The 230,829-nt window shown below is 46.6% G+C and overlaps 4 protein-coding genes and 1 pseudogene across 9 annotated transcripts; 4 read left to right on the top strand and 1 right to left on the bottom strand.

Annotated features, from left to right (window-relative positions):
* Positions 1–11,365: 11,365 nt before the first annotated feature.
* On the top strand, positions 11,366–11,853 carry LOC115835919 (annotated as a pseudogene).
* Positions 11,854–20,678: 8,825 nt separating this feature from the next.
* On the top strand, positions 20,679–32,029 carry UPK3A (uroplakin 3A). 2 transcript variants are annotated; one of them, XM_030815151.1, is made up of 6 exons: positions 20,679–20,789; positions 21,678–21,833; positions 22,966–23,245; positions 25,080–25,162; positions 29,331–29,463; positions 31,715–32,029. In XM_030815151.1, the coding sequence occupies exons 1-6, from the start codon at positions 20,738–20,740 to the stop codon at positions 31,872–31,874; spliced, it is 864 nt and encodes a 287-aa protein (XP_030671011.1). In that variant the 5' UTR covers positions 20,679–20,737; the 3' UTR covers positions 31,875–32,029. The 2 variants fall into 2 exon arrangements, with proteins under 2 accessions (XP_030671011.1, XP_030671012.1); XM_030815152.1 differs by lacking the exons at positions 22,966–23,245; positions 25,080–25,162.
* An 11,117-nt stretch (positions 32,030–43,146) lies between these two features.
* FAM118A (family with sequence similarity 118 member A) lies at positions 43,147–75,745 on the top strand. 4 transcript variants are annotated; one of them, XM_030815383.1, is made up of 10 exons: positions 43,147–43,856; positions 44,250–44,405; positions 56,552–56,607; positions 57,379–57,631; positions 61,835–62,056; positions 64,242–64,370; positions 66,077–66,362; positions 69,090–69,122; positions 70,069–70,152; positions 74,153–75,745. In XM_030815383.1, the coding sequence occupies exons 3-10, from the start codon at positions 56,561–56,563 to the stop codon at positions 74,170–74,172; spliced, it is 1,074 nt and encodes a 357-aa protein (XP_030671243.1). In that variant the 5' UTR covers positions 43,147–43,856; positions 44,250–44,405; positions 56,552–56,560; the 3' UTR covers positions 74,173–75,745. The 4 variants fall into 4 exon arrangements, with proteins under 4 accessions (XP_030671243.1, XP_030671241.1, XP_030671242.1 ...); XM_030815381.1 differs by lacking the exon at positions 43,147–43,856 and having other exon boundaries at positions 44,042–44,405; positions 57,376–57,631; XM_030815382.1 differs by lacking the exon at positions 43,147–43,856 and having other exon boundaries at positions 44,053–44,405.
* Positions 75,746–77,835: 2,090 nt separating this feature from the next.
* Positions 77,836–147,982, bottom strand: SMC1B (structural maintenance of chromosomes 1B). Of its 2 annotated transcripts, XM_003281264.4 has the most exons (25): positions 147,846–147,982; positions 142,765–142,953; positions 140,816–140,928; positions 140,523–140,726; positions 136,407–136,645; positions 133,183–133,441; positions 130,471–130,611; positions 128,807–128,889; positions 127,760–127,967; positions 123,785–123,970; positions 120,967–121,146; positions 117,555–117,701; positions 106,228–106,365; positions 105,547–105,663; positions 104,025–104,131; positions 96,935–97,076; positions 95,905–96,050; positions 93,852–94,005; positions 92,730–92,828; positions 88,683–88,839; positions 87,549–87,703; positions 86,044–86,195; positions 83,333–83,402; positions 79,246–79,356; positions 77,836–78,432 (listed from the first exon to the last, which is right to left on the bottom strand). In XM_003281264.4, exons 1-25 carry the CDS (start codon positions 147,952–147,954, stop codon positions 78,331–78,333), a joined length of 3,708 nt encoding a protein of 1,235 aa, XP_003281312.2. In that variant the 5' UTR covers positions 147,955–147,982; the 3' UTR covers positions 77,836–78,330. The 2 variants fall into 2 exon arrangements, with proteins under 2 accessions (XP_003281312.2, XP_030671240.1); XM_030815380.1 differs by lacking the exons at positions 83,333–83,402; positions 86,044–86,195.
* A 95-nt stretch (positions 147,983–148,077) lies between these two features.
* RIBC2 (RIB43A domain with coiled-coils 2) lies at positions 148,078–167,956 on the top strand. Its single transcript, XM_003281265.3, has 7 exons — positions 148,078–148,406; positions 148,712–148,793; positions 152,043–152,387; positions 157,733–157,851; positions 161,535–161,762; positions 166,433–166,599; positions 167,824–167,956. The coding sequence occupies exons 1-7, from the start codon at positions 148,293–148,295 to the stop codon at positions 167,900–167,902; spliced, it is 1,134 nt and encodes a 377-aa protein (XP_003281313.2). The 5' UTR covers positions 148,078–148,292; the 3' UTR covers positions 167,903–167,956.
* The last annotated feature ends 62,873 nt before the right edge of the window (positions 167,957–230,829 follow it).

Raw genomic sequence — 230,829 nt, 5'->3', positions numbered from 1 at the left:
GGCAATGAGTTCACGCAAGATCTGGTTGTTTAAAAGCGTGTGGCACGCCGGGCGTGGTGGTTCATGCCTGTAATCCCGGCACTTTCGGAGGGTGAGGTGGGCAGATCACCCGTGGTGGCGCTCACCTGTAATCCCAGCTACTCAGGAGGCTGAGGCAGGAGAATGGCTTGAACCCAGGAGGTAGAGCTTGCAGTGAGCCAAGATCACACCACTACACTCCAGCCTGGGTGACAGAGCGAGACTCCATCTCTAAATAAATAAATAAATAAATTAAATAAATAAATAAATTTGGGGGAGTCTATAAAATGGATCACAGACCTAAATGGAAGAGTTAAAACTGTGAAACTTTTACATGAAAACAGCAGAAAATCTTATTAACCTTGAGTTAGACAGAGGCTTCTGAAATAGCACACAAAAAGCACAAACTATAAAAGGAATAATTGATAAACTGGACTTTATCCAAATTAAATTTTTCTGGTTTTTGCAAAGCATACATCCAACAAAGGACTTGTATCTAGAACACTTTCTCAGCCTTTTTCCATTCCCTTCCTCATCCAAGGAATATTTTTAGACAATCCTTCCTAATCACCCCCATGAAAATTTAATACACAGGTACCCGGTTATGTATTGTGCGTTTATTGTGCTTTGTAGATAAAGAGCACAATGTTTTCATTTCAGAAGAACCAATTTTTCCCACTGGGGGCAATTTTGCCTCCATTGAAAATGCATGCTCAGGCCAGACGCAGTGGTACACGCCCGTTGTAATCCCAGCACTTTCGGAGGCAGAGGCAGGCAGATCACTTGAGCTCAGGAGTTTGAGACCAATCTGGACAACGTGGTGAAACCCAGTATCTACAAAAAAGTACAAAAACTAGCTGGGTGTGGTGGTGCATGCCTGTGGTCCCAGCTACCCAGGAGGCTGTGGTGGGAAGATCACCTGAGTCCTGGAGGTCCCCGGGGGTCCAGGCTGCAATGAGCCACTGCACTCCAGCCTGGGCAACAGAATGAAACCCTGTCAAAAAAAAAAAAAAAAAAAAAGAAGAAGAAGAAGAAGAAAATACATGACCTAGAATATAAAAAAAACTCTTACTAGTAAACAATAACAACCCATTTTTTTTTTTATTTTTAATGGGCAAAAAGTTTGAATAAACTTTTCACCAAATAAGATACACAGATGACGAACATGAAAAGAAGTTCAAAACCCTGAGTCCTGGCCGGGCGTGGTGGCTCACACCTATAATCCCAGCACTTTGGGAGGCCGATGCGGGAGGATCATGAGGTCAGGACTTTGAGACCAGCCCATCCAACAGGATGAAACCCTGTCTCTACTAAAAATACAAAAATTGGCTGGGCGAGGTGGCTCATGCCTGTAATCCCAGAACTTTGGGAGGCCGAGGCAGGTGGATCACGAGGTCAGGAGTTTGAGACCAGCCTGGCCAAGATGGTGAAACCCCGTCTCTACTAAAAATACAAAAATTAGCTGGGTGCAGTGGCGGGTGCCTGTAATCCCAGCTACTTGGGAGGCTGAGGCAGGAGAATCGCTTGAACCCATGAGGCAGAGGTTGCAGTGAGCCGAGATCATGCCACTGCACTCTAACCTGGGTAACAGAGTGAGAGCCCATCTCAAAATAATAATAATAATAATAATAATAATAATAATAATAATACAGAAATTAGCCTGGTGTGATGGTGCATGCCTATAATCCCAGCTACTCGGGAGGTTGAGGCAGGAGAATCGCTTGAACCCAGGAGGCAGAGGTTGCTGTGAGTCGAGATCACGCCACTGCACTCCAGCCTGGGTGACAGAACAAGACTGTTTTGAAAACAACAACAACAACAACAACCATGAGTCCCAGCCGGGCGCGGTGACTCACGCCTGTAATCCCAGCACTTTGGGAGGGTGAGGCGGGCGGATCATCCGAGGTCGGGAATTCAAGACCAGCCTTGCCAACATGGAGAAATCCCGTGTCTACTAAAAATACAAAATTAGCCAGGCACGGTGGCGCATGCCTGTAATCCCAGCTACTCAGGAGTCTGAGGCAGGAGAATCACTTGAAACTGGGAGGCAGAGGTTGTGGTAAGCCAAGATCGTGCCATTGCACTCCAGCTAGGGCAACAAGAACAAAACTCTGTCTCAAAAAAAAAAAAAAGATTCCCTAGGGAATAAGATGTTACAGTGAGACACCTCTATACACATACCAGAATGGCCCAAAACGAAGAAGACTGAACACACTAAGTGTTGGTGAGGACGTGGAGGAACTGGAATTCTCACGCACTGCTGGTGGGAATGTAAATGGGCATCCACTGAAAAACAATTTGACCGTTTCTTGAAAAGTTGAACACATGCCTGCCACATGGCCCAGCCATTGTACTCTTAGGTATTTATCCAACTGAAATGAGAGCACACATCCACACAGAGACTTGAACAGGAAGGTTCATAGTCACTTTAGAGCTAAAATTTTAAAAGTGCCCATCAACAGGTGAACAGATCAGCTAACTGCATATCCAGTTGCATATCCTACAATTGGATACTACTCAGCAATAAAAAGGAATGAACTATTAATGGCATCTAAGAAAATGGATGAACCCCAAAATAGTTATGCTGAGTGAAAGAAGCCAGACCAAAAAAGAACAGGTTATGATTCCACTTACACGAAATTCTGAAAATTTCAGTCTCATCTACAGTGACAGAAGCAGACCAGTGGTTGCTTGGGGGTGGGATGGGGGTGGGGTAGAGAGGGGAGGGGGATGAAGAGGGAATGGATTACAAAGGGACAGGGGCACACTTTTTTTTTCTTCTTTTTTTTTGAGATGGAGTCTCACTCTGTCACTCAGGCTGGAGTGCAGTGGTGCGATCTCAGCTCACTGCAACCTCTGCATCTTTCGTTCAAGCGATTCTCCTGCCTCAGTCTCCCAAGTAGCTGGGACTACAGGTACCTGCCACCACACCGGCTAATTTTTGTATTTTTAGTAGAGATGGGTTTTCGCCATGTTTGGCCAGGCTGGTTTCAAACTCCTGACCTCAGGTGATCCACCTGCCTCGGTCTCCCAAAGTGCTGGGATTACAGGCGTGAGCCACCGGGCCCAGCCAGTGGCACACTTTTGGGAGTGATGGAAATGGTCATTATCTTACTGTGGTGATGGATTCACAGAATGTACATCTATATGTCAAAACTCATCAAATTGTATACTTCAAATATGTGTGATTTATTTTATTTTATTATTTTATTTTGAGACAGGGTCTTGCTTTGCCACCCAGGCTGGAGTGCAGTGGCACTATCATAGCTCACTGTAGCCTTAAACTCCTGGGCTCAGGCAATCTTCCTGCCTCAGCCTCCCGAGTAGCTGGGATTACAGGCATGCGCTACCACACCCAGCTAATCTTTTATTTTTGTAGAGATGAGGTCTCACTATGTTGCCTAGGCTGGTCTTGAACTCCTGGGCTTAAATGATCCTCCCACCCGTGTCCACGCATGGTCCTTCCCTCTGCCGCACACAGAGGAAGGACCCGGGGCAAGGGGATCTGTGCGAGCTGAGTGGGGGAGCCTAGGAGAGAGGGGATCCGAGGGAGGGGGCAGAGGGGAGGGGGTGCATGCCCCACCACTGCTGGGCTTCCTGTCCCCCCTCTCCCTCCCCACCAGCCTGCAGCCTTCCAACCTGTGCCCCCGACCCTCTGCTCAGACCTTCCCCCCAGCTCCAAAACCCTCCTGGGCTGCCAGGCCCCGCCCCGTCGCCCCCCATCCTCCACCCCCTGCCCCTTGCTGACCTCATCACCCAGCCCTCTCCCATCCCTCCTCCTGCGGTTCCCTCTGCCGGGAAGATCTTCCCAGTCTCCCCAACCTCCCTCTGTCCCCTCCTCCAGGTCCCCGCACAGTCCCTTCTGGAGAAGGACCACCGATGCAAGCCCCGCCTCCACCCCCTCACTCCTCACCCGCCCCCATCCCCCTCATCAGCCCCACTCCCCTCACCCGCTCCCCTCACCCTCCCCTATCCCCCTGGCCCGCCCCCACCCCCCTCACTCCTCACCGGCCCCCCCCCCTCACTCGTCACCCTCCCGTATTCCCCTCGCCCGCCCTCACCCCCCTCACCCCTCCACCGCCCCCAACCCCTCACCTCTCACCCGCCCGCACCCCCTCACCCCTCCACCGCCCCCACCCCCTCACCTCTCACCCGCCCGCACCCCCTCACTCCTCACCCGCCCCCACCCCCCTCACTCCTCACCCGCATCCATTCCCCTCGCCCGCCTCCACCCCCCTCACCCCTCAACCGCTCCCATCCCCCTAGCCCGCCCCCATCCCTCCCGCCCCTCACTCGCCCCATCTCCTGCCCTGGTCTCTCCCAGCACTAGAGAGCGCCGCGGGTTTGCTGCCCGCGTCCCCGCTGAAAGGCGACTCCGGGAGCACAGGCTTCTGCCCTGTCCTGATGTCCCTAGCAGCGCCGGGCACGCAGCAGTGCTCGCTGGGTTTTTCGCACCATTGAGAGGGAAAGGAGCTCGGTGTTCCCTGCAGCCCCTGGAAGTGAGGCGAAGGAGGCCAGGATGGAGTTGGGTGGGCACCCGCCGTGTTGTCGTCCCCGGATCGTGGAGGCCGCGGGGCCTGAGCGCTAGAACCCTGGGGCCGGGCGAGACCCCTGCCCCCTGCCCAACTCCGTCTCAAAAAAAAAAAAAAAAAATAATAAAAAATAATAAATTAAAGTAAAAGCATCTCACGACTGCGCTGCTATAAAGGCAAATGTGTCGAAATTATACGCGAAAACAATTGCTTCCCCCCGAGAGGGCATTCTTCTGATGCTAATAGAAATTGTGGGAGTCAGCCTTGCCGTGGGCGCGGCACCGCCCCCTCCCCGGCCGAACCGCCCGCGCTGCACCGCCAGGGGGCGCCCGACACCCACGTGAGGCTCGAAGCGCCAGCGGGGCGGGGCGGAGAGGAGGTGGGGGCGGAGCCTGGGTAGGCAGGGGCGGGGCAGGGGCGGAGACGGGGGCGGGGCGGGGGCGGAGACGGGGGCGGGGGCGGGGGTAGGGACGGGGGCAGGGACGGGGGCAGGGACGGGGGCAGGGACGGGGGCGGGACGGGGGCAGGGACGGGGGCGGGCCCGGGGGGCGGCCCGGGGGGACGAAGCCGAGCTCCACAGCCAGGACCCTGCTCTCCCGGCCCACCCTTGCGGTCCCGGCTGCACCCAAACCCGACCCCCTGCACTTCTCACCGCCCGGCGTAGTGCATACTGTTCCTTCCACAGGCAACACGCGGCATACCTTCCCCGTTCAAGACCCAGTCGAGGCACCACCGCCTCCAGCAAGCCTTCCCGAGCCTCAGGCTGAACCAGGCACCTCCCTTGGGCTCCTACAGGTGTCCTGGCCACACTGTCACTCTGTATTCGTCACCTGGGACAGTGGACAGTGAGTCCCCCGGCCGGGATGGGGCTGGGTCACCCACGATCCTAGAATGAGCACGTGGTGAGTGGGTTTCAGGTGAATAAATCTGGGAGCCGGGAGCCCCACGCAGCTTACTCAGATAATCGATGGTGGAAGTCCTGTTCCCCCACCCACCTTTGCTTAGAGCCTGCGACCACAGACGCTCAGTAAGTAACTGGGCTCCCTGGCTCCTGCCCCAGCCTGTCAGCTTCCCATCTGTAACATCTGAGGGCTGAATCGTCCTCCTGCAGAACCTCAGGCTCTGAAGGTGATCCTTCGCAGGCCAGCTTCTAACCCAGCCTTTGCATCTAACACCCTTCCCCCGTTCACAGTCTCTGCCTATTCCCTTGTTCAGTTGGGGTGGGGGATCGTTTGTGAGACTTGTCTTCAAATTGTGAGCAATAATAAAGTACTTAAAGATATTTGAAAACTATTTTCTTACGAATAATAGAGAAGATTCCAGTTATCTCTGTAGTAATCTGTCTCACTCATTTGCAACCTTGCAGACTTAGTGGTTTCACAAAGTCTTGCAAATGCTCAACCTTTCATTTGCGTGCTGGCATCAGGCTCACACATGCAGGTGTGACTGGTTCAGGCACAGAGGGAAGCGGACTGCCTGGGTTTAAATTCCAGCTCCTCTCCATGGCTGTGTGACCTTAGGCAAAGTACTCAGCCTCTCTGTGCCTCAATTTCTTCATGTGTAGAGTGGGATGGTGATGTCAGAGCCACCCCCGGGATTCTCAGGACGATTCAGGAAACTGCCTGTGGTGCACTCAGGAGGGTGTGGGCCACAGAGGAAGTGCTCAGTAGGGGTTAGTAGTGAGCAGTGCTATTAGGCCTTCAGGGTCACTGTCATGTGCTCAAGGAAGCAGGAGAGAAAGGAGCGAAGCTTGCCTGGCCCCAGGACGGCACTGCGTGAAGTCCCTGAGACCCTCTTTTCTCACACTCCTCTCATGTAACCCTGGACACACGTGGGGGATGCACCTGTGTTTGTCCTCCCCCCCATCCTCCTGACCGAGAACTCCTGGAGGGAGGACAGGGCTGAATTGTTGGGGGCAAGGGAGAATGTGCCTGCCCTCCTCTCCTGGGCAAGAACTCTTCATTCTGGGGTGGGAGTCAAGGTCCTGACTTGAGGAAGCAGGAGCTCCGCGTGTTAGCTGAGTGAATGAATGAATGAATGAATGAATGCATATGCCAGGGGCAGTGTCACACAGTGGCTAAGGATGGGGGCGTCGGCTTCCAACAGCCTCAGATTCAAATTCTGGCTCACCTGCCTGCCAGTCATGAGGCCCCTACTACCTGACTGCTCTGAGCCCCGGCATCCTCCTCTGCACTGCCCACTCCGTGCCCAACCTCTGGATGTTTGTGTCTGCCTTAAATCCATCCACTGAAGCCCCAAATGCCTGTATTTGGAGATAGAACCTATAAGGAGTTAGTTAAGGTTCAATGAGGTCACGAGGGTGGGGCCATAATGAGGGGATTAGTGCCCTCATTAGAGAAAGCTTGTGCTCTCTCACTCTCTTTTTTTTTTTTTTTTTTTTTTTTGAGACAGAGTCTTACTGTGTCACCCAGGCTAGACTGCAGTAGTGCAATCTCGGCTCACCACAACCTCTGCTTCCTGGGTTCAAGCAATTCTCCTGCCTCAGCCTCCCAAGTAGCTGGGATTACAGGTGTGTGCCACCACGCCCAGCTAATTTTTTTTTGAATTTTTAGTAGAGAAGGGGTCTTACTATGTTGCCCAGGCTGGTCTTGAACTACTGAGCTCAAGTGATCCTCCCACCTCAGCCTCCCAAAGTGCTGGGATTACAGGCATGAGCCACCAAACCCAGCCAAAAACTGAATTTTGAAATTTAATTTTAATTAATGTTAAACAGGCATGTGTGTCTAGCGGCTATAGTATGAGACAGTGCAGTTCTAGAGAAAGGAGAGGCTTGGCCACACAGACTGATTCGAGGGGCAGTGAGAGATCAGCTTCTTCGCAAAAGGCACCCTCTGCCCCGCCCCTTGGCGTGCTTCATCCGTCAGTGCAGGTTGTCTGAAGCAAGGTTCCACTGAACAAGCCAAGGCCCAGCATTCGGTCACCAAGCACTTGTGATGTGCACCGCCCCATGTAATCTTCACAATTGGGTATTGTTGTGTGCGTTATCTTATTTAATCCTAAGAGCTGATCCACAAGGGAGAGATTGTTATCATTTTCATTTGGTCTTAGCCAAAAGGCTGAGAAGCGATGGTTATCATTTTCAAATGTGGATACAGTGCAGAGAAGCAAATCGCCCTGCCCAAGACCACAGAGGCGAGTCCTTTAGGTTTAACCTTCAGGCCTCCCAGCCTCCCCAGGAAACCACCCGGAACAGCTGGAGGCATTCACAGCCCATGTGAGCAAGTTTGTTAGGACTTAAAGTCTGGTGGCTGTTAGGGGTTGAGTGGGGACAGGGACATGGAACTAGTTCTGGAGCTGGGGTTTCTGGCAGAATGTTCCAAAAATAGGAACTAGCAGCCAAAGGACACTGTCCGAAATGACCGGGTCAGGAGTGGTCTGTGTCTGAGCTGGGAGAGGCAGCAGAGAGGACTGTGGTTTGATACACATTTGTGTAAATAAGCACACCTGTTTTGTAGATGGGGAAGCTGGGGCAGAAATGGGGCAAAAACACAAGTTTTAAGCCAATCCTGGACAGACATGGTGGCTCATGCTTATAATCCCCAAACTTTGGGAGGCCAAGGTGGGAAGCTTGCTTGAAGCTAGGAGTTCGAGACCAGCATGGGCAATAAAGCAAGACCCCATGGTATGCGCCCGTAGTCCAAGCTACACAGGAGATTGAGGCAGGAGGATCACTTGAGCCCAGGAGGTCGAGGCTGGAGTGATCTATGTTTGGGCCACTGCACCCCAGCCTGGGTGACAGAGCAAGACCCTGCCTCTAAAAAAATGAAGTAAAATAGGCCAGCCCTGCTGGGGCCGTGCTGGGGTTTGGACTCTGAGCTTCCCTCTGAGCCTTGGTCTCCTCACCAAAACCACTTGGGGGTGGATCTGACTCACATAGAGGCCCCTGCCGCTGGTCAGGCAGTGCCTGGGATGGACCACGCAGGATGGGGGTGGGCAACGGTAAAAATACACCAAGGCCCAGAGTCCAGGCTCCTAGTGTCCAGCCATCACTGGGGCCTAGGAGTGCCCACCCCAACCCTCCATCCACCAGAACTCCTGAAACTGGACTGAGGGGATCACAGCATCCATTCAGTTTTTGGCTGGGTCCAGTGGCTCACACTTGTAATCCCAGCATTTTGGGAGGCCAAGGTGGGAGGATCACTTGAGCTCAGGAGTTCGAGACCAGCCAGGGCAACATAGTGAGACCCCTTCTCTTCTAAAAGAATGTATCTGAGCCGGGCGCTGTGGCTCATGCCTGTAATCCCAGCACTTTAGGAGGCCAAGGTGGGCAGATCACGAGGTCAGGAGATCGAGACCATCGTGGCAAACATGGTGAAACCCCGTCTCTATTAAAAAATACAAAAAAATTAGCCGGGCATGGTGGCGGGTGCCTGTAGTCCCAGCTACTTGGGAGGCTGAGGCAGGAGAATGGCGTGAACCCAGGAGGTGGAGCTTGCAGTGAGCCAAGATAGTGCCACTGCACTCCAGCCTGGGCAACAGAGCGAGACTCCATCTCAAAAAAAAAATGTATCCAGAGATCTGGCAGGAGACTCAGGGAAAATCACTGCAGCGTTGTAACCCCATTTTTCTCCTCTGTAAAGTGGGGGTGGCATGGACGGTCTCCTCGAGTTGCTACAGGGTTGAAGGGGCACTATTTGGGAGCCGTGAGGTGCTCCTGCTTCCACCTGGGGCCTGCACGAGTCCTCCTGGCTCTGACCCCCAACCCAGGACTGGCTCAGGGTGAGGGGTCAGTGGTCCGCATGGCGGAGAGAGAGAAATTCTGAGCCAACAGACTCTGTTCAGGGGACAGGAAAGGCCCTCATCCCCACTGGCTTCCAGATCTCCCAGATAAGGAGAAATTAATGTTTGATCTGAGCTTCATTTCAGAGACAGACGAACCAGTTTACTGCTGCTGACTGAGAGGACACCCCACCCCTGCCATCGCACCTCACTGCCCTTTGGACTTGACACAGGACTTCTCCTGGGCCCCATGGGTCCTGTTGTCCTCAGGCCCCTGTGCTCAGCATGGACTGGGCCGTCGGTGGGCCTGGGGGATGTTTGCTAAAATCAGGTTGCAAATCCAGCCCGCCACCTTCCACCACTTCTTCGTGGGAGAAGCTGCCTCCGAAGCCAGTGCTGGGACCCTTATCAAGAAACCAGCCTCATGGATCCCAACGTGGACGCTGCCAGGAGGAGAAGAACACAGAGATCTGACTGCCCCACTGAGCAGCTGTTGGCCTTGGCCGAGCCACTTCCCCTCTCTGAGCTCCAGACCCTCAGCTGTAGAAAGGAGTCTTGATCCCCTCTCCCCTCCAAACCTGCTGTTCCCCATCTCTTCTCAGTTGGGAGTTCCCCAACTCTATCCTTTTAGCTCCTCAGGCTAGAACTAGGGTCCCCCTTGATTCCTCCCTCACTCTCACCCCACCTCCAGTCCATCAGCAAAGTCCTGTGGGCTGAACCTTCAAAATACATCCACCACGAGAACTTTCCTCCTGCCTGCACTGGTACCAGCCTGCACCACGCCGTGCTGCTCCCTCCTCTACCTGTCTGGTGTGATCCAAGATGAACTCAGCACCTAGAAAGAGCCTTCCATCTTCCACGCATGTTGATTAGAAAATTTACCTGTTTGGCCTGGCACGGTGGCTCATGCCGGTAATCCCAGCACTTTGGGAGGCTGAGGCGGGTGGATCACCTGAGCTTGGAAGTTCGAGACCAGCCTGACCAACATGGAGAAACCCCATCTCTACTAAAAATACAAAATTAGCCAGGTGTGGTGGCACATACCTGTAATCCCAGCTACTCGGGAGGCTGAGGCAGGAGAATCGCTTGAACCCAGGAGGTGGAGGTTGTGGTGAGCTGAGATCGCGCCATTGGACTCCAGCCTGGGCAACAAGAGTGAAACTCTGTCTCAAAAAAAAAAAAAAAAAAAAGAAAGAAAATTTACTTGTTCATTCATTCATCAAACATTGCTGAGAATGTGCCCTATGCAGGACACAGGAGGAGGAGGATTTGGGCCAGGCCCTGGAGAACGGGGGGCTTCCATGGTGGAACATGGAGCATGGGCACCCCAGGCAGTGGGCACAGCAAGTATAAAAAGAGCTTCGAGGTAGGGGTGGGGGCTTCGACTGTTGATGTCAGAGTTGGAGGGCACTGCAAAAGTCCTCATCCTTGGAGCCACCAAAGGGCAAGAGAGAGCTGGGTGAGCTTGGGGATCTGTCAGTGTTCAGTGGGGCTGGTGCCAGGGAATGAGGTAAGACAGGAAGGAGGGGAGGTGGAGAGGTTGGTGGGAGCTGACTGGCCACCAGGGCCTTGCACACCGGGGTAGGAAGCGTGGGCTTTATTTTTTTATTTTATTTTATTTTTGAGATGGAGTCTTGCTCTGTCACCCAGGCTGGAGTGCAGTGGTGCAATCTCGGCTCACTGCAGCCTCCACCTTCCAGGTTCAAGCAATTCTCCTGCCTCAGCCTCCTGAGTAGCTGGGACTACAGGTGCACGCCACCACGCCCGGCTAATTTTTGTATTTTTAGCAGAGGCAGGCATTTCACCATGTTGGCCAGGATGGTCTCGGTCATCTGACCTCATGATCTGCCCTCCTCGTCCTCCCGAAGTGCTGGGATTACAGGGGTGAGCCACTGCGGCCGGCCGGAAGCGTGGGCTTTATTCAGAGGACAGTGGGCGGCCTTGAAGGGCTTTACATGAGGAAAGTGACAACGAGACTTGCACTTTAGAAATGTCACTCTGGGGCCCGGATGAGACGCAGCACCACGCTTGCCCCTTCCTTTCCAGCCGCGGCCCCGGACCTTGCAGCCGCATTGATGTTGATGCCTAAGAAGGACCAGATTGCCATTTATGAACTCCTTTTTAAGGAAGGAGTCATGGTGGCTAAGGAGGGTGTCCACCTGCCTAGGCACCCGGAGCTGGCAGACAAGAATGTGCCCAACCTTCATGTCATGAAGGCCATGCAGTCTCTCAAGTCCCAATGCCACAGGGAGGAACAGTTTGCCTGGAGACATTTCTACTGGGCACCTCACCCGTGAGGGTATCCAGAATCTCCGTGATGACCTCCATCTACCCCCTGAGACTGTGCCTGCCACCCCACACTGCAGCCATCCAGAGACTGGCAGGCCTCGGCTAGGTCTGGAGGGCAATCGACCTGCAAGAGTCACAAGAGGGGAAGCTGACAGAGACCCGCAGACGAGGCACTGTGCCTCCTGGTGCAGACCAGAAAGCCGAGGCTGGGGCTGGGTCAGCAACCAAGTTTAGAGGCAGATTTGGTCGTGGACATGGTCAGCCATGTCAGTAAAACTGGAGAGGATTATTTTGCATTGAATAAACTTATAGCCAGAAAAACTTTTTATTTTATTTATTTTTTATTTTTTTACTGAGACAGAGTCTCACTCTGTTGCCCAGGCTGGAGGGCAGCAGTGTGATCCCAGCTCACTGCAACCTCCACCTCCCGAGTTCAAGTGATTCTCCTGCCTCAGCCTCCCGAGTAGCTGGGATTACAGGCACCCACCACCATGCCCTGCTAATTTTTTTTTGTATTTTTAGTAGAGATGAGGTTTCACCATGTTGGTCAGGCTGGTCTCGAAGTTCTGACCTCAGGTGATCCGCCCTCCTCGGCCTCTCAAAGTGTTGGGATTACAGGCGTGAGCCACGGCGCCCGACCCAGAGAAACTTTTTTAAAAAACAAATGTCACCCTGGCTTCCGGGTGGGGACGCATCAGAGGAGTGACGCATGAACAGGGAGACCCAGCAAGAGGCCAGTCTCTGTAAAGGACAGGGTGTGGACACTAGGGTCCCATGGCCTGGATTTAAAACCCACCTACCTACTCCCTGTGTCTTACCTGGAGGACGCTGGGTCTGTCTCCCTGTCCATCCCGGCAGGGTCAGGCACTGTGCGGGTGCCGTAGTTAGAGCTCGAGTTTTAGTGGGCAGTTATTCAACTGCCTTGAGCCTCACTTCATCTGAAGGTAATGGAGGTAATAACAGTACCCGCCTGCCAGACCAGATGTGACAAATAAGTTGAAATGTGTAAAGCCCTTAGCACAGTCCCTGACACGTGGGGTCAATTGTTAGTATGTTATTAGTCCAGGCATGAAAGTGTGGAGAGGGCCAATTACATGTGTGAGGGCTCAACCACACCCCCCAGAACTCATCTGTCAGAGTCCTAAGCTTTAGTACCTCAGTAAGTGCCTGTATTTGGAGACAGGTCTTTAAAAGGGTAATTAAGGTAACATGAGGTCATTAGGGTGGGCCTTAATCCAATATGACTGGTATTCTTATAACAAGAGGAGGTTAAGGCTGGGCGCGGTGGCTCACGCCTGTAATCCCAGCAGTTTGGGAGGCTGAGGCGGGCGGATCACCTGAGGTCAGGAGTGCGAGACCAGCCTGGCCAACATGGAGAAACCCTGTCTCTACTAAAAATTAAAAAAAGTAGCCGGGCATGGTGGCACACACCTGTAATCCCAGCTACTCAGGAGGCTGAGGCAGGATAATTACTTGAACCCAGGAGGCAGAGGTTTGGAGTGAGCCGAGATCGCACCATTGCACTCTAGCCTGGACAACTGAGCCAGAATCCGTCTCAAACAAACAAAATAAATAAATAAATAAATAACAAGAGGAGGTTAGTGGGCTGGGCGTGGTAGCTCACACCTGTAATCCCAGCACTTTGGGAGGCTGAGGTGGGAGGATTGCTTGAGGTCAGAAGTTCAAGACCAGCCTGGGCAACAAAGTGAGCTCTTATCTCTACAAAAATTTAAAAATAAGTCAGGTGGCGGCAGGCGCAGTGGCTCACACCTGTAATCCTAGCACTTTGGGAGGCCGGGGGTGGGTGGACCATGAGGTCAGGAGTTCAAGACCAGCCTGGCCAAGTGGTGAAACCTTGTCTCTACTAAAAAAAAAAAAAAAAAAAAAGAAATACAAAAATTAGCTGGGCATGGTGGCGGGCACCTGTAATCCCAGGTACTCGGGAGGCTGAGGCAGAGAATTGCTTGAACCCGGGAGGCAGAGGTTGCAGTGCGCCGAGATTGTGCCGCTGCACTCCAGCCTGGTGACAGAGTGAGACTCTGTCTCAAAAATAAATTAAAACAAAATAAGCCACGTGTGGTGGCACATGCCTGTGATCCAAGCTATCTGGGAGGCTGAGACAGGAGGATCGCTTGAGCCCGGGAGCGGGAGGCTGCAGTGAGCTATGATCGTGCCACTGGACTCCAGCCTGGGCAACAGAAAGAGATCTTGTCTCTTAAAAAAAAACAAAACAAAACGGAGATTAGGACACACACACAGAGGAAAGCCCATGTGAGGACACAGGGAGAAGACTGCCATCTGCAAGCCAGGAAGAGAGGGCTCAGGAAGAACCCTTGATCTTGATTAGCCAGCACCTTGATCTTGGACTTCCAGTCTCCGGAACCTTGACAACGTGAATTTCTGTGTAAGCCGCCCGGTCTGCCTTACTCATTACAGCAACCCTGGAACACGAATGCACCGTGTCAGGCAGCGGTGGCAGCATCAGAATGGAAGAGGTGGGTTCCAGAGTCACTGGGAAGAGCCCAGTGCCCAGCACGCAGTAGGCACTCAACAAACACCTGCTGAATAAGTTTGGATTCTACGTGAGAGGGGCCTGAAAGGAAAGAGATGGCCCAGAGGAGACAGGACTAGCCCAACAGAGCCCAGGGCGGGGGTGACACCTGGGGACTGTGGGGGACCCTGCCACTGCCCACCCCCGCAGTCACAGGGCACATTCACACCCACGACTGCACTTCACCCCACCCCTCTTCAAGAGGCCCCCTTGAGCATCCCCATCTTGCTGAAAAAGAAACCGAGGGTAAGGATCACCGCAATGAGAATCAGAGCCAGGGCTGAATTCGGCTCTTCAGAGAGTCCTGTCATGCACGGCCCCTTGGGGTCACCAAGGAGGGCATGTTCTGCAGGACGGGCAGCTGGAAATGTGGGTCTGGAGCTTGGGAGACAGGTGGGGGCCCCTTAGAGCAAAGTGGGTGTCCTCATCACAGAGCGAGGATAGACGGGTGAGCACCAGGCGGGGACTTGGGTTTCTCCACTGGGGTTTTTGTTTCTTGTTCTAAAGTGACTGAATCTCTGGTCGGGCGCGATGGCTCCCACCTGTAATCCCAGCACTTTGGGAGGCTGAGGCGGGTGGATCACCTGAGGTCAGGAGTTCGAGACCAGTCTGGCCAACATGGTGAAACTCCATCTCTACTTAAAAAAAATACAAAAATCAGCTGGGTGTGGTGGCACACACCTGTAATCCCAGCTACATGGGGGGCTGAGGCAGAAGAATCGCTTGAACCCGAAAGACAGAGGTTGCAGTGAGTTGAGATTGCCCCACTGTACTTCAGCCCAGGCAACAGAGCGAGACTCCATCTCTAAGTAAATAAATAAAGTAGCTGAATCTGAAAAGCTTGGCTTCCAGAGTCCTGGGACAGAGCCCCCACACTGAAAGCCAGCACTTGCTGTGGTGGGATTCCTGCAACTTCTCTGACTTCTAAGGAAAGGAGTCATGGAAACCGACTGGACCCGGCCTCTTCAGTGTTTAGAGAGACATTTCTGGGTCAAGAATTTCCAGCCCATAAATTCCCCATGCTTCAGATTCAAAGGAGGTCTGTGAAGGGCTGGGCTTTGCTTAACCTTTCACATCGCAAAACTTCCTGCTTCTCTGACCTCAGACAAACACATCCTCCAGGCCAGGGTTCAGAACGACGGTCTGATGGATCTAGATATATAAATGACCTCAAGTTAGACTGAATCTGAGTGCTCTAGAAGTGGCCTGATCAAACAGGAAACATAAAAAAAAATTTTTTTTTTTTTTGACTTTGGGCTGGGCACCGTGGCTCACACCTGGAATCCTAGCACTTTGGAGGCCAATGCAGGAGGATCAATTGAGCCTAGGGGTTTTAGACTAGTCTGGGAAACATGGTGAATTCCCACCTCTATAAAAATACAAAAATTAGCTGGGTGTAGTTGTCCCTGCCTGTAGTCCCAGCTACTAGAAAGGCTGAGGTGGGAGGATCGCTTGAGCCCAGAGAGGTCGAGGCTGCAGTGACCAGGGATCATGCCAGGGCACTCCAGCCTGGGCGATGCAGAGAGACCTTGTCTCAAAAAAAAAAAAAAAAAAGAAAAGAAAGAAAAAGAAAAAAGAAATAAATAAACTTAGGAAAGTGCACGTGGAGCAGCAAGGGACACTGGCAGGTGTCAGGCCCCCTTTTTCTCCTGTTTCCCCTCCACTGACACCAGCAATGGTCTCTCCCAAGTGAATTCCCCACAATGACTCATTTCTCCTGTACTTCCCCCTCTTCAGAACGAGCCAAACAAAAGTCAGCAATCTTTGAAGTGGACATTTGTTTATAAATCTAAGATTTTTTCTTTCCAGAACACGTTTTGGGCCTTTGCAGATTATTGTTTTAACAGTTTCCTTCAAATGTTCTCTCCATATTTGGGCAAGGCCAGAGACAAGAGGACTTTTTGGGTTTGTTTTGTTTTGTTTTGTTTTGTTTTTTTAAAGAAACTGCAGCGCTTGGAGAAAAAAATTTCCCGGGCCTAATTCCTCTCACAGGTGATTCTGGGCTGTGCCTTTAAGATCAACCCTGCTGAGGCCGGGAGCGGTGGCTCACACCTGTAATCCTTGCACTTTGGGAGGCTGAGGCGGGTGGATCACTTGAGGTTAGAAGTTCGAGGCCAGCCTGGACAACATGGTGAAACCCTGTCGCTACTGAAAATACAAAAATTAGCCAGGTGTGGTGGTGCACACCTATAGTCCCAGCTACTTGGGAGGCTGAGGCAGGAGAATGGCTTGAACCTGGGAGGCGAAGGGTGCAGTAAGCCAAGATCGCCCCACTGGACTCCAGCCTGGGTGAAAGAGCAAGACTCTGTCTCAAAAAAAAAAAAAAAAAAAAAAAAATCAACCCTGCTGGCCTCTGATAAACTGCAGGTTCACAACCAGGTTCACGAACAATTGTTGAACAAGAAATGTCAGTCTATAAAAATTCCTGGAAGAAAACCGCAGCCCTGTTCAAGAGTTCCTTACCTCTGGGACATTTTCTGTGTGCTGAAGATAAGGATCTGATCATCAGCTCTCTGCACGTCAGGGCTGAGAGGTGATCAAACTCCCTCCCCATTTTCTAGAAGGTAAACCGACACCCAAAGAGGGGAACAGTGCATTTTTGTGGCAGAGAACAGACTCTGTCCCCCAACATTTTCACTTTGAAAAATGTCAAACCTACAGAAACATTTCAAGAACACTACAGTAAATACTCATACTTATTTACCAATTGCTAACATTACACTAAATTTACTTTCTCTTTTTCTCTTGAATCTCATATACGTGTTAGTTTCAGGTATCATGACACTGTCCACATGCAAGCTGGGAGGATCCCTTGAGGCCAGGAGATAGAGACCATCCTGGGCAACATAGCGAGACCCCATCTCTAAAAAAAAAAAAAAAACAACTAGCTCAGCCTCGTGGGGCATGCCTGTAGTCCCAGGATTGCTTGAGCCCAGGAGGTCGAGGCTACAGTGAACTATGATCATGACACTTTGAGCTATGATTAAAGCTGCAATAACAGAGCCAGACCCTATCTCTTAGAAAAAGGATAAAGAAAATCAACAGAAACTAATTAATCTCTATATGACGTTGATGACATAACCTCACTTGCAGAAAAAGAATAAAACGATCTGAGTAACTATGGAGCTGGGTTGTCCAGGGGTACCTCCTTAGTGGAGTACACTCTAAGAACTAGGAGGCCTGTGACAGAACCCCAAACCTCACTAGTGAGTTTGTTATTGGCAGTGGGGAGGGCAGAGCCATTCTGAAGCAACTTTGGGTTATCCTAGGATTGGTGGTACCAGAACCCAGATTCTCACTGCAGGATGAGGGATATTTGGAATAGAGGAAGGAAAATGCTGGTGTTTTGCTCTTTGTAATTAGTTATGGGAAAAAATTACTAAAACAAGATTTTTAAGTGAAAAGAAAAGAAAAAGGCTGGCCAGGCACAGTAGCTCACGCCTGTAATCCCAGCACTTTGGGAGGCTGAGGCGGGTGGATCACTTGAGGTCAGGAGTTCGAGACCTGCCTGGCCACATGGTGAAACCCTGTCTCTACTAAAAATACAAAAAAATTAGCCGGGCGTGGTGGCGTGCGCCTGTAGTTCCAGCTACTCAGGTGGGTGGCTGAGGCAGGAGAAGCTCTTGAACCCAGGAGGTGGAAGTTGCAGTGAGCAAAGATCACCCCATTGCACTCAAGCCGGGGCAATAGGGTAAAACTGTCTCAAAGAAAAAAAGAAAGAAAGAAAGAAGGGAGGAAGGAGAAAGAAAGAAAGAGAGAGAGAGAAAGAAAGAAAGAAAGAAAGAAAGAAAGAAAGAAAGAAAGAGAAAAAACTGGGTTCACTGAGACAGATGTAGAAGCAGTAATACCCAGTTGCAAGAAGCACCTTGCCACTGTTAGATTTTAAACTCCAGTCCCCAGTGAAAGGCACCAGTGCCCCTTGGAGAGATGGCTGACTCCAGAGCTGGGACAGGGAACATCAAGAGGAGCCCGGGACATTTTATTATGCCAGAAAGTAAAGAGATGCTCAAAGAATGGTGGAAGCGTGAAAGCAGCTAGCACAGAGCTGCTGGAAGGAGCTGCCAACAGCCAGGCCTGGGAACATTTGAGCACAAAATAAATAATGGAAGTCATACATTCAGCTTGTTTTTTTTTCTGAGACGGAGTCTCACTCTGTCACCAAGGCTGGAGTACAGTGGCACGGCGCCATCTCAGCTCACTGAAATCTCCACCTCCTGGGTTCAAGCGATTCTCCTGCCTCAGCCTCCCAAGTAGCACTGATTAGAACTCACCGTCATGACCATGTCCTGCCCAAAAGGTTTAACTTGAATCTCATCAATAGGAAACCATCAGACAGATCCGCATGCAGGGACTTTCTGCAAACCAGCTGGCCTGGATGCTTTGCAAATGTTCACACCATGAAAGACAGAAGCAAAACAAAACAAAACAAAAGGCTGAGAACTGTCTGATGGTTTCCTATTGATGAGCTTCAAGTTAAACCTTTTGGGCAGGACATGGATGTCCAAGTAGCTGGGACTACAGGCGCCCGCCACCACGCCCGGCTAGTTGTGTGTGTGTGTGTGTGTGTGTGTGTGTGTGTGTGTATTTAGTAGAGAAGGGGTTTCACTATGTTGGCCAGGCTGGTCTCAAACTCCTGACCTCATGATCTGCCCACCTCGGCCTCTCAAAGTGCTGGGATTACAAGCGTGAGCCACCGTGTCCAGTTGGGGTACGATTTTTAGGGATCAAGGGCCAGGTGCGGTGGCTCACGCCTGTAATCCTAGCACTTTGGGAGGCCGAGGTGGGCGGATCACGAGGTCAGGAGATCAAGACCACCCTGGCTAACACAGTGAAACCCCGTCTCTACTAAAACAATACAAAATATCAGCCAGGCATGGTGGCGGGTGCCTGTAGTCCCAGCTACTTGGGAGGCTGAGGCAGGAGAATGGCGTGAATGCGGGAAGTGGAGCTTGCAGTGAGCTGAGATCACGCCACTGCACTCCAGCCTGGCAACAGAGTGTGACTCTGTCTCAAAAAAAAAAAAAAAAAGATTTTTAGGGAACAAGGCATACATTAATCCAGAGATACCAACTTTACCAAATGATGAAATGGAACATCCCCAATAATGGGACACACTGACCTCATGTGCTTCCTTCCTCTATTCCAAATCTCCCTCATCCTGCAGTGACAATCTGGGTTCTGGTACCGCCAATCCTAGGATAACCCAAAGTTGCTTCAGAATGGCTCCGTGCTCCCCACTGCCAATAACAAATTCACTAGTGAGGTTTGGGGTTCTGTCACAGACCTCCCAGTTCTTACAGTATACTCCACTAAGGAGGTACCCCTGGACAACCCAGCTCCATAGTTACTCAGATCATTTTATTCTTTTTCTGCAAGTGGGGTTATGTCATCAAAGTCATATAGAGATTAATTAGTTTCTGTTGATTTTCTTTATCCTTTTTCTAAGAGACAGGATCTGGCTCTGTTATTGCAGCTTTAATCATAGCTCAAAGTGTCATGATCACAGTTCACTGTAGCCTTGACCTCCTGGGCTCAAGCAATCCTGGGACTACAGGCATGCCCCACGAGGCTGAGCTAGTTTTTTTGTTTGTTTGTTTTTTGTTTTTGTTTTTTTTTTAGTAGAGATGGGGTCTCGCTATGTTGCCCAGGATGGTCTCTAGCTCCTGGCCTCAAGGGATCCTCCCACCTTGACCTCCCAAAGTGTTGGGATTACAGGCATAAGCCTCCTTGCCCCTCTTCTGTTGTTTTTTTTCCTATCCTTGTTGACTTACTTTTATTTCTTAAAGGTAAAATTGATTTAAGGTGCATCCAGAGATGTGCACAGATTCTTGTGATGGAAGGAACCACGCAGTCCAGGTGAGGAGTCCATCACAATTTTCAAACACCCCTTTAAGAGGTAAGCATTAACACTCTGCTCCATCCCTTCGGAGGCAGCCCTGGGCTGAGCACAGGACTCCTGGGTTCCACCAGCCTCAGTGTTTCCAGGAGTCCAAGCGTGGCCGGGGAGTGAGTCCCTGTCCCCGCGCCCCCCACCACGGTCCAATACTTACCCCCTCCCCCACCCCCGGCCTCCTGGGCCTTGGCTTGTACCTGTAAACCAAAGGGGTCATACTATGGTCTCTGGATAGCTCCCAGGCCTGGACTTCGTTTTCCAGGGTATCACCTTTACTGGTCAACCCATTTTGTTTCACAAGAGCCCAGTGAGTGTTTGGCACGTAATAGAGCCTCCATAAATAGTTGTAGAAATTAGCGTCATTTTACAGTATGGAAACTGAGGCTCCAAGTGGGAGTGGCTTGCCCTCAAGGTCTCATTGGTGAGAGACGCTGTGGAAGGGCTGCCCTGGCCTGGGCACACAGTAGGCACCTTGATGCGGGCTCGGGAAGGTCCTGCCCGGTGGGATTGCGCCCTGGGGCACCGCGCACGGGTCGGGGAAGCCCGGGCAGGGTATGCAAATAGCGCGCGAGGAGGCCGCGGATTGGCCGGCCCGGGCGGGGGCGGGGCGCGCAGTGGGCCCAGGGCTGGCAGGTGCGCTGGCGGGGAGAGGTCAGATGCCCGCGCCCGCCCGCTGGACCGCCCGCCCCGCGCTCTGGCGGCTCCTCCCGGGCGATGCCTCTGCTCTGGGCCCTGCTGGCCCTCGGCTGCCTGCGGTTCAGCTCGGGTAGGCGGGGAAGGGCAGGAGGGGGCTAAGCCCAGAGAGAGCCGGCAGCTGTGTCCTGGGGCTCCCGCCGCCTGGACCCTGATTCCTGGCGCTGGGGACCCAGATATTACCATTATGAATAATAGTGATAGCCAACGTTTACGTGCATCTTCTGGTAGGAATCCGAGGGCTCATGGATGGCTGCAACCCTGCGATGTGTGTTGCAAGAGACCAACATGCAGGGGGGCTGCGGGAGGGCAGAGAAGGGACTAACCCCAGCCCCATGGTGACGCCTGGACGGGGGCAGATAGAGAGATATTTCGGCCGAGGAAGCAGCGTGGGCAAGTTCATGGAGGTGGGAGACAGCACTGGACTGTCCTGGGAATTGCCAGTCCATGGGACCAGCTGGAGCGTGGGGTGAGGGGAGCCTGTGGGGGAAGGGGTGAGGCTGGAGACCCAACAAAGCAAAGCCCAGAATTTCAGGACCTCACTGCCTTTCCAGAGAGGCTGGACTTCGTCAGGGGGCGCTGGGGGCCATGGAACGGCATAGCAGGAGAATGAGGCAGTCAGATTTACATGTGGGGGGAGGGTGTTGTTACTAGGGCCCAGGTGAGGAAGGTGGGATGGAGGAGGGCTGGGCCGATGGCGTGGACAGATGCTTAGGAGGGGCAATGGAATTCTTGGCAACTGAGTGTCTGCAGCAGGGAGAGAAGGCAGCAGTTTGGCCCAACTGCTCCATTTCTGAGCAGGATGACTGGGCAGGGGGCAGTGTCTGAGACAGCTTATGTGGTGGCCCCGGGGAGGGTGAAGCCCAGAGCCTGACACACAGAAGGTGCTCAGTAACTGCTAGCAGAGTTGGTGTGGACAGTTCTGCCAGGGGTCAGTTCCCATCCTCACTGCCTCCTCCAGCTGTGAACCTGCAGCCCCAACTGGCCAGTGTGACCTTCGCCACCAACAACCCCACACTTACCACTGTGGCCTTGGAAAAGCCTCTCTGCATGTTTGACAGCTCAGAGGCCCTCACTGGCACCCACGAGGTCTACCTGTACGTCCTGGTCGACTCAGGTAAGGGTCCTGCTTCCTTCTGGCTACTCCAAAAGGGGCTCTGACCTGTCTGCAGGGAGGAGGGAAGGAGGCAGATAGAGGAACCCTCCATGCCTGTAGTCATCTCATTAAACTACCCATGCTCTTTATCAGCATGCCCTGGCCTCCACTCCGGGCCAGCCCTTGGCTGGGTGCTGCAGCCACAGACCTGTCCTTGCCCTGCAGGGACATCTAGTTAGTGAGGGAAGTAATAACACCACCAGTCACTGAACACCTACACCATACCAGGCACTTTGCACACCACAGAGCTAATATCTACAAGCAGCTTGTAAGGTAGCTATTACCAATCCCCATTACAGAGCAGGCAAGCGAGGCTCAGAGAGGTGGAATAACCTCCCTGGAGCTCCCAGAGCGGGAGAGTGAATCCTGATCTCTCTAGTCCCCAAGCGCAAGGTCGTTCCTGAGGCTCCGAAAGGTGGCTCAAGATTGGTGGTTTTGAGGCAAAACCACGCATTCGGACCTGCTGCTCTGGCCCAGCCCCGACCCCTTCCCTGGAGGGGATGCTGAGCTTCTGAGACAAGCCAACATCAACTCTTGCATTTCTAGCAGCCAGTCATTTACAACAGCTCATTTAGGCCATCGTTTTCTTCTTTCAGCACGTGTTTATTGACTATAAACTAAAGTGCCTGATCTCCGGGCACTGTATGGAATTTCTCTCCCATTTCATAGAAGAATAGGGTCTGGAGAGGTAGAGTGAGTTGTCCAAGGTGACCCATCTAGTAAGGAGGAGAGCTGGGTCCTGCCTCCACGTTATTCCCCTTGGACAGATGACCTTCCTTTCCCATTTTACACAAGAGAGAATCCAGGGCTTTCAGCAATGAAGTGACAAAGGTCTGTTGGGATGGGGGGGGGGTTGCAGGAATGTCACAAGAGAAGGCGAGAGTCAGACACAGCGCCCAAAGCAGGGAGGTGATCCTTATCCATCTCCCACATTGCACTGAGAGGGCAGAGACTAAGTTTGCCCCATGCCTGTGACCCCAGTGCCCAGCACAGGGCTGGGGCAGAAAGGATGATCGGGCGTTTGATGAATAACTGAGTGAGTGCCGCTGAGCCGGAGTGCCCAGAAGCCTCACTCCCTGCACTGCCTCTGCAGCCGTTTCCTGGAATGCCTCAGTGCAAGACAGCACCAAGACCCCACTGGGCTCAACGTTCCTACAAACAGAGGGTGGGAGGACAGGTCCCTACAAGGCCGTGGCCTTTGACCTGATACCCTGCAGTGACCTGCCCAGCCTGGATGCCATTGGGGATGTGTCCCAGGCCTCACAGATCCTGAATGCATACCTGGTCAGGGTGGGTGCCAACAGGACCTGCCTGTGGGATCCCAACTTCCAGGGCCTCTGTAACCCACCCCTGTCGGCAGCCACGGAGTACAGGTAGGTGTAAACAAACCACTACGGGAGAGCCGCGGCAGTTCCCCAGTCCTGACGAGGGAGAGCAGGGGCAAAGTGGGAGCAGCCACATTTCTTGAGACCTTATATGCTGAGAACATCCCAGGTTCCAGGCAGGCCACGCTGAGCCTCAAGTTCAGAAGGGGCCCCTCTTGGATTGATGCTCTGCAACTACAGTCTTGAAATTCTTCATTTTATTTATTTATTTATTTATTTTTTGAGACGGAGTCTCGCCACTTCCCAGGCTGGAGTACAGTGACACCATCTCAGCTCACTGCCACCTCCACCTCCCAGGTTCAAGCGATTCTCCTGCCTCAGCCTCCTGAGTAGCTGGGACTACAGGCACGCATCACCACGCCTGGCTAATTTTGTATTTTTGGTAGAGACAGGGTTTCTCCATGTTGGTCAGGATGGTCTCGAACTCCCAACTTCAGGTCATCTGCCCCCCTCAGCCTCCCAAAGTGCTGGGCTTACAGACATGAGCCACCGTGCCTGGCCTGGATGAGATTTTAAGGATCTTAATTTTTATTTGCGTGTTAAGGTACAGGCCGTAGATGTCTTTGTCATCAGAACGTCCATCATTTTAAACTGACTGTGTATGAGACCTTAAGTAGGCTGTGGCTATTTTGTACTGCATTGCCCAATCTTCTTTTGTGATTAGTAATACTTGTTGCAGGGTTTCTGCACTTAAAATATACCTCCTGTAGAAGGGCAGCAGGGTTTGTGACAGATATTATTCCAGTTTTTTTCTTTCTTTCTTTCTTTTTCTTTTCTTTTTTTTTTTTTTTTTTTAGAGACAGGGTCTTGTTCTGTGTCCAGGCTAGAGGGTAGTGACGCAATCTCAGCTCACTGCACCCTCTGTCTCCAAGGGATCCTCCGGCCTCGGCCCCTCAAAGTGTTGGGATTACAGGCATGAGCCACCGCACCCACCCTCAGTTTTTTTCTTTTTTCTTTGTTTATTTTTTATTTTTTTTTGAGACGGAGTCTCGCTCTGTAGCCCAGGCTGGAGTGCAGTGGCGCCATCTCGGCTCACTGCAAGCTCCACCTCCTGGGTTCACGCCATTCTCCTGCCTCAGCCTCCTGAGTAGCTGGGACTACAGGCGCCCCCACCATGCCTAGCTACTTTTGTTTTTGTATTTTTAGTGGAGACGGGGATTCACCGTGTCAGCTAGGATGGTCTCGATCTCCTGACCTCGTGATCCGCCTGCCTCAGCCTCCCAAAGTGCTGAGATTACAGGCGTCAGCCACCGCGCCTGGCCAATTTTTGTATTTTTAGTAGAGATGGGGTTTTGCCATGTTGGCCAGGCTGGTCTCGAAGTCCTGACCTCAGGTGATCTGCCCGCCTCAGCTTCCCAAACTGTTGGGATTACAGGCATGAGCCACCATGCCCAGCCTCAGCCTTTTTCTTTTTAAGTTTTCTTTGTGATGCCCAGGAGCAGGCTCGGAGTAATGGAAGGCAGAAATGCAAGGAAGACAGATGCATTAGTGCTCAGCAAGTATACCACGTGTGTTACATGGAGGAAAGAAATGGAGGGGAGCTCTAAGAGGGAGTGCCTAGAGGAGTGGCTTCTGATTCTGAAGGCTTCATGGATGCAGGAGGTGGCAGCTAATCCGGGGAAGGGTCCAGGGGGTCCTATTGGCCAAGCTCAGCACTGTCCTGTTGCCCAGAGCCCACTCAGTAGCCATCTACATTTCCATCTCCTGGAAGGACCCCCGCTACCGTCTCCCACCCCTAGGCCATCCTACGTCCCCCCACCACCTCCCTGTGGCTGGGGCTCACAGGAAGCATAAAAGTCACCCTGGCTCCGTCTCCTTCCAGGTTCAAGTATGTCCTGGTCAATATGTCCACGGGCTTGGTAGAGGACCAGACCCTGTGGTCGGACCCCATCCGCACCAACCAGCGTAAGTGGTGGGCAGTGGTGGGCAGTGGTGGGGGTGATGCTCAAGGGGACCCGAGAAGGCAGAGCCAGGCATGGTGGTGAGAACCAAGGCTCATCTGACCCTGTGAAAGCCTCCCAGCCCAGGCAGTGATGAGTAAAATGCTCCTTAAAGCCGTTGAGCCAGGCCAGTCATGGTGGCTCACATCTGTAATCCCAGCCTTTGGGAGGCTGAGGCAGGTGAATCACGAGGTCAGGAGATCGAGACCATCCTGGCTGACACGTTGAAACCCTGTCTCTACTAAAAATACAAAAACAAAAGTAGCCAGGCGTGGTGGGGGTGCTTGTAGTCCCAGCTACTCGGGAGGCTAAGGCGGGAGAATAGTGTGAACCTGGGAGGTGGAGCTTGCAGTGAGCCAAGATCGCGGCACTGCACTCCAGCCTGGGCGACAGAGTGAGACTCCGTCTCAAAAAAAAAAAAAAAAAAAAAATTAGCTGGGCGTGGTGGCACGTGCCTGTAATCCCAGCTACTCGGGTGGCTGAGGCAAGAGAATCGCTTGAACCAGGGAGTCAGAGGTTGCAGTGAGCCGAGATCACGCCACAGCACTCCAGCCTGGTGACAGAGTGAGACTCCGTCTCAAAAAAAAAAAAAAAAAAGTCGTTGAACCTGGAACTTCCTCCTTCCTCCTTTCCATCCTTGAGGGCCAGGTGTGGGAACAGATCAAGGTGGAGGCCTCGGTGGCATTTGGGCTGGGGATGGGTGTAAGTGGATCAAAGCCGGCCCATTCCTCTGTCTCTCCAGTCCTTACAGTGGGTTGGCCTCAAAGGCACGTGGAGCTGACCCGGCATTTAGGTCCTAACCAGCCCCTTTGCTAAATCCTCATAGCAGCAAGCACCCTATGGCCAGGTAAGATGTCTCCAAGGCCTGAAACTAAGATGGCAAAGGCAGCAAGGAACTGCTCTCCCTCCCTGCACGCCTACTCCTTAGCACCTGGACGGCTTTCCTGAGGGTGGAACGTCAGGGTCCTGCCCTGTTCCTTGCTCAGCAGAAACCCAAAGTTCATATACAGAGTCGAGTCTGCTGAATGGCAGGGGCCACACCAGGGTCTTTGATGGTAATTTTGGGCAAGTGACACCCTAACTTAAGACCCCCTCCCGCCACATCTTGGCCCCTAAGACGAGGCTGTCTGGCAGGATGAGTGTCAGGGGGCTGTGCATTTCACCTGCAGAGCCTCCTGTTGTGCCTGTGTGCACCCCCAGGGGTGTGGGGGGCTCCGAAAGGTTGCCCGAGGTCATACACAAGTGGGTGGTAGAAAGCCTTGTGTGTATGTGAGTGCCTGTGCCTGTTGTGGTATGTCTATGTGTGTTTGTGTTGTGTGTGGTGTGTGGTATCTGTATAATGTGTATGTAGTTTATGGTGTTGCATATGTGTGTGAGTGGTGTGTGAGTGTGAGAATGTGTGTGGTATGTGGTGTGTGGAGAGTATATGAGGAGTGTGGTGTGGATGAGTGTGACAGTGTGTGGTGTATATCGGGGTCCCCAACCCCTGGGCCATGGACCAGTACCAGTCCACGGCCTGTTAGGAACGGGACCGCACAGCAGGAGGTGAGCAGTGGGTGAGTGAAACTTCGTCTGCATTTGCAGCCGCTCACTGCCTGAGCTCCGCCTCCTGTCAGATCAGCAGTGGCATTCGAGTATCACAGGAGCGTGAACCCTGTTGTGAACTGCACATGCCAGGGATTAGGTTGCATGCTCCTCACGAGAATCTCATGTGTGATGATGTGTCACTCTCTCCCATCACCCCAGATGGGACCGTCTAGTTGCAGGAAAACAAGCTCAGGGCTCCCACTGATTCTACACGATGATGAGTTGTACAATCATTTTATTATATATGGCAATGTAATAATAATAGAAATCAGGTGCACAATAACTGTAATGTGCTTGAATCATCCCGAAACCACCCCCAGCCCACTCCCGTCTGCAGAAAACCTGTCTTCCACAAAACCGATCCCTGGTGCCAAAAAGGTTGGGGACTGCTGGTGTATGTGGTGTGTGGTGGGGGCGTGTGTGTGAATATGAGGGTGTGTGTGGTGTGCGTGAGTTGGTGTGTGTGGTATGTAGTATGTGGTGTGTGTGTGGTATGTGGTGTGTGTGGTGTGTGTGAGTTGGTGTGTGGTGTGAGTTGGTGTGTGTGGTGTGCGTGAGTTGGTGTGTGTGGTATGTAGTATGTGGTGTGTGTGTGGTATGTGGTATGTGTCTGGTGTGTGGTGTGTGTGTGAGACCATGTGTGGTGCATGGTGTGTGTGGTACATTGTGTGTGAGTGTGCGTGTGATTTGGTGTGTGTCATGTGTGGTACATGGTGTGTGTGTGTGAGTTGTGTGTGGTGTGTGGTGTGTGTGGTATGTGGTGTGTGTGTGTGAGTTGGTGTGTGTGGTGTGTGGTGTGTGAGTTGGTGTGTGTGGTGTGTGGTATGTGTGTGGTGTGTGATATATGTGTAGTATGTGGTGTGTGAGAGTGTATGTGGTGTGTGTGTGGTGTATGTGAGAGTGTGTATTGTATGTGTGTGGTGTGTGTGGTGTGTGGTGTGAGAGTGTGGCAGGTGTGTGTGTGTGAGTTTGAGTTGTGTGATGTGTGTGGTGTGTGAGTGTGAGAGTGTGTGTGTGAGCTGGTATGTGTGGTGTGTGGTGTGTTAGAGTGTGGCAGTGTGTGTGTGTACGAGTGAGTTGGTGTGTGGTGTCTGAGTGTGACTGTGTGTGTGGAGTTGGTATGTGTGGTATGTGGTGTGTGAGAGTGTGGCAGTGTGTGTCAGTTGGTATGTGTGGTGTGTGGTGTGTGAGAGTGTGGCAGTGTGTGTCAGTTGGTATGTGTGGTGTGTGGTGTGTGAGAGTGTGGCAGTGTGTGTCAGTTGGTATGTGTGGTGTCTGGTGTGTGAGAGTGTGGCAGTGTGTGTCAGTTGGTATGTGTGGTGTGTGGTGTGTGAGAGTGGCAGTGTGTGTGGCTGAGGTGGCTCCCCCCATCCTCACTCCCTGCCGCCTGTCCTGTGGCATTCCCATGCAGTGTGGTTTCACTGAAACAGCCTTGGAACCCTTGGGACTAAGAGTCCTGAGCCCAAGCCCAGCCTCTGCCCCTCACTGCCGTGTGAGCCATTATGGACCTCGGTTTCCTCATCTGAGAAGAGGGAAGAAGAATTCTTGATGGGCCTCCGCAGCAGGGTTCCTTTGGAGAACCCAGGCAGAAGCACAAGGCTCAGTTCTCTTGCGGGAGGACCACGGGGCCCATCTGGGGGAAAGAATGCACCTCAGGACCAGGCCGGCCCAGCTTGAGCCTGGATTCTGCATGTCCTTGGCTGGGGACTCAGGCTCCCTGAGCGCAGTGAGTGATCTGCAGGATGGGGGTCTCCAGGGGACCTACCTGGAACAGTAGCTGCAAGTGGCTGGCTGCAGTAGGACCTATAAATCATCTGTTCACATCGTTCTAAAGGGTGAGGCCAGCCCCAGAAGAGTGACAGCCACTGTCCACCTGGCCCTGTCAGACCAGGGCCCTTTGCCTCATCTTTGTTTATAATCTGTATCTCATCCATCTCATCAGAAGATTTGAGTCAGTTTATTATTTAAAATTATGCAAAGGCTGGGCGCCCTGGTGGCTCACACCTGTAATCCCAACATGTTGAGAGGCTGAGGTGGGAGGATTGCTTGAGCCCAAGAGTTCAAAACCAGACTGGGCAACATGGTGAAACCCCATCTCTACAAAAAAAAAGTACAACAAATTAGCTGGGCGTGGTGGTGTGCACCTGTAGTCCCGGCTGCTTGGGAGGCTGGGGTGGGAGGATTGCTTGAGCCTGGGAGTTTGAGGCTGCAGTGAGCCAGGATGGCGCCACTGCACTCATGCCTGGGTGACAGAGCGAGACTCTGTCTCAAAAACAATAACATAAAATAATGCAAAAAAAAAAAAAAAAGAGAGAAGAAAGAGTAAAAAGAGGAAGTAGCCAGAAACACACAAAAGAAAGTTGGGAAGTGGGATGTGGGGAAAACAAGGTAATTGTGCCTAAAACCTGAGAGAAGTCGCCGCACTGAGTCGCAGGGTCATCCCTGGATCCCCGGCAGCCAGGGCGGGGGAGACACCTGCCGCCTCCTGGGAGAAGGCTGAGGGTGGCGTGGTGTCTGGGGAGTAACTAGGCTGCATCCCACCACAGTCACCCCATACTCGACGATTGACACGTGGCCAGGCCGGCGGAGCGGAGGCATGATCGTCATCACTTCCATCCTGGGCTCCCTGCCCTTCTTTCTACTTGTGGGTTTTGCTGGCGCCATTGTCCTCAGCCTCGTGTAAGTACCTGCCAGCTGGGAGGGCTGGACCCCAGGGACATGCCAGACACATTTGGCTCGCAGGGACTCAGCAGCGGGGTCCTCCGAGGCAGGGGACGGCCCAGAAGGCAAGGAAGCTACCCTGTGCCCCGTGGGTGGGGTCTGGTGAAGAGGGAGCAGAGTCCTGGGATTTCAAAGCGGGAGGACCATCAAAGTCAAGTTGCTCAGCTGGGAAGGGTGGGACTCAGCACCTGGGCTTGTGGGCGGACGGCCGATTCCGATCTTAGCTCTGACACTTAAGAGTTATGCAACCTTAGGTATGGCTTGCTATCCTTCTGTTCTCAGTCTCCCCATCTGGAAAATGGAAATAATAAATATTAGTCATCTCACGGAGTTGTGAAGATTAAGTGGAATAATCTCTATAGAGTCTCTAGAGCAATGCCTGGGAACTCAACAAGTATTTGCTTTCGTTGTCATTATAATACACCTACTTGCAGTACAGAGGGGGAAACTGAGGCCCAGAGGGGGTCAGAGTGGCCCAAGGCAACACAGCCTGGGACCAGAACCGAGTTGGGGGCCTAGAATCCAGGACTCGGGACTCCACTGACACCTCTGATTTGTGTTGCCTTTGGATGAGGACTTGAGGTCTCCTGAGGGGTGTACCGGCTTTAGCAGGGCTGTGGGTGGGAAGACAGGTGAGCCCACAGCCCACTAGCCCCTGGGAAGACCAGGCAGGGGACAAACCAAGGTGCCGTGGGAATCCAGAGGAGGGCAGAGGGGTGCTGCCTGGAGCATCAGGGTGACCTTCCTGGAGGAAGGGTCAGCGTGAGCAAACTCTCATCAGCAGAGTGCTCCTCAGTGAGAGGCAGGGAGGCAGGGAGGCCCAGGGGACTTTGAAGACTGAGAGAGGTCCCAGTGTGGGTAGGGGTGGAGCAGATAGGAAAGTTTCTTGGAGTAGGTATAATTAAGTGGATCCATGGAAACTAGCCAGGCAGGAAAATATAGGTGGGGTGGGTGGAGATCGAGTGAGGAAGGAGGCTGAGAACTTGCGAATCAGGTTGGTGGACTGTGGGCTCACCTGTCTTCCACACCCCCAGCCCTGCTAACCCTGGTACACCCCCCGGGAGACCTCGAGTCCTCATCCAATGCTGACACAAATCAGAGGTGTGAGTGGAGTCCCGAGTCCCAGGTTGTAGGCCCCCAACTCTGGGTTCTGGTCCCAGGCTGTGTTACCTTTACCATTTAATGACAAATGACTCTGACATTTAAGTGAACAAAAACAAAATAGATGATATCAGCCTCCCAGAAACTCTGCCTGGCTGCACCCGGGAGCAGTCAGAACATGGCAATGTTCCTCCTTCCTTTTGGACAGTGCCCTGATTTGGCATGAAAGACCCCGTTATCTGAATTCAGCTCCAGCTTTTCCATGTATTCCCCCTGCTATCCCCATTCTGTTCCGGCTCCAGCTGCACCAAACTGCGATCTGTACTATCGCTCCAGATACTCCTCAGCCCTTCCTGCCTCACACCCACCATGTGCTGACTGACCCCACACTTGAATGCCTTTCTCTTCCCCCACATTCCTTTTTTTTTTTTGAGACGGAGTTTCGCCCTTGTTGCCCAGGCTGGAGTGCAATGGTGCGCTCTCGGCTCACGGCAACCTCCACCTCCCAGGTTCAAGCAATTCTCCTGCCTCAGCCTCCTGAGTAGTTGGGATTACAGGTGACCATCACCACGCCCAGCTAATTTTTTTGTATTTTTAGTAGAGACAAGATTTCACCATGTTGGCCAGGCTGGTCTCGAACTCCTGACCTCAGGTGATCCACCTGCCTTGGCCTCCCAAAGTGCTGGGATAACAGAAGTGAGCCACTGCGCCCAGCCCACACACCTTCTTTAGGGCCACATGAGCTGCTGCCTCCTCCAGAAAGCCTTCCTGCAGCTCCCACCTGCGCTTGTCCATGCTGCGTGGTCACTGTTGCAGTCAGTCTCCCCCTGCAACCTTAGCTCTTTGGGAACATGGGACAATGGACTCAAATTGTCCAGCTCCCAGTAAGACCTGTAAGTTGTTCACATCGTTCCAAAAGGTGGACCTCTTCCTTATTCCCAGGGCCTGGTGCAGGGTCAGCACTCCAGAAAGATGGGTTGATTGAATTCATGTCTACGAAGACAGTATCTGTGAAAGCTATGTCTGAGTATGAAGGTCCCCAAGCAGCTAAAGGCATTTGGGTTTCCTCTGTTCCCTTAATCCTGGGTCTTTCTATCCCCTTGGACAGGGACATGGGGAGTTCTGATGGGGAAATGACTCACGACTCCCAAATCACTCAAGAGGCTGTTCCCAAGTCACTGGGGGCCTCGGAGTCTTCCTACACGTCCGTGAACCGGGGGCCGCCACTGGACAGGGCTGAGGTGTATTCCAGCAAGCTCCAGGACTGAACCCAGCACCACCCCTGGGCAGCAGCATCCTCCTCTCTGGCCTTGCCCCGGGCCCTGCAGCGGTGGTTGTCACATCCTGACTTCAGGGAAGGTGAAACAGGGCTTGTCCTTCCAACTGCAGGAAAACCCTTAATAAAATCTTCTGATGAGTTCTAGTTCAGTAACCACTTACCGAATGAATGAGTGAGAGGGTGAATGAATGAATCAATGTCAAACTGAGCACTTGAATTGTTTCTCTAGAGGGTAGGTGGGAGCAGGGGACTAATTTTCAGTCAAGGCTACGGCATGTGAGTTGCCAGGCAGTGGCACATGCCTGTAGTCCCAGGGACTCAGGATGCTGAAGTGGGAGGATCGCTTGAGGCCAGGAAGGCAGGGCTGCAGTGAGCTATGATCGTGCCATTGCACTCCAGCCTGGGCAACACAGCGAGATACTGTTTCAAAAAACAAACAGGCTGGGCGCGGTGGCTCATGCCTGCAATCCCAGCACTTTGGGAGCCCGAGGTGGGCGGATCACCTGAGGTCGGGAGTTCAAGACCAGCCTGACCAATATGGTGAAACCCTGTCTCTACTAAAAATACAAAATTAGCCGGGCATGGTGACGCATGCCTGTAATCCCAGCTACTCGGGAAGCTGAGGCAGGAGAATATCTTGAACCCGGGAGGCAGATTTTGCAGTGAGCCGAGATCGTGCCATTGCACTCCAGCCTGGGCGACAAGAACAAAACTCTGCCTCAAAAAACAAACAAACAAACAAACAAACAAACAAACAAACAAAAAACAAGTTGGCTGACCCTCCCTTACCCTCTAAGCCCCTAGTCCCAGTCTTCTCATCTGTAACATGGGCTGGTGGAAATGGTGAATTTCCGAGGCCACGCACACCTGGCTAGCAAAAGAGAAGAGCTGCCCAGCCCCCCTGCCCCAGGCCTCAGTGCACTCCCACTCCAGCAGGAAGACCAGAGGAAGGTGAATGAGGCACAGCGACAGAAGCTGTCCCTTCTGGGCTGAGGCTGCCGGACGCCCGGGAGGGGACACCAGGTCAGCCTGGGGGATGAAGGGGCTATCCCAGTCTAGGATCTCCATTCAAAAGCTTCAACTCTCTCTTCTGAGCCAGGCAGAAGGACTGCTTCCCCATTGGGTGTGCAAGACAAAATCACAGTCCGTCTTCCTGTTGCTGAAGGAAGATGTGGTTTGTCAGAGCAGGGTTGGTTACAGAGTGGATGCTACCCAAGCGTGACAAATACGACAGCCCAGGCAGGCTGGCGGGTGCCCCAGGTGGACCAGACACTTACCCCAGGGCCACCGTTAAGCAATGAATGTTTGTGTCCCTCGACACTCATGGGGTGAAACCCTAACACTCGCTGTGATGCGATCTGGAGGTGGGGCCTTTGGAAGGAGATGAGGCGTGAGGGTGGAGCCCTCTTTCCACATGTGAGGATACAGTGAGAAAGCTGCAGCGTGTGACACAGAAGGCGGTCCTCGTCAGAGCCCCACCATGCAGGCACCCCGATCCCAGATGTCCAGCTTCCAGACCTGTGAGAGAGAAATTTCTGTTGTTTCCAAACCACCCAGTCTGCAGTTTTGTTTTTTTTTTTTTTTTTGAGAAGGAGTCTCGCTCTGTTGACAAGGCTGGAGTGCAGTGGCACAATCTTGGCTCACAGCAACCTCCGCCTCCCAGGTTCAAGTGATTCTCCTGCCTCAGCCTCCCGAGTAGCTGGGACTACAGGCGCGTGCCACCATGCCTGGCTAATTTTTTGTATTTTTAGTAGAGATGGGGTTTCACTGCGTTAGCCAGGATGGTCTCGATCTCCTGACCTCGTGATCCGCCCGCCTCACCCTCCCAAAGTGCTGGGATTAGAGGCGTGAGCCACCGCACCCGGCCTCCCCAGAGAGTATTAATTCCTCCCGCTTCTGTCCCCAAAGAGACTGTTGGGAGAGGCTGCCGAGGCAGTAAAGTGCAGTCACTCTGAAGTCAGAGGGGTCTGACTTAACCTTTCAGCCAGGTGACCTTTCAGCAAGTGCTTCTGGAGGAGCTACGCCACCTCCTGCAGCCTCCATTTCCTCATTTGTAAATGGGGACTACACACGGTGGGGGTGAGGGTGAAGTGGAACAGTGCGTGTCCACTGGTATCCTTGCTCCCCGCTACATTACAGCCCCCATGTTCTGGCTGGTGAGTGTCTCTGCAGCGTCTAGACTGAGCTACTGGAGGGCCGGTAAAGGTTGGATGCATTTTTATGACCCCCACCCCACCCAGCACACAGCAAGGAGGGGAAAGAGTTTGGTCATCCTAATAGTCACTCGCGTCGTTATTTATTGGACACGTGTTTTGTGCTCCGTGTTCATGGAAGGAATGAGGCATCCACTTTAAGGAGCAATATACATATATATATATATGTGTATATATTTATTTATATATTTTTTTGAGACAGTGTCTCGCTCTTGTCACCCAGGCTGGAGTGCAGTGGTGCCATCTCAGCTCACTGCAACCTCCGCCTCCTGGGTTCAAGTGATTCTCCTGCCTCAGCCTTTCGAGCAGCTGGGACTACAGGCACCCACCACCACGCCCAGGCTAATTTTTGTATTTTTAGTAGAGACAGGGTTTCACCATGTTGGCCAGGCTGGCCTTGAACTGCTGACCTTGGGTAATCCGCCTGCCTCGGCCTCCCAAAGTGCTGGGATTACAGGTGTGAGCCACCACACCCGGCCCTCCACCCACACTTCTGCAGACAAAACAGCTCCTCCTCTTTGGATGGGTCCTTGCAGAATGTGGATCCCAGACCCCTCCTAGGCAGCACCAGGGGAGAGGCAGTAAGTTTGGATTCCGAGGGGGTAGGACAAGCCCTTGCCAGCTTCCAATCAGCTCTCCCCAATCCCCCTGAGCTGAATAGCCCAAGCTGGTGGTGGGGGTGAGTGGGAGTTGCTGCGCTTGGCTCCTGAGCTCTGGGCTGGACTCAGGCTTCACAGAAACTGCTAATTATAAATCCATGCAGAAGCAGTTTTATTGGCTCGCTTCTCCAAGTCTGTAGGACTCATCTGCCATGGCCGGGATGGCAGGGACTTAACAGCTGAGCTTCCTACTTCTACACAGAGGGCGGCTTCACCTTCCTCCCACTCCAGCCCTGGCTCATGGGTTAGCTATTCACCCTAGGTGTGCTGTGTGATCTGGGGCAAGGAGGTAACCTTTCTGGGCTCCCCTGATCTCATCTATGCAAAAAGGGTCAGATGCTTGGGAAGGCTGCTCCCAAATGGGTAATTTCTTCTGAGTTCAGGCCAATCACAAGGGATGCCATTCAGTTTGATCCAACGGAGCCTGGAGCCCCAGGCTTAGGAAACCTGGGAGCCACCCATGCGGTCAGAAGAACGGAAATCCCCGAGGAATTGTCAGAGCAGAATCTTGGACAGAATTGGCACCCTAAATAAAAGGGCACCCGTTCCTCATCACCCTCTGTCAACTCACCCAGCTTGATTTTCCCACTTTATTGGGGCATCACTGATGTATATAATAAGATGCACCTATTTAGAACATATCTGATGAGTCTTTTTGTTTGTTTGTTTGTTTTGTTTTGTTTTGTTTTGTTTGAGAGGGAGTCTCTCTCTCTCGCCCAGGCTGGAGTGCAGTGGCGCGATCTCAGCTCACTGCAACCTCCGCCTCCCGGGTTCAAGGGATTCTCCTGCCTCAGCGTCCTGAGTAGCTGAGACTACAGGCGCCCGCCACCATGACTGGCTAATTTTTGTATTTTTAGTAGAGATGGGGTTTCATCATATTGGCCAGGCTGGTCTTGAAGTCCTGACCTTGTGATCCGCCCACCTCGGCCTCCCAAAGTGCTGGGATTACAGGCGTGAGCCACTGCGCCCGGCCTAATGAGTTTTAACAAATGTATACACCTGTGAAAGCTCCACTGCGATGGTGATAACATCCATCTCCCTCAGAAACTTCCTTGGGCTTCTTGGTAATCCCTCCTTCCCACCTCTGCCCACCCTGTACTGCAGTGATCCTTTTTTTTTTTTTTTTTTTTTTTTTTTTTTTGAGACAGTCTCACTGTGTTGCCCAGGCTGGAGTGCAATGGCACAATCTTGGCTCACTGCAACCTCCACCTCCCAGGTTCAAGTGATTCTCCTGCCTCAGCCTCTTGAGTACCTGGGATTACAGGCATGAGCCACCATACCAGGCTATTTTTTGTATTTTTAGTAGAGACAGGGTTTCATCATGTTGGCCAGGCTGGTCTCAAACTCCTGACCTCAAGTGATCTGCCCACCTCAACCTCCCAAAGTGCTGGGATTACAGGCGTGAGTCACCGCACCCAGCCTGATCTTCTTTCCATCACTAAAGATTAGTTTGCAGTTTCTATAATTTTTATATAAATGGAACCACATGGTATGTTCTCTTCTGTGTCTGGCCTCCTTCACTCAGCATAACTATTTTGAGATTCATCATCCTGCTGCGTGTATCAACACTTTGCTCCTTTTCCTTGCTGAGAAGTATCCCACTGTGTGGATATTCTACAATGTGTGGATCCATCATTGACCTGTTTTGTTTCCAGTGCGGGCCTATCACACATAAAGCTGCTGTGAGCACTCACGTGCAGGTCTCTCTGTGGACATCTGCTTTCACTTCTCTTGGGTAAATACTGGAGAGTGGAATGGCTGAGTCATATCATGGGGGTATGATGAAAATATATATATTTTTTGAGGCAGTCTCAGGCTGCAACGCGATCTTGGCTCATTGCGACCTCTGCCTCCCAGGTTCAAGCAATTCTCATGCCTCAGCCTCCCAAGCCCCACCACGCCCAGCTCATTTTTTGTATTTTTAGTAGAGATGAGGTTTCGCCATGTTGGCCAGGCTGGTCTCAAACTCCTGGCCTCAAATAATCTGCCCACCTCAGCCTCTTTTTTTTTTGGAGACAGAGTCTCACTCTGTTTCCCAGGCTGGATTACAGTAGCACGGTCTTGGCTCACTGCAACATCCGCCTCCCGAGTTCAAGCAATTCTCCCGCCTCAGCCTCCTGAGTAGCTGGGATTACAGGTGTGCACCACTACACTCGGCTAATTTTTGTATTTTTAGTAGAGACAGGTGTCACCATGTTGGCCAGGCTGGTCTCGAACTCCTGACCTCAGGTGATTCGCCCGCCTCACCCTCTTAAAGTGCTGGGATTACAGGTGTGAGCCACAGCGCCTGGCCGCGGGGTATGATGAATTTTTAAAGAAACTGCCAAATTGTTTTCCAAAGTGTTTGTACATTTTTTATAGGAAACCTTTTTATTTTGAAATGATTCACAGGAAGTTGTAAAAAAGAAATGTACAGGGAAGTCCTGGGCACCTTTACCCAGCCTCTCCCCGGGTTAATGCCTCATATAACTACAACATAGTTATGCCAAAAACCAGGAAATTCAAATTGGTACGATACACAGAGCTTATTCAGCTTCCACCAGCCACAAGTGCTCGTGTGTGTGTGTGTGTGTAGTTCTATGTAATTTTATCAAATATGTAGCTTTGGGTTACCATCAACACAATCAAGATACAGAACTGCTTCGTGTCCACAAGGCTCCTGCACCCCTGCACAGCCACACGCACCACTTCCCCAGCCCCAAACCCTGGCAATCACTAATCTGTTCTCCATCTTGACAATGTTGTCATTTAAAAACTGTTCTATATGACATTTTGGGCTGGATGATAAAAACAAAATTAAAAATGAAAATAAAAATAAAATAGAAACGGTTCTAGAAATGAATCATAGAGTTTATGTAACTTTAAAAGATTGCCTTTTCTTCATGCAGCATAATTTCCTTGTGATCCATTCAAATGATTGCATATATCAATAGTACATTCTGGCCGTATGTGGTGACTCATGCCTGTAATCCCAGCACTTTGGAAGGCTGAGGCAGGTGGACCACCTGAGGACAGGAGCTCAAGATCAGCCTGGGCAACATCATGAAACCCTATCTCTACTAAAAATACAAAAATTAGCTGGGCATGGTGGCGGGCGCCTGTAATCCCAGCTATTTGGGAGGCTGAGGCAGGAGAATCACTTGAAGCTGGGAGGTGGAGGATGCAGTGAGCCGAGATCACGCCACTGCACTCCAGCCTGGGTGACAGAGCGAGATACTGTCTCAAAAAAAAAAGAAAAAAAAAAGAGTGTGTTCTTTTTGTATTTTTTGTAGCAACAGGGTCTCAACATGTTGCCCCAGCTGGTCTTGAACTCCTGGCCTTAGGCAATCTTCCCCCCTCAGCCTCTCAAAGTGCTGGGATTACAGGTGTGAGCCACCGTGCCCGGCCTCCTACTTATTGCTGAGTAGTATTCCACAATATAAATGTGCCACAGTTTGTTTAACCATTCACCCACTGAAGGACATTTGGGTTGTTTCCCGTTTTTGGCTATTATATCAATATAGTTTTCATTTCTGTGGGATAAATACCCAAGAGCACAATTGCTGGATGTTTTGGTAAGTGTAAATTACTTTTATGTTTTTTGTGTTTTTTTGAGACGGAGTCTTGCTCTGTCACCCAGGCTGGAGTGCAGTGGCGCAATCTCAGCTCACTGCAAGCTCTGCCTCCTGGGTTCACACCATTCTCCTGCTTCAGCCTCCTGAGTAGCTGGGACTACAGGCGCCCGCCACCATGCCCGGCTAATTTTTTTTATCTTTAGTAGAGACGGGGTTTCACCATGTTAGCCAGGATGGTCTCCATCTCCCAACCTTGTGATCCGCCCGCCTCGGCCTCCCAAAGTGCTGGGATTACAGGCATGAGCCACCGCGCCCGGCGCAAATTACTTTTAAAAGAAACTGCCGAACTATTTTCCAGAGTGACTGTACCACTTTACACTCTCACCTGCAATGTATGGATGGTCCAGTTTCTCTGCATTCTCACCAGCAATTGCAATTGGCCTCATCTCTCTTTTTTATTCTAGCCATTTTGGTAGGTGTATAGTGGTATCACATTGTGTTTTTGATGTGCATTTTCCTAATGAGTAATAAAGTTGAGCATGCTTTCAGGTACTTATTTGTCATCCATATATCTTTGGGGAAGTATGTGTTCAAATCTTTTGCCCAGTGTTTTTTGTTTTTTTTATGTTTTTTATTTTTTTGAGACAGGGTCTCGCCCTGTCACGCAGGCTGGAGTGAAGTGGCGCGATCTCGGCTCACTGCAACCTCTGCCTCCTGGGCTCAAGTGGTCCTTCCATCTCAGACTCCCGAGTAGCTGGGACCACAGGCGTGCACCACCACACGCAGCTAATTTTTATATTTTTTGTAGAGACACAGTTTCGTCATGTTGCTGAGGTTGGTCTTGAACTCCTGGGTTCAAGCAATTTGCCAGCCTTGGCCTCCCAAAGTGCTGGGATTATAGGTGTGAGCCACTGTGCCCAGCCTTACACAGATTTTTAAGATTGAGTTGTTGACCTTCTTATTTATTGTTTTAGAGACAGGGTCTCACTCTGTCACCTAGGCTGGAGCACAGTGGCACAATCATAGCTCACTGAAACCTCCCAACTCCTTCACTCAAGCACTCCTGCTTTCTCAGCTTCCCAAGTAGCTGGGACTACAGAAGTGCACCATCATGTCTGGCTAATTTTTTTTTTTTTTTTTTTTGACATGGAGTCTCTCTCTGTAGCCCAGGCTGGAGTGCAGTGGCGCAATGTCTGCTCACTGCAACCTCCGCCACCCAGGTTCATGCCATTCTCCTGCCTCAGCCTCCTGAGCAGCTGGGACTACAGGCGCCCACCACCACGCCCAGCTAATTTTTTGTATTTTTTTTTAGTAGAGACGGGGTTTCACTGTGTTAGCCAGGATGGTCTCGATCTCCTGACCTGGTGATCCACCCGCCTTGGCCTCCCAAAGTCCTGGGATTACAGGCGTGAGTCACTGCGCCCGGCCATGTCTGGCTAATTTTTAAAATTTTTTTAGTTGAGACAGGGGTCTCACTATGTTGCCCAGGCTGGTCTCAAACTCCCGGCTTCAAACAATCCTCCCACCTCGGCCTCCCAAAGTGCTGGGAATACAGGCTTGGGCCACCGCGCCTGGCCCCTTCTTATTGAACTGTGAGTGTTCTTGTTATATTCTAGATTGGGTCCTTGGTCCGACATATATTTTGCAAATTTCTTCAGTCTATGTCTTGCCCTTTAAATTTTGTAGCAACATCTGTCCCTTACACAACTTCATTTGCCTTCATAGCCTCATCACGCCCTGACACCCGGGTTCATTGTCCATTTCCCCACCCACTATGCTGTGAGTGGCAGATGGACCTGACGGCAGTAACTTAAGCGTACCCTGAAAATGACCCTTTGGTCTAAGAAGAATGTGTGTTTGGAGTCCTGAGCTAAGGAATCTGGGAGTGGCCAACTAGGAGGTTCACTTCTTATCTATGAAGAGATCTGAACCCCTGGCCTGTTGGTCCCTTGGAATGCAGGTCGTACAGGGGATACAGGCCCTTTGTTGTGGCTTAAATGGAGGTTGCTAGGTGGAGGGGGCTCCATAAAAATTGCTATATAAATTCCACGCTTTTTACAAATGATAGTGTTTCTCCTGTCCAGCCCACTGCCACTGGATCACTTTTGTATCTAAGTCCTCAATAAACCCCATATCTCATTCACTGGCTCTGGCTCTCTTCTTCGGCCTCTTGGACATGGTGCCATTCTCATTGGAGTCAATAGGGGCCTGGCACACCATGTTGTCAGCTCCATGAGGGCAGGGCTGGTTTTCCCGCTATGTCCTTGGCTCCTTACACAGTGGTTCAGTGGATGTTGTTCAGTGCTCCTGCCAGTCCTCCCGGACATGGCGTGTCTTGGGGGCAGGTGACATGGACTGGTGAGTGGAGACCTCAGAGCAGCCTGTTGCAAAACTTCCAGGCCAGCAGTAAGGGGGCCTGAGCTGGGGCACGGGCGGGGTCTGAGGAAAGGGAGACGAGCGGATGGAGAAGGAGGGCCAGAGAGACTTTTCCAAGGTGCAGGCTCCCCTCTTCCCTTCCCCTGCCTGCCATACACACCCCGCCTGCTGCTCGGCGATGGCATCACAGCCCCTCCTGCCAGCCTGCCCAGAGGCAGGGAGCAGCAGGAGAGTTTCTATAGGAAATAGACATGGGCATGGGTGGCATGTGGGGAGGCTCTAAAAGACTTAATTAGCTCCTTTACCATGAGTGTGTTTACAGCATGTATGTGTAATGACACACATGGTGTGAGGGTGTATATTGCATGGTGCGTGTTATCTCTGTGGGGTGTGTTCTTGTACACCGGTGCAGGGCATATATGTGTTATGATGTGGGTTTGTCCAGCGAATAAAGCAACAACTTCCTCTCCAGGATGGGAGGACTGTTAGGTGGTCTCCGGTGTCCTTTCTGTCCACTCTTGAGAGCATCCCACCAGGGACTCTGCCTGTGAATCTGTTGGCTCTCTCTTTTCTGACAGTGCAAAGCTCCTTCTGCAGCCAGACAGACCCTGGCAGCAATGCCAAGCAGATGCCCACTTACCAGCTTGGACTAGTTGCTCTAAAGCCTCTGAGTCTGCATTTTGGTCTGTTAAGGGAGATTAATAACACCTACCGCGCAGGGTGGCAGCGACAGTGAGGAAAGGTATGCCTATGAAGAGCTTGGAATAGTGCCTGGCACACAGTAGGTGCTCAATTCACAGTAGTGTATATGCCCCCCCACAGGTATGTACATTCCAAATGCACCGACGCCCCTCAAGGTACCCTCAATACACAAATAGATTGAGTCTGGGCTGGACGTGGTGGCTCATGCCTGTAATCCCAGCACTTTGGGAGGCTGAGGTGGGAGGATCACTTGAGCCCAAGAGTTGAAGACCAGCCTAGGTACCATGGTGAGACTCTGTCTCCATGAAAAATAATTAATTAAAAATTTAAAAAATATAATTTGAAAACTTTTAAAAAGGAAAGAAATGGACTGGGTCTGGTCACTGGGCTCCTGGTGACAAGGCTTGCTGTGCACACACATCTTCATTATTGTGAGTTGTGCTCACACCGGCTGTGTGGAGGCTGGGACAGACACGGACACCCCACAGTGCCCACTGATGTGTCACACCCACACATTAGCACCACGCCGACCTCTTGCCAACCTGCCATATCTGCCCCCTTATCTACTCAGAGTGGTCAAGGTGCCCAGGGGACAGTGTCTCTCAGTAACTTTCCACAACCTGAGAAAAAGCTGTGTCTCTCTCAGATGTGGGGAAGAGGGGAGCCCTCGTTTCTGAGGCATCCTTCCTGCTGTCCTTGCTCTTGTAAGGCTGACTGGCTGAGTTTTTGGGTGGAGGGGCTGAGGCCCCCAGCCTATCTCAGATGGTGCTGAACGTGGCTGGAGGTTATGATTGCTTTGGTCCCACCACCCCTCAGAGGATGCCCTGCGCAGAGTCTTGGGTCTGACTGACCTCGGCAGCACCCAGCCCATAAGGTCCTATTAATCAAAATCCTTGCTGGGGCCTGGGAGCTCCTTGAGGGAAGGGGCCACATCTCCCACAGGTCTAGGCCTTCAGCACCCAGCACAGGAGCAGGTGTTCACGAACTGAATTATATATTTTTTGCATTAAAAAAAATTTTTTTTGAGACAGAGTCTTGCTCTGTTGCCCAGGCTGGAGTGAAGTGGCATGATCTCAGCTCACTGCTGCCTCTGCCGCCCGGGTTCAAGTGATTCTCCTGCCTCAGCTGGGATTACAGGTGTCCGCCACCACGCCCGGCTAATTTTTGTATTTTTAGTAGAGATGAGGTTTTGCCATGTTGCCCACGCTGGTCTGGAACTCCTGACTTCAAGTGATCCACCCGCCTCGGCCTCCCAAAGTGCTGAGATTACAGGCGTGAGCCACCGGCCTTTTTTTGCATTTAAGTGGCACCTCCAGGGGTTGGGGAGCTGTACCCAGTGGTGGTTACATGTGTGGGCTGACGCATGGAACTACACAACCTCTTGGGCCTGAGCTTCCCCTTGTTAAATTGGAATAACAATGAAGACACCTTCCTCATAGGGTTGTTCCAGGAACACCACGAAGGAACGCATGCAAAGTGCTCAGGGAGTGCCTGACCCCACATACAGAGCACCCAGGGGCTGCCCTCTTCATCCCAGAGTCACTGCTCCCACTGTTTTCTGGGCTCTGGCCCCCCCTAAAATTTCACAGGCCGCTAACACAACACTACCTTGTGTCACAAAATGAGAGCTTCCTAGTGGGCTAGGGTAGGGGGAGATATTAACAGCCAACTTTAAAATCAGGCGGGAAAAAAAGGCGCCAAGGAGAGAGGAAGTAATAATTGACTCCGGGTTGGGCAGGGCAGGCTGGGAAGAGGAAGTGGATTGGGTCTTGTTTAGGTAAGAGAAAGACTTCAGTGGCAGACAAACGAGGAGTAATAAGATAGCTAGGGGGCCCGTGCCCAGCCCACCCACGCACAATCTCACTTAGTCCTCGCAATATCCCCAAGGTAGGTGCTAGGATCACACCCTTTACGGACGCGGCACCTGGGACAGGGATGCGCGAGGAGTCAGGGGGCCTCGCTGGATCGAACCTAAGCTGGGAAAGAGTATTTCTTGTATTTTTAGCAGAAATTCTCAGCCTCGGGGAAGAGTATTTCTTGATGAGGGAAGAGCGCGGGGAAGACACTCACGCACGCACAAACATGTGGGCGGCCACGGTGTGCCCAGCGCCGTGCTGGCTTCTGGGAACCCCCAGTGGACAAGACAGACAAGGTACCGGCTCTCATGGGAAGTGGGAGCCAGTCAGAAGCGCACCTAATTTCGGAGAGTGACAAGCACTCTGAAAAAGAAAGAAGGTAGGGCTGGTGACTGGCCAATTTAAGCGGGCTGGAGTCTGTTGGGGGACGGAGACCAGCCTCAGGTCTAGGTCCGTCTTGGGTTGGGGACAGAAGCTGTGCCTAAGTGTGGTGCAGGATGCAGCTGCAAAGGAGCGCTTCCGATCGCACTTGATGCTCGCCACGTCCCTGCAAAGTGCTCCCGCCCCCATTCTGTAAACGAGGAAACTGGACGCGCGGCTCGCCGGGCCAGGTAGGGCTGGGACGCGGACTCTGGGCCCAAGCGCTCTCCCGCACAAACCCTCCCCGGCACACTCGACCGCGCCTGCGCTGGACACCCCCCGGGGGGCGTGGCCTCCCCGGTGGGCGGGACCGTGGTCACCCAGGTGGGCGGTGCCAGAGGCTCTGGCGGCGGGGCGGGGCGCGCGTCCTGGCTCCGCCCTTCCCCCGGGCGGGGCCTCCGGGGACCGCGGGGCCGTTGGTTTCGGTACGGAACGTTCACGCGGCGGGGGCGGGCGCGCGGAGGAAGGGTTTGCGGCGGCGCCGCTGCCGGCTAACGCGGAGGGGCGCCTGGAGGCGGCGTGGCGTCCGCTCGGACTCCGGCTCCGGCTCCGGCTCCGGCTCCGGCTCTGGCTCTCGCTTCTAGCCCGCGTGCCTGCGCAGTCCCCTCCCCGAGAACCATCCCCTTGCCCCGCCCAGCGTCTGGGGCGCGCGGCCGCCGAGAGACCCCGGAGGCGTAGCCGGCTGCGGAAGAGAAGAGGTGGGAGCGCGAGCTGAGACCAGCGTCTTAGAGGCGCCGCAGGTGAGGGGGCGGGGCGGGCCCGCGGTCCCTGCATCCGGAGACCCTGGGGACCCCAAGATCCTCAGGATAAGCTCCGGCCCCGGGGTCACCCCAGGGCTCCCTCTCAGCTCTTCCCCTGGAGCCCCTGCCCCTGAGACCCCCTCAGGATCTGCCCTGCCCCTCCAGGCCCGCGAACCCCGAAACTCCAAGATTTTCTCTGGACTCCGAGACCCCCTGAGAACCCCGGCCGCTAGTGGGCCCTGAGAACTGTTGGTTCCGGAAACTCTCGAGGTTCCCTTGGGACTTGCTTCCAGCAGCCTCCTCAGAAGCCCCCAGGCCCGGGGCATCTTCCTGGGGGGAGCCGTGGTTCCCAGTGTCCTTAGCCCCGCGAGACCCGGGGCCCCCGTGCCGCCCACCCTGAGGCTCCCTCTCCGACCGGATCTCAGGGCTAGGTTTCTCCAACTTGAGGTCCCTGGACCTGCGGGGCGTGGGTGGAAGTGTTCCCAGGGCTGATGATAACTTAAGACGGTAACAGGGCGCCCGACGACCACCTCCTAAGCTGTGGTCCCCGCGCCTGCAGGTGCAGGGCCGGGTTTAACTTTTAATGTTCTGCCGAGACTCATGTGGCGCCACAGGACAGTCGATAGAGCAGGAGACCTGAGGTAGCCGAGGGCGGCCGAACCGGGGAGGGGGCGAGTTAGGGCACATGGGGACGCTTTTAGGTTGTCTCCTCAATTTTTTCATGCAAGGAACTAACATTTTTTTTTTTTTTTTGAGTACCTGATAGGCTCCAGGAATTGACACTGGAAATAGAGATGACACGGTCCCTGCTGTCAGGGCCTAGGGACCTGGGGTATAAGACAAGTAGGTCGTTTTTATCTGGAGGAAGCTGTGTCGTCGCTGGCAGGGAACACATCTGGGTGGGCATGGGATTCTGGGAAGGGGTGGGATTCTGGGCAAGCGGTGGGTGTTAAGGAGGGCGTCTTAGGAGTCGTGGGGAGGAGATGCAAAGTAGCAGGTGAGCTGATTCTTGAAGGTTGAGCTAGAGGAGAAGTTTGCCAGGGTCATTCCAGGCATTTCCAGGGGAAAGCCAGTATGTCAAAAGGCAGAGAGGCTGCCACCGCACACAGTATTGGAAGGCGGGAGGTGTGGCTGGAGCGCACCTAGTGAAGGTGGTGTGGGAGTGAATGCTAAGTGCGGAGAACCCAGCTTTGCTCCCGGAGGCCCACCGTGCCCTTGGCCCTTTCTTGAACGACTGCACCTGCCATTGTCCTGAGAAATGATCCAGCTGAGCTGAAGGAAGGTGGGAAGTGGTCAGGGGGAGAAGTGAGAGAAGTGTCTCCCTAGAGACCTGGTATGGGAGAAGCTGGGACTTTTGCAGAGTACTGGGTTTGAGGTGGGAGTGACAAGAAAGAGGGTGTGATTCTGAGAGCCAGTCAGGACCAAAGCATGCCCAGTTTAAGCTGAGTGGAGGGTTTGGTACTTCAAGGGAGTGGGTGGCCATTGAAGGGCTTGGGGAGGAGGGGGCCGGGAGTTGTGTTTTTGAACGATCCATGTGGCTGTGGTGGGGAGACTTTTTTGGAGGAAGCAAGACCCTGTGAGAGATGGGGGTGACCTGGACCAAGGCGGTGGTAGTGGGGGACTGTGGCTTTCTGGAACGGGGCCAAGCTTCCGAAAGCCCAGGCCCAGAAGACTCGTTCCCGCTCTTTCTTGTCTGAGCCTGGGGTCTGAACTTTAAGTGAGGTTTTTGACCTATTACCATAGGGTCTGTGGTCACCTTAGTGCTTCATGGTGACTGTGTATGTGTGCTTCACCATAGTCTAATGACCACACGGGACGCAGTGGGGCAGGGTGGGGAGAGGCTGAGTCTCAGAGGTGGGCCAGGACCATGCTGGGCTAGGGGTCCTGAAGAGAACCTGTGTGTGGAAAAAACACCCAGCGTGCTTTTTCTATTCTCTGACTCAACGACTATCAACAGAGACGTCTTCTGTGACCAAATGTGGGGAGAAGTTTCTCCCTGCCACCAAGCGGGCAATCATTAGTGCCAGAGACGCCAACTGGGTGTCTTCCAATTCAGTTCTGACACTGTCTACCTGAAGATAGCATCAAATCTTGCAAGTCGAGGGCTCAGTCCCCCAAGACTGCCCTCCACCCCTTCGGACACCAGTCACAAGCTTGATCCTCTGGAACTTCGGATCCATCAGCTTCAAGTTGGGGTTCCCATGACCCTTCCTTAGGTTTGATTAATTTGCCAGTCGCGGTGGCTCACGCCTGTAATCCTAGCACTTTGGTAGGCCGAGGAGGGTAGATCACCTGAGATCAGGAGTTCGAGACCAGCCTGGCCAACATGGCAGAACCCCATCTCTACTAAAAATACAAAAAATTAGCTGGGCATGGTGGTGTGCACCTGTAATCCCAGCTACTCAGGAGGCTGAGGCACGAGAACCCCTTGAACCCAGAAGGCTGAGGTTGCAATGAGCTGAGATTGTGACACTGCATTCCAGCCTGGGAGACAGAGCAAGACTCTGTCTCAAAATTGCTATAGAACAGGTCACAGAACTCAGGGAAACACTCAGGTTTACTGGTTTGTTATAAAAGATATCGCAAAGGACACAGATGAGAAGATGCATAGGGTGAGGCGTGGGGGATGCTATGCAGAGCTTCTGTGCCCTCCCCGGGGTGTACCATCCTCCAAAAACTTCCGCATGTTTGTATTTATCTCTCAGGAAGCTCTCAGAACCCAGCCTTTTTGGGCCTTTTATGGAGACTTCTTAAACATGTAGGCATGCTTAATTAAACCATTGGCCTTTGGTGATCAACGTAATCTTTAGCCGTCTCTTCCCCAGGTTAGTGGGTGGGGCTGAAAGTTCCAAGGATCTAATCCTGCCTTGGTCTTTCTGGTGATAAGCCCCCTTCTGAAGCTGCCCAGGGCCTATCTGCGTCAATCAGCTCATTAGCATACAAAATGACAGCGCTTTGGAGATTCCAAGGATTCTAGGAGTAGTAAGACGGGAAACAGGATGAAGACCAAATAGAGATTTCAACAAAATGGAAAGCTGTTGGAGGGGAGACAAGTTCAGATGTGTCAGAAATTTCTCTCTGGTGACTATGTGGGACTAGAGGACTAGAGGGGCTGGAACTGGAAGCAGGTGCCTTTCAGTGTCAGACACGTCATGAGGGTTTTTTTTGTTTTTGTTTTTGTTTTTTGAGATGGAGTTTTGCTCTTGCTGCCAGAGCGGGAGTGCAATGGTGGGATCTCGGCTCACTGCAACCTCTGCCTCCCAGATTCAAGCGATTCTCCTGCCTCAGCCTCCCCAGTAGCTGGGATTACAGGTGCCTGCCACCTTGCCCAGCTACTTTTTGTATTTTTAGTAGAGACGGGGTTTCACTATGTTGGCCAGGCTGGTCTTAAACTCCTGACCTCAGGTAATCCATTCGCCTTGGCCTCCCAAAGTGCTGGGATTACAGGTGTGAGCCACCACTCCCAGCCAAGTTGTGAGGGCTTTAAGACTGTGACAGACGGTATGGATTAAACAGATTTAGGAAGAAAAATCTACAGGACATGTTTGTTGAAGTCTGGACTTAGGTGAGGGAGAGAGAGACTCAGGGATAACTGTACAATGGAACTTCCTGTAGTAACCAAAATGTAATGACTGCTGTCCAGTACACACTGGCCGCTTGTGGCTGCCGAACACTGAAAATATGACTATTGTGACGCAGCTGTTTAATTTTATTTAATTAGCTTAATTTTAATTAAATCTAGGAAGGATTCCTCATCACACATCTAGGGTGTAGTAGGAAGCACACTGTTCCAGGCTTTGTTCTTTTATTCCATTTAATGCTTCCAGCAACCTTAGGAGGTGTAAGATATTCTTTCCTTTGTAGAGAAAGTAAATAGGCTCAGGAATGAGTCCTTGCCCAGGTAGTAAGGAGTTCAGCCAGTACTGATTTGTTGGCCAGACTCTTGCTCCTATATCCTACCTCCTTCCCCCAAGGAGGCTGCGGCATCTCCTTGTCAGGAAAATGCCGTCCTCTTGAGTGATGGCATTGTTCCTCCATGTGGCCCTCCTTATCTGTTCCCACCCCCCCAAGCTAACATGGACAGTTGAGTGATAAGCACGCTGTGCAGGGGCTGGTCTTTTTCCTGGAGCTGCTCGGCCTGCCGCCTCTTCTGTCTGCCTAATGGCAACTCTTTCAACATTTCCGGGGAAGGAGAAACTGTAGAAAACTAAACTGTGTGCCTTATTTGTAACGATTTGGTGGTAAAGAGGTAGAAATGAGTGCCTTAGAGTGTTGGGGTCACAGTGGACCAGACAATGCCCAGGCCGGTGGGAAGGGTATGGGACATGAGCCAGGAGTTACTTTATAGCTTGTTCCCAGCCCCGTGGGGGAAGTTGACAAAGTCACTGCCTCTCAGTCTCAATTTTCACTGCTGAAAAATTAGGGCATTTGGTTTCATGTAACCTTTAAGATCCTGCCCGCTCTGAAATTCTGTCATTTTACATTTTGTTGGAGGTTTACCTTCTAGAACACGTCTTACGTATCCCCTCGAGGTGGGGTAAAGGCAGGTGGGTCCACAAGCCCCTGGCCTCTGTCTTGGCATGTTTTAACATTGGCTTGTTAAGTAACACGTTTATTTGGGTTAATGTGTCACATCTGGTGGACAAACTGTATGTAGAACGTTGAATGCTTTAGTGGATGGCAGAGTTCCCAGTAAAATATCAGGTATATTTGTTTGCCATTTCAAGCTGCACTGATGTTAGGAGGAAAGGCGCAAGAATATGTAATACACAACTTGGGGCTGGCCTGTTAGAAGGGTTCGGTGTCGGCCTGGGCCAGGCTGTGGGTCACAGCGGTCGCCACCTCATCGGGTTATTGAGGTTAACTGAGATAGTGCGTGTAAAACGCTTAGCATTTTCCCTTGAATCTCTATTAAGGGCTGAAAAAGTGACAGTAATTAATGTTGCTCTTTGAATTAATTTGTGACCAAATTAAACTAAATTTGAATTAGATTCTTTTTCTAGTAGTGGGTTTTGCTGTTTTCCGGGTTTGGGTGTATACGTCCAAGCAGCTCTCTTTGGTGGGACTGGTTTCAGGAATCCAATTAACTTATTTCCATCATTACAAAATAAGGCATTTTTCCCATTATAATTAAGTTCAACAGAATAAAAAGTAATTGGTTAAGTGGAGTGCGTTCAAATTAAGGGTTCATATTTTCTGTAAATTGAAGAAAATAACTCATCCTGAAGATCCCTTATTAGTAGTAATGGCTGAGATTAAGTTTTACCAGAACCATGATTACACTGAAATGTAGTTGTGGTGACTGCCTTGGAAGAGTGGTGCTGGCGTGAGACGGTTGAGAGTAACAGACATTGTGCACTTTATTAAGCACCTTTCAGATATGCATCTCCCTTGAAAGTCTGCAGCCGCCCAGTCGGTGATGCACATGTTGGAATCCCCATTTGGGAGACAGGGAACAGGTTTAGAGGGGTCTACCTGGCTGGGGAAACGGTGGCATTTCCTTGTCTCCAGATCCTGTGTTTTCTCCACCTTAGTCCTAATGCTGCTTCAGGTAGGGGTGTTGTGGTTTCAAGGCTAAGCCTCTCCTTTGCAGTTCCAGAAGCTTAATTTTTTGCCCATTTGTGCCTTGTTTCCAGTTCAGGTGACCCTAGTCATGCTAATCAAACTCACCAGAAACCCATCAGCTAGATCGCAGATGATTCATTTGTGGTTAGAAATATGACTGTCACATGTGCTTGAAGACTGTTGCTCAGTGATTTTTTTTTTTTTTTGAGATGGAGTCTTGCTCTGTTGCCCAGTGTGGAGTGCAGTGGCACGATCTCGGCTCACTGCAACCTCTGCCTCCTAGGTTCAACCGATTCTCTTGTCTTAGCCTTCAGAGTAGCTGGGATTACAGGTGTGCACCACCACACCTGGCTAATTTTTGTATTTTTGTATTTTTATTAGAGACACGGTTTCACCATGTTGGCCAGGCTGGTCTCGAACTCCTTACTTTAGGTGATCCGGCTGCCTAGGCCTCCCAAAGTGCTGGGATTATAGGTGTGAGCCTCCACATCCAGCCTTGCTCAGTGATTTCTGCTGCCACACTCTTCTCCTCTCCCAAGCCTACGTGGGAAACCTGATTGCTGTGAACAAGGAAGTTTGTGGGAATCACATCTAGAATGAAGGGAGAGGAAGATATTGATGAGCAGGGTCTGGCCATTGAGCTTCCATGGCATGCAGTCATCTGTCACGCTGAGGGTCATGCTGGGAAAGGCTTGCTTGAAGGCTCCCCGTCTTCCAGAGCTGCCTTGGTGTAGTCAGAATGCAGTGGACAGAATCTGGCCTCATGTAAGGACATTCCAGTCCTTAGGATCCACCCTGGCCACAGATTAAATTAGGATTTCCAAGCCTCTTGTCCCGTCAGTAGCACATGTATAAATGGTTTCTTAGTTTGAGGCGCTTTTGTCACAGTGGCAGTAGTCATACTGGTACTAAAAGCCTACTGTGTTGCCGGGCTTTGCTCTGAGGGCTCAACATAGATCAACTCATTTGTAGTCACGGTGACCTTGTCTGACTTTCTTTGCAAATTCTGGGGTCATTTTATGATCACGGTGGATTGACTACAGGTGAGTTAAAGGTGAGCATTCGGAAACTTTGCCGAATAAATGTGACACCACTCACTCCTGTGTGAGACGGATGTAGTTTGAGCTTGTGTTTACTCTGAGTCCTTCTTGCTTCATTGTAATCAGATGCTGCTTGGACACCCTTATCTCCCTGCTTTTTGAAACTGCTCAAAGCCCATGTGATCATCTATTTATAGAAAGAAATTAAGAAAGTTGGGCACAGTGGCTCACACCTGTAATTCCAGCACTTTGGGAGGCCGAGGCAGGTGGATCGCTTGAGGTCAGGAGTTCGAGACCAGCCTCTGACCAACATGGTGAAACCTGTCTCTACTGAAAAACCACAAACTTATCCGGGTGTAGTGGCGTGTGCCTGTAATCTCAGCTACTTGGAAGGCTGAGGCAGGAGAATTACTTGAACCCGGGAGGCAGAGGTTGCAGTGAGCCGAGATTGCGCCATTGCACTCTAGCCTAGGCAACGAGCGAAACTCCATCTCAAAACACACAAAAAAAGGTTTTCTTAAAGGATACTTTTGAGGATCCCACAATCTTGACACTTCCAATTGATGGTTTGTGCTTGTTAAGTGAAAATATAGCTTGTAATGGAAAGCGAGTAATTTAAGGTTTTTTTGTTACGCCACTTTTAGTCATTCCAGTTCTTGACACACATTTCCCTCTCCCCACAGAGCCTCATGATGTTCCTTCATTCGTCCATCTACTCTGTTTTCCTTGGCACTCTGGGCTTCTCCCTGTCCCACCAGGGTTTAAACAGCCACAGCCTATTTGCTAGCTCAGCGCCAGGCCCAGGTCCTGGCCCAGCAGGTTCTTCTGCCAGGCTCACTGGGGTCACTTATGCAGTTGTGGCCCAAGGCAGCCTTGCTCTTGTGTCGGTGGATGGTACCTCGGCTGCCCACCAAGTGGCAGGCCAGAGCTCTGCAGGGCAAAGTTCCACCAGGACAGGCTGTGTGGTAAAGGGTGTGTCAGACTTGTACTTGCTTCCCATTATCCCATTTGCCGATATCTCAGTGGCCAAAAAGTCACATGGCTAAGCCTGGAGTCCGTGAGGGGCTGTAGAAGGGTGTGGCTGCCAGCAGGCATGAGAGGGGCGGGGCCATTAACATCCTACCACGGTAGGGTTGTGAGGTACTTTGTTTTACTACCTGTAAATAAGAAGTTTGATTTTGGTAGCTTTTATTTTGTATTGAACTCCGTTTGATGAACGTTTACGTAGTGCTGGATGCCAGGGATTGAAGAATAAGACAGTCTCTAGCTACTCTGTGCTAGTTTATAAAATGCTAGTGATCTCAAGTTCTAAGCAGACAGCATCCTGGTAAGACTTTGGCTTTGGATTAAAAAAGACAGGAACTGCTTATAAGAATCTCTGCTGGGGCCAGGTTTTGCTTTCAGAAATGCTGATAGGTCCTTGAAAAAAAAGAAGGGTTGCTATGATGACTTGGCTCTGGGCCTGCAAACCGTGGTGACGACATAGTCACTAAGGAAACCGAGAGATGCAGCGTCTGAAAGGCCTCCGAAGGGTTTTGTTACTGTTTTCTGGGATCTGATTGGCTTAGACGGTGTTTGGATGGGAGCAGAACGCTGGAGCTTGCTGTCCTGCTGAAACTTCTAGGACCTGGTGCTGAGTGCTTTGGAGATCACCTTACTTGGATTTTGGTTTAAAAACAAGGGGGAGATTTAGGGTAATTTCTAGATTATTGTGAGATTTGACTCCGATGTTTATGCTGCTGTAAAACAGGAAATGAGGTAATGTCTTTAAACATGTAGTGTGATAATGAACTGTAAATGTCTAAATATGGGCAACTGCAGTTCAGGTTGCAGAGTTACTGTGTTGAGTTTTTATATAATTGGGTACTTTCCGTGTTGCCTCCTTTGATCCTTAAAGGTATGCAGCAGTATTAAAGTCTAGAGGCCCATCTGCTTATTGAGGTTGGACTCTGTGTGGTTCTGTTTGAAATACTGTCTGAGGAACCAGCACCAGACCTGTAGTTCAGGCTGAGAAAGAGGTTTTGAGCACTTAAGCCAGCCACAAACCACCCAGGAGTGCAGGCTGTGGCCTGTTACGTAAGTGTTAGGAATAGTGATACCTTGTTCTTTTGAGAAACTTTGAAACCACTTAATTTCGGAGTTAAATATAGCCTGCAAAAGTTTAATTTGTTCATACTGTTTTGAAGATGTGTAAATGCAGTATTTAGGTTTTGAATTTGTAACCATAATCACGTATATGTGGAGAATCAAAAGCAATTGAACAGTAGTTGAAAGAACTAGAGGTAGATCTTGAAAGTTCTTTACTGTGGTAACAGTTTTGGGCATGTGATTTTTTTACGTCACTGGTTGACCAGTGCGTGTTTAAAAGATATTCTAAAATGTCATGTACAGAAGGCTGAACTAAACAAGCCCTTCTCATAGACAGGGAGGAGTAACTACTTGGAAGTGATGTGGATTATTTTGGGGGGTGGGAGTAGGGGGCACTTGAATTAGTCAGCTGATGAGCCCTCTTATCGTCCCCTTCCAAACAGGATTGAACAGGAGTGGCTCCTGAGTCCTGCCCCACGGCAGGAGGCCAGGAAGGGAAGTGTGCGGGCAGCCTTATCCATAGGCCAGAGCCTGAGCTGTTGGACTCAGCAGTTCCAGCTGCCAGAGCACTTTCAGACAGAGGCCTGAGCTTTCAAAACTCGGCCTGTTGGCGAGAATCCATGTTTTATAGTTGGTAAAACTGAGGATTGGTGAACAGTTAAATCAGTCATTGAAATCTCAGGGGTGGGGTCCAGAGTTGCTTATATTATTAATATATGGTGGAGGGATTATATTATACAGCGGAGAAACTCAACATTTGTTACTTTCCTTAGAAAGTATCTAGTAGATTAAAAAAAACAAAAGATTAGTTTGATGACTGATGTTAACTCCTCAGTGGGAAGAAGGATCAGTGTTAGGGCCAAGCCCCAGCCCAGACTCTGCCAGTCTTTCCCTGGGGCAGGTTACAGGCATCTGTGAGCCTCGTTTTCTTTGCCTGTGGACTGTGATTTCTTAGCGTTTGGGGTAAGGTCGCAGACATGTTTGGGAGTTGGTGGAAGCTGTGAACTCTCCCTAGGAAAATATATGCGTGGACTTAGGTAGTTGTGTACATTTTCAGAGGATAACCGGGATCCCATTTAGCTCTGCGATCTAATGATGCTTATGGACTGATTAAGCCTTGTTTCCTTACCCTGGAAAATTACTTTTGATAACCTGATTCTAGTGGCAGTGTGTGTGTGTGTGTGTGTGTGTGTGTGTGTGTGTGAAGATTACACATGTGAAAAAGTGATTTTTCAGCCAGTCGCCGTGGCTTATGCCTGTAATCCCAGCACTTTGGGAGGCTGAGGCAGGCGGATCACGAGGTCAAAGATCGAGACCATCCTGGCTAACATGGTGAAATCCCGTCTCTATTAAAAATACAAAAATTAGCTGGATGTGGTGGTGCCGGCCTGTGCCACTGCACTCCAGCCTGGTGACAGAACGAGACTCCATCTAAAAAAAAAAAAACGTAATTTTTCTTTTTCTGTTCTTCCTTTCTTCTTCTTCTTCTTCTTCTTTTTTTTTTAAGACAGGGTCTCACTCTGCGACCCAGGCTGGAGTGCAGTGGCACAATCGTGGTTCACTGCAGCCTCAACCTCCTGGGCTCAGGTGATTTTACCATTCAGCCTTCCAAGTAGCTGGGACTACAGATGAGCACCACCATGTTGGCTAATTTTTGTATTTTTTGTAGAGATGGGGTTTCCCCATGATGTTGCCTAGGCTGGTCTTGAACTTCTGGGCTCAAGGGATCCTCCCGCCTCGGCCTCCCAAAGTGCTGGGATTACAGATGTGAGCCACCGTACTCTGCCAAAGTAATTTTCAGTCAGTGCTGGTTTGGATGTGGCAAAGCAAGCACCGACGTGTTCTGCTGACCACTTTTCTGGAAAGTGGTTTGGTGGTGTGTCTAAGATATTTTACAGTGTTCATACTCTCCAACTCAGCAGTTCTTCTCAGAAATCTCTCTTAAATAAATAATTTCACAATATACAGGCTTTGTGCACCACGTCGGTCGTCAGGGTGTTATACTAACATTCTGCATCAGACGTGTCAGTAAGAGAGAATTCCATATATGTACATTACACTGACATTTATGAATAGTTTTTAATAACATAAGGGAGATGTATTTATTTTAATGCATGAAAAAGTAGGATATGCACTGTGTTCTCAAATTATGTCAACACTTTTGTTTGTTTGTTTGTTTTTGAGACAGAGTCTTGCTCTGTTGCCCAGGCTGGAGTGCAGTGGCGCGATCTCAGCTTACTGCAACCTCCACCTCCTGGGTTCAAGCGATTCTCCTGCCTCAGCCTCCCTTGTAAACATTTTTAAAAGAGAGTAGAGGGAATATATAAATGTTAACAGTTACTGCTCACAGTCATAGGATTATAGGCAAAACCTTATTTTTCGGTATTTTTCCTTGCTTACAGTAGATATTATTTCTAGAATTGGGGGGAAATGTGATTTTGGAAAATTTTTATTTTTTATTTATTTTTTATTTTTGAAACAAGGTCTCACTGTGTTGCCCAGGCTGGAGTGGAGTGGTGTGACGTGGCCACGGCTCATTGCAGTCTCAACCTCACAGGCTCAGGTCACCCTCCCACGCTCAGGTCACCCTCCCACGCTCAGGTCACCCTCCCACCTCACCCTTCTTAGTAGCTGGGACTAAGGCATGCACCACCATGCTTGGCAAATTTTTTTATTTCTTGTAGAGACAGGATCTTGCTGTATTGCCCAGGCCGGTCTTGAACTCCTGAGCTCAAGCAATCCACCTTGGCCTGCCAAAATGCTGGGATTACAAGCATGAGCCACCATGCCTGGTCTGATTTTGGAAAAATTAAAGAATATGGAGCTAGCTTGGTGATAGAGACCCAGATGGTTTGGGATTTCTATTTTTATATAAGGTAAGAATTGGCTTTTTCCTTGGATGCCTTCTTTAGACTGGATTTCAGTAAGGCTGAGGGGAGGGCTGGTGCCTTGGAGCTGGTGCTGATGCCGAGAATGACCATGCTCCAGTCCAGTGCTCTGCACCTCACAGCACTCGTTGGCTTCCTCTGCAAAACCGCCCGTGGCTTCGCTTTGTTGTGCCGCTTGCTGTGTTTTGCTTCTGTGATAAGTCATCTGTGTTCATGTGCACTGGAAATTCTTCTAGAGCAGTGTCCCAAGAGACAGCGAAAACCCCAGCTTGGAGCCCGCAGAGCCCATCCTTCATCTGCTCCTGTGTGTGCATTTTCCTTCTGTGCTGTCCCGTGTGGAACAGTGAGAGTCCGACTAGCCTGAGGAGTCACATGAGATGAGGAATGGTGGCTTAGGAAGCATTTTGGATGTACGTCATTTGCGTATGACATTTTTCAGATATTATAATTTAAATAAAGATTGAAGACCTTTGATTTTAATTCTAGCCTTAACTATCTTCCAGGGTGCAAATAAAAGCTTTCACCTGGGAGACAGAAGTCACTTCTGACTAATTTTTCTCTTTAGAATTCACAGATGGATTCAGTGGAAAAGACAACAAATAGAAGTGAACAAAAATCCAGGTAATTAAAGGCAACTATACCTTCAAGCAGCTTCACTGACTTCATCTAGCGTCTGTCGTGAGTCTGCGCACTTGTTCTTTAGTACCTGCAAAGGCAAAAGTGAAATGGAAACACTGGGGCTTGAGGGAACCTCGAGGGCCATTTTCCACCTTTGGCTTCAATGTAAGGAACGTTCCAGAAGGCAGCTTTCTGCCCAGTCTCCAAACCAAGCAACATGTTTAGAGGGGTCACGTCTAGAACTGGGAGTGTTAGGCTTCCTAAGAAAGAATTCTTTGACTACAGATGCACAGCAAGTTGTGTTTGCTGTACAGTGAAGCGTGATAAAGAGGTACTTACTATAGAATGGGTTGGGATTGGTGGGTGGCAGAAAACCAGCATTTGCCAGTAACTTTCTTATCCGTCACTGCAAGCAGGGGTCATTTTGTCATCATCGTTTGTATTCATAACCTGTGTGCAGCTTCAAAGGAATGAAAATTGCTGAGCTTTTGGTTCGCAAATATATATCACTTAAACCGAGCTTAACGCTGGGCAACTTAAAATGCATGAGACACAGCTGTCCCATGTCCTTTAAGGAAGAAGGGTAGAACATGTGAAATAAATACATGAAGAAGGATACACAGGCTGTCTCCCCACAGTGTAAGAGGGGACTGTGTGTGTGTGTGTGTGTGTGTGTGTACAGCACAAGGCCTGAACTCGCAGAGAGTTCTAGACTTTGTGTTTGCAATGTTTCCGCTTTGACTTACATTCTCTCACTCCCTTGTTTTCAAGTAGAAAGTTTTTAAAAAGCCTCATCCGGAAACAGCCCCAGGAACTGCTGCTGGTTATTGGGACCGGCGTCAGCGCAGCAGTGGCCCCGGGAATCCCTGCCCTTTGCTCGTGGAGAAGCTGCATCGAGGCCGTCATCGAGGCTGCAGAGCAGCTGGAGGTACTGCACCCCGGAGACGTCGCCGAGTTCCGGAGGAAAGTGACGAAGGACCGGGACCTGTTGGTTGTTGCCCATGATCTGATCCGGAAGATGTCACCTGTAAGTGTCAGACAAGTACCTCTGGTTTCTTGGGGACAGCTTGGTTCTTCACCAGGTTGGATGAGTCTGTGAACCTAATGTTAAACTCTGCAGGCCTAACTTGTGTTCAGTGCTCAGCAGAGTCGGGCTGATGAGCCAGAAATCCTTGAGTCCATTGGAGTGTCGTCTTTTAAAATTGAGGGGATGCCAGCCACAGTGCAGCGTGGGGCTCCTAAAGTAGCTCCTATTAAACGGAGTGAGATCTGACTGTGTGAGATCGTCTCAGGGAGATCGTCCAGCTGCACTCAGTATGAACTTTGTGGTGGTGTGTTCACTTAGCGAAGGGATATCCCTTAGGCGTGTTTGGTGTAAGCAGGCCGGCCGTATTTCTTCAGATGACACGTGCTTCCTAGAAAACATTTGAAGATGGGAGAAGTTCCAGCTTTTTTGTCTGCTGCAGAGATTATCTAGATGGTCTAGTCCAGAGGAGAAGCACTGATGATTCAGGAGCTATTCCTGAGCAAGGCCCTGGGGCCGATGGGTCTGGTGCAGGGGGAGGGGCGTGGCAGGCCGTTGTTGTCCCAGGTCAGCCATGGAGTGTGGCCATAAAGGCTGGGAAGCTGGACCCCGTGGCTGGGGCTCTTGGCAGGCGTTGTCTTCTTCTGTCTTGCATTGACTGAAGAGGCACAGTCACCATCTGAGAGTCAGGACGGGAGGAGATGTTGGCTGTTTGAACAGAGGAGAGGGCAGGAAAAAAAGTGAGCTCGTCACCAAGGAAAGTGGGAGAGTTGAGCTTGGCTGTGAAAGGAGACCTTAAACCACATGGCTTCATGTGAGCACCTAGAGACCCGGGTGGGCAGCCCAAGGAGAAAACGCTGGCTGGGCAGGGCTCCTCTTTGCTGGCTCTGCCACCCTCAACAGGCAGCTTCCATCTGGTGCTCTGCGGGCAGCTGTAAATGATGTGCGTGTGCAGGGAGTGTGTGGAGGAGGGAAGTGCGGGGAGGGGAGGAAGTGGGGGGCTTCAAGGGCCACCACCGAAGTCACATACACCACTTCTGTTTCATCTCATTGGCCAGAGTTTTATGTAGGGCTGCACCTAGCTTTGCCAGAGCTTGGGAAATGTTTTTGGTTAGGTAACTCTGCCACACGTGGGTGTTCTATCAATAAGGGACAACTCTCATCATAGGCTGGGGTTGGAAATTTACAGCCTTGGGCCTGTTTTTGCAAAGGAGGTTCTGACAGGTGGCCACACCCATTCATTTACATATAGTATGCGGCTGCTTTCATGCCTCCAGGCCAAGGTGAGTAGTTGCAACAGAGACTTCATGGCCCACAAGGCCTAAAATATTTCCTCTCTGAGGCGGGGGCGCTGTGGCTCACGCCTGTAATCCTAGCACTTTGGGAGGCCTAGGCAGGCGGATCACCTGAGGCCAGGAGTTTGAGACCAGCCTGACCAATGTGATGAAACTCCGTCCCTACTAAAAATACAAAAATTAGCTGGGCGTGGTGGCATGCGCCTGTAATCCCAGCTACTCAGGAGGCTGAGACAGGAGAATTGCTTGAACCCGGGAGGCAGAGGTTGCAATGAGCCGAGATTGTGCCATTGTACTCTATCCTGGGCAACAAAAGTGAAACTCCATCTCAAAAAAAAAATGTTTTCTCTCTGGCCCTTATAGACAACATTTGCTCACCCATCATAGGAAGAAGAAGGGAGGAGTTGAAGGGAGGCCAGGGAAGGGTAGTGGGGTCGCTGGGCAGCACCGAGGGCCCTTGTTGTCCTTCGTGTGAAGAGAGGCCGTTTGTCTAGAATGAGAATCGTTTGTTTTGAAAACAAGTAGTTGAGCATCATTCAACTCAGGGAAAGTGGTAGTGATCCATGGTAGACTCTAAGCTGCTTGATGGAAGAAGGCAGGACAGCAGGGCAGCGAGTGACTGGTCAGTGCTAGTGGGGTCGGTAGCTCACGGGCCTCAATGGGCTTGAAGTTTCCCTGGGAGCCAGAGTGCTAGAGAGGTGGACAGATGGGAGGGAGTGGTTGGACACGGGAAGCTGGCCCAGAGGTTCTGGAAAGATCAGGTCTTGGTAATGATGAGGCCTTGGGGGCTGTATGTGTGGATGGCTGAGATGGACCAGGACTGTTGGAGGAGAGTGACGGGTGGAATTTAGAGGCCATGATCCCAGGGAGAATCATCCAAGTGGACATGAGAATCACCCCAAATTATGACAGCACAGGGAGTGCAGGGGAGCACCCGGGAGGGGTCTCAGGGATGCATAGAGCCAGGTCTCAGGTCAGGGAGAAGGTGAGCATTCCCAGGAGAGGATGGAGATGTGGGGGTTGGCTGATGGCAGACCCCCTGGGAACAGTGGGAGGGTTTGGGGGGTGGGAGAGTCAGAAGAGCTGTGGCGATGAATGGGAACCTGTGAGTCTTGGTTTTCTTGTGCCGGCCAAGCAACACGAACAGGCACAGAGGGCCCAGGGGAGGGATTTTGATACCTAGCTGCCGAGGCAGAGGGTGACAATGAGGCTGGGAGCTGGGCAGAGGGGACCCTGTGTCCTCCTGAGCCCGCCCCCACCCCGCCTCTCTGTCCCCTCCCAGCAAAGCTCTGCAGCATGGTTGCTGCATCTGCTGTCGCCAGCCCTTCTTTTTTCTCTTGAAGCCATCCCAGCCAGGCTTTGGCCCTCAAGGCCCCTTGGAGGCAGCTCCTGTCAAGGCCGCCGGTGAAACACTGAGGCTGCCTCAGCCCTGATCCTCTTGTGTCTCTCAGAGTGTATGTGGCACTACTGGCTGGGTGTGCTGACTCACGCCTGTAATCCCAGCACTTTGGGAGGCCAAGGTAGGCGGATCACTTGAGGGCAGGAGTTCAAGATGAGCCTGGGCAGCATAGTGAGACCTCGTCTCTACAAAAAATAACAAAAATTTTAGGCCGGGTACAGTGGCTCACGCCTGTAATCCCAGAACTTTGGGAGGCTGAGGCAGGTGGATCACCTGAGGTCAGGAGTTTGAGACCAGCCTGGCCAACATGGTGAAACCCCATCTCTACTAAAAATACGAAAATTAGCTGGGTGTGGTAGTCCCAGCAACTTGGGAGGCTGAGGCAGGAGAATCGCTTGAACCAGGAGGGGAGGGTGCAGTGAGCCAAGATCACGCCACTGCATTCCATCCTAGGTGACACAGCAAGACTCTGTCTCAAAAAAAAAAAAAAAAAAAATGTAAAAATTAACTAGGTTGATGGTGTGCACCTGTAGTCCCAGCGACTTGGGAGGCTGAGGTGGGAGGATCACTTGAGCCTGGAAGGTCAAGGCTGCAGAGGGCCGTGATCGTGCCACTCACTGCACTCCAGCCTGGGTGACAGAGTGAGACTCTGTCTCAAAAAATAAAATAATAAAATGAAAAATGAAATAAAACAATATAAAATAAAGAATTAAATTAAAATGTTTTTTAAAAAATATAATGAGCTGGGTGTGGTGGTGACACCTGTAGCCCTAGCTACGTGGGAGGCTTAGGTGGGAAGCTCGCTTGGGCCCAGGAGTTGGAGGCTGCAGTGAGCTATCCTGGCACCACTGTGCTCCAGCCTGGACGACAGAGCAAGGCCCTATCTCAAAAAAAAAAAAAAAAAAAAAAAAAAAAAGAAAAGAAAAAAAAGAAACAGTGCCTCCCGCCTCATTGAAGGTGCCATGAAGACACGCTGTCTCATTACCACCAAGAAAGAGAAAACTGGGACTGTGCAGCGCTCAGGGAAAGCCAGAGTCTTCACTGTGGTCCGCAAGGCCCAGGTCATCTGCTTCTGTTGACGACACTTCCCCTCACTCCTCTCCTGCCTCAGTGGCCTCTTGCTGACCTGGGACGTACCTGAGCCATGACCTCAGTGCTGTGGCCCTTGCTCTTCCCTCTGCTTAGAACATTGTCCACGAGCCCTCACCTCCTCAGGCCCCTGTTCAGATGCCCTCTTCTCAGGGAGGCTTGCTAGCGTCTTGGTCCTGTCCACCCTCCCCCGACAGCGCCTGTCCCCGTCTCTGCTGTGTTTTCCCGTGGCAGCGTCACCAGTGGCGTGCTACATGTCTACATTGCCTGTCCCCCTGCTCTGGAGTTTCAGTGCACTCTGTGAAGCCAGATTTTCTTTGTTTTCAGCTGCTGTATCTCTGGCACCCAGAACATGGCCTGCTTAGCTGCTCAATAGTTGTTGAGAGCTGATGTTTTTGTAACTGTCATTCCACCTTTTTGTAGCGCACAGGCGACACCAAGCCCAGCTTCTTCCAGGACTGCCTGATGGAGGTGTTTGACAACCTGGAGCAGCACATCCAGAGCCCTCTGGTGCTGCAGTCGATCCTCAGCCTGATGGACAGGGGCACCATGGTCCTGACCACCAACTACGACAACCTGCTGGAGATCTTCGGCCAGCAGCAGAACAAGCCCATGGAGTCTCTGGACTTGAAGGACAAGACCAAGGTATGGGCTGGGGGTGCGGGCAGCCTGCAGGTGTGGGGAGCTCTGGGTTGGGAGCCGCTTTCACTTTATAGCAGTGAATTAATAATAAAGTAGCCAGGCGTGGTGGCGCCTGCCTGCAGTCCCAGCTACTGGGGAGGCCGAGGTGGGAGGATTGCTTGAGCCCAGGAGTTCCAGACTGAAATGAGCTATGATCATGCCACTTATTCCAGCCTGGGTGACAGAGTGAGACCCTTTCTCTTAAAAAAAAAAAAAAAAGTAATAATGGAAGGTGGCACACTGGCAACTTGGGAGGCTGAGGCAGGAGAATAGCTTGAACTGGGAGGCAGAGGTTCCAGTGAGCTGAGATCACTGCACTGCAGCCTGGGCAAGAGAGTGAGACCCTGTCTCACAAAACAAAATAAAAAAAAAAAATACCTGAGACTGGGTAATATATAAAGAAAAGAGCTATAATTGGCTCACGGTTCCACAGCTGTCTAGGAAGCATAGCAGCACCTGCTTCCGGGGAGACCTCAGGAAGTTTCCAGTAGTGGCGGAAGGCACAGTAGGAGCAGGCATGTCACATGGCAACAGAGAGAGTGGCAGGGGGGAGGTGCCACATGCTTTTAAATGACCAGATTTCTCAAGAAGTCACTATCACGAAGATGGCACTAAGCCATGAGGGATGATCCTGTCCCCTGATCCAAGCATGTCCCGCCAGGCCCCACCGCCAGCACTGGGGATCACAATTCAACATGAGATTTGGGTGGGGACAAATGTCCAAACTGTATCAGTTAGCATGTATTTACAGTTATAAATAACACTACAGGGTCCTCATACTTTAATGTCCTGTTTTCAAGATCAATTCCTAGAAGAGTTTTACGGTTAAAAGGTATGAATATGTTAAAGACTGATGATGTCAATTACCAAATTGTTTTCCAGGCAGAGCAGCAGTTACTCTCCCGGTAGTGGCTGTGTGTGGGAGTGTCCATTTCCTGTATCTTGCCAACACATGGTGTTATTAAAAAACAAAGTGAAATACACTTTGTCCATTTGATAGCTGGAAATTTTCAACATTGATTTCTTGTGTTACTAAAGGTCGAGCCTAGTTTCATGTGATTCTTGATATTTCTTTTGTGACACACTTGCGACCTTTGTGTGTCTGCTTATGTTATTCATAATTAACACTGCTGCCTGTGTTGTCTGGGCTGCCTTGTGAGGGAAGGCCCTGGCCCTGCTCTGTGTACAAAGAAACTGAATTATGGGGCACGGGGCAGTGTACGCAGGGGCAGGGCCACCTGAGGGGAGCGGGCAGGGTCAAGGCACCCACTCCTGCTGGCAGTGCCTTGGGGTAGACACCTGCTCTTTGCGTCTGAGCCACACTGTCCCCACTGCTGGGGCTTGCTGTTGGAAACAAACAGCCAGTTGCATAAACAGAACTGCCAGCTGGCTCACCACCCAATGATGGCAGCAGGGCTGTTGGTGTTTGTGTCCATTCCACTTGCTGCTGCGCGGGCTCTGGGGTGAAGATGACTTGACAGTGACCCGCTGGGCATCTTTATAAGGTCCTGTGTTCTGTATCCTGAACTGAAAGGAATGCACTTAGCCATTTGATAAATACTTTTCTCCACATACATATATATATTTTTTTTCTGGGTGTGTAGAAGTAATACAGAAATAGCAGTAATTAAAATATAACATATAACTTAGAAGTGAAAGTCCCCATAACCCACCTAAAGTAATCACTCATAACAGTTTGCTGTAATCTCAACTGTTAAAGACATTTTCTATATAATTGTCTGTCTTTAAATAAGTCCTTTTTTTTTTTTCCCCCTGAGACGGGGTCTCACTTTGTTGCCCAGGCTGGTCTCGAACTCCTGAGCTCAAGTCTTGGCCTTGGCCTGAGTAGCTGGGATTATAGGTATGAGCCACCCAGAAGCTCTTTTGCTGTCATGGGACCAGCATGACTGGCACTAACAGCCGATCCTCTCAGGTTTTACAGGTGGGATTGTACCGTCGTAGGACGGGAATAACTAGGCCTCACAGCCAAGTTTCTCTTAGGTTTTGAAGGTGTAATTGTAAAGTGAAGCATCTCTCTCATTCTTTCCAAGACAGATTTAAAAACTATGAGTCCATTTTCAGTATTTTCTTCTCTCTGTTTGAAACAGTTTGAGGATGTGTTTCTTTTTCTTGGCTTGATGTTTGGTAGGTCCTTGAGTGGGCAAGAGGGCACATCAAGTACGGCGTCCTCCACATTCACGGCCTCTACACGGACCCCTGCGGGATGGTGCTGGACCCATCGGGGTATAAAGATGTCACTCAAGACGCAGAAGTCATGGTACGGCCCATCCTAATTAGCATCGGTGCGTCCTCTCAGGGATTGCTGGTGGCCACTGGCCATTGGCTGCAGTCCAGTGGCTTCCCAGGCTCCAGGTGTCCGTGCCCTTCAGGTCGGCCCTGCACACAGTTGCTGAGGGAGGGGCCACGTCTCTTGTCCTCGTCTGTACCTCTGGGGTCCTGCATGGTGCCTCCATGTTGAGTAGATGGTTGGCGAACATTTGCTGGAGGAAGGAATTCATGATTCCTTTAAAAGCATAGATCTGCCCTTACCCTCTCCAGGAGCCCCAGCCGTTTGGTGGTTCTCACCTGCCCAGGTATACAGTGAAACTCCTCAGCATGACATACAGGGCCCCGTGCAGTCTAGAATGTTGTCCTTGTTCTTCCAGGCATCTTCTGGTCTGAAATTCTCTGCTCTCCTTCCTGTAGTTGTAAAGCTTCATTCTTGGACTGGTATAGTGGCTCATGCCTGTAATCCCAGTGCTGTGGCAGGCCAAGGCAGGAGGATCACTTGAGTCCAGGAGGGAGAGGCTACAGTGAGCTGGGATCGCACCACTGCACTCCAGCCTGGGCAACACAGCGATACCTCATTTCTAAAATAAATAAATACAAGTAAATAAAACTTTATTCTCTGTGAGGTTTTTATTTTTCTTCTTCTTAAATAGACAGGGTCTTGCTCTGTGGCCCAGGCTGAAGTGCGGTGGCATGATCAAAGCTCACTGCTTCCTTGAACTCCTGGGCCCAAGGAGTTCTCCTTGGTCTTAGTCTCCTGCCTTAGTCTCCTGAGTAGCTGGGACTGCAGGTGTGCACCCCTGCTCCCGGCTGTGAGGTCTTCTTGATGCCCTAGAATGAAGTGTGCAAAAGCTGTGCTTCTGTTAAGCGCTGAGAAACTCAGTGTCTGCGGATTCACCCACGAGCACACAGCTAGGCGCCCTGTTCCTCAGTGCTCATCCCTGGGCCCGTGTCATGCCGCAACAGGTGTCAGCAGGATGACCGGGCAGATGCTTTTCAGTTGCATCATTAATACTGCCTGGTTATAAGAAATACCTGTGCTGAGATTGAGCCTCTCTGAGATACTTGGTTAGCTGAATTGGTGATTCCCTCCTGCCTGCCTGAGTGACCCCATGCAATCTGCTTTCCCTGTGCCCACCCGACCCCGTCAGTCATGGTCACTGATCCCCTCCTCAACTCTCCTGCCCTCATTTGCAAAACCACCCCTGCAAGAATTCCCACATGTGACCCACTGAGGTCAACATTAATTTCAGGGTGTTTTATGTGCATAATTCTGAACTGAAAACATTTACCGTCCTCATTTTATGTTTTAATAATTTAAAATTGTACCCAATTTGAGAAGATTTGAGTTGGGTGACTGCGCTGGTGAGTGTGTGGGGTGGGCGATGGGCTGGCCTTGCTGTAAGGGGCGTGTGCACTGCCACCCACCTCGGCCAAAGACCAGTTACCCCGGCTTAGGTGGGGACAGGCAGGCGCAGCCCAGCTCTGGTCTTTGCCGCCACAGGTTGCTTCTGTGGGGTGACCTGAGTGCCATGTCGGGAGAGGATACTGTCCTTCTAATTGTGTTCCTCAGTGTGGCCCTGGGAATGCCTGTCAGGGAGCAGTGATATAAAAGCACACGCATGTGACTTGGTTAGTCGTAAGCTCTTGCTGTCTTTCAAATGAGCACTCAATTTCTTCATTGGCCTTTTCTAGGAAGTCCTCCAGAACTTATACCGCACCAAGTCATTTCTGTTTGTGGGCTGTGGAGAGACCCTTCGTGATCAGATATTCCAGGCCCTGTTTCTTTACTCCGTGCCGAATAAAGTGGATTTGGAGCACTACATGCTTGTGCTGAAGGAGAATGAAGACCATTTCTTTAAGCATCAGGCAGATATGCTTCTGCACGGAATCAAAGTTGTATCCTACGGGGGCTGTTTTGACCATTTTCCAGGATATGTGCAAGACCTTGCCACTCAGATCTGCAAACAGCAAAGCCCAGGTATGGGGGCTGGCTTCACTTCCTCTTTTTCTTTCTTTCTTTCTCTTTCTTTCTTTCTTTCTTTCTTTCTGTCTGTCTGTCTGTCTGTCTTTCTTTCTTTCTTTTTTTTTTGTTGTTGTTGAGACGGAGTTTCGCTCTTGTTGCCCAGGCTGGAGTGCAATGGCACCATCTTGGTTTACCACAACCTCTGCCTCCCAGGTTCAAGGGATTCTCCTGCCTCAGCCTCCCGAGTAGCTGGGATTACAGGCATGTGTCACCACGCCTGGCTAATTTTGTATTTTTAGTAGAGACAGGGTTTCACCATGTTGGTCAGGCTAGTCTCGAACTCCCAACCTCAGGTGATCCACCTGCCTTGGCCTCCTGAAGTGCTGGGATTACAGGCGAGAGCCACTGTGCCCGGCCTGTCTTCACTTTTCAAGTACAAAACTCATAGGGCTCTTCCAGTTGTTTCTCTCACTCTATTTTGATGTAATTCACATACCCATAAAATTCACCAATCTTTCAGTTATTATTTTTTAAAACTGCCTCTGTAATTGAAAATTAGAAGATTGGAGTAATTGGTGTCCTAGTGACAGTCTGTAACTAGAACTTTAAAGTAACTTTAGGCTGGGTGCTGTGGCTCACGGCTGTCCTCCTAGTTTTTTGGGAGGCCATGGCAGGAGGATTGCTTGAGCCCAAGAGTTTAAGACCAGCCTGGGCAACATAGGGAGACCTGGTCTCTACAAAAATGTTTTTAAAAATGAGCTGGGTTTGGGCCGGGCGCGGTGGCTCGTGCCTGTAATCCCAGCACTTTGGGAGGCTGAGGTGGGTGGATCACGAGGTCAGGAGAGCGAGACCATCCTGGCTAACACAGTGAAACCCCGTCTCTACTAAAAATACAAAAAATCAGCTGGGCGTGGTGGCGGGCACCTGTAGTCCCAGCTACTTGGGAGGCTGAGGCAGGAGAATGGCATGAACCTGGGAGGCAGAGCTTACAGTGAGCCGAGATCATGCCACTGCACTCCAGCCTGGACAACAGAGGGAGACTCTGTCTCAAAAAAAAAAAAAAAAAAAAAAAACAAAACTGGGTTTGGTCCTGGACATCTGTGATTCCAGCTACTCTGGAGGCTCAGGTGGGGGATCACTTGAGCCCAGGAGTTAGAGACTGCAGTGAGCCGTGATCACGCCACTGTATTCCAGCCTGGACGTCGGAGCAAGACCCTGTCTCTAAAAATAAAAAATAAAGTAACTTTGAAGTTTACAGCTGTGCACACATGTATAGCTGGACACATTTATTCCTGTTTCAGGTTTCCTTAACCAAGAAAGAAAACTACCAGGCTAGCTTTATCAGTTGTGATACTTAACACTTGAAAGACGCAGACATCTCATATTTGTGTCCTGTCGCTGCAGTTGAAAAGTTACAACTTCACGAGCACAAAATGATTTCATGAACACTTTACTTCTTTTTTCACGTAATGTATTTTCCCTGTTCTGAATGCAACACCTCTTTTAAGTAGTGCTCCTTGGCCCTTTTGAGAAATTGCTCATCTATCAGGAATGACCAGGATAAGTGAGAAATTCTTAAACTTGGGCATCTTGACATAAGGGAATTAATAGCTGCGAGTTTGGCATCATAAAACATTGATGATGGCAAGCTTGGAAAGGCCTGTGCTGGCTCGTTTAATTCTAACAGGAAACCCAGGCACACTCACCACACACTGGAACGAGGTTAGCCACAGAGGCAGGTATATGTGACCAGCTGTGAACTTGGAGACTAGAGAATGCGCAGATAATCCACTCGCTAAGGTTTTTGTTGTTTTTTTAACCACTATCATTTCTTTTCAGAATTGCTAATAATTAGCAAAATGGACCAATGTTAAGTTCCATTTCCATAAATAAAAGTATAATTAGGGCAACAGCTTCTTATTAAGGGCGGAAGAAAAGAGCCCCTGCTTGCTGTGTGTCACCCTCCACTGGGAGTTCCATATTCTGACCTCACTTGGTTTCTCGGTGGCAGCATGCAGTGCTAGTAAGTAGATGATTTCATAGATGAGACGAGCTGAGCTGGCACAGGCACATAACGTGCCCAGACATTTTGAAGCTGGGATTGGGATCCTGGCCTGACTGCAGAGCAAAATACACCATTTGGTGCATCCTGGCACCGGCCCACGTGCATGGCTCTGCAGAGAGGCAGCGGGCTTTCCTCATCTCTGCCCCTGTCCGCCGCTTCTCATTCCGCCCGCACGCTCCCTGGAAGAACAGGACCCAGGGTAATCCTGCATGTGCTCAGGCTCCTAGAGTGGGGCTGAGCAGCCTTCTGTCCCACTGAGGCTCCCTTTCCAGGTTGGGGCAGGCAAGTGGATTCGACAGGCTGCCAGAAGTCTGCAAGGTCATTGGGAGTTTTAATCTGTGACTGTGTCATGAAGGACATTTGTACTCGAATTCATGGAATGCCACTCCTGATGGGAGAGGAGGCCCGTGACAATGACAGTCATGCTAGCGACCGCGGACACACCACACCACACCATGCTCCCTTTGCCAGCTGGCTCCTTCAGCGAGTCCTCGCGCCAAGCCTGGGAGGTAGAGGTGAGGGCAGCCAGCAGCTCAGGAGTCCACAGCCCGCGCGGGCTGAGCTGCCCAGAAGCCTGTTCCCAGTCACTGCCGTTCCTAGTCACTGCCTCAGGGTGGCCTGAGGAGGATGAGCTCTTGGTATCTCGGCTCCACTGACTGCTTTTCTTTCTCCTTCAGATGCTGATCGAGTGGACAGCACCACATTATTGGGTAAAGCAGATCTTTCTTCTCGCCAGCCTGTTTTTTGCCTACACATTCCATTGTCTTCTGTCACTAACTGTAAAATCATAAACATTTGTTTGTCACCTTAAATAATTAGCTTGTATTAAAACAGCCCCACTGAAGATGATAAATAGCCATGCCTTAGCATGGTCCCTGCCACACCGAGAGACTAAAAGCCATCCCTTTGATGAGGAAGCACAGCCGAGTCACACGTGGGCCAGCTGGCACCTGAGAATAATTTCTTGCCCTAGAATCAAGAGTGACGGGATTTGGAACAGGCTGTATTTGTGTGATACCATGTAGCGCCAGATGCAGTGCCTTAGAATGACCCAGCTCTTCTGAAATCTTCATTGCACGGGTCTGAGCTTGCACACAGAAGCTTTCTATTTAATACTTGTTTTGAAATGTGAACGCTCTTCTTGCTGGGATCAATTCTGCCTGTTTATAAATTTAACAAGACTCGGTGGCCATGGGCGTCCTCCTGTGTGTGAACTGGGCCCCAGGTGCCTCCCCTTGCTGAATCATTTGGGTAAAAGGGACTCTGGTGAGTGGCGCAGAGGCCTCTGTGTGCAGCCCTGTTTCCCCTGGCTGTTTGGCCCAGTGCGTTCACAGATGAGGAAACGCGCATCGATGTGGGAGCTGCTCACGTCATATCCATGTTAGTGGTGCAGGAAGTATAAAACCGCCGCAGTCAGCTTCCCATTTCCACCTGTTCCCATGCGAAAGGACATCTCTATTACAGTTGCTTTCTTACTGAAATGCGACTCCTGGAAGCATGGCTTGCTTTGGAGAGAAGCCGTAGCGTGGTTGATGTCGTCTGTAGTGGATGGCAGGGTCTGTTTGGCCAGTGCTTCAGTAAGGTCACATTTATAAACTGTGTCTTAGCGAGTGGATTCTAAATAAACAAGCTTCTTAATAAATTTTTCTCTTTCAGGTAATGCGTGCCAGGACTGTGCAAAGAGGAAGTTAGAAGAGAATGGAATTGAAGTTTCAAAAAAACACAGACAATCAGATACTGGTATTGTGTCTGTTCTTTTTGTGGGGAGCTGCTTCAGGTCGCTCTTGTTGGCAGGCATCTTCAGGAACCGTGCTGCGCTTTAAGGCCCCGGGCCCTATGGTGGGAGGACGGTGCATACATTCTGTCAGGGCCAGAGAGCACAGGAGGCTTAGCAGAGGCCCTGACCTCTCACCCCAACCCAATTCCAACTGCCCAGAGGTACTGGTACCTCTTTAGAAAAATGTTACGGAGAAAACATACGCTAAGAAGGTGCAGCGGGCAAAAGGGTGCTCTCTACAAAAAGAAAAGTTAAAAAGATGAATAAAAAGTGCACAAGTTATGTAAGGTCAGCTCAGTGCATTTTTGCAAAGTGAACGCTCCTATCTAATCACATCCAGTTGAGGAAGCAGCATTGCCAGGACGCCCCTTGTCACTCTCCAGCCTCCTCCAGCCCCCAAGGGTGACCACTAGCTTGACGCATGTCACCTGTGTCTCTGGAGAAAAGCACTTTAACCCATTTAAGCTTTGTTGCCTCTGTTACAGACTAAGATTTATTTAAGTGATGAACTATTTATCTCAACAGTGTATTTGAATAGGCCTCTCTGTTGACACTATGAAGGGCGATCTCGCTCCTTCATGCCGGTCCCTCCCTCTCCTCCCCTTCTCCTCCTCCTCCCAGGTTTGCGTAGTGCTGTGTGTTATTTCTCATTCTTTAAATAACATACTTAAGCCAGACTTCTCAACACGAAGCCTGGGCTGGATGGGCCCCCGCTTGCGTATCCCACCCCCTAGCCCGCTGGCTTCCCCGTTTTGTCGGTCTCCGTGGTGACAGGACGGAAAGGAAATGAGACCCCCAGTCCGTCTGTAGGTTGATTGTAAAAGTTGGCAAACAAAAGCATTTACTTGATGAAAACAGCGCCAGTGTTCTTTCCTGCTTAGCCAGCTTGTGGCCGTGGCCCTGGGCCCAGTGCCACGTCGCCTGTGCCAGCTGCAGCATGTGTGTTGTGGCCGTGGGCCCAGTGCCACGTCGCCTGTGCCAGCTGCAGATGTGTTCTCAATGTCAGGGTCAAATGTGGCTTGTTCTTGCTTTCCATTCTCCCATTTTTTATTGTTTAATGTTGGGGCTTGAAGACATTTGTGTTACTTCTTACTTTTTGAGGAGCTTTTAGGTTCTTCTTTCCCCTTTGTTTTCCAAAAACTAACGTTTCCCAATATTCTTAAACGTATGCATTCCCTCAGCTTTCAGAACTGAAGAAGAATTTTTTTTTTTTTTAAAGTATGCATTCTCTTCATCCTGCCACTCCACATCTCCCAGGACACCTTCTCCTGGTCGGCTCCGCTGGGGACTGCTGCCTCCTGAGCTTCCCTCCTCTCTGAGATGGAGGCCCAGGTCTCCCTTGTTCCGGCCCCCCATCCATCCTGCTAGTACCTCCTGGGGCTGCTTCTGCAGACCCCAGTGTGGGGTCGCCTCCTGAGGGCCGTATGTCTGCAGGTGTCTGTGCCATCCTCATGCTCGCGCGAGTTTTGGCATGGGGTTCTCGGTTGTGATTCCCCCGGAGTCCACTGTCAGAAGACCAGGTTTCCTATGAAGAGGGTCTGATGGGAACCTGTTCCCAGTGATTTGAAGGTACCCGTTGCTTTTTTTCCTGGGAGTTTTTAGGATCCTCTTTTCCCTTGATTAGAAATTCAGTGAGGATGTATTTAGGTGGAAAAGTTTTTTACCTGCCTTACTCACATGTTCTTTTTCCTCTTCCATTTCTCCAGTTCTGGAATAGTCTGTGATTCTCTTTATTTCTTCTTTCCATCTTCTCTGTTCTCCTTTTCTGGAAGTTTTACTGGTTGGGATTGCCTGGATTGATTTCCACCGTCTTTTAAGTTTTCTCTGATGTCTTTTTTTTACTTTTTGAGACAGAGTCCTGCTCTGTCGCCCAGGCTGGAGTGCAGTGTTGCGATCTCGGCTCACTGCAACCTCCGCCTCTTGGGTTCAAGCTATTTTCCTGCCTCAGCCTCCTGAGCAGCTGGGACTACACGCGCACACCACCATGCCCGACTAATTTTGTATTCTTGGTAGAGATGGGGTTTCACTATGTTGGCCAGGCTGGTCTCAAACTCCTGACCTTGTGTTCCACCCACTTTGGCTTCCCAAACTGCTGGGATTATAGGCGTGAGCCACTGCGCCCGGCCAAGCTCTTTTCTTAGTTACCTTTTCTCAGAGCATCTGTTGTTGTAAGTCTGTGAGAACTCTGGAGACAGAAGTCAACCTGGTTATCTGACTCTACTACATTCCTGAAAACGTTGGGAGAGAGGATTTTCATATAATAGGAGTTTATATTTAGTACTTTATATAAGTAAACCAAAGTAAAACACTCTTAAATACCTATATAGCAGTCCACCCAAAATTTCTGAGAGCTATGAAGCATCCAGCTTATCAGTTACCTCTTCATTTAACATTTAAATCCTTCAGTGGGTGTGCTGGAGCAGTATTATGTCCCTGCATGTTCCTTCAACACCACAGGGACCATAACAGTACATGTTATAAAGATTCTTAGTGAGTGCAAATTTAGTCAAGTAAAATAAGGCAGCTCTAAAAGGGCCACCTGCAGAATGAATTATAGCATAAGCGAGGGCTGGCGGTAGGGGGTGGGGGTGCCCTAGCGTCCTGCCGTCCAGGGGCAGGGAAGATGAATGAGCTGATGTGGGGGTCCTTGTGGGAGAGCTGTGAGGGGCAGCTGTCACAGACTCAACATCCTTTCATTTAGTTTTATACAACTTTGGCTAGGCGTAGTGGTTCACGCCTGTATTATCAGCACTTTGGGAGGTGGAGGCAGGTGAATCACCTGAGGTCAGGAGTTCGAGACCAGCCTGGCCAACATGGCAAAACCCCGTCTCTACTAAAAATACAAAAATTAGGCGGGTGCGGTCGCGGGCGCCTGTAGTCCTAGCTACTCAGGAGGCTGAGGCAGGAGAATTGCTTGAACCCAGGAGGTGGAGGTTGCAGTGAGCCCAGATCGCACCATTGTACTCCAGCCTGGGTGACAGAGCAAGACTCCGTTTCAAAAAAGATAAAATAATAATAATAGTTTTATACAACTTCAAGTGCACTTGGGGGCACACACGTTTTAGAGAATTCGATTTTGATATTGTTTTGGATCAAACTGTTTGAAATCTTTTTGCAAATATTTGGATTGTGAGTTCAGCTAGTAGAACCATCATATAAGTAAAAACACAAAACTGGTGTTCTGTGAACTGTTTGCTCTGGGGTAGGTGGTTCTTTTCCACTAGTTTCTTTCATGTTCATTGTTTTGTTTTCTGCATATCTGGGCTTCTCCAGTGCCTGCCCGGGCGATTATTCTCAATAGATTGGCTTTCTTCTGCTGTTGCTGCTGTTGCGTGTACATAGATTTTGTCCCCCCATGGCCTACCTCTGACTGGTGTGCACATCGGGAGCAGGGCCTACTGCCTGGTAGACCTTGCTATGGAGCATTGGGTAGGGGTTTTCTTCAATACCTGTGAGATCTGTGCCCCTAGACACCATCACCTGCACCTGCAGCCCCGGCTCTCCCCACCCAGGCATGTCTCCTTAGGGCGAAGCTCCTGGCCTCTGTTGTACAGAAAGCCTTGGCCTGTCCTGCATGTGGGTGAGAGAAGCCAAGCCTGGGGAGCCCAGAGGAATCAACAGGCTTATTCTTCTCCATACCTCCGACAGGCTCTCACTGTATGTTTGTTGAAATTGCCCCATTCTCAGTCCACTAAGAAATAAAAGAGCATCCATGTTCATGGATTGAGATTCCCACAGATCATTGCAAATGTAATGTCATCACTTGCTCGATCCCCTGATAGTATTGATAATTACGCAAGGTCATTTCCAGACAGTGGCTACTGTTTCCATTGTGGAGGGGTTTTCAAAATCTTCCGTACATAAGAACAATTGTAAAGCAGTTTCTGAAATAGAAATCTATTGCAAATAACTTCTTTTAGCTGGACTTTAACCCTTGGGCATTTCGTTCTTTTATTTAAACAGATGATGCTGGAGGGTCTTGAAATCTTTAAAACCAGTAAAACCTGCACCTTGAAAACTAGCCTTCTGTAACCACAGTGCCCAAACGAAGAGGAACGTGTGGAGAACTCCACGTGATCTCTGATTGCGAAACCGCCACATACACCAAGAGAGCCACATGGGCATGCGGCCCTCAAGGCTGGGTGAGAGGGCTCCCCTGTGTGTTGAACTGTGCAGGAGGTGACGCAGACGCACTTCAGGTGGACTTTGCAAGGACTGATGGATAGCTACCTCAGGGGCCAGAATCCGTGGGAAGGGGTGGACCTGGTGTTCCCGTTCCCATCTGACAGGCTCTCTTTTGTCAAGGTGGTATTTTTCGTAATAAAAGGGGAAGAGTAAAGACTGTCCAAGCAACAGTAGTTGCCAAAGAGAAAATACGAAATAGACACTTTTTTTTTTTTTTTTTCTTGAGTCAGAGTCTCACTCTGTCACCCAGGACAGAGTGCAGTGGCGCAATCTCAGCTCACTGCAGCCTCCACCTCCTGGGCTCGAGTGATTCTCCTGCCTCAGCCTCCCGGGTAGCTGGGATTACAGGCGTCCACCACCATGCCCAGCTAATTTTTTAATTTTTAGTAGAGTTGGAGTTTCACCACGTTGGCCAGGCTGCTCTCGAACTCTTGACCTCAGGTGATCCGCCTGCCTTGGCCTCCCAAAGTGCTAGGATTACAGGCATGAGCCACTGTGCCCGGCAAAATAAACACATTTTATAATTTGTATGTGGAAACATGTTACTATACAAAGCATTTTAAAGGTATGTTTTAAAGGTATGTTTGTTCCACTGTTAAATAGTAAAGAATGAATCCGCTAGTGAAAATGTTTTTAGGGAGAACAGCTGGATCAAAAGGGCTTCTTTGGAATTAGGTTGTTTTAGTAACTTCTGTTTCAAAGAAACACAGGTCTGATATTGCTAAGAACTGAAATCGGAGGAGGCAGAGGCCCTTTTCAGAAGTTCAGGCCAGCGTTGTGCAGGGCCACTGTGGGACTGACAACCGAGATAGCACAAGTTCGAAAGACCAGGTTTCAAGCATTACAAATTCCAGGCTTTGCAAGTCTTTATTCTCTGGGGTAAGATCCAGTCTTTCTGTTATTGTCTCTTAAGATTCTCTTCCATGGCCCACATTAAGGGAGTTTGCAGAGAGTGAGGGAGGCAAAACTTGAAAAGGGCCTGCAACACTTTAAACCTTCTCAGGTTCACCCACATGAAATGGCTGTGCTGAGTGCGCTGCTGGTGCCGGGGAGCTTCTCTGACTGTGACCCTGCAGAGGCTTCCGTGGCGGTGCATGAGCGGCCCTACAGTGGAGGGTTGTCTTTGGAAACAAACAGCCCTGCTTGGTTTCAGTTTGAGGCCACTTACCTTCCATGTGACATTTCTTGCCACGCCCTGTAACACTCCCCATTGATGACTCCCATAGGTACTGAGAAAGTTAAGAACAGGAAACAGAAGGGTAGAATGCATAGAGAGGGAGAGAAGCCCTGAAAACATTTTTTTTTTCTTTTTGAAGCATGGAAAACAAATCTTTTATGCCGCTCCAGCCATAAATAAAATTTTAACTTCAACCCTGTGTGCTCAGTGTTTCTTTAGTTACGCCAAGGCTTGCTAGAATGTTATTTAGTGAGAATTTTTAGCTTGAGTTGCCACCCAACTGTGAAATCAACTAAATGATTACTTGAATGTATTTAAATGTTTTAAAAAGCAAACATTATAAATTTTTTTTTAATGTCATTTAGTAAGTGCAGTCAGGGAATATCTGAATCTGAGAGCTGGCCAGACACAGGGTATAGCAGAATTACAAGCATAGAGGATGCTGTGCAGTAGGGTGTAAAGCTCATTACAGCCCATTTTTAAGAAAAGCTTTGTGCGCTCTGCTGGGGGATGCAGCCATGTTGCTGCACCACATGGATGTATCTAGTCGGATGTATCCAGTTCTGTTGTATGCTCATTGTAGAATGTAAAGTTTATTCCAATCCGATTGATAGACTAGAGGCAACTCCAGCATAGTGCACTTGCTTGTGTATAGTTTAGTCAGTGAGAAACATCACATCAGGAGGCAACAAAGTTGGCCCTGCTGTTTACTGCCTCAAGCTAGAATAGCTATTACATTTTAAAATGGTTACATTTTAAGACAAGGCAGGTAGCTCAAACCTGTAATCGCAGCACTTTGGGAGGCTGAGGGGGGCGGATCACTTGAGGCCAGGAGTTTGAGACCAGCCTGGCCAACATAGTGAAACCCTGTCTCTACTAAAAATACAAAAATTAGCCTGGGGTGTTGGCGTGCGCCTGTAATCCCAGCTACTTGGGAGACTGAGGCAGGAGAATCACTTGAACCAAGGAGGCGGAGGTTGCAGTGAACCAAGATTGCACCACTGCACTCCAGCCTGGGCGACAGAGGGAATTCCATCTAAAAAAAATAAAATAAAATGGTTACATTTTAAATAGTTATACAAGTACCTGCTAGGAACCTCCTTACTATCTCAACAAAGCCTGAATATGTGCTGTGGCCCTTAAATTAGGTTACTGGGTATGCTGTGCTGTATCAGAAATGACTGAACTTGGTGGGATCACTGACAGTCTATAAGTCAAAGTTATGAAAGAGAACGGCCAAGCGCGGTGGCTCACGCCTGTAATCCCAGCACTTTGAGAGGCTGAGACAGGTGGATCACTTAAGGCCAGGAGTTCGAACCTGGCCAATGTGGTAAAAACCTGTCTCTACTAAAAATACAAAAATCAGCCGGGCACGGTGGCAGGTGCCTGTAGTCCCAGCTACCTGGGAGGCTGAGGCAGGAGAATCGCTTGAACCCAGGAGGTGGAGGTTGCAGTGAGCAGAGATCGCGCCACTGCACTGCAGCCTGGGCAACAGAACGAGACTCCGTGTCAAAAAAAGAGAAGGACAAATAGAGTGGCTTCTGCTGTCTGCAGTTCATAGAGGTCAGCTATCTCACCGTACTGGAAGTCCCCTCCGGGAAGGAACCAAATCTTTTTGAGATTTAATTTCTTCCTCACACAGTGCATTCTGTTAGTACATGAATCAGTGTTGTTAAAACGGATACATTTACTCAGGAGGCTACTCCTTGGTTAGCACTTGGGCCCAAAGCAGTCTGAAGTGGAAGCCCACCTCAGAATTTTCTTGTTCCTTTTTTTTTTTTTTTTTGAGACAGTCTCTGTCACCCAGGCTGGAGTACAGTGGCGCAATTTCGGCTCACTGCAACCTCCACCTCCTGGGTTCAAGCGATTCTCCTGCCTCAGCCTCCCGAGTATCTGGAATTACAGGCATGTGCCACCACACCTGGCTATTTTTGTATTTTTAGTAGAGATGGGGTTTCACCACATTGGCCAGGCTGGTCTCGAACTCCTGAGCTCAAGTGATCTACCCGCCTCAGCCTCCCAAAGTGCTGGGATTACCAGCGTGTGAGCTGCCACTCCTGGCCTGTCTTGTTCCATTTTGAAGTGGAAATGAAGTGGTGAAAGTGCAGCTTTCCTGCACATAACAACGTTTGTAAGTGGAGAAGTCAGTTGTCACTTGAGAAACTCTGTATTCAATATTTCTGGAACAAATTCTATTTAGAAAAATTCAGATTGCATTGAAAGAGACATAATTCAGTTTCACCATTAAAATATTTTTGGCTTCTAAAATTCTACATTGGAGACATTTGAAATTAGAACATTTTTTATTGATATTTTCAATACTAACAAACAGTTTCTCTGAAACAATTTCCCAAAAGCCAGGTTCAACAGTTTATTAACAATCTTATAACTAGTATGTTTAAAAACCAAGAGAAGTTCCCTTCAAGATTACTTGGGTGCAAGGCAAGATCAGAGTGAAGATGAAGCCGAATTCCAAATTTTTCCAACTAGACTAGCTTATTTCAAAATAGAAGTTAGAATTATAGTACAAAATTGTACCTTTTGTTTGTTTTTTAAAAACTCATTTAACACCAGCTCTCACTGAAAACTTTCCCTACTAGAATGGGGTCTGAACACTCAACTAAAGTGAGCCACAGCCTCTTTGGCTAGAACGACTAAGGTTTCTCTTAAAGGGTGCACCAGGCTGGTCCTGTTTGCTCCAGAAGTCTCCTGTGGAAGAGCTGTGTGAGTATTAGAGTGGGAACTGAACAGTGATCAGGTGACTGCTGCAGGACTGCCCCTAGCGGGACTCTCCGTGTCTCTTGCTGCTTTCTTGGCCTTCAGTGTTTGGATACTGAGAAAGATCTAGGGTCAAAACTCGGCTGAACATGCAGTCATCGTACTAAAAGGGAGAGAAGACAGTTAAAAGTTCCCCTAATTAGGGAAAAAGTATTATTAAAGTAAAATAAGAGCCATTAGTGAGTCTAGAATTGCATTCAAAAGGAATCTTCTTCAACCTAATAAGATATCTGCATTTATATCAGTTGTGGGTTTTTTTGGTATTATCTGGTATGAGAATTTCCATTACCATTACTCATGCATTATATTTCTAGGTGGTCCCCTAACATTCTGTAGGCACAGGAATGTAAATTTTTATCTTTGCTTAAAGGAAAATTCAGGAAGTAAATCCTAACTGTCCAAAACCAAATGACCTGAACTAGTGGCTGTACTCCATGAGTTCAGGTTAGTATTTTCAATGGCTTGAGAAAGGTGTGTTCACATTTTAGAAGTTACTGTACAACTTGGAACTTCTAATGTATTTCTTTGTTTTGTCCTCTGATACTTTTGGAGGATAAATGGTTCCTTGCTCTACCACAGTGCATTTGTTTTTGCTTAAAACACTGAAACACTACAGAAATAAGTATAATGTTAACTTTGTGTAAATTAACATGGACTATTATTTCACAAAACAAAACTATCCTACTTACTGTTCTGCAATTTTCCATTTGCTTTTTTCACTTAAAATATATCTTCAATCTCTATGTATTGTCTAGGAAAACACCAGTAGTTACTTTTAATCTTATTTGATTAAAAAATCATTTCAGCCTTAGACTCCATTTGGAAGTTTTAATTATAAAAGGAAAGCCCGGTGGCTGTCAGGGTACTAAGGGAAGTTGGCAGTGGGTACACTCCTCTCCCCTCTGATTGTCTTTACCTCAGGATAGATGCCGATCAGTGCGTCGGCTCTGGAATAGAACTCTTCTTTTAGGGAGATGACTATCATCTGAAACTGGTCTTGAGTTTGCTCTTTGATGTAACTTGACACCTGGAAGAAATAAAAACACACATTTCACTAGGAAGGAAAGGCCTTGTCTGGGCTCTGGGGACAGTAATTCTGCATGCCTCTGAGTCTGGTCAGTTAAGGTGACAAGGACTTATCCACCTTTCCAATAATTCAATAAGTCCTCAACAACTGCAGAAATGGAAATAGATTCTAAAATGAGATAAACTTCTTTAAACCTATGATCTAAAACTTTAAGAACACTTTAAAGAATAAAGCTCCAACTTAAGATACTGTGATGTGAATAGGTAATCAGCCTTTATAACAAGAAAAAAACTACCACTCAAAAGTATTTTTTGAGGGTGAGAAAGGGCTGGTATTTAAACTTATAACCTCCAGGCCGGGCGCAGTGGCTCACAACTGTAATCCCAGCACTTTGGGAGGCTGAGGCAGGCGGATCACCGGAGGTCAGGAGTTCAAAACCAGCCTAAGTTACAAAAAAATTAGGCAGGCATCGTGAGGTGCCTGTAATCCCAGCTACTCGGGAGGTTGAGGCAGGAAAATCGCTTGAACCCGGGAGGTGGAGGTTGCAGTGAGCCGATTGCCACTGCACTCCAGGCTGGGCGACAGAGTGAGAGACTCCATCTAACAACAACAACAGCAAAAATCCAAAATAATTTCCATCTTCCTATTTTGCCAACTCAAAGCCTGAGAGGAAAAACAGGGCAATTATGTATGTATTCGTAATCCATAATCAAGTCATTTGGTTAGAGGTGAACTCTGGTTCCTTAAGGAAGCTCAATTCCAAGGAAATGAGATGTGCAAAATGGACTCAATAGAGATGAGTCTTGGTGAACAAACCACTCAGAACTAGGACAGTGATAAACCCCAAGAAGAGGAAAACTACCAACAGTTTAACAAAGGTAATGCCAACTCCTGGGATTTCTCTGAGGGCCTAGAATGGGTCTTCTCTATGTGCACCAAAGATCCTGTGGACACAAGCTCTGGAAGTAGGAATGGCAGCTTCCATTGAGGAATGAGTGGCCATGTTTTACGTGAGAAAGGAAAGAAACTGCTCTAAGAGGCTGAATTCACAGAAGGAACTTCCAGCATTAGAGGCAATGGTAGTAGCCACTATGACAGGGCTGAAAAAAGGTCTTGGGCCCATAATAGGAAAAGAAGGGGAGATAGGATGCGAAGATGCAGGGCATGCGTTTTTCCTGGAGAGTTACCTGTTGGGCACCCTGATCACAAGAGGGAGTGGAGGGTGCTTCATAGTTCTTCATACTACATAACTGCTCGTACTCAATTCAGCAACAGAGTGTCAGAAAGATACATCTCAAAAGGGATAATGCAATTAAGAGGTTTTAATACATAGGATGGGTACTAATAGGAGTCTTAAGTAAGACCTAGTACCTGGAGATGCCACCAATGCAAATATCTAATTCTTCCTCAAACAAATACCTTCAATGCAGCCAAGAAAAAGATAGCCACCAGGATTTCCCCTTACAGAATGTGGGATATATAGTGCCAAAATTATCCTCCTAAGGGGAGATTTCTCCCAAATGAGTCAGCCATGGAGTCCAGTCATTTGATGCACACTGGCTGGCATTCAAGAGACAACTCAAGATGTTCTTCTGTTCCTATGTTTCCTTTACCCAGCTACCATGAAGTTTCTGGCAGAGACTTTTTGGGGGTATGGAGTTGATGTGATACTCTTGTGTATCCTGTGCCATGTTAAAAATGCAGGGCCTTCAAGAGATTTTCTCAGATGAATACAATTTGAGAAATGCTCAAAGACTACATTCATGCCATCAGAAGGTACCTCAGGTTGCAGCTACCCAGGCAATTCATGTGAGACTCAACAGAGTAAGAAATCAAGGAGGTCAGCTTCGGAGGTGCAGAACCTACTGGGCGGTACCCCGAGACTGAAAACATCTCTCAGCCATGGGCTCCTTAACATCACTCACAAGACTAGGTTATAAACCAGAATGCCAATGTATTTATTTTTTAAATTTCCTTATAATAGAGACAAGGTCTCACTATGTTGCTCAGGCTGGTCTCGAACTCCTGAGCTCAAGTGATCCTCCCGCCTCGGCCTCTCAAAGTGTTGGAATTACAGGCATGAGCCATCGCACCTGGCCCAGAATGCCAATTTATAAATAAATGATGAGAAATACATCTCTCAGCATGACCAGAGCAGCCACCCTGTAAGCAGCTGTTAATGCAAAGCTTGGTCATTTCTAGAAGATGGATGGGCCTGGAATCAGAACCAGGAGAACCTAATTCACCCATCTCCAAGAATGAATGGCCCCAGTAGCAGAACCATGATACTGGGAACTCTGCAGGCCGGTGCTACCCTTCCCCTGGGTAGTGTCGGGCACTGCCAGGATTTGCCTCCATCCTTTGTTCATGTTCCATCGCAGACCCCACTCTCATGTCCAAAATTCAATCTAGTCACCGTCAAGATGTGTGGGCTGAGAGCCCAGCTCTTTGAGGTGGGCTCTGAGTATCTACCCACTGATCCTTGAGTACTGACTAAAATTTAACTCGTAAGTGTGAAACTGTTCCTTAGTTCTCTCATTCTCTCAAAGACTGAAAACAGGATCGTGCTCAAGTACAGTAAATTATTGGATACATTTTGATAGAACTGGGAAGTAGGGCTGGCGTGGTGGCTGACACCTGTAATCCCAGCACTTTGGGATGTTGAAGCGGGTAGATCTCTTGAGCCCAAGAGTTTGAGACCAGCCTTGGCAACATGGTGAAACCCCATCTCTACCAAAAACACAAAAATTAGCCAGTCTCATAACCTGGTTTCAAATAAATAGATTAAAATTTTTTAAAAAACTGGGAAAGTAGGATTTTAAACTTTAATTGTCTTGGAATTTATTTACAGATGGTACTCTTGGGCCTGTTATTAGGGGTTCTCTAATTCCCAATATCTAGATTTGGTGAGAAACCTGTTATGCCAGCAGTAACATTGTTGATCAAGTGCAGTGATCCTCATTTGACCCCCATGTTGATTTCTCATCAACTCTGGAAGGTCCTCTAAGCCTTGAATGAAAACTACCCTGAATCAACTTGTTTTAGATATTTAGCTTAGATTTCAAAAGGACTGATTTTTTTTTTTTCCTGGAGTGCAGTGGCATGGTCTCGGCTCACTGCAATCTCTGTCTCTCAGGCTCAGGTGATCCTCCCACCTCAGCCTCTTGAGTAGCTGGGACCACAGATGTGTGCCACCATGCTCAGATATTTTTTTTTTTAATTTTTTGTAGGGACAAGTTCTCCTTATGTTGCCCAGGCTGGTCTCAGACTCTTGGACTCAAGCAGTCCACCCGCCTTGGCCTCCCAAAGTCTCTGTCGCTCAGGCTGGAGTGCAGTGGCACAAACTCAGCTCACTGGAAACTCCACCTCCTGGGTTCAGGCAATTGTCATGCCTCAGCCTCCCAAGTAGCTGGGATTACAGGCACCCACCACCACGCCTAGCTAATTTTTGTATTTTTAGTAGAGACGAGGTTTCACCATGTTGACCAGGCTGGTCTCGAACTCCCGACCTCAAGTGATCCACCTGCCTCAGCCTCCCAAAGTGCTGGGATTACAGGCCTGAGCCACGGGTGCCTGGCCAAGGACTGATTTTTTTTTTTTTTTGAGACAGAGTCTCACTCTGTCGCTTAGGCTGGAGTGCAGTGGCACGATCTTGGCTCACTGCAACTTTGCCTCCCGGGTTCAAGTGATTCTCCTGCCTCAGCCTCCTGAGTAGCTGGGATTACAGGCGCCCACCACCACACCCGGCTAATTTTTGTATTTTTAGTAGAGACAGGGATTCACCATGTTGGTCAGGCTGGTCTCAAACTCCTGACCTCGTGATCTGCCTGCCTCAGCCTCCCAAAGTGCTGGGATTACAGGCGTGAGCCACCGCGCCTAGCCCAAGGACTGATTTTTAATGAGCATTTTCCATTGCTTGCCTCACATGATCCTTGAATTGTAGACAATCTATTGAAAATGAAAAGCAGAAACTTACTTTGCCTATGTTAGTATTGTCTAGGGCTGCATCCACTTCATCTAAAACAAAGAATGGGGCAGGACGAAAACTAGAAAAAAATTACAATCAAGTAAGTTACAATTTTCTATTTGTTTTACAAAAGACTTGGAGGAAAAGATTAACAGTATTCAGAATAAATAAAACACATTCTTTTGGATATTTCTAAGTAATCGGTGACCTCTGTTACTAAATCCAGTGCTCAGTTACCAGTCCACATGTATGTGACCTATGCAAGGAGTATTTGGGATTGGTCACTCCCTCCTCCTTGAAATACTGCTTTGTGACTTGTAGGGGGACACAGTCTACTTCCCCTCAGCCCCTGCTTTTTCTGAGTCTGCTGAGAACTCTTCATCTCTCCAACTTTGGATGGCTGCAGTGCCCTCAGGGCTCTGTGCTTATCTAATCAACTCCCTTGGTGATTAAATCTGGCTTCAGGGTTTTAAATACCACCCAAATACTGATGGCTCCCGCCCTCTTACCAATAATTCTAACCTGTCTCCTGAATTCTAACCTCAAATGTCCAACTGCTTTCTCTACAATTCCATGTGGGTGTCTAATACATTATCTCGAACTCATCTCAAAGCAAACTTCTCCCCTGCCCTCCAAACCTGTTCCCTCCTGTGGTCTTCTCCATCGCAGTTAGTGGCAGCTCTTATTACTCTAGTTGATTAGGTCAAAACCCACAGAGCCATCCCCTTCACATCTCTTCCTTCACACCCATACCTGTCAGCAAATTCTGTCTGCACAACCAAATCCTCTCACCTTGGCCCAATCATCATCGCCGTCTTTCACCTTGATCATGACCAGTTTCCTAGCCCTGTGCCTGCCACTGCTGCATACAGTCTATTCTCCATCCATGCTAGGCTCACTCTGGCCTCCGGGGCCTTTTGCACTTGCTATTGCTGATGTCTAAGAACATTCTTCCCTTAGCTGTCTGCATGACCTGCTCCATTTATTCCTTCAAATTTTTGCTCAAATGTTACCTTCTCAAATAGACCTTTCCAGATGACTCTTTAATATTGCTAACCACTTCCCTGCCACTCACCATCTCCATTCCCTGCTTTTTTTCTCTATAGAACTTGTTACTTTCTAATATTCTCTATACTGGATAATTAGTTTACTAATTTACCTTATTTATTATCTGCCTTCCCCAACTAAAATGAAGTATCTTTGAGGCAGGCATTTTGTTTTGTTCACAGCTGTCTCCCCAGTGCCTGCAACAGCACCTGATACACAGTAACTAGTAAATATCGGTTGACTAAATGGATGTGGGTGCCACCTGTCTGATTCTGCTCAGATGACTTGTTCAAAGCAGGCCTCCAGCTTTTATGGTTTTCTCTTTTCCTTTCCTGTGGCAGCCTATTCCTTTTCCTTCTAGAGACCAGTAAAAAGTTTTCAAACTCTTGTCAAATGTTTTTGTTCCTGGTCATGGAAATAGAGAAGCAGCAGTATCTATATTTTACTAATTGTATTATGCGTATATTTTCTGAGACAGAGTTTTGTTCTTTCACCTAGGCTAGCGTGCAGTGGCGTCATCACGGTTTATTGCAGCCTCGAACTCCTGGGCTCCAGCAATCCTCCCACCTCAGCCTCTGGGTAGCTGGGCCTACAGACATGTATCACCACATCTGGCTAACTTTTTTCTATTTTCTGTAGACACGGGGTCTCACTATGTTGCCCAGGTTCAGCATCTGTACTTTAGATCTTCATCTAATGTTCTGAATGCTGAAAGAGGTTAATTGCCTTAATTGTAGATAACTTTTTGTTTCTTGATTTGTTTTACAAAGAAACAGTTCCAGTTCCACCACCATCAGTGGAAATAAGGAGATTAAATACTTTTTTTTTTTTTTTTTTTGAGACAAGAGTCTCACTGTCGCCCGGGCTGGAAGGCTGGAATGCAGTGGTGCGATCTCGGCTCACTGCAAGCTCCGCCTCCCGGGTTCACGCCATTCTCCTGCCTCAGCCTCCCGAGTAGCTGGGACTACAGGCGCCCGCCACCTCACCCGGCTAATTTTTTGTAGTTTTAGTAGAGACAGGGTTTCGCTGTGTTAGCCAGGATGGTCTCGAGCTCCTGACCTCGTGATCCGCCCGCCTCAGCCTCCCAAAGTGCTGGGATTACAGGCGTGAGCCACCGCGCCCAGCCTAAATACTTTTATAGAAGAAATACTTCAACATTCTTTACTAAGTAGCAGATCTCTGACTACTGACTAAGAAAATAATACACGAATTGGGATTTTTGTCAATCCTGATGTCACCTCTGGCCATTCCAAATATTTTTTCTTTTCTAACATGGAATAGTAGTAGATATTGATAATAACAGAAATTGAATAAAAATCTGTCACTAACTAGCTGGGCATGGTAGCACGTGCCTGTGGTCCTGGCTACTCAGGGGACTGAGGCAGAAGGATCACTTGACCTGGGAGTTTGAGCCTAGCCTAGGTGACATAGTGAGACTCTGTCTCCAAAAAAAAAAAAACCCACTAAAAATCTAAGAATTCTGTCTTAGATTTGCTGTGTAAAGTCTAAAGTGTTGTAGGCCTAAAACATAATCTGAATTGTCTGGCTGAAGAAGATAGTTTTGTATCCCATTTGCTAAATATTAATAAAGACAATAGTTAATATATCTTCTGTAGGAAGGTCCCCTTGGCTTCTGCCCTGATATGAAAACTGAATAGCTTTTGTGACCTTACCTGTGCACGGCAAACAGGAGAGCCAAGGCTGCCACACACTTTTCTCCCCCTGACAAATTGTCCATTGGCATAAACCGTTTGCCTGGGGCCACACAGTTATAGCTAATTCCTTCCAAGTAAGGTTCTTCAGGGTTCTCTGGGCTAAGAAATGCCTGAAACACATGTTATTTATTTAGCAATATCAGAAAAGCAACTGATAAAGTTCAACTTGGAGTTTAACAGCAAAATATTCTATTGGTTAGCTTTTCTTCAATTTTGATGGAAAACTACCAATGCCTATAAATAATGTATTTAGTTCTACATGTAATCACAGACAACAGGGTTGTCTGGGTAGGCAGTAGAGGGAAAACACTCTAACATACCCAGGGATAAGCCCTTTCCACCAGACTGCCAGTCAAACCTCAGAGGCACATGCCACACTCTTACACAGTCTTCATGCAGTTCACTCACTGATACGTTCATCAAACATGTACTGAATACCTATTATGGGCCAGGTACTGTAGATAAACAGAGATGAATCTTGTTCTCAAAGAGTTAGGCATGGTGACTCATGCCTGTAATCCCAGCACTTTGGGATGCCGAGGCAGGCAGATCACTTGAGGTCAGGAGTTTGAGACCAGTCTGGCCAACATGGTGAAACCCTGTCTCTACAAAAAATACAAAAATTAGCCAGGCTTGTTGGTATGCACCTGTAATCCCAGCTATTTGGGAAGCTGAGACACTTGAACCCGGGAGGCGGAGGTTTCAGTGAGCCGAGATCGCACCACTGCATTCCAGCCTGGGCAACAGAGGGAGACTCTGTCTCAAAAAAAAAAAAAAAGAAAGAAAGAAAGAAAAAAAAAGAGTTAATGGGTTTTAGTCTTACTTTACTGAAAATAAGTTATTTTCAGTTGAAGTTCTAAATATCTGATCCAGGATCACCTTTTAGTCATTAAAGAAAACGAGAAAACAAAAGCAGAGCAGGTACATAAGTCCCGACCTACATCTTCATGTCACATTCAATTCCACAAGTATTTGCTATGGATACTGATAATGGAATGGGAGTGGTTATCATTAAAAGGGTCATATCTGAATTTGAACCCTGCCTTTAGTTATTTTCCTCTCTTTTGTTACTCTGGTCAACTCCACAGATGAACCATCTTCCCAGGATCCTCTATTATTCCACATTTACCACAGAAACCAACAGTTCTATAAAATCAAATTAATACCAGACTACAGAATTTTGGAACTAAAAGAGAATTTGGAAACCAAATGATTTAGTCCATTTATTTTTCAGATGAAGAAACAGACCCAGACAGGTTTTGACTTGTCCACACTGAACAGTGTGAAGTGAATGGGATCTACAACACAGGTCACTAGATAACCACTCTTCATGAACTGACTTTGCCCCATGAGTGAGTTGCTCAAATAATGTGGCAGCGGTTATTTCCCACCAAAAAAAAAAAAAAAAAAACCCACCAGTAACACAGAATTCTCACTAGTATTTGAGGATGAAAGATACATACTTGGGCGCTGTTGTTTCTGCAGAGCTTCTTGTAGATTTGATCAATTGAGATTGAGACATGCTCAAAACACTGGGTGAAAAGATCGTATCGCCTTTTTTTCACTTGTTCGAACTCTTGCCTACACATTCTGGCTTCCTTTCTGCTGGCCTCAAAAGCTAAGAGAGAATCAATGTTCTTTATTTTAGAGACCACTGAGGAGGTTCTTTTACTTAAACTGTAAAGCATAAAATATTTTTAAAATTGGTTTTGAGTTTGGATCTCTTGAGTAAAGTTACCTTCAAAATACCTAAACTATTGTTAATTCCAAGAGAATAGCTCTTAGAATTCATGAGCCTCTTTTCTAGTAGGGCTAATTGCTAAATAATATTGACAAGTTCTGATAGGGTATGTATATATGTATGTATGTATGTACGTATGTATTTATTTATTTAGAGATGGAGTCTTGCTCTGTTGCTCAGGCTGGAGCTCAGTGGCGTGATCTCGGCTCACTGCAACCTCCACCTCCCAGGTTCAAGTGATTCTTCTGCCTCAGCCCCCTGAGTAGCTGGGACTACATGTGTGTGCCACCACACCCAGCTAATTTTTGTATTTTTAGTAGACATGGGGTTTTACCATGTTGACCAGGCTGGTCTTGAACTCCTGACCTCAGGTGATCCACCCACCTCAGCCTCCCAAAGTGCTGGGATTACAGGCGTGAGCCACTGCGCCCAGCCTGATAAGAGTATTTACTATGTCAATTTTGTTGGTATGAAAAAAATGCATGTGTTTTTTTTTTTATTTTTTTATTATACTTTAGGGTTTTAGGGTACATGTGCACAATGTGCAGGTTTGTTACATATGTATCCATGTGCCATGTTGATTTCCTGCACCCATTAACTCATCATTTAGCATTAGGTGTATCTCCTAATGCTGCATGTGTTTTAAAATCACCAATAAACCTGGTTTTAAATTAAAGCAAAACACTTCAAAAAGGAAACAATTAATGATTCAGTATTAAAAGCACACATTAATATAAGACCACAGAGGAAAAAATCTATAACAAAAAGGGACAACAGAGGGGAGATTGTTGGCAAATATTATAGAAATCAAAACACCCATGAATATAATCTTGTTAGTGACTCCACTCAATTTTACCATCTGTGGATTCTTGAAACTTGTCTCTGACAGTCTTTAAGTTCTCCACTGCTCGTAGGTTTGGGGCTGCTGTTTTCAGTAAGATATCTTCCTGGGATGCTACTTGCTGCAATAAGAGCCTAAGGTGGGCCTCGATTTCTTGATCAGACTGTAGAGCCTATTACGGGCAAAGAACAACACTGACTGGCATAGCATGTCTTTTACATCCAGCAAGGTAGGGTGCGTGTGTGGGGCCCTTCACCATCTGGACCCCCCAGGTCCCTGTGCATCCACTCCTTCTCTCCCCAAAGCCCTCTCTGAGCCTGGAGGTGCAGTCCTGCTGCAATATTTGTAGCTTCCTGAGTCGGCAGTGCTCTTTTCTTTGAATACATTTCAGCTCATTTTTTAATCTGGCTAAAAAGCAACAATTTATACTTCACCTTCATTTATTTAAAAATATTCATAATCTACTATGTATTACACTGAGGATTCAATGATGGAAGCTATTCAGTCTTTGCCTTTAAAGACTCACAGGGAAGTCAGACATATAAACTGGATTAAAAATTTTTTGTAAGAGACAGGTCTCACTCTGTTGCTCAGGCTGGTCTCGAGCTCCTGACCTCAAGCAATCCTCCCACTTCAGCCTCCTGAGTAGCTGGGATTTAAACCAGCTTTTACAGCGAGGTGAAAAGACTTCTAATAGGGCAAGCATAGGTACTACGGGGCAGGGAGAGGGGATCCAATCCAGCTAGACAGGTTAACACTTAAACCTGACACAAGTGATGAATAGAAGAGAAAAAGTGGCCACGCCCTTCCAGAAGATTTTTTTTGCCACAAATACAATCAGAGTACAAAAAGTAGGCCATGTGTGGTGGCTCATGCCTGTAATCCCAGCACTCTGGAAGGCCAAAACGTATGGATCACCTGAGGTCAAGAGTTCAAGACCAGCCTGACCAACATGGTGAAACCCCATCTCTACTAAAAATACAAAAATTAGCCGGACGTGGTGGCGGACACCTGTAGTCCCAGCTACTCGGGAGGCTGAGGCAGGAGAATCGCTTGAACCCAGGAGGCAGAGGTTGCAGTGAGCCGAGATTGTGCCATTGCACTCCAGCCTGGGCAACAGAGCAAGACTCCGTCTCAAAAACAAAACAAAAAAAAGTCTAACAAAATATATTAACAGCGTATGAACTGAAAAGATGTGGTGGATATTGCTACTCAGCATCTGTTCTCCATTTTTTATTTTATTTTTTTATTATTTATTTATTTATTTATTTATTTTGAGACGGAGTCTCGCTCTGTCGCCCAGGCTGGAGTGCAGTGGCGCAATCTCGGCTCACTGCAAGCTCCGCCTCCCGGGTTCACGCCATTCTCCTGCCTCAGCCTCTCCGAGTAGCTGGGACTACAGGCGCCCGCCACCACGCCCGGCTAATTTTTTTGTATTTTTAGTAGAGACAGGGTTTCACCGTGGTCTCGATCTCCTGACCTCGTGATCCACCCGCCTCGGCCTCCCAAAGTGCTGGGATTACAAGCGTGAGCCACCGCGCCCGGCCTCCATTTTTTTTTAATGCAGCACATGCTTTTGACCAGGTAGATCCACTTCTCCCTCCTGGACCCCATGTACTTAGACTTAGAGGCAGGGCCTGCTTGGTCTAAGGTAAAGTCCACCATCCTCCTCCCTCTACAGTGACTGGTTCAGCAATGAATATGTGACCCCATTCAGGCAACTGTGATGAGGGGACAATTGCTGGGGCTTTGTAGGTAAAACCTTTCTTCAATTTTAGAACAGCATGTAAAGCAAAGAGTATCTGAGACAGGTCTCAATCAATTTAGTTTATTTTACCAAGGTTAAGGACTTGCCCCAGAGAGAAGTCTCTGCCTTTCTCCAAAGATGATTTTGAGGGCTTTGATATTTAAAGGGGAAAAGCAGGCAGGAGCAAGAGGAAGTATATGGTCACATCATTGAATCCATATATCACAAGAGAAAGGAGTAGGCAGGAAACAGTCAATTATGTGTTCATCTCATGCTCAGTAAATCAGCACTTTACCATAAGATGAGAAACCATAAATATCTCCCTATGGAGTTGCTACCTGGGGAGATACTTAATTTTTTTTTTTTTTTTTGAGACAGAATCTCTCTCTGTCACCCTGGCTGGAGTGCAATGGCACAATCTTGGCTCACTGCAACCTCCACATCCCAGGCTCAAGCAGTTCTCCTGCCTCAGCCTCCTGAGTAGCTGGGATTACAGGCACGTGTCACTGCGCCTGGCTAATATTTTGTGTGTTTTTAGTGGAGACAGGGTTTCCTCATGTTGGCCAGGCTGGTCTCGCACTCCTGACCTCAGGTGATCTGCCCACGTCAGCCTCCCAAAGTGCTGGGATTACAGGCGTAAGCCACCACGCCTGGCCTGATACTTAATTTTTTATATGTAGCTCTCTGCTTAGGAACAAAAGGAAAGGCAGTTTTTTGCATGACTCAGCTTTCAGCCTAATTTCTTCTTCTCGGTATAGTGAATTGGGGTCCAAGTTTTCATTTTCCTTTCACTAGCACCACTATAAAAGACAGCTTCTTTCATCTCTGAAGGTTGTAGCTGTGTGGCTGGAAAGCCAAGAATAGCTGCACTCATGTTGCATTCAGGAGAAAAGCAGCTTCAGAATGAAGCCAACACCCAAAGAAATGTATGGCTACAGGGATGACTGGGAAACAGAGCCAGAGCTGCTCAATTAAAGGCACTAAATTAAGTTAAATTAAAGCTGGATTCCAGGTCTGTGCTCTGCAGCTGTGAAGGGTGTGCCACACCATCACCTACAATCCTGAGAGAGGCCTGTGTCTACTAAGGGTACTGCAGTGGGATGCCAGCAGAGCAAATTTGGGATGCTGGAGTAAGTAGTTGGTTACTTTTGTTTATTGAAGGACTTCTTGAAAAGTTTAATATCCATTGTGAATCTCTTCCCTTCCCAAGAAGGGAAAAGACTTTCTCAAAAAGTAACCACAGACACTTTTCTTCTTTGGCTAGACATTTCATGATACCAGTGTTCTACACAACACAGTCAGAAATGCTGACATAAACATTTTTTTATAGTAACCAATATATTTACTATTTTGTGATAACATGATACAATAAATATATATTTGGTTTTCATCCCAGTTCTAGGCACAGCATACCTAAAACCTTTGCAATTTCCTGAATGGTAGGAGTGAGAGGGGCATCTTTTATTATTCATGATAAGCCCCTTTCAGTCATACCTAATGAGCTGACTGTTGGAGGATGGGGACTATTGCAAGAGGAACCAACCAGGTGATTGGAGGGCTGGAACCTTCAGCCCCTCTTCTCTAAGGAGGTTGGGGAGAAAGGCTGAAGATTGATTCTGGATCACCAATTGCCCATGATTTATCAATCATGTATGTAATGAAGCTCCCATAAGAATCCCTAAACAGTGGGTTGTGAAGAGCTTCCAGGTTGGTGACCACACAAGAGATGCTGGGAGGGTGACATGCCCGGAGAAGGTGTGAGAGAGGGCATGGACCCTTTCTCATACCTAGTCCTATGCATCTCATCCATTTGGCTGTTCCATGAGTTGTAGCCTTTAAAAATGAACTGGTTAATGTAAATAAAGTATTCCCCTGAGTTCTATGAGCCATTCTAGCATATTATCAAATCTGTGGAAGGAGTTGTGAAAACTCCTGATTTACAGCCAACTGGCCATGAGTCTGGGAGGCCTGGACTTGTGATTGGCATCTGAAGAGTGGCCAGTCTTGTGGGACTGAGCCATTACCTTGTGGGATCTGATGCTAACTCCAGGTAGACGGTGTCAGAATTGAACTGAATTGTAGAACACCCACTTGGTATTCAAAGAATTAGAGAATTGCTTGGTGTGGGAGAGACCCACAATTTGTGTCAGAAGTTTCATGATTACAGTGTTTTTCTTTTGTATATTTCTTCCAAAATCATTAGGAAATCTTTTAAAAAAAACCACAAACTTAATTCTATCATCCAAAAATGATTCTGTAAGATTTAAATATTCCGTATTACTGTGAGTGATGAACAACAGAAAGCTTTCCATTACCTTCAAATCCTCGTTTAGAGAGCTGTAGTCTATTTCAAAGGCTTCTTCTTTTTCATAGATATCAATTGTTGCCTGGGTACTTTCTGCTTCAGTTCCCATCTGAAAAATACATGAACACATACATTTGTTGATTAAGTTTGTTGTCTTATATGGGAGTGATTCATGGCACTCCAAAAACAATTACAATAGTAACATCAAAGATCACTTATACAGATCACCTTAACAGATATATAATAATAAAAAAGTTTGAAAGATTTCGAGAATTATCAAAATGTGACACAGAGACAGAAAAGTGAGCACATGCTGTTGGAAAAACGGTACCAACAGACTTTCTCAGCACGGGCTTACCACAAACCTTCAATCTGTAAAACAAAAACAAAAACGAAAAACCCCTGCAATATCTGTGAAGTACAATAAAATGAGGCATGCATATATATGGGAGGATGCGCATCGGTCATATACCAAAACTATGCCATTTTAGATAAGAGACTTCAGCATCCTCGGATTTTGATATACACGGGGGATCCTGGAACCATCCCTGTGGATATCAAGGAATGATTGTACTTCCAGTCAATCTAAAGTGTCTTGTATAATCCAAATGTGGTGAAAAAGAAAGAAAAAAGGCCAACAGGGAAATGTTAGTGAGCCTTGGTTTTATCCTGTGATTTCTTTGGTGTCCATTCTTGCCTCCTCCTGTTCCCTCACCACCTGGAGATACTCAGTAGGGCACGTTTCTTCTGAGAAGGACCTCAATACAATTGTTGGAGAAGGTGCAGAGCAAGAACCACCCCCACACATGATGTAAAATGTTATGAGAGTGCAGGGAGCCGCCCATGCGGCAGATGATCTGCATACTGCCTGTGGCTCATTGTGCAAAAACATTCTTAACTCCAACAACTTTAATTTTCCGATTTCTCTTGGGTATCTAATATGTAGGTAAGAAACATGGGTTCATCCCGTGGCCCTAGTCCTCTGAGACGACAGTCATTTTGCCCTTTTTCCCTCCTAGGAGATGTCTTCACCACCCCTAAAGGGGCTACAGAACAAGAGAAAGAATAAGCAAAGGGCAATGCATTAAGTTCCACACAACGGCACATATTTTACAGTCATTTGCTAGAATACCTCCACTTCAATGATGTCATCCAGTGACCCCAACAAAAGGATTATCTCAATGTCTTGTACTTTGCAATCAAGCAGCAAGTTATGCTTCTCTAATCGTTTCTGTTCCAGAGAAGTTTGAATGATTACAACTTCTTTTTGCAACTTCCCCACTTCCCTGTAATTACACAGATATGAAAAAGTAATTTTACTCATTATGTAACACTGCACCAAGGAAGAAAAATGTATGCTATAAACTTATATGAAAAAAAGATTATTTATTCCTGTGAGTGCTGTAAGTTCTAGAATCCTCTCATTGATGCTTGTAATTTAATTGTTAACACTCCTGAGAAAAGTCATGAATATACTCAGTTAATCTAAGGGAGCATTTTCCACTAATAAATGTTACTGATTTAATCAAGGTTACCAAAAACAGTGCTTTCCTAGTTACTTTATTTTTAAATCTGTATAGTTTTTCAAGCTGCAATTCTCACTCAAATATAAGCTCTACATTTTAGACCTCAAACCAAGATAAATCGTCTCTTAGCAAAAGAAATCCCTTGCCAGGTAAGTCACATACACTCAATAATCTGGTTTCCTTGCTACCACCACCACTAATGTAGTAATGCCTTCTATCTGAAAATGAGGGCTTGGGTTTTACTAATCGAAATGATGTGAGATTTTTAAAAGAAACTGGAATGAGGACCAAAAGAAAATGGAAAAAAAAAAAAAAAGAAAGAAGAAAGTAAGAACTATGTGTTTTTCAAGAATATGAAGGGAAAAAGAAAGTATTCTGTTCGGGCTGAGTGTGGTGGCTCACGCCTGTAATCCAGCACTTTGGAAGGCCAAGGGAAGAGGATCATTTAAGCCCAGAAGTTTGAGACCAACATAATGAGACCTCATCTCTTAAAAAAAAAAAAAAATGGAACAATGTGTTCTATTTACACAAAATACAAGAGTTTTAAAAAAGCAAGAGTAAACGGACTTTAATTCCACTCCAAAATCTTAGACAAAGAACTTCCTGGCTGTATCTTGAAACACTGAAGGTCTTCGAACAGTGAGGAAAAACTGTGAAATGCCAAAAGGCTGAGCAAAACAGAGAATTAATTTTGTCTAATCACTCATGGTTATGTAAATCATGATGCATGACAGGAAAGCAGGTGTCATTTTGGTACAGGCTTGTGCCAGGTACTTTTTTTTTTTTTTTTGAGACAGAGTTTCACTCTTGTTGCCCAGGCTGGAGTGCAATGGCACTCTAAGTGCATATGAATATTAACATATGTAATACTTACAACGATTCTGTGAGGTAGGCACTATTACTATCTCCATTACTGATGAGGAAATTAAGGTATCATATGTAAACAGCAGAGCTGGGATATGAAACCAGAAATTGTGGCTCCAAATTCTATCTCCTTACCCTCTATGCTATCTTGCACAGACTAGAGGGACTCTCTGTACAACAGGAAGACACCAATGTCAAGGTAGAATTAGGGTAAGGGACTCTATACAGGTTCATGTTTTCATCTAACAAAAAGAACTATTTGCTCTAGGCCAGGAGCAGTGGCTCACGCCTGTAATCCCAGCACTTTGGGAGGCTGAGGCGAGCAGATCACTTAAGGTCAGGAGTTCGAGACCAGCCTGGCCAACATGGTAAAACCCTGTCTCTACTAAAAGAGAAACACACACACACACACACACACACACACACACACACACACACTAGCTGGGCATGGTGGTGTGCTCCTGTAGTACCAGCTACTTGGGAGACTAAGGCAGGAGAATCATTTGAACCCGGGAAGCAAAGGTTGCAGTAAGCTGAGATCATGCCACTGTCCAGCCTGGGCAACAAAGGGAGACTCCGTCTGAAGAAAAAACAAAACACTATTTGCTCTAAACAACCAACCACTTCTGGTTGAGAATATTTGAAAAAAAATAGAATGTTTGAAAGGTGTGATGTGAGACCAAGAGCAACAAAAGGGCACATATTCAAATGCAACTCATTTCGTACATTTCAGATAGTTGGTGTCCATCTTTAAAACTCTGACTAGGTCTTTCAAACTGATGAAGTCTTAATTACCTATCAACAGCCAGAAACTTCTTCCGTTCTTCTTCAATTTGAGTTTGAACTTTCTCGGCATTGGAGTTCTGAGTGACACGTATGTCCTTAAGTTGCTGCTGCTTTGCCATGAGTTCATTCACCGTCTGCAGACAGTTTTCTTCAGCCTGAACAGAGAGGATCTGCATTGTAGATTTACTATCTTTTATATTAATAAAGTACTTCTATGTTCTTATCAATAACACCAAACCAGTTATCCCGAGATGAACCTTCTCACCCTATGTGCTACTTGACCCTCCATCATGGACTGTGACTCACATTCTATACTTTTTAGAAACCGGTGATCATTACCTGCCTTTATCCTTCATTTTGTTTTTGTTTTTTGTCCTTATTTTGGATTCATTCCTCAGCTCACTGACTTCTGTCCCCATTCTCCAGTGAGAGTGTTTTTGCTATCATGATCTCTAACTGGCAATTAAACATTTTCCAGACTTTTATGTTTTTGACAGCCTTGATCATTTCCTCCTTCCTGAAACTCTGGGGCTTCTGTGATACCACCTCTTCTGGCTCTCCTCATAAGCTAAGTGACCACCTTCCAGATCCCATCGCTGCTCCACTGCTCTTCACTGCCTACCTCCCTGCTAGGGGAGTTTCAGTTTACTCCCATAAACCAGCAACTCCCAAATCTGTATCTTCAGCCTAGACTTCTCCCACTATCTACTCTTTAGCAGCCTGCTGGAAATTGCCATCTAGACATTACATAGGCAACTCAAGCTCCACAGGTCCAGAATTTTCTCTCCTTAACCTGCTGCTCCCATTCACCAATCACCCAAGTTAGAACTAAGGAGTCATCTGTGACACCCCCTTGCCCTTCCTCCCATGTTGACATCCAGTAATTCATAAAGCTCTGCTGATTTTACTTTAAGTATTTCTTAAATCTGTCCCCAACCCCTTCACTAACAGGACCCTTCAGGAGCTCACAAAAGGTTTACTACATGAAGGAAGTCATAATTTCAATGAAGAGGCACTTCAGCTACCCATTATTAATTACCTTCTTTAGGTGATCAATATCTTCACTACCTTTCTGGATAGTTTCTTTTAATGTGTTGATCTTATTCAGTTTCTTCTTAAGGTGATTGCGACTATACTCAAGTTGAATATTAAGCCGAGTTTTTTGTTTTTCAAATTCTAATCTAGTATAATAAAGTCAAGCATTACAAGTGTAAACAGAAAACTTTGATTCCTTCTTAACTTTTTCTTATGGGAAATTTCAAACAAATATAAAAGTAAAAGGAATACTATAATGAACCCCCAAGTAGCTGTCACCCAACTTAATAATTATCAATTCATGGTCATTCTTGTTTCATCTATAACTCCACTAATTGCCCCTCTCACCACTGGCTTATTTGAAGCAAGTTCTAGACATGATGTAATTTCACCTGTAAGTATTTTTGTATATATCTCTAGAAGTGAAATGACTTTTAACTCATAGCCATAAAGTATTATGGCTAAAATACAATTCATTAATATCAAATTGCTGTCATTGCCAAATTTCCTTTTTAAAAATTTTCTTTTAGTCTGGGTGCAGTGGCTCATGCCCGTAATCCCAGCACTTTGGGAGGCCAAGGTGGCAGATCACTTGAGGTCAGGAGTTCGAGATCAGCCTGGCCAACATGGTGAAACCCCACCTGTACTAAAAATACAACAATTAGCCAGGCTTGGTGGCGCGTACCTGTAGTCCCAGCTACTCAGTAAGCTGAGGTGGCAAGAACTGCTTGAACCCGGGAGGCAGAGGTTGCAGTGAGTTGAGATCACACCACTGCACTCCAGCCTGGGTGACAAAGTGAGACTCCATCTCAAAAAAACAAAAGCAAAAACAAAAAAAATTCTTTAAAAAAAAAAGAAAAATTGATTGTTTGAATCAGTATCCACACATTGCATATGGATGATGTGTTGCTTAAATCTTTTATAATCTACAGATTTCCTCCCCTCTTTTTCTTTATGTGTTTATTCTTATTTAGTCTTTTCAAATAACTATTTTTTTTTTCTGAGACGGAGTCTCGCTCTGTTGCTGAGGCTGGAATGCAGTGATGTGATCTCAGCTCACTGCAACCTCCGCCCCCTGGGTTCAAACAATTCTCCTGCCTCAGCTTTCCTAGTAGCTGGGATTACAGGTGTGTGCTACCATGCCCGGCTAATTTTTGTATTTTTAATAGAGACAGGGTTTCGCCATGTTGGCCAGGCTGGTCTTGAACTCCCGACCTCAAGTGATCCACCTTCCTCTGCCTCCCAAAGTGCTGGAATTACAGGCGTAAGCCACCACACCTGGCCCAAATAACTATTCTTATATAAACACCAAACTTGGGAGCTTTCATTACTACTTTGCCAGCTTCATAAACTCCTCATAAAGAATTCCATTGTCAACTGTAGCTCATCCTTTCCATACTCACCCTGCCCCCTCCACACACCCTGCTAACAGAATCATTTGTTCAAGAAACATTTTTAAGTACTAACAGCTATTGTGCTAGATGCTGCTAATACAAAAACAACTATAACAATTAAAACATTAAAAACTATTTAATGAGAGGTTACTATATACCCGACACTTATAAAAGTTTTTACATGAATTAACTTACAAGTTGTAAAACTCTACTAGGTCAGTAATATTATCATCTTTATTTAACAGATGAGAAGACCAAGGAACAGAGAGTTAAGCAACTTGCCCAAGGCTACCCACTTAGTGGTAGAGCCAGGGATGACACACTCAGACAGGGGGACAATGGAATCCCTGCTCTTAATCTGTGACCACATTGCCTGTAGGAGAGGTTAAGAAATTTATTTGTGCCGCAGGAGGCAGACATACAGATGATGTAGAAGTGGAACGCTTCTTCACTTGGCTTTGGGGTGTCACACTACCCTGGCTTTCCTTTCCCCCAACTAGCTGCTCTTTTAATGGTTGTTTCTCATCTCTTCAACTTGCTAACATCTTGTAGGATCTCTTTTCCTTTCTTTTTTTTTTTTTTTTTTTTGACATGGAGTCTCGCTCTGTTACCCGGGCTGGAGTGCAGTGGCACGATCTCGGCTCACTGCAAGCTCCGCTTCCCGGGTTCACACCATTCTGCTGCCTCAGCCTCCCAAGTAGCTAGGACTACAGGCACCTGCCACCAGGCCCGGCTAATTTTTTGTATTTTTAGTAGAGACAGGGTTTCACCATGTTAGCCAGGATGGTCTCGATCGCCTGACCTCGTGATCTGCCCACCTCAGCCTCCCAGAGCTGGGATTACAGGCGTGAGCCACCGCGCCCGGCCGGATCTCTTCTCCTTTCTATCCACATTCATTCCGTTGTTGCTCTTGTGTAGTTACATGACTTTAAGTGCCATTTATATACGGACATTCCCAAAATTTATACCTCTAGCCTGGGCCTCTCCTTTGAACTCCTAACTTGTGTATTCAGCTACCCATTCTATACCGCTAATTGGATATCACAGACATTTAAAACTCAGTACCTAGAATACACAGTGAATAAGCTACTAGAAGTAACAGAGGATTTAGCAAAGTTACTAGATGTTAGATCAATCTAAAATTTGAGATTAGGCTGAGCATGGTGGCTCACACCTGTAATCCTGGGCACTTTGGAAGGCTGAGGTGGGCAGATCGCTTGATCCCAGGAATTGAAGACCAGCCTGGGCAACATGGCAAAACCCATCTCTACAAAAAATACAAAAATTAGCTGGGCATGTTGGCACACATCTGTGGTCCCAGCTACTTGGGAGGCTGAGGTGGGAAGATCACTTGAGCCCAGGAGGCAGAGGTTGCAGTGAGCCAAGATTGTGCCACTGCACTCCAGCCTAGGTGACAGAGTGAGACCCTGAATTAATAAAGATAAAATAAAATTTGAGATTATTTTTCTACACTAGTAGAAACCAACTAGCAAAAGCATCATAAAAACACATACTATTCACAAGAAAAAAATAAACCCTATAATTATCTAGAAATTAATAAGAAAACATAGATCTCTATGGGAAAAAACTCCAAAATTCTAATAAAGGATATAGATGATTAGAATAAATGGAGAGACATTCTATGTTTTTAGATGGGATGACAATATTTTGAAGGTATCAATTCTCCACAAATCTATCAATCCAATGCAATCTCAATTAGAATTCCATTTTGATTGTTTTTTGGGTTTTTTGGTTTTTTTTTGTTTTTTTTTTTTGAGACAGAGTCTTCCTCTGTCACCTAGGCTGGAATCTGGTGGAACGATCTTGGCTCACTGCAGCTTCTGCCTCCCAGGTTCAAGCAATTCTCTTGCCTCAGCCTCCTGAGTAGCTGGGACTACAGGCGCGTGCCACCACGCCCAGCTAATATTTGTATTTTTAGTAGAGATGATGTTTCGCCATGTTGCCCAGGCTAGTCTCAAACTCCTGAGCTCAGGTGATACGCCTGCCTCGAGCTCCCAAATTGTTAGGATTACAGATGTCAGCCACCGTGTCCAGCCTCCAGTTGGATTTTTGTGAGAACCTCAATAAACATTGTAATAGGCAGAATTATTTAGAAAGCAAGTCTAAATAAGAGGTCCAGGCTAGAGGTACAAATTTTGGGAATGTCTGTATATAAATATTACTTAAAGTCATATAACTAGACAAGTTCAAAGTTTACCTCAGAAGAAGAAATATGACAAGGTTAAAGAGGGGGCATTTTATGATGATGAATTAATTCATCAAAAAGACAGTGATCCCAAATATATATGCACCTAATAACAAGGCTTGAAAATACATTAAGTAAAATCTGGCTGGGCATGGTGGCTCATACCTGTAATCTCAGCACTTTGGGAGGTCGAGGTGCATGGATCACCTGAGGTCAGGAGTTTAAGACTAGCCTGGCCAACATGGCAAACTCCAAGAAACCAAGTGCTGGGATTACATGCATAAGCCACTGCACTCAGCCACAAATAATTCTTAGATTTGCTCTTGAGATAATTTTCTATATCTTGTAGGCATTCTCCATTCCTTTCATTCTTTTTTTCTCTTCTGTGTCTTTTCCTGTAGCCTATCTTCAAGCTTACTGATTCTTTCCTCTGCTTGATCCATTCTGCTGTTGACAGCCTCTAAGGAATTTTCCAGTTCAGCAAATGTATTTATCAGTTCCAGCATTTCAATCTCTTTGTTAAGCTTCTCTGATAAATTTCTGAGTTGCTTTTCTGTTATTTTGGAGATCACCAAGTTTCCCTAAAACTTCTATTTTAAGTTCTTGATCAGAGAGCTTGCCTACTAGTCTCACTAGGCTCAGTTACTGGCTCCTTGCTTTGTCTGTTTTGGGAGGTCATGGTTCCCCATTTGCTATTGTTTCTTGTGGATGTACATCTATCTCTTCACATTAAAGGATTATCTCTGTCTGGCTTGTTTTGTTTTTTTATTTGGTATGTTTGCTGAGAAATTTCTTTGCAATATACCTGTTGGGTACCTTTTCTTTTTTCCCCTCTGATAGACTCACTGCCTGCTTTTTGGCACCAGGTGATACCTTAAGCTCAGGTTTGCTTCAGCTCCAGCAAACTTTGGAGCGTTGCCTATCTTGCATGGGGGAGGTCCTAAAGGGGATATCCTGACAGTTTAGGAAGGCTGGCTACAGGCTGGTGCCCAGGGGACCTATGGAACCTACCTCTGTGTGGTGCTGCTGTGTGGTGCTGCTGAACAGCCACTCTAATTTGGTGTCTCCTTTGACCAAGTTACACATCAGTTTCCTGGACTGGGGATGCTAGTCCTGCTTCACTGCTTTGTCTGTCTGTCCTCAGGAACTTTTCTCCCTTCAGTGATACTTCCTATGGGCTGAGGCAGGGACAGGCCCCTTGCCAGGGAACCCAAGATGGTGAGGAAGCTGGTTGTCCACCTTGATCTCACTCTTTCCAGGGTAGTAACCATGAGTCAGGGGAAATTTTTCTGCACACTTGGTGCCTGACATATTGGGAGAAGGGCACCACAGATATAAGTCCAATTCTCTTACTGTCTGCAAGATTTTTCACTTCTCTGTGGCTTCAGGAACTGTCTCAGTCTTGTTTTTGGATTCTAGGATATTGCTGATGACAATCTCAGCACTGTGTATTTGTTTTTGGTTTTCTCTGGGAAGCAGTGAAGCCAGCTTGATTCTATTCTGACATTTTGGTGATATCACTGCCAAATTTGTATACTTTATTTTTCTTGTCTAACTTTATTGACTAGTATCTCTAGAATAATATTAGAAAATAGTGATACTGAGTATCTCTAATTTCTGACATTACTAGGAAGTGAAACCATGAAACCACAATGCTGATTTCTGAGATGTATTTTTTCAAATCATAGGTATCTTAACTATTCACATCTTAAGAATATTCAATCAAGAATAAATGCTGAATTTTGTCAAGTGTTTTTTCATCATCCTTAGAGTTGATCATATGATTTTTTCTTAATATGGTGGATTAAACAATAGATTTCCTGATACAGAACCATCCTTATAGTTCTGATATAAAGCCCACTAGATAATGGTACATTATTTTGTTGTTGTACTGCTGATTTGTATTTAACCTTGTTTTACTTGGTTATTTATAGGTGAGATTGATTTACGGTTTCTTACTGTATGTGTACTTTTTTGAATTTTGGAATCAGTATTATGTTCCTTTCATAAAAAGATGCATTTTTTCCTCTTCTACACTCTGAAACAGTTCTTTTTTTTTTTTTTTTTGAGACCGAGTCTCGCTCTGTCACCCAGGCTGCAGTGCACTGGCATGATCTCGGCTCACTGCAATTTCTGCCTCCTGGGTTCAAGCAATTCTCTGCCTCAGCCTCCAGAGGATCTGGGATTACAGGCAGCCACCACCACGTCAGACTAATTTTTGTATTTTTAGTAGTGATGGGGTTTTACCATCTTGGCCAGGCTGGTCTTGAACTCCTGACCTCGTGACCCACCCGCTTCAGTTGGCCTCCCAAAGTGTTGGGATTACAGGCGTGAGCCACCACACCCAGCCTGAAACAGTTTTAATATTGAACATCTGTTTAGATATTAAACACTGAAGTTACATGTGCCTTTAAAGTTTGCTGAGATAATTCACCTATGAAGCTATCTGTACCTGGTGTATTTGGCAATGGGGTGGGTAGGAAGCCTTTTTACTTTCTCTTCCTATTGTAACTGGCCATCTTAGATTTTTCTGTCTTGTTTGAGATAATTTTTGGTAATATATTATTTCTTGAAAATTACCACTTATTATCTACATATATTAATATTTACAGACAAGCAAATTATTGTCTTAGTCTTTTTTTTTCTTTTATTTTGAGACGGAATCTTGCTCTGTCACCCAGGCTCGAGTGCAGTGGCACGATCTCGGCTCACTGCAAGCTCCACCTCCTGGGTCACGCCATTCTCCTGCCTCAGCCTTCCGAGTAGCTGGGACTACAGGCGCCTGCCACCATGCCCAGCTAGTTTTTTGTATTTTTAGTAGAGACGGGGTTTCACCGTGTTAGCCAGGATGGTCTCAATCTCCTGAACTCGTGATCCGCCTGCCTTGGCCTCCCAAAGTGCTGGGATTACAGGCGTGAGCCACCGCACCTGGCCTATTGTCTTATTCTTTTAATAACAAGTATATGTGTAATTATGCCCCTATTCTCTTATTTTGTGTATTTATGCTTTCTCTCTTTAAAAAATTATGGAACAAAAAAGTTAGATCTCTTTGTAAGAATATAAATTTTTACTAGCTGTTTCTTTTTTCTTTTCTTTTTTTTGAGATGGAGTCTCACTCTGTCGTCCAGACTGGAGTGCAGTGGCGCAATCTTGGCTCACTGCAAGCTCCACCTCCTGGGTTCACACCATTCTCCTGCCTCAGCCTCCAGAGTAGCTGGGACTACAGGCACCTGCCACCACGCCCGGCTAGTTTTTGTTGCATTTTTAGTAGAGATGGGGTTTCACCATGTTAGCCAGTATGGTCTCGATCTCCTGACCTCGTGATCCGCCTGCCTTGGCTTCCCAAAGTGCTGGGATTACAAGCGTAAGCCACCGCGCCCGGCCTAGCTGTTTCTTGATGAAATGAAACTCAGGCATAATTCCTCTAAATTATGAAATAATAACTATTTTTATAAATATGTAAGCTCCTTACCAACATCTTTTTATAAAAATACCTTTTTTGATCAATTTCTTGTTGCCGTTTAACATGTTTGTTCTCAAATTCACGAATATTTTCCACGCCAATTTCTTCACAGAAGTGTTGGAAGATATCATCTTCTACCTTTTAAATTATTTTAAAACAATTGATTTAATAAGCAATTTTAAGAAATACATAATCTTAAATATGTTTTTCCCTCCAAGATTTTCCTGAATTAGGCCAAAAACTAATCCCACCAAGCATTACTGTATTCTGAGAAGCCAGTACTTTCTTTTCCTTTAATTCCATAAATTATGCCATCTACTTTCAAATTTCTTATTCAAAAAAATGAAGAAAGATTATAATTGGCCTTATTAAGTGTTTTGGCTTTATGAATGTTTAGTATAAAACTGGAAGAATTCCTTTTACTTTAGACCCACCAAAATATTACATTCCACGTGAATAAAGGAAAGATTCTTTATGTATGAGTAATACAATAGCACCTTTGCCAGTATAATAACAAGTGGAATGGGGCATAGAATTAAGAATGAAAAAGCCTTGGAAAAGCTAGAATGGGGAAATTCAACAAAGTAAAATTTAACCTCAATGTTTTAAAGCTCTGATTTTATGTATAGTTACAGCATGAGAAAGACCTATTTTAAGAACAGGACATTTTAAAAACTTTCAGATTTTAGTTGAATATACATTAAACATGAATGTGATATGACTGATGCAGTAGTAAGCTACAGTTAGCATGACTAGATAATCCAAGTCATGGAAAGTTACAGTTATAAACATAAAGACCCACAGTATACTGTACAGACAATATTTTGACATCATGCTCTGTTCAGGAGCATTGATAACATCCAGAGGATGGTTACCAGAGCTGGTCTTAAATCCATGGTAATGTGAAATGAATAAAGAAACTAGGGATATTTAACCTGGAAAAGAGATAACTAATTAGGAAGTAACATAAGTGTGGCTCCAAATCATGTGGTAAACGTCAGGCCTAAAAGCAGTGGGTGGAATTAATAGATTGGTGGTATAACAAATCACTTTCTAAGGATCAGAGACACCCCACAGCGGAATGAATTACATCAGAAAGTTTCTATCCCTTTATAAGCAGAAGCTAGGTGACCAAATTTTTATTGTCCTAGAGCCAAGAACTGTGCCTGACATAGAATAGGTGTTTTTTAAAAAAACTACTGAGTGAATAAATAACCTTAAAAGGTAAGCCGAATGACAGTTCTTTCCCTCACGGTATTAGGGAAGTGGGAGAAAAGAATGAGACTATAATTTTCACAATGGGCAAGGAGAGGATGGAGTGCAGAGGAGAGTAGGCACAGGTCACTGTCTCTTGAGGTAAGCAACAGAGGTTCTCAAAAAGCACAAGGAAATTAATTTAGCAAACCAGTAAAACTTAGCCTGCAACATTGTTGTTTCTGACAGGGCACTGTTACCTATCAACCTTTGCTTTAGCATATATTTAAGAAGCCCTAAATCTAGTATCTGGTCTAGAACTACATATACCATTTAGGAATAAATATAACATTCATGACCTTATCTATCTTTTCTTGAAATTCTTTAATTCTTCGTTGTCGTTCCTTGATTCCTTCACTCAACATAATACATTGAGACTCAATATTTAGTAGTTCACTTTGTAGCTGAGATTGTTCCTAATAACAAAAGAGAAAAAATTTTTTAACATGGCTGTTTTAGCTTTATATAGTGAAGCCAAAAATGTGATAGGTATCTTTTAGAATAAAAGAAGAATCTATGAGATAAGATGAATTCACCTGGATAAAAGGTTAAATACCACATAAATAATTAAGGGACTATAATATAATCTCAATCATGGGATAAAGTATCTAAAAATTGGCCAGGCACGGTGGCTGTAATCTTTGGGAGGCCAAGGTGGGCAGATCACCTGAAGTCAGGAGTTTGAGACCAGCCTGGCCAACATGGTGAAACCCCATCTCTACTAAAAAAATACAAAAATTACATGCCTGTAATCCCAGCTACTCGGGAGGCTGAGGCAGGAGGATCACTTGAACCTGGGAGATGGAGGTTGCAGCAAACAGAAATAAAGCCACTGCACTCCAGCCTGGGTGAGAGTGAGACTCTATCTCAGGAAAAAAAAAAAAAGTATCTAAAAATTACATGGAGCTATATAAATGTAATTCCTGAAATTCTATGTTCTGGGTCAAATGCCTATCATATTTTATGTAAGTCTGTATTACCTGGTAAAAAGCAACAAGGTGCTTCTTTTTAATAATCTCTAGTTCATTTTGTGAATATTTGAGTCGTGTTTGAGTTCCTTGTACCAGGGTCTGTATTTGTTTCAAATCTGTTTCTTTGCGGAGTGTCTTCATTAAATCCTAAAAAGAAAGTAAAATATGAGAATATTTTATGATAGAAAAGCACTTTAACTTTTCAAAGTGCTTTCATATGTAATAATTCACTGATTTTTACATACCACCACACCTGCACCTTACCTCCCCTTCCTCTGATAAGAGACTGGGCAATTAAGTACATTAGTGATCTGGAGTAACCAAAATGCCATACAGCTTCCTCAAAAAAACTAACACTGCCTAATAGGAAAGAATTGGGAATGGAAAATGAAGAGGGGTGTGTATATTCCATCCAACGCACATTAATGACATAAATAGGATCATGTAATTGCCTGGTTTTTAGTGCATCTTTACCTTTTGGCTTGCCTCTCTCATTCCCTTCTTCTTTCACTCACCTTATTACTCAACCAGATTAACTCCCTCAGACACTCTCTCCCATTGACTCCAGGTCTTTTTTTCTTTTTTTCTTTTTTGAGACAGAGTCTCGCTCTGTCGCCCAGGCTGGAGTGCAGTGGCACAATCTTGGCTCACTGCAAGCTCCGCCTCCAGGGTTCACGCCATTCTCCTGCCTCAGCCTCCCGAGTAGCTGGGACTACAGGTGCCCGCCAGCACACCCGGCTAATTTTTTGTATTATTAGTAGAGACAGGGTTTCATCGTGTTAGCCAGGATCATCTTGATCTCCTGATCTTGTGATCTGCCCGCCTCAGCCTCCCAAAGTGCTGGGATTACAGGCATGAGCCACCGCACCCGGCCGACTCCAGGTCTTTAGATAAACTCTTTCAACCAACTGCCAAGCAGAAACTCTGAATCTACCTATAACTTGGAAGTGCTTTCTCCAACCCCCAGCTCCCAGTTCTCCTGCCTTTCTGTACTTAACCAAGGTACATCTGACATGTATTGATTGATGTCTTAAGTCTCCTAAAACATATACAACCAAGCTGCAGCCTGGTGACCTGGGGCACACGTTCTCAGGACCTCGTGAGGCGGTGTCACAGGCATGTCCTTAACCTTGGCAAAACAAACTTCTAAATTGATTGAGACCTGTCTCAAGACACCTTCGGTTTACAATAAGATCGGGCACAAAATTACTTTCTCCAGATGTGCCGATACCATTTATTAAATAATCTATACTTTTCTCACTGAACTGAAACATCATCTTTGCTGAACATTAATTGTTAAGTATACTGGGCTCTATTTCTGGAACTCCTGTTGTTTCATTAACCTGTAAGGTACCTGTAAATAGCTATATCTTGAATTTAGTAAGATTACCATAACTTCTCATCTGAGGCTTTAGGCAGTCTAGTCCACAGGCAGTAAGGTTTGTTTGGGGAAAGGACTGTTACTGTCTTTGTTTCAAAGCTAAACTATAACCTAACTTCCTCCCAAAGTTAGTTTGGCCTAGGCCCAGGAATGAACAAGGACAACCTGGAGGTTAGAAGTGAGGCAGGGTCAGTTAAGTCAGATGTTTTTCACTGCCTCAGTTATAATTTTGCAATGGTCGTTCCATAACTTTAAATGATGACTATTGCAGTTTTCATAAATAATCTAGGTAAATGATTAAAATAATTAGGCAAATGTGATGGGATAAATACTTATAGACAAACTCATAATTTGGAATCTAAAGTTATATTAAATAGTAGATATTTCATTATTTGGGTATTTTCCAATAAAAATATATTGTAGGAAAACATTCTAAAAAAAAGGGTGTCCATTTCAAAAAGGTGAACAATTTTTGTCTAATTCAAAGCTTATTTAAAGGTTATGTATAAAACAAGGTAAAAGGAACCAGAAAATAAGAGAGAAGTAAAGAAAGTTATAAAAACAAAGAGGGTTTTTTTTCTGGTAAGAAAGCTTAAAGAGAAATAATTTTATATGAGAAAGAATCTTGTATAGTAAATTTAGTCCTAGAATAAAATGACTGGTTGTTTAAGAAAAAGGGATGTTCAGGACAAACCAGAAAGTTCAAGCATATCATGAGTAGCCTGTGTAAGTCACAATAAAAGGATTTATAGAAAAAAAAACAAAAAACTTTTAGATGATCAAGTTGTCTCTAATTAAAGGGAAATTATAATGGTCTTTCTAGAGATTGGGCTTGATGTAAAAAAATTATTCTTGCAACATGTGTACAAATAATCAGGCCCAGTATAATACAGCAATTCAGTACTACCATGACTTGTCTTTAGTAAAAATGGAAAACTGGAGAGAGAAAAATTATGTTTCAAAAACTAGTACACCTGTTGTTAGATTCTAGTTTTGCCTAATGCTTTCGAATTTTTACAGTTTGGACTAAATTCTAATTTTTCTTGGTTACAAGTCTTCAAAATAATGTTTTCAATTTTTTTTCCTTCTTTTTTCCCCATTTTCCCTAATTTGGAGTCGCTGAAAACTAAGCTGTGCTTTTCGTAAAGCCCTACAAACTGAAGCTAGACAACTTAAACTTCAGAAGAAAATAACAGCAACCTATTTATGTACATAAGTCACTTTCATACCTGCCTACTAATGTATGGACTTCAGAGTAATGTGGCCTATATTGATTTTCCAGGATTGTTCTTTTGTTTCTTGTTGTTCTTCCTTCCTTCCCCTATTTTCACAGGACATGAGAAAATCAGCTTTCCTAGTATCCTGGAACCTACTCATCTAGAAATAAACCATCCTAGCCATGAGAGATCACATGAAACCTGAGACCAGAGACTCATTTTCCTCTAAAATGCTTTCTCCAAAATATTTTTAAGAAGAAAAGGGGGGAAATGTGAAAGGAAAATAAATCTAAGGGCTCCAAAATCACTAAGCTAAAGGGAAAAGTCAAGCTGGGAACTGCTTAGAGGAAACCTGCCTTCTGTTCTATTCAGAGTCCCCCCTCTGCTCACCAAGATAAACGCATATCTGACTGCCTCCTTTGGAGAGGCTTAATCAGAAACTCAAAATAATGCAACCATTTGTCTCTTATCTACCTATGACCTGGAAGCCCCCTCTCTGTTTCGAGTTATCCTGCCTTTGCTTACAGTTGTCTTGCCTTTTCCAGAGCGAATCAATATTCATCTTACATATGTTGATTGACGTCTCATTTCTCCCTAAAATGTATAAAACCAAACTGTGCTCTGACCACCTTGGGCACATGCTGTCAGGACCTCCTGAGACTGTGTCATGGATGTGCGTCCTCAACCTTGGCAAAATAAACTTTCTAAATTAACTGAGATCTGTCTCAGATATTCAAGGTTCACACTTCCAAGACTACATTGAATAGTGATAACAGATAACTGTCTATTTCTTGATTTTAACTAAAATGATTTCAGTGTTTTCACCATTTAAGCAATTATTTCTGTTCAAGTAAGAGCCATTTATTTTATTTAAATAATTTCCACTAATTCGTCTTTTACTTAGTAGTATTTTAACTAGGTCTGGCTGCTGAATTTTATTAAATGCCTTTTCTACATATGATGACATGACTTTTCTCCTGCCTTTAATTCATTAATATAATAGATTGTGATGATCACTTCAACTACCCATGTATTTCACAAATACCCATGTATTTGTGAAATAAATTCTATCTAGTCAGATGTATTATTTTACTACAGTGCTCAATTCTCTAATACTGACATTTTATTTAGATATTATATATTTATACTCATAAGGGAAGTCAGTTTTTAGTTTTATTTTTTGTACTATATATTTTATATTAGTTATACTGCCTTTATAAAATAAGCTGGAAAGTTTCCATCTTTTTTATATATTACATAGAACTAAGCTGTAAACTCATCTGGTCCCAGAGGTTATTTTTGGTTTTTACTTGTGGTAAAACATACGTAACATAAAATTTACCATCGTTACCATTTTTATTTGGCTAGTCAAGCATAGTTGTGAGATCTTTACCATTTCTAAGTGTACAGTTCAGTAGTGTTTAAGTATATCCACATTGTGTGCAAGCAATCTCCAGATCGCTTCATCTTGCAAAACTGAAACTCTGTCTCAATTAAACAACAACTCATTCTCTCCTCTTCTCCAGCCACTGGCAACCACTGGTCTCCTTTCTGTCTCTATGAATTTGACTACGCTAGGTACCTCATGTTAGTGGAATCACAGTATTTGTCCTCAAGTTTCATCTATGTTGTAGCATATGCCACAATTTCTTCCCTTTTTAATGCTGAATAATATTCCATTGTATGTATATACCACATTCTGTTTATCCATTCATCTGTTGATTGACACCTGGATTGCTTCTACCTTTTGGCTATTGTGAATAATGCTGCTATGAACATGGGTGTATAAATCTCTTTTTGAGACCCTGCTTTCTTGTTTTGGGTATATGCCCAACATATTCACAGGTTTCTGGGGTGACAAAAAAAAAGAATTGCTGGATCATATGGTAATTCTATTTTTGATTTTTTGAGAAGCCATCATACCACTTTCCATAATATGATACACCATTTTATATTCCTGAAGTCTTTTTTCAGTGTAGATCACAGTGGCATTAAATATATATATTTTTTTTCCTCACACAAAACTAGTTAGACTGATGCCATGACTCAATAATGGATCTAATTTTCAGCTCCTTAGTACAATGGCTTTGATCCTCATGTTTGCTTTTCCCTTGGTGCAATATTGCTGCTGCATCTTGACTGCGTTCCAGTCAGGAGGAAGAAATGCAGAACACCAAAACTTTCATTTATATCTCACTGAAAACTTGTCACATGGCCAGCCCTAGCTATAAGGCAACTTGTGAAATTAAGTTGTTTTTGTTTTTCACAATCTTGTAATACAGTCTAGAAAGGAAGGAAACTGTGGATGGGGATTAGGCCAGCAAACCACAGCACTGCCTATCTTTTCAAACATTTCACTTTTTTTTGTTCAATCTTGGTAATTTATATTTTCTAAAAAATATCCATTTCTTCCAGATTTTCAATTTTTAAAGCTATACAGTTATTTGCATGTAGGATTCTTTTAAAATTATTTTAATGTTTTCATTCCTGATCATGTATGTTTGCTTCTAGCTTTTTTTTCCTTCATTAGGATTGCAGTTTATCTAGTCTTTCAAAAGCACTAGTTTTTAGATCTGTTCCTTTTCTATTTTGAGTTGTTTTCTACGAAATTAATGTCAGCTTTAACAAAATTTCCTAGCCTGGGTATGGTGGCTCATGCTTGTAATCCCAGCACTTTGGGAGGCCAAGTCAGGCAGATCACAAGGTCAGGAGTTCCAGACCAGCCTGGCCAGCATGGTGAAACCCCGTCTCTACTAAAAATGCAAAAAATTAGCTGGGCATGGTGGTGCGTGCCTGTAATCCCAGTTACTCGGCAGGCTGAGGCAGGAGAATTGCTTGAACCCGGGAGGCAGAGGTTGCAGTGAGCCAAGATCACTCACTGTACTCTAGCCTGGGCAACAGAGTGAGACTCTGTCTCAAAAACAAAATAAATTTCTTTGTATAACTTTTGTTATTTTGTGGGTATTCTAATTCTGTTATTTTTATTTATTTTTAAATAGAGATGGGATCTTACCATGTTGTCCAGGCTGGTCTCGAACTCCTGGGCTCAAGTGATCCTCCTGCCTTGACTTCCCAAAGTGCTGAGATTACAGGCAAAAGCCACCACGCCTGGCCAGTTGTTCTAATTGCTTTCCTTTTTTTTTTTTTTTGAGACAGGGTCTCAGGCTGAAGTACAGTGGCAATGATCACTGCTCACTGCAGCCTTGACCTCCCAGACTTAAGTGATCCTCCTGCCAAGTAGCTGGGACTACAGGTGCATGCCACCACTCCTGGCTAATTTTTTAATTTTTTATTTTTTGTAGAGAAGAGGTCTCACTATGTTGCCCAGTCTGTGGTTCCTCTATTTTTTTTTAAAGTGACTAATAAGTTCCCTTATATTTTTCTTTCTTCTTTAGTAATGTAGACATTTTCCTCTTGATGTAGCTTTTACTGTGTCTCAAAGATAATGGTAGGAAGTATATTTCTATTCATCATTTTTTAAATATTTTGTAATTTGCCTCTGGATTACTTCCTTAATCCCAAAACTATCTACAAGTACACTTCTTAATTTCTATAGAAACAAATATTATTTTGGTCACTATTTCTTATTTCATTAAATTATGATCTAGGTGACCTATAAAAAGCTCTACTTTTAAAAAACTATTGAGGTTTCCATTGTGGCCGAGCATATGATCAATTTTCATAAATGTTTAATGGATATTTTTAACAGTATCTCACATTTATTGAGCACTTACTGTTCTATGCAATTTACATTTATTAACCAACTTAATCCTCTTAATGCTACGAAATAGATGTTATTATTATCCCCATTATACTGATGAGGAAACTAAAGCATAAAAGCGTGTAACTTACTCAGAAGTCACTCTGCTGAAATGTTCCACTATATTTTTATTTTTATTAAGAAGTAGTTTCAAGCCTTCTTTTCCCTAATTCAACCAAACTAAACACTTAACCTTTCCTTCTAAGAGTGATTTTCCAACTCCTGAGTTATCTTTTCCATTCTATTAAAAAAAATTAGTCTCACTCTAAATATTAACATTTAGGTGCTATGTGCTGCAAACATTTATAATGGAAATCTTTGTCTTATGTTACATATAATCTTCTCTATTCAATTAAATTATAAGTACTTACTGAAAGCTTACTACACATAAGGATGTTTAACCTTAAAGTTCATATTGTCTGATTTTATTACTTTTGTTTTCTTTTTGTTTGCATTTGTCAGGTAAGCATCCCATTATTTTTCAACATTCAGGTTTTTTTCTTTTTTCTTTTCTTTTTTTTTTTTTTTTTTTTTTTGAGAGTCTTGCCTTGTTGCCCAGGCTGGAGTGAAGCGGCATGATCTTGGCTCGCTGCAACCTCTGCCTCCCAGTTCAAGCGATTCTCCTGCCTCAGCCTCCTGAGTAGGTGCGTGCCACCAAGCCCAGCTAATTTTTGTATTTTTAGTAGAGACAGGGTTTCACTATGTTGGCCAGGCTGGTCTCGATCACTTGAACCCCTGGCCTCAACTGATCCACCCACCTTGGCCTCCCAAAGTGTTGGCATTACAGGCGTGAGCCACCATGCCCAGCCTCAACATTCAGTTTTAAAATGACTTCTTGTAAATAACACTCACTTTTTAAATCTATGAGTCTTGATCTTTTAATGAGAGACTTAAATCTACTCACGTTTACCGTAATCACTGACATACAAAAATTTCATTTCTTCCATCTTACTTTTGTTTTATTCTTTTCACTCATTTTTATTGGTTTTCTATTTGTCCCTGTGTTAGCTTGGTATACTTTTTAACACTCTAGTCCCTCCTGTCCCCCTGCACCCAACATACATACGGTCTTTAGAATATTCTAACTTCCTCTCCTCACAGATGAGACTTTTGGAACACATTGACCTTTCTCTCCACTTCTAATTCCTTGACTTTGCTGAGTTAGTTTAGCACTATTCGTTTATTATAATTAGGTCTATTCTAATTCATGTGTTGCTTAGAGTACTTTCCTTTTTCTTTTTACCTTTTTTTTTTTTTTTCTTTGAGACAGATTCTTGCTCTGGAGTGAATTCTTGGCTGGAGTGCAGTGGCGCAATCTGGGCTCCCTGCAACCTCTACCTCCTGGGTGCAAGCGAGTCTCCTGCCCCAGCTTCCCAAGTAGCTGGGTTCACAGGTTCAGGCCACCACATCCAGCTAGTTTTTGTATTTTTAGTAGAGACAGGGTTTCACCATGCTGGCCAGGCTGGACTTAAACTCCTTCCTGGCCTCAAGTGATCCACCAGCCTCAGCCTCCCAAAATGCTGGGATTACAGGTATGAGCTATTGCTCCCAGCCTCTTAAGAGTACTTTCTCTAGTATTTTTGTCACATGGAGTATGTGGATGACAATCTGAATTTGCTTATTGGCAGATCCTCGAAAGGTAAATAATATCTTGGTTGTAGTCCTCTTCCTTTTAGCTATTATTCCATAGTCCCATCCAGTTTTGCAGTCTGATACGAGCTTTTTTTTTGTTTAAACGTATAAGGAATTTTTCTTGAAGGGCAGGTAGCTTAGCATTGCTTCTATAACCTATAGGTTAAGGAGTTACACCCAGATCGGTGTTATTGTGGGCCCTTTCTCACCAAACGTACATGAAACTCTGTGTGTCCTTTCAACTGGTCAAAGTTGATCCTTAGAGTAATTTTCTTGTTTTTAATTTAATTTTCTCTTTCTCTGTGTTCTTTTCCTCCTTTCAAGAATTTATTAGTCTCACATCAAGTTTCCTGAGTCTATCTACTAGTAGTCTCTATTTTCCTCATACTTCATCTTTGTAATTTTGTTACCCTAATTGAGATGCTTCTTCCACTTAAGTCTGCCAGGTTACAAATTTGGTTCTCAGCAATGACATGCTTTCCCTTCAATTCATCTACTACATTTTACAGTTAAGAAATATGTTTTTGGCCAGAGCTTGTGGCTTATACCTATAGTTCCAGCACTTTGGGAAGCCAAAGTGGGAGGACTGCTTAAGGCCAGGAGTTCAAGACCAGCCTGGTCAATATAACAAGGCCCTGTCGCTACAAAAAATTTAAAAAAAAAAAGAAATTAGCAGGGCCTGGTGGTACACCCCTGTAGTCCCAGCTACTTGGGTGGCTGAGGTGGAAGGATCCCTTGAACCCAGGAGTTCAAGGTTACACTGAGCTATGATGGCACCACTGCCCTCTAGCCTGGGTGATGGAGCAAGGACTGTCTCTTTAAACAAACAAACAAACAAACAAAAGAAGTACTTTTTTTTTTTTTTGAGATGGAGTTTTGTCCTGTTGGCCAGGCTGATCTAGAACTCCTGACCTCAGGTGATCCTGAGGCCTTGGCCTCCCAAAATGCTGTGATTACAGGCGTGAGCTACCATGCCTGGCCAGAAGTATGTTTTTTAGTCCTAGAAAATCTTTTTGTGCGTTGGGGATTGGCAGGGGAAGGATGACACTATACTAAATTTCCTTAATGCTCCGTTACTTTTTTTGTTCAAGTTATTGCCTGGCTCCTAGAACACCTCAGATACGTTTATGTATTTCTTTGCCCACTGAGGATCGTGTCTGAGTATTAAAGTACCCTAAATCACAGCACCCCACAAGGATTTTCTATACCTGAGGGTCAGTAATTACAAGAGAAGACTGTCAGTACCACCCTGAGACACAGACCACCCTGAGGCAGAGGAAAAGATACCTCTCTGGTATCCCTGGACTCTTCCAAACTCAGGAATAGGGAGGCCACAAACTTCCTGCTAAGCTCATATTTAGCTTCATGGGGTTCAAGAAGACCAGGCATCCTCACATGGGACAAATGTTTAACTTACCCCCAGATTCTGCTATGTCCTGATTCTTACCCAAGCACTCTTCACATCAAAAGAGACGAAGCCCTATATCAGCTTTTCCCAGCAGCCTCCCTCAGAACCCAACACATCATTCCCACCTAGCTACCACCTGGTTCAGGTTGTGACACACAGATGGAACCTTAGCATGGACATGGATGGGAAGCAAGATTCACTTTAAGTTGGCATCTTCCCAGAACTTTCTCTGTGCCTAAGCCTAAATTTGTTAAAATCTTTAAAAGCTGAATATTTCTATACCTTAGATTAAAACATAAAATGTAGTCTTATGCTTCAGAAAAAGATGAAAATTAGTCAAGTAACCTTGCCAAAATATATGCTTGAATCAACCAAGGAAGAAAACTAAATAGAAACAATAAATAAGCAATCTGAAAGCATTCTATATTGATTTAGCATCTGTAAAATTTGGCTTCAATAAATAAGGGAATTACAATATTCAACAAATGATACTTTTATAAAATGCTAAGTCAGTTGGTAAAAATAAAGCTGGATCCCCAGTCATCAAAATAAATTCCAGATGAATAAAAAATATAAATGTTAAAAACACAAAAGCACTAGAAGGATTATTGAACTTCTTTTGTGATCTTCAGAAAGAATTTGGTCTTTCTAAGCATAACACATCCTAAAATCCAGAAGTTATAAAAGATTAAATTTGGCTACATAAAGATTAAAAATGCACGTATGACAAAAAGAACAAAGTCAATGCGAAAGAGATACTCGGCAATTAAAAAGGAATAAACTTTTGATACATACAACATGAATCTCAAAAATACTAAGCTAAGTGAAGAAAACATAACACAAAAGACTACTGACTGTATGAATCCTTTATATGAAAGTCTAGAAGAGGAAAAACTATAATGACAGAAAGTAGATTGGGTTGTGAGGCCCCAAGGGGTCCAGAAGAGGGGACTGAGTAAAAGGAACCCAAAGGAATTTTGGGGGGTGAAGAAAATGTTCTACATCATGAGTGCAGTGATGGTTACGTGACTACATACATTTGTCAAAACTTACTAAATTATACTTAAAATGGGTGACTGTTATTGTATATAAATTATATTCCAACTGAAGCTGACTAAAAAGTCAAATGAAAAAATGTTTACAACACATGACTAAGGACTAATTTACTTAATACAAATAATTCTTAAAATAGTAATGAAATAAGAAACAATGTACTAGAAAAATGTGCAGAGAAAATAAGCAGTTCACAGAAGGAAAAATTACAGAGGACCATTAAATTCATGAGGAAATGCCCAACCTCAGTTATACTTTAAGAAATGCCTATCAGGCCGGGCACAGTGGCTCACGACTGTAATCCCAGCACTTTGGGAGGCCAAGGCAGGCGGATCACCTGAGGTCAGGAGTTCAAGACCAGCCTGACCAACATGGAGAAACCCCATCTCTACTAAAAATACAAAATTAGCTGGGCATGGTGGCACATGCCTGTAATCCCAGCTACTCAGGAGGCTGAGGCAGGAGAATCACTTGAACCCGGGAGGTGGAGGTTGTGGTGAGCCAAGATTGTGCCATGGCACTCCAGCCTGGGCAACAAGAGCGAAACTCTGTCTCAAAACAAACAAACAAACAAACAAAAACTTGTTGCAGACACTATTTATAGCAACAGTCTATCATAAAACAAAGAAAATAGAAAAAATAATACATACACTTGCACACACAAAGAAAATTTCTGGAAGCTATGTATCAAACTGTGTTTAGTAAATACCACTGAGATATACGGAAGAGAGTAAGGGAAAGATTTTTATTTTTTATTTTTATTTCATTCTGCATTATTTGAACTCTTAAACTATAGAATTGGCACTGTTATTATAAAAAACCCACCTAGTTGAAAAACACAATTATTATACTTAGTATATTACAACTTTTATGGCATGGATTTACCTTTAGCTCTTGGATTTTCTGGCTTCGTCTGTCTCTTAGATTCTTTAACTCTTTCTCATCCCAGCATCTAGCCTTGTATTTTAAGTCACTTGACCCTCCAGAGATCACTCCAGACTTTAAAAATAATGTTCCATCAAGAGCTACTGTCTGTAAAATTAAAAATATTTTGCCCTGGAGAAATGTACATAAAGATACAAATAAAGACATAATGTGGCAATTTTTAAAGCTAAGAATAAAACATATGAGAAAAGCCACTTACTGAACTTTACTAATAAAATATCTAGTTTATGAAGAGACCCCAAACAATAAACAAACCACAAATATAAAACCCATTTTACTAAGGCCCAAAGCAATTCTAGGCAATAAATTATTGATTTAGTCTTATATCAATATCTGGGTTGGTTCCAATTTTTCCTATTATACACAATGGTTCAGTGAATAAAGCTTGTACACACATCATTTCATACACATGTAAGCTAATCTACATGCTAAGTTCCTCAAAGGTACAAGTGAGAGAACTGCCCTTCACAGAACTGGTATAAATTTAGGTTCCCACAGCAGTGAACAGAAGAGTCTCTTTCCCCATAAAGTGTTACTAAACATTTTGATGTTGGTCAATCTGACAGGTGAAAATAGTACCTCAGTGTAATTTTAATGGGTATTTCCCATACGAGTGAGGTTGCATTTTCATGTTTAAGAATTATTATATTTCCTTTTATGAAAACAAGTTTGTTCATATCCTTGCCCATTTTCCCACTATATTATTGTTCTTTTCCATAGTGATTTGTAAGAACATCTGCTCTTTACTATGAGCTACAAATATTTTCCCCAGTTTGCCATTTTTCTTTTGATTTTTCTTATGGTAGTCTTTGCCATGTAGAACTCTTTGTTAGGTGAATTCATTCATCTTTTATAGCTTTTGGGTTTTTTGTCATATTGGAAAAGCCTTCCTGTCTCTGAGATTAAGAAAAAATTTCCCAGGCCAGGAGTGGTGGCTCATGCCTGTAACCCCGGCACTTTGGGAGGCCAAGGCAGGCAGATCACTTGAGGTCAGGAGTTTGAGACGAGCCTGGCCAACATGGTGAAACCTCATCTCTACTGAAAATACAAAAATTAGCCGGGTGTGGTGGTGGACACCTGTAATCCCAGCTACTCGGGAGGCTGAGGCACGAGAATCGCTTGAACCTGGGAGGCAGAGGTTGCAGTAAGCAGAGATCGCACCACCGCACTCCAGCCTGGGTGACAGAGCAAGACTCCATTTCAAAAAAAAAAAAGAAAAGAAAAGAAAAAATTTCCCATGGTTTCTCTTAGAAATTTTAAGGTTTTACTTTTTAAATTAACATTTCTAATTCATCTGGAATTTATCCTGATACAAGGAATGAGTTTTAGATTAACTATATTTTATTCCAGGTGGTAACCAGCAAAGTGGTACCCTGCACTTTATTCACTATTGTTTAATATGTGCAATTTTGGAAAAAATAATCTTTTCACAAATTTTCCAGCTACTTACTGACATTTTTCTGGGTCTGTTTTTTGCTTCACCATATTAAAAGGGCACAGTATAAATAGATCTTTCTATAACATATATGTTTTAGAGTAACAACCAACCAGTCTATAGGAGAAGAAAATAAATAATTGTATCTCTGGTTAAGTGGAACAGATAGAATAATTACATTTATGTAAAGAGATTCAGGATTTTTAAATTTTGGTACATAAATTTTTTAAATATGTTAAAACTGAGTTGTCACTAAAATATGGTGCCCAAACTATAGCTAGCAGAATTGATGTAATTCATATTTGTAGTTTACAGATACTGTATGTAGTTTATACATACTATAGTTTATAAGTAAACAAGTAAACCAAAATATTTAATACTACTTGCAATGTTTGACTAAAGAAAATTCTATAACATGGTATCAAGTATATAGAAAACCAAAAGCACAAATTGCAGATGATTCACCAGATGATTTCTGTGAAAATGTGACATCTATCCAATTGTTTGATCCAATCTAAAACACAGAGAAAATTCTTTCAAAGTTCCTGAGATATAATTAAGATACAAATAAGATACATCTGATTAAAATTTTGAAATACTGATAAAAATAAGATACAACCTAAAGGGGTAAAGATGTTATTGTGAACAAGATAGAAACCATAAATATTTTTTATATGAAGGAATAAGCAATCATATCTTCATGTGACTTCTTTGACTATACAAATCTTCAAATATCAACTCTATGAAATATACAAATATACAAAAGTCAATGTTAGTGCAGTTAATTAGGCAGCAAAATAAGAAAAATACTTAATAACTTACTACCCTAGCTTAAATTTAACATGTAGAACTCAATGACAATGATTACATTATGCTTAAGATTATTGATCAGAAACACCAAAATGTATGAAAAATTAATCATGTTAGATAAGTCAATAAATTTAACACTGGAAATCTTCATGTCTCATTAAGAAGTGCCTGCTTTTTGTTAATTTGCAATTCTGGACATTCCAGATTAAATGTGTTAATTGACTAGTAAGTAATAAAATTACTACCAGTTTTTGAGAGCTATTTGCCAGGCACTATAATAGCATTTTTCATGTTATTACTTAATTTAATTCTCATAACCCTATAAAATAGGTAATATTATTTCCCCAATTTTAGATGAGAAAACTAAAACTAGAGGTTTAGAAACTTCCCTAAAGTCACATAATTAGTTACTAAGTAGCATCACTGGTCTTACTTTATAGCTTATACCCTTAAGCATTATGTTATACGTCATCATAAATGTAGTTTTTAAAAAAAAAACTGCGTTAGATTATTTGAGTTTAACATTGCTCAACTAAATACAAATATAACTAAATACTCTCTATTCAACTGAGAGTAAAATAGTACTTATTTTTAAGACCAAAATTATTCCCTCAAGATACTTGTATTTAGTAATCTCATTTCAATTGTGTTTTCTAGAAATTCAAATATGTTAAACCTTGAATATGCAAAAGGACGGTTAGTATCTCCACTAAAGTATGGAAGAATTAACCCACATTGTAAAATAAATACCCAAAATCTTTCCTGGTATTCAAAACCACAGGTACCATATCCAGGGTCCATATAAGGTTCAAAACAACAACAATAACAACAACAACAACTAACTGCTTTAGGATATTATTAAAATAAATCTAATTTCCAAAATTATAATTTATGATGTTGAGAAATGCTATAAGAGTTTTTTTTCTAAATTCAACAGAACATTATAAAAACCACTGAAGCCATAACCACCTTGGTTCTATGTTGGTTCTCTTTAGAAAAAAGAACATATAAAATGCATATGTAAATATTTGTGTGTGTTTGTATATGTTAGTCTTATAAATACTACTTCAACTTATCCAAAGGTGTGATCCAAGCCTCTTTTCTTACTTTCTGTCTTTCAGGTCCACCGAATGCAATATGCCTTGCGTCTTCCACAGTCTCACAAACAAGACCATTTCCACACACAAACTGAATCACTTTCTTCAGCTGAGGAAACTGAGTTTTTATGACATCAATCACCATTTTACAGCCTTTAAGCTCCCTTAATCTTTCATTGATTGGCTTGATCTAAAGGGTTTTAAAATATTTAACATGTTACATACACTGAAATAAAAACCAAACGTTCATTATATTCTTTCTCACAAAACATATATACGCATGGCAGCAAAAGTTCAACAGTATGTACCCAGCCAGGCGTGATGCTCACGCCTGTAATCCCAGAATTTTGGGAGGCCGAGGTGGGCAGATCACTTGAGGTCAGGAGTTCGAGACCAGCCTGGCCAACATGGTGAAACCCTGCCTCTACTAAAAATACAGAAAAATTAGCCAGGCATGGTGGCACATGCCTGTAATCCCACCTACTCAGGAGGCTGAGGCAGGAGACTCGCCTGAACTTGGGAGACGGTAGTTGTAGTGAGCTGAGATTGCGCTACTGCACTCCAGCCTAGGTGACAGAGTGAGACTCCGTCTCAAAAACAAAACAAAACAAAACAAAAAAACAGTATGTAATTACATACCATAAAAGATTGATAAGAACATGATGAAGTACATCCCATCATTGGTTTGGGTAATATTTTTTAAAAACAAAAACTTCATCAAAAGCCAGAAGATGTAATTTCCAGTTTCAACTCTGTCACTAACTAGTCAGAATAAAACAAAGCATAGGAAGTGTTCCACAAAACACTTTCAAAATCATAAAATCTAGTGAAAAATAATGCCCATTTTAGATATGTGTCAAGAGAGCAGCAAAACACTATGAAATTTAAAAAACCACTTTTGGGCCAGGCATGTAGCTTACGCCTATAATCCCAGCACTTTGGGAGGCTGAGGCAGGTGGATCACCTGAGGTCAGGAGTTCAAGACCAGCCTGGCCGACATGGTGAAACCCTGTCTCTACTAAAAACACAAAAATTAACCGGGTATGGTGGCAGGCACCTGTAATCCCAGCTACTCAGGAGGCTGAGGCAGGAGAATTGCTTGAACCCGGGAGGCGGAGGTTGCAGTGAGCCGGGATCACGCCATTGCACTCCAGCCTGGGTAACAAAAAAAAAAAACCCACAAACAAAACACTTTCGACTTAAATGATCAGGAAAGCCTTCAGACCTTCTTAGTCATGACTTTTAGGTTGGGTTTACAACAGATCACAAAGTGTCTGCAATGTATTACCAAAACCCAGCAAGTACGATCTCACTTTTTAATAAAACAAAACAAAACAAAGCAGAAAACTTATATACAACCAAAATGTGTGGGGTGTGTGTGTGTGTGTATATACACTTGGGAATATGTAGTTATATAAATTGAGTGTATGGAAGCAATCTAAAGTAGTTACTATTAAGGAATCAGGCATTATGAAGGGGTAGGAGTATTCCCTTTATATTTGATACACTTCTGTGCAAGATTTTTTAAAACATGAGTTTGTCTTGAAAAAAACCTCAAGTGAGAAATAAAACAGGATTGTAACAGGCAGATGAGATGGGGTAAAGGTTTTAGTGAGCAGAAGGTAACAACAGTGTGGAAGTACAAAAGGGAGGTCTGGACCATGAGTAACACCAGCCAGCATTTGCTGAGCCCCTCCTCTGTGCAGGTCCTATGGCAGGTGCTTTATATGTAACAATTCCTTGTAGTAATCCAATAAGGTAAGAATTAATTCTTCCATTTCCACACATGGAAAACTGATGCTCAGAAAAATTAAGAATAGGACAGGCCTGGTGGCTCACGCCTGTAATCCCAGCACTTTGGGAGGCCAAGGCGGGCGGATCACCTGAGTCAGGAATTTGAGACCAGCCTGACCAACGTGGAGAAACCCCGTCTCTACTAAAAATACAAAAAAAAAAAAAAAAAAATCAGCCAGGCGTGGTGGCACATACCTGTAATCCCAGCTACTTGGAAGGCTGAGGCAGGAGAATTGCTTGAACCTGGGAGGCGGAGGCTGCAGTGAACCAAGATCACGCCACTGCACTCCAGACTGGGTGAAAGAGCAAGACTCCGCCTCAAAAAAAAAAAAAAGAAAAAAAGAAAAAAAAAGAAAAATTAAGAATATATTAGTAAGAGCTAATTAGAAGTAGGGCTGAGATTCAAACTCAGAGCAGTCCAGCTCTAAGGCATGTGCTCTTAACTATTGTGCAGACTGCCTGCAATTCAGAGTCTTGACTGGTGAACCAAAGAGAACATTTTCTTGAGTAGTCAATGAAAAATCACTGAAGGATATCAATCATGATATGACAGAGTTCCTGCTTCATGAATTTAGACTCAGGATATGTTAAGGTATCTCAATACATACCTCAAGGCTCAAAATTTAGCCTTTTCCACAAAGAGCTAACACACTGGATCAAATATTTACAATTGAGGCTGAGTTGGCATTTCCAACAGACCATACGTCTTATCCATTTCCTATACTTTGCTATATAGGACAGAATATATTGCTGGCTAATAGGTAGAGTGGTGCACTGCTAGTGCAATGAAATCAAAGGTAAAATTCTGTAAAAACTAGATAGGGAAGAAATGATATGATGTCAAGAAAGAGAGTAGCCACTTGATATTATTCTTTGCTTGCCAATATATTTAACACTAGTCATTTAAATGATTGCATAACTGGCATCCAAGCTACAATTTTTCTCTATCATTATCATAGTTTTAGGCGATAAGATCATTCTTTAAAAGACAAGATTTTTATCACTATAAATACCAGGCATTACAAAGTTCTTACATCAAGGTAATCTAGAGCGAGGAATGTCTCAGGTTCAGCTCTTTCCTCCTTCAGAAATCGAATACAATCTTTTGCTACCTTTTCAGAGGCTACAACAATGGCAGTGATGTACCGGCCAAAAACCTTAGTAACAGCCAGCTGGTATTTCTTATGAATAGGATGACATAGGTCAAGTAGTCTTCCAAACTTAGCAGGTTTCAAAAAAGGAGAGAAAAACAGATATATTAGAGTGAAATATATAATTCATTGTTTTCTAATGTAGCAAAGTAGTGCAGACAAAAACTAATTTTATAAAATTACATACATCATAATTAATAGAGTTTTATTCAAATAGACCTAAGCTTCATTATGCAATGTCCATCTAGCTGTGTAACACTTCATTTAAAAAAAGAGTAACAAAGAGGGACTAGCCTTACCAAAATATTAAAATATTTTCTAAAACTACACAATTAAATAATATTCATTTATTCCCTTATCTATTAAACAAGAATCTATAAGGGACCTACTATTGCAGGTACTGAGCTAGATACTGGATAAAACATTAATGAACAAAGCAGATACTTTCTGACTTCACAGAATTTTCAGTCTAGTGAGGAAGACATAAATAATCAATAATCACATGTACATACAAAATGGAGCTAGACACTGACAGAGAGTGCTCTGAGAATATTTAACAGGGACCAGGTCGGCATAAGAAGTCTAGGAAGGATTTCCAGCTGGGTGTGGTGGCTCACGCCTGTAATCCCAGCACTTTGGGAAGCTGAGGCGGGCAGATCATGGGGTCAAGAGATCGAGACCATCCTTGTTAACATGGTGAAACCTTGTCTCTACTAAAAATACAAAAATTACTGGGCGTGGTGGCGCACGCCTGCAGTTCCAGCTGCTCGGGAGGCTGAGGCAGGAGAATCGCTTGAACTTGGGAGGCAGAGGTTGCAGTGAGCCGAGATCATGCCACTGCACTCCAGCCTGGCAACAGAGCAAGACTCCATCTAAAAAAAAAAAAAAAAAAAAAAAAAAAAAAAAAAAAAAAAAAAGTCTAGGAAGGATTTCCATGAAGTGTTACTTGACCTGAGACCTGAAGAATGGTCAAGAATTAATTAGACTAAAGTTCAAAAACTTTACTAGAAAATGTTTGAATGTCAAACATCGTGTATCAGCGGTCTCTAGAATATCTCAAGGTTTAATTTTGTATCTTTGGACTTTTTCCTCCGTTTGTTAGGTTTTACTTCAAGAATACCATTTTCCTATGATAAACCATCACTGTCTTTGCTGTTTAAATATCTTTGACTTTTTCTTCTCCATTAATTTGTGATTATCTCAAGCCTTTCTTCAGGGTCAATAATTTGATTTTCCGCTGTGTAATCCATTATTTGCTACCTTTTTTTTTTTTTTAAAGAGATGAGGTCTTGCTATGTTGCCCAGGCTGGTCTCAAACTCAAGTATTCTCTTGCCTCAGCCTCCGAGTAGCTGAAACTATAGGCGCACACCATCACGCCTGGCAGCTACTTCTAATTTATTAGTATTTCTTGCTATTAATGCTTCTAATTTGTTAATTTGTCTATGTTATTTATTACTTACATGCTAACTATAATTATTCAGTAATAATGCCTATTCTTGATTTGTTTTCACAGCTTACATTTTCCTTTTTATCTTATTGTTTTACCTCATATTTGAATCTAGTTTTATAAATTCAAGTTCTCATTAAATTGCCCATAGTGCAAAACATTTACAGGGATTTTGTTCTGTAACCTTCTAGACTGGGCTCTTTGACTTCTAAATGTTTTTAAATAGTTTCTCTCTTTGTTGTTATTATATGTACCTATAGCTGCCACAGTGATTCTTTTCACTTTGCTTATGTTTAACGTGAGTAGCTCTGTTCAGATCTTTGATTTGCTATGGTGGATAACTTTCTTAATTCCCTTTCTCACAGAAGTGAGACAATTACCTCCTCTGAGCAACAGTTGATAGAATAAGTATTTCCTATTCTGTTTACTTTCTTGTAAGGGATTGGATGGTAGGGGCAAGTGAGAACTCGCCTAAGACTTTTAAAGAACACACTTCATTTAAGTACCTGAATTCTCTCTCATTTGAGTTTTTAATTAATATCCCATACCAAGGTTCTTCTACCTTGAGGGAGGAGGACAAATCCCATCTTGAAGAGAGGCCTTCAAAATGGCCTCTCAATTTTAAAGCCCTAGTAAGTGAGAACTTGGGTCTTCACTTCCATCAGAGAGCATATGAGCTTCACATTCCCCAATTCACCAGTGTTTTTTTGTTTTTGTTTTTTGGAAAGAGTCTCACTCTGTCACCCAGGCTGGAGCGCAGTGGTGCAATCTCGGCTCACTGCAACCTCTGCCTCCCGGGTTCAAGCAATTCTCCTGCCTCAGCCTCCCAAGTAGCTGGGATTACAGGCATGCACCACCATGGCCGGCTAAATTTTTTGTATTTTTAGTAGAGACAGTGTTTCACCGTGTTGGCCAGGCTGGTCTCAAACTCCTGACTTCAAGTGATCCATTCACTTCGGCCTCCCAAAGCGCTGGGATTACAAGCACCCAGTTCGCCAGTTTTTAAATCTCTCTCCAGTTAGAAGAGGAAAAGGAAACACATACATGTGAGTTTGCTTCTTGCTAGATCAAGGAATACTAGGTGAGAATTCTCAGGAATTAGTCAATTTATCAGTTCAGCTTCTGTGGAGTTGAGAAAAAGCAGTGCTATACTTCAATACTTTTTTTTTTTTAATCCCAGATTATCACCATTTTCTAAAGTTTATGGCATCAGGTCGATTTTTTTTTTAACTAGTTTGTGTGTGTGTGTGTGTGTGTGTGTGTGTGTGTGTATGTGTATGTGTTTCACTAGTTTTTGTCACTTGGATAGGAATTGGGGGATCCAGATTTTGTGACCTAGACTTACTCCTCCATCATTATCCAGAAGTCAAAACCAACATTTAAAAGTCAGAAAGTCAAAACAGATGCTATAAAGGAGATGAAGATGGGTGGCCAGAGACATAGGAGGAAAACCATGAAAGTGTGGATATGGAGGCCAATGGTGGATGTTTTCTTTTTTTTGGAGACAGAGTCTCACTCTGTCGCCTAGGCTGGGTGCAATGGTGTGATCTCAGCTCACTGCAAACTCTGCCTCCCAGGTTCAAGCGATTCTCCTACCTCACCCTCCCGAGGAGCTGGTATTACAGGTGCCCGCCACAATGTGTGGCTACTTTTTGCATTTTTAGTAGAGACGGGGTTTTACCATGTTGGCCAGGCTGGTCTCAAACTCCTGATCTCAGGTGATCCAACAGCCTCAGCCCCCTAGAGTGCTAGGATTATAGACGTGAGACACTGCCCTGGCCGGTAGGTGTTTCAAAATAGAGCAGTGGTTACCAGTCTCAAATGCAGAAAACAGGCCATATCATAAAATAAGGATTGCACAGTATACACTGATGTTAGTGACAAGCGGGTCAGATGCCACCCCGATACAAAAGGAAATAATCTTGTGACGCTGGCACCCCAAGCAAGTGATACTGTATTTTGGCTAATGAAATACACTACCAATACTGGATGCACAGTCAAACTTAGAGAATAAAAATATGCCAATGATGTCTGCTGAAAAAATATTTCAAAAACAAATAATATCATGAAAAACATGAGGTTTGAGGCTATGTGTCTGGGGGGCTCAGACTACTTCACAGCATCCAAATCCTTTTGGGGATACTGGCCACAATTTGAACTTTCTGAGTACTATGTTCATGTCACGCTTCTCCCCAATAATTACATATCTACAGTTACTACTGGAAGTTTTACCCTAATTATTTACTGTTACATTTTAAATATAAAGAGTCAAACACAAAACTTAAAGATGTCTGAAATAATATTGCTTTGTAATTATGGTAATATTTCTAATCCCAAATGAGAAGATACTGTTGAAAGCAAACAGGAAAGCTTAGTTTTTTTGTTTAAATTAACTATTCATTCTCATTACCACAGAATCTGGGTACAGTCTTTTAAGGTGTTCCAGAACCTCTGCTCTCTTTTGCTGACGTTTTCCCTCATGGGTATCAATCCCAGCATTCTGCAATTCACTTCTAATAAGATTCAATTCTTCATTAACTTCAGACATTCTTGATTTTGTTTTTTCAATTTCATTCATTAGGGTTTCCTCTTGCTGTTTTTTCTCTTTCAAGCAATCCCTACAAAATAACAACAAATTATATAGCAAAATGACAAACCAAAATTTAGGAATTACCAGGTACAACATACTCTTGTCTAGCATTGCAGGGGAATAGAGCAGTGCTCTATCAATTTTTAAAGGGTAAAAAATGCAATAACCCTGACACCAAACATGGGCAAAAAAGATTTTGCTCATTCTTTGTTGATTTGAAAAATGTGGCTGGGCCAGGTGGCTCACTCCTGTAATCCCAGTACTTTGAGAGGCTGAGTGGGTGGCTGGCTTGAGTCCAAGAATTTGAGACGAGCCTGGCAACATGGCAAAACCCTGTCTCTACAAAATACAAAAAAAAATTAGCCAGGTGTGGTGGCACACACCTGTAGTACCAGCTATTCAGGGGGCTGAGGCAGGTGGATCACTTGAGCCCAAGGGGTGCAGGTTGCAGTAAGCCATGATCACGCAACTGCACTCCAGTCTGGGCGAGAGTGAGACCCTGTCTCGAAAAAAAAAAGAAAGAAATACATAAATAAGAAAGCTGCAAGGGGTGCGATGGCTCACACCTGTAATCCTAGCACTTTGGAAGTCCAAGGAGGGTGGATTGCTTGAGTCCAGGAGTTCAAGATCAGTCTGGGCAACATGATGAAACCCCATCTTTACCAGAAATAGAAAAAATTAGCTGGGTGTGGTGGCATGTGCCTGTAGTCTCAGCTACAGGCTGAGGTAGGAGAGTCATGTGAGCCCCGGAAGTTGAGGCTACAGTGAGCCATGACTGTGCCCCTGCACTCTGGCCTGGGCAATGGGAGTGAGACCCTCTCTCAAAAAATAAAATTGCTGCAAGAAATTTTTTTTTACTCTACCTACATGCATGTCTTTGTATACTCCTCTAACTTCTCTATTCGTTTTTTATGATCTTCTATTTGTTCTTTTATTTGTTTTAGATTTCCCTAAAAGAGGAAATGAAATCTAAAATCAATTACAGCAATTCCAAACCAACAAAATTACATGCCTAGAACTTACTATAATATTATAAGCTGTTATAAAATTGAAAGATATCAAATATAATTATATGAAAACACTTATCAGAGCAAATTACAGATCAGGGTTCAACTCCTGACTCTTTGCCATTTGCTAGATATTTGATCTCTAGCCATTTCTCTCTGTAACTTCAAACTTCAAGGAGATTATTTTCAAATATCTATATAGTTCTTACCCCTTAACTAATTTACTCAACAAATATATTAGGTTGGTGCAAAAGTACTGCAATTACTTTTGCAACAACCTAAATATATTCACTGGCTACCACGTGATAGGAACTAGAGGTACAGAAATAAGCAGGAAAGAGTCCCTGCCCTCAAAGAACTAATGTCTGGTAGGAGAGACAGACAATTAAATAAGTAATTACAGTAGAGTGGTTTTGTGTTATAATAATATAGGAACCTATAGGGCAACTAATAGCCTTGTGGATGAGGATTTCAGGAAAGTTTTGTTCTATTCACTTTATCATTAAATCCAACTGGAGACTACTACAAGTCTTCTCCATCTGTCTGCAACTACACGTGTTCTTCTTATTGTTTTTTTGTATTCAAAAGACAACAGCAATTCAACCAACACTTACTGACATCTACTAAGTGCAAGGTTTACAATGGACACAACTAGAATCCTGCCTTTAATAAGCTTCCAGTCCAGTAGAGAGGTACCAATTAATTTTAATTTTTATGCGATCTGACAAAAGCCCTTAGATACAGATAAAAAATTGGCTGGGCACGGTGGCTCAGGCCTGTAATCCCAGCACTTTGCAAGGCTGAGGAGGACGGATCACCTGAGGTCAGGAGTTCAAGACCAGCCTGACCAACACGGAGAAACCCCGTCTCTACTAAAAATACAAAATTAGCCAAGCATGGTGGCGCATGCCTGTAATCCCAGCTACTCAGGAGGCTGAGACAGGAGAATTGCCTGAACCTGGGAGGCGGAGGTTGTAGTGAGCCGTGACCGTGTCATTGCACTCTAGTCTGGGCAACAAGACCGAAATTCTGTATCAAATAATAATAGGTAGTTATATGAGGAAGAAATTATTTTTGGCTTTTTTAGGAGCTGGGATATAAAGAAAAGGAGGGCCAGGGAAGGCTTTGCAGTGTTGGTAACTCTAGATTTTAACATGTAAAGATGAATAGGTTATTCCAAAAAGAAATTAGCATGCACAAAGGCAAAAATGTCCAATGTGTATTTTCATAAATCGGTGTATAATTTTATAACATATCAATTATACATTATACAAATGTTTTAAAAGTAATTCCTGCTATGTTACCACCTTTGTTTTTCTCCTTGCACAAAACGCCTCTTCTACTCACAGAACTATCATAGATTATGCCTTTTATATATGTATCTTCATCTGCCAAATCATGAAATAAATGAAATGAGGCAGTATAGTGTTAAGGTTAAGGAGATTCATTCTGGAGACAGGTACAAAAAGAAAATAAAACTTCATTAAGAATGATTCTAAATCATTACTGTACAACCCAAGATACCTGAACTTCTCCATGCCTCCTCTTTTCAAATGCCAGTCTTTCTTCGTCTGTCTTCTGTTCCCACTGCAGTTTTTCCAGTTGTTGAGTCATTGTAGCTACTTTCTTTCTTACTTGTTCCTTAAGTTCTTTATAACGATCCAGCTGCATAAACAGTATTGAAAAATTGCTAATTCACCTTAAGAAGCATGAGAGCAAATTCTTTGTATGAAATCCTGTACTAGAAGATAATTAATCTTCCCAAAACCTTGCTTTATATAAATCATAATCGACCACCTTCCCCAGGTAAAATAATGTGAGCATGAAAGCTTCCTTTAAAAAAGCTGTTTATTGTTTATTTATTTGTATTTGAAACTTATTTATTTATTTTTATTTTGCCCAGGCTGGAGTACAGTGGCACGATCATGGCTCACTGCAGCTTTGGCCTCCTGGGCTCAAGTGTTTATCTTATTATTCATAAGGTAATCATTTTTTCCTCTCATAAACACTTAAAGATACTTGTGGCTTTGAGGAGACATGATCACTTAATTGACAAGAAGGAAACTGATTACTTAAGGTGCTTTAAAATGTTCAGTGATGAATTAATCTCTAACTTATTATACAAGATTTAATTATAATAAATCAGTAGATGGCAAAAACATGTAATTGACAACCACATTTTTATCATTTATCTCTTTTATCAATTTTATGATAATCTTATATCACAATTATATGCCAAATAATTATGACTATATAAGTAGAAAAAATATATCATTTTCTCTGGATTCTCCTTTCTCTTTTAAGATTTTTGGACAGAGACCTTAGTATAAGAGGTTTTCGCTGCTCTATTTTAAACAGTCTTTTAGGCCAGGCACAGTGGATCATGCCTGTAATCCCAGCACTTTGGCAAGCCAGTGCAAGAGGATCACTTGAGCCCAGGAGTTTGAAACCAGCCTAGGCAACACAGTGTGACCTCATCTCTACAAAAAATTTAAAAATTAGACAGGTGTGGTAGCATGCACCTGTAGACAGGAGGATCGATTGAGCCCAGGAGTGACACTGTAGTGAACTATGATTGATAGCAGCAGGAGGCAGACAAATCCTAGACAGACAGGGTGGGTCCCCCGTGAAAACTGACCTTCAAGCCAAAGACAGTTTAAAGCCTAGCTATGAGTGCTGGGTAAATCCACAGACAAGATTGAGAACCTCTCTTGCTGTTTGGTGCGCTTACCTCTGATTGATCCCTACCCTTCACCTATTTTACATACATCTACCCTTCCCTAATTGGTTTTTCACATTGTTGTACCCACTTTAGGGTAGTGCCTTTGTTTTAGCCTTTTTTTGCATACTCACAAACCAATCAGCACACATTCCCCCATTCTGAGTCCATAAAAGCCCCAGACCCAGCTACACTGGGGGAGAAACCACCTGACTTCAGGTAGTGGACGACCTCTTGCATCCCCTCTCTGCTGAGAGCTATTTCATAGCTCAATAAAATTCTTCTTTGCCTTCCTCACTCTTTGATTGCCAGTGTAGCCTCATTCTTCTTAGACGCAGGACAAGAACTCAGGACCCACTGAATGTGGGTACACAGAAGGCTGCAACACTGTGGCCCTCTGCCCTCTGCTGGCAGAGGGCAGCTGCCCCACATGACAGGAAGCAGTGGTGGGGCTGAGCAAGCCCCGGAGCTGAGGGCCAGAGTGGGTCAAGAGGCTGACAGAGCTGTTAACACGCCTTCGGACGTGCATCCTTTGGGCTGCAGACAGGACTAAAGAGCTGATTAGCACACTGTAACACCCCCTCTGGGGCTTCAGGGTCACAAGCACCCTTGCCTGGGTGCCACTGTGTTCCCCTCATCTGGGCACCAGAGCCCACTGTGGAAGTGGTTTGTGACATGCCTGGTCCAGCTCCAACACCACATGGAGCCTGCTTCTGTGCCAGTACTTGGAACAGCTGGCTGGAAACTAAACTTGCTCACTCACACACCCTCTTCTGCTGGGGAATGAGTGAGCAGTCATGGCAGCTGTGGCAGCTGTGGGATTCGCGCCAAAGTGCAGGCCAGGTGTGGCCTGGCAGGCTGAATGGACAGGGTGTCTCCTGCAGTGAACGTGGGAGCAAGCAAGGCCTGGGCAAGGGCGTCACCAACTGAGGGTCTCTGGCTGACAAAGTGACTGAGAAAAATCCTGCATCAGCCGGGCATGGTGGCTCACGCCTGTAATCCCCACACTTTGGGAGGCCAAGGCAGGTGGATCACCTGAGGTCTGGAGTTTGAGACCAGCCTGACCAACATGGAGAAACTCCATCTCTACTAAAAATACAAAATTAGCCAGGCATGGTGGCGCATGCCTGTAATCCCAGCTACTCAGGAGGCTGAGGCAGGAGAATTGCTTGAACCCAGAAGGTGGAGGTTGCAGTGAGCCAAGACCACACCAGTACACTCCAACCTGGGCAATAAGAGCGAAACTCCATCTCAAAAACAAACAAAAAAAATCCTGCATTATGATTATGCCACTGCACTCCAGCCTGAGTGACAGAGCAAGACCCTATCTCTACAAAATTAAAATTAAAAATAAATAAATTTAGTTCTGTATACACGCTGAAAAATTTAAATCCCCACAATTTACATTGAGGATAATCTCTTAAAATATCAGAGAGGTCATCTTTTAAATTTTTTTCTAATTCAAAGAAGCTGAAATAATAGAAACATAAGATTTCCCCTAAGTTGACCTTTTTTACCTGACTGGCTTCCAGTTCAATGTCTCGCTTTTTATGTAACATTTCTTCCTCAATCTGCTTTTCAAAACTTCTCCATGCAGCATCTAAATCAGCCAGCTCTGTCTCCAGGGCTTTTATATCATCTTCCTGTTTAGAACATTGTTTTTCGCTGTCTTTTATTGATTTCTTAGCCACATCTAATTTCTTAAGGTGGTGAGAAGTGTTTTCTTTGGCTTTAATGTACTGAGGCCTCTTCTGATTTAAAAGGGTTTCAACTGACCTGAAAAGGGAAAAATGTTTGCTTTAAAGAAAATTTCATTTCTTTAATATATAAAGGGAAGAAGTTGTTTTGATCAAACCACTTTAAAAAAGAACTCCTAAAAATCAACTTTCAGAGACTGTAAGCAGATCAACGGCTGCCAAAGGTTGAGCAAGGTCAGGGGGAGGGTTGAATAAAGCACACGGTCACTTTTGAGAGTGGTACTGTAGTGGTAGACACTTGACACTATGAATTTGCCAAAACCTATATTACTTTACAGCACCAAGAATGAACCTTAATGTAAGCAAATTAAAAAAGAATGACTCAGGAGGCTAAGGGATCCTAGATGGAGTGTAGAATGCAATAAAAAATCTAACTTTATTACAAATGTAGAAACAGCCTTACTGAAGGGGTGGAAGGAAAACATGCTGACCTAATTCTAGAAATGAGTGGAGTCTGTAAGACTAAAAACAAAAGAATCGTACATAAGTACTATACTATAGTTACAAAGATGCTTTCCATGGGGGTATGGGTTAACAATTCTGACACTATCATATGTGATTACTGGAATTGCACAATTAAGCAATTGGATGGCAGATGGTAGAAGCCAGATTTCCCATTGTTGAAGTGGGAGGTTACAGATAAGCAAGAGAAAGCTAGAATGATTAATGTGGTAATGGCTTAGAATTGGGAGACATCAATATGAACTCATGTTTAGCTTAATATAGATGGTCACATATGAAAATATTTATAGCTATGTGTATAAATAGTATACACAGGTATTTCCTAGTTCCAACAGCTGAGAAAGCCTAGAAGCAAGGACACTCCAGTAGCAACAAACACACCTACCGCCTAGATGTTGGTTCCTAATACCATTCTCCAATAAAAGGAACCAGGGCTCCTTGGAGAGCCTGGGGCAGGCTCATACAAGCTGGGGCAAGCTGATGCTTGGACTGGCTTATACAAGATGACACTAGAAGATACTTATCTTCTAGAAAGTAAGGAAGAGCTCCAAAAAAAAATCACAATAATGAGAATATTTCAAAGGGACACAGGAGCCAACTCAAAGAGTTCTCAGTGGCCACATCAGGAACAATCTAAGCAACAAAATCAACAATGTAATATTGGATTATAACTCTAAATGTAAAATATCCATAAATCTATACTGATGTAAACAAATAACAATTTAATTTTAAAATAATTAAGTAGAGACGAATCCGTGCAGAATTCCAAATAAATCATGTAGATACTTTGCCCTCAAGGTAAAACATAACTCTCCTTACTCCTTAAGTGTGGGCTAAGCATAATGACTTCCTCTCAAATATTATAGTATGAAAAGGGAGAAAAAATAACCTCACAGAGGAGAAACATGACAAACACTACTTCAGTCAGGTGATCAAGGTCAACATCAACAGTGATACCATGTTGATATGACATATGATATAGTACATGATAAATGTCATGTAACATATAATACACTGACACTCTGATAGAATATAATGAGAATGACATTTTACTTCTGTGGTCTTCCTCCCCACAGTCTGTATCTTCAGTCTAATTATGAGAAAACCATCAGACAAATCCCAATTGAAATATGTTCTACAAAAAAACTGACCAATATTCCTCAAAATTGTCAAGCTCATCAAAAACAAGAACTGTCATGGCTAAAATGTGCCTAAGGAGACATATAACTAAATGTAATATGGTATTCTGGATCATAAAAAGGACATTAGGCAAAAACTGAGAAAATATGTATAAAGTATGGACTTTAGTTAATGTATCAATATTAGTTTATTAATTCTGACAATGTATCATAATAATGTAAGATGTTAATAATAGGAGAAACTGAGTGTTGGGAATATGGGACGGACACAGGAGCTAAAAATAAATTATTCAGGCAGATAGTGAAGGTTAAGAGAGTCCTCAGCAGAGCTTCCCTTTTACCAAAAAGCAGCCCCCAAATCATTTCTTTTCTAACAAAGAGGAGCCTGAAAAATCAGGCTACAAATATACATAAGCAAGCTGGAAGCTTGCACGAGTGAATGCCAGCAGCTGAGACAATAGAAAAGGGCTACCCAGAAGCCAGCTATGTTCAACATGAAGGCTCCATCTTCCCTTTTCTTTGTCACCACGCGTACAGTAGAAAAGCTGGCAACATGGTGCCAGCCAGATACAGAATCTGCATAATAAAAAATCAGGATGGGGTGGCCAGCTTCTTTGTGCACTATGCAAATGGCACACCTAGTCCTAACCAGTTCTTCACGTGCTATGCAAATGAAATACCTGTTCTGACCAATCCTTCATGCCCTAAATTAGACACCACCTCCTCAAGCTCATCTATAAAACCTCCTGTACTTCACTGTGGACCAGAAGACGCAATTGGGAGCCCCTCTCTCTGCATGAGAGAAAGCTTTTCTCTTTCTTTCACCTATTAACCTCACTCCTTGTGTGTCTGCATCCTTGATTTCCTTGCTGTGAGGCAATGAACCTCGGGTATTACCCCAGACAAACACCACCACTTCAGGACCATTCTATACTATCTTTTTTTTTTTTTTTGAGACGGAGTCTCGCTCTGTTGCCCAGGCTGGAGTGCAGCGGCGCGATCTCGGCTCACTGCAAGCTCCGCCTCCCAGGTTCACACCATTCTCCTGCCTCAGCCTCCTGAGTAGGTGGGACAACAAGCGCCTGCCACCATGCCCGGCTAATTTTTTGTATTTTTAGTAGAGACGGGGTTTCACCGTGTTAGCCAGGATGGTCTCGATCTCCTGACCTCATGATCCACCTGCCTCAGCCTCCCAAAGTGCTGGGATTACAGGCATAAGCCACCGCACCTGGCCTATACTATCTTTATAATTTTTCTGTGTATCTAAAGTATTCCAAAGTAAAAAGCTTATTTTTAAAATCAATTTTCAAAGTGTCACTTATATTATTCCCTCTATCAAGCTACATATTACCCAACTGTTAATATCTACTTTTAAAAACTCACTTTAATTCTTTTTCTGTTTGTTGTAGTTGTCTAGTTAGCATTCCATGTTCCTTTTTCCTGGCTTTAACTATGTTTTCATGATGAGACAAAGACTCTCTTTTGACACTCAAATCCCTATTCATATGCTCTAACTTGGTGTTCAGGAGATGAATCTTTTTCTCATTATGGTATAGTTGAAAAAGCTGCAGTTGTATCTTGTTCATTTTCAGTTCTTCAAGGAGACTCTGGTAACGATCTGCCTATAAAAGAGTATAATTCAACAGCAGTTAAGAGGGAGTATATTTAAGTTGGCCTTTCATAAACTCAACTACTATACCAACGAATTAACTAATGAATTTTTATTTCTTATTAGGACATAATATTCTTGCCAAAAGTAGCATAATTTGGCGAGGGTTTCTGAATACACTTTTTAAATAACCCAATACACCAGTAAATGATTTTGTGTTCTTGCGCTCAGTGGTATGATGATAAGAACAACGAAGTGGCATGCATTAACCTGGGTCCCTTTTGTCTGGACCTGTGAGTTTGACAACTCAATCAGTATTTCTGGCATCAGCTTCCTCCTTTGTAAACTGAAAGAAGAGTGTGATATGACTTATAAGGTGCTAGCAACTTTAAATTCAATGACTCCAGGAAAAATTCCTACTATAGGAAGTAGTTTTTCTACCGATAAAACAGGACTCTTACAGTGCTAAATTATATGTGAAAAATAATAATTTCCTTAACATTTGTGCTATTAAAGAAATAAAGGAACAGGCTACCTCAAGAGGAGCTCCTAATCAATACTGGAAGTATTCAAAGTAACAGGCTATCCGCTAGGATGTTGTAAAAAACAATCAGGAAGTTGTTTTGTTCTAACTGTCCTTGAAATGTTTAAATTCTGCAATTCAGTATATTGTGATTATTATAGTCTGACTTCCACTGCTGCCACTCCTTTCCACTAACAAAACCTAGGACATGTATACATATTAGAAAATATGAAGACAGAGAAACATCACTGATAAGAAACATCCACTTTTCATTTACTTCTTCAAATATGTATTGAGTATCTACTATGTGCCAGGCGCTGCTCTATGCATTGGGAATATAGCAGAAAATAAGACAGACTATCCCTGATCCTGTTTGTTTGTTTGTTTGAGACAGAGTTTTGCTCTCTCACCCAGGCTGGAATGCAATGGCATGATCACAGCTCACTGTAGCCTCGACCTCCTGGGCCCAAGAGATCCTTCTGTGTCAGCCCCCTGAGTGGCTGGAAAGATAGGCGTGTGCCACCACACCGGGCAAAGTTTTTTATTTTTATTTTTGTAGAGATGAGGTCTCACTATGTTGCCCAGCCTAGTCTCGAACTCCTGGGCTCAAGGGATGTTCCCACCTTGACCTCCCAAAGTACTGGGATTAAAGATGTGAGCCACCATACCCAGGCCCAACCCTGCTCTTGTGCAGTTTATATTACAGTTATTCTAATGGGGAGAAGACAGGAAGAAAAGTCAGAGAATAAACACAAGGACTAAACTCTGATCTTTTTTCTTCTCTTGCCCAAATTTCTATCTAAGGAGCCTGGGGAGTCTGCTCTACAAAGTCTCATCAGAGGGTTTTTTTGTTTTTTTGTTTTTGAGACAGAGTCTCACTCTGCCGCCCAGGCTAAAGTGCAGTGGTGCGATCTCGGCTCACTGCAACCTCTGCCTCTTAGGTTCAAGTGATTCTCCTGCCTCAGCCTCCTGAGTAGCTGGGATTACAGGCATGTGCCACCACGCCCAGCTAATTTTTGTATTTTTAGTAGAGACCGGGTTTCTCCATGTTGGCCAAGCTGGTCTCAAACTCCTGACCTCAAGTGATCCGCCTGCCTCGGTCTCCCAAAGCGTTGGGATTATAGGCATGAGGTGCCATGCCCGGCCAGAGGGGTTTTATTCAACCCTATATAATATAGCTTACGTTCCAACCTGATGCTGGCATAGTATCACATGACAGATAAGGAAGGAAATTAAAATATTTTAACTGCAAATATGTTTCTTTGCCGTATCTGGAAATAGCCCTGCAAAGTTGTCCCTTGTGGGGAAAAAAATCAACATTCTGTAGAGAATCTCCTTTCCCTTTTCCAAACCTCTTTTCCTGAACCAGGAGACAACCAGCTAAGAGTCCGATACCTCTTTAAGTCTGGTAAGAAACATTTACAATGTATTCTCTCTGAAGCCTGCTACCTGGAGGCTTCATGTGCATAACAAGAACACTGGTCTCTATAATCCCTAATCTTAACCCAGACATTTCCTTTCTATTGATTCCAGGTCTTTAGATAAAACTCTTTCAACCAATTGCCAATCAGAAAATCTTTGAATCCACCTATAACCCGGAAGCCCTGGCTCCCCCTCCTTTCCAGAATGAACCAACATACATCTTACAAGTATTGACTGATGTTTTATGTCCCCCTAAAATGCATAAAACCTAGCTGTGGCCCAACCACCTTGGGCACATGTTCTCAGGATCTCCTTAGGGCTGTGTCACAGGCCATGGTCACTCATATTTGGCTCAGAATAAACCTCTTCAAATATTTTACAGAGTTTGACTCTTTGTTGACAAACAAACAAATAATAAACAAGATAATTTTATACAGCAATAAACGCTACAAAAGAAACAAAACAGGGCAATGTGCTAGTACAAGGGAGGGGGTACTAATTTAGATTGGAGGAATGAACAGTAAATGCCTACCTGAGAAAATGGCTTTTTAATAAAAACATGAATGAGAGACTACCAGGTATGCAAAATCAGGCATACAGCTATCTAGGCAGAGGAAATAGCAAAAGCCCCAGAATAGAAAGGAGTTTGGTGTGTTCAACACATCATAAAGGTCAAGGTGGTAGCAAAGCATAGGAAGTTAAGGCTCAAGAGGTAAACAGAGACAAGGCTAGTACGCCTTATAAGAGACAAGATTCTTGGCCAGGCGCGGTGGCTCACGCCTGTAATCCCAGCACTTTGGGAGGCCGAGGCAGGCAGATCACGAGGTCAGGAGAATGAGACCACGGTGAAACCCCGTCTCTACTAAAAGTACAAAAAAAATTAGCCAGGCGCGGTGGCGGGCGCCTGTAGTCCCAGCTACTCGGAGAGGCTGAGGCAGGAGAATGGCGTGAACCCAGGAGGCAGAGCTTGCAGCAAGCCAAGATCGCGCCACTGCACTCCGGCCTGGGGAAAAAAAAAAAAAAAAAGAGAGAGACAAGATTCTCAGGGCAGTGAGAAGCACTGCACTGGAAGGTTTTATGCATGGAAAGTTAGGATCTGATTTGAGTTTCAAAAATATCACTTTAACTACAACCGAAGACAAGGTACTATATTAGGCATTGTGAAGGGGCCCAAGAAATGTACAGAAGTACCTTTGCATGTAATGTGGTCATGGCCTCCTAGGAGGTTCCCAAGACCCTTTTAGGGAATCCCTGAAAGCAAAATTATTTTCATAATAATACTAAGACTTTGTCTATTTCAATGTGTTGACACTTGCACTGACAGTGTGGACAAAATTACTAGGCCTTAGCATAAGTTAGATTTAACACAGAAGTGTTTATGAGAATCCAGCTGTCTTTTATTAAGCTAGACATTAAAGAAATTATAAAAGTGGTAAAACAATGTCTCTCTTCTAATTGGTTTTGGAAAATACAGTTATCTTTCATAAAAATGCTATTTATATTAACATGTAATGAGTTTATTGCTATTTTTACAGGGATCATTAAAATATTTTTTAAATTTCCAGTGTTAATTTCAAATACAATAAATATTAATAGATATAACCCATATGAACAAAAACTCTTTGGGGTCCTCAATAATTTTTAAGAGCATAAGGGGTTTAATATCCAAACATCTGAGAGCCTTTGCCACATAAGACATAAACCCCTCAAGCTTGTTTTTAGTTGGGAAAATCAGACATTTTTCTAGTTCAGGCTGTCCTGCCTATTCGGAAAGAAAAACCCAAATAGTGGGAAATATATCAAAAAGTTTATCTTAATGAATACTGGGCTTTAATTGTCTTATACTATTAAATTAATCTTCTTGGTAACCCCAAGCCCATACCTAGTGATTCTAACATAAAAAGTTTTATATCCAACACTTAGTTACATCTTCATGACATCTTACCTCTTCCTTCTCTAATTTTGCTTGTCTGCGCTCTGCCGCTACATTTTTTTTCTTATTAAAATTAAACTGTGCATCTTCTTCAGCTTTTTGTAACTTTCTTTTCTTTTCTTCGTATTCTCCTATAAGCTCTCCTGAACTGCTGATTTCCTCAAAAAACTGGGTCCTTTCTTTGGGTTTCTTCATTGCAATTGACTCTACAGTTCCCTTTTAAAAACAGTAATGCACACCAACATATAAAATATAGTGATGTATTTTCAAAACTCTAAATCAAATAAACTACTATAGCTACTTACCTGAAAAACTAAACAATTTTGTGCTTTGACTATTATGCCTATTTTTTCCAACTCTGCAATGTAAACAGAACGACTCACAAGATTATCATCAAAGCGAAATTCTGAGCATACCCCTAAAATAAAAAAAACCCTGTTAAAAAATATATAAATACCAGATATACCTCAAAATCCACTGAAAGTTTAATAAAATTATTTTTCTTATTGAAATGGCCAGTTATATAATAATATACATGAGAATAAATGCATTTAATGAGTCAACAAATATTGAGTGTCTATTACATGTCAAGGTCTCTTACAGTGGCGAACAAAACACATGGAAGTCTCTGATATGAAGGAGCATATATCCTACTCAGGATGTAAAAGGAAAATAAATCTCAGAACCCATAACTAAGCCAAAGGGAAGAGTCAACCTGGGAACTAGGTCATGCAAACTTGACTCTTATTTTGTTACTAAATAAGGTAGCTGTAAAGATTAAAAAACAACAACAACAACAACAAAAACTGCATGCCTCCCTCACAATTTACCCACAGGGAAATTCCTTGTGGGCCCCAAGATCTTTACCCTAAAACAATTCTGTTGAATTTCAACTTGACAATATAAATTGATAGCTTATCTTCACATGTACAGGACAAAGGACAGAACTCAAAGTCATCCCTCTGCTCACCTGAGATAAATGCATATCTGATTGTCTCCTCTGCCCTATCTTTATCTTTTTTTCTTCTGAGACAGGGTCTTGCTCTGTTGCCCAGGTTGGAGTGCAGTGGTGCAATCTTGGCTCACTGTATCCTAGACCTCCCGGACTCAAGTGATCTTCCCTCCTCAGCCTCCTAAGTTCTGGGACTACAGGCTCACGCTACCACACACAGCTAATTTTTTGTAGAGACAGGGTCTCACCATGTTGCCCAGGCTGGTCTCAAACTCCCGAGTTCAAGCAATCGTCCTGCTGTGGCCTCCCAAAGTGCTGGGATTACAGGCGTGAGCCCCATACCCAGCCTATATTATCTTATATAAAAATGCAGATTCACTGAGCTAGCCTAATGTATAAGTGACTATGGCTCTATCTCTGTCACATGTGAACAACTGATCAAAGGCTCAAAAGAATGCAACCACTGGTCTCTTATCTATCCACACCTTTAAAAAAAATTTCTTCCTCTTTCCCAAATCCTCGCTCTTTTCTCGTAAATATATACATACACACACACAAATTCAAACATTTCACTCAAGTTGCTTTTTAGTGGTAGAAAAAACTGTCTATAATAAAGCCAAAAATATGCATACAATTTGTTCATCACTAAGAAAAACTGATAAACGTAAAGAACCTCCAGAATAAATTTTATGATTTCTCTGTCTTCAAGGTACTCCTTCCTTCATCTTATTATTTTTTTTGAGATGGAATCTTGCTCTGTTGCCCAGGCTGGAGTGCAGTGGCGCGATCTCGGCTCACTGCAAGCTCTGCCTCCCGGGTTCATGCCATTCTCCTGCCTCAGCCTCCCGAGTAGTTGGGACTACAGGTGCCCGCCACCTCGCCCAGCTAATTTTTTGTATTTTTAGTAAAGGCGGGGTTTCATCGTGTTAGCCAGGATGTTCTCGATCACCTGACCTTGTGATCTGCCTGCCTCGGCCTCCCAAAGTGCTGGGATTACAGGCGTGAGCCACCATACCTGGCCCTCCCTCCTTCATCTTAACTAACTATCCAGATTTTAAAATGTTATTTGACAGTAGGGGGATTTGAACAATTATGTCTGTTAAGGAAAAGCAGACATAATTGGAGAATTATGTGGCGAATCAAACAGGTTCTGTTACTTGCTTCTGAGATATGCTATGCAAGAGAAACAAGAACTTTAGCTCATTATGCCAGTAAATAAACCATACCCTCCAAAGAAAGAAAAAATGGGCACTCTTACTTGACTCTTGAAAAATAAAATGAAAAAAAATTATAAAAAAATACCTCGGATAATCCTTGCAAATGTTTTCTCTTCGCCACTTTCCTCCACATATACAATTTTTACAGTTGCAGAAGAAGAAATAGGTTTTCCAATATGTGCTCCATGAATGAGTTCTTGAATATTTTTCACTCTTAAATTAGCTATTTTCTCTCCCATTACAAAACTAAGTGCATCCATTATATTAGATTTTCCTGGGGAAGAAAAGAGATAAAACATTATTCATCCTTAATGATAAAAAGCCCTACCCAGAGCTGAAGAAATCAGGCAACCAATTGAAGTGAAATATAGCCAACAGACATGTCCTTTTTAATCAATGTTCAAAATGCATGACTGAAATATTTGATGTAGATAATTTGTTTCTTCTATGCATCTGTTGTAGACTATTAAGAGGTCTAAATTTAAGGACTGAAATACACCTATCTAAATCCCAGCTCTCTTCCATTGTTAGGTATCACACCATGGCAAATCATTTAACTTCACTGAGTTTCAGTTATCCTCATTTTATAAATATGGAAACTACCACCTAAAGCATTGGTGCAGCACCCAATCCTCATATACTCTAAAATTAAAGAGAGGCAAAAGCTGGACGCGGTGGCTCACACCTATAATCCTAGCACTTTGGCCGGCCAAGGTGGGCAGATCACCTGAGGTCAAGAATTCGAGACTAGCCTGGCCAACACGGTGAAACCCCCTCTCTACCAAAAAATATAAAAAATAGCTGAGCTTGGCGGCATGCACCTGTAGTCCCAGCTACTCAGGAGGCTGAGGCAAGAGAAATGCTTGAACCTAGGAGGCGGTGGTTGCAGTGAGCCGAGATTGCACCACTGCACTCCAGCCTGGGCAACGAGGAGAGACTCCAACTCTAAATAAATAAATAAATAAATGAAACAAGAGAAGCTAACTAAATCCAGGATCAAGGGCTAGATTAAAATTGTTTATGATTGGTATGAGATGGTGCTACAGAAAATTTATATAGCAGGCTTGATACTGTTATCTTTTGAAAGTCCTACTTACAAGGTTGGCTGGCTTACAGGGATTTGGATTTGGATGTTGGGAGGGTTTCTGACATTCCCTATTAAGAATGGCTCACAGTGCCTAAACTATCTGTGCAAACAATATGATTTAATCTGAACATATGCTTTCTTTCTAGGATTCTGAAATATTATTTTATAATTTCTTTTGAGGAAGGTCTGGCCTAAGAAGATTCTGGAACTTGGGTACATGATAGGCAAACGGTGCCTATGTGACAATCTCCCCATAAAAACGCTGCACATTGAGTCTTTAGTGAGGTTCCCTGGTGGGCAACATTTCACATGTGTGGACTAGCTGGTGGAGGAATGAAGCACTGAGTGACACCACCGGGTAAGGACTTAGAATCTTGCAACTGGTTTCCTAAGACTTTGCCCCATATACCCTTTCCCTTTGCTGAGTTCGCTTTGTATTTTTTCACTGTAATAAATAATAGTATTGAGTCAAACTATATGTAGAATCTTGTGAGTTTTCCCAACAAATTACTGAACCTAAGGGTAGTTGTGGGCATTCCTAACCCCAGTGTTAAATCTGTTACCCAATCATTGGCCCATAATTTTCTCTAAGACAATTTCCAAGGTGCAATGCCAATGCAGCTGTCACCATCACTATTATTTCTCCTTTTCACATCCCTTCCCCTGTATCCATAAAGCAGTTTAAATTTTCAGGCTGGGCGCAGCAGCTCACACCTGTAATCCCAGCACTTTGGGAGGCCGAGGCAGGAAGATCACCTGAGGTCAGGGGTTCGAGACCAGCCTGACCAACATGGTGAAACCCCATCTCTACTAAAATACAAAACATTAGCCAGCTGTGGTGGCGTGTGCCTGTAATCCCAGCTACTCGGGAGGCTGAGGCAGGAGAATCGTTTGAATCCAGAAGGCAGAGGTTGCAGTGAGCTGATATTACACCACTGTACTCCAGCCTGGGCAAGAGAGCAAGACTCCATCTCAAGACAAAAGAAATAATTTTCAATGCCAAAAGTAGGAAAGTAACATGAACAAATCAAAAGAATACTATCAGCCACTGGAAATATGGCTTAGTTTTAGAGGTTTAGGGTCTTTCAAAAAAGAACTAGAAATAAATTGCTGCAAATTTACTTAGCTGAGTCTCAGCCAACTAACAGGTATGAAACGGCTTTTTTGGGTTAATGGATAATCTGCACATTGAGGGCTATTGTAAGACAGTGCATACGGGACAAGATAAACATTCATTGAATTAAATTATTAAGTAATTTAAGTATTAAGTAACAGAACTAAACATAAACTTTTAAAATCAGTAAGTCAATCCTTATTTAAATCTGCCTAAAATAAATACTTCTCATCCAAATCCATTTATTCCATTAAATTTCATTAATATTGTCCCTGCCTAATAAAGGTTATTGTCTGTCAAGAGAGTCAAGGCAGCATAACATACCACAAAGTGGCAACAACCCAAACATGTATCAACTGATGAATGGATAAACAAAATGTAGTATATCTATACAGTGGAATATTATTTGAAAATAAGAAGGAAATAAGTACTAATACAGGAAGTAACATAGATGAACCTGAAAAACATTATGCTAAGTGAAAGAAGTCAGACACAAAAGGCCATATATTGTCTGATTCTATTTATATGAAATGTCCCAAATCGGTAAATCCACACGGACAGAAAGTGGATTATTAGATACCAGCGGCTAGGTGGAGAAGAGATAACGGGGAGTGATTGCTAATGAGTACAAGGTTTCTTTGGGGGCAATGAAAATGTTTTGGAAGTAGATGGTGATGATGGTTGCACAACTTTTGAATATACTAAAAACCACTGAACGGTGCATTTATTTATTTATTTATTTTTATTTATTTATTTTTGATATGGAGTCTTGTTCTGTTGTCGCCCAGGCTGGAGTGCAGTGGCGCAATCTCAGCTCACTGCAACCTCCGCCTCCCAGGTTCAAGCAATTTTGGCTTAGTCCCGAGTAGCTGGGACTACAGGCGTGCGCCACCATGCCAGGCTAATTTTTGTATTTTTAGTACAGATGGGGTTTCACCACGTTGGTGAGGCTGATCTTGAACCCCTACCTCCAGTGATCTGCCTGCCTCAGCCTCCCAAAGTGATGGAATTACAGGTGTGAGCCACCATGCCAGGCCTTATTTTTTTTTTTTTTTTTTTTTTTTTTTTTTGAGACACAGTCTCGCTTTGTCGCCCAGGCTGGAGTGCAGTGGCGCAGTCTCGGCTCACTGCAAGCTCCGCCTCCCGGGTTCACGCCATTCTCCTGCCTCAGCCTCTCCGAGTAGCTGGGACTACAGGCGCCCGCCACCACGCCCGGCTAATTTTTTGTATTTTTTAGTAGAGACGGGGTTTCACCGTGGTCTCGATCTCCTGACCTCGTGATCCGCCCGCCTCGGCCTCCCAAAGTGCTGGGATTACAAGCGTGAGCCACCGTGCCCGGCCTGCCAGGCCTTATTTTTTTGCTGAGACAGAGTCTTGCTCTGTCGCCCCGGCTGGAATGCAGTGGCACGGTCTTGGCTCACTGCAACCTCCGCCTCCTGGGTTCAAGTGATTCTCCTGCCTCAGTCTCCCAAGTAGCTGGTATTACAGGCACATGCCACCACCCCCAGCTAATTTTTGTATTTTTAGTACAGATGGGGGTTTCACTATGTTGACCTGGCTGGTCTCGAACTCCTGACCTCAGGTGATCCGCCCACCTCGGCCTCCCAAAGTGCTGGGATTATAGGCATGAGCCACGGCGCCCAGCCAATTTTATTTTATATTTATCTTATTTTGTTTTATTTTATTTTAGAGTCGAAGTCTCGCTCTTGTTACCCAGGCTGGAGTGCGGTAGCACTGTCTTGGCTCACTGCAACCTCCGCCTCCCGGGTTCAAGCGATTCTCCTGCCTCAGCCTCCTCAGTAGCTGGGATTACAGGTGCAGGTCACCACACCCGGCTAATTTTTGTATTTTTAGTAGAGACAGGGCTTCACTATGTTGGGCAGGCTGGTCTCAAACTCCTGATCTCATGATCCACCCGCCTCGGCCTCCCAAATGCTGGAATTACAGGCGTGAGCCACCGCGCCCAGCCTTTTATTTTTTTGAGGCAGAGTCAGACTGTGTTGCCAGGCTGGAGTGCAATGGCGTGATCTGGGCTCACTGCAACTTCCACCTCCCAGGTTCACGATTCTCCTGCCTCAGCCTCCAGAGTAGTTGGGACTACAGGCGCGCACCCGCACACCCAGCTAATTTTGGTATTATTAGTAGAGACCTTCGCAAGTCCTCTGGCCTCTCCAGACCTCAGTTTCCCCAACTATAAAATGGGGAGAGCAGCCATGTGCCATGGCTAACCAAGGACGGTGTTGCCAGGAACTTAGCAAAAGCTCAGTAAACTGGGTCATCATCACTACATTCCTGGGTCAAAGCTCCCTTGGATCCAAACGGTGGTTCTGGCTGCTTGGAACCCATTACTTCCTCGGCAGCTCCCTGTCACTTCAACTTCCAATGAGAAGGGAAAAGGGACGAGAGTGACCAGGGCCAAACGCCAGAGCAGTCCCCGAAGCAGGAGTGAGGGCAGAGAACAGGGCTCAGGGCGGGACTGGGGCGGAGAGGAAGCGTCAGGACCCCCTGGGTGGAGGGCGAGGGTGGGCGCCCCAGGGTGGGGGGCGAGGGTTGGGAGCCCCTGAGGTGAAGGGCGAGGGCCGGAGCTGAGGTGGGGGGGGGGGTCCCCCAGGGTGTCGGAGGAGGGTCGGGGGCCTGGAGATGGAGGGCGAGAGTGGGGCCCGAGGCGGGGCCGAGAGGAAGGGTCAGGACCTCTGAGGTTGGGGCGAGGTTGGGGACCGAGGTGGGGCGGAGGGACAAGGGTCAGGACCCCTGAGGTGGAGGGCGAGGGCCGGAGCTGAGGTGGGGTGACGGGCAGGGGCTGGGCCAGGGCCAGGCCGGGATCCAGTTGGGGTCCATATCCAGGACTGGAAGGGGAAGGCCGGCCAGGCGCCCGCGGCAGCCGCCCACACCCCACAGGCCACGTGTGGCCTGGACGCCTGGGGCGGCGGAGGCGCTCGGGTGGCGCCCCGAGCTGCTCAGTTACCAGAGCCGTTGGGGCCGATGATGCAGGTGAACCTCCGGAAGGGGCCAATGACCTGGCGGCCCCGCCACGACTTGAAGTTTTCCACGAGCAGCAGCTCCAGGTGGCCCATGGCGCCGCCCTCCACGCCTCACCAGCGTCCTCAAGCGCCCGCGAAAAAAGCGCGGGAAGGGATTCGCCAAGTGTCGCGAGAAGAGAGCGAGACGCGGCGAGCGCGGAGCCGTTCCTTAGCAACGAGTTGTTGACATTTCCGAGGGAGCGGGAGCGTCTGCACCTCAGCGGCGTCACTGGGAGCCCGACGGAAAACCGTGCTAAAGGCTTGTCTTTCCCCGGCTCGATCTAGGGAGCCAACCTCGCCTGCGCTACAGCTTGCTTATTTTCGTCGTCTGTTCTCCTGATCCTGCGTGTTCTAAAAACCCCTTACTTAGGCTTTCCGTGGGTTCCCAGACCATGGCGGTGGCGCTGCCCAGGGACTTGCGGCAGGACGCCAGCCTGGCCAAGAGGAGGCACGCGGAGCTGTGCAGGCAGAAGCGGGTCTTCAACGCCAGAAACAGGATAATTGGGGTGAAAGGGCAGGGCCGGGACGGGGTTAGAGCGGCAGATGCGGGCGAGGGGCGGCGTGGAGGGGGAGAGGAGATGAGTTCTAGGATGAAACATCTGAGCCAGGAGGCTGCAAACGGCATCCTGCAGGGCCAATAATGCTCCCTCTCGAGCTCGCCTGGAGTCACCAGCGGTTCTCCTCCCCTGAGCCAGATTTTCTACAACTCGTTTGCAGTGGGGCAGAGATTAAAAATAATAATAAGTAGGATTGTTATTACTGAATAAAATTATCTGGCTCTAACCCTTCTCCTCTGTTTTTCCATTTATAGGGAGACACTGAAGCCTGGGATGTTCAAGCTCATGACCAGAAGATAAAAGAAGCTACTGAAAAAGCTAGACACGAAACCTTTGGTGAGCATTTCCTGAATGCTTATCTATTGGTTCAGGGTTGTGTGCCTTTAGACTCCAGTCTTCGCCACCGCCCTCCTGCCCTGCCTTTTTTTTTTTTTTAATTGAGATGGGGTCTCACTATGTTGCCCAGGCTGGTCTGGAACTCCTGCGTGCAAGTGATCCTCCCACGTCAGTCTCCCAAAGTGCTGGAACTACAGGCATGAGCCACGGTACCCAGCCCTCCTTGCTTCACATTTTCACACTCTTCCTCCTTTTAAATTTCACAATTTCTTGTGCCCAGTTAACTTAATGCACTGATTCTTCTCTTAAAACAGCTATTGAATTTGAATGTGGATTATAAGAAACAGATTTTAAGGGTAAATATATGTTTTCCTTCATTTTCTTAAAAAACTGGATAGGAAGAGCCTTAAACACAGAGACACACACACACACTCACTTGCTCTGCTCAAAAGTTTAAGACTGTCTATGAAGGACAGCTGTTTATACCAGATAACACGTATGCCCAGGCTCACACCCTCAAGCTGGCTCAGAGATAGGCATGATTCAAATCATAGTATTCAAATACCTTGAATACTGTTATTCAAGGTATTATTATTCCACTTCAAATATAACTCATTTTCCCCTATCATGTCCAACAGTTTCAACAATTGTTGAAATTTCACACTTTGAGAGGCTAAAACTAGAGGATCACTTGAGACCAGGAGCTCTAGACTTGCCTGGGCAACAAAGCGAGACCCCATCTCTACAAAAAATAAATTTGAAAAAAAAAAAAAAAGAAATTTCAGTGTTTTTAAACACCATAAGTATTTTTATAATAGAAAAAAAGCAGGATACAAAATTGTACATACAATGGGCTGTTATGTTTTAAAAATATTTTAAAATATGCTTAGAAGAAGAAGAAAGGAAATATGCCAAAATGTTAGCAGGGTAATGTTGGAGGGATAGAATTATGAGTAAACTTTATTTTCTCCTTTATACTGTTCTGTATGTTCTAAACATTTTATCTTTTTTATTAATATTTTTAGTTATGAGGTAATTCATTCTTACAAAAACAATGTGACAGGTACATTTGTACCCACCACCAGAGTAGATGTTAACATTTTGCCAAATTGGCTTCAGGTATTTTGAGTGTTTTTTGAGAATTGTGTTTATATATATATATACACATATACATATACATATATATACACACATATATATACATATATATACACACACATATATATACATATATATACACACATATATATACATATATACACACATATATATACATATATACACACATATATACACACATATACACACATATATATATACATATATACACACATATATACATATATACACATATATATACATATATATACACATATATATACATATATACACATATATATACACACATATATATATACACATATATATATACACATATATATATACACATATATATATATAGCAACACCATCCCGCCCCCCACCTCTTAATTTTCCCTTCCTTTCTCCTCAGAAGTGTTTATCATTCCCATGCTTTTTTTTCCTTCTTTTGAGATGGAGTCTTGCTGTGTCGTGCAGGCTGGAGAGCTGTGGCGCAATCTCAGCTCACCGCAACCTCCGCCTCCTGGGTTCAAGCGATTCTCCTGTCTCAGCCTCCCGAGTAGCTGGGATTACAGGTGCACACCACCATGCTGGGCTGATTTTTGTATTTTTAGTAGAGACGAGGTTTCACCATGTTGGCCAGGCTGGTCTCGAACTCCTGACTTCAGGTGATCTTCCTGCCTCTGCCTCCCAAAGTGTTGGGATTACAGGCATGAGCCACCAGGCCCAGCCCCCATGCACTATTTATGCTTGTACTATTTATGTATGTACTCATAACAACATAAAATTGTTTTTATGTGTTTTTAAAATTTATGTAAATGGTATCCTATTGAATAGATCCATCCTCAATATGTTTTTCTTTCATCCAGGCTTGTATTTTTGAAATTAATCAGTGATTTACATATAGAGAGTATTCATTTTAATTGTTTTATGGCATTTTGTTATATGAATTAACTACAGTTTCTTCATCCATTCCCATACTGATGGCTGGTTTAGATTTTTTTTTTTTTTTTTTTTTGAGAAGGAGTCTCACTCTGTCCCCAGGCTGGAGTGCAGTGGCGCGATCTCGGCTCACTGCAACCTCTGCCTCCCGGGTTCAAGCAATTCTCCTGCCTCAGCCTCCCAAGTAGCTGTGACTATAGGCACGCGCCACCATGCCCCGCTAATTTTTGTATTTTTAGTAGAGACGGGGTTTCACCATGTTGGCCAGGATAAGCTCGATCTCTTGACCTCGTGATCCGCCCGCCTCGGCCTCCCAAAATGCTGGGATTACAGGCGTGAGCCACCATGCCCAGCCTCAAATGAGAGATCTTGTTTCCCCACATCCTTACTAATGTGTGCCATTATTAGCATTTTAAATATTTTGCTTTCGATTCATTGGATGTTTCCTACGTTGTATGAGTGATCATCCTTTCATAAGTGTATTATTACTCAGGGTTTTTTGTTTGTTTGTTTGTTTGTTTTTTTGAGACAGAGTCTCATTCTGTCACCTAGGCTGGAGTGCAGTGGCGTGATCTTGGCTCACAGCAACCTCCGCCTCCTGGGTTGAAGCGATTCTTTTGCCTCAGCCTCCCAAGTAGCTGGGACGACAGGTGCCCACCACCACGCCTGGCTAATTTTGTATTTTTAGTGGAGACAGGGTTTCACCATGTTGGTCAGGCTGGTCTTGAGCTCCCAGCCTCAGGTGATCCACCCACCTCGGCCTCCCAAAGTGTTAAGATTACAGGTGTGAGCCACCACACCCAGCCTCAGGTTTCTTTATAGTGATTTGTCTGGCCATTCCTACACTTTGCCCATTTATTGAGTTGGGGTTTTGGGGTTTTTTAAATTGATTTGTAGGTACTCTTTGTATATTCAGGATATTAATCCTTTAATGGCTGTGTTACTTTTTTGGAGGGTTGTATTACTTTTGCAATCACTAAAAAAATTAGTTTTTAAAGTAGATTCATGGGCTGGGTTTAGTGGCTCACTTCTATAATCCCAGCGACTCGGGAGGCTGAGGCAGAAAGATAGTTGGAGGCCAGGAGACAAGCCCAGGCAACATAATGAGGCCCTATCTCTAAAAAAGTCAATAATAAAAAATAAAATGGATTCAAATTTATTTTTTCTTCTGAATCCTAAGCTTATGGATATGCTATATTTTTTCCAGCTGCTGAAATGAGGCAAAATGACAAAATCATGTGCATATTGGAAAACCGGAAAAAGAGGGATAGGAAAAATCTCTGTAGGGCTATCAATGACTTCCAACAGAGTTTTCAGAAGCCAGAAACTCGCCGTGAATTTGATCTGTCCGACCCCCTAGCCCTTAAGAAAGATCTTCCAGCCCGGCAGTCAGATAATGATGTTCGGAATACGATATCAGGCATGCAGAAATTCATGGGAGAGGATTTAAACTTCCATGAGAGGAAGAAATTCCAAGAGGAACAAAACAGGGAATGGTCTTTGCAGCAGCAAAGGGAATGGAAGAACGCCCGTGCTGAGCAAAAATGTGCAGGTAATGAAACAGAAGAGACGAGCTGGGCTCAACACTCTCTTCAACAAACCAACCCTACGTTTTTTTTTTTTTTAAGCAACTCTACAGTTTTTGTGGGATTTGTTTAAAGTCCTACTGATAAGCACAGCCACATGCTACTTTGGCCTTGTGGGGAAAGAAAAGTCAGAGCCTGCCCTCCAGGAGGGAAACACCTCCAATCACACCTCAGTCATGTGGAAAAGTCCTTCCGTGTCGGGGTCCCAGTTGGATGCTGGCGTGCGGAGGTAACTCAGAATCGGTCCCTGCCCTCCCAGTCTGCTGGGAAGGTGAATGGGAAAGATGCAGGTCTTCCTAAGTCTCTTGGGTGCTGTGGTAGAAATTCCTACAGGGGACTTTGGGGGTGTAGTTGCAGGCATGGTGGTCACATGTCCTCACCAGGACTCCCCAAGCCCAGGGAACCTCTTGGGCAAAGGCTCCAAGGCATGAAACAGCCTCTCATTGAGGGAACTGTAGAAAGCCCCATGCGTCCTCACTGAGGTCAGCAGCATTCTGCTCTCCCAGCTCCTCTTCATGCCTGCACTCGAGCAGCACTGATCCTTCCAGCTACTTCTGTGCCAGAAAGATCGGGTAACGAAGACGACAACATCCCTGCTCTCTTGGGGTGTGTCAGTGGGCGATGAAATAGTGAGGAGCTATGAGGAAGACAAAACGGGGACCGGGCACAGAGAGGAATGCACTCTGCCTTCTTGAGCCCCTCCTGTCTGCTTGTTAGTTTGCAGTCTCCTTGCTCAGCTCATCCTCCTCCCAGCCTGTTCTTTCCTGTCTGCTCTCCATGAGTGATGTCTCCCAGATCATCTTCTCCCATTCTTCCTGAACCCACTCCTACCAGATTTATGCCCTCCGTGCTCCACTGGAACTGCCCTGGCCAACCTCACCAGTGACCTCCATGTTGCCCAATCCAAGGTCAGTTTTCGATCTTCATCTTGACCTAACATCAGCACAACACACAGTTGATCACCTCCTGCTCCTTGAAATCCGCATGCAATTCAGCTTTCAGAACACCACTCTCATATTAGTTCCCTTCCCATCCAGGTCCTTTGTTGGTTTCTCATCTGCTCAATCTCTGGATGTTGTTCACACCAGTGCTCTCCTCTACCAGCTAAACTCACCCCTGAGTGATTTTGTCTGGTCTCATGGCTTTAAATGCCACGTATAGGCCATCATTTCCCGGGTTTATATCTCCAGCCTGGACTCTTCCCTGAATCCAGACTCATAAATCCATCTAACTTCTCTTGGATGTCTAATGCACTTGTCAAGATCAGCACAAGTCCAATAACTCTGTTCTTCCCTGCAGACCTGACCTTCTACCCACATCTGTGACAGCTCCTTTCTTCTAGCTGCCCGGGCCCCAGCCCAAGTAATCTTGACTCCTTCCTTTCTCTCCATTTTTCAACTACTTTCCACACCCTCCAACATTCCCATTCTAAACTAAGGCTATCAGCATCTCTCGGCTGGGCGCAGTGGCTCATGCCTGCAATCTCAGCACTTTGGGAGGCCGAGGAGGAAAGATCACTTGAAGCCAAGAGATCAAGGCCAGCCTGGGCAACAAAGTGAGACCTCATCTCTACAAAAAATTAAAAAGTTAGCTGGGCATGGTGTTGTGCCCATGTAGTCCCAGCTAGTCAGGAGGCTGAGGCAGGAGGATCACTGAGCCTGGAAGGTCAAGGCTGCAGTGAGCCATGATTGCACCACTGCCCTCCAGCCTGGGCAACAGAGTGAGACCCTGTCTCAAAAAAAAAAAGAAAAAATAAAGACCGGGCACGGTGGCTCATGCCTGTAATCCCAGCACTTTGGGAGGCTGAGGCAGGAGGATCACGAGGTCAGGAGATTGAGACCATCCTGGCTAACACAGTGAAACCCCATCTCTACTAAAAATACAAAAAATTAGCCAGGAGTGGTGGCAGGTGCCTGTCGTCCCAGCTCCTTGGAAGGCTGAGGCAGGAAAATGGTGTGAACCCGGGAGGTGGAGCTTGCAGTGAGCTGAGATTGTGCCACTGCACTCCTGCCTGGGCGACAGAGCGTGACTCCATCTCACACAAGCAAACAAAAAGCATCTCTCACCTGCTCTTTGGGTCTCTCCCCTTATCCTACAGAGTGAACATTTCACTCAGAGTAAACCATTTTTTTCAGGGATCTACAATGCCTTCACAGTCTGGCCTTATCTCCTGCTATGCTGCCCTCACTCCATTCTTTCCACACTGTCTTGCTGTTTTCAGACGTGAGTGTATCAGGTTCACTTCTGCCTCAGGGCCTTTGCATGTGCTGTTCCCTCCGCTTAGAAATGTCTTTCCCCAGATATCTGTAGGGATCACCACTCTCCTCCAGGGCTGTGCTAAAATGCTATCTTATCAGTGAGGCTTCACCTGACCCCCCTATTTTAAACCCTGTACCCTCCTCCCACCCCACATTCCGTATCCCCTTGCTTTATTTTTCTACATAGCCTTGATCACTGACATGTTGTATGGTTCATCCATCTCCCAAGTGGCCTAAATTTCCACCTCTGGCCAAAAGGCTTTGTTTCAGCCGTGGACTTGGTTCTTCAGCGGTCTCCTTGACATCTCACAGGACCCCTCACAACGTATTGGAAAGCAGCCCTGGATCCTCTTCTGCATCTGCTCCTTTTTCCGTCTTTCTCCTCCCACTAACTGGTACCTCCTGCCCTTAAACCAGACGTCTAGGGAATCATCCATGACCCACCCCCATCTCCAGGCCACCTCTGACTCTTGTCCCTTCTACCTCCTGCATATATTTTGAACTGTCCGCTTGTCCGCATCCGTGCTGTCACCCTTGTGATGCAAGCCACCACCTCAGCTGAACAGACCTCTGCCAAGATCTTTGTGATGGCCTCCACTTCCTTTCTTGCCCCTCTCTGGTCCATTCTCAAAACAGCAGTCAGTGATACTTTTAAACAATGTGGGGTTTGGCCAGGTGCGCTGGCTCACGCCTGTAATTCCAGCACTTTGGGAGGCTGAGGCGGGCGGATCCCCTGAGGTCAGGAGTTTGAGACCAGCCTGGCCAACACGGTGAAACCCCGTCTCTACTAAAAATACAAAAATTAGCCGGGTGTGGTGGCATGTGCCTGTAATCCCAGCTACTTGGGAGGCTGAGGCAGGAGAATCACTTGAACCCGGGACGTGGAGGTTGCAGTGAGCCGAGATTGTGCCACGGCACTCCAGCCTGGGCAACAAGAGCGAAACTCATCTCAAAAAAAGAAAAAGAAATGTGGGGTTGGACAGCATCACCCTACCCCGTCGATCCCAGCTTCAAGCCCACTAATGGCTTCCCATGCACTTGGAAAGAGATGCGGAATCCTCCCGCAGCCCACAGGCTCTGCGTGCTGGGCCTCTGCCCATCTCTCCACTGTCAACTCCGCCCCCTCCACTTACTGTATTCCTGCCATCTTCCTCTTTCACTTCTGGACTCCACTGAATCCTTTCCCAACCCAGAACCTCTGCACCTGCTCCCAACCCACTTCTTTTGTCCTGCAGGTCTCAAACGTCATTTGCTCCCAGAGGAGCAATCTCTTACCCTCCCCACAAACCTCAGCCGCCTCAGCCAGGAGCCCCCAGCATATCTCTTCTTGGTCTCTGTGTCCTTTCCTCCCAGTCACTGCTACAGTTGGTATTAATACATTTATTCTGGGTTCATGTGTTGGTTGATGTCTCCTCTCCTAGGCAGCAAGTTCCAGGAAGGCAGGAAAAGCCCTTTCTATCTTACTTCCCATTATGTATCATGTGCCCAGCAAAGTGGGACCCCCATGCTAGGCTCTCCATGGCTGTATGTTAAATGGATGAATGAACAAATGAATGACAAGAGGAGAGGCTGACTGTGCACAGGCCAGAAATTGAAGATGAAAGAGTTTGGTCTTTGTTTTTGGAGACAGTGAGGAGACCCACAGGGCACAAATACTTGAATGAAGAAACTTCTGATTGATGGCTTTTTCTTAACATAATAATTCTGCAAGCCAGGCGTGGTGGCTCACGCCTGTAATCGCAGCACTTTGGGAGGCCAAGGTGGGTGGATCACCTGAGGTCAGGAGTTCAAGACCAGCCTGGCCAACATGGTGAAGCCCTGTCTCTACTGAAAATACAAAATTACTGGGCATGGTGGTGCACGCCTGTAATCCCAGCTACCCCGGAGGCTGAGGCAGGAGGATCGCTGGAACCCAGGAGGCAGAGGTTGCAGTGAGCCAAGATGCACCACTGCACTCCAACCTGTGCGACAAAGCAAGACTCCATCTCAAATAATAATAATAATATTATTATATTATTATTATTATTATATTATTATTCATAATAATTATATTAATATTAATATAATAATATTATAATAATATTTATATTAATATTAATATAATATTAATATTATAATAATATTCATATTATATTAATTATATTAATTATAATAATAATATTATATATTATGATATTATTAATATAATTAATATAATATAAATATAATTAAATAATAATAATAATTATAATTATTATTATAATATTATTATATAATAATAATTATAATTATTATTATAATATTATTATATAATAATAATTATTATTATTATTATTTAATTATATTAATATTATATTAATTATATTTATATTATATTAATTATATTAATAATTATTATTCTGCAAAGGAGGTATGTCCTGCTTCACAGGTAAGGACACAGGCTCAGCAAGGCTAAGTAATAGTTGAGGTTAACAGAGCTCGGAAATGTCTGGGATGGGATGTGAGCCTCCTCTGTTTGACTCCAAATCTTCACATTTTGCTTTTGGACCTTCTACCTTGACCCCTTCACCTCCTACTCCTCCTCTTTCTCTTCCTCATTGGCCTGACCAAGTCCTCCTGCCACTCCACAGTATCTGTCATCTGGCCCTGCTTCCTCCATAGAGTCCTGTCTGGTTTCTTGCCCTTTCATTCTGGATTCCGCTGAATCCTTTCCCAAAACCTCTGCACCTGCTCCTGACCCACTTCTTTTGTCCTGCAGGTCTCAAACGTCATTTCCTGGGGCTGTAGAGTATGTCTTGCCCACTGTAAGGATTTAGCTACTTCCAGATAGAGCAGGACAGCAAGGGGCACATTACCAGCCTGTCCCAGGACCCCAGCATAGTAGTGATCACTAGCACCGATCTGGGAGCTTGACTCTCCCACAGCCTTCAGAGGCAGGTCCTGTCATTGTTGTTCCCGTCCTCATACTCATGGCTAAGGACGTGGTAGGAGGCAAAGGCACAAACAGCCACACATCGGGGGAAGGTGCTCCCGTGGCCAGGTTGGTCTGATGGCTTGTTGCCTCCTCCTTTCAGAGGCCCTCTACACAGAGACAAGGCTGCAGTTTGATGAGACAGCCAAGCACCTCCAGAAGCTGGAAAGCACCACCAGAAAGGCGGTTTGTGCATCTGTGAAAGACTTCAACAAGATCCAGGTATAGCTACTCCGAGACCCCGGGCTCGACGACTGGAGGGGAGGACGAGCCCTCTACGGCTTCCCAAGGCTCTCCAGCCTCCTTGGGATCCCAGTCTCAGCCTGCTCCCCTGGTCACATCACCAGCCCTGACAGAGACCCTGATGGGCTGCCTGATGACAGAGATGGATGAGACCCAGTCCTGTCCCTTAGCTGTGAATCTTGGAGGGAAACCTGCCAAACTAGCCATGTAACCTGGGGAAGTCAGCTCACCTGTCTACAGCTCAGTTTCTTCTTCTGTAACATGAGGATGGTGACATCCACCTAGACTGTTACCGCCTAGCTCTGCTCCAATGCCTGGTGCTGGTTTCCATTTTTCCCACCTCTCAGACTAACCCCTTTATTGAGAACAGCTACTTGGATGCTCACCGATGGCAGGGATGATGAAGAAGATCATGATGAGCTCGGACACTGGGGCCTCCTGAGACCTCACACCTCCTCTCTAAACTCTGGTCCCCCTCCTCCCACACACTCCCCTTCCCTCCAACCTGATGCTGAAGTTGCTGAAATAGGTTCTTCTTTTTGTTTCTTTGGTTTTTTTGTTTGTTTGTTTTTGAGACAGGGTCTCACTCCATCACCCAGGCTGAAGTGTAGTGGCACGATCACGGCTCACTGCAGCCTCGACCTCCCAGGCTCAGATGATCCCCCCACCTGAGCCATCCAAGTAGCTGGGACTACAGGCACGCGCCACCATGCCCGGCTAATTTTTGTATTTTTTTGTAGACACAGGGTTTTTCCATGTTGCCCAGGCTGGTCTCAAACTCCTGAGCTCAAGCAATCCTCCTGCCTCAGCCTCCCAAAGTGCTGAGATTACCACATCTGGCCCTCTTTTCCTTTTGGAAGTTAGAGCTCGCCCCCGCTGCCTCTCCCTCCCCCCACAAGGTTTTCTTTTCAAATACAATTCTATTTTCTGGTGGGTGGGGACTTTGCTTGGGTTTGTTGATCAGGTTCGCTCGTCAACTAGAACTATGGTCCCCAAAGAAGGCTGTGCAGGATCTGTGGGAGAGCAGATACCAGAGCCCTGCTTCATATTCATTTTTAACCTCATCACTTTTGATTTCCATGTACATGTGTAGTTAGAAGCATGTGCTATCATTAAAGTATAGTAGTACCACATTGTGAACTAAATATATTGGAGATACAAGCTCAAAACTGTCCTCCTGGTGGGGGCAGGCAGTCAAAATCCCAGAGAGGCTGGACCAGACACCAGAGAATGTGGGTTTTCAACACAGGAGAGGAATGAGGAGAGCCAACTGCAGGTGCTGGGGAGGACCAAAGGGCAAAGCAAGACACCTGAAGTCTGAGCTCACCACCCAGTGAGCTGCAAAGGTCTTAGAGACCATCCATCCCTGCCCTTCATTTTACAGAGGGTGCCCAAAGAGGGGAGGCTGTTCACTCCAGTCCCCACTGCAAGTGAATGGCAGGATGGGGCCCTTGACAATTAGTCCACTGTTGGCTGGTGATCCGCTCATTCATTTATGGAAGTGATGATGATGATGATGATAATTCACTCGTTCATTCATCAATTCAACCAATGTTTATTGAGCCCTTCCTGCTGGGCATTGGGGTGGCTTTTGCTAAACCCTATTATCTCATTCATCAATTTATTCATTCATATATTCTAGAAGATGTTTAATGGGCATCCACAGCCTGCCTGGTTTTCTCAGACCCCCAGCTCCTCATGTGGATGCCACGAGGCAGCACCATTGCAAACACTCCTGCACTGGGAAAAGCCACCCTCTGGCTTCTGCAGCTCTGTTCCTAACTACAACTAGGCTTTTTAATTAACCTGGGATGTTAATCCAAGATTCTGGATAACTATCCTCAAAAGAAAAGTCCAAGCAGGCCAGTCCAGTTCAACAGGAAGGACACACATGAGGGCCTCCAGTTCTCGGGTCGGGGCTCATTTTGTCAGAGAGGCATTGTGGCGTCAGGGTCTGACACGCAGGCTCTGGAGCCCGACCACACGGGTGTGAGACCAGGCTGTGCCCTGCAGCCTTGGGCAGGCCACCCACTGCCTCCGTTTGATCATCTGCAGAATGAGGAAGTGATAACACCCTCCTGTGTCAGTCAGAATGTGCTAAGCCTTGCTGGGGTAAGAAGCACCCACCAGTCTCAGTGGCTTAAACAGAAAGTTGATGTTCCATGCATGCTCCCTGCCCGCCATGGACTGGCTGTGAGGCCTGTTCTTTGGCATCCTCAGTTTGGAGCCCAGGCCCTGGGATGGAGCGACCGCCAGCCGGAGGATCCCCGCAGCACAGGAGGAAAGGAATGTGGCTAGTCCCCCCAGGCTTCCTCCTAGGAGCAGTAGTGCCACCTCTGCTCACATTTCTTTTTTCTTTTTTTTGTTTCGAGGCGGAGTCTTGCTCTGTCACCCAGGCTGGAGTGCAGTGGCGCGATCTTGGCTCACTACAAGCTCCGCCTCCCGGGTTCACGCCATTCTTCTGCCTCAGCCTCCCGAGTAGCTGGGATTACAGGCCTCTGCCACCATGCCCAGCTAATTTTTTATATTTTTAGTAGAGACAGGGTTTCACCATGTTGGCCAGGCTGGTCTCAATCTCCTGACCTTGTGATTTGCCCGCTTTGGGCTCCCAAAGTGCTGGGATTATAGACGTGAGGCACTGCGCCCGGCCTCTGCTCACATTTCACTGGTGAAAGCAAGCCACGTGGCCATGCTCACTCTAAGTGGGCAGGACAGGTTGTTCTGCCCCATGCCAAGGAAGAACAGTGTTGAATCACTTGAACCTGGGAGGCAGAGGTTGCAGTGAGCTGAGATTGTGCCACTGCACTGCAGCCTGGGTGACAGAGCGAGACTCCATCTCAAAAAAAAAAAAAAAAATGGGTGGGGGGGCTTGGAAGGATGAGCTGACTTCCTTAGGGAGTACTCAGTGGCAAGTCCGGTATTGAAGTTGGGCCTGTCTAACTACAAAGCTTGTACTGTGTGACTCAATCAAGCTGGCCTCTGGTGAGCACATGTGGAATGCCAGCTCCTTGCAAACTGCCCTGTCCATGTGTTACTGAGGACAACTGTTAACCCAAGTACATGTCTCCTAAGCCATCTCCTGACTTTACAGAGAAATGACTGCAGCCCAGAGAGGGGAGGTGACTTGGTACAGGTCACACAGCCAGGGACCCCCCCAGGAAATCAAACAGAAATGAGACCTGGAATTGCTTTGTACTGGGGGCTGCGGCTCAGGACCACTGAAGTGACAGTGCATTTTCTACCTTTTAGAAATCACCACTGTTGCAAATCACTCTGTTGAGTGTTCTTTGCAGCCCACAGATGTCCAAGGGTTGCCAGGGGCACAGAGCCCTGCCTTGGGTGGGACCAGGCCCACGCGGGGTGGCAGCCTTTAAGGAGGGAGCTCCCTGCCTTGGCAAGTTGGTGCAAGACCCAGAGCTCTTATGCACACACCCAACAGGTGGTGATCCCCCGAGTCCAGCCCACCCGCCCAGCAGTGCGCAGGCAGCCAGGGCTTCAAGGACCCACCCACATCCGTGCCTGACAAGTCTCCCCTCCACCCGACTCCTGCTGCCCTTAGCATATCCTCCCCTCGAGGGCCCCCAGTGAGATTTGCTGGCCTGGGTGTCAGAATACCCCTGGGGTCACTTGGACCATCTTCTTTAATGTCTTCACCTGCTTAGGCCATCGAGTCAGTGGAAAGGAAAAAGCAAGAGAAAAAGCAAGAACAAGAGGACAACTTGGCCGAGATCACCAACCTGCTGCGTGGGGACCTGCTCTCCGAGAACCCGCAGCAGGCAGCCAGCTCCTTCGGGCCCCACCGCGTGGTCCCTGACCGCTGGAAGGGCATGACCCAGGAGCAGCTGGAGCAGATCCGCCTAGTCCAGAAGCAGCAAGTCCAGGAGAAGCTGGTGACTGCCCTGCCCCTTTTTCCAGAGCCCACAGAGCCAGGCTCTTTGCTCCCGCTGCCTTCCAGGCACAAATGTAGTTGTAGCAGGCCTTGTGCTCTGCCCTAGGACCTGCCCTCAAGGAGTTTCCCTTCTAGTCGGGGGGGAGACAAGAGCCAGATATTCTCACACCCGTATGATGTGGCATCAGGAGTAGGAGTGCCAAGAAAGAGGACAGTAGACTGGGAAGATATTGAAGCAAAGACTCAAAAGAGGGTAGGGAGGGAGCCATGTGTCTACCTGGGAAAAGGACGACCAGGCAGGGTGAGCTGCAAGGGCAAAGGCCTTGAGGCAGGACCCTGCTGGACCTGCTCAGAGAAGGGCGTGGAGCCTGGTGACTGGAGTGGAGTGAAGAGAGGGGCAGGTACGGAGGCCTCAGAGGCAGACAGTAGAGGTCCTGGCAGTCCACTGGGGAGGACTTTGGCTTCTTCTGTGACTGAGATGGGGAACTCTGCAGGGTTTTGGACAGAGGAGTGACAGGATCTGACTTAGGTTGAACAAGATCCCCAGCGTGATCCCCCTGTATTGAGGGCAGACACTAGGGGCTGAGGGGGAAGGAAGGAGATCTCCAGGAAGGCCTTGCAGTGTTCACAGTGAGAGGCGATGCTGGCTGGGACCACGGGGCAGGCAGTGGGGGTGCTGAGCAATGGTCAGATTCTGGATCTGTTTTGAAGGTAGAGTTGACAATATCGGATGAATGATTGTGTGGGGACGTGTGAAAGACAGGAGTTAAAAGATGACTCTAGGTCCTGTGGCCTGAGCAACTAGAGGAATGGAATTGGCATTTCCAGAGATGGGGAAGATGATGGGAGGAGCAGGTTGGTGGCGTGGGAGGGGTGGAAATCAAAGTTACAATTTTGAATAAGTTAAGTGTGCAAAGTCCATTAGATATCTGTATCTATTAGGATTACATTTGCCTGAATGTGGCAGAAAACCACAAATAACAGCATCTTAAACAAAATAGAACTTTCTCTCTTGCAAGTAGACTAAATCCTCAGGAAAACAGTCCAGGGCTGGTATGGCAGCTCTGTGGTCATTGACTGATGTCCTGCTATCCTTGGCTCCTGGCTCTCACTTCTTAGTGCAAGATGGCTGCTAGAGCACCAGCCATCACATGCATAGTCCAGCTACCAGGAAGGAGGGATGGAGAACACTCTAAGGAGATTTCCACTTATATTTCACTGGACAACACTTAGTCACAAGGTTGCCCCTAACTCTAAAGAAGTCAAGGAAATGTGTTTATTCCAGACAGTGAAGTGCTGGTGATTGTTTTACTAAAGAAGAACGAAAAATGGTTACTGGGAGACAAGTAGTATTTTCTGCCACAACCTCCAATTAAAGCCCAGGAGGCAGCTGGATATATAACACAGGGCTCAGAACAAGGTCTGGGCCAGAGGCATAAATGTGAGTCGTCACCTACAGAGAGATTGTATGCATGTATTTTGAGACAGAGTCTCTATCACCGAGGCTGGAGTGCAGTCATGCAGTCTCGGCCCACTGCAACCTCTGCCTCCTGAGTTCAAGCGATTCTCCTGCCTCAGCCTCCCCAGTAGCTGGGATTACAGGCATGCACCACCATGCCCAGCTACTTTTTGTATTTTTCGTAGAGGTAGGGTATTGTCATGTTGGTCAGGCTGGTCTCGAACTCCTGGCCTCAAGTGATCCGCCCACCTCAGCCTCCCAAAGTGCCGGGATTACAGGTGTGAGCCACCATGCCCGGCCCTACAGAGAGTATTTAAAGCTGAGGACTGAGTCCTGCTCCCCCCAGGACCCCCCTTCTCACCACCACTGTTGATAAAGAGCAAAGGCATCTGTGAAGGGACCGCCAGGGAGGTGGACAGATGCAAGCCATGGTTTGCTGGAGGCCAAGTGAGGAAAGGTGTTTGGGAGGGAAGGAGAGGGGAACTCGTGGGTCAAACGCTGCTGCCAGGCTGCAGGCTAAACGCTGGATCCAGCATCATGGCAGTCACCGGGGACCCTGTCAGGAAGGAGCATGTTTGGCAGAGGAGTGGGGCTGCCAGCCTAATGGGCTCAAGAGAGAACAGGCAGGAAACGAATGGAGATGGCACATGTAGACAGCACTTACAAGGCGTTTGCTGTAAAGGATGCAGAGAAATGGAGTGGGAGCTGGTGGGGGCCATGGGGTGAAGGGAAAGTTTTTGTTTGTCTTGATTGTAGAAATAACAGCATACTTTCATTCAACCAGAGTGATGCAGTAGAGGGGGAAGTTGATGCCAGAGGAGAGACTTGCTGGAGCCGTGTCCCTGGGCTGCAGGAGAGCGAGGGACATGGAGTGCTAGTTGAGGGCTTGGTGTGGCCTCTGGGAGCTCAGAGCCGTCATGGGAGTTACAGGAAGGGGCGTGAGGGCGGGAGCTTGCGGGTGAACAGAATTGAGACCTGGAATTGCTTTGTACTGGGGGCTGTGCCTCAGGACCACTGAAGTGCCATTTTCTACCTTTTAGAAGTAGAACTGAGCAGGGTTGGGGGGAGTTAGTGCTAAATGGTCATCTAGAAGAGCTGGAGAGGGAACAGCCTGGAGGAAGGGGACAGAATGGTCGGACAGTGTCCAGGGCCCACTGGGGGGTCATAGTCATGACCTTGAAGTGACCGCAGAGAGCGCTGTTGGGGTGTCACCCACCATGCTTAGCCAGATTCATTGTGGTCACCGCCTGCCTGACCAAGTGAAGGACTCAGGGGGCTGAGGGTATCGGCCTGGGAGCGTCTGCCATGAGACAAACCAGGGGGCCAGAGAAAGATTGGAAAAGTGGCAGCCAGCGGACTGGAGGTCACACTTTGTGGGGGGACATAATCATTGAAATCGGGGACTTGGAGAGAGAGTGGAAGAGGCAGGTAAGACAGTGAGACTGTTATTGGTAATGACAAGGGAAGGGTGGAGGGTCCCAAAGGGAAGGTCTCCGGACCCACAGCATTGGCCTGGTGGGGCCTGCAGTCTGTGGTTTCGAAAGCCCCCTGGGGATTCTGATGCGTACTCAAGTTTGAGAACCACTGGTAGGGTGTGCCCAGGAGGTGAGAAGGTGAAGCTGGGACTAGATCTTTGGAGAGGAGGCAGGAGAGCTGAGCAGCTGGGGACAAGAGAGGGCTGTCTCTGTGTGTGCTGAAACCACCGAGAATCCTGGCAGGAGAGATCTGGAGAGGGTCTCAAACCTGCAAAGAGGGGTGGAAGAGGCCAGGCTGGGGTGGCAGGTGCCACAGTTGGTATAAGCTTCTGATTTGGTGGGTCTGGGGAGGAGGAGGGACAGTGGCAGTGGCGTGGACCAGGGCATGAGGAGTGGGTGGGGCAGCTTGCCCACCTGCTTCCCTGCAGGCCAGAGGTGCATGTGTGTGGGAGGCTGCAGTGGGGCCGGGACCTGGGCAGGCAGGGGGCGTGAAGTTCAGGAAGTAGTCCAAGGTGGAAAGGGCGCTGGGGCTGGAATCGGGGTCCAGGGCCAGGGCCCTGCTCTGTGCTTCAGGACTGCAGCTCTGCCTGGACCGTCTGGCACAGAAGATCGGCCGGCCATCCTGAAAGCAGTATTGCTGTCTAGTTTTCATTTTTTGTAGAAAATTAAGAAGACAGAAAAGCACAAAGGGGGAAAAACACACATGAAACCTCCCTACTCAGAAATACTGCCCCCTTCCTTTCTGGGTTCTTGCCTCCATCCCCTTTTCTATGCTTGGAGGTAACTGGGAAAGTTGGGATATTGCAGCAAACAGCTGGGCTGTCTGCTTTGCTCTTAGCCCGGGTGAGTGTGTCCCATGCCATTCCCTGTTTGCCACCAAGCAGCTTGTGTGATGACCCCGGGCTCCTGAGAGCAGCCTGGCTTTACAGCGGGGGACACTGAGGTTCGTGAGAGCAGGGTGACTTGCCTTGTGGGTGACAAAGCCCGCCAGCCTGCCTTCAGTCCCAGGATGGGGCCACCCAGACCCCCATGCCACTCACCGGACACTTATCCTTGCTCATTTGGCGGGAGGAGGCTGTGCCCTAAAAATGGCAAAAGGGGGCCAAGGGGACTAACAAAGCTGACAACACACGGGGAAGTACCCCTCCCTCCACGCAAATCCAGCTTCCTCTTCGAGGGCTCCAGAGTTTTCACGTGAGGAGGGCAGCGAGGAATGAGCTGAAACATAGCAACTCAGGGGTTGGGGTGCCCCTCTAGGACCATAACCTTCCTGTCATCGGGTGAGGCTGTAGTGTCTGCATGTTCTGGAAGCTGCCCAGGTGATCTGCGTTCAGCTGTGGGGCAGTCGGCCATGGCTCATGGAGGTGGCATCTGACTGCTGACCGAGCCAGGGAGCCCCCTGAGGACCTGAGGAGGAAGACTCTGGGCCCAGCCTGCACCTGGGAGCCCTGCACCCGGGAGCCGGGAGTGGAGGCTGCTGTAGGAATTGAGTCCCTGCTGTGCCTTCAGGAGAAGAACGGCCAGCACCTCCTGATGGGGGAGGGCAGCCGGGCCACGTGGAATGAGGGCAGGCTGGGGGTCTCCTCTGGCTTCCTGCCTGACATCGGTCACCTACCTGCCCCTCCTCTGACCCTCAGTTTCCCCATCTGTAGAATGAGAGGCAGGCCTTCTAGATAATCCCCTGGGGCTCTTTGGCTGTGGGGAAAGGCGGTGGTGAGCTGCCTCTTTTCCTTCCAGAGGCTCCAGGAAGAAAAGCACCAGCGAGACCTGGACTGGGACCGGCGGAGGATTCAGGGGGCTCGTGCCGCCCTGCTGTTTGAACGGCAGCAGCGGCGGCAGCAGCGTGACCTGCGCAGAGCTCTGGACAGCAGCAACCTCAGCCTGGCCAAGGAGCAGTGTTTGCAGTGAGTGCTGGGTGGGACCAGGGCCAGGTGGGGGACCGGGTGGAGGGACCATGGGGCTGTGGAGGTCAAGGACAAGGAGGGGGCAAAAGGGGGAACACCCCGCCCTGGTGGTCTTCATCTGGACACTGTGGATCTCAAGTGGGCTGGCTCGGGTTGACAGAACCATGGGCCACGGGTCACTGCTGTCCACACGGAGTGCATGGGTGGAGGGCACCCAAAGCCCCAGGGAAGAGCACTGAGTCTGCTGGGGGAGTCAGGAATGCTTCCTGGAGGAGGCTTCATGGCTGAGACCCAGGAGGAGGATGGCACTGCCTACTCAGGGATGGCTTTCCAGGTAGAGAGAGGGGCTCCTGGGCTACCCTGAAAAAGCCTGGAGTCTCTTGGTTATAGACAGGACCCCAAGAGTTCAGAGCTCCAGCTACAGGAAGATGTCACATGCAAGTAAACAGGTGAACTTGCAACTGAAAACCACAGTATTTATTTACTTATTTATCAAGCTCTTGGCTTAAACTCAGGGGGGACCCAGGAATATTTTCTCCAATCCGACGTCTGGTTGCTGGTGGGTCCATCTGTTATCATCACTTCTGCTGAGGGCCTAAAAGGAGCATTAAGAATGATCTGAGGGCTGGGCGCGGTGGCTCACGCCTGTAATCCCAGCACTTTGGGAGGCTGAGGTGGGCGGATTATGAGGTCAGGAGTTTGAGACCAGACTGGCCAACATGGTGAAACTAAAATAAAACTAAACTAAAAATACAAAAATTAGCCAGGCATGGTGGCACACGGTTGAAATCCCAGCTACTGGGGAAGCTGAGGCAGGAGGATGGCCTGAGCCCAGGAGCTGAGGGCTTCAGTGAGCCATGATCGCACCACTGCACTCCACCCTGGGTGGCTGAGAGAGACGTTGTCTCTAAAAAATAGAAAAGAATGATCTGAGAAATGAAATGGGGTGAACAAAGTGTACAGTCACACCCACGGAGATTTAATTTTCATATGTCCCCAAATGTTACTGGTGTAAGTCCCTAATCTAACTGCAGCGTAATTATAAAGTGACCCTCACCGCTGAGGAGCAGTTGAGATGGATCATTCTGGGGGGCTCATTAGGTGTGAAATGTATTCTGTATTTTGGGGATAACACACTAATAAAATGTGTGCCTTTTCAAAAAAAAAAAAAGAATAGGAAGTATACACATTTGCTGACCTTTCTTTTTCTCATTTTGTTATCAGGAAAAAATATATGAATGAAGTCTATACAAATCAACCCACGGGAGATTATTTCACACAATTTAATACAGGAAGTCGATAATGAGGAAGCCACCCTTGTTCCCGTCATTCATGTATAAAGAGTGGCAACCTTAAAGAGTCACGTTTCTTTTTTAAAAATACACTCCTTGGGCCACAAGTACCCTTCAGCTGTAATCGTCCACTGTGGACAAAACATTTATCTAACCTCTTCCTTGTATTTCTGTGAGGAACATTAGTTTCTGTTCAGCTCAGCTCAGCGAAGGTCTTGGGTGGGGCTCTGGGAAGTAGCTCCACACGGGCCTGCTCAGGGGCACCGTAGAGAGAGGTGGTATTTAAGGTGGTATTTAAGGTGGGCCTGTGTTCTGCACAGACTCTAGGTTCAGCTGCAGTAATCGTTACCGCTCCCAAATGCAAGCTATGTGCAAAGCCAAACACTTCATGTGGAATTCACTAATTTGATTCTCACAACAGCTGGTGGTGGGTATTTTTACTACTCACATTTTCTAGTTGAATAACCTGAGTTATAGACACGTTAAGTGACTTGGCGAGGTCATACCCCCAGGAAGTGTGGGCGCTTGGGATTGAACCCAAGGAGAGCTGGCTCTCAGGCACTTCACTCGGCCGGCTCCTACAACTGACCTGAAACAGCAGTGGCCTTGAAACAGCAGAGGCTCGGCCGGGCACTGTGGCTCACGCCTGTAATCCCAGCACTTTGGGAGGCTGAGATGGGCAGATCATGAGGTCAGGAGTTCAAGACCATCCTGGCCAACATGGTGAAACCCCATCTCTACTAAAAACACAAAAATTAGCCGGGCGTGGTGGTGCACGCCTGTAGTCCCAGCTAGTTGGGAGCCTGAGGCAGGAGAATCGCTTGAACCCGGGAGATGGAGGTTGCAGTGAGCCAAGATTGCGCCGTTGTACTCCAGCCTAGCGACAGAGCGAGACTCCGTCAAAAAAAAAAAAAAAAAAACCAGAGGCTGATTTCTGCTCTCATAGAAGTGCAAGCTCATATGGTGGCTCTGCTGAGGCTCCTTCCAGCTTGTGGCTCTGTTCTCTCCGCCGCCACATGCAGCTCCTGTCTTGTAGTCCAGGATGCTGCTCCGGCCTCCACCATCCTGCCACGCTCTGGCCAGCAGCGAGGAGGAAAGGCAAAAAAGAAGGGGGTCAGCATGCTACTTCTCCATGACAACATGGCATGGTAAGTGCATTTCACCTCTGCTTGTATCCCATGGACCAGAATTCAGTCATGTGACCACACCTAGGTGAATGGAGGCTGGGAAGCTTAGCTGGCTAACCGCGTGACCAGGCCATCATTCTACAATTGTATACAAATGAAGTAATACATATTGGGGGACAACTAGCCATCTGCTGCAGGCCACACTTGAAGAGTGACTTGAAAATTGCCAGGCAGGAGGTGTGGGGAGGCATTTTCCACTGAGAGTGGGGACTAAGTCCAGCCCTGTCCTTGACCTCAAGGACAGGATTTCTGGCCCCAAGGCCCAGAAATGACTAGGTTCCCCCACCCCAGTTACCTCTTCCCTCTCCACATGGGTTCCTCGTGGGGCCATATACCCAGGGCCATTGACAGATGGCAGCTCTTGGCACATTAGCTGAGATAGAGCTGGATACTCCAGTGCAGACAGCTTAGCTCACCTTACCCTCCGTCTAAATGCCCCTCTGGTTCTTCCCATGCTCAGACCCTTCACTGGGTGACGTTTCACCTGAGCCTCGGGATCGGTAGGGTTTTTAGGTGGACAAAATGGGGCTGGACTTGCTAGCAGGCATAAACAAAGGCACTGCAGTGTCCAGGAGAGAAGTGGCAGGGCAGTATCTGCTGAGGTCTGTGTGTAGAGGGCCTGGGGGCTGGTGTGGGGTGGGGGTGGAAGGAAGAGGCCTGTGGCCAAGGTGTGAGGAGCAGGCCGGCCCAACGAGCAAGGCTGCAGACTTTATCCTGAAGGCAAAAGGGGAGCTTGGAAAGAGTTGTCGGCCAGGCAGAGAGGGCTGGGTGTGCTCTAGCAGCCCAGCAGGCTCAGGCCACCCAGGGGCTGCCAAAAGGGAGGCAAGGCTTTGCAGACAGACTTTATGCCTCCCTCTGGATCCAGGCCCACACGGGCTCCCAGGCAAAGCATTTGAACAAATGACCACGCTGAAGACGTGGTTCAAATCCACAGTCAACCAAGTAATGCTGCCACCCCCAGGCTGGTGTGGGACAACAGGTGGGACCCAGGGGACTGCCTCAGGAGCTGTAACTAGACTGTGGATTGTGATGTAAAGCCAGAGAGGGGAGGGCGAGAGTCGGTTTGTTAGCGCGCCCTGTGTACCAGTCTCCCACTGGGCCTCTTGGGCAGATGGTCTCTTGAACCTGCCCCCGTCACACCGCTGGAAAGCAGCTGCTTAGCCTCGTTTTGCATCCACAAAATGAAGGACCTCACTATTCTGGTTGCACCAGGCAGGGCCACCATGCAGAGCCCTGGGCTTCCAAACTCTCAGCCAGCTGCTCACCCCTGTTTCCTGAACTGGAGCTGGGTATTTTCAGTGACTGATGGTAACACGGACACTCCCTGTAGGGAAAGGGGTTGGGGGTGTACTCATTTCCCAGGATCCCATTAACAAACGCCTGCAGACTGAGTGGCTTAACCAGGAGAAACTTAGAGTTCCTCGAGGTGCTGGAGGCCAGAAGTCCAAATGGAGGTGTAGCCTGTGTTGCTTCCCTCCGAGGCTGTGAAGAAGGATCTGTTCCGGCCTCTGCCCCAGCTCCTGGTAGTTTGCTGGTGATCTCTGATGTTCCTTGGCTTGTATGCACATCACTCTGATCTGTGCCTTCCTCCTCCTGTGGTCTTCCCTAGGTGTGTGTATGTGTCCAAATTTCCCCTTTTCATAAGGACACCAGCCATATTGGGTTAGAGCCTAACCTAATGACCTATATTAACTAATTTCATTTACAATTAACCTTTTTCCAAATAAGGTTCTATTCTGAGGTACCTGGGGTTGGGACTCCTACATATCTTTTGTGGGAGGACCCAATTCAACCCACAACAGGGGGAAAGGCAGGAGGGCACCTGGTTCCGTTGCCTCCCAGGATAACTCCATTAGGAACATTTGTGTCCAGGCTGAACAAGCCAGGCTCTGGGAGGGCCCCAGTGATGGGCGAGTGACAGCCAATACTGTCATTCATCCTCCCGCTTTCAAGTGGGGAGATAAAGGGAGAAATGGGAAGTAATGTTGGTTCATTCAATGAGCACTGAGTTCTCTTCCTGTCCTGGATCAGGCTAGGCCCTGGGCCAGGATCGCCACGTCTAATGGGAGACAGGGACAGGGAAGGAAATCCTTGGGAAGGAGGCAGAGGAGAAAAGGGAGACAGCGCTAGGAGGCCACCGCAGTCATCACCACTGCGTTTATATGCCTGGAATCACGCCCCAACGTGGAGAGGCTTGCTTTAACTCTGAAGGCTGCAACGTTGTAAAAAATATTCCTGAAGGAAGGGCAGGCGTGAGAACTTTGGACGCAGACTTGCTTTCCGTGCGCTCTCTGCTGGTGACCAGCAGCACGACACAGTCCCTGCCGTTCTCCAGGCAGGAAGAGGAACGAGGTGGTTAAACTGCGGAGGCCGAGGCCCTGTGCTGGGCAGGTTCTTGCAACAGCCCCGACACTGCTGGATGTTGTGATTCCCGTCCACAGGATAAAAGACGTTCCGTGTGTTGCCCCTGGGTGGAAGGCAGAGCCGAGGCCAGACATGGGGGGTTACTCTCCCGTGAAAGGCCCATTGTGATTTCATAAATCCAAAGGGTTTTTGTTACATTCTCCCCTAATTTTTTTTTTTTTTTTGAGATGGGGGTCTCACTTTGTCGCCCGAGCTGGAGTGGCACAATCTTGACTTACTGCAACCTCCGCCTCCCAGGTTCAAGCGAGTTTCCTGCCTCAGCCTCCCGAGTAGCTGGGATTACAGGAGTGCACTACCACGCCTGGCTAATTTTTGTAGTTTTAGTAGACACAGGGTTTCTCCATGTTGGCCAGGCTGGTCTCGGACTCCTGACCTCAAGTGATCCGCCATCTTGGTCTCCCAAAGTGCTGGGATTACGGGCCTGAGCCACGGCACTCAGCCCTCCCTGCTACATTTTATTTCAAGCATATAGAAAAACTGAAGGAATTGTACAGAATGTACACATACACCCACCACCTAGATTCTACAGTTAATATTTTGGTATATTTGTCTCCTAGCTCTCCACAGACTGGCTTTAAAAAATTCTAGTTATATATACGCCGCTTACAAAAGACACATCTAAAACAAAACAGCACAGAAAAAGTAATAGCGTTCAAAAGCCATTTGTATTTGCCCAAATGACTTATGTCCACACTTAACGTCTGGCACATGGGTGTCTACAGGAGCTGTATTCATAATTGCCAAAACCGGGAAGCAAGCAACGTGTTCTTCAGTAAGTTAATGGATAAAAACACTGTGGTACCTCCAGACAATGGAGTCTTATTAATATAAGATATAATAATAAGAAAAGAGCTATCAAGCCACAAGAAAATGTGGAAGAACCTTAAATACATATTGCTTGGTGAAATAAGTCGATCTGCAAATGTTATCTACTGTATGAGTCCAATCATACGACTCTTTTTTTTTTTTTTTTGAGGAGTCTCACTCTGTTGCCTAGCCTGGAGTGCATGCAGTGGCGCCATCTTGGCTCACTGAAACCTCCGCCTCCCAGGTTCAAGCGATTCTCCTGCCTCAGCCTCCCAAGTAGCTGGGACTACAGGCATGCACCACCACGCCCGTCTAATTTTTGTATTTTTAGTAGAGACGGGGTTTCACTGTGTTGGCCAAGCTGGTCTTGAACTCCTGACCTCAGATGATCCACCCACCTTGGCCTCCCAAAGTGTTGGGATTACAGGCATGAGCCACCGCACCCAGCCTGACTTTTCAAAAAAGGCAAAGCTATAGAAACAGTAAAAACATCAGTGGTTGCCAGGGGCTGCGGGGAGGGAGGGATGAATAGGCGGAGAGAGCACAAGGATTTTTAGGGCAGTGAAACTTTGCTGTGTGATGCTGTAACCGTGGGTACATGTCATTATACATTTGTCAGAATCCACAGAATGTACACAGGGTGACCCCTAATGTAAATTATAAACTCTGGGTGATGATGATGTGTCAATGTTGGCTAGTCAATTGTAACAAATGTACCACACTAACATGAGACGTTAATAATAGGGGAACTAGGGGTCTATGGGAAGGGAGCATATGGGAACCCTCTATACTTGCTACTCAATTTTCTTGTAAACCTAACACTGTTCTAAAAGATAGCCTATTCATTTTAAAATGAAGCCATAAGATAAACAGGAAGAAAAATAAAGTCATTTGCACATGGTTCTTTATTCTGTGTTCAAGTTCTTATTGTTTAGAATAATGGGAAGGGGGCCAGGCACTGTGGCTCATAACTGTAATCCCAGCACTTTGGGAGGTCGAGGTGGGAAGATCATCTGAGGTCAGGAGTTTGAGATCAGCCTGGCCAACATGGTGAAACCCTGTCTCTACTAAAATACAAACTAGCCAGGCATGATTGTGGGCACCTGTAATCCCAGCTACTCAGGAGGCTGAGGCAGAAGAATCTCTTGAGCCCGGGAGGCGGAGGTTGCAGTGAGCTGAGATCACACCACTGCACTCCAGCCTGGGCAACAGAGCAAGACTCTGTCTATAAAAATAAAAATAAGGCGGGGTGCCGTGGCTCACACCTGTAATCCCAGCACTTTGGGAGGCCGAGGTGGGCGGATCACGAGGTCAGGAGATCGAGACCATCCTGGCTAACACGGTGAAACTCCGTCTCTACTAAAAATACAAAAAAATTAGCCAGGCATGGTGGCGGGCACCTGTAGTCCCAGCTACTCGGGAGGCTGAGGTAGGAGAATGGCATGAACCCGGGAGGTGGAGACTGCAGTGAGCTGAAATTGTGCCACTGCACTCCAGCCTGGGCAACAGAGCGAGACTCCGTCTCAAAAAAAATAAAAATAAATAAATGACAATAAAAATAAGGCCAGGTGCGGTAGCTCACACTTGTAATCCCAGCACTTTGGGAGACCAAGACAGGTGGATCATGAGGTCAGGAGTTCAGGACCAGCCTGGCCAACATAGTGAAACCCTGTCTGTACTAAAAATACAAAAAATTAGCCGGGCATGGTAGCAGGCACGTGTAATCCCAGCTACTCAGGAGGCTGAGGCAGGAGAATCACTTGAACCCGGGAGGCAGAGGTTGCGGTGAGCGGAGATTGCACCACTGCACTCCAGCCTGGGCGACAGTGTGACACTCCATCTCGAAAAAATAATAAATAAAATTTGAAAAATAAAAATAAAGGATCAGCCTTATGCTAAATAATGAAAAGATTCTTTCTTGCAGTGTCCGGGTGACTCCAGCCTCCACAGTGTGCTCTAGTGAGTCACATCTCAAATATCGTGTTCTTCAGCCTACAGAGCTACACAGTGTAGAGCACATACAAAATAAATGTGCAGAACCAGATATTCAGTGACTTGAGGGTACAGCCCCAGAGCTGAATTTTCCTAGCTTCGTAGATGCATTGCTCTAATCTCTGCCTCCATCTTCACATGGCCTTCAGCAATGTGTGTCTATTTCCCCTTCTTTTCTCTTATAAGAGCTTGTCATTGGATTTAGGGCCCATCCTACTGCAGGTTGATCTCATTTCCAGATCTGTTTGTTCCCTCCTATCCCTAAATCCTACCCTTACTAACTTCTGGTATTTACCTGCTGCACTGTAGACAAAGACGTCTCATTGAAGTGACATCATTGGGTCCTTGTAATGACCCTGGGAGATAAAGAAGCCATTACTCACGACCTTTTCTCTTTTTGAGACAGGGTCTCACTCTGTTACCCAGGCTGAAGTGCAGTGGTACGATCTTGGCTCACTGCAGCCTCGACCTCCTGGGCTCAAGCGATCCTCCCACCTCAGCCTCTTGAGTAGCTGGGACCATAGGCATATGTCACCATGTCTGAATAATTTTTGTATTTTTTGTAGAGACATCACCATCGCCATTCACCACCATAATCATCATCGCCCCCACCACCATCACCGTCACCATCATTACCATCCCAGGGCTGCAGTGAAGGTTCATAGGTTTCTAGCAGTCTTTTTTCTATCCACTCCCCATCCCCCTTTTCACTGAAGATGTAGCCACCTTCCAGGTTCCAGATTAATGCAGAGGTCTTAGTTTGGATGCTGTCTGTATTAGTCAGGGTTCTCTAGAGGGACAGAACTAATAGGATAGGTGTATGTATGAAAGGGAGTTTATTCAGGAGAACTGACTCACACGATCACAAGGTAAAGCCCCACGATAGGCCGTCTGCAAAGTTGAGGATCAAGGATTGTCATGATGGTTGCACAATTCTGTGAATATATGCAAAACTGCTGGCTTGTACACTTTAAAAGGGTGAATATTATGGTCTGTGAATTATATTTCCATTTTTTAAAAACCCATGAGATATCACTACACAGCCACTGAATTGACCACATCAGATGAAGGTCCAGATGCAGAGTGACTACAACTGTGGTCGATTATTGGTAGGAGAGAGGTAGTTTCTACAAAGCTGACCATACATTTACCCTATAACCTGGCTATTGCAAGAGAAATGAAAACATACATTCAGCCTGGCATGGTGGCTTATGCCTGTAATCCCAGCACTTTGGGAGGCCGATGTGGGTGGATCACCTGAGGTCAGGAGTTTGAGACCAGCCTGGCCAACATGGTGAAACCCCATCTCTACTAAAAATACAAAAATTAGCCGGGTGTGGAGGCACACACCTGTAGTCCTAGCTACTCAGGAGGCAGAGGCATGAGAATCACTTGAACCAGGGAGGTGGATGTTGCAGTGAGCTGAGATCATGCCACTTCATTCCAGCCTCAGGTAGAGAGTGAGACTCTGTCTCAAAAAAAAAAAAAAAAAAAAATCACAAAAAGACCTTTACAGAAAGGTTTATAGTATCTTTATTCATGATAGCACCAAACTCGGATCAACCAAAATGTCTATCAACAGGTGGTCAGATAAACAAAAGTTATATTCCTATCACTCATCACTTAAAAGAAATAAACTGCTGATATACCCATCAAAATGGCCGAATCAGAAATCGTAATCAGGGCGGGGCGCAGTGGCTCAGGCCTGTAATCCCAGCACTTTGGGCAGATCACGAGGTCAGGAGATCAAGCCCATCCTGGCTAACATGGTGAAACCCCATCTCTACTAAAAACACAAAAAATCAGCCAGGTGTGGTGGCAGGTGCCTGTACTCCCAGCTACTTGGGAGGCTGAGGCATGAGAATTGCTTGAACCTGGGAGGTGGAGGTTGCAGTGAACCGAGATTATGCCATGGCACTACAGCCTGGGCAACAGAGCGAGACTCCATCCCAAAAAAATAAATAAATGAAATAAAAAATAAAAATAAAAAATTAGCTGGGCATGGTGGTGAGGGGTGGGGTGGGGGTGTGCCTGTAATACCAGCTACTTGGGAGGCTGAGGCAGGAGAATTGCTTGAACCTGGGAGGCGGAGGTTACAGTGAGCCAAGATCGCACCACTGCCCTCCAGCCTGGGTGACAAGAGCGAAATTCTGTCACAAAAAAAAAAAAAAAAAAAAATCATAATCAGAAACATTGTAACAGATACAAAGGAGTTCACAATTTACAATTCTATCTATGGGGAGTTCCAGAATCAGGATAACTATTCCATCAGTGCCTGCCTGGGACAGGGTGAGGAGGCTTGTTGGCAAATAGGCATGAGGCTACTTTCTGGAGTGATGGAAATGGACAGAAAAAGAAAAACCAACCACACTCCCACCCCTGAGCCAGGACTGCAAAGGGAGGACCCCTAAGAAACCGGGTACCAGCTGTATGCGTGTAGCAGGACGAGCCACAGACAAAACTCCTCAGACACCGAGTTAAAGAAGGAAGGGGTTTATTCTGCCAGGAGCATCAGGCAAGACTCCTGTCTCAAGAGCCGAGCTCCCCGAGTGAGCAATTCCTGTCCATTTTAAGGGCTCACAACTCTAAGGGGGTCCGCGTGAGAGGGTCATGATCGATTGAGCAAGCAGGGGCTACGTGACTGGGGGCTGCATGCACTGGTAATCAGAAGGAACAGAACAGGACAGGGATTTTTAGAATGCCTTTCCATACAATGTCTGGAATCTATAGATAACATAACCGGTTAGGTCAGGGGTCGATTTTTAACTACCAGCATTAGGTCAGGCAGGCCCAGGCCTGGTTTCAGGTCTGGTTCGTGGGCGCCAGGCTACCTGCCTTTAGTTTCGCTTCTCTTTCCTTTTCTGAGTATAAAACAATATAAGAGGGTCTGTCTCTCTTCTCTCATGTGCAGTGAGCTGTTGCTGTCTACCGGAGAGCTGTCCGCCAGCAGGTGGCACATCTATCTCGCCTGCTCCCAGCATAGCCCCTGGCCATCTTGTTTCCACCTGCACTGGGTCTCCCTCTGCGGAAGCGACAGCCACTTTGGAATGTTGGTGCAATGAGGTGACAGGTCCCCACGCTCCTGGGTGGAGCAGCGTCCTGAGCCTGGTTACAGGAGGGATCCTGGGGTGAAGGTTGGGGATGGAGCAGGGGCCTCTGGAGCACCTTTTCCAAACAGGCTTCTTTTCCCTCCCCTCCCCTCCCCTCCCCTCCCCTCCCCTTCCCTTCCCTTTTTTTCTTTTGAGACAGAGTCTCGCTCTGTCGCCCAGGCTGGAGTGCAGTGGCGTGATCTCGGCTCACTGCAACCTCCGCCTCCTGGGTTCAAGCGATTCTCCTGCTTCAGCCTCCCAAGTAGCTGGGACTACAGGCGCGTACCACCACGCCTGGCTAATTTTTTGTATTTTTAGTAGAGACGGGGTTTCACCGCGTTAGCCACAATGGTCTCGATCTCCTGACCTCGTGATCCACCCGCCTCGGCCTCCCAAAGTGCTGGGATTACAGGCATGAGCCTCCGCACCCAGCAAGAGGCATCTTTTCAACCATATGGATTGTGCCCACGTGATGTTAAGAGAGTGGCGAAAAGAAGCTGGAGGAAGCCAAGTGAGAACAAGGCTGTGAGTGACACAGAGTAGGTAGTTGCTAGGTGGGGCTTCATCTGTGCTTGCCCCGACCAAGTAAAGGCCTTGATCCTCCCCCGACCACCACCTCATCCAGCCCACCCCCAGATTCATGCTCCCCCATCTCTGAACCTCACTTGCCCTCTGCCCAGACCAGGCAAAGTCAGTTTCATCTACTGAGTCTGGAAGGTCTGCCTTCCTTTCTTCTTCCAGCGAATGAACGATGAATCCAAAGTCCCTGGGGCCAACCCCTAGCATGGCCCCCAGAAGTAAACAGGAATGGCAACGAGGGCAGATGGAATGTCTGTGAGTCAGTGAGTCTTTCTTCTCAGCAGACGTCCTAGAAAGCTTTCCAAACACACTTGTTCTAACGGTGTCAGAAAAGACTCCGGCCGCATTGTCCACAATTGTTGGGGACAGAACATTCCAGAGCCTATTGAGGAAAAAAGTGGGTAGGGCCATCTCCTCCACACCAGGCTGACCTGTGAATTAATCGCGCTGAAGTTTTTCCCCGGGGCTCTGGTGCTGACAAATGCACCTTTGTTACCTGGTTATCCCTTGGAACCTGGCAGAGCCTGAGGACAGGACTCACAGCCACAGTCTCTCACCCAAAGCCACTCAGTGTCCTCGGCTGCCCATCTGGTCACTAAAACGGCCTTTCAGCTCCAGCACTGCCACCCCTCCCAGCCCCACTGGCCCCGCCTCCTCATTCCCAGCTCAAATTCGTGACCAGGGGACCTGTGGGACCTGGTCATCTTTTCAGGTGGACAGTCCATAGGTCAAGGCCCACTCCCTGGCCCCATCCTCACATGGGGAGAGTCGGCTCAGAGTATATTCAGAGGCAAAAAGGGTGGTGGGCTTGCAGCACCAATAAACATGTCCAGCAAAATATGCTCATGGTGTACATGGCTGCTGCTTGCTGAGCCCGCGTGTGCTGACGCCACAGAGCTTATCTTCTTAAAATCTGCAGGAGGTGGCCGGGCCTGATGGCTCACGCCTGTAATCCCAGCACTTTGGGAGGCCGAGGCGGGCAGATCACCTGAGGTCGGGAGTTCGAGACCAGCCTGACCAACATAGAGAAACCCCATCTCTACTAAAAATACAAAATTAGCTGGGTGAGGTGGAGCATGCCTGTAATTCCAGCTACTCGGGAGGCTGAGGCAGGAGAATTGCTTGAACCCAGGAGGCGGAGGTTGCGGTAAGCTGAGATTGCACCTTTGTACTCCAGCCTGGGCAACAAGAGCAAAACTCTGTCTCAAAAAAAAAAAAAAAAAAAAAAACTTGCAGGAGGCTGCGAGAAGTGTTACCAGTTTCATATGCCCCATGAGGATAAGGAACGTCAACACAAGGTACCTAAGACAAGTCTCAATCCATTTAGAAAGTTTATTTTGTACCTGGGCTCGGTAGCTCATGCCTGTAATCCCAGCACTTTGGGAGGGTGAGGCAGGCAGATCGCCTGAGGTTAGGAGTTCAAGACCAGCCTGGCCAACATGGTGAAACCTCGTCTCTACTAAAAAGACAAAATTAGCCGGGCTTGGTGGCAGGCGCCTGTAGTCCCAGCTACTTGGGAGGCTGAGGCAGGAGAATCACTTGAACCTGGGAGGCAGAGGTTGCAGTGAACCAAGATCATGCCACTGCACTCCAGCCTGGGCAACAAGAGCGAAACTCTGTCTCCAAAAAAAAAAAAAAGGAAAGAAAGTTTATTTTGCCAAGGTTAAGGACGTGTCTGTGACACAGCCTCAGGAGGTCCTGCTAACATGTGCCCAAGGAGGTTGTGGTATAGCTTGCTTTTATACATTTTGGGAGACATGAGGCATGAATCAATATGTGTTAGATGTACATTGCTTCAGTTTGGAAAGGCAGGACAACTGCAAGCAGGGATTTCCAGGTCATAGGCATATAAAAGATAAATGGTTGCATCCTTTTGAGTCTTTGATCAGCCTTTCACTGAATACACAATTTCTATGTGAGCGGAGGGTAGAGGAATAGTCCTGTGTGCCCTAGTCTGGCTCAGTGAATCTGCATTTTCACATAAACAATAGGGCAGAGGAAGCAATCATATATGCATTTGTCTCAGGTGGGCAGAGGGCTGACGGTGAGTTCTGTCCTTTCTCCTACATCTGTGAAGATAAGCTATCAATTTACATTGCCAGGGTGAAATTCAACAGAACTCTTTTAGGGTAAAGATCCTGAGGCCCACAAGGAATTTCCTTGTGGGCAAATTGGGAGGGAGGTATGCAGCTTGTTTATCTTTGTAGCTATCTTATCTAGGAAGAAAATGGGAGGTAAGTTTGCGTGATGCAGTTCCCAGCTTGACTTTTCCCCTTGACTTTGCGATTTTGGAGTCCCGCGATTTTCCTTTCACAAGAACTAAGGGCTAGAGAGGGGAACTCACTTTCCCAAGGTCCCAGAGCCAGTTCAAGCTGCAGCCAGGGATTGCGCCCAGTTCTAAAGTCCCAGCTACCTCTGACAGAATGCCCCCAAGGAGACAGTCAGCAGAGCTCCAGGAGGGGAAGACAGGTGACAGCACTCCAGTGTATTTCTCTAGCTTGACCTCTGCTGTGAATTCCAGGCTCGGTATGCAAATGTCGACTTGATAGCTTTACCGGGATGTCTAACAAGCAGGCAGTCAACATGAAGGCATCTGAACAGAACTGGTTTCCCTCTACCCACACCTGTCCCCCCAAAGTCTTCCCTGTCTTAGACTATAGAAACCCCAATGCTTCCAATCGCTCAGGCCAGAGAGTTTGGATCCATCGTTGGGCTCTCTCTCTCAATCCATCAGCAAATCCTGTTAGTAAGACTTCAAAATATAAAACAAATCTGGCCAGCCACGGTGGCTCACGCCTGTAATCCCAACACTTTGGGAGGCCGAGGTGGGTGGATCATCTGAGGTCAGGAGTTCGAGACTAGCCTGGCCAACATAGTGAAACCCCATCTCTACTAAAAATACAAAAAATATATATATATTAGCTGGGCGTGGTGGCTGGCACCTGTAATCCCAACTACTCGGGAGGCTGAGCCAGGAGAATTGACTGAACCTGGGATGCAGAGGTTGCAGTGAGCCGAGATCATGCTATATTTGTTGCATGAATTGGTGAACTGTGGGCGTGAGTTTCACAGCCTGAGCCTGAACACCCGGGGTTCAGGCATACTGAGGACAGGTCTAGACAGCAAGGGATGTGGATCCTCCAGAGACCTCTTTGTATGATGATGGAGGAGCTGCTGGGAAAATCTCATCCTAGGGGCAATGACAGTCCAGGCACACAGACATATGTGTCCTGGTTATAATGGCGTGATTGATAATGAAGAGAGCTGGGGCTCAGCTCCGTGGGGTCTGTTAGAGGTCTGGGAGAGGGCACTGGAATTCAAAAGCTAGTATCTCTGTGAGCCCTAGGGGGCACAGGCAGCGTGATCCCACAGTGGCACCCGGATCATGGCCCAAGCTGTCAGAGAGCGTGATCAGCCAAGCCTGGACGCCAGGAAAGTGGCACCACCTCCCGGCGGTGGAGAGGCCATGTCAAGAGGCCAGAACAACATGGCCTGAATCACACCCAACCGCATGCTCATAGTGCAGCACTTCTAAGGAATGCATTAGTGCTGCATCCCTCTCTTCCCTGGCTTCAGAGGTGAGAGGACATGGCTTCCGCTGCAGAGAACTCATGCTCTGGAAGTCAAGGCTGCCGTGAGCTGGGACGGCACCACTGCACTCCAGCCTGGGCGACAGAGAAAGAACCTGTCTTAAAAAACAACAACAACAGATCAATGAACATGTAAAATATGTGTTTATCAAGAGCCCACAACAATATTCCCAAAGTTCTGGTCCTGGGCATCTGCAGCAATGAAGAAGTCCTGGCTATGCACGGCGGCTCATGCCTGGAATCTCAGCACTTTGGGAGGCCAAGGCAGGCAGATCACGAGGTCAGGAGTTCGAGACCAGCCTGGCCAACATGGCGAAACCCCATCTCTACTAAAAATACAAAAATTAGCCGGGCATGGTGGTGGGTGCCTGCAGTCCCAGCCTCTCAGGAGGCTGAGGCAGGAGAATCGCTTGAACCCGGGAGGTGGAGGTTGCAGTGAGCCGAGACGCGCCACTGCACTCCAGCCGAGGCGACAGAGTGAGACTCCGCTTCAAAAAAGAAAAAAAAAAAAGATTAACACCTTTGGAGGGTTTTGAGCAAGGAGTGATTGGACTTCCACGCTGGAATGACCTGTCTGGCTTCTGGGATAAGACTAGAGTGTAAGAAGGCAAGGATGGAACAGAGAGACCAGAGAGGACAGGGCCGTGGTAATTACCCAGGTAGGAGACAGCAGTGGCTCAGACCTGGATGGGCAGCAGAGATGGTGAGAAATGATTCACTACTGCACGAATGTAAAGATGGAGCAAAGAAACCTGCCGACAGATCAGATGTGGGGTGTGAACATGGGTCAAGGATGATTCCAAGGTTCTTGGACTTGGCAATTATTTGAATAGAGTTGTGGTTACAAAAATGGATGTCTTATTTCAAAAGGATCTCTTGGGCTGAGCTCACCAAGCAGGGACAGGCACTGGACGTTGGAGTTAACCCTTCTCCAGCCCCTTCGGTCCTGGTCATCCAGTGGAGGAGACACCAGGCAGCAGATGGTTTAACCAATCAGGTGGGGCAGGGCTGTAAGGACAGAGAGACCTGGTGGAAGTGAGGAGCGGAAATAGACTGCACCTGTGGCCTTGTTTCTTCTTCTGGGACACATATTTTAGGAAGGGTATTGACACATTGATGCATTAAACAAGATCCAGGGCCGGGCGCAGTGGCTCACACCTGTAATCCTAGTACTTTGGGAGGCCGATGCAGGTGGATTGCCTGAAGTCAGGAGTTAGAGACCACCTTGGGCAACACGGTGAAACCCTGTCTCTTCTAAAATACAAAAGAAAAAAAAATTTAGCCAGACGTGGTCGTGCGTGCCTATAATCCCAGCTACTTGGGAGGCTGAGGCAGGAGAATCTCTTGAACCCGGGGGTCAAAGGTTGCAGTGAACCGAGATCATACCACTGCACTCCAGCCTGGGTGACAGAGTGAGACTCCGTCTCAAAAAAAAAAAAAAAAAAAAAAAAAATCCAGTGATAAGTCTAATAACCACCCTAATTTTGAAGTAGAGGTGGCCATTATTTATTGAGGAAATGGTCACAGGTGCTGCTAATCTTCCTCTGGAATGTTCTGTACCTTCATCATGGGAAGAAGTACTGCATTCGGTGACGCGCTGGTTGGAATAAAGGAGCAAGTTTCCACCAGCCGGGCGCGGTGGCTCATGCAGATTACAAGGTCAGGAGTTCAAGACCATCCTGGCCAATATGGTGAAACCCCGTCTCTACTAAAAATACAAAAAAAAAAAATTAGCCAGGCTTGGTAGCAGATGCCTGTAGTCCCAGCTACTCAGGAGGCTGAAGCAGGAGAATCACTTGAACCCGGGAGGCGGAGGTTGTAGTGAGCCGAGATCAGGCCACTGCACTCCAGCCTGGGAGACAGAGCAAGACTCTGTCTCAAAAAAAAAAAAAAAAAAAGAAGCAAGTTCCCCCCATTCTACTTCATGGGCTCCGTTCTCCTCCAGCTTCTCCATGGATCTCTTGGGAATCTGTGGACTCAGCTCAAGAAATCCTGTATTGGCCGGGAGTGGTGGTTCATGCCAGTACTTCCAACACTTAAAACAATTTTTGTCAAGCCAGACATGGTGGCTCATGCCTGTAATCCCAGCAATTTGGGAGGCTGAGGTGGGCAGATCACAAGATCAGAAGTTCAAGACCAGCCTGGCCAACATGGTGAAACCCTGTCTCTACTAAAATAGAAAAATTAGCCAGGTGTGGTGGCTCACGCCTGTAATCTCAGCACTTTGGGAGGCCGAGGTGCTCAGATCACCTAAGGTCAGGAGTTTGAGACCAGCCTGGCCAATATGGTGAAACCCCATCTCTACTAAAAAATACAAAATATAGCCGGCTGTGGTGGCGTGTGCCTGTACTCCCAGCTACTCGGGAGGCTGAGGCAGGAGAATCGCTTGAACCCGGAGGCAGACGTTGCAGTGAGCCGAGATTGCACTACTGCCCTCCCACCTGGGCGACAGAGTGAGACTCCGTCTAAAAAAAAAAAATTTTTTTTCAAATATTAAAAAATAAAGGAACCATGAATTACACCAATTTTGCTGATGAGTTGAATAAAAGGAGGCTCAGGTAGGTGAAGAGACTTGCTCAAGACCATGTGGTCCTGAGCTGGATGGGAATCCAGGCTGCGTGGCCACAAAGCCCACTTCAGACTCCTGCCCTCCAGCTGAAATTGGAAATCACCCGGCTTACCTGGCTCGGCTGCTGTGAGAATTTGGTGCAATGTGTGTGCAAAGGCCCAGTACATGGAAAGGGCATCATCAACAGCCACTCCTGGGAGCCTGGGCTCGCCGGATGAGATGGAGGCCAGACAGAAAGAATGGGCTCTGGGCGCTTGCCCTGTGGCTGTCAGCGGCCTGGATGATTTGAGGCTGTTTTTGAAGAGCCCAGCCCTCCCTCAGGCTGTAAGTTGGCAAGTTGAGTCCTAGGCCCGGCCGGTGGCCTGGGGCCAGCTGGGTGGGGCAGGGAGCTGGCTGGTCACTGAGGCACCAAGCAGGGAGCAAGAGAGAGGCTCCCCCAACCTTGACCCAACCCTGCCTCACAAGCAAGCCCCAGAGGAGGGAAATGGACTCCATCTCTCGACTCCTTTCATGTGGCCATGTGCACAAGATGAATGGCCGGGGAGCTGTCAGGAGGAAGGCCTCGGCCTCTGGATCTGGGTGGTCTCCCTTCCTGTGGAATTAGCTGCACAGGCTCCACGCTCTCTTGCCTCCTCGCCAGGGTTCCCAAGTCACACCAGGCGCAGTCACAATTGCACTGAGGCCCCTGGAACCTCCTGGGGGTTTCTTTATTATTTATTTATTTATTTATTTTTTTGAGACGGAGTCTCACTTTGTCACCCAGGCTGGAGTGCAGTGGCGCGATCTCGGCTCACTGCAAGCTCCGCCTCCCAGGTTCACGCCATTCTCCTGCCTCAGCCTCCCAAGTAGCTGGGACTACAGGCGCCCACCACCACGCCCAGTTGATTTTTTTTGTATTTTTTACTGGAGACGGGGTTTCACCATATTAGCCAGGATGGTCTTGATCTCCTGACCTTGTGATCCGCCCGCCTCAGCCTCCCAAAGTGCTGGGATTACAGGCGTGAGCCACCACACCCGGCCTCTATTATTTTTTTTTTTTTTGAGACAGTCTTGCTGTGTCTCCCAGGTTGGGAGTGCAGTGGCATCATCTCTGCTAAATCCCGGGTTCAAGTGATTCTTGTGCCTCAGCTTCTCGAGTACCTGGGATTATGGGCACCACCATGCCCGGTAATTTTTGTATTTTTAGTAAAGATAGGGTTTTGCCACGTTGGCCAGGCTGGTCTCAAACTCCTGGCCTCAAGTGATCCACCCGCCTCGTCCTCCCAAAGTGTTGGGATTACAGGTGTGAGCCACCACACCCAGCCTATTTATGTATGTATGTATGTATTTATTTATTATTTTTTTCTAAGACAGAGTCTCACTCGGTTGCCCAGGCTGGAGTACGGTGGCACAATCTTGACTCACTGCAACCTCTGCCTTTCAGGTTCAAGCAATTCTCTTGCCTAAGCCTCCCAAGTAGCTGGGACTACAGGCATGTGCCACCACGCCTGGCTAATTTTTGTATTTTAGTAGAGATGGGGTTTCACCATGTTGGCCAAGCTAGTCTCGAACTCCTGACCTCAAGTGATCCTCCTGCCTTGGCCTTCCAAAGTGTTGGGATGACAGGCATGAGCTGCTGCACCTGGCCCTATTTATTTATTTTTGATGCAGAGTCTCGCTCTGCCGCCCAGGCTAGAGTGCAGTGGTGCGATCTTGATCTTGGCTCACAGCAGTCTCCACCTCCTGGGCTCCAGCAATCCTCCTACCTCAGCCTCCCAAGTAGCTGGGTCTTCAGTTGCACACCACCACACTTGGCTAATTTTTGTATTTTTGTAGAGACCGGGTCTCACCATATTGCCCAGGTTGGTCTTGAACTCCTGGGCTCAACAGATCTGCCTGCATCAGTCTCCCAGAATGCTGGGATTACAGGCGTGAGCCCCCGTGCCGGCCCTCTTGGGGGTTTTTCAGGCTAAGCCATTACCTCTCAGCTTCTGTGCCCCAGTGGGCTCTGAAGGAGCCTGTTTTATCCTGAGCGATGGTGGAGGCGGAGGCTGCAGAGGAGGGGTGAAGTCCTGGGGCTCTGGAGGAGACAAAGGACCCTGCTGGTGTCCCTCAGATCCAGGTTCTGGCCCCTCTGCTTCGTGTGACTTCAGACAAGTCGCTTTACCTCTGTGAGTCTGTTTCCCCAGCTGTAAAATGGGGATCATAACACCAACCTACCTCTCAGGATCCCCAAGAGGAGGAAGTAGGCGAATGTACAAGAAGGCCCCTTCCACCCAGCCTGGGCACTAATGCTGCTCACAGGGACTCAGGAACAGTGCGTCATGGGGCGTGGGTCACCTTCCCTGGGCTCAAATACCAGCTTTGCCTCTTACTGGCCGTGTTCTCTTGGAAAAATGACCTACGTTTCCTAAGTCTGTATTTCCACATCTGTAAAATGAGGATGATCTGCATACGGTTGTCCCGGTATTATTCTGAGAATTAAATGAGATAGTTCATTAAAGTACTTGGTGCATAGGATGAACTTAATAAATTATTATGTAACGATACACTTTGGGAATATGTAAGGCCTGTGAGTGGAGAATGCCATGCTGGGGATGTTATTTGGAAGGATCCAGAATCACTAAAACAGAATTTAACAGGGAGAAGGATAAAAGTTCTCCATTAAACTTCCAAACATGAGTTTCATATATTTTTCCATTTCTGTGTCAGAGAAGCCACACCTCTCCCATCACCAGCCCTTGGAACCTGCAGAAAGAAATGTCAAATGGGAAGGCCTCGCATGTGCTGGCTTGTGGCATTCGCCTGTTTCTTTTCACAGCCAACGAACCCTCACTGAGCACCGTGTGTGTGCCCTGAGGTAAGGGGCCCGGGGAAGCCCCAGGAAATGAGCCCGGGTCCTCATCCTTAAGGGGTTCACCCTTTAAGACTGTTCTGCCTTCCTGGTTGAAAGTTCAGATGAACACCCTGAAATTGACCAAGTGGCTGGCTTTCTTCCACCCAGAAACACATTGGGAAATGGATATTCTAGAAGAATTCTCCAACAACCATTTCTTGGAATTGTAAATGTCTGAGGGCTGCTGCAATACTTCAGATTATCTTGTTTTCTTGATCCGTGGAAGCCAAGATTTTAATGCTACATCTGTGTGAGTATCTTTTGATAATAAGAACCAAATGTTGTCGGTGGAAATGACTGGAAATTACACTTAGGATCAGAATGTGGGGTTTTAGATTCCCTCTTGGAAGGCAGTGCTGAGAAACAAACACAAGGGCCATGTTCCCTATAAATCACTCAGGATGTTGCAACACTCGAGGCTCCTGCCTGCAACTCTCTGAGGGCATCAGGAAGCCTGGGATGGAGCACCCTGGGCGAAGGCGTCCGCTGGTCAGTAGTAAATATCCCATAGCTCAAATTAAACCTCCAGTTCCCATCTCCCCTCTAAATTCCTTCTTATTTTTTTGAGACAGAGTCTCACTCTGTTGCCCGGGCTGGAGTGCAGTGGCGCGATCTTGGCTCACTACAGCCTCTGCCTCCCAGGTTCAAGCAATTCTCCTGTCTCAGCCTCCTGAGTAGCTGGGACTACAGGTGCATGCCACCACGCCTGGATATTTTTTGTATTTTTTTAAATAGAGATGGGGTTTCACCATATTGGTCAGGCTGGTCTCGAACTCCTGACCTCAGGTGATCCACCCACCTCGGCCTCCCAAAGTGCTGGGATTACAGGCATGAGCCACTGTGCCGGGCCAGTTCCTTCTTTTTCTGGTGCTAGAAAGCTTCAGCTGGCTGCCCTACAGGCATGTCCAAAATGAACTCATCATTTCCCCCAAACCTGCAGACTCCACATTGATGAAAGACACCACCTGGCCCTGGGAGAGCAACCTGGGAACCATTCCTGATCCTCCCCGCCGTGCTGCCCCCACATCAATCAAATCCTGGCCCTTCTCTCTCTCACTTGGCTCCCCCTTGGCACCTGTCCTGGTTTGGGGTCCTCCTGCAGAGCTTGGGCCATTGCTTCAGCCTCCTCTTCCCAGCCCCCAGCAGTCGGCCTCCCACTCCTCCAATCTCACCTCCAGCCAAAGTAATCTTTGGAAAAACCCAGCTCCCACTTGGCCATGGCTCTTCTTGAGAACTAAATTGGAACCTGAATGCATCAGTTTTCTCCACTTGAACTCCACCTTCACATGAAAACATAAATGACATCCATAGAAACTCAGATCTAGGATTTAGAAAAAGGCAGTAGGGAACTTCCAGGAACTGCCCTGAGACCAGGACACTCAGGGTGCAGATGGTCCCCCTTCCTTCTGTCCACTATGTCCTGAACAATGGAACTGATGGTCTGGTGGCAGGATCTAGTACCCGTGCTGGGCAGGGCCCAGGACATAGAGATGACCCAGAGGCAGTCTCTGCACTGAGGGGCTCTGAGGATGGGTCGTTGAGAATGCCTGAAAGGGGAGGGGCCAGCCAGGGGCAGAGCCAGCTTGAGAAGCACCTTGGAAGGCAGGCCAAGAGCTGGATCCATGCCCGTGGGCTGGGGGTGATGGCAGAGCATTAGCAGGACGGGGAATGGGTGGTGCTGGGCTTTCGAGCCATCCGGCTGAAGGCCACAGGCTCACCTATACCCCTTTCCAAATCTTAGCCTGTGGCTTGGGCTTTGCACTTGGGAATCAGGCTGAAGGACAGAGACCACCCTGGGCCCCACCATCCCTCAGCTAGAACTGCTTCTTAGGCCTGGGCCAGCATCTCCACAGTGCTGGGAGGCCTTCCTGTTGCAGCCTGAGAGTTTCTGATGAATAACAGATTTATGTGCATTTGATTCATTTTGCTTTTTAGAGGGCCTCAAGGAAATAAATATTTGCTCGGCGAATGAACAGTCCCCATTTCTCTAACATAACTCCCCTCCCAGTCTGCCCCGAGACACCCAAAAAGCAAAGCTAACAAGAGCTCGATGTGGTTTTTGTCAATGATGGGGGCATCTCTAGCACAACAATAATCATGGCTAATGCCTGCTGGGCCCCTATCATGTTCTCAGCATTTTGTCTGGATGACTTCATGTCACGCTGACAACAATCTGTGAGCTCCATGCTCTGATTACTCCCATTTGCAGATGAGAAATTGAGGCTGTCGTGGGCTAAGCCACCTGTGCAAAGTCACCCAGTCAGTGAGGAGCTGGACCCAGCTGGTCTCACTCCAGAAAGCCCCACTGTGATGCATGGTGCTGGGCTGCCCTGGCCCCAAGATCCAGCAAAGCCCCTTCCTGTGGCACATTCTCTTTCACCCCCTTCTTCCTGCTAGAGCACAGACCTGAGCCAGCCACCCTCCAAGCCTATGATCAGTGGGTGCACAGAATCTAAAGAACCGTATTTAGGCCGGATGAGGTGGCTCATACCTGTAATCCCAGCACTTTGGGAGGCCAAGGAGGGTGGGTGGATCACTTGAGGTCAGGAGTTCGAGACCAGCCTGGCCAACATGATGAAACCCCGTCTCTACCAAAAATACAAAAATTAGCTGTGTATGGTGGCGCACACCATGCCTGTAATCCCAGCTACTCAGGAGGCTGAGGCAGGAGAATCATTTGAAACTGGGAGGTGGAGGTTGCAGTGAGCTGAGACTGCGCCACTGCACTCCAGTCCTAGCCTGGGTGACAGAGCAAGACTCTGTCTCAAAAAAACAAACAACAACAACAACAACAAAAAAAACAAGAACTGTATTGCACAGAATGTGGGACAAACTCAGAATAGTCAGTACTCAGCAGATGTCTGCGGAAACAGTGATGGGTGCCTTCCCTAATAAGACAGTCAACAGCCCCCACCACTGCAGGACCCTGCCTTCCCCGGGACCAGCACCTCTTTTAGATGCCAACATTAAAGGCTCTTGGGCAGCTGTAAATTGATATCTGGGAGGGGAAGTCCTTACCCCTCAATCCAGTTGATATAAATGGATCCATCTGTCCTTTCCAAATGGCTGGTCCTATGAGCAGTCAGCTCCGTGGTCAAAAAAGATTCACTGAACACCCACAGAATGGTCAAACGTTTTGGTGAATCCATCATAAATCAATGTGTGGTTTTCCTTTGGGAAGGCAGGCATGGGCTTTGGGTACAGGAGGGTCACAGAAGTGACAGTGGAGTAGCTTGTCCCCACCTCCCCGCAGAGGAGCCCATCCTAAAGGGGCCACTTCCAGCCATTCTGACTGCAGTCACTGCCTCCTGGGCCCTGGGTGCGCGTAATTGGTTCTGCATGGTGTTTGTTATGGTTTATGTTGAAATCAGAAAGAAAGAACTTGGTGGGGAGGGTGGCAGAGACCACATGGTTGACTCCCTACTGGCGTCTCTACTCACCTGTTCCCAATTAGAGGTTTGTGGGGCTCAGGACCTGGAGTTTGTTTGCAAAGCTCTTCGACCAAATTCAGCCTCTGAGGACCCTTTTTGGAGCCGTGTTTCCTTTTTAAAATGCAGGCTAAAAAAGTGGAGGTGAGAAACAGCAAGATCGTGCGGCCGGGAAGGGTTGGAATATTATTAACCCTTGTCCTTCTGCACCAGGCTAAGTCCAGCAACAGGTTTACAGGGCTGACACTCCTCCAGCCAATGCTTCCAGCCGTTGCTGGCCACCTGGATTCAAGAAAGAGCCAGGTGGAAATTTGGGAAGAAGCAGTATTTTCTTCCAGGGCTTGGGTACCATTTTTGCCATCTACAGAAATACATTTTGCTATATTTAGGCAGTGCTATTAACAGGCCTCTCTCTCTCTTTTTGCTCCCCCTCAAGAATGTTTCTCAGTTTGTTTTTGTCATTTAACATTTTTTTCCTACCACCTGGAGAAATCATCAAACACTCACATCCATGAATCAAGTTTTCCTGCCGCTTGCTAATTAAAATAAATCTCTGGCCAGATCACGGCCGTCTAACCTAATTTAGGTGTCAGTGGAAAATATGTGTGCATGTTTCCCCCACCTTGGAGAGCTGGTCGCTGGTATTTATGGGCACCTGCTCTGTGCCAGGCACTGCTGGTTGCCCTACACACATTCGCCGAGTTCAGGCTCTTGTCCGCTGCGTTGTGGGAACTGTGATCCTCATACGACGTTACAGACGGAACGCCGTGCCCTAGGGAGGTCACGCCACTTTAATTCCACAGCCACAGGGGCTCGGGGAGATGGAGATCGGAATCCAGATTTGCTTGACTCTCATCTGTGTCCAACACGATGCTAAACAGCCACCTTTGGTGTGGCGCTCAGGTCAGAGCTGGAAATGAGACACATTTGGGACATCCACTTCTGAGGCTTGGCAGATTTTATTTTAAAATCTGACTAATTTTTAAAATCCGGCGTCTGACTAATTGATCCTGCCTGAGGCATGTTCCATCAAAGGGGCCCTGACCTAGGGACTCGAGGGAGGCGGACCTCCCTCCGAATACACCACTCTCCATCAGCACTACCCTGAGAAGTCAGCTTTCAGCTTCCAGACCTCTCCCCAAGATGAAGGTGACAAGTGAGGCCCTCTTTATTGCTCCCAGAGGCCCCAGCATTTTAAGTATTTTAGGTATGAATTAGGAAAAACCACCCCCGCCCCCATGCAGGGCTCTCTGGGTGGGCGTGGTCCCTTGTCCAGACATACGGCTTGGCCAGCTTCCAGTGGGTGACAACCAGGGCACAGCCTTTATCCCAACAACTGACAACCACAGGGTCACAAGAAAATGGGTCATATGGATCATATTGAGGGAACTGCGTGCAGCCACCATTCTAAACACTTTTAAGTTATATTAACTCATTTAATCTGCACAACAGTCATATGAGGTAGGTTCTATTACTATTGCCATTTAACAGATGAGGAAGCTGGTCGGGCGCGGTGGCTCATGCCTGTAATCCCAGTACTTTGGGAGGCCGAGGCAGGCGGATCACGAGGTCAGGAGTTTGAGACCAGCCTGGCCAACATGGTGAAACCCCGTCTCTACTAAACATATAAAAATTAGCTGGGCGTGGTGGCAGATGCCTGTAATCCCAGCTACTCGGGAGGCTGAGGCAGGAGAAATGTTTGAACCCAGGAGGTGGGGGTTGCAGTGAGCCGAGATTGCACCATTACACTCCAGCCTGGATGACAGGGCAAGACTCCATCTCCAAAAAAAAAAAAGAATAAGGCAACCTCAGCCCTCATCTGTTAAGTGGGGAGACAACCAGTCACATTCTTATAAGAACTCACCCTAATAGACTCATTTTACCCTAATGACCCCATTGAACACCCTGTCTCCATGTGCAGCCACATTCTCAGGTTCTGGTGATGACCGACTTCAACATGTGGATTTCTCAGGGACTTGATTCCACCTGGAACAGCATGTGTGCGGTTCTGAACAGGCCAAGTTCTGAGAACCTCTGAGATGTCCAAGAGGTGGTGTTGGAGGTATGTGTCTAGGTTCAGAGGGAGGGCAGGGCTGGGGCTGGAAAAACGATGGTGTCTAGAGCCACAGAGGAGGGGGAGTTGAGCCAGGATGGAGGGTGGAGGGAGAAGGAGCCAGGACTAAACACACAGGAAACCCACGGGGAAAAGGGGGATGGCAGCTGTGACTGATGGGACACAGGAGACCCAGAGGACAGTGGAGTCACAGGAGGGACCCATGGAAGGGACTGCTTCAAGGAAGAGGAAGTGTGGCCATGCCGAATGGGGCTTGTTGGGGCAGGCCTCTTTCCCCCGGCCCTCATTCCATTTCATGTCTTCCTCAAGATGGTGGGTATCTTGAGACAGGAACTTGGTTTTATCCAAGTCCCCAGCACTCACCCCAGGGGCTTGGCTCAGGAAAGGAATAACAATTGAAATATTAAAATATCCATAGGCCGTGTGTGGTAGCTCACGCCTTGTAATCCCGGCACTTTGGGAGGCCAAGGCAGGTTGATCACCTGAGGTCAGGAGTTCAAGACCAGCCTGGCCAAGATGGTGAAATCCTGTTTCTACTAAAAATACAAAAAATTAGCCAGGCATGGTGGCGGGCGCCTGTAATCCTAGCTACTCTGGAAGCTGAGGCAGGAGAATCGCTTGAACCTGGGAGGCGGAGGTTGCAGTGAGCCGAGGTTGTGCCATTGCACTCTATCCTGAGCAACAAGAGTGAAACTCCATCTAAAAAACAAAAAAATTCATTTACAGTTTTCCTTAATCAGGTATGAATTTCTACTTTAATGAAATCAGCCTCCTTTCTGAGAGTTAAAGATGGGTAGACAGAGACTTTGATCATAAGAGGCTTACACCCTGCCCAGCAAATGGTTCTGAGCTAAAGTGAAACACCCAGACAGGCTGTTCTACTTGGAAGGTTAAAAAAAAAAAAAAAAAAAAAAAAAAAAGACCAAACCCAGCCTGTGCTCACTGTGGCTTTCTTTGGCTTTTAAACACTGATTGGTCGAAGTGAATGATGTTTTCCAGATGCTTCCATCTCCTCCAGCCTGGAGTCCAGCTGGCCAGCTGGGCCCCCACTGCGGGCCTCTCCTTCAGTCCAGCCTCCCGCGCAGCCAGGCGGCCTTCCTTGGGCCCAGCTTCCATCCCTCCTCCCTTCAGCGGTGTGGCTGCGGCCTTGCTTCCTGAGTAGAGGAGGCCTGGGTCCATGGTCCCCGTGGACCCTTCTGGCTCTAACATTCTACAGCTGTGTGCTTCCTGGGCTTATGGTGCCTCAGAATCAAAGTCAGGCATTCGAGGACCCCCAGGGGGTTAGCAGTCATGATGCCTTTTATTTGAAAAGTGCTTCATAATCCTCAGGGACACCCCCTCCACATCTGTCCCGAGCTGCCTGCCTGGCCCCATCTCCTTGAGCACGGGTCCTGGTCCCACTGCCTTGATAAACCCACTCCTGGTGACGTGCGCCCCATGCTTGCTCTGCCTCTGAGCTGCTGTCCTGGGGCTCCTCCACCCCTTGGCATTCATCGCACACTGGCTTGAATCAATAGATAGCTTTCTTCTCTTAGAATAAATATATTTCTGGCTGGGTGCAGTGGCTCACGCCTGTAATCCCAACACTTTGGGAGGCCAAGGAGGATGGGTTACACGAGGTCAGGAGTTCGAGAGAGACCAGCCTGTTCAACATGGTGAAACCCAGTCTCTACTAAAAATACAAAAATTAGCCAGGTGTGGGAATGCACACCTGTAATCCCAGCTACTCAGGAGGCTGAAGCACGAGAATCACTTGAACCTGGGAGATGGAGGTTGCAATGGGCCAAGATCGCGCCACTGTACTCCAGCCTGGGCAACAGAGTGAGACTCCGTCTCAAAAAAAAAAAAAAAAAAGAAAAGAAAAGAAAAGAAAGAATAAATATCTTTCTTATATTCAGCTACTTAATGAGACATCAATATTGGAATTTCTTTTTAACTTTTCATTTTGAAAGAATTATGCATTCAGAGGAAGCTGCAAAAAAATGGTGCAGAGACTTCTGTTTCTGGAAAGATGGAGAAGATATACTTTTCCCTATTTCTCTCTCTAGGTACAATCCCAAACCCCAGACATTAAATATGAAACAAACATAAGAATATTCTGAGAGAAGGCCGGGTGAAGTGGCTCATGCCTATAATCTCAGCACTTTGGGAGGCTGAGGTGGGTGGATCATTTGAGGTCAGGAGTTCGAGACCAGCCTGGCCAACATGGTGAAATCCTGTCTCTACTAAAAATACCAAAAAATTATCCAGGTATGGTAGTGCATGCCTGTAATCTTAGCTCCTCAGGAGGCTGAAGCAAGAGAATTGCTTGAACCCAGAAGGCGGAGGTTGCAGTGAGCTGAGATCATGCCACTGCACTCCAGCCTGGGTGACAGAGGGAGACTCCATCTAAAAAACAAAAAGAAAGAGAAAAGAAAATTCTAAGAAGGCAAATCGACTAGGGACCACAGGACCCAGGGAGCCATCATAATGGTGGGCTCTCTGGGTCTTCCTTCTGCCTTGTATAAATATTATAAAGTTGGAGCTAGGGGAGCTGGCATCTAGAAATGCCAAGAGGCCCAGACAAAAACAAGTCCCACCAAAAGCCTGTTCTCTCTCACCAAAGGACTAGCAGAGGGGCAGTCTAGCAAGACAGAAAACTTAGACAATAACTGCTCTAGCTAAACACCACAGAAAGAAAACTTCACGCCACCCACACCCACGAGAGGCCGTAATGAGGTGCCCCACCATTCTCAGTGAGCCGGAACTGGAGAAGGTCAGGTGGAGAGCCAGGTCTTTCATCCCTGCCAGCTAGTGATGAGGCTCCCACCACTCATGGTGTCAGTGGAGACACACAGAGAGTCTGCGCTTCCACCCCCACCTGGCATTAGCAAGGCATCCCTCCTCATCTGCAATGGGGCGGTACCCTAGGAGGCCTAGCAGAGAGCCAGGACTTTTTACCGTGGCCCAGCCGTAACAAGGCCACTCCTTCCCGCCATCCCGTGGCTTCAGATGGGAAGAAGTGATAAGGCATTTTCATTTCACCCAGCCAGGAAAGTATCAGTGGAGGTTAGCAGGGAGCCTGAACTCCCTCCCTGATCCAGCAGCAATGAGGAGCGCAGCACCCTCAACATTCAGGTGTCAACAAAGGCTAAGCGAGAAACTTGGACTTCTGCCGCCATCTGGCAGTAATAAGGCAGTGCCCCTTGGTTCCCCTGCCTGAACAGTGTCAGAGAAAGTCAGCTGAAACAGAAGGTTTAAATAATATCCAGAATCTTGTTTGTTTTGTTTTGTTTTGAAACAGAGTCTCACTTTGTTGCCCAAGCTGGAGTGCAACAGCATGATCTCAGCTCATTGCAACCTCTGCCTCCCGGGTTCCAGCGATTCTCCTGCCTTAGCCTCCTGAGTAGCTGGGATTATAGGTATGTGCCACCACGCCCAGCTAATTTTGTATTTTTAGTAGAGACAGGGTTTCACCATGTTGGCCAGGCTGGTTTGGAACTCCTGACCCCAGGAGATCCGCCCACCTCAGCCACCCAAAGTGCTGGGATTACAGGTGTGAGCCACCACACCTGGCCTGGAATTATATAAGAATATCCAGGTTATCGCTAACACGGTGAAACCCCGTCTCTACTAAAAATACAAAAAGAAATTAGCTGGGCATGGTGGTGAGCGCCTATAGTCTCAGCTACTCGGGAGGCTGAGGCAGGAGAATGGCGTGAACCCAGGAGGTGGAGCTTGCAGTGAGCCAAGATTGCGCCACTGCACTCCAGCCTGGGCAACAGAGCGAAACTCCATCTCAAAAAAAAAGAGAATATCCAGGTTACAACTGAAAATCCCTCATTATACCAAGAAACAAAAAGATCTCAAACTGAACGAAAAAAGGCAATAGATATCAACCCCAATATGACAAAGATGTAAGATTATTTGACAAATATTTCAAAGCAGCCATGATAAAAGTGTCAGCAAGCAATTTGCTTAAAACAAATTTAAAAAATAGAAAACTGGGCTGGGCACAGTGGCTCATGCTTGTAATCCCAGCACTTTGGGTGGCCGAGGTGAGCAGATCAGCTGAGGTCAGGAGTTTGAGACCAGCCTGGCTAACATGGTGAAACTCCGTTTCTACCAAAAATACAAAAATTTAGCCAGGCGTAGTGGTGTGTACCTGTAATCCCAGCTACTCGGGAGGCTGAGGCAGGAGAATTGCTTGAACCTGGGAGGTGGAGGTTGTAGTGAGCTGAGATTGCGTTATTGCACTCCAGCTTGGGCAACAAGAGTGAAACTCTGTCTCAAAAAAAAAAAAAAAAAAAAATAGAAAACTGGCTGGGCGTGGTGGCTCACACCTGTAATCCCAGCACTTTGGGAGGTCAAGGTGAGCGGATCGCTTGAGTACAGGAGTTCAAGACCAGCCTGGGCAACATGGCAAAAACCTATCTCTACAAAAATACAAAAATTATCCAGGCATGGTGGCATGAGCCTGTGGTCCCAGCTACGGCTGGAGCGGCTGGGACACAAGGCACCAAGTCCCTAGGCTGCACACAGCTCAGGGACCCTGGGCCAGGCCCACGAAACCACTTTTTCTTCCTAGGCTTCCAGGCCTGTTATGGGAGGGGCTGCTGCAAAGGTCTCTGACATGCCCTAGACACATTTTCCCCATTGTCTTGGGGATTGACAATTGGCTCCTCGTTACTTATGCAAATGTCTGCAGCCTGCTTGAATTTCTCAGAAAATAGGATTTTCTTTTCTATTGCATTGTCAGGCTGCACATTTTCTAAACTTTTATGCTCTGTTTCACTTTTAAAACCAAATGCTTTTAACAGCACCCAAGTCACATCTTGAATGCTTTGCTGCTTAGAAATTTCTTCTGCTAGATGCCCTAAGTCATCTCCCTCAAGTTCGAAGTTCCACAAATCTCCAGGGCAGGGGCAAAATGTTGCCAGTCTCTTTGCTAAAACATAGCAAGAGTCTCCTTTGCTCCAGTTCCCAACAAGTTCCTCATGTCTATCTGAGACCACCTCAGCCTGGACCTTATTGTCCATATCACTATCAGCATTTGGGGCAAAGCTTTTCAACAAGTCCCTAGAAAGTTCCAAACTTTCCCACATTTTCCTGTCTTCTTTTGATCCCTCCAAACTGTTCCAATCTCTGCCTGTTACCCAGTTCCAAAGCCGCTTTCACATTTTCAGGTATCTTTTCAGCAATTGGTGCTGGGGAACATACACCAAGATAGACCATATCTTGGACCATAAAACAAACTTTAACAAATTTTAAATAATTGAGATCATGAGGGTATGCTCTTTAATCACATAGAATCCAACAAGAAATTAATAGCAAAAAGATAACAGGAAAACCTCCACATACTTAGAAACTCAACAACACACTTCTAGACAATCTATGGGCCAAACAGGAAGTCTCAAGGGAAGTGAGAAAAACACATTAAATTGAATAAAAATGAAAATACAACATATTAAAATTTGTGAGACACAGCTAAAGCAATATCATGAGGGAAATTTATAGCAATAAATGCACATATTAGAAAAAAAAGCCTCCAGCCTGGGCAACATAGTGAGACCCCATCTCTATTTTAAATTTTATCTATATAATTTAAAAAGAAAAAGAGGCCAGGCATGGTGGCTCACGCCTATAATCCCAGCACTCTGGGAGGCTGAGGTGGGAGGATCACCTGAGGTCAAGAGTTCAAGACCAGCCTGGACAACACGGTGAAACCCTGTCTCTACTAAAAATACAGAACTGACAACTCAGCTGTTTCCTGCATTCCTTGAGCATGTTCACTGACAGTCTTTGTGGACCACCTTGACCAGGTTCAAGAGTTCCTTTTCATTCCAGTTTAGTGAGACTTTTTTTTTTTTTTTGAGTTGGAATCTTGCTCTTGTTGCCCGGGCTGGTGTGCAATAGTGCAACCTCAGCTCACTGCAACCTCCGCCTCCTGGATTCAAATGATTCTCCAGCCTCAGCCTCCCGAGTAGCTGGGATGACAGGCACCCGCCACTAACCCCAGCTAATTTTGGGTTTCTTTTTTTTTTTTTTTTTTTTTGACACTAAGTCTCAATCTTGTCACCCAGGCTGGAGGGCAATGGCGCGATCTTGGCTCACTGCAACCTCTGCCTCCCAGGTTCAAGCGATTCTCCTGCCTCAGCCTCCCGAGTAGCTGGGATTACAGGTGCCTGCCAGCATGCCCGGCTAATTTTTGTATTTTTAGTAGAGATGGAGTTTCACCACGTTAGCCAGGCTGATCTTGAATTTCTGACCTCAGGCAATCCACTCGCCTTGGCCTCCCAAAGTGATGGGATTACAGGAGTGAGCCACCGTGCCAGCCTGTATTTTTAGTAGAAATGGGGTCTCACCACATTTTCCAAGCTGATCTTGAATTCCTGACCTCAGGTGATCCACTGGCCTTGGCCTCCCAAAGTGCTGGGATTACAGGCGTGAGCCACCGCACCCGGCCTATTGAGACTTTTTAAGCATCAATGATTATTGAATTTTGTCAATGTTTTTTCTGCTGTATTAGTTCATTTTCACACTGCCATAAAGAACTTACCTGAGAGTGGGTAAATTATAAAGGAAAGAGGTTTAATTGACTCACAGTTCTGCCTGGCTGGGGAGGCCTCCGGAAACTTAACATTATGGCGGAAGGTGACAGGGAAGCAAGTAATTTCTTCACAAGGCATCAGGGGAGAGGAGGATGAAGGATGAGCTTCCAAACACTTATAAAACCATCAGATCTCGTGAAACTCCCTCATTATCACGAGAACAGCATGAGGGAAACCGGCCCCATGATCCATTCACCTTCCTCCCTCCACATGTGGGAATTACAGGTCCTTCCCTCAACATGTGGGGATTACGATTGGAGATGAGATTTGAGTGGGAACATAGAGCCAAACCACATCATCTGCATATATTGAAATGATTACATGATTTATGGCAGTGTGGTGAATTACACTGATTGATTTTCAAGTGTTAAACCAACCTTGAATTTCTGTGATCAGTCTGACTTGGTCATGATGGATTGTCCTTTTTGTATATTTCTGGATTTGATTTGATCATATCACATTAAGGATTTCTGTGTGTGAAAGGAAAATAAAATCTTGGGACCCCCAAATCACTAAACTAAAGGAAAAAGTCAAGCTGGGAACTGCTTAGGACAAACCTGCCTCCCATTCTATTCAAAGTCATCCCTCTGAGGCTCACCTGAGACGAATTCCTATCTGATTGCTTCCTCTTCCCTATCGTTTATGTAAAAATGCAGATTCACTGAACCAGACTAAATTGTGTATTCAGTGGAAGGCTGGTCAAGGACTCAAAAGAATGCAATCTTTTGTCTCTTGTCTACCTCTAAGCTGGAAGCCCCCACTTCCGGTTGTCCCACCTTACAGGACAGAACCAATGTACATCATATGCAGGAAGCTCAGAAAGCTTAAAATAATGGCAGAAGGTGAAGGGGGGCAGGCATGTTACATGGCAAAAGCAGAAAGGTGAGAGAGAAAGGAGAGAGAAGAGGAGGAGGTGCCACACACTTTTAAATGACCAGATCTTGTATGAACTCAGGGTTAGAACTTACTTATCAGCAAGGGGATAGGCTAAGCCATTCACGAGAACTCGGCCGCCATGATCCAAACACCTCCCACCAGGCCCCACCTCCAACATTGGGGATTACAATTCAACATGAGATACGGTGGGGACAAATATCCCAACTGTATCAGCAAGGATATTTCTATATTTTGGAAATCTTTCCATTCAAAATTGACAGAACGAACAAACAAAGGCTTGTCACTGGCAGGGGTAAGCTTCAGTATTGCGGGGGCGTTGGGGAGGGCAATTGCTCAGGGGGAACTGGCATTTTCCACATTCATTCCAACTCATTTGATCAATGAGTCATTACTGTGTGGGGCTTTTAAACAGCAGTTGAAATATTCTATTGCTGCAGCAGAGAAGGATCCAGGCAGCCCAGCTCCAGGTTTTGAGTCTTGGTGGTGACTTCAGCGTTTAGAAACAATTGTTTTTGGTTCAGTTCTAAAGCATTATGAATTCTGTTTAACTATGAACAAATTCTTACTTGACCCTCTAAAGTAGATCTCCTATCTTTATGATCTGTTTTATTTTCCATTAAAGTTTTAAAAACGTATTTCAAATATTCTCTGGCATCAAAATGAAGTTTTAAGACCTCAGAATCACCAACAAATGCTCTCTTTCTAGAATGCGAATGTGTGGGGAAGTTTTATTAAAGTGATTTTCATGTGCAAAAAGAGATTAGGCACGAATAAAGCCTGCCATAAAAAGCACACACGTTCTCTGGGGAATGTCTCAGTTTTGATTTCAGGGTTCAGTCTCGGGGAGATAATGATAGTCTTTAACATATACATATTTCTTTTCTTTTTTAGTTTGGGCTCGTTTTTTGTTTGTTTGGACTATGTCCCCATTGTGACTCTAACTTGCCAAAACTTAAACCTGAAAAACTGGCATTCGAGATTAGGCATAACATTACGAAATTACACATACCTCCAAATTTTTTCATGCATTTTGGATAGTCTCAATTCCAGTGTTCTTTTATGCCAATAATGAACATGTGCTGTGATGCAGTGCGGGTTGTTAAAAGTGCTTGCCAAACATACTTCTAAAGCTAACCCCGTTAGGGGAAGAAAAAAAAAACATCACATTACAGCACATTGGCTCAAAAGCAATTTACCCAAAGGTTGGCCCTCAAATGTTTCTCATTAAGAATCTTCCTTCCCCAAGGGCAGGCCTGGACTTGTTTGTTCCTTAATTTTCAGCCTTTAGCTCAGTGCCCAGCAGTGTGAGGTGGTTAATTGCTGCCAACCAAACAGGTTATTTGAAAATATTTGCCTTTAAGAGGTGTGTTAAATGAACAGTCCCCAGAAGTAAGATCCACGCCTCAGGGCAAAGGATGTTGTACTGCTTTTCACTTCCAAAGTGGATTTTCAAACTGAGATGTCGCCCTGAAATCCAAGAAGCTGCTTGTGCTGGAGGGAGAGGTTTCTGAGAGGGTCAGAAGAGAGCGCTGGCCCTGCCGCGTTCCTGGGTAGGGCTGTGCCATGCCATGCTCCACGCTCTGCTTTATTTTTATTTTTTTATTTCTTTTTGTTTGAGACGGAGTCTTGCTCTGTCACCCAGGGTGGTGTGCAATGTCACGATCTTGGCTCACTGCAACCTCTGCCTCCCGGGTTCAAGCAATTCTCCTGCCTCAGCCTCCCGAGTAGCTGGAATTACATGCACTCACCCCCACGCCTGGCTAATTTTTGTATTTTTAGTAGAGATGGGTTTTTACCATGTTGGCCAGGCTGGTCTTAAATTCCTGACCTTCAGTGATGTGCCCACCTCAGCCTCCCAAAGTGCAGGGATTAAAGGCGTGAGCTATCACGCCCGGCCCACACTCCTCCTTTAGAATAGCAGGGCCTGCACCCGAGTGGGGTGAGGGCTGGTGCAGACAGGACCCGCTGGTGGCTTCAGTCTGGAATAAGCATCTTCATCCCAAAGTAATTCTTACCTGTCCTTTGAAACTCTGATGAGAAGCTCCCACTCTGGGGAGACTACCTTGAGGCCCAGTCTGGGTTGCCTGTCTCCTCTCCTGGGCTCTCCTGGTCCTCCCTGTGTCTGCCTGTCACAAGCTAAGCCCAAGGTATTGCCATCCTGTTTCCCTCCTGGCCTCTCAGCTCCTTTTGGAGGGGACCACGTGTGGCACATCTTTGTGTCTCTGTGACCAGCAAAGGATGCTCCTACGTTCCACACTAGCCCTCCCTCTGCCCACCCCAATTCATCAACGTCCTTTTGAAGGTGCTTTGTCCTCCCCCGCCCACCACCACCCCCAGCTGCTATTTCGTTGTGCTTGCTTTCCAGCACTTTGACTGTGCTGTGCCTAGAATGTGGTTTTCTGTATGTTTATCCTGCTGGGACTAAGTAGAGCTGCTGTATTCTGTGGATTGCTATCTTTTATTATTTTCTGGAAATTCTTGGCCATAATCTGTTCCTTTCTCTATTCCTTTCCCTGCTCCCATTCCTCTCTCTCTCTCTCCTCTTATTCTGGGGCTACCCTTACTTGAAGGGGTGATATGGTTTGGCTCTGTGTCTCCACCCAAATCTCATGTGGAATTGTAATCCCACATGTTGAAGGAGGAGCCTGGTGGGAGGTGATTGGATTATAGGGGTGGATTTCCCCCTTGCTGTTCTCGTGATAGTGAGTGAGTTCTCACAAGATCTGATGGTTTAAAAGTGTGGCACTTGGCCGGGCACGGTGGGTCACACCTGTAATCCCAGCACTTTGGGAGGCAGCAGGTGGATCACCTGAGGTCAGAAGTTCGAGACCACAGCCTGGCCAACATGGTGAAACCCAGTCTCTACTAAAAATACCAAAAGTAGCCAGGCGAGGTGGCACATGCCTGTAATCCCAGCTATTTGGGAGGCTGAGGCAGGAGAATCGCTTGAACCCGAGAGGCAGAGGCTGCAGTGAGCTGAGATCGTGCCACTGCACTCTAGCCTGGGTGGCAAAGGGACACTCTGTCTCAAAAAAAAAAAAAATGTGTGGCACTCCCCGCATCTCCACAGCTCCTACTCTGCCATGGTAAGACGTGCCAGCTTCCCCTTTTCCTCCCACCATGAGTGTAAGTTTCTTGAGGCCTCCTGGTCATGCTTCCTGTTATGCCTGCAGAACTGTGAGTCAACTCAACCTCTTTTCTTCATAAAATACCCAGTCTCAGGCAGTACTTTTTTATTTTTATTTATTTATTGATTGATTTTTGAGACAGGGTCTCACTCTGTTGTCAAGGCTGGAGTGCAGTGGTGCAATCTCCGCTCACTGCAACCTCCACCTCCTGGGTTCCAGTGATTCTCGGACCTCAGCCTCCGAAGTAGCTGAAATTACATCATGGAATTAGCCACCATGCCCGGCTAATTTTTGTGTTTTTTTGTAGAGATGGGGTTTCACCATGTTGGCCAGGCTGGTCTCAAAATCCTGACCTCAATTGATCCACCCGCCTCAGCCTCCCAAAGTGCTGGGATTACAGGCATGAGCCACTGTGCCTGGTCCCCTTAAGTTCTTAATTGTTTAGTTCTAGAATTTTAATTTCATTCTTTTTCTTCAAAGATGCCAATTTCTGATTGAAAAATATAACTTTTATTATTTTATCTGCATTTCCTCTATTTTCTTTGACACATTAATCATTATTACTTTTATTGACTTTTTGTTTATTTATTTGTAGAGACAGTGTCTCACTCTGTCCCCCACACTGGAGTGCAGTGACACAATCATGGCTCACTGCAGCCTCAAACTTCTGGGCTCAACGGATTCTCCCACCTCGGCCTCCCTGGTAGCTGGGACCACAGGCACAAACCACCATGTCCAGCTAATTAAAAAAAATTTTTGTGGAGATGGGGTCTTACCCAGAGTAGTCTCAAACTCCTGTGCTCAAGTGATCCTCCCACCTTGGCCTCCGTAAATGCTGGGATTGCAGGTGTGAGCCATCGTGTCCAGCCTCAGTCCTTGTCTACTAACTTTAATATCTGCATCTGATTCTTTTCATGTCTAGTGATTTTAATGAGGTGCTGAACATTGTATATAAAAAGGAAGAAGACTTTAGGTGATGTCATTCGCTCCAGGGATGGGTCCTCTTCACCACCTAAAAATATCTTCATGCTTAAGTGAAAAAAGCTGTATACAAACTATCCCTATTGGATAACTAGTATGAAGGGGCTTTTCACCTCATTCTAATGAGAAACTGAGCAGTAAAGGGGCAGGGCTGCAGTTCTCATCATACTCAACTTATGTCCAGGGTGTCCTTGTTTCCAGGCCATGCCTTCATAGTCTCTCTTTTTTTTTTTTTTTTTTTTTTTGAGATAGAATCTCACCTTGTTACCCAGGCTGAAGTGCAATGGCGCCATCTTGGCTCACTGCAGTCTCCGCCTCTCAGGTTCAAGCTATTCTCATGCCTCAGCCTCCTGAGCAACTGGGATTACAGTTGCACACCACACGCCCAGCTAATTTTTGTATTTTTAGTAGAAATGGGGTTTCACCATGTTGGCCAGGCTGGCCTCGAACTCCTGACCTCAGGTGATCGGCTCGCCTCGGCCTCCCAAAGTGCTGGGATTACAGGCTTGAGCCACCATGCCCGGCCCATAGTCTCTTTATTGAGAACCCCCGGGACATTGTCCCCTCAGCCCTAAAAGATGACAAGACAGCAGCTCTGTCCGTCAGAGGTTCCAGCCTAGCTCTCCCCGTCTTCCCAAGTAGCCTTAAAATCTGGCAAGTGTCTGGAGAGGAGACCTTGGCTGTGTGTTTGAGACAGGTCTCCTCCCAGACTGATCTTTTGTTCCCTTAGCACAATTCTGCCCTTTAGAAAAAGGTTCCTCCCCGCTCCCCAGCTTCCGGCACCAGAGCCCAGCAAATGTACTTCCAGGGAGAACGGGCCAGATTCCCGCAAGTCTCCTTAGCACACTCTCCCATGTGACCACTCAGATATCTGCTGCTTCCCCCACCCTGCAAAGGCTTTCTGCCTTGAGAAGCCCAATCCTCAGCCCTCAGGAAAAAAAATAAAAAAAACAAAACAAAACAGCTGGAGACTGTCCCTCACCTCAGGGCCTCCCAGCACTAGAGTCTTATCTAGTCTAAGCCGCATTGTCTCCACAGCTCTTTGATGTCTTTCAAAGTATGTTTTCTGCTATTTATTCAGCTTTTTCTAATTGTGGCAGTGGGAACTTTGGCCTGCGATGATCTACTAAGTATTCCAATTTAAAAAGCAGAAAAAGAATGTCTCCTAATAGCTTATCCGCATACTTACTTTTTTAAAAAATCATGCTTAAGTGAAAACACTAAAAGCACAATTGCATGGACACTAGGATTGCAGCTGCAGAAAGCCTCCGTGCAAGCAAACCAGAGCTAGAGGGAAACACGGACAAATGAAGCCTGCTGGGCCGGGCGAGGTGGCTCCCACCTGTAATCCCAGCTATCTGGGAGGCTGAGGCAGGAGAATCACTTGAACCCTGGAGGCGGAGGTTGCAGTGAGCGGAGGCTGCACTGCAGCCTGAGAGACAGAGCAAGACTCCATCTCCAAAAACAAAAGACAAAAAAACAAAAAAAAATGAAGCCTGGTGGGCTGGGTGGTGGGATTGTGAGCCAGTATTTCTCTGTGCTTTTGAGTTCCTTTAATATGACTTAAATGACTCAAATGAGGTTTATGGAATTTTCCAATGTATCATTTTGAAAATCCAGGCTTGGCTCTGTGTTTCCACCTAAGGTCTGCTTGAAGCTTTTGTCCCGGGTTCTTGAATGGACCAATGCCCACCCACTCTACCTGTTCTGAGTCACCTCGGGTGATTCCCTGCTCTTTTTTTTTTTTTTTTTTTTGAGACAGAGTCTCACTCTATCGCCCAGGCTGGAGTGCAGTGGTGCGATCTCAACTCGCTGCAACCTCCGCCTCCTGGGTTCAAGCGATTCTTGTGCCTCAGCCTCCTGAGTAGCTGGGATTGCAGGTGTCTGCCACCACACCCAGCTAATTTTTGTATTTTTAGTAGAGACGGGGTTTCGCCATGCTGACCAGGCTGGTCTTGAACTCCTGAACTCAAGTGATCTACTCGCTGTGGCCTCCCAAAGTGCTGGTACTACAGGCATGAGCCACCACACTGGGCCGATTCCCTGCTCTTTTGAAGAAGCCCCCACCTCATCTTGCCCCTGTCATTAAGAGCCTTACAAAGGTTAAGGTCTGGGAGAATCAACCACATCAATCCATTTAAGTCTCCTATTGTCTGGTGCTTTTGTGGATTGAGCTCTAAACTTTGAGCTGGGGAGAGAAGAGAACCAGGCTGAGCCTCTCACAGGCTGTGTGCCACCTAGAAAGCCACTGCCTTTTCCAGCCTCAGTCTCTCCATCTCTAAAGTGGGCACAATACACCTGCCTCTCAAGGTTGTTGGAGGACTCAGGGCCATGCTGTGTGTGGTGCCAGCCCCAACCCATGGTGAGAGAGATTGGCAAACCGTCAATGCCAGCATGAGCTGGCAGGGGGGAAGGATCCGTGGGGACCCAGAGGAGGGCAGAGAGGAGAGAAAACACACATCCCACACGCCCCCACAGACCACCCACCCTGCACCCCACATCTGCACACTGGTGCACATTGCACCATCAAACCCTGAAACCCCAGGGGGAGTTAAAGGCATCTGGTAGTCTGAAACGTGAGAGCGCATGCAACATGGTCATAAATGAAGTCAGCCTTATAAAGTGTGAAATCCGAGACGTGGGCTGACTTTTTCCTGTTTCCAAATAAACACCGCAGATTTTACATTCAGAAGGAAACTAAGACCAGAAATAAAGTTAGAGCCCCGTTCTAAGGTGAGATCACCACCTGGTATCAAGTGTACCTCTCAGACCAAGAAGCTTCTGTCTGTGGTCAGGGAGGGGGACTGCAATACTGAGATAGTTTTTGTCTGGTTCGATTCCGCTCCCAGGACAGTGCTCGGCACATGGTCACTCCCAACAAAATCCTTGGTGAGCGAGTGCACGAATGAATGAAGAAGCTGTTCACTGAGCATGCAGAGAGAGGAGGCTGAAGACGCAGCTGAAGACAACAGACGGAGTAGAGTGCCCCTAGGGCCACACGTGGCAGTTTGGGAGGCTGGACTGAGTCCTGCAGACACTGGGGAGTCAGGGCGTGTGGCGGGATTCTTCTGCTGTTGCCCAGCAGTCCCGGTGCTGCAGGAGGGAGGGGCGGGCGTGGGGATGGCTGGGCCTTGGGCATCGCCAGAGACATCATAGCCTTCCGGGACAGCCCAGGGGCTTGGCACAGTGTCTTGTTGTAAAGCTTGTGGGGCCTGCAGGGCCTGTTCTGGCTACACCCACGCACAAGGCCACGCAACCAGAGGTTGCGGGAGACAAACAGGAGCCGAGCCAAGCGGCCAGAAGGAAGGCTAGGAGCAAGCCCCAGCAGAAGCCAAGCCCAGCAGACAAGGTTTGTGACATCGAGAGGAAGCCACTGTGGTGCCCTGGGCACAGCGTGGCAGGGGGACAGGGGGGACAGACTCCCTGGCGGTGCTGAGGAGACACGGAACACCCCACACCTCCCTCTGTAGAAAGCAGATTCCCAGGCCTCGGGGTTAAATGGCAACCAACAGGCAGCATGGGGCCAGGCCTTGGTTAGAGCTCCATAAAGACATGCTGGCATGGTATGGGTGGGACTGGCTCATGCCTGTAATCCCAGTGCTTTGGGAGGCTGAGGCAGGAGGATCACTTGAGCCCAGGAGTTTGAGACCAGCCTGGGCCACATAGTGAGACTCCTGTCTCTACAAAAACTAGAAAAATTAGCCAAGTGTGATGGTGTGTGCCTGTAGTCCCAGCTACTTGGGAGGCTGAGGTGGGAGGATCGCTGGAGACTGGGAGGTCAAGGCTGCAGTGAGCCTTGATTGCACCATGATTGCACTCCAGCCTGGGCGACAGAGCGAGATTCTGTCTAAAAGAAGAAGACATACCAGCATGTGGCTAAAACAGTGATGGAGACAACCACTCCACCTACAGAAGCTAAGGCCTGTCTCCAAACCTTTGCTCTTCTCTCTGCCTCAGATGCCTCTCCCCTCCCATCTCTGCCCCACTCTTCCCAGCTCAAGTTTCAGAATCTCCACGAAGTTTTCCAAGGTCACCTCTTCCTGCCGCGTCCTCCTCCTCCTCTATCATAGCCAATGCTTATCAGACAGTGCCAAGGGCAGGGCTAGAAGCTTCATATGTGTTATCTAATTTAATGCTCCCAATACCAGTATGAGAATGGTGTCATCATCCTTTTGTACACAGAAGCCACTGCAGCTCAGAGCAGGTAAGTGGCTTCCCCAAGGTCATCTGGCTGGTGAGAGATAGAGGACATGTTCAAATACAGGTCTCTAAGGGCAAAGCTCGTTCTTAAGCATTAGGACCCCTTGCTACCCGTGAGACAGTGGACATGGCCCCAACATTGTCCGTTGTTGCTCTCTCTTGATCTCCTTCTTTTAGGTTTGTTTTATGTACTTGTCTCCACCCAGGACACCAGGAGCTGAGGCTCTTGAGAGCCAGGACCTTGCCCCAGTTGCTGCACGCTCTCCTCTCTTGTTCCCAGCCCTCACCCATGCTGCCCTTGCCTCCCTTCCCTGCCCACCTGGCAAACCTGCTGGGCTCCAGGCAAACACAAGCTCCTCCAAGGGCCCTCCCTGCTCCCTGTAGGCCACCTCTTCTCAGGGATCCCACAGTTTTCCATGGCGCTGAAATGGCTTGTGTAGGAATCCGTCTCCCTGAGACCATGAGCTCCTCAAGGAAGCTGGGACTGACACCTCCATGTCTCCAGGGCCCAGCCCAGGACCTGGCACAGGTCTGTGTTCAGTGTTGGCTGAATGAATGAATCCAGTCCACCATGAATTGCTCTTGGAGTGGACCTAGAGTTGGAGGGACTAGACTATTGATTTTGCAACTTATTAACTACATGATCTCAGACAAGTCCCTTCACCCATTTGGGCCTCAGTTTTCTCATCTGTAGAATGGGGATAATTTGAGGAAAAGAGAGGTTGAAGCACTTCGTAAACCGAGTTGCTGCATAGTTGTGAGGTGAGATGATGGAGGTTCCCAAGCCCAGGCTCCAGGGAAAGACTTTGGCACTTGCTCCTTGCTAAACAAAGCATGCAATTTTAAAGGCTCACAGCTATCGCAGATTTTCCTAAAACATGTGTCAATACAAAAGATGGTTGAGTTCCTTTAGAAAAACACTGTAACAGAGACTCCCTGCACTGACAATTTAGCTGAGCAAGTTTGCTCTGGCTGTACAGGCCCCAGGGACTCCTCCATACCTGCAGCTGGAACCCATGAAGAAACTTTGGGCCTTTAATTAGAACCATTTGTCCTTCCAATGAACGGCAGGTGGCTGGTCCAACTTAGAAAGAGATGCTCATTAGAGCAGTATGTGCCCTTTGATCCATCCGTCTGACCGCTGGGATTCTGTCCTAAAGAAATAATCCCAAATATGGAAAGGCTTATGAACAAATAAACCATCTTTGGAGTATTTCTTGTAACAGCAGAGAAACTGGAATCAACTGGAATATCCAATGGGGAATGAGTTGGTGATGTTTCCTCAACTTGATGGGACTTTATTGCCCACTGAGTAGAAATGGTTGGGAAGCAACATAAAGTATGTTTATGATAGAATGTTAAGTAAACAAATCAGGTTACAAAACTATGTACCCTGAAATGAACTATGCAAACTATGCACATAAGTATTAGAAATAGGCCAGGCGCGGTGGCTCATGCCTGTAATCTCAGCACTTTGCGAGGCCGAGGCGGGTGGATCACGAGGTCAGGAGTTTGAGACCAGCCCGACTAACATGGTGAAACCCCATCTCTACTAAAAATACAAAAATTAGCCAGGTGTGGTGGCGGGCGCCTGTAGTCCCAGCTACTCAGGAGGCTGAGGCAGGAGAATCACTTGAACCCGGGAGGCAGAGTTTGCAGTGAGCTGAGACCGTGCCACTGCACTCCAGCCTGGACGACAGAGTGAGACTCCATCTAAAAATATATATATAATATATATATAAATATATTATATATTTTTATATATTATATGTTAATATATATATATGTTAGAAATAAATACACCACAATTCTAGTTGTGTCTCTTGACTGGATGGGATTATGGGTAATTTTTGTCTCCACATTCCAATTTTTCTGCTATGTAGTTACGGATAAAAGTTAATTATAGGCCAGGCGTGGTGGCTCACACCTGTGATCCCAACATTCTGGGAGGCTGAGGTGGGTGGATCACTTGAGCCCAGGAGTTCGAGACCAGCCTGACCAACATGGAGAAACCCCATCTCTACTGAAAATACAAAATTAGCCCGGCGTGGTGGCACATGCCTGTAATCCCAGCTACTCAAGAAGCTGAGGCAGGAGAATTGCTTGAACCTGGGAGGCGGAGGTTGTGGCGAGCTGAGATGGCGCCATTGTACTCCAGCCTGGGCAACAAGAGCGAAACTCCGTCTCAAAAAAAAAAAGTTTATTATAAATTTTTAAATATCAAAAACATAGACTATCTCTAAAATAAAATCAAGACAAAAGAAAAAAATAAAAAATAATTAAAAATGAAAAAGAAACAAAGGGCTAGTCTTCCAAGGGCAGAGGCAAAACCTGATGTTGTGAAAATGTGTTCTGGAGAATCATTTTTATGGCCTGTTTTAGATTTTTTTTCTTTAATGAAAAAGTAACACATGTACAGGGTGAAAAATATTCTGTGTGAAAGATATACAAACACCACTATCCTAATGAAACTGCCTTTTTCTTCCAATATTTTATCTATATTTGTATATACTTTAACAAAGTCTAGTGTACATACAATTCAAAATTCTGGCTGGACATGGTGGCTCATGCCTGTAATCCCAGCACTTTGGGAGGACAAGGTGGGAGGATCACTTGAGCCCAGGAGTTCGAGACCAGCCTGGGCAGCATAATGAGACCCTGTCTCTAAAAAATAGAAAAGAAAAAAAAAAAAGCTGGGCACTGTGGCATGCATCTGCAGTCCCACCTACTTGGGAGGCTGAGGTAGGAGGACTGCTTGAGCCTGGGAGGTCGAGGCTGCAGTGAGCTGCGATGGCACCCCTGCACTCCAGCCTGGGCCACAGAATGAGACCTTGTCTCAAAAAAATTTTTTTAAGTTTAAGTTTTATTTTATATAAAAAACAAATAACCTGGTTGCACCAATCTTTATATTTCTAAATTTAAAGAGTTATAGGATACTCCATAGTAGAAATATATTATATTTATTTCACTGATCTTTGATATTATATATTAGTTGTTATGATTATGTTTCTTTTATATATCTCATGGAAACACATATGGTTGTACTCAGTGCATATATAGTTGTACATAATTAATATGTAAAATTTATATGTAATATGAAAAATAAGATTTTTCCTTTATATTAACAATAACAAATTAGAAAACACGATAGAAAAAAATACTCCAATCAGAATGACAATAAAAATATTAAGTGCTTAGAACTAAAGAAGGCACCCATAACATGGATGAACCTTGAGGATATTATGCTGAGTGCAGTAAGCTAGACACAAAAAGAAAAATATTGCATGATCTCACTTATACGTGGAACTCAAAGAAGTTGCATACATAGCAACAGAGAACAAAACTGTGCTTATTGGGGCAGATGGGGTGGGCAGGAAATGGGGAGATGTAGGTCAATGGATACAAAGTTGCAAGATCTAATGTACAATGTGAGGATTATAGTTAATAATATCGGACTAAATTCAGAGTTTTTCTAGAGCAGGGGGATATAGTTTGGCTCTGTGTCCCCACCCAAATCTCATGGTGAATTGTAACCCCTGCATCAACTGTGTTGGAGGAGGGGCTTGGTGGGAGATGATTGAATCACGGGGGTGGACTTCCCCTTGCTGTTCTCGCGATAGTGAGTGAGTTCTCACGAGATCTGGTTGTTTAAAAGCGTGTAGCACTTCTGCCTTCACTCTCTCTCTCCTGCCCCCTTGTGAAGATGTGCTTGCTTCCCCTTTGCCCTTCCTCCATAATTGTAAGTTTCCTGAGGCCTCCCCAGCCATGCCTCCTGTACAGCCTGTGGAACTGTGAGCAGATAAAACCTGTTTTCTTTGTAAATTACCCAGTCTCAGGTAGTTGTTTATAGCAATACAGGCATTGGGGACCCCTTGTGTTAGTCTGTTCTCACATTGTACTGGTCCATGGTCTGTTAGCAATCAGGTCACACAGGGCAGGAACCTGAGCAGGAGGTGAGCTAACATTACCACCTGACCTCTGCCTCCTGTCAGAGGCAGTGGCAGCATTAGAGTCTCACAGGAGTGTGAATCATTTTGTGAACTGTGCATGCGAGGGGTTTAGGTTGCATGCTCCTTATGAGAATCTAATGATAAGTGTGATGCACTTGAATAATCCTGAAACCATCTCTCCACCACCACTGCCCCTTGTCTGTGGAAAAATTGTCTTCCATGAAACCAGTCTCTGGTGCCAAAAAGGTTGGGGACCACTGTTCTAGGGAGTAGATTTTGGGAGCTCTTGCCATACACACACAAAGGAAAACTGTGTGAGATGATGGCTATGTTGATTTGCTTGAATAGTAGCCATTTCACTATGTATAGGTATATCAAAACATCATGTCATACACCTTAAACATATACTATAAAAAATTAAAAAGGTGCAAGATCTAAATATATACAACAAAAAATAAAAAAGTGCAAGATCTATACTTTAAAAAACTGCAAGATTTTAATAAACACATATAAAAGAAGATGTGAATAACTAGAGCGACAACTTTGTCACTGATAGAAAGAATCAATATTGAAAAGATGTGGCTGGGTGCGATGGTTCATTCCTGTAATATGAGCACTTTGGGAGGCCCAGGTGGGCGGATCATTTGAGGTCAGGCATTTGAGACCAGCCTGGCCAACGTGGTGAAACTATGCCTCTATTAAAAAAAAAAATACAAAAATTATCGAGGCATGGTGTCAGGTGCCTGTAATCCCAGCTACTCAGGAGGCTGAGGCAGGAAAGCTGCTTGAACCCAGGAGGCAGGGGTTGCAGTAAGCCAAGATCACACCACTGCACTCCAGCCTGGATGACAGAGTGAGACTGTCTCAAAAAAAAAAGGAAAGAAAAGATGCTATTTCAGTCAAATATCTTTGCAACGAACAGGAAGCACTACCTTAAACATCAAGGGAGATTGATGGAAGGATTTTATAGAGCAGGAGTTTCAAACTTACCCACACCCCAAGATTACCTAGGTATGCCTGACAGCCACCCCTGGAGATTCTGACTTAATTGGTCAGGCTGTGGCCTAAGTATCAGGATTTCTACAGCTCCCTAAAGCCCATTAGAACAATGTGCACTATGGTCAGGGATCTCACAGAGTCCAATAATCAGATTAGCTGGGTCCGGGGGTGGGGATAGGGGCCACAGAGGGTCATGTAAGAGAAACACTCTTTCAGGGACCAACCCTGTGGTCAGTGAGAAGGGTGCAGTTCTCAAACAAAAGGAAGTCATGGGCTGGGCACAAGTCCCCAAAGGTGCCCACCACATTCCATCTCTTGGCTACCCAGTCCACACAAACACTCTTTTCCCTATATGCACAAACTTGCCTTGGTTTAATTCAACCCAACCATCTCACACACACCTTCCAAGTTCTTAACTTCCCCCTTACCAGAGGCAACCAAAGTCATGTCCAGCTATTCCATCCAGAGGTAATGAAATTGAGACCACTCTTCTCAAAGTGCCCACCATCTTTGGGGGTGTCTACCCCTCCTCTAATTCTGTAACAATCCTAGTATCAATGATGACTCTTTTTTTTTTTTTTTGAGATGGAATTTCACTCTTGTTGCCCAGGCTGGAGTGCAATGGCACAATCTCAGCTCACGGTAACCTCCACCTCCAGGGTTTACGTGATTCTCCTGCCTCAGCCTCCGGAATAGCTGGGATTACAGGCATGTGCCACCACGCCTGGCTAATTTTGTATTTTTAGTAGAGACAGGGGTTTCTCCATGTTGATCAGGCTGGTCTCAAACTCTTGGCCTCAGGCGAGCCATCCGCCTCAGCCTCCCAAAGTGCTGGGATTACAGGTGTGAGCCACTGCGTCCGGCCAATTATGACTCCTAGTTGCAAGCAATGGAAACCCACTCTGGCTGCCGTAAATAGGAAGAATTTATTGACATGATATTTGGTAGCTCATAAAAATCATCAGGAATACTGCAGATTGAGCCTAGAAGCTGGGCTTACACAGGGTCATCTGGAATACAGACAGGGCCATAAAGCCAGTCAGATGATGGCATGGCCACCATACCACCATGCCACTGTCACTCCACGCTGGATGCCACAGGTCACTTGGCCATCAGTGCTGGCCCTGAAACCCACCTTCCCACTGCTGCTGCTACATCTGGTGACCAACAAAATGGCCTGGCTACCAGCCCTGTAAGGAGCCCTCATAAGATAATAAGCAACAAGCAGGAAAGGGCCCCAGGTCAGGGAGGGCTCCAGGTGGGGAAGCACAATGAACAATTGTTCTGAGAAATGGCTAATGACAAACAACCTGAGGGTACAATGACTTCAGTGAACACAATGACCTCTGTCTGCATGTAGCCCCCTCCAGCAGGACTCTATAAAACTTCCCTTCAGCCCCTGCCTCTCTGCAGACAGCCCCTTCTCTTCTGTACTGCCCGTTGCAACCTTGCAACGTATTTTCATATCTTCTCTCATAAATCTGCCTTTCTTTACTTACTACTGTCTTCGTAAGTTCCCTTACTGCCTGCAACACCGGTCCTAGCTAGTGGCTACTTGCAACATTTTGGTGGCTAGTATGGGGACTCTCTCTTCTTACAGGGAACCCTCTCCCCTCTCTCTATTTCTTTTATTTCCCAACTCAGGACTCTCAATGGACTGTGTCTAAACACAGACACAACTGAAAGTCGCAGCCAAGGCTGCACTCTGGTGAGACTGAAAGGTGTCCATGTGGAAGCCTCTGACCGCTGCTGCTTGATTGGGTGAGAGTTCAGAGTTTGCTTTCCTTTTCAGTCTCCCAGTCGACAAACTCTAGTATCCCTCTGGCGATTGACTGCAACTGGCCAGGGCCACTCCCTGGTATGGCCTGAAGGCCAGCGCGGGTCAACAGGTTTGACTCCCTCGCACAGAAGGAAGGGCCCCTCCTGTCCTTTCTGGTCAAAGGTACCCGATCCCTCTGTGTGTTGCAATTGACACACATGTTTTGGGGAACTCAGAACCCCTCTTTCTCTTTCGAAATTCTTCCTTGAAGACAGCCACACCTCCTGCTCTGGACATCTCCAAATCAGGTGATCTCACGTGGCCTCAGAGTTTCCACATTCCTGCCCCCTCTCTTGGGCTGGCACCAAGCTGAGCTCATCCTTTACCCTTTTTTCCTCATACCTGGGCTGATCACCCAGTGTGACAAGGCCCCAGAGCTGAGCACTGATGGCAAAGTGACCTGTGGCAAAGTGTCCTTTCTAATAGGTGGGACACCCCTTTAGAAGGTGTACCCGAGTCCCTCAGTGGACATGAGTGGAACCCTCTTCCTGTGGTATACCCCAAAAGAAAGTGCAATTCATGTCCCAGCAGATGTGACTCGCTGGCAGCTCCTTTTCCAGCCCCACCATGGGACAAAGCCCATCTATTCCTTCAGATTCACCTCTGGGTTGCATCCTAGAACACAGACAAATTTAACCCTCAGACTCTCAAAAAGAAACATCTAATTTTCTTGTGTAATACAGCATGACCCCTATGCAGGAAATCCTCAAATTAGCCTCCTCAGTCTTTTATAACTGAGAGCATAATATGGAGGACTGGGCTAAGGAGAAAGAAAAATGCAAGGACAAGAGGCAGGCTCAACTGTTGGCTGCTTTACAAGCCCCAACCCGGCTCCAGGTTGCCCCAAGGACACTCCTCCAGGTAACTGGCATCAGTGCAGAAGGCCAGGCCACTGGAAGGCAAACTACCCCAATGGGACACGTGGGAAAAAAACCCACACAGCTCACCCCCTCTGCTACAAGCCCAGCCATTGGAAATGGGACTGCCCTGAGGGCCGAAGGGTCCCCAGGACAGAATCCCAACTGTTGATGGCCTTAAGCTGACGGGAGCTCTCTGCCCCCCGGCTGGCTTCCAAATCAAACATCATCATCAACAAACTGAAGCCAAGGGAAACTCTGGAGGCGGCAAGTAAAATGATAAATTTCCCTTTTGCGTTCAAGAGCTGCTTATCATAAAGATGGCTCCTCTACCCCTTTCTGCAAATGTATACCTTTTACCATACATATGGTAAAAACCTGGAAAATTACTGTCTAGACTTAGGCTCTTAGATTGAGTCACTCTTGGAACTGCATACATCATTGAATGAAAAAGGTTAAGTTAAAAGAAGGATGCATGATATTAACATGGCTAGTCTTAGAAAATTCTCTTGAGCAGTTAAAATCTTTCGCAAGCTTGAAAATGCCCTAAAGTCCCTTCTGGAAAAAACAACAGCCGTCACCTTGTGCTGGAGGTCAGTTGCTAAGGCTTTGCCCTTTTCACAGCAGTGGCCTGGAAATTTCTGGCTTTGGAAGTGAGTCCTTTGAGGTTTAATACTTGTGGTATTTTTGCCATTTATTGACTCTTTTCCTCCTCCATGGACTGCTTCTGTCTTGTCGTGGCCCAGAAAAATAGAAACTTTAATGCCTTTTAGGTCACGTGACTCTTATCTTTAAAAAATACAGTCTGGGCTGGCACGGTGGCTCATACCTGTAATCCCAGCACTTTGGGAGGCTGAGGTGGGTGGATCACCTGAGGTCAACAGTTCGAGACCAGCCTGGCCAACATGGTGAAATCCTGTCTCTACTAAAAATTTAAAAATTAGCCAGGCGCTGTGGTGGGCTCCTGTAGTCCCAGCTACTTAGGAGGCTGAGGCAGGAGAATTGCTTGAACCCAGGAGGCGGAGGTTGCAGTGAGCTGAGATTGTGCCACTGCACTCCAACCTGAGCGACAGAGTGAGACTCCATCTCAAAATAAATAAATAGATAAATAAATAAATAAAGACAGTCTGAAGATTGTTGGTAAAGTAAAACAAAAATGTCTTCAAAGTTCACACATTTGAACTAAATTCAGCAGGTCAGGTACTGTTTGCCAGATACTTTAAGGCTGTGAACTGCCTCTGCAACTTCTATTAATAATAATTGTTTGACTTGTTTGTTTACAGCCATTAGAGTTTTTTTTTTTTTTTGAGACAGAGTCTCACTCTGTCGCCCAGGCTGCAGTGCAGTGGCGTGATCTCGGCTCACTGCAAGCTCTGCCTCCTGGGTTCACGCCATTCTCCTGCCTCAACCTCCCGAGTAGCTGGGACTACAGGCACCCACCACCATGCCCGGCTAATTTTTTTGTATTTTTAGTAGAGACAGGGTTTCACCGTGTTAGCCAGGATGGTCTCCACCTCCTGACTTCGTGATCTGCCTGCCTGGGCCTCCCAAAGTGCTGGGATTACAGGTGCGAGCCACCGCGCCCAGTCGTTTACTGCCATTAGATTCTAGGTAAGGCCTGGAGAAATAAGGAGTTAGTCTGGTTCCCTGGCTAGGCTGAGAAGAGTCAGACGTGATCTGCAGCTCCATCCTTGTCCTGAGCTCTGCAATCCTGACACGGTTAAAACTGCTTACTCACCAGGTTTTTCACCAAAAATAAAAGTTGCTAAGAGTTAACATTGTAGCATGTACTTGAGACTACTTGTATTAGTCTGTTCTCAAGCTGCTAATAAAGACATACCCAAGGTTGGGTAATTTATAAAGGAAAGAAGTTTACTGGACTCACAGTTCCACATGGCTGGGGAGGCCTCACAATCATGGCAGAAGGTGAAGGGGGAGCAAAGTCACATCTTACATGGCAGCAGGCAAGAGAGAAAGAGAGCCAAGCAAAAGCGGAAACCCCTTATTAAAACCATCAGATCTCGTGAGACTTATTCACTACCACAAGAACAGTGTGGGGGAAACTGCTCCCATGATTCAATTATCTCCCACCAGGTCCCTCCCACAACACATGGGAATTATGGGAGCTACAATTCAAGATGAGATTTGGGGCCGGGCGCGGTGGCTCACGCTTGTAATCCCAGCACTTTGGGAGGCCGAGGCGGGTGGATCACAAGGTCAGGAGATCGAGACCACGGTGAAACCCCGTCTCTACTAAAAATACAAAAAAAAAAAATAGCCGGGCGTGGTGGTGGGCGCCTGTAGTCCCAGCTACTTGGAGAGGCCGAGGCAGGAGAATGGCGGGAACCCGGGAGGCAGAGCTTGCAGTGAGCCGAGATTGCGCCACTGCACTCCAGCCTGGGCGACAGAGCAAGACTCCGTCTCAAAAAAAAAAAAAAAAAAAAAAAAAGATGAGATTTGGGTGGGGACACAGCCAAATGTATCACTACTGGAGGAAGAGTTTAGGTGCAAAGTATAGAAGGAAAGTTGAATGTGTTTTTGGTGGGAGGTTAGAAGAAGGCATGGGAATATATGTTTTGTTAAAGCAGTGGTCCCCTCACCTTTTTGGCACCAGGGACTGGTTTTGTAGAAGACCATTTTTCCATAGACAGGGGGTTAGGGGAATGTTTTTGGGATGAAACTGTTCCACGTCAGATCATCAGGCATTAGATTCTCATAAGGAGTGCACAACCTAGATCCCCCATATGCACAGTTCATGATAGGGCTCAGGCTGCTATGAGAATCTGCTGCTGCTGCTGATCTCACAAGAGGCAGAGCTCAGGCAGTAATGCTCACTTGCCCGCCACTCACCTCCTGCTGTGTTGCCCGGTTCCTAACAGGCCACGGACTAGCACTGGTCCTTGGCCTGGAGGTTGGGACCTGGTGTTAAAGGGAATGTAATCTTGTCTAGCTCAGAGGGTTTTAAGGATTGGCCTAACCTAAAAGAGTCATGAGACAAAACTGAAGATTTAAGCAAGTTGAAAAGGGTTTGTAAAGGGCTAATCTTGTAAAAAGTTCTGTGGGTATAAGGAAGTTGGCTAAGATATAAAGAGATTATTTAATTTTTCCATAGGTTGAACATTGAAATAAAAGCATACTGATGTAGAGCTGAAATCTGGGCCCATGTGTCTGAATAACAGTTTTCCTAGGAAATTGATCTGTTTAACAGAAAATTGTAAAGAGTTATAAGAGGTTTATGGAAATGTTACCTTATGGTCAAACTAATTAAGACTGTACAGATTTGTTGATAAGGTTTTATTAATAATTGGATTTAACATTAATAATATAGCAATGCAGGCCGGGCACGGTGGCTCAAGCCTGTAATCCCAGCACTTTGGGAGGCCGAGGCGGGTGGATTACAAGGTCAGGAGATCGAGACCATCCTGGCTAACACGGTGAAACCTCGTCTCTACTAAAAATACAAAAAATTAGCCGGGCATGTTGGCGGGCACCTGTAGTCCCAGCTACTCGGGAGGCTGAGGCAGGAGAATGGCGTGAACCCGGGAGGCGGAGCTTGCAGTGAGCTGAGATGGCGCCACTGCACTCCAGCCTGGGGGACAGAGCAAGAGTCCATCTCAAAAAAAAAAAATTAAATTAAATAAATAAATAAAAAAAAAATAATATAGTAATGCAAAGGGAAATCAGGTTTCTCTTTTAAACAAGACTTTTATGTAAGATTAAAAAATAATGAAAGATTCTTGTTTACCTTTTAATAAACAACAAAAAAAGGAGGGGAGAGGAGACAGGTTCAGTCGGCCTCATGCTGTCTTTATTGCATCCTGTTTGGAAAGTTGTGTGTCCCCTCTATCAGCAAGTAAAGATTTTTGCATTTAAAAAAATTTGGAGTTATCATTTTCTTTAAAGAAATGACTTATAGTGATTCTACAATACTCTCCTTTTCTGGGCAACTGTCCTCCAAATCCTGTTGGGTAATGGGAACAAGTGGCACTCCCTGACTCCAAAAGAAAAAATTTATACATCTTTATATTATTTAAGGGACCAATGCCATTGTCCCACCAGTCCCTGGTAATATCTAAATACCTCACCCCTTTGGGTGATATTAGATATTTAGGTAATATCTAAATACCTACCCCTTTGGGCCCAAAATATACTTTCCAAGATAGGTGCCTGCTTCATATTTACACAGCCTCTGAGTTCATCTTTCCCTCTAATAGCCCTATTTCTCCCAAGAAAGCTACCTAAATCTTGAACGAATAACTTCAACCTAGAGAGTCCTGCCCCAAGGGTTAAAAATAGCCCGCATTTATTCAGAGAACCCCTAGGAAGAAATCTAACTGAGCAATCTCTTGAGGGGGGATAACATCTACAGTGTGTAGATAACTTCCTTAATCTGTTGCCCCCTTCACGCAGAAATCACACAGCAACATGCAGTACAAACCTTAATTTCCTAATAAAAGGAAAATAATTTATGTCTAATTTAAAGTTTGTTTAAAGGTTACAAACAAAACAAGGTAAAGAGGAATAATTCAAAGTTTATTTAAAAGTTACATACAAAACAAGGTAAAAGGAACCAGGAAATAAGAGAGACATAAAATGGTCATAAAGGTAAAGAGGTATTTTTGGTAAGGAAGGTTATAAAGAAAGACATTTTATATGACAAAGGATCTTGTATGGTAAACTCTTGTCCTAAAAGAAAATGACTGGTTGTTTAAGAAAGAGGGATGTTTAGGACAAGTCAGAAAGTCTAGGCATGTGGTCGATGGTTTCTGTAAGTGATTAAAAGGTTCATAAAGGGGAATTTATGAAAGGAATTTTGTACGGGATTAAGACGGTTGTAATTGAAAGGGAATTATTTAGGATGATCTTTCTAACAATGGTCCCCTATGTTAAAACAAGATTTTCTTAAGGTATTAATCTGCTCTTAATAAAATTGCAAGAAGTTTTAATGTTTCTTTTAAAAAAACTTCTCAGAATCATATCTCAGAAATTCAATGTTTGCTGTGTCCCACTGATTTCACCATTTTCTCTCCTGGAGAAGGCCTACGATAATAACTCTCTCCTTCAGTTTTTTTTGCTGTTTGTTTGTTTGTTTGTTTGTTTTAAGAAGAGTCTTGCTCCGTCACCCAGGCTGGAGTGCAGCAGTGCAATCTCGGCTCACTGCAACCTCTGCCTCCCAGGTTCAAACAATTCTTCTGCCTCAGCCTCCAGAGTAGCTGGGATTATAGGCATGCGCTGCCCAGCTTTTTTTTTTTTTTTTTTTTGTATTTTTAGTGGAGATAGGGGTTTCATAATGTTGGCCAGGCTGCTCTCAAACTCCTGACCTCAGGTGATCCACCCGCCTTGGCCTCCCAAAGTGCTGGGATTACAGGTGTGAGCCACTGCATCCAGCCATCTCTTTTCTTCAGTTTTTATCAGCTCCTGTAACTTTTTCCTCCAGTTCTAACTGTTATGACATAATGCTAAAATGTTTCAACTTGAAGGTCAAAAATGTAAGCACTGTTTTCCTCTAACGTAACTTAATTCTGTACCCTTAACTTTTCTTAATATATCTGAATTCTCAATGTAAAAAAAAAAAAAAACATGAAAACTTCTGATGCTGCTCCTAAGAGTCATGTATTCCCCTCCTACATTCATAACCCTGAACACACTCTTCTTTTGTCTAATTAAATTCAAACACTTTTTCATTGAGCTTAACTTCCAGATTATCTAAATGGGCTTCCAATGAGGAAAAACGGTCACACTGCAAAAGGGTTTTTTTCTTTGCCTTTTTGGCAACTGGCTTAAGAAACAAAATTTTATTGGTTGGGCATGGTGGCTCATGCCTGTAATCCCAGCACTTTGGGAAGCTGAGGCAGGCAGATCACTTGAGGCCAGGAGTTCAAGACCAGCCTGACCAACCCTATCTCTACTAAAAATACAAAAAGTAGCTGGGCGTGGTGGCACATGACTGGAATCCCAGCTACTTGGAAGGCTGAGGCATGAGAAATGCTTGAACCTGGGAGGCAAAGGTTGCAGTGAGTCGAGATCGTGCCATTGCACTCCAGGCTGGGCAACAGAAAAAGAGTCTGTCTCAAAATATTACATAAATAAATAAATAAGACACAACATTTTATCTTCTAGAATCCAGCAGTTTCACCTTCAAATGATGCTGCAAACGGAATATTGGTCTCTCCCCAATGATATCTGCTACCTTTATAAGTCTCCACTGAATTCAGCTGGACATCAGGGGTTTTCTTTGTTTTGCTTTATTTTGTTTTGTTTGAGATGGAGTCTTGCTCTGTCACCCAGGTTGGAATGCAGTGGCGCCATCTCAGCTCACTGCAACCTCCGCCTCCTGGGTTCAAGCAATTCTCTGCCTCAGCCTCCTGAGTAGCTGGGATTACAGGTGCCTGCCACTGCACCTGGCCAATTTTTGTATGTTTAGTAGAGACGGGGTTTCACCATCTTGGCCAGGCTGGTCTTGAACTCCTGACCTTGTGATCCACCCGCCTTGGCCCCTCAAAGTGTTGGGATTACAGGTGTGAGCCACCTCACCTGGCCTGGACATCAGTTTGCTCCCCCTCTCTGAGTCCCTTCTTCCATCCAGCAAGATCCAATATCCTGGGTCCTGCAGTCTGGGACAAGGACCCATAGGGTCTCTTGACAGATAGATAATCCTAGGTAGGGGTAACCCTATGCCCCTGGTCAGCAGGAATCAGTTGAAAGATGAGACCTCTGCCACAATGCCAAAGATTTGTCATTGTTGTTTTGTCAGAGGGGGCATGTGGAGTCCCTATAAGTAAGCAACAAGGAGGAAGGGGCCCCAGGTGGGGAAGAACAATGAACAGTTGTTCTGAGAGGTGGCTAATCAAACAACCCGAGGGCACAACGACCTCATGGCACAATGACCTCTTCTGCAAGTAGCCCCCTCCAGCACAACCCTATGAAACTTCCCTCCAGCCCCTGCCTTTTTGCAGGCAGCCCCTTCTCTGCTGCACTGCCCATTGCAATCTTTTAACATATTTTCTTTTCTTTTTTTCTTTGTTTCTTTCTTTTTTTTTTTAAGACAGAGTCTCGCTCTTTCTCCAGGCTAGAGTGCAGTGATGCAATCTTGGCTAACTGCAACCTCCACGTCCCGGTTTCAAGTGATTCTCCTGCCTCAGCCTCCTGAGTAGCTGGGACTACAGGCACCCGCCACCACGCCCAGCTAATTTTTGTATTTTCAGTAGAGACGGGGTTTCACCATGTTGGCCAGGATGGTGTCAATCTCTTTACCTTGTGACCTGCCCGCCTTGGCCTCCCAAAGTGCTGGGATTACAGGCATGAGCCATCACACCTGGCCATGCGACGTATTTTCATATCTTCTCTTACAAATCTGCTTTTCTTTATTTACAACTGTCTTGATAAATTCATTTACCACCTGAGACACCGGGCCTAGCTAATTGCTACCCACGACACCCTGCTCCTTCCCACTACTGGCCCCCATGACAAAGCCCGGGGTCGCCACATCTGATGGCCTGGCCTCGGTCCTGGGCCAGCACCCCAGATTTAAGGGAAGCTGGTGGGGGAGAAGCGAGAGTTTTGTTTCTGTAGTGGAAAGAAAGCAGGGTCTCCTAATGGAGCTCTTAAGCGGGAATTCCTCAAACACAGGAAGAAAAAGAAAGACATCCCTTAGAATCCCACTTCACTGTTCTGCAACCTGGACCAATGGGAAATTTAAAGATCACCATTTCTAAGCAACAGTTATGGCTCATATGGAAGAAATGCAAATCTTCCCTGAAACAAACAAAAACTCACACAAAACGATTGTCTCGGTTGCCACTGCTGCTCCCAGGCTATGGGGCAGATTTTCCAGAACTCCCTTGGTCCGTGTTCTCTTGTTTTGTCAAAATGAGAGACAAACAAAATTGCATTTGCTTCAGCCACGTAATGGTTTTGTTTTGTTCTGTTTCTTCCACATGAGCACCCATGCTTTAATCTTTTGGACACTCACTTTTTCCAGCTCCACCAACTACTATTAGAGAGCCAGAATGGCACTCTCCCTGCCCCCAGTGTTAGGATCCTACCAGCTTTTTTGTTTCTGGACTTTTGTTCCTGTGGCATAGGAACTTCAGTCTTCAAAGCAGAGTAGAATTATGGAACTCAGGAACTATGGGGTTGATTGATTTATTTATTTTCCAGTAGAGAGTTTATTTGAATTCCGTTCGAGGGCTACAACATGGGAGTATAGATTCAAGTTGCCCTGGATATAGGCTCCCAGGAACTATGTTTTAACATAAAGATAAATGACGTTCATTTTGTTTGAACTGGTGTCCCAGGATAGTGGAGGTTCTGGAACGTCCTGGAATGTTGTGCTCTCCCACTCCTTCCTTCCCTGGTTCACACCTATTCACAATGTCCCAAATCAGGCTGGGTGAAGTGGTTCATGCCTGTGATCCCAGCACTTTGGGAGGCCAAGGTGGGCGGATCACCTGAGGTTCCAGCCTGGCCAACATGGCGAAACACCGACTCTACTAAAAATACAAAAATGAGCTGGGCATGGTAGTGCATGCCTGAGGCAGGAGAATCACTTGAACCTGGGAGGCAGAGGTTGCAGTGAGCCAAGATTGCACCACTGCACTCCAGCCTAGGTGACAGAGCAAGACTCCATCTCAAAAAAACAAACAAACAAGCAAACAAACAAAAAAAAACACAAAAGAAAAGAGCTATCATGTCCCAGATCATAGACACATAAGTCCTCTCCCTCAAGTCTCCAGCTGTACTAGTTTGCTCAGGCTGCCATAATGAAGGACCACAGACTGGATGATTAAACAACAGAAATGTATTGTAGAGGCCAGAAGTCCAAAATCAATGGGTCGGCAGGGTTGGTTTCTCCTGAGGCCTCTCTCCTTAGTTTGCAGAGGGCTGTCTGTCTTCTCCCTGGTTATCATATGGTCTACTCTGGGTGTGTGTGTGTCTGTGTCCTAACCCCCTCTTCTTATAATCCTCTTCCTATTGGATTGGGGGGGCCCACTCATATGACCTCTGCAGAGACCCTACCTCCAAATACAGGCACATTCTGAAGGACGAGGGTTAGGATTTTAACAGATGAATTTGCGGGGGACACAGCTCGGCTCCTAACACTAAGCAATCATTTGGCAGTGTGCTGTGTGGGCACGGTGTGGTGGTGAGAAATGGCTCAGGTCCCAGCCATGACTGGGTTGCATCCTGGCCCTGCCATGGGTCCTCATGAAGCTGACTGGTTCCTTTATGATCCTGCCTCCCTTGTTGTGAGACAGCAGAGCATGTGTCTCTCACAGCTGACTGTGTAAGTAAAATGAGACCAAAGGCCTGGCACATGCTGGGGCGAACGACACATGGAAATTAACATCCTTAGATAGAAGTGCAAGACGGGCCTCCAGCAGGGAGCTGAGAGGGCAGCTGGCTTCTGCCAAATTTCTTTTTTTTTCTTTTTTTTTTTTTGAGATGCAGTCTCGCTCTGTCATCCAGGCTGGAGTGCAATGATGCGATCTCTGCTCACTGCAACCTCCGCCTCTCCAGTTCAAGTGATTCTACTGCCTCAGCCTCCTGAGTAGCTGGGAATATAGGCACGCGCCAACACGCCAAACTAATTTTTTGTATTTTTAATAGAGACAAGGTTTCACTATGTTGGTCAGGCTGGTCTCAAACTCCTGACCTCGTGTTCTGCCTGCCTCAGCCTCCCAAAGTGGTGTGAGTCACTGCGCCCAGCCTAAATTCTTAACCCTCTTTGAGGTGTTTGGTATAGGACCACTCCCTACTGTCCACCCTTCCTGTGGCAGCCCCACCCACCTTTCAGCCCCTCCTCTGATCACCCCTATCCCAAACCTCTGCTGAACTACACCCACTACTTGAATCCAACATCCTTCCTCCAGACCCTTACACAGCCTGCTTCCTTATATGGGATGTTTGTCACCCTCCCCGAGGCCACTTCTCCTGGTCCTGAACCTCTTTAACTCCTACTGACCTGTAGACTGTGAAAGTGCCAGTGTTGGGTCACCTCCTCCAAAAAGCCTTTTTTTTTTTTTTTTTGAGACAGAGCCTCACTCTGTTGCCCAAGCTGGAGTGCAGTGGTACGATCTCGGCTCACTGCAACCTCTGCCTATCAGGTTCAAGTGATCCTCCCACCTCAGCCTCCTGAGTAGCTAGAATTACAGGTGTGCGCCACCATGCTCAGCTAATATTTTTGTATTTTTAATAGACATAGGGTTTCACCATGTTGTCCAGGATGGTTTCAAACTCCTGACCTTAAGTGATCCACCCACCTCAGCCTCCCAAAGTGCTGGGATTACAGGTGTGAGCCACTGTGCCCGGCCAGGAAGCCTTCTTTGACCACTTCCTTGGTGCTTCCTCAGCCTCCAGGGATTCCCCCATCACCACCTGGCCTGAGGACATGGGGTTGTCACTGCAGGAGGAGTCCCATGAAGACAGTATACGGCATTCTGGAATGCCTTTGTATTAGTCCATTTTCAAACCACGATAAAGACATACCCAAGACTGTAATTTATAAAGGAAAGAGGTTTAATTGACTCACAGTTCTGCCTGTCTGGGGAGGCCTCAGGAAACTTACAACCATGGTGGAAGGCGAGAGAGAAGACAGGCACCTTCTTCACAAGGCTGCAGGAAGGAGAAGTGCCAAGTGAAGCAGACAGAGCCCTTCCCTTATAAAATCATCAGATCTTGCCGGGCGCAGTGGCTCATGCCTGTAATCCCAGTACTTTGGGAGGCAGAGGCAGGGGGATCACTTGAGGTCAAGAGTTCGAGACCAGCCTGGCCAACATGGTGAAACCTTGCCTCTACTAAAAATACAAAAATTAGCTGGGTGTGGTGGCTCGCTCCTGTAATTCCAGCTACTTGGGAGGCTGAGGCATGAGAATCGCTTGAACCCGGGAGGCGGAGGCTGTAGTGAGCTGAGATGCACTCCAGTGCACTCCAGCCTGGGCAACAGAGCAGGACTCCTTCTCAAAATAAATAAATAAATAAATAAATAAAAATAAAAAATAAAACAAATGAAATAATCAGATCTTATGAGAACTCACTATCACGAGAGCAGCAGCAGGGATCCACTCCCATGATTCAATTGCCTTCACCTGGTCTCTTCGTAAATCCCTGTGGGTCACAATTCAAGATGAGGTTTAGGTGGGGACACAAATCCTGACCATATCAGCCTTGAATTGGGTGTCGTGCTGTGTGGGAGGCATCTATTGGAGGCTTGGCAGAGCCCGTGGTTCTCCAAATTTTATGTGTGTGGAATAACTTGAAATCTCTAATTTTTTGGCAGCCCACTTAAAAGCATGGAGTTCTTGTTGCATTTATTGCTCTAGTCAAGCCATTTGCCCTGGGACCATCCCAGTGAGGAAAAAAGCCCCTAGTGGAGGAGGGACTCAGAAATGGACCCAGGAGTGACTGGGTGTGGTGGCTCACACCAGTATTCCCAGCACTTTGGGAGGCCCAGGCAGGCGAATCACCTGAGGTTGGGAGTTCGAGACCAGCCTAACCAACATGGTGAAACCAGTCTCTACTACAAAAACACAAAATTATCCGGGCGTGGTGGCGCATGCCTGTAATCCCAGCTACTCGGGAGGCTGAGGCAGGAGAAGCACTTGAACCCGGAAGGCAGAGGTTGCGGTGAGCCGAGATCGCACCATTGCACTCCAGCCTGGGCAACAAGAGTGAAACTCTGTCTCAAAAAAAAAAAAAAAAAAAAAAAGAAAAGAAAAGAAATGGACCCAGGAGTGGAGGTGTGGAGGTGGGTGGACCGCAGCTCCCATGCTGGCAGAGGGAAGTATCTGGGAAGCCACACTGGGTACAGGGACTCTCTAAGCCACCTCTCTAAGCCAGTCTCCTCTGCTGTAATATGGAGAGAATGGTTATCTCAGCAGTGGCTGTCATGTTACACATGGCTCTGTCTCAAAACACACGGCATTGCCAGCTGCTAGGCATTGCCCTCTCCATTCATGCACCAACAAAAATGTACTGAGCATCAAAGATGTGCTCAATAACCCAGGGCATAGCAGCAAACGGGGCTGACACTGTCCCTGCCTTTAGGGAGCCCGTAGACTAGTGGGCAGGGGGAAAAAATGGATACATTAACAAAGAAATAAGGGAATACGAAGGGGGATATGTATCATAAAGACGGGGGTGGGTGTAGGGCACCAAGGTGCAGGGACTTGGTCAGGATGATGGGCAGGAAATGCTCTCTGCAGAGGTGGCATCTTGGCTGAGACTTGAAGGACAGGAAGAAGCCTGGTTGAGCAAAGATGCAAGGAAGGGAGGCTGGAGCTTGGGTGCTCTAGGAGCCCTGCAAGGGCTGGGGAGCTGCTGCACGTGTGCAAGGGACGTGAGGCTGAGGTGCACCTGGAGGGGTGAGCAGAGACCAGGGCAGCTGATGCTCTCAAAAAGCTAAGAGAGGGAGGGGACGGGGCGTAGCAGTAGCAGCACCACGTGCAAAAACCGATGGAGGCTTGTGTTCCAGAGGTTGGGCAGCGTCAAAGCTGTCTGTGTCCTAACTCAGGGAAAAACAGTCCATGCATGCCAATAATGATCTTTCAAACATTCGGAGGGCTATTTGTTATCAGGGGAGAGTGACCTGTTGTTCTGCTCCTCTGGGATGGAAAAAAGCTGGACTGTCAAAGCGGGACATAATGAATGACTTCCTGCTTGGAGCAGATTCCTTGGGGTGTGTGTCAACTTGCACAGGACCCAGGAATCAAAGGGTAGGGGGGGCCTCCCTGGCCCCTATATCCCCTAATGGAACTTTTCCAAAGGCCAGTTTCATTTTTTGCAAACTACAAGCAAATTTGCTGCTCATCAAGTCTCTTGACTCTTACATAAAGACTCAGGAGAGCTGGACGAGGTGGCTCACGCCTGTAATTCCAGCACTTTAGGAGGCCGAGGCAGGTGGATCACCTGAGATCAGGAGTTCAAGACCAGCCTGGCCAACATGGTGAAACCCCGTTTCTACTAAAAATACAAAAATTTGCTGGGCATGGTGGCGCACACCTGTAATCCCAGCTACTCAGGAGGCCGAGGCAGGAGAATCGCTTGAACCTAGGAGGTGGAGGTTGTGGTGAGCTGAGATTGCACCATTGCACTCCAGCCTGGTAGGCAAGAGTGAAACTCCATCTCAAAAAAAAAAAAAAGACTCAGGAGAAAAATGATGATAATTTAATGCCAGAAACAACCACGTCTCTCCTAATGGTGGACTGTGTTTGGTCAGGAAATAAGAACAGTATAATCATAATTTGATCATAATTCGAATTTTGCTTTGGTTGCCAAGAAACTCGGGGTCAGGTTGAAGTGCAGTGACTATATATGTCTCTAGGTTTTTGGCACAATTATTCCTCCCTGACTCAACTGTTTCCTGAAACAAAAAACAACGACAAAAATTTTTCGCTAGTCAAACACACCATCCACTTTCTTTCAGTTTCCTTTTAGTCTTTAGCCACATGAATACAGCTTTTACGTGGTCCTCACTGCACACTCACACTCAATTTGGTTTTCTATTTTTTCACATAATATTAGTTCACAAATACTATCTTTCTATTTATGTGTCCTATTCTGTCTTTTCAACAATGGCACAAATATCCCACTGAATCATGAAATATTGATAGGGTTGAATCCAACTATACATACCATAAATGGGCTATTGTTGAACTCTGTATTTTTCCCTAGATTTTCACTGTTCTAAATAATTCTATTACAAAAATAAACAAGTAAAGGTTATGAAGGGAGCCATCCAAAGAGAAATAGAAACGGCTAATAAGCATATGAGAAGGGTTCAACCTCTCTGATGATTAAAAACATACTTTGAAAGAAGATAAGAGTTTCTTTTCCCTGTGGAAATAGCTCAGATTAAACAACGAAGTGACACAATGCTGGCTGGAAGTGCAGAGACTCACAGCTGCCGTGTCTCTCTCTGGATTGTGAATTTGTCAGTTTCTTGGTGCAGCACTTACTCTTCTAGGCCATTCCTGCTGGGAGCCACAGAGGTACAGCTGAACCTGGAGTGCACAGGTTTCACTCAGCATAATTTCTAACGCTGCAAAGTTTAAATGACCAAAATGTCCCCTAATAGGAGAGTGAGTGGTTAAGTAAATGTGTATGCGACTTTTAAACATATCCACTCACTGGATATGTAATGGAGATTCCTAATAAGACAGGGAAATGTTACAATGCTATAATGTTTATTGAAAAACGGAACCCAAGATACAAAGGGAGTCAGATGACCTCTATTCAAATAGAGGTACTGCCAATCTCTAGTTCTGAGACTCCTGGGTCAGAGACAGGGACTTTATTAGTTGCAGTAAAATAATAGCTGGAGTTTCAGCATGGTGTTCACACGAGTTCCCTGTGTCCTCCAAGTCCTAGGGTTGGTGTGGGGTGGGCGAGGCCAGGGGCCCATCATGGATGGTGGATGCCTGCACACACAATGGGCTGCATTACACAGGAGAACACTGAGTTTGGGGAATTTACTGCTTTTATGGTAAACTTGTCCAGAGGGAGATGGTACCTCCTCCTTTGAGGTTGCTTGTTGCAAACACGACCCTGAGACACGGGTACAGAGTGACCAGGGCTTTGCCTTTGGGGCATACTCAGCAAGAATGTGCAGAATGCCCGTGCCTATGATGGGTTCTTCTCCCAACACCTGGGTGTGGCTCACCTGGACTGCAAGAATCTCAGGCCTGTGATCTTCCAGTGGGCCTCTGGAAGCTGGATGTGCTGAGAACTAGAGAAGGGGGCCGAGAGTCAGCCTGGGTTTTGGGGTCTGAAGCATGCTTAGAAGCATCCTGGTCCGTCTCCTGCATTTTGCAGATAGGGAAACTGAGGCCCAGAAAGGGACTTGCCCAGAGCCAGACGGTGAATGAGGAGGGGGTCAGGACTAGTGCTCCCCTGTTCTGGTCCTG

The sequence above is a fragment of the Nomascus leucogenys genome, chromosome 7b (assembly GCF_006542625.1).
Source record: "Nomascus leucogenys isolate Asia chromosome 7b, Asia_NLE_v1, whole genome shotgun sequence".
NCBI classification, from domain to species: Eukaryota; Metazoa; Chordata; class Mammalia; order Primates; family Hylobatidae; genus Nomascus; species Nomascus leucogenys.
Note: the sequence above shows the minus strand (reverse complement) of the source record. Positions and strands in the feature narration are given on the sequence as shown.

Bases quoted from the DNA above. Each gene is read 5' to 3' on its own strand.
- UPK3A (XM_030815151.1), top strand. From the start codon at position 20,738: ATGCCTCTGCTCTGGGCCCTGCTGGCCCTCGGCTGCCTGCGGTTCAGC. The intron at 25,163-29,330 runs GTAAGTGGTGGG...ATCCCACCACAG, and splicing joins CCCCATCCGCACCAACCAGC to TCACCCCATACTCGACGATT. The intron at 29,464-31,714 runs GTAAGTACCTGC...CCCCTTGGACAG, and splicing joins GCCATTGTCCTCAGCCTCGT to GGACATGGGGAGTTCTGATG.
- FAM118A (XM_030815381.1), top strand. From the start codon at position 56,561: ATGGATTCAGTGGAAAAGACAACAAATAGAAGTGAACAAAAATCCAG. The intron at 56,608-57,375 runs GTAATTAAAGGC...CTTGTTTTCAAG, and splicing joins AGAAGTGAACAAAAATCCAG to TAGAAAGTTTTTAAAAAGCC. The intron at 66,363-69,089 runs GTATGGGGGCTG...TTTCTCCTTCAG, and splicing joins CTGCAAACAGCAAAGCCCAG to ATGCTGATCGAGTGGACAGC.
- SMC1B (XM_003281264.4), bottom strand. From the start codon at position 147,954: ATGGGCCACCTGGAGCTGCTGCTCGTGGAAAACTTCAAGTCGTGGCGG. The intron at 140,727-140,815 runs GTAAGTAGCTAT...TGTTTTTAAAAG, and splicing joins AAAATTGTTTAGTTTTTCAG to GGAACTGTAGAGTCAATTGC. The intron at 121,147-123,784 runs GTAAGAACTTTG...AAAACCCTTTAG, and splicing joins TCGCTCTAGATTACCTTGAT to ATCAAGCCAATCAATGAAAG.
- RIBC2 (XM_003281265.3), top strand. From the start codon at position 148,293: ATGGCGGTGGCGCTGCCCAGGGACTTGCGGCAGGACGCCAGCCTGGCC. The intron at 152,388-157,732 runs GTAATGAAACAG...TCCTCCTTTCAG, and splicing joins TGCTGAGCAAAAATGTGCAG to AGGCCCTCTACACAGAGACA. The intron at 157,852-161,534 runs GTATAGCTACTC...TCACCTGCTTAG, and splicing joins AAGACTTCAACAAGATCCAG to GCCATCGAGTCAGTGGAAAG.